Source organism: Lagenorhynchus albirostris, chromosome 2, assembly GCF_949774975.1.
Source record: "Lagenorhynchus albirostris chromosome 2, mLagAlb1.1, whole genome shotgun sequence".
NCBI classification, from domain to species: Eukaryota; Metazoa; Chordata; class Mammalia; order Artiodactyla; family Delphinidae; genus Lagenorhynchus; species Lagenorhynchus albirostris.
Window position 1 is genome coordinate 42940669 of NC_083096.1, and position 288358 is coordinate 43229026.

Genomic DNA, 288358 nt, shown 5'->3' on the forward strand with positions numbered 1-288358 from the left:
TAGGAACTCAATACGTAATCTGTTAAATTAATGATTCAGCCTCTGAATACAGAATCCTTGCCAGTATTTGAAACTCTTTACAGGTAATCAGCATTCCAATCAAGCTGTTAATTCAGAAAGCTTTTCCATCCCTCTTCTAACTTGATAAGTTAATAATGAGTAAAATTTGCTAAGTCAGTAGTGATAAAAATAATAAGAAATACTACTTCGAAAAAAATTAATAAGATTTGGTTTTACTTGCAATGTACAAAAAACTCAAGGCATCTACCTGCCTTGGGGTGAAGTGAGGATTAAGGTTATTAAGGAAAGAAAAACAATATCATTTATTTTATGACTTTCAAAACAGAGTCTTGCAGCAAATAAGTGGCTTTAAAAGCCAGAGGCTGTTGAAAGAAAAAGGATTCTGTAAATGTCTACAGCTCCCATTTAACAGTCCAAAATGCCAAGCCTGGCCAAACTAGATCACAGAATTTTATATATAGGTAATCTGTGATAGACAAAAGATGAAGTAAAAGAAAAATCCATCTAATCTAGCCCTAGAGAAGGGGAAGAAAAATAGAAGATATGGGAGGTAGAAAGTCAGAAATGCACCCTTTTGGTCTGAACCATGGGGCTTGTAGGGGTGTGTGTCGCAGAAGCCTAGGGAACACCCACGGCAGACGTTCTCTGGGCCTGCTCCCCTTCTGTGATAGGAAGATCCTCGTGCACGGAGGTGCTGAGGCAACACGGAGAGGTGGGCTTAGGGCCCAACACAGTTGACAGGACAAATCAGTGTGGTCAGTATGCCTTGGGACTCTGTAGTCTAGATATTTATATAGATTGCAGGGTACAGCCTGGCTTCAGTTTCCCTGAAGCATGGGTTTTGAGGTGAGAGCCGGCGGACCCAGCCTGGGGCCTGGAGACTTGGCCAAGACTCAGAGGGTCTGCAGTGCCAGCCAGCCAGAGCTGAGGTGGGGCTGAATAAGCAGGGAGGGCCTGGGCCCCAACTGACAGAAAGAATAGAGACTCTAGGTGTATTGACCAGAGGAGTCAAGAGTTGATACCAGCAGAATGCTCTGGTAGAGACCAGCCTAATGATACTTCAGGGGATCAACTAATTCACAACAAAGGAGGAGCCTGCCCTCTTCCATGGCCTCCTTCCTCCCCAAACCAAGAGATGAAGTAAACATTTTCCTGTGCCCTAGACACCATCTATGAAAGAAGCAAGGAGAAGATAAGTGTCTGAAGGCCAGAGCAAATATTCCCAAAGGACCAGTAATATCTAGGTGTTCTGTATAAATTATTGGTTCAGATGGACTTTTAAACTGACTTGAACTCAATTCATTCCTCCCTGTCTCCCTCCCTCCCTGTCTTCCTCCCTCCCTTCCTTCCTTTCTTCTTTCCTTCCCTCTTTCCTTCCTTCTTTTTTCTCATGCCATGTAGCGGGTAAGGAATTTGAGGAAGATTAGAGCAGTTTTAGACAAAATTATGAATGTACATTTTCTCTACATAAGTGGCATGTAAGTTGCTTTTGTAACCCATTCTACCATGTTGAATGGAAACTCATTCTTCATTCTGCCTTAGATGTTTACTGAATACAAATTACCTGATCAATCTGAGACTAATAATATTAACACAGAATCTGATTTCTTAAGTTTATCACTTTTGTGTGGATATAAAAATATGAAGGGATAAATTTAGAGAGACATTTAGCTATTTAAGCTAAATATTAAGTTTAAGAATATATGATTGTGCAACTAAAAGGTGATATATTTGTAGATATAAATTTTTTTAATTCTAAATAAGTTTTCTGATTACAGAACACATGAATATTAGGAAAATTTGGATCACACAACTGTATATTAATAGAAATAGATCTAGTACAAAATCGGTAGCATGTTGTATATTCTGATTTACCATCTTTTAAAACATTGATATTATAGTAGCTGATTTGTATATCATGCTATGTACCATGCTCAATTTCTAAGCCCTTTAAGTATTCATTAATCAGATTGAGAACATTTTACCATACCATTAAAATATATTCAAAAACAGTTTTTAATTTGTATGTAATATTTAACAATGCATATATATTATGATTTATTACACCACAGCTCTAATGATGGGCAATAAACTTATTTCTTCTGTTAGAAATAATTATGTTTATACATAAAACTTTGTGTATATCACCCAGTCATTGAAGATGTGGTAACATGTTAACTAGCTTGTATGAGAGTGAAAGTTTACAATTAATGGATTCATCTGTTATCACCTTCAAACAATATGGCCTTTGCATATTCTCAAAATGTTCTGAAGCATCTGCTTTAAGCATCCATTTAAAATGAATGAGATCTGACATACTTTAAATTTTGAAATTAGTTTCAAATGAGTCTCTCGAGTATTTATATAGTTTATTTTTCAAATTAAGTTTCAATGTCCCTTTTAAAAGAAAAAACCTCCAAAGAACAAGTTTTTTAATTGTATTATTGATGTGGGATTTTTGTGATTTGAAAACCATTCATGCAGCTTAAAAAAATTTATGATAGTCTGTCAAATATGCAAATGGTCTGTGGATTAAAAGTTAATGAATTCACTGGCGTTAAATCTTGAGGCCTTCAAAAAAATATTTTAAGAGTTAGTTTGGATAACTGAGTGGATTTAAAAGGGAAGTGGATTTCTTTAAAAATATTCCAAAAGTACTATCTTTCTCTAATAAAAAATCGTTGTCCTTGTAATTAGTTTTAAGTAATTAACTAACAGTGGCTCAGCCTGTTTCTTTGGGGTCATGTTATTTAGGAAATAGTCAAGGGATAGTTGGGATAAAGAAGGATTTATTAGTGTTTGTTTTATTTTTAGAAGAAAATAATCTTAAAGTTATAGAAGCTTTAAGTAAACCCTGATTTTTTTTTTAACATCTTTATTGGAGTATAATTGCTTTACATTGTGTTTTAGAATACGTATAGCTGATTCACTTTGTAAACACTGATTTTAAACTCTAAAAAATTATCTATAAATTATAAGGCAGTTTAAAGTAATTTTACAGTATAATAATAGATGCTAACAATCTTCAGCAGGGTATTATGATTTTAATGGTAACATTCTTCCTTTCTGCGCTAGCCAATACGTGGCTTTCATTAAGTACTACACGGGTCTCTGACAGAGTTAATTGTCTAAGCCTGTTCTAAAGGCTAGAAATTTCTCTCAGGGAATCAAAGCATTATGCCAGAAACCAAAGACACAGATTAAGAGTGTGGACTTTAAAGAGGAGAGATGAGTCCTGTGCAATAAACAAAGATACTCTTATTGCTTTTAAAAGCTACAACCTTTTTTTTTTTAAGTACCACTTCAGATCAGTTTAAACCCTTTGAGTTATAAACAAGACACGTGATCAGCTCATGAGCCAAACTCACTGAATTGTGTGGCTAGTACCTTAGCAATTCTACAACATCTGGTATTTACCTGTAGGTGGAACACAGTGGGAAAATAAATATGGTATCAAGCTTCAAAAAGGCCAACTCTAAGAAGGAAGGGAGGACAAACAGAGTCTACAAGAACCCTAAGCCTGAAATACAAAATAAAATCTTTAAGCCAGTACTCATGATCCTTAGATGTGGGATGGGCGGAAGTTTGATTCAGCACTATTAAGTGATAGCTAGTTGGGTATTTGTGCAAATAAGATCACAGAAAGCTTGTTTAAACCAAAGGCCTATTTTGAAAATCTTTTAGTATTTTTAGGAGTAAATTTTGCTGATCCCAAACTCATTTATGCACTCTTCAAACATTTATTAAAACATCTGCTATATGTTGGGACATGGTCCAAAACTTTGGGATCTAGGAAGTGAAAGATATAGACCCTGATTTCAAAGGAGAATGAACATGCCAGAAAACCAATGAGTGTAATACAGTGAAATAAGAATTATAAAAGGATGAACTTGGTGCTGGAAGGAGTTCAGAGAGGTTCCTCTGAGAGAAGGAAAGAGAGAGAAGGTAGTGCTCAGTCTTGGAAGGAGTTCTGAAGGATGAGTGGAAGTTAGCCAGATGGACTTGGGTCAAGGAGCAAGATCTTGTGCAAAGAGATGGCAGTTGGAGAGCTTGCCCTGTTTGGGGGAACACGGAAGTAAAAGGCTGGGAACTAGACTCATAACATGTGGCAGCAAGATAGAACATGAACCTGAAGAAACATGCAATTGAAGAGCCTCTATATCTTGCCAGTTGCTGGAATTTTATTCTGAAGGCTGTGGGAAGCTGTGGGAAGCCACTGGAAGGTTTTCAGGAGGGTTGGATTCTGACCACAGCAGGGAGAAAAGATTAGAAAGAGATACGGTGGAGGCAAGGGCACCAACTCACAGCCTACAGCAGGGATCCAGGTGCAAAATGATGAGGTAACGGGTCCATCTTGCTTAACCCTTCCCCGTCCATATCTCCACGCATGCTCTCACACTTGAAAGATGCTTTTCCTGACTCTTTAGAGAGTAACTATGCTAATGATAGTAACTTATATCTATTGAGTTCTTACTGTGTGCCAGACAATTCTACACCTTTACAGGTCACAAATGATACAATTCTCAGAACAGCCCTGTGAGGAAAGTACTATCATTATCTCCATTTTACAGAAAAAAAAAAAAAAAAAAAAAGGAACAAGGCAGTCACAAAGCAAATAAGTGACAGGAACTTTTTTCAGAGTCTGTTTTTGCCCAATTTGCTCTCATTACTGTCTTCAATAACATAATTACTTGGTTAATTTCTCTCCTTTGTCCTGATTACTCCCCTCAGTTTTCTTTTGATTTTGTTTTGGCTTAGTGAGCTTTCAGTCACCCACACCCACCAGTGTTTTAGTTTCTGCACCTAGACTCGACCCTGGCAGGACCCTGGGTTGACCCCTCAGCTGGGGTCACCTGCCTCCAGGTAAGACTTGGCTGCATAAACAGTGGGATGGAGAAGAAAGGGTGTAAACTATTCACAAATTAGAATTTGTGGGATTTGTTGATTAAATGTGTTGGGTTAGGAAGAGAACAGGCACAAGGGTGTTATACCATAATTATTGGTTGTCAATACTCAATGTTTACATTATGCAGATTAAAAAGTATCATTCACTGTGACCTATATAGGGAAATGTGACCGTATCTCCTTTCTAGTACTACTTGTCTTTTCTCTGGGATTAATAATTGCCGTATTTTTTAATTTGCTGTTTCCCATGTACCTATCATTATTTTGTTCCTCAAATCTCTGACAGAAGTATAAATCTTTTCTCACTGCATCACCCATGAGGAAATCTCTCAAGTTCATTTTTTACTTGCAGACATCTCTCCAGCCTTGCTTATATCTGCTCCGAATCAGACCATTTGCTCTTTAAGGTTGTCTGATCTCTTGAAGTCCTGGGGCTTCCCTTTACCATCTTCCTATGACTTGCTTTTGCCTCACTTCTATATCCTGTATCACATGTCTTCCAATTTCTTATTCTATTTCTTAGCTTTGTTGGAGCATATTATCCCACAGTTGCTGAGAAAGTTCATGGAAACTGGGCAGAGTTTACATTATGCCCCACATGTTAGTGATAGACATGCATTCTGATGCTGGTCTTCTGTCCTGATTGATTTTAAATGTTTTGAATTTTATGTCAGCACAGGAGGTAAATATTTTGAGAATTTACATGTCTGAAAATAACTGTATTCTATACCACATAGGATTTGGACATCATTTACTTAGAAATTTGAAGTTATTGCTAAATTGTCTTCAAATTCTGGTGTTAATATTCATACATCCAAAATTACTCTAAATCCTGATTTGTAGTAAGTGACCTATTTTCTCTCTTTTGGAGTGTTATGGGTCTTCTTTTTATCTCCATTGCTCTGGCAGTTTCTAGTTTTTTTTCATTTATTGAGCTGTATATACTCTGTGAGGTATTTCAGTTTGATGACTTTTGATCTTCAGTTCTGGAAATTTTTCTTCTATTATTTCCCTGACAATTTTCTCTGTTAAAGTTTTATCTAGTCTCTTTTTCTGGAACTACTATTATTTTAACACTAGAACCCCTGAACTAATCTTCTATCTTATATTTTCTTTTCTCTTTCCTATTCTTTGTGTTCTTTTGTTATACTTTGCAGGGAATATCCTCAAATGTATCTGCTCAAACTTCTGTGCAATTTTTAATTTCTGCTTTCCAAGAGTTGATTTTGATTTTGATTTCCAAGAGTTTCTTTTTGTTCTCTGAATGTTCCTTTTTTATAACCTCCTGTTATTTTGTGGATGCAATCTTACCGTTTTTGATGAATAACTAATTTAATTGAATTTTCACTTAAAAAGATAGGTTTATTTCTTTATTTTATTTTATTGAGGTATAATTGATGAATAAAAATTGTATATATTTAAAAATTGTATATATTTAAAAATTGTATATATTTATATATCATGATTTTATATGTGTATATTGGAAATGATTACCACAATCAAGCTAATTATCACATCTGTTACCTCACCTAGTTACTTCTCTTAGCTCTCAGAATAATACTTACAGTTTCTCTGAAATTTTCTTTTGGTCTCTGGATTATCTCTGTTTGCCTGATATTTTTTTAAATTGTTTTGCCCTTTTTTGTGTTAAAGGATTTCCTCTTATGTTTGATGATCCCTGGTGGTCCATTTGTATTTATGAGAACGATAACAATGTGTGTGTGGTGGGGAGTGCCTGTGGAGTGGTGAGTTTCTGAGTGGGAGCCTTATTTTAGGGATCAGGCAGGCAGTGAGCTACAAACTTTTCTTCTTGGGAGTGTCAATTTCTCCATAGAGGAATTACCTAATTCTTGGCCTGGGGAAGTGACTTAAGCCTGCTGTCACCATTCTGAGAGCTAAGCAAGGGAAAGGAGCATTTCTTCAAACTATCTGAAAAATAGTACTGGCTCTTCTTTAATTTGTTTTGTATTTCCTCCCAATTTGTTGGATTAGTGAGACTTTTCTTCATGAGCAATTAGTAAACATTTGGACCAATCCTATAAACTATGACTGTCACCATATACTTTAAAATTTGTAAGACTCTAAAAATCATCTTTACAGATGGTGAAATTATTTTACTAACTTGCCATAATGACCGAAATTTTTACCATTAAGCTCTGTGTAGAAAACTTCCTTTAGATGCACCTGTGTTGCCTGAAAGAATTACCCATCATCAATTAAAATATCATGTTAGCTAGTCATCTCTTAATCCGGATCCTCTGAAAGAATGGCGTGCAGAACATGTCTCTTTTGATTGGGAAGAGAGTAGAGGAAACATATATAATGGTATACTAGCCTTCATTTCCCTAATGGAGTATCATAACTGAGGGTCCTGGGATGCATTAGGAACCTGGGGGATAGGGTGCCTTGTGGAAATGGAGAAAGAACACAAAGAAACAGAGCCACTGGAAAAATCCTCCCTTCACAATATTTTCAGAGGAAAAGCAAAATTAACAGCTGGTTGGATCTGTAAAAGTAAGAATTTAAATGTAACCAGAGTGGCAGGAGCCCCATAGAATGTATCTAGGGAGGTTTTATGGATAAGTCCCTTTGAGCAGAGTTCTAAAGTAGGAAAAGTAACATGATGTGGGGGTAACATGACTGAGAAAAAAAAATCATTGTTATCTATCTATCTATCATCTATCATCTATCTATCTATCATCTATCTATCTATCATCTTTCTATCATCTATCTATCTATCATCTATCTATCATCTATCTATCATCTATTATCTATCTATCTATCTATCATGTTATTAAGCATTTTTTTTTGCTAATGTAAGTAAGCTGTGTGGATTCACATGTGCTCATGCAAAGAGAATTAGAGAAATGAGATTCTACATGAATCATTCGAGTTAAAATACCACATTTATCTGAAATACCTGAACTACCCTGATAAATAAGACAAAAAGTGTCAAATTTACATTTTTAAAAACTTATGTATTTAATATGGATGGATCCAAACAAAGAAATTAAATAACTGGATTTCACATAGTTCAGAAAATTCAGAAACTACCCAAGTCCTAGACACAGTACGTTTGGCTGCATCACCTTGGTGATGAGGCTGCAGAATCCAATGTCTAGAACAGTGTTTGCTCCCCTGGGTGATTCCAACAGGCTTGGACTTGCTCACTATCTTCTAGGGACCTCACTGCTCAGATACTGAGCTGCTCCATAAACGGATGCAGGTAACTGGGAAAGCCATGGCTTGCTCTAGGTACAACTGGAACTTGGGTCAGGGAAGAAGAACAAAACTACTGCTGAACAGGGAGATCAGCTCGGTGCTTTGTGACCACCTAGAGGGGTGGGATAGGGAGGGTGGGAGGGAGGGAGATGCAAGAGGGAAGAGATATGGGAACATATGTATATGTATAACTGATTCACTTTGTTGTAAAGCAGAAACTAACACACCATTGTAAAGCAATTATACTCCAATAAAGATGTTAAAAAAAAACCCAAAAAACTACTGCTGAGTCTGGTCTTCCAGGAGCTGGAAAACAGAGGCCACTTTTCTTTTCTTAAACATCAAGGCCAAGCTTCATTGGGGGCAGGGTTGTTTAATATTCAGGAGTTCAGACTGAAGTCCATCTCTGGTAATTGTATTACTTATATTTAAATTCCTTTGCAATTTCAAATAGAAAAGTTCTATCTTCCTCTTTCTGCTATTGCTCCTCCCCCCATATACCCTCTTTATTTATTGTGTTTTGTGGGTTGTCAGTATTGTGGTTCAGTGTTTAAATATTAGCTGTGTTTTATCAAACAGATTAGATTATTATTTGATGTGGGGAAACTTTGGAAATGAAAGGTGATAAAGGATTACAAATTTGCAGGTATTGCAATATACCACTTATTTAAAGTTTTAAATTGGGGGATTAGACATTATATTATCAAGGCTTTGCATTCTTACCCCTAGAGATTTATCTAATGCTTTAAGCAAGTATTTTAAAAATTTTGTGTAAACAGAACTTTGAAAATAGAACAGGATTTTTAGAGGTACTCTAATTTGAAGAGGTGCTCAGATAAATCCTCTTACAAAGCCAGGGGCTGCCATCTATTTTATCTGTCTTCAAAGTTTGGATTTTGTACTTGGGTATCTTCAAGTACACATACCTATGAACCAGAAGTTACACAGAAAGTTAGTGTGTCCTTTAAGTTTTTTCCAAAAGACTTTTTATTGGTCCTTAGTCATAGCTAGATTTTTAGGGGAAAAAAAAGAATGAAAAGTGAGAAATGAACTCAAGTATCTAATTCATGAATTGAGATATATTAAATATATTTATAGGAACATTTAGGACCTCAAAACTAAAGTTCTTTCCTTAGCAGTAGTCATCTGGTTATTGACTAGAGGTAAATTATGACTCAATGTTTCAGTTTCATATTAAATGAGAATTAAGTACCCAGGAGCCAAATGATAAAAGGGACTTTGTCTAGAAAATGCTTTTAGGAAATAGTGCATGTAATTAACTAGCAAGTCTCTTCTTCTAAGCCACTGCTTTGTTTTCACGAACTCTATACATCCTTATTTGATGGGAAAATTTGGACAACTTGCATTAGCAACCCATGTCCTGAGTTAATAGCCATGTCTGGCTATTAATAAGTTAAATGTCCTTGAAAGAAAAATTGAGAGGAAAGGAAAGAAAGATATCTCTTCTGAAATTTCAAAAGAGAAATCCCCACCTCCTTTTCTTGCCAGTGCTCTAAACTGGGTATGAATTTGGTGACTGCTGGGCAGTTTTTGGAGTGGATCTTTGCGTCAGTGTGCACAGTTCATGCCTTGCTTATTATTTCTAATCCCTGGCTCTTAACTCAGGATTTTTTGCTTTGATAAAGCAGTCAGTAGAGAGGGCTGGCCAAGGTAGTTGGACAGAGTGAAAAGACATCAAAGAGACTCTTTGCTTCATATTCATAAGACTTTCTTTCATTTTTATAACCTAAGGCAAATATTAGATTTTAAATGATAAAGAATTTTACTCTAAATTTGATCAGGGAAAATGGATAATTTTGAAAAAGCTCTGCATATCTCAACATGGATAAATCTTGTCAATGTAAGTTTTAAATGAAAAAAAAAAGCCAGTTGAAAAGAATTCATTTAATATGATACCAATTATGTAAATTTTAAAATACTTTATATTTTTATGGCTATGTAGGCACATGAGAAGGATACATTTACAGTCACAAGAAGGATGAGCACCAACTCCAGGAAGGCAGTTATTTTAAGGGAAGGACAAAGAAGAAAGGAACGGGGTCGGCTGGGGTGAATTGGGACTGTGGTTGTAATGTTTCTTCAAAAAAGGAGAAAAATATATTGGAAGCACATATGGCAAAATGTTAGTACTTTTAAAATCCAGGTTTATGCTATTTTAGGTTCTCTTAGAATATTTAATACTTAAAAATTTGCAAAATTTTTATAAATAAAATGTCCCTGAGGTTCTGAAATACTTGAGTTCATTTTAACAAACCTTTATTGAGAATCTACTATCTTTTAGGCATTAGGGAGGGTGAAATGAGGATGACTCAGTCCCTACCCTAAGGAACTCACTGGCAAGGGAGAAGGAGAGATGTAATAAATACCCACAATAATTTGTGGTAATCACAATCATGTTATACATAATGGTTTCTAAATGGAATGACTGACTCTGAGATGACTTTACTAGCTGAACGTTGAGAAAATCTAGACCAGGTTAATGACAAAAAAAAAAATCATTACAAATTGAATTTTAAAATAACTTATTTTCCTATTTAATATTTCAAATGGATTGCTAACAAAATATTCTCAAAGAGAGGTCCTCAACTATAACTGGCATATGCTCCCATGTAATTTATTGGGCTGGCCAAAAAGTTCATTCAGGTTTTTCCATAACATCTTATGGAAAACCTGAACAAACTTTTTGGCCAAGCCAATATTTAAATAAATATTTATTATGTACCTTAGCAGATGTTTCCTTTATATTCCCCTCTAGGTCTGTCTTTATGATTCATTTTTTTTCATGGAAATGTTGTTTTCCTAGCTAGATAAATCTCTACAGAGAGGTTTTTGTATTTTTACCACCCAATCCCTAGAGCTTTAAGTATAACCCTATATAAAAAATAACAGTGGTTCAATTTTTATTGAATGCCTACTGTATGTTATAGGAGCATAGTAAAAGAGTACTTACCCTAAACTCAGAATTCAGGGTCAAGGGTAGCAGGAAAGACATGGGGAGTTAAAATCTATATTGCCCCAAATATGTGGATACAGTATATGAAGAATGTAATGCCACATATGAAGATGGTGCAAATGACATCCATCACTTCAGGCAAAGGAAACACTATAGTTAATTACCAAGAAGGTTGGCAAGGCATTTTGGAATCTGAACAGCGCGCTATTGGTTCCCCTTCTTGAGAAAATATTAATGGAAAACAATAAAGTTTTTTTCTACCCAACTTTCATCCAAAGAAAAACTACCACAAAACAGCATTCTACTGTTGGGGTAGATATAAAAACAGGAAAAGAGGAGTTTGTTCTATTCATAGCTGTGCTTGGTGACAGATTTTCATCAAAAATTGTTAAAAATAGAACAGTAAATATTTGACATCTCAATTTTAATTAAAATGAGCGTAACATGATACCAGGGTGAGAAAAATAAGAGCGATCCCTGATAAATTTGCAAAGAGGGAACAGGTACAATATCTGAGTCACAGGATTAAATACACATGACACCTGTTGGCTCAACAGCAAACTCCATTCCCAGGAGCCTTATTGTATTTATATGTTATTTGCATACATTGGTCCCCTTAGCAACCAAACAACTTGGGGTTCCAAAAGTTGTACCTGAACCAAAAACCTGTTTGTGGAAAAGAAGAGTTTTAACTGTGTCCAGAAAACAACATTGATAACAATGAAAGGGAAAAAAAAATCAAGCAAACCTGGAAGCATTTAAAGCAATCATAGTTGCTAAGGAGATAGAAAGTAAAGTCAACACAATTTAAGGGCTAGTTTCAGATAGCAACAGTCCAAAACGTTGGGGCCATAGCCAAAGGGAGATCTGAGTATGTGCATGATAAAGAAAGTGGCAACACCACATCTATAACGATGAGAAGAGACCTTTAAGTCTGTTTCTGGGCTCCCAGTACAGCCTTGTGAACCCACCTACTATTCCCTTCCTAATCCAACTGGATCTCACTTATCCACCTTTGTTGGCCACATCCTGGTACAGACTTCTCTCCCATCAGGTGGAAGGGGAAAGGCTTCCTGCCTGGGAAGAAGCTGCCTGAGTTGCAGAGTTCTCTTCTTTCTAGAACAGAAGTGCTGGAATTTGACTCCATCTTTTGCAGCTGTCTTTTCCTCCCTGAATCCCAATTGCTCACTTGGTTCCTAAGAGCCAGCTTCCAGGTGTTTGCTGGCCAAGCCCCAGAAGATTAATGACCTCTTCCTTTTTGTTTCACTTCTTACCTCAGATCCATCTTCTTTCCCTCTCTCCATGATTTAGTGCTATCACTGGGAATAATACTATTAATAGTGATCATTGTTTACTGAGTTCTTACTCTATTTAGGGCACTTTTCTAAATACTTTTCAAGCATCAACTCTTTTAGGTCTCATTAACAAGTTGAGGATGACTACTTTTCACCCCCATTTCACAGATGAGGAAATAAGGCACGGCTAATAAGTGGCTGGGCCTGGATTTGAAACTAGGCAGCTCACAGTCTTTGCCAGTGACTATGCTGACCTTCATGTGAATCTGTGTGATAATAGAATTATATGGGATAATAAAGGACATGGAAGAAATACAGTGACTTTCAATGTACTGAAAATACCTTCATGTGAATTAAATGTTTTTTGATGATAAATGTCACAGTTATGAAATCCTTCTTTGAAAGCCATAAGAGCTGGTGATTTTGTGTGTGTTGGGATGGTGGTGGTCTTTTATTCATACCGAGCCAAAAAACATTTGCATACCTACTGTGTGTTCTAAGAAAATCAAAAAGAATTCAGATGAGATAGTTGTCTTCAGAGAGCCTTTAGTCTAGTAGAGAAAGCAGGACATAGAGACAAATGTATACACAAGAGTAAGCGGTGCTATGAATTTATATAAGGATCCATGGGCAATTGTGATCAAATTTATCAGAGGTAAAGAACAGGGAAGGTTTCACAGAGGAGAATAGTCAGGGTATATGATCAGACAACTGTCCTGATCAAATTAAATTAATTGTCTAACTATATTTTTTATTTTCTAATATCTAAAGACCCAGATTTCACAGGAACTTGGGACTTCATCATATCTTGTTCTTATTCAAATTATAGTTACAGGGATTATGTAGTAGTGAAGTTTCTATGCTGGTTCCAACTGTTTTCCCAATGGATGCTTTGACAGCTCATAAATATATTTGCATAATTGGCTGTGTTAGTCCTGGTGTGATGTTGACATCTGACTCTCAAGGTTTGAGAAAAGCTTTATAGAGATTGTGACAACCCTGAATTAACATTGTGCCCTAATTTATTACCTAGTTGTGCACATTAATTATCTCATGGAGGGGTTTGTGGTGATGATGGATGAGAAGGTCTGTATTTTGAGTGGCTGCTTAGGAAAGGTCACGGTGCTCTCTGTATTGTCTAGCTTTAAAACATTTCAGATGTGATTTGCAAGCTGAAAGCTGAACCAACGTAAGAACATTCCATGGTAACTAACCTGCATCTGTTGGACTCCACTAGCAAGCTGTTTTAGGGCTAGAGCCAGATCCCCATCTGAAGCATCTAGCCATGTGGCAGAAGTAAACAGGTATTAAGCTGAAACCTGAGAGAAAAGTATAATTAAGGAAATTTCATCAGAAGTGAGTTACACCATCTCAGAGGAGAAGAAACAACAGCGTTCAAGATACATTCTTTCAAAGGAGGGAGATAAACTTGAGAATCCACAGGAAGTGTAAGTTGCTTCATCTTACGTGCAGTACAGTGCAGTAATGCATGTTTGGGCACAGAATTTTGGGTGAGTGGGGGGTTGCTTCTTCTGTAATATAGCATAGTACCTGGAGCTCCAGGAAAGGGGAGCTTATGCAACAGAAGAGAATTCCCATGTGTGATCTAGCAGGGAGGGTAAGTATCAGTGAAACAAGGCAGCAGAGCCAGGACTAGGGTGGGGCTAGTGAGGCCCACCCTGCCAGTGCAGGGTTGGATCCTCTTTATTTAAAATTTTGAACTTTTTGTTCATCATGAAATTTTCACATTGATTTTAAAAACTACTGTATTAAAATATTATTTAGCTGTGTTTTTGATGCCCCTTTAAATTTTGTGCCCCAGGGGAGTGCCTCACTAACCTTACCCTAGTGCCAGCCCCACATGACTACAATTGAAGTGAGGTGTTTCAACACTTACCATAGCCTAGAAAATGGAATCATTGCCTTTCATTGCAGATATGACCTCAGGGCATCTAATGTTACCTGAACCCGGAGGCTGAAATCAGAGAGCTTCAGGACCATGTGCAGCCTACAGATATGTTTTATTTGCCGTTATCACCGTTTATTTTTGAAAATTGATTTAGTGGCCCCCATTTTGAAATTGAAAGGTTTCTTCTAAAACAATTTGGATATCTGACTTCTCTTGGAAAATTGGAAGGTCTAACACACTGGATCTATGTTCTTTCATGGCAATAATCAACTAAAGATGACTAGAATATCTCCTCCAGTTCACTGGTTCACTAGACCCACTTTGTGCATGTATGTTCCTGCCTGATGCTATAGGCATAGCGATTCTGAGCCCTAATTAACTGCAGGGTTCTTTCAATAATACCTCTTACTAATGGGCTTTCATTCATTTAATCAGTATTGATTTTTGTGCCTATTATATGTAAGATATTGCGCTAAGGAATAAGATGACAAGATCCCTTCTCTCTTGGAACTGTTTTAGTCTCATAGGCAATGTTATGGGTTGAATTGTGTCCCCACCAAAAGGTATATTGAAGTCCTAACCCCAGTACCTGAGAATGTGACATTATTGGGAAAAGGGGTCTTTACAGAGGTAGTTAAGTTGAAATGAGGTTATTAGGATGGGCCCTAATCTAGTATGACAGGTGTCCTTTAAAAAAAGGAGAAATTGGGACAGAGAGACAGACACAAACAAGGAAAACAATGTGAAGACATACAAGGAGAAGATGGCCATGGGATTGGTGATGTATACACAAGCTGGGGAATGGCAAGGATCACCGGCAAATACCAGAAGCTAGAAGCAGCAAGGAAGGATTCTCCCCTAGTTCTGTCAGAGGGGGCATGGCCCTGCTGACACCTTGATTTCTGATTTCTAGCCTCAAGAACTGAGATCAAAATTTCTGGTGTTCTTAGCCACCCAAGTGTTTGGAACATTGTCACGGCAGCCCTAGAAAACTAATATAGGCAGTGACTACATAATAATCTGAAGAAGTAGTTTAATAACACTTGTGACCAGGACAATGAGGGGGAGTACAGAGTGCTATGAGAGTGTATATGTTGGGGTGGTGGGCTGATCTTGTTAGGAGGTGATGGAGCATTTTCTGAGGAAGGTATGCTTTAGCTGAGGTCTAGAGAAATATGTTTCTCTATGTATGTATGTTATGTATGTTATCTATATGTATGTTATTTTCTAGTAGTGAGGGAAACAGGCACAGTCTAGGCTAGAAGGACTGGTATGTGTTAAGGCTCTAAGGAAAGAAGGAGTAGGGGATACTCAAGAAACCGGAAATGAGAAGAAAAGCTGGTGAGCTGGGCCCTATATAGTAGTTGTATTGATTTACCAGCTATGTTACTTTGGGGAAGTTACTTTAACTTCTCTGAGGATAATAACCTCATATGGTTGTTATGAGGAGTAAACGAAGTAGTAAATGAAATGGTCTTGAACGAAGGGCTGGTGCAAATGCCTCATTAGATGTTACCTATTGTTATGATTCCTCTTCTTATTGTTACTGTTATTATTCACAGGGCAAGGATTTTTGAGGCCCTGAGAATGCCCTTAGCCTATTAGTCTCTATGGTGAAGGCAGTGGGAAGTTCGTGTATGCTTTTAATCAGGGCTTCAGTTTAACCAGATTTTATTTTAAAAACTTCATCTGGCTGCAGTATGGAGAATGGATCAGAGATCAGTGGAGTTGAGGCCACTGGTGAAGGTCCTGGGGACGGGTGGTGGTGGTGGTAGTGTTCTCGCCTTGATCACTTTGTAGAATTTGGAGAGATCACACAATCATCTTAACAATTTAAAAAATTCTACCAAAAGCTGCTTTCTTCTTTGTTTTAGCGCTTTCTTATAGAACAAGCATGCCTTGGGTGATGGATGTGTTTTTAACCTCAATTCTTCCATAAACTTAGTAGATGGCCTTGAGCGAGGCTTGTATGTGCTCATGTAATCATAGACACAAAAAGGTATGAGAGAAAGTTAGATTCTATACGTAAATGGTGAAATTAAGGTCTTTGGTTATTGAACACATTAACAAATATCTTTAGGAGATTCCAAATCCTCACGTTCTCCATTTGCTTTTTTATTGCCTTTATATCTTGTGACTTAATTTTAGAAGAGAAATTGAATTGACTTGTTCTTCATTGGTGTCAGAATTTGTAGTCTCAGGTGAAGGCAAAATGCTGGATTGGCAAACCTTCACAACAAATACAAGTTTTAAATAAAGTACTGGATGTGCTGAGAATTCAGGAGGTAATGAAAGCCATCAATAAAAATTTTAATTCTAGTTCTCTCTGGATTTTATGCCTGATGTTAATAAAAAGCATCACATTTGATATAATTTGTTTGCCTAATACTGGCAGACTTAAACAATTATCTAATGAATTCATTGTTAGTCTAGATATATATTAGCAAAATGTTCATTTCCTAGTGATAGTTTATGGTACTCAACTTTGAAAGGAGAAAGAAAATCTGGAGTAGAATTTCCTCTTTGTAAACTATGTAAATTCTAATGTTTTCTGAATTTAATCTATTATAACAGAGTACCATTTTATAAGGATTTCTTTACTTTACAACATCCTTAGTCAATCTTATTCCCTGTTGAGCAAAATTATATATGAATATTAGCTTACTTTAATAATTAACACTTAAGTGTACACTGATTAAAGAACTGATGTTTATATGCAAAAGTTGGGTGTTTTGACTTACATAAATTTTTAAAACTGAAAAGAAATCACATGGGACTAAGAATTACCATTATAAAAGAAATTCTTATTTACATGTAAAAATCTTATCTTTCTTCATATTTTTGTGTATGTGTTTACTTTAAAGTAAGCAAATATATAAAGCCATTAAAAAAGACATTGCTGAGTGTTGTATATTTTAGAGTGACTTTAATTTTCACAAAATTAACCTCTTGATTTTGATTGATTTTGCAAAGTTTTATGAAAAAATGACATTTAAAAAAATTTTTCAGGGTGAGGTACTTTAATCTGAAACCTCCTCAATAACTCAATGATGTTTTACAAATGGACATGTACATGGTTTTACTAGTGTCATTCTTTCCTTATTTTAACTCCATGATTGCAAAGATTTGGTGTGTCTTCTTTGCTACTGTATATCCCCAAATGCTAGGAAAACGCCTTTCTGATACACAGAAGGTGCTTAATAGTGAGAGTGAATGGTGATATGTACCAGTGCCTGCTGTGATTGCCAACCACGGTGGCAGAGGGCCTGAGTTGTCATCTAGCCCAATCTCTTACCACTGCAGAAACCACCTCTGTGATTATGAGCTATCAGAGCAGAGTGAACCCAAATTCTGCTTTTCCTCCAGGATTCGTAAAGTCTGCTCCCTGGACTAGTAGCATTAGCATCGCCTGGGAACTTGTTATTCATGCCAGTTCTTAGGCCTCACCCCAGACATAATGCCTCAGAAACTCTGGCACTGGGCTCAACAATCTGTGTCCTGTAAGCACTGCACACAATTCTGATGCACACTCAAGCTTGAGACAGTGCCTGTATGGGCACTTCTAACACCTACCTCTTTGCTTCCTTTGCTATTCTTCTAATGATGTCCAACTTCCCTTCTGATTGACATATTCTAATTTTAGGTTTATGAATACTTCAAAATGAATGCATTTTGGCCTTTGAGGAATTGCCTTCTTAAAGCAACTTGCATAACTCAGGTCTGACTGATACTTTATAAGCTTACTTGGAATTTAACTCTTAGAGGTTGTATTACTATCTATTGCTGCATAGCAAATTACCCCAAAACTTAGCACCCGAAAACAAGAAACATTTTTGGTCTCACAGTTTTTTTTTAATTTTTTTAAATTGAAGTACAGTTGATTTACAATGTTGCATTAGTTCCAGGTATACAGCAAAGTGATTCAGTTATTTTCAGATTCTTTTCTATTACAGGTTATTACAAGATATTGAATACAGTTCCCTGTGCTATGGAGTAGGTCCTTGTTGTTTATCATTTTATATATAGTAGTATGTATCTGTTAATCCCAAACTCCTAATTTATTCCTCCTCACCCTTCCCCTTTGGTAACCATAAATTTGCTTTCTATGTCTGTGAGTCTATTTCTATTATATAAATAAATTCATTTGTATCACTTTTTTTAGATTCCATATATAAGTGATATCGTATGATATTTGTCTTTCTCTGACTTACTTCAGTTAGTATGAAAACCTCTAGATCCATCCATGTTGCTGCAAATGGCGTTATTTCACTCTTTTTTATGGCTGAGTAGTATTCCATTGTGTATATATACACCACATTTTCTCTATCCATTCATCTGTTCATGGACATTTAAGTTGCTTCTCTAGCTTGGCTACTGCAGTGAACACTGGGGTGTATGTAGTTTTTCAAATTAGAGTTTTCATCTTTTCCGGATATATGCCCAGGAATGGTATTGCTGGATCATGTGGTAGCTCTATTTTTAGTCTTTTAAGGACCCTTCATACTGTTCTCCACAGTGGCTGCACCAGTTTATATTCCCGGGAACAGTGCAGGAGGGTTCCCTTTTCTGCACACCCTCTCCAGCATTTATTATTTGTAGACTTTTGATGATGGCCATTCTGACCAGAGTGAGGTGATCCCTCATTGTAGTTTTGATTTGCATTTCTCTAATAATTAACGATGTTGAGCATCTTTTCATGTGTGTGTTGGCCATCTGTATGTCTTCCCTGGAGAAATGTCTATTTAGGTCTTCCACCCATTTTTTGATTGGGTTGTTTGTTTTTTTGATATTGAGTTGTATGAGCTGTCTGTATATTTTGGAAATTAATCCCTTGTTGGTTGCATTGTTTTGCAAATATTTTCTCCCATTCTGCAGGTGGTTTTTTCATTTTGTTTATGGTTTCCTTTGTTATTCAAAAGCTTTTAAGTTTAATTAGGTACCATTTGTTTATTTTTATTTCCATTACTCTAGGAGATGGATCCAAAAAAATACTGCTATGATTTATGTCAGAGAGTGTTCTGCCTATGTTTTCCTCCAGGTGATTTCACAGTTTTTGAGGCTCAAGAATTTGGAAGGAACTGACTTGGGTGGTTTTGGCTCAGGGTCTCTCAGGAGGCCGCACTCAAGCTGTTATCTAGGACTCTAGTGATCTCATGGCTAGAATGGGGAAGGAAACCTCCAAGCTCACTTACATGGCTGTTAGAAGACCTCAGGTGATCCACTTCCAGGTTCACCTGGGCCTCTCCTCAAGGCTGCCTTATGACATGGCAGCTGGCTGCCACCAGAGTGAGAGATGCAAGAGAGAGTGAGAGAGTATGCACAAGAGGGAAGCCTAACCATGGAAGGGACATCCCATTGCTTGCGATGTATTCTGTTCATTAGCAGCTCACATTCAAGGGGGCTGGAGGGTTTCATAACACAGGGCATGAATACCAGGTGGCAGGAGTCATTGGAGGTCAACCTAGAGACCCCATATAGGTAAATCATTTCTCACTTTCTCTAGTTCCTTGCTTTGTAATGTTTTGATTAGGACTTTCTAGTATCAGAAATCTCAAGACAAATTTGGCTTATACAAAAAGAAAATTTGTATGGCTTATGGTGTAGTTTGATACAGGTGATTGATAAAATGTAGTCACAAAGAACTGGTCATTTTGGTTCTATTTGCTCTGTACTGGCTCCATTCTCAGGTAGCTTCTCTTCTCTTATTGTCATAATAGTCTCCAAGACTTTCAGGTTCAAGATCAGTGATGTAGCATGAAAGTCTCTTTCCTCAGAAACCCTGGCATAAGTTCCATTGGCTGAGTGGGTCACAGCCCCGTGCTTGAACCAATTGAAAGGCTGAGGAATCATGACTGTGTTGGCTGAGACCCAGGACACACATGACACCGACAATCAGGGATGAGTCCCACAAGAACCGTAACAGCCATAACGGGGGAAGGTAAGTGTCCCTGGAGGGACCACATCAGGCAGGCACTTCACTGAAGTACTGCCTATGCTGTTGTCTTCTCTAAGTTTACATGAACTAGAACCTCTTGGAAAATGCCCACCCTCTCCCTCAGCATTCACCCCCCCATACCCGGTGGATCACAGAGGCCTGATGGTCTACTGCTGCTACCTCTCATATCCTCTCTTCCACTCCCATACAAGTCACCATGAATCTCTCACCTGGACTAAAGCAACAGCATCTAAACATGCTTTCATTTGTGTTCACCTTCTTTCTGTTCTCCCTGTAGCAACCAGAGTGATTTCTTTTAAATGTCATCTGATGAAGTTAGTGCTCTGCTGAAAATTCATCAAAGTCCCATTAACTAAAATCCAAGGCCTTATGACCTGGTCTCTGCCTGCCTTTCTAGCTTGATCACTGTCTATCACCACTCCTCACTCTCTGAGCTCCCCAAATTCTCCAAGCTTCTTCCTGCCACACGTTCTTCCTTCTCCCGAGGAAGCTCTTTCCTTACATTATGCCTCTTCCTCTCCACCCACGCTCATCTTCAGGGCTCAACTGTAATGTCCCTTCTTTTGACAGGCCTGCCGGACCCTCCGGCATTATATGCTCTTGTAATCTGTACCTTCTACTTATTGCATTGATTAGAATTTTAAGTTTGTTTAGCACCTTCCCTCTCTAGACCATAAGCTTAATGAAGGCAGCAACCTTGCTATATCCACAGAGCTCCTGTTTGGTACTGGGTAGGCACTCAATAGATATTTGACAAAAGTGATTCATTCTTCCTCATCTTAGACCTGTGCAATTGTGTTATCCAGAAGATTAAATAAATGCCAAGATTTATTATAGAGTTGGAATTTGTTGGTGGTCTTGCTAGGCCGGGAGCCCCCTGGTTCGTTGGGTTAGGTCAAGCACAAGAGAGAATGAAATTCTTTTGAGGACCTACAACGTTAAACACATATGTGTTTAATTCTTACAACAATCTGTTGTGGGTTCAGTGTAGTATCCCTGTTTTGCAGATGACGAAACTGATGGTCAGGGAGACAAAGGGACTCCCTCAAACTCAACATTGTTCACAAATGGCAGAGTTAGGATACCCACAGAAGTCACCTTAACTCCAAAATTCTAGGTGTGAATGGAATTATGGAAAAGACAGTGGCATGCTCTTTTTTTGTTTACTTTTTGTTTTAACTAGGAGTAGGCCAAGGTCAAAAAAGAAACTGAACATGAAAGTGAAGTCCTGTAGATTTCTTGCTGCTGGTTGGAGCATAATAGCAACTCTGAAAGCACTGGAAGGAGGGGAGTATAGAATTTGGGGGCGCTAAATCTCTTTATTACATATTTCAGGTTTTCCTGTCCCTTAAAATAAAGTTAATGAGTGTTGAGTAGCCTGGGTCTGGCAGCATGAAAGAAATAGAGTCCATCTGGTTTTTCTATGACAGTTTGGTGGGATTTATATGTATGAGAAATGCAGACATAAAATTAAACAGGATAAACCATCCCATTTCCTTGTTTCTCCAGTTGCAACAATACACAAACTAGTCTATCCCCTTTTTTCCCTCTTACTTGAAACACAGTGAGTAAGTGCAAGGTGGCTCTTAAAGGGGTAGGGGTCTTTAAATTGAGGGGGCTGTGAGCGGCTGCAGTAGAAAGCAGGGCTAGAGTCAGTGTGGGGACTAGTTTCTTGGTTCTTTTGAATAATTTGTGAGGTTGAGGCTAGCTTGTTGGAATGATTCCTGCTAATGCTACAGTTTGGAATTTTGTTTGTTTCTTTTTCAAATCTTATTTTAATGTCCCTGTAAAGTAAATCCGTGGCCCCCTACTCTCAGCCCTCTACATATATGTGTGCCTAATGTGAGAATAATACAAGGGGAACATGGAGGACCACTGCCGCACATGACTTGATAGAGAAAAGGAGGGAAAATGGCAAATCAGCATTTGGGATTGGTGGTGAGTCTTACATCCCATGAGGAAGGGATGCACCACACAGGCATATTTAAACTATGAGTTAATCCCACACTTCAGTAAGTATTAGCCAGTTGGACAGAGGACCAGTGCTTAGCAAGGTGTGGCTAAATTTGCAAAAGACCCAGATGGAACAAAAGAGAATCACCGAGCGAAAGGGGAAAAGTGCAAAAAAAAGAGAATACTCAAAGTGTTTGGGATCATTTTACTCAGAGAACAAAAAGCCTGTGATCGGGTAGAAAATGATTCTGTAAGTGGTGGATTTATCTCATGTCCTATAAATGTAAGATGCCTAGTTCCAAATATCTAGAAGGAGGCCAGATAAATGATGTCTGCCATCTCACTTTCATTCAGATATTTATCAAACATGTATTTAGCGCTAGTCACTGGTTACTGTGGATACTGTGGGGAACAGAAAGACATGGTTTATGCCCTAACTGAGCTTACAGTCTAGTTTAAAGAAGCACAACACAATGTGACAAGTGCAAAAATAGAAGCATAAGTTGTCCTGGGAAGCAAACAGTGAAACACCTGACTAGGAGTTACGAGAAACTTTAACTGCTGGGGGATCTGGAAGGTAATACCTGTGATGGTTAGTTTGATGTGTCAACTTGGCTGGGCTATAGCACCCAATTATCTAATCAGACGCTGACCTAGGTGTTGCTGTGGAGGTATTTTGTAGATGTGGTTAACATCTACAGTCGGACTTTAAGGAAAGATCACCCTTGATGATGTGGGTAGGGCACATATAATCAGTTGAAGGTCTTACGAGCAAACACTGAGGTTTCCCGGAAAAGAAATTCAAGACTGAAGCATTAACTCTTGCCGGATTTTCCAGAACTACCCTGGGGATTTCAGATGGACTCTACAGCCTCCGTGGTTGTGTGAGTCAATTCCTTAAAATAAAATTTATATACACACGAATACATCTTATCTGTTCTGTTTCTCTGGAGAACCCTACTGATGCAGTGTCTTAGTCATGTAAAGTTGGGGAGAGGACTGCGGAAGGTGTGTGAGGGAAGATGACAGTAGCCAGGAGGACCAGGAATGAAAAAGAGAAGCCAGATCAGGAAGCATATTACCTGTGACCCAGAGAGTCTGAAAGGGTTTTAAGTCAGCATTCACATTTGAGAAAGGACATCCGATTATACTATTACTGAGAGCAGAAGTCGAGAAAAACATGTTTCAATTCCAGCAGGAAGGAATTCCTAATAAGGAGGACATTTTTAATAGGAGAAAGAAGGAGACAGCCAGGCTGAACCTATTCTGGAATTTAGAAAGTTATTTGGCATTTCAAATCGTAGATGGCCACAGCCTCGCGAAAGGTTTAAAATGTTCTTTTTACAATCGACAGTCTTTCTGTTCTACCTTACCTCCTTCATGTCTATAGCTTTCGCTACGAAATTCTCCTGGTAAGTGGGGAAATACTCCAGTCTGACCGAGCAGCAGTTCTGGAAGATAAACTCACACAGCGGTAGAGGTGGGAGGGTGGAGGTCAGCAGGGGATTCCGCTGCGAAAGTGGGAAGGAAGAAAAGAGTTTACAAACCAGCTGAAGTTCCACTATATCATGTGTGCGGTGAGAAGACTCGCTCATTACAGCTGCAGCCCGTTCTCTGTGCGCTTTCTCTCCTTCCTCTGCGGGTTCGGTTCCCGCACCGGGGTCGCCAGGAGTTCAGCTGTCCCCACGCGGCCGTCTGCTAGTCTGGGCGGAGTCTGGTACCTGCCAAGCTGGGATCCTGATGCGGAGGTGTGTGGGGAGCGCCGAGTTCAGACTGAGGTCTGAGGTCTCGCACCCCGCTGCTTTACCGACCACATTCGCAACCTCTCTTCCCAGCAAAAGGGGTCTCGCCCTGGGACCGAATGGATTTTTCGTCCGTTCCCTTTGCCTCCCTAAATGTCTTCACCCTGGCTGCCGGTGCTTTCCCCATTCGTGCAACACTCTGCCCGTCAGAGCTAGCTGCCTAGGTCGAGCACCCTTGGAGATGGGGTGGTGGTTGGTGGTGACTTGATAACCCTTATCCAAGCGCAGACTGGAAGAAATCAGCATCCTCATTACCGCCTCCACTGCAAGGGTTTCAGGTGTACGTCTCTGTACAACCCTGGGGCGGGGGGGGGCGGTCGGAGGGAGGGCAGGATGCCCACGTGCTGGGGTCCAGGAACCCGCTCCCCAAAGCTCGGTCCCACGCCCCCGCGACCCGACTTGGAAGGAGATGGGCTGGAGCCAATTGTGCCCGATAAAGTGAGTGAGGATCTAGGGAGGGGGCAGGGTTAGTGGAAGGGGCCGAAAGGAGAGACTGCAGGTGAATCCAATGGCTATGCCCCCAGGTGGGGAGGCGGCTTGAGGGGTAGTTTGGAAGAGGCGAGGGAGACGCAGGCGAGGGTTGGGCTCGCAGGAGGTGCGGCGAGGAGAGCCCAGGCGGTGAGACGGGGTGGGGTGTGGGAGGGGTGCGAAGGGGAGGGAGTTCCGAAAGGAGGGAAAGGAACTAGCGAGGGGCGAGAGGAGCGAGCCTGGAAGGGAGAGCGGCGGGGGGCGGCCGAGCTGCGGGCTGGAGGGCGCCGGGCGCGCGGAGACCGTGCCACCTCCACCCCACCTCCACCCCCGGGGCACGGAGGGCTCTGCCTGGGAGACGCACAAAGACATGCGAAGAGGGGCTGAGCGAGGCTCGCGCACAAAGACGCCGGGGCGCACTGCGGCTCGGGCTGCACCCACCACCCCCGCGCCGCGCAGCGCAGGGGCCCGGCCAGCGCGGAGCCCGGGGCGGAGAGCGCGGCGGCGGCGGCGGCTGCTGGCCGGCGCGGGACCCGGGTGGCCGGCGCTCTCCTGGTGACCCGGGCCCGGCCGCAGGCGCGCGCGGGGGCGGCGGCGCCCCAGCCCAACTTGGCCTCGGCCTCGCCCTCTGCCCGGCCCGCCGGTGTCCCCTCCTTCCCGCGATTCCGTTTCTTCTCACGCTCCCCCCACCCTCCCTCCCGCGTCCAGCCCCGCTCTCCCCACCTTGTAAAACAAAGCCGGGGAAAATGCCTGCCCATGCAGCTCGGAGCGCGCAGCCCGTCTCTGAATAAGAAGTGAGTACAATGGCGTGTTTGTAAAAGCTTCAAGTCCGTCTTTTTCAAAAAAAAAAAAAACCCAAAAAACAAAAACAAAAACAAAAAAACCCCAAAACATTGTGAATGCTGCATGCCTCATGCTTCCCAGCGCCTCGCGGGAGAGACCCGGCCATAGAGCAGGAGAAGGTGAGACCCCCAGGTACCCTCTTCCCCACCTCCCGCCGCGGGCTTTCAGCCCCAACCAGTCCGGGGAGGGCTGCAAAAGCCCCGCCGGCAGCAAGCGGACGTTTTCCACCTTCGTTTCCCGTCCAAGGTGTTGGGTCATAATCTGGGGTTGGAGGCAAATCTATCCCCGGTTCCTCTCCTGGCTGCTTCTCCCCACTCTCCCGCTGGTGCCTGGGGGTTTTGCATCTGCCTTGGGTATGGGTTTGGGACACTTGGGGGAGTTTCCGAAGGAGGAGGAGGGTCAGCTCTTGGGAGTAGCCGACGGGCAGGACGCATGGTGACCCTGGTCACACTTGTTGCCCGTTGCGTGGTGGTATAGGCAGTGGTGCTGAAAAAAGCTCATTTCTCCTGGTATTGAGTCGTCAGTTGTGCCCGGGAGCGAAGAAGACATACCTGGGTGAGGATGGGAGACCAGGATTAAGAGGACTCTGTGAGGTGCTGGGGGCAGAGAAGGGAGGTAGTGATGGTGCCGGGAGAGTGTGTGGAAAGGGTGAATCTTTGATTCCTTGTTCTAAGGAGCTTCTCTTCATGATCATACATCAAACGACGGGGAGATGGAAACCCAGAGGGTACCCCATATTAGACCGAGGGGAAAGGCTGTTGTTTTTTATTTTGGTATTTCACTAGTTTCTGCCCATTCTGTCTGCCAAATACGTATTATATATATTTCTGCTAATTAAAAAATAAGGCAATAGCTTAAAAGAATTAAAATCCATCAGGGAATGTATTAACTTAATAACATACAGCCACAATCTTAAAAAAAAAAAACCTGTCCCCTTTCCCCCAAAGCATGTTATATCAATAATACCTTAGTTTAGCACTGCAGTCTAGGAGTAGGATTTGGGAGCATCAAGGTAAACAGTCTTGGTGTTTTCCAGTTCCGCAGACCAGAAACCAGTGATGTGAAAGATCAGAAATATGAGAGCACAGAGAACGCTTGGAAAGCTTCCTTCAGAGAGATAATATGGAGCTTCTATGTGATTTTCTGTTATTTTTATTCCAAAGATGGCTTAATTTTAGATTATGACCTTTATTTTTCACTGAGACTCACTAAGCAGCTTGCAGGTGGGGTGGAGTGGCTAGACAGCAGATGACAGTGATTTTAGCTGTTATCAACATTTCTGTTAAAATGTTTCAAAAAATTAAAACATTAAACATGTATCCAGTGCTGATTTTGGGTGAAGTTGCCTTTATGAATATCACGTGTGAAAGGCGTCTGCTAGTTTGTGGCTTTATTTGGAGCAGCTGACTGTATCAGGAGGAAAATGTGTACATACTTGTTATAGCAGGTTGAACCATTGGAAATTGCTGAAATGAGCTGTAGGTATGTGGAATCTCCGCTTGCAGACAGGGGTACAGTTAAGTCATCAGAGCTCCGACTTCTCAAAGTCAGAACCATTCAGAGTTTTGCTGATTGAGGAGCCCTCTTATCTGTCATCATTATACAACACTGCTTACTTAGATCTGGTGCTTCACGTAGCTTTGCTTGCAAAGCTTCTTTCTGATGGGCAACAGATGATTTATTTTATGAACTCCAGCTGTGGTAGTCCTACATTTAACTCACAGTGGTAGTCAAGAGGGCAAGGTATGTAGCCCTGTGAAAATCGACACTTCTTATTTTCGAGTAATTTCAGGTTCCTGTAGGGTATTCGGGTGCAATTTCATAGATTATTTCTTATATACTTACTTAAAAGTGTCTTTTAGATTAGGTTATCATTTTATTAAACCTGTATTATATACACTAAAGTAATTTTACTTATATCTCTAACAATTATGTGTGTTAAATTGATTATTATGGTTGAGTTTTTTAAAATCGCCCATCTTTCAGCCATTCTATTACCCCTTTTGGTTCAGTGTTGCCTTTCCAATTCTGTAGTAGATGGCTTATTTTCCCCTTAGCAAGTGGAAGTCTAGTATCTCTTGAATTTTCTAAAGGAAAGCCATTAATGATATTTTTGAACAGCTGAGATGAATAATAAATGGATTTAGCGTCACCTCAGAATATATGGGAATTTGTAAGAGAATACATAAATCCACTCTAATGGAGCAATTAGCTCTGTACAGCGCATGTAGGGTCTGAGGTGTGAGACAATGTTTTTAATTGTTTTTCTTGATAATTTCACTGTTGAAATGGAAGGAACTTGTCATCTAGGCTGCACCTATGATTGTGTGCCAGAATGGGTAGCAATACTTTTGTTTGTTTTAAAGATGTCCAGGATTGAATAACAAAATACAGACAGTGATTAATCATGAGCCCACTTTGGAGGACAGCAACAAGAAATGATTGAGCTACTGAGTGGTTTATTTGCCATCACGTTTTACCAGATAATTACTAACGTTCTACTTCGAGCAACAATGTTTGGATCGCAGATGCACTTATACAATTCCTTTATTATAATGAATTTTTAAATAAAAATAGATAACGTTCTTTACACTGATGGCTTGTGGTATAGAGTGTTAAGTTCTTGAGAACAGGAGTAATCCATTAGCCTTCTTTATGAGCACTCAAATATCTAGCTTAGTACCATCAACTCTTAGGAGTTCTGTAAATGTGTTGACTAGCACGTTGGACAGATATAAATTTTGAAATTAATTAGGAAGCCCTCAGGCATTCTTTTTTTTTTAAAGGTTCTTAGTCCGCTTCCTGTTTTTTTCCTCCCATCGGAAACCCCAATAGCAGCAGAGAGCTAAGACCCAGCCCCTTTTCCTTGAACCCTTATATACTTCTGGTGTAGGCTCTGGAGCTTCCACCAGGAGAGCAAGTTCAGTCCACCTTTGCTGACCCCTGAAAGAAGCCGAGCCATCCCCCTCTAACCTCCTTCAACCTAACCTCCATTCTCTATTGTTGGCAGTGGCGGCCCCTGACTTGCTGGATCCTAAAACTGCCGCTCAGAACTCTAAACCGAGGCTCTCGTTCTCCACGAAACCCACCGTGCTTGCTTCCCGGGTGGAGACTGACACGACCATTAATGTTATGAAATGGAAGACGGTCTCCACGATCTTCCTGGTGGTCGTCCTCTATCTGATCATCGGAGCCACAGTGTTCAAAGCGTTGGAGCAGCCTCACGAGATTTCCCAGAGGACCACCATTGTGATCCAGAAGCAGACGTTCATTTCCCAGCACTCCTGTGTCAATTCGACTGAGCTGGACGAACTCATCCAGGTAACTGGCACCCAGGAGTTGTTATTCCATTTCCTCTGTGGGCAAAGACGAGTAAGAATAAGAGGCGATAACAGTACTAGGCTCTCCTATGTGCCTGTGGGGTCCTCTCCCACTTTTCTCCTTAGTGTAGACCTCTTGGCCACAGTTTCTTTTTCTCTTTATTGCGCTCCCTCCCTCTTTTCTTCTTTCTGCCATCTTTTCTTCTTCTTTATTTCTCCCACTCCCTGCTGCTTCTCTTCCTCTTCTGCTCTTTGTTTCTCTGTTTCTGTCCTGTTGTCACCCTTCTTTCTTTTCCTTTGCCTTGTCTTAGAACTGCCAGTGGACAGTTCTGTTAACACAGGGTTACCTTGCTGGAGGCCCTCAGGGTTAGAGGACCACTGCCGACTGAGAAACTTTGCTGTAGCAAATGAGGGGAAAATATAAGGCGGAAAAGTGCAGTAATCATGGCAATGGCTATTATAAGATAGAAAAGATGAGTTTGTGGTGGATACATCTCATGGCTAACAAGCCATAGCTCACTTCTTTAATCTAGCCAAAGCATAACTCTGATAACTGCCTTTTTTTAGGTGTCTGGGGAGAAGTGATTAATCATTGCTTCTCTAAACCCCAGCTAAAAGCAATTTACTAGTAACACAGAAAAATGGAGTTTTTGAATAAAAACTAATTTAGTTTTAATTTAATAATACTGTTCTCTCTAATAGCAGAACAGTACCCTTATGGACAAACATTAAAAATAAATTTAATCCCAGAATGATTTAAAAATTTCAGTTAGGCTCCTTGGAGATGGCTATATTTTTGTTGTAGATTTCTTTTGTTTAAAACAAATCATTGGTCCAACCAAGAATCTTCGTCAAGAAGAAAGCCCTAGAATTTTCTTTCAAGGAGAGATCTGACTGGTGGAAACATTTTAATTGTACATATATTCATTTTCCTATAGAGCCTATTTTTCTTACCAGATTTATGTCAAATGGGATTGAAAACAATCTGTGAGCCATCAACTGAGCAGTTTCTTCCTCATCTTATGTTTGGTTTTACATCATTTGAGTAAGTTGGAATAGTCGATTGCGGGAAGAAATTATTATCGATTTTTATCCAGTTTCTTGTTCTACGAGCTTTCCTCTTTTATTCCCTCTTGCCATGGATCCCCAAATGCTACCTCTGTCCTCCATAGCCCTCTCTATTTTTAGAATACACACGCAAGTTCTAGTTCAAGTCTTATTGAAAGCTATCAAAGCTGGTATTCTCTGATCCTCATTTAGCTCCTACCACATTCAGACACTTCTGCATCTCACCTATTTGACTTAACTTTTGGAAAGGTTCTTCAGATAATTAGATACTGAATTCCCTACTATTTGTAGGTGATGGTGCCATTTTCAGTACTGACAGTGAACCTGCCAACTAATATCATCAGTCCAGCCACCCCATTGTCTGTTCCTGCATGAGATCACTTCCACTTCACTCTCGCTTTGTGCCCATCATCCTTAGAGGTACTAAAAATCTTTAAAGAATCCCCACTTCCCTTGGGTTTTAGAAGAAGAGCTCTATGTTATTTTGGTGGAGGGAGCATGGAGTCGTGGTAAAAGCCTAACCTGTGGGATTCAATAGGACGTTTTAAATTCCATCTGAGTACTTTCCTAGAGGTGTCATCTTGAACAAGTAATTTTCCTCTCTAAGCTTTAGGTCTAGCTAGAATGAGGGAAGAATACCTACCAAGTAAGGTTGCTGTAAGGAGTAAAGAGATAATCCGTGGAAGGCATTTAGGTGCTCAAGACGTGTTAGGTTTATTTGCTGTTGTTATTTTTCCTTCTCTGCTTATCTCTTAATTGGGTGGAAGCATCTGATTCAGGTAATTGCATACTTACCTTCTCAAGTGAGGTTGTTTGTCTTGGGCAGGAAAAAAATGCTACATTGTTTTTGGAATGAACAAACGGAGCTCAATATATGACCTAATTATTTTTCTTTTTGCTCTACACAGGCAATCCATTTTAGCTTTATTAATATTCATTGCCGATTGAGTATCTTTGCTTCTTAAAAAATCTTAAGGATTTTGGTGCTTATTGGGTGTTTTTAAACACAGAGGTTTGCCTGTTATTTATTGTCATATCACTCACCTTTATAACCCTATGGTTTTAATAAATTATTTTTTTCTCTTTGAACATAATTTCTTCTTGTAAAAGAAATCTTTATAGTGGCATGGCTCCAGGGATCAAAGTCAGTGTCTAAATAGGGAGGAGAGCAAATGAGCCAGGAATCATATATTAGAATTACATTTCATTTGTATAGCTCTCATAAATTTCCAAGTGTTTTTCCCGTGTTTATTTTCCCTTTTAATCCTCCCTTAAAACCTCATGAGCGGGTATATTAGGCAGAAATATCGCAGCATTAAGGATTAGGAGGCTAGGAAACCGAATGATTTACCCCAGATAGTATCTTTAGGATGAGAGTTCAGGTCTTCAGAATCTTGGTCTGGCTTTATTCGTAGGAGTCTCCACTCTTCCAGGGCTTTCAGTGCTGAGGGGAAAACAGTTGGAGAAGTTAGAAGTTCAGCCCTCGTGTTGGTGGAGAAGGAATTCTGGATTCCTTTTGTGAATAGTGGGCAAAGAGGAGGAAGTGGGTAGTCAGGCAGTAAGGCCAACGTCAGGTACAGTTAACCTAATCTGGCCTCCAGTTATTAATTACACCTCTGGGTGGGTGATGGTAACCTCATTCCATGCTGTGGTTGTATCACAGGGTAGCCTAGGCTTGGGGGTAGGGTGGGAGGGGTTGGGGGGGAGATTGGGAAATGGAGCGTTAAGGCACAGGAGAGCAACTTCCTTTTCTGCTATCGAGTCCCATCGTGTGTGTTCCATCTAAGTGCTGTTTGTTTTTTTTAAATATTTATTTGGTTGTACCCATCTTAGTTGCGGCACGCGGGATCTTCGTTGCGGCCTGTGGACTCTTAGTTGCAGCACACGGGATCTAGTTCCCTGACCAGGGATTGAACCCGGGCCCCCTGCTTTGGGAGCATGGAGTCTTAACCACTGGACCTCCAGGGAAGTCCCTAAGTACTGTTTTTGACGAAGACCCTCTAAGGCAAGATTGAGGTGGTGGCAGAGATATCAAGACAAAGAGAACTTTTCTGGGATGAAATATTTTGAAAACTTTGACTTTTCAACTTCCGTTATATTTGTTAGTGTGAGGCCAGTACAGAAAAATATATGGAAACATTTTTAAGTTTCAAGAGTCATGAATACCATTAACAATAGCCAAATTTTAATGAGCGCTTACTATGTGCGAGGCACTGTGTTAACCCTTTCCATGTATTAGCTCCTTTAATTCTCTTAACCCTATGAGGTATGTGCCTTATTATCTATATTTAACTTAGGTGGAAACTGAGTCAGAGGGAGCTAATTTTCCAAGAGCTAATTTTCTAAAAGGTAGAGTGCACTGTTATTCAAAGCTAAATGGATAGACTCCAGAGCTTATGATTTTAGTTCCTATATTTACTGCCTCTAAAAAAATGTAATAAACATTAAAGTTTGCTGTCAAGTTCCCTAATATTCCGTATATTAGAGTGTAATAAATATCAAATTATAGTTCTCTGTACATCGTGATTTACATTATATAACATATCTCTCTCTGCATATATATGGAGAGTATATAACCTGGATTTTAATATTCTTTCTGGACAACACTTCCTGCTTTTATCCTGTTTGAATGTCATAAACCAGTAGAGGCATGGTTATATTAGATATACCTGGTTTTAATCTAGTTATTTCCATGTTTGCTGAGTCAATTCTGAGATTAAAAAACGGGGCAAAAATCTATGATCTATACATTGATAATAAAAACATGGGAGATTTGACTTTTGTTTTATCGTTTGAGCTCTACGCCCCTGTGAGGTAGGTGGGGAAGGTATTCTATCCACTTTTTGGGTGAAGAAACTGACACATTTCACAAGGTCATGTGGTGGCCTCAGGTCTAGATCTTTGGAGTCTTCCAGTTGAGGGGATTATATTCTCTGCACTGTTCCCTCTTCTCAATTTTGTTCTTACTGCTTCATTCAGTGACATTTATTGAGCACTTCCAGTGTGTTGACCTTTGTGCTGGGTATTGAGCCAAGTAAATTGATGGGGGAAAACATGGCTTCTCTTAAGCTACTCTCTCCTTCAGAGTCAATGGAGGAGACCGCTATAAACTTAGTTATAATAGAACTACTTGCAGATTGGAGCTGGGCTACTGAGGAAGAAATTAACCACCCAGTGAGAGTTGGGAAGACACAGAAGAGGAGGTGAAAGGGAAACTGGATTTTAAGTGTGGAATCAGTGCTCTCTGGAGGAAAAATTGGAATCAGTAGATGTTCTAGGCAGAGGGCATGGCGTAACTGAATTGTCTGGGTGTGAGGGGCAGCGGCATGAGCGAGTCTAACAGAGTAGAGCAAGGTCTCTTATTCCACGGGAAGGAGGTGGGCTTTACCCTAGGCCTGTTCCCCTGCAGCTGAAATAGATGCGCCGTTGAGGGCATTGGTTGTATACCAGGGGATACTTGGAGCTACATGCCTTCCTAGAATGCCAATGAACTAGACTTTAAAAAAAAAAAAGAAAAACATTGTTTTATACTAATTCTATAAGCATTCATATATATTTATTGAATTCTTGTTGAATTCCCTGTGCGTTGTCGCAGGCACTGAAATACAGTAGAGGATAAAACACTTGAAAATTCTTGCCCTTGGCGAGCTTGCATTTTACTGGGGGAAGATGGTATGTTAGTGATAAGTCTCAGGAGAGAAATATAAAGTAGTGAAGAGGGGTGGGAAACGTTGGATGGTCTTGGTGGTTAATTTTAGATAACGTCACTGATAAGGTGACTTTTAAATGAAGGGCGTGAGGGAATTAGCCAAGGGGCAGTCTGGGGAATAACACGCAGCAGAGGGCCCAGCATGTCCCAAAGATGAGAGCATTCCTGGCCTGCAGAGGACAGCAAGGATGCTGGGAGGGCGTGGTAGAAGATGATGTCAGGCAGGTAATGTGGGCCAAGTCCTATAGGGCCTTGTAAGTGAGAATCAGGAGTTTGGCTTTTTAGAACAGATGAGTGTTCTATGCTGGCTTATGTTTCACCAGGATCACTCTGGCTGCTGAGTTCAGAATAGACTGCAGGAGGCCGCGGGCAGAAACAGAGGGAGCAGTTATGATGCTGTTGTAATAATCCTGGTGATGGATAAGGGGAGCTTGAAGTAAGGTTGTTGTAGAGAAAGTTGTGAGATATGGTCAGATTCTGGATATATCTTGGAAGGAGAGCCAATGAGACTTACTGACGGACAGGATGGGCAGGACAAAGGTGAGGAGTCAAAGATAACCCCAACATTTTTGTCCTAAGAAACTAAAAGAATACAGTTCCCATTTTTCTGAGATGAGGAGTGCAGGGGGACCTGGATTGGGAGTGATGTCAGGAGCTTAGTTTGGGGCACTAATCGTGTCCATTAGACGGGCTTCGATTATTGAAGAAGATTCGCAGGACCCCACGTAGCAGTGCTTACAGATCTATAGTATAACGTAGGAACATGGTGCAGTACAACAACAGCACCCAAATAAGGATCTGCACCACAGGCAAGGGTCATATCGCCGCATGGGGTCTGGCGGCGCCAGGAGCCAGCTGGACTTGTCCTCCCTCTGTCAGGCCATGCCAGGCCATACTGCTCTCTTGCACCAAGAACCACCAGTGTGTGCACAGAACATTGCGGGCCGGGGAGACCAAAATGGCGTCTTGGCTGGAGTTTCTGATCCCCGCTGGTCACACAGGCGTTTTCTTGCTGTATAACCAGCCTCAGTGGCAGAGCTTTCCAGGAGGCTCTCTGAGACCAGGTGCAAATCATCCATCGCAATGTTATCCGTGAATAACGCTGACAAGCTGGTGCTAACCTCCCTGAAGTCCCTCAGGTCATGGTTATAAAACAGTACTCTTGATCAGAGTGTCTCATGCCTTTACTAAGGGACAGTGTTGTGTGGGTACTTTAGCCCAATGGCTCAGGCCAATTCCAGGCCAGCACAGTCAAGTTAAATTTGAGATGCCTGTGAGGACATCCAAGGGTAGAAGTTGAGTAGGATGCTGGAAATGTGAGTTTGGTCTTTGGGGGAGGGGTCAGGCTAAAGATATACTTTTGTTTTGCTTTTTTTTGAAATTTTAAAAAATTATTTATTTATGGCTGTGTTGTGTCTTCGCTTCTGTGCGAGGGGCTTTCCCTAGTTGTGGCGAGCGGGGGCCACTCTTCATCGCGATGCGCGGTCCTCACTGTCGCAACCTCTGTTGTTGTGGAGCACAGGCTCCAGATGCGCAGGCTCAGTGGTTGTGGCGCACGGGCCCAGTCGCTCTGCGGCATGTGGGATCTTCCCAGACCAGGGCTCGAACCCGTGTCCCCTGCATTGGCAGGCAGACTCCCAACCACTGCGCCACCAGGGAAGCCCAAGATATACTTTTGGAAGTCATCATTATACAGAAAGCATTTAAAGTCAAGACGTTGGATGAAATCACCTGGAGAATGAGTGCAGGTTGAGATGAGCAGAGATTCTAGTATGACCCCAGGAGCACTTCAACATGTAGAGGTTGCTGAGGAACAGATCCAAAGTCTGCGTGAATGACTGATTTACAACCTAAGATGTCAAGGATGTTCCTCTTGTTTTAGCAAGCTGTATCACTCTATGCCCCCAGGCCTCTTAAGGTTTCTTTTTTCTTTGCCTGTAGGAACCCTTTAAAAGAAACATTTAAAAAGTATGTCTCTAGGCATGGGAGCCACTGAAAGTGTTTGAATAGGGGAGCCCAATTATGTTTTGGATTATGGCTCTCTTAATGGCAAATGGGATGGTTTAGCATATGAAAAGCATGCTTAGAACTGATTGTATATGGTGGTGAGTGATACTATCTGATTCTGTATACAATGGTTTGGTGGCTGTTATTCTAGTTTGTACAAGCATCGAGGTATATTAAATATTTGGCTTCACTTTTGGAAAGCGTATGTTCATCTTTGATCATTTTATTTATGGACACAAAATCATGTTGTCCAGAAAGCATCTAAAAGGGCTGTCTTTTCTTATCAGTAATTTTACTTTTCCTGTTCAATATTTTGGATGAATTTAGACTTTAGGAACCCGATTCTAACAAAAAAATTGCCTGAAAAATATTTAAACATCCCATAAAATACTTTACGTCCTTTGGGTTAATCTCTGGAAAAAGCATTTTTAGATGGTGTAATGTGTAAACTTCTAGTAGCTTGGATTATTTTAGCAGATTATCTAGGAATCACTTAAAGGACTGGGCTTCAAGGGTGAGGATTTCTCAAGAGTGCTGTTTTCATAGTCAGAAGAGGGAGTTAGGTATCAAGGGAGATACAGAAGTCTTAAAGAAAACCTTGTCAGTTTCCAGTTTTCCTGGGACTCTCCCACTTGCTACTTTCTTAGTAGGATAACTTATGTTTGCCTCCCATCCCAGCCCCTATTTTCATGCTGTCTTGACTTTCAGAGTGAAAGAATGAAAAGGGAAACACTTTTTCTATGTGTAAGTACATCCAGTAACAATTGAGATAGTTTCATTCACTGTTTTCTAATTATACTTAGATTTTTATTATAAAACATAAAAGTAGTTGTCAGAAAATGATTTTGTCTCCAAAGGATATATGAAACTTAACTAGTTAATATTGGTTAAAAAAAATAGTAAAATGCTATATGAATATTATATATCAATAAAATATCACCCAAACTGATATGATTAAAAAGGAATATTATTTTAAAATAATGGCTAGGACACTATTTGATAGCTGGAATGGTTATTACAGAGTGAGCAAAATTATTCTGCATATACATTGTAATACATTTAAAAATATTTTTTGGCTGACAATTTCTTTGGTCTAAACTTAAAATATGACTTAAATGTAAAGCTCAGTCAGATAGTATTAGAGTGAAGTTTGACTATTCTAGATCTGTCCATAGCAATTATGATGGTGGCTCTAAAATTCTTAGAGTTGTACATTCCATATTTTCATTTTATCATATATTTGAATACCGTTTTGCATGTTAAGGTATATTATTTAATTCACACATCCCCTGACATGTATATATTAATTCACATTTGCAAAGTGAGGAAACTGAGGCACAGACAGATTAGGTGCCTTGCAGTTCAGAAAGAGACAAAATGGTACCTTGATTAGATTCTTCCTTGTGACTCCATCTCCAGGGCCTTTTGCTTAGATACTTACACAGGAATGTGTGTACCACAATGTCTAGTGATAGTAAATACCCAATAAATATTTAGTTCAAGGCTATATCTCTTTAAAAAGTACTTATATGTGTATTCTATTTTGTTTGGTCAGGAAACAGAGAGTTTCTTCTTCATGATCCTCCTTTTGTAGATAAGGGAACTGAGGCACAGAATGTTTAACCCCAGGTCACTCAGCCTTTTTTGGCTTGAGATGCTGAAAGTGGCACAACGAGCATTAGAGTTGCAGAGCTGTCATCCAGGTGACTCTATAGCTCGTTTCCATTGTTTCAAAAGGCCTTTTTAGGAGTGACATTATTTTGTTGTATTTTCTCCCTGGGATCCCCTTTAATCTAACCCCACAAACTAAATCAGATTTCTGACTTGTGCACCTAGGGTACACTTTCTTCATTTTAAGTTGCTGGTGCATCCATGCCGTAGAAGCAAAGATCAGCAGCAGGTCTGTAAATGTGAAGGCAAAATATATACTTGTGGAGAATGAAAGTACAGTTATAAGGCCACAGTGAGCAACTAAAATATTATGCAGAAACGTGTGTGGTTGGGCATTAGTCATGCTGAAGCCTGAGCAGGTGAGGTCAGGGAAGGTGATTTAAAGCTGGAGGATTCTTACCTGAATGGAAGAGGTGGACAGGAGTGGAAAGAGGAAGAGCAGAGGGAAATAGTTATAAGAACACACTAAGTTAACATTGTATCTATAGGATTATAGCACTTTTACTCCTTTCTTGGTTTCTAACATTCACAAAGTATTAATAGTATCTTGTACAAAATCCAGGTGATACCAGAAGGTATCAAGAAGAAAGTAACATCTGAAATCCTTCCCTCCAGAGTTAGCCAAGACCTCTCTTTAGGCATTATACACAAATGGAATAGACTGAAGGGTGTGTGTGTGTGTTGGTGTATACACACACATATGCGTATGTCCCATGTGTGTACAGAATTGTTCACACATGGGATCACAGATGCATGCCATTTTGCCATCTCCATCTTTTGCTCACCATTGTGTAGGGTATGATTCAGGAATATTCCAAGTCTTCATGTTAGCTATTGTCTGAAGGGTTTTGACATAGAGGACCTGACACAGAGTACTAGCACTCCCCACATCCCTTGTGGCGGGGGATTTAGATTCCCTTATGGTCCTTTGGTTGAAAAGGTTCATTCTCTTAATAAGTGATGAATAGAGGAAACCGAAGTATTGACTGAAGAGTTCAAGTATGGAGTATTGAAGAGTATAGAAGAATAGAACCTGTGGCATTGCAAAAGAGGAGAAGTACTCATCTACTTGTAGATCTTGTAGTAGTAGAACTGCTACATCCTGAAATGTTTTCATTTCAGGAAATAAATGATGGTTCCTTTCAGTCGTGCTATTGGGATCCTCCTATTTTGTTATTTATCAAGTATTCACATAGGTTAGGTAATATCCTTTTCAGTAAGGGAATGAGATGATATTTTCTAACTTTTTCAGCTATTTCCCTGCCTTTCATTTTTATGAACATTTGAATATCTTGGCTGAATGAAGAATAGTAGTTCATCTAGCTTAGTATTTCTTACTCTTAACTATCTAAGGAACATATGAAAACAGGGCCTCAGTTCCCTTAAAAAGGACAACTTTACCCAGTGCCTCATGACATTATGAAAAATCTGTCATGGATCTAATATTCATAAGCTTAATTTATCTAAACTGTTTGAATATAGCCACATTTCACCTTGTACCTTCTCTTGAGATAAGCGTCTTACATTCTACTCAATAAAGTTTTTCTTTGCTCTTTTATAAAATTACATCCTTTAAGTTTTAAGCCATTTGCTTAGCGAATTTAGCAAACCAAGTCATGAAATTCCCGTCTACAGAGAGGGACACTGTCTTTTTTATCTTCATCCCTTACCGCATGTAGAATTCATTCTTCCTCACCTCTGTATGCTTTTGTAATCCGTGATATTGTGTGTCTTGGGTCTTTGCCTTTCTGGTAGTCTTGTATTTTCATCTCTTCCTTAGCACTTACAGTGTCTTCTTGATTATTTTACTTATCCTTTTTTGAACTGCTTTCTGCTCAGTTAACATTTTGAGAAGTGTCAATTAGAGCTGTGGGCAGTATTCCAGAAGAGGAGGAATCATAATGTAGCACAAGAGTGGCTTTCTGTTTTAATTCTTTCCTTGTCCTTCCCCCCCCACCCCCGCCCCCCGCCCTGTTTTATTTCTATTACCACTCTGATGATGCCTAGTGTTTTGTATGTTGTTGTTGTTGAATGATGTCCTCAGGCAAAGAATTGCAGTGACTTGAGGCTTCTTCTAGGCTACTGAAAACACTCTTTGAAGAGGGTAGCCTGGGTTATTTTCTCCCAAATCTATTAGTTTTCACTTGACAAAGATGAGCCTCAGTTCTCATTTGTGTGCCTCTTTACCCAGGCATGTGAGATTTTAAAAATTTAACTGAACATCAGGCATTTCACAGATCATGGTAGTATTTCCACACTTTGATATTTCCCTTTTTAGTGTAAAATTAAAACTGCAGAACAGATACTTAGATTTACATTTATCCCTTCAAATATATGTTTATTATACCTACATTTTTTAAACTATTAAAACCTTTTCTTTTAGACCTGTAACCAAACATACCCATTTTTTTTATTTTCCCATTTTTACAAAGAACGTTTTTTCTCAGTCTTTAGTACATACTTTTCTTTTTATGACTGCCTACATTTTGCTAATTAATTTTTCTCTGTGTCCTTACGTACTCCCTTATAATAGCTTTCGGATTGGCGAAGCATACTTTCTCTACGCAGTAGTGCTTTATTTTTACCCTGTGATTAGTTAACTTGCATATGTGTTCAGAAATATTCTTCATGTGCTTTCACTCTGTTTTGCTTTTAGTTTTTCTCAGAAAACTCCAGTTTATTTAGAACTTACTGTTACGTATAAGTGAGAGAGCTCCAATTCGTCTGTAATTAGTCCTCCGTTTATAGTAATGTTAAGTGAAAGTGCCAATATTTGCAGACTGTTAAAAGTATGTATTTTTTCAGGGGTACCTAAGGAATCAAAATTTACCAGGGGCTTATAGAAGTAAAATGCGTTCTCTGGTGATGTAGCATTTAAGGGAGCTTTCAGAAATAAGTAAAGCAATGAATGTGAGTACTGTGGAAAGGGAGAAGAATCTCAGTAGACACTGTTACATGGCCACATGGGTTGCAGTGATGCATATTTCAGGAAAAAGAATCTTTAATTCTTAAATTTTCCATTTTTAGGGTCCCAAAATAGTTTCTTGGCTGCTGTAAAGTCCCTTTTCTACAGTTATTACATCTCTTCTTATTTTGCTAAAGCTCACTTAGAGGAGTATGGGGAGTCATCAGAAACTCGTAATTGCTAAAACAGGACATGTTCCTTTTGGGCAAATGAAAAGTTCTCCTTTCCTATCACTGTTATTCATATACTATAGAGGGTGATTTGAAAACATTTGATTTAAGTGACAGGTACAATAAAATGAACTCCACTCTCCTTGGACGTATGTGTGATCGGCACAAGAGTGAAACTAATGGTACCAGGGAAGCAGATTCTGAGATTTATGGGTGAAGAGACACTGGTTTGTGTCCATTTAGACGTTTTGGTGTTAACCCCGAGAGCAGAGGTACCTCACTTCTCCTCCATATTTGAAGGGGAGTCCTTAGGGAGGTTTTGTGTTAACCCAAGTCACCACCCCATGGGTGTGTTTCCAACAGAGTGATAGTGTGGTCAGGACTCACTAACAGATTTCCAAGTAAGGCAAGCCCAAATGGACTAGAAAGGAGAAACATCCTTATTAGATGGATTTAGGATTCTTATCTTTTATTTTGCAGGGGAAGTAAAGGAAAGGTCTTATTTTCCTTAAAATAGCCACGGAGATGCATACAAATTATGTTCTTTAGTGAGCAGCATATTTTCACATAGCAGCATCTCAGATGATGGGGTCCCAGGTGTTTGTTGAGCAAAGAAGAAGCTAGTGAATATGGCAGAGGTCTTCTTAGCTTTGACTTTAAAGCTCGCTCTAGTGCTTGTGCTTTTTTCTGATAAAGTAGAATTTACAATGTTAATTACCTACCAGTCTGTAAGGAAATTTAAATGTTGCTGGGTGCAGTTTTGAAGTTCCTGTTGCATGAGGGAGGGGTTAGTGAGGGTTTCTTTGAACACCTGTTTTTCTCTTGCTTCTCAGGAGGTAGGCAGGCTGCTGCTGTTTTCCACTTGTCCTAGTCCATGAACAAATCATCAAATGATTTATTCCCAGTTTTTATTAAATAGAATTTTATAAGACAGAATTACATTTTGATAAGTCAAAGTAACTTATCACTCGTACAGGAAAACAAAAATTGATTTGCAGCATAGTTTTGTGAATCTGAACTTTTTTGGGCATTTGGACACACACTGGACATCCTGAGTTCTCTTTCTGCATCCTCACTCAGAAGCATTTTTGCATTCATCTATCACATTCAGGTAGCATATCAGCTATTAGACAGACCTGAGGTCAGACTTATTCATCTAAAGGAAGAGGTAGTTAAAATGCACATTCATTCATTCTGCATGTAATGTTTTTTAAGAGGTGTAGTGTTTTTTTTTTTTTTTTCGGTACGCGGGCCTCTCACTGTTGTGGCCTCTCCCGTTGCGGAGCACAGGCTCCGGACGCGCAGGCTCAGCGGCCATGGCTCACGGGCCCAGCCGCTCCGTGGCGTGTGGGATCTTCCCAGACCGGGGCACAAACTCGTGTCCCCTGCATCGGCAGGCGGACTCTCAACCACTGCGCCACCAGGGAAGCCCAAGAGGTGTAGTTTTAAGCAAGGGGAGTCATCAACATAGAACTATACTGGCAGAGTCCCGCTCTCATGAAGCTTCTATCCTAGTGGGAAGTGACTAAAAAATAAACGAAGAAGTAGCTGAACAAGATAATTTCAGGAAGTACAAATGTTCTGAAGACTAAAGAATGACCCAGTGAGATGGAATGATGGGAGCAGGGCTCCTCTAGAAGGGCTGTGTTTTCTCTGAGCTGGTGACCTTGGGATGAGGTTTGAATGAGGGAGTCAGTCATGTAGAGATCTTGGGAGGAAGCATTTGAGGAGGAGTAGGCAGCAAATGCAAAGGTGGGAGCATTCTTGGTGTGTCCGAGGGCCTATGCAAACACCAGTGTGGTTGGCCCATCATTCATGAGTTGAGGGAAATAGGCCAAAGCCTCATAGGTCTTCATTAGTGGTCTAGGTTTTACATGCAATGGAAATTGACAAATAGAAAGTTTAGAAAGAAACAAACATAATTATATCATAATTGTGCTAGGCAAATAAGGTGGCGACTTAGGGGGATTAGAAAGATTAGTTGGAGAAATTTTAATGAAAGTTGGTTTTGTGAAGAATTTTAAATAAGGGGGGACAAACAGTGTTTGGGCTAGTAGGCTAGGAGCCCCTTAGGAAGACGTGCTCAAGGGCGATGATCCTGGAAATGTGTGTACTTTTGGGGAAGATATAAGGGAGAGGGGAGATGGCTGAGTGTTCTGAAGCTGATACTAGATATTCAACTTAATGTGTCTAAGATTCATTGAAAAGAAGATCGTTTTAATGAGCACAGATAATTGCTAGATGATTTGCATGGGCTCTGTGTGGCACAAGCCCTTTATTTTATTTTTATTTTATCAAAATACATTCTAGTATCCATTTTAGGATACAAGATGTATATTTTTTTTACCTTTAAAAATTATTTTTTATTTAAAATCTTCCACAATAGTGGTATTTCTAGGCATGTTACAGCTTACATGTTACCGTAAATAACTGTGTAATTCGTTTTTCCTTGATAAATAACGATTTCCTTTTTTTTCTCTCTGGTTAACAAGTTCCAAAGCTTCATAGCAGTGTTCATTCCTGGAAGATGTTTTATCAGATAATGACATTTGGCTCTTGATTTGAGCAGGCCTGAAAGATCTATTACATGAGGCTAGTTTTAAATAAGTTGGCTTAATTAAAATTGTAAATAATCTTATTTTATGATAATGATATCATTCCTGAGACATATTTTTCATGGACAGCTATATGGTGCTATTATACAAAAATGATGCAAAACTATTTTTTGATAGGACAAGACTTCCTGCTTTATTCTCTTTAGTCAGTACCTCATAGCCTTATTTCTTGATCCATAGAGAACTTGTGTGTATGTTTGTGTGTTTGTGTCTGTGTTTTATCCTCTGTGATCCTTTCCTTATGCAGGATTAAATTGTTTCAGATAGCCTTCTTGTTAGGGACCTAATGAGATTCCTTTCTTGAGGAAAAGAAAAAAATAAGTTAATCTCATATATAAACTGAACTGGGATATGTGTCTTTGAGTCTCAAAGAAAATGCAAAGAGCAAGCAAAAGTGGTAACTATATTTGAAAGTCAGGGAATTTCTGAAAAGTGTCAGCAAAATTTTATCATAATGTATTTTGTATTAATTGCGTACAACATTTTAAGGAATAAACTAATTGAATTTGGAACTTGGAATCTACAGTGCCTAGTCAAACTCTGTCATTTTAGAGCTCAGAAAATAAACAGTTCAGTAATTTTTCTAAGAGCCTGCTACCAGTTAGTAAAAGAACACTATTGGATCCGTGAGTTCTAGCTCCCTACACTTTATCCCCCACCTCCCAATTTCTCCTTTTTCTTTCTCTTATAAATATAAGCATCTTTACAAGATCAGGGCTGCATTCTAACATTTTTAATTTTGTTGAAATAAGTAGTGCAGATATTTTGTTTTCTGTTCTCCAGAGCTGCAGTCTGTATACAGTCTGTATACCCATATAGATGACTCAATATTTTGCATCTATCCATTGCTTGCTGCCTCTTATGGTGAATGAATGAATGGCTGGCTGGCTGGCTGGCTGGATGAATGAATGAAAAAAAAATCTCAGAATTTTAGGATTAGGGAGAATCCTTCTGAATCTTGAGAAAAATTAAAGTGAGTAGTGTCCTTTTGAAGGTTCTTGCCATCAAAATTGCCAGATAAAGTTATAAATGGATTTTTTAAAGGATTAATCCTTTTAATTAGGGGATGATACATCAAAATGAACTAGGAAGGAGAAGTGAGACAACTTAGAATTAAAAAAAAATTTATCTGGTAAATGAAAGAAAATTCCATGAATGTTTACATGTTAAGTGAATATTTATTGAATACCTATTATGTACCTGGCACTGTATGAGACTATGGTTTCTTTTTCTCTCAAAACTGTACTTTATAATACAGATTATTTTATATCCTAATTGTCTCACTTCACAATATATTATGAATCTATATCTATATCTTTAACTATAGATTTATGAAATCCTTTTTAATGGCTTTATAGTATGCCATTTTATGGATATACCATAGTCTTTTAAGACTATTCTCCTATGCCAGGGACTTAACCTTTTATTATTATTTTTTTATTGCGATAAAAAGTGCATAGCATGAGATCTACTCTGTTACCAAATTCTTAGGTGTTAAGTGCAGTATTGTTAACTGTAAGCACAATGTTGTACAGCAGATCTCTTGAACTTTTGCATCTTGCATGACTGAGGCTCTATATCCACTGAGAAAGCAACTGCACTTCCCTGCACCCACCCAAAGCCTGGTAACCACCATTCTACTTTCTGCTTCTGTTGAGTTTGACCACTTAGATACCACATGTAAATGGAATCATGAAGTATTTGACCTTCTGTGACTAGCTTATTTCACTTACCATTAATGTCCTCAAGGTTCATTCAAGTTGTAGCATGTGACAAGGATGCCTTTTTTTTTAAGGCTGAATAATATTTCATTGTATGCATATACCGCTTTCTTCTCTATCCATTCCTCCATTGATTGACATGTAGATTGTTTTCACCTCTTGACTAATGTGAACAATGCTGCAACTATCATAGAATGTAGATATTTCTTTGAGAATCTGTTTTTGATTCTTTTGGTTAAATATTCAGAGATGGAATAGCTGGATCATAAGCTAGTTCTATCTTTAATTTTTGAGGACCATCCATACTATTTCCTTTAGTGGCTGCACCATTTTACATTCCCACCAAAGTGCCCAAGCGTTCAAATTTCTCCACATCATTGGCAACACTTGTTATGTTCTATTTTTTGTTTTTTTGTTTTGTTTTTATAATGGCCATCCTAATGATGTGAGGTTATATCTCATTGTGGTTTTGATTTGCATTTCCATGATTAGTGATGATGAGCATTATTCATGTACCTGTTGGGCATTTGTATATCATTTTTGAATAAATGTCTACTTAAGTCTTTTGCTCATTTAAAAAATATTAACTTTATTAATTTTTTTTGCTGTTGACTTGCAGGAGTTCCTTATGTATTTTGGATATTAACCCCTCATCAGATATATGGTTTTCCGTTATTTTCTCCCATTCTGTAGGTTGCCTTTTCACTCTGTTGATTGTTTCCTTTGCTGTGAAGAAGATTTTTAGTTTGATGAAGTCCTACTTGTCTATTTTTATTTTGTTGCCAGTGCTTTTGACAACATTTCCAAGATATCATTGCCAAGACCAGGTTTATGAAGTTTGTCTCCTATGTTTTCTTCTAACAGTTTTATAGTTTCAGATCTTATGTTTAAGTCTTTAATCCATTTCAAGTTGATTTTTGTGTATGATGTAAGATGAGGGTTCACTTTCATTCTTTTGCATGTGGATGTCGGTTTTCCACATCATTTGTTGAAGAGACTGTATTTTCCCTGTTTGTGGTCTTGATACTCTTTTTGAAGATCATTTGATCATGTATGCATGGTTTTATTTCTGGGCTCTCTCTTCCATTGTCTATATGTCTGTGTGCCAATACCATACCATTTTGATTAATGTAGCTTTGTAATATGTTTTGAAGTTAGGAAGTGTGAGACCTCCAGCTTTGTTCTTTCTCAAAATTGTTTTGGCTATGCGGGGTCCTTTGTAGTTCCATACGAATTTTTTTTTATTGGAGTATAATTGCTTTACAATGTTGTGTTAGTTTCTGCTGTACAGTGAAGTGAATCAGCTATATGTATATATATGTCCCCTCCGTCTTGAGCCTCCCTCCCACCCCCCATCCCACCCCTGTAGGTAATCACAGAGCACCGAGCTGAGCTCCTTGTGCTATACAGCAGCTTCCCACTAGCTATCTGTTTTACACATGGTAGTGTATATATGTCAAAGCTACTCTCTCACTTTGTCCCACCCTCCCCTTCCCCCACGGTGTCCACAAGTATGTTCTCTATGTCTGTGTCTCTTTTCCTGCCCTGCATATAGATTCATCAGTACCATTTTTCTAGATTCCATATATATGCATTAATATACGATATTTGTTTTTCTGACTTCATTCTGTATGACAGACTCTAGGTTCATCCACATCACTACAAATGACCCAATTTTGTTCCTTTTTATGGCTGAGTAATATTCCATTGTATATATGCACCACATCTTCTTTATCTATTCATCTGTCGATGGACATTTAGGTTGCTTCCATGTCCTGGCTATTGTAAATTGTGCTGCAATGAGCACTGGGGTACATGTATCTTTTTGAATTATGTCTTTCTCAAGGTATATGCCCAGTAGTGGGATTGCTGGGTCATATGGTAGTTCTATTTTTAGTTTTTTAAGGAACCTCCATACTGTTCTCCAAAGTGGCTGTATCAATTTACATTCCCACCAACAGTGCAAGAGAGTTTCCTTTTGTCCACACCTTTCCAGCATTTATTGTTTGTAGATTTTTTGATGATGGCCATTCTGACCAGTGCGAGGTGATACCTCATTGTAGTTTTGATTTGCATTTCTCTAATAATTAGTGATGTTGAGCATCTTTTCATGTGTTTTTGGCCATCTGTATGTCTTCACTGGAGAAATGTCTATTTAGGTCTTCCGCCCATTTTTTGATTGGATTGTTTGTTTTTCTGATATTGAGCTGCATGAGCTGCTTGTATATTTTGGAGATTAATCCTTTGTCAGTTGCTTCGTTTGCAAATATTTTCTCCCATTCTGAGGGTTGTCTTTTTGGCTTATTTATGGGTTCCTTTGCTGTGCAAAAGCTTTTAAGTTTAATTAAGTCCCACTTATCTATTTTTGTTTTTATTTTCATTAGTCACCTTATCTTGGACAAAGGAGGCAAGAATATACACTGGGGAAATGACAGTCTCTTCAATAAGTGATGCTGGGAAAACTGGACAGCTACATGTAAAAGAATGAAATTAGAATACTTCCTAACACCATACACAAAAATAAACTCAAAATGGATTTAAAACCTAAATGTAAGGCCAGACACTGTAAAACTTAGAAGAAAACATAGGCAGAACAGTCTTTGACATAAATCGCAGCAAGATCCTTTTTGATCCACCTCCTAGAGTAATAACATACGAATTTTAGAATTGTTTTTTATTTCTGCAAAGTGTAACATTCAGAGTTCAATAGGGGTTTCATTGACTCAGCAAATCATTTTGGGTAGTATAGACATTTAAATGATATTAAGTCTTCCAATATATGAACACAGGACATGTTTCCATTTATTTCTGTTTTCTTTCATTTCTTTCAGCAAATTTTGTATTTTTCATTATACAAGTCATTCACCTCCTTGGTTAAGTTTATTTCTAAGTATTTATTCATTTTTGATGCTATTATAAATGAGAATGTTTTCTTAATTTTTTTGATTGTTCACTGTTAGTGTAGAAACACAACTGTTTCTTCTGTTGATTTTGTATTCTGCCACTTTGTTGTATTTGTTTATTAGTACTAACAGTTTTTTTGTGTGTGTAATCTTTAGGATTTTCTACATATAACGTCATGTAATCTGGACAGAAATACTTTTACTTCTTTCTTTTCAATTTGGATGCCTTTATTTCTCTTTGTTGCTTAATTGCTTTATTTAGGACTTCCAGTACTATGTTGAATAGAAGTGGTGAGAGTTAGCATCCTTGCCTTGTTCCTGATCTTTGAGGAAAAACTTTTTTTTCATTGTTGAATATGATGCTAGCAGTGGGTTTTTCATATATGGCCTTTATTATGTTGAAGTAATTTCCTTCTGTTTCTAGTTTGCTGAAAACTTTTTGTCATGACAAGGTGTTGAATTTTTTCAAATGGTTTTTCTTTATCTATTGAGATGAATATATGATTTTTATTCCTTTTTCTCTTAATGTTATCATGTTGATTAATTTTTGTTTATTGAATCATCCTTGCCTCCCAGGGATAAATCTCACTTGGTCATGTGTATGATCCATTTAATGTGCTATTAAATTCAGTTTGATAGTATTTTGTTGATGACTTTTGCATCTATATTCATCACAGATATTGGCATATAATTTTCTTTTATTGTAGTATCTTTTTCTGGTTTTGGTATCAGGGTAATGCTGACTCTGTAAAATAAGTTTGGAAATGTCCTTTTCAATTTTTTCGAAGTGGTTGGGAAAGATTGGTGTTAATTCTTCTTTAAATGTTTGGTAGCATTCATCAGTGAATCCTCTGGGCCTGGGCTTGGGAGCTTTTCAATTACTGATTCAATCTCCTTGCTAGTTTAGGTCTGTTTAATTTTCTGTTTTTTTCATGACTCAGTCTTTGCAGATTGTTTCTAGCAATTTATTCATTTCTTCTAGATTATCCAATTTGTTGGGTATAATTGTTTATCATAGTCTCTTATAATCATTTTTGTATCTGTGGCATTGGTTGTAACGTCTCCTCTTTCATTTCTGATTTTATTTATTTGAGGCTTCTTACTTTTTTCTTAGTCAATTAGCTAAAGGTTTGTCAATTTTGTTTATCTTTTCAAAACACCGACTCTTATTTTTGCTGATTTTTTCTGTTTTTCTATTCTCTATTTTGCTTATTTCTGCTCTGATCTTTATTATTTCTGTCCTTCTGCTAATATCGAGCTTTGTTTTTTCTAGTTTCTTGAGGTATAAAGTTAGGTTCTTTATTTGAGAGCTTTCTTTTTTCATAAAGATGTTTACCACTATTGACTTCCCTCTTAGTACTGCTTTTGCTGCATTCCATATGCTTTGTTATGTGTGTGTTCATTTTTATTTGGCTCAAGATATTTTCTGATTTCCCTTTTGATTCTTCCTTGAACCATTCGTTGTTCGGGAGTATGTTGTTTAATTTCCACAATTTGTGAATTTTCTAGTTTTTTTTCTGCTACTGATCTCTAGTTTCATTCCATTTTAGTTGACAAAGATACTTGGTATGATTTCAGCCTTCTTAAATTTTGTTAAAACCTTTTTTGTGACCTAACGTGTGATCTTTCCTGGAGAAGGTTCTGTGGGCACTTGAGAAAAATATGTATTCTGCTGCAATTGAGGGGCATGTCTGTTAGGTTCTTTGGTTTATAGTGTTGTTCATGTCCTCTGTTTCCTTATTGATCTTCTGTCTGGATGCTCAATCAGTTATTGAAAGTGGGGCATTGAATTCTACTACTATAATTGTGGTTGCTGTTTATTTCTCCCTTTAGTTACGTCAATGTTTGTTTCATGTATTTGGATGGATGCTCTGATGTTAGATTCATACATACTTATAACTGTTATATCTAACTGGTGAATTAACCCTTTTATCATTATATAATATCCTTATTTGTCTCTTGTTACAGTTTTTGACTTTAAGTCTATTGTTCTATATAAGTATGGCCACCCCTACTCTCTTTACCATTCACGAGAGAATATTTTTCTATTAATTTTCGGTCTATGTATCACCTTAAATCTAAACTAGTTTCTTGTAGACAGCATATTGTTGAATCTCTTTTTTTAAAAAAAACAATTCAGCCACTCTACATCTTAGGCGAGAACTTACTATTACTGTTTTGTTCATTGCTTTCTGTTTGTCTTGTAGCTTTTTGTCACTCTTTCCTCTTTGCTGTCTTTTTTTTGCTGATTTTTTGTGATGATGTTTTGATTTCTTTCTCTTTTTCTTTTGTATATTTTCTATACATATTTTCTTTGTAGTTTCTATGGGGCTTGTACAAAACATCTTATAGTTATAATAGTCTATTTCACGGTGATAACAACAACCTCAATTATGTACCAATACTCTACTCTTTTACTTCTTCTCACACACACATGCTTTATATATTGATGTCACAAATTACATCTTTTTTATTTTGTGTGCATTAACATTTTTGTGGTTATAGTTATTTTTGTACTCTTGTATTTTAACCTCTATATCAGAATTAAAATAATTATGCACCACCTTCAAATATTCTATATTTGTTTATATATTTACCTTTAAGAATGAAGTTTATACTTCTATGTGCTTTCTTGTTGCTCTCTAACGTCCTTTCATTTCAACGTGAAAGACTCCATTAACATTTCTTGTAAGGCAGCCTGAGTGGTAATGAACTCCATTAATTTTTGTTTAATCTGGCAAAGTCTTTATTTATCTTTCATTTTTGAAGGACAGTTTTACCAGATATAGTGTACCTGGGTGGCATTTTTTCTTTTAGCACTTTGAATATATTTTTCTGCCCTGCAGGTTTTCTGCTGAGAAATCAACTAGTCTTATGTGTGGTCCCTTGTATGTGATAAGTTACTTTTCTCTTGCTGCTTTCAAAATTCTCCCTTTGTCTTTGACTTTTGACAATTGGATTATATGCCTCTGGATGGGGACTTCTTTGGATTCACCCTGTTGAGAATCTTTTGGGCTTTCTTGAATCTGTATGTTTATTGTCTTCCCCAGAATTGGGATGTTTTTGGCCATTATTTATTCAAATAAGCTCTCTGCCTCTTTCTTTCTTCTACTTCTGGGTCTTTGGATGTATACTGGTCTGCTTGATGGTGGTCCCTAAATCCCTTAGGCTCTCTTTACTCTTTTTTTTTTTTGCCACATTGCACAGCTTGGAGGATCTTAGTTCCCTGACCAGGCTCCAGCAGTGAAAGCACCCAGTAGTAACTACTGGGCCACCAGAGAATGCCCTCTCTTTACTCTTTTTCATTCTTTTTCTTTTTGTTCTTCTGCCTGGATAATTTCAAATCTCTTGTCTTTCTATTCCCTGATTCTTTTTTTCTGCTTGATTGGGTCTGGTGTTGAATGCTTCTAGAGAATTTTCCATTCATTTATTGTATTCTTCAGCTCCAAAATTTCTGTTTGGTTCTTTTTTATACTTCCTTTTTGTGCACATTCTCATTTTGTTTATGCATTGTTTTCCTTAGCTCACGGATCATCTTTATGATAGTTATTTAGTATTCCTTGAGGTAATTCATATACCTTTGTTTCTTTAGTGTTCGTTTCTGGGGATTTATGTTGTTCCGTTGATTGAGCCATGCTTCCCTGTTTCTTTGTGTGTGGTGTTATTTTGTGTTGTGATCTACACATTTGGAAAAACAGCCACCTCTCTCATTCTTTACAGACTGATTATGTACAGGAAAAGACTTTCACCAGTCTGCCCAGCATGAGATTTGATGGGCCTTCAAACCTTTTCTGTGGTTACATACTCTCTGGACTTATGCATATAAATTTCCAATTAGATGGATTTGTCTGTTTGTAATCTCTTGCTACCTCTGGAATCTAGTACTGCAGGTTTTCTAGAGCTATTGCAAGCCTTCCAGGTCTCTTTTATTCTCAGTGGTCCTAATGTTTCTAGAATATGCTGCATCCCATCAGTGCTTTGAGTTGGATGAGATAGAAACCAGTCCTTTGAGTAGCCAGTCCCCAAAAGCTGGAGTGTCAGACACATGCTCCACTCTTTTCTGTTCCCTGAGGGAGACAGCGTTAAGCTGTAATAGACTCTGTCACCTGTATCATGCATCCTTTGAGGCAGAAGCAAGCTGCAAGCTGCCCAGCTCACTTTGGTTCTCAGTGTCCTCCAGGCAGCTAGAGTGTACGGAGTCCTGTAAGTGCTCTAAGATAGGCAAGACAGAAATCTGTCCCTTGGGTGGTACCCCAAAATCCAGAACATTAGATGCATGTTCCAGTTTCTTTCCTCTCTAAGCAGAAGCCAGAGGCTGGGTTTTCTTCCAGTTGCACCACACTGAACTGGCGAGTGCCATGAATTTTTCTACGAGCTTTGATGTGGTTGGTTTCATGCTCATTTGAGGTTTAGGAGCCTCTTAACTGATTTCTGGATTTCTCACTAAGGGAACTAGTCTGTGCATTGTTGAATTGGTACCTCTTTCTGGGGGAGGGGGAGAGGGTCTTGAGATTTCTATTTCACCATCTTGCTGATGTCACCCCACTTGAAGCCATGGACTTTAAAGCCATGAACAACTCAAGTAAGATTTTTATAATTATAGCAGCAATAAATAAGTAAACCAATAAACATATAAGGTAATTACAAATGAAAAACCACAATTTTAAGTGTTTTGAAAAAATAGAGAGTCACTGCCTGGGCTAATTAAATTGGCAGATCGGGGAACTCAGATATTTTAGCATGGATCAGGAAGGTAATAAATAGCTGTACATAGACATGTGAATAACTGGAGGAAGGCATTCCAGGTAGAGAGGAGAGCAAAAGCAAAGGCCCAGAGGTAGGCACATTCTTGGCGGAGAGGCCATCTGGTTACAGGGGATGAATGAAGGGGAAATTTATATTTAAAAAGGTTAGAGGAGTAACAGGGGTTCAGATCGTATAGGGCCTTGTAAATTGGTGTTTGGGATCTTAGATTTTACTCAGAGTGAGTTGCAGGACCATGAAAGGACTTGGAGCAGAGCAGGGACATGATCTAACTTGTAACTTAAAGGGATCACTGCGGTTGCCCTGTGAGGAGGAGAATGTAGGTGGATGAAGTTGAGAATCCACTGCAAGAGCCCGGTAGGGAGACAGTGGTGGCCTGGGTGAGGACAGAAGCAGTGAATGTGATGAGATGTGGTCAAATTGGGATCTTTTGAGGGTAAAGCTAACAGAATTTGATGTGAGTTGTGAGAGAAAGAAGTCTAGAATGATTCATAGGTTTGGGGCCTGAGGGAACTAGAAAAATAAAGTTGCCAACTATTGAGATGGGAAGAACTCATGTGGAACAGTTTCAGGAAGGAGCTTAGGAGTTCAATTTGGCATATGATTGGTTTGAACTGCCTTTCAGACCTCCAAGCAGGGAACAGTCCAGGATGAAGAATACCTTTGGGAGTTATCAGCATATTGACAATATTTAAAGCCTTGAGTTTAAATAAAATCACCTAAGAGTGTGGATGGATAGAGAACAGAACCATGGGCTCAAAGGTGAGGGGGATGAGACAGCAGTCAGGGAGATTGGAGGAAAGCTAGAGTGTCGTGTTCTGTGAGCTAAGACATGTTGCCAGTGGGGAGAGATTAGCTGTGTCAAATGCTACTGCAAAGTTTTACTCTCTTTACCATGACCTGTAATGTGCAATTAGTACTCTAGTCAGTCAGCTCATGTTAGTGATTTTATACGTACTTAGAAATCAGTAAGCACAGCATATGCCACAAATAATTCTTGAACGGTTAGCATTATTCTAGACATATAGGCCATATGTGACACAAAGAGATAAGACAAGGCCTGATGATCATTTGGGATACATTATATACATGTGGACAAAATAAACAAGACGTTCACCCAGCTTCAAACTTAAGAATGGACTATTTTTTTAAAAAATTCATTTATAAATATATTTACTACTTGGAACTTTCAAAGTGTTATCACATAGAAATAATATTATAAATAATAACTATGTCTAAAGCTAGGCAACCAAAAATGTAATACAGCTAAACAGTAACACCAAGACCTGTGACTGATTTTCCAGGTTATTTTATTATTGTTTTTACTTACTTTGAACTAGTGATCCATTTAGATTCTCTATGCCTCAGCTTTTGTGGAAGATAAATTATATGTATCTGATTCCTGTCAAATGATACCATTACTGATAGTGGTCACAGGGTTATTTTTGTGAGATGGTGAAGCACCTCAGGTCTTAAACTGCTAGTTCCCAATAGTTACTTAAGGAGAGGCAGCTGTCTAGAGGACATACAGTCGATGCACAGCAGGTGATTAAAAATGAAAAAGTGAGTGAGGCTCAGGTGTATTCAGTCATCTCTTGATGCCAGCACTCTTGCCCCTCCCATGCCCCCTCTGGATCCTCAAGAGACTCTGTGTTGCTTTACTGTGACTTTTCATTCCTCTCTCTCTCTGCCCAGTTTAAACATAGCCCATCCTGCTCATTCTACCAGCATAAACACATTCTTGATTTGAGGAAGTTTGGGGGCAGGAGAAGTGAAGATCACTAAGGATGGTTAGCCCATCTTCGTACCTTTCCAGGCATTAGACCCATCCTCCAGCAAAGACTGCCCTGCTAATGGCATCTTCACATTTTCGGCCTCTGAGCAGAGGAGATTCTCTAGTCTTGTGCTTATCATGTAGATTTTGGGGACATCTTTCATTTCACAGGTTGCTGTGCTCTGAAATGCTCTTGGGATTGGTATCTTTGTGTGAATGAAGATGAACAATGCTGCATATGTGAATGACGAATGTAGAAAACATGAGGAAAGATGCCAGGCTCGTTTTCAGTGCTGAAGTGTGGTGTGACACTCTTAAGTCAGGCTGAGAGGTGCCCAAGGGAAGGATTTAATTGCATTTTTGTGCAGTAGCTACTGGACAGGTGTCAAAGGGTAGCTCAGTCATTCCAGTTGGCTTGAAAAAGTATAAGAAATTCTATCAGGTTCCTATTTTTCAACAAAATGGATTTCAACCAGTTCAGATTTGCTGTAACTAGTAAGTATATGGGTGTGTAATTGAGAAAGATGGGGGAAACTTGGAGTTTTAAAAGCTAAGAAGCTAAGACAGGATGAGTACGAATCACTGCATTTTGGAAAGTTATTCATATATTGTTTTTTCTGTCTTGATTCTGTGACCTTAAGAGCCAAGAAATATAAACATATTAAGCAGTTTTGCATGACTTCCTTTTCTCTGCATAATGTTGGCAAGTCATTAGTAAATTTACTCTGCAGTGTATTAAGAAATTTTACCTGGATCCCCAAAGCACAAACATTTCTTGTAGGTTTATTAATGGCAATGAGTCAATTCAGCTGCAGTGAGAAATACTGAAACAGAGGAATTGTTTATCAGAATGTTATTGGAATGTTTTAGTATTGTGATATTTTGCCTTTTATTGGTGACTAATTTGGGGTGTGGGAAGTTTGGTTTACCTTCAATACAAGTGGGGTTAACCGCTTACTTTGTTGGTTGTGAGTGTGTATACAGACCGTAAGATTTTCAATCCTTGTCATGATCTTTTACTATATATTCAGGAAAGGCAGGAAAAAATATTCACTTGTTTTCAAAACCTCTAATAAAAACGAGATTGCCTTTCTGTGGAAACCTGAATAGTTTCCCTAACTATTTCCCCTATGATTAATTTTATATTGGTATAAAGCATATTTTTGTTCAAACTGATATCTGTTATGGAAGTATACACTTAAGTGTATTGAAAATCAAATGAGTAGAAACCAGTGACATTCTATTGAAAAGGCCAACAGAATCTCCAAATTTGGGAATTCTATGGATGCATGAAATTGACACTGTAAAAATCCCTTTGTTCTATTTTGGGCTATTTTGTTTTCTCATCAGTTTAGAACTTTAGGCCTTAAAACCAGAGCATGAATAAATGTTGGTTAGTGTGGTGTGCCTGGGCAAACTGGTGTAAAAATATTGCCTAGTGCTATGTCTCCTTGATCTCACTTTTCCACCTACTCAAATCCTATTTTAAGGATAACTTCTTTCAAAAGAACTTCCTAGACAGAGTGACTATAACTGGCTAAGTTCCTATCTTATTCTTCCAGAGCTGTCTCTTTGTTATCTAAACAGCCTTGATCTTTTTTCTCTTCTACTTGGCCTTTTGTTTCTTTCTGACTTCTTGTTCTATCTCCTTCTCTCTCCAAAGTTTCCTTTACCTTTATTAACCTCTCCCTACCCCCAACTTATGCTGAGATGAGGTGGATGGATAGAAATGAACATTCTGATAGAATATTAATACACAGTGTAATAATATGGAACTTAGGAAAATTCATGGAAAATAGCACAGCTGTGGGAATGCAGGTTTCAGTCTGCTTGCTTTACATGGATCTTTTTTGGCTCCTGAGTTGCAAGGACTCAGTGGTCTTGACCATGTTTTATCCTTTCTACAGCGCAGTGTCGTTTCTACAGGCCTCAAAAAATAACAGAATTTCACTGTTTCCAGTTTGATCCTTGTCTGATGTATAAATCATCTCTATAATCACCTTGCAAATGGTCACTTGATCTTGGATTCTGTTATACAAATTCATTTAATGATAGAAGAGCGGTATGTAAACTATTTTACATGTAGCTACTCAGCAAGATATTGATGACTTCAAAATGCCTTAGAACAGGGCTTCCCTGGTGGCGCAGTGGTTGAGAGTCCGCCTGCCGATGCAGGGGACACGGGTTCGTGCCCCGGTGCGGGAAGATCCCACATGCTGCAGAGCGGCTGGGCCCGTGAGCCGTGGCCGCTGAGCCTGCGCATCCGGAGCCTGTGCTCCGCAACGGGAGAGGCCACAACAGTGAGAGGCCTGCGTACCGCAAAAAAAAAAAAAAAAAAAAAAGCCTTAAAACATGCTTATGTTAGATGAAAATAGTTGAAAGCACATTTATTATGATAACTATTAAAACCAAAAATTGAATATATGCATGTTGTAAAAACTGTTTTAGGAACTGCAAGTGATTTTTTTTAATTCTTATTTTTCCAAATGTTTTATATATATATATATATATATATATATATATATATATATATATATTACTGTATGATTAATAAAAGCTTCCAGAGTGGATAAAACAGGGAAGGTGACCCTCATACCCTGTGGTGTGTCTCTTGCTTCTGGCCCTAGTGATAACATCCACCTTCAGCTCTCTGTTGGTTCCGACTTTGGATTTTAAGCTTTTGTTTCTACTAATAGGAAATAAATTTACACTTTCAAAAGAGCAAGAAAAAAGCTGTACACTTCATTAGTCTGTATAAAAATAGCTTTGACATGCCATGGCATTATCCCTAAATAGAAGGGAAGTCTTGGGAAGGTAAGCGAGATGTTTACTTTTAGAGGTGCTTTCTAAAATCTGGTATGTGGAAACTGCTTCCTGTAGGTAATACTATCCTTTCTAAGCTATAAGAATTAAGCTTTTTGTGTTTTTTACAAAAAGGATTCTTCTTTGTAAGAAGTTTCTAATTAATGTGTGGTTAAACTTAGGTCATGCATTATTTGGAAACACACTCTAAGGACTTTGAAAGCCTATTTTAGAAGATAGGAAATGTGTTTTGACTCAAATTGTTTCCAGCAAAGACAAAACATTAAAAATGTACTGCATATTACCTTTCGGACTTAAAAGATATACTCTGGGGAAACCTTGAAAACTTCCTTCTTTACCAGACTCTAAATATAGAATAATGTAATCACCTGTGTTCTGTATAAAATATGCAAATGTACTGCTCCATCACTTTTCTACACATGAAATCAGAAATATATCTTTTTTTTGGGGGGCCTCTCACTGTTGTGGCCTCTCCCGTTGCGGAGCACAGGCTCCAGACGCGCAGGCTCAGCGGCCATGGCTCACAGGCCTAGCCGCTCCGCGGCATGCGAGATCTTCCCGGACCAGGGCACGAACCCGTGTTCCCTGCATCGGCAGGTGGACTCTCAAACATTGTGCCACCAGGGAAGCCCAGAAATACATATTTTAAAAAGGAAAAGATTATTGATGTTAGATTTAGAAATATGACCTTTGTCAATACTTATTACAGTTCATTTAATTGTGGAATAAAATTTGGGGATTTATTTTTCTATTTTGGATTTATGTAGCTGCCTCTAATTTTCCTAGACAAAAAAAAAAACAAAAAAAAAAACAAAAAAAAATGCCATCTCTGTATAACTATAGAATTTCTGAAAAACTAAGTTCATTTATCAAACAGGAGGCTAGAATGTATGAAATATCGGATATCAAATGATGAATACACAAATTTACTTCTACCAAGTGTAATCATCTTAAATAGTAGATAATAGCCCTTGATTTCTGAGATACGTGCAAATGTTGGACATAACTTGAATTTCCAATAAGGATGCAGTGGTTAGTCCATGTTTTCTCACAAAAGCAATCTCAACCATACAGGGTTTTACTTAAACTAACACATATATGTCCTTCACTGTAAGCAAGACAATAGTAGATTAATTTGCGATAAACAGTTTCTGGCTTATGGGCATTAACTTTATTTTTTTTATTTTTTTATTTTTTTGCGGTACGTGGGCCTCTCACCGCTGTGGCCCCTCCCGCCGCGGAGCACAGGCTCTGGACGCGCAGGCTCAGCGGCCATGGCTCACGGGCCCAGCCGCTCCGCAGCACGTGGGATCCTCCCGGACTGGGGCACGAACCGGCGTCCCCTGCATCGGCAGGCGGACCCTCAACCACTGCGCCACCAGGGAAGCCCCCATTAACTTTATTTTTTAAATTTTATTATACTTTTTAACATCTTTTTTGGAGTATAATCTCTTTACAGTGTTGTGTTAGTTTCTGCTGTATAACAAAGTAAATCAACTATATGTATACATATATCCCCATATCCCCTCCCTCTTGCGTCTCCCTCCCACCCTCCCTATCCCACCCCTCTAGGTGGTCACGAAGCACAGAGCTGATCTCCCTCTGCTATGTGGCTGCTTCCCACTAGCTATCTATTTTACATTTGGTAGTGCATATATGTCCATGCCACTCTCTCACTTTGTCCCAGCTTACTCTTGCCCCTCCCTGTGTCCTCAAGTCCATTCGTTACATCTGCATCTTTACTCCTCTCTTGCCCCTAGGTTCTTCAGAACTGTTGTTTTATTTTTTTTTTGGATTCTATATACACGTGTTAGCATACAGCATTTGTTTTTCTCTTTCTGACTTACTTCACTCTGTATGACAGACTCTACGTCCATCCACCTCACTACAAATAACTCAATTTCATTTTTTTTTAAGGCTGAGTAATATTCCATTGTATATATGTGCCACAGCGTCTTTATCCATTCATCTGTTGATGGACACTTAGGTTGCTTCCATGTCCTGGCTATTGTAAATAGAGGTGCAAGAACATTGTGGTACATGACTCTTTTTGAATTATCGTTTTCTCAGGGTATATGCCCAGTAGTGGGATTGCTGTTAGTTCTATTTTTAGTCTTTTAAGGAACCTCCATACTGTTCTCCATAGTGGCTGTATCAATTTACATTCCCACCAACAGTGCAAGAGGGTTCCCTTTTCTCCACACTCTCTCCAGCATTTGTTGTTTGTAGATTTTTTGATGATGGCCATTCTGACCAGTGTGAGGCGATATCTCATTGCAGTTTTGATTTGCATTTCTCTAATGATTAGTGATGTTGAGCGTCCTTTCATGTGTTTGTTGGCAATCTGTATATCTTCTTTGGAGAAATGTCTGTTTAGGTCTTCTGCCCATTTGTGGATTGGGTTTTTTCTTTTTCCTTTGCGGTATGTGGGCCTCTCACTGTTGTGGCCTCTCCCGCTGCAGAGTACAGGCTCCGGACGCGCAGGCCCAGCGGCCATGGCTACGAGCCCAGCTGCTCTGCGGCATGCAGGATCCTCCTGGACCAGGGCACGAACCCGTGTTCCCCGCATCGGCAGGCAGAATCCCAATCACTGCGCCACCAGGAAAGCCTCGGTTGTTTGGTTTTTTTTGATATTGAGCTGCATGAGCTGCTTGTAAATTTTGGAGATTAATCCCTTGTCAGTTGCTTCATTCGCAAATATTTTCTCCCATTCTGAGGGTTGTCTTTTTGTCTTGCTTATGGTTTCCTTTGCTGTGCAAAAGCTTTTAAGTTTCATTAGGTCCCATTTGTTTATTTTTGTTTTTATTTCCTTTTCTCTAGGGGGTGGGTCAAAAATGATCTTGCTGTGATTTTTCTATTTTTATTTTTATTTTTATTTTTTTTTGCGGTACACGGGCCTCTCACTGTTTTGGCCTCTCCCGTTGTGGAGCACAGGCTCCGGACACGCAGGCTCAGCAGCCATGGCTCACGGGCCCAGCCGCTCCGCAGCACGTGGAATCCTCCAGGACGGGGGCACGAACCCATGTCCCCTGCATCGGCACGTGGACTCTCAACCACTGCGCCACCAGGGAAGCCCCTTGCTGTGATTTATGTCATAGAGTGCTCTGCCTATGTTTTCCTCTAAGAGTTTTATAGTGCCTGGCCTTACATTTAGGTCTTTAATCCATTTTGAGTTTATTTTTGTGTGTGGTGTTAGGGAGTGTTCTAATTTCATTCTTTTACATGAAGCTGTCCAGTTTTCCCAGCACCACTTATTGAAGAGGCTGCCTTTCTCCATTGTATATTCTTGCCTCCTTTATCAAAGATGAGGTGACCATACGTGTGTGGCTTTATCTTTGGGCTTTCTATCCATTGGTCTATATTTCTGTTTTTGTGCCAGTACCATACTGTTTTGATTTCTGTAGCTTTGTAGTATAGTCTGAAGTCAGGGAGCTGGAGGAATAGGAAGTCTAATTCCTCCAGCTCCATTTTTCTTTCTCAAGATTGCTTTGGTATTCAGGGTCTTTTGTGTTTGCATAGAAGTTGTGAAAATTTTTGCTCTAGTTTTGTGAAAAATGCTGTTGGTAGTTTGATAGGGATTGCACTGAATCTGTAGATTGCTTTGGGTAGTATAGTCATTTTCACAATGTTGATTCTTCCAATCCAAGAACATGGTATATCTCTCCATCTGTTTGTATCATCTTTAATTTCTTTCATCAGTGTCTTATAGTTTTCTGCATACAAGTCTTTTGTCTCCTTATGTAGGTTTAAGCCTAGGTATTTTACTCTTTTTTGTTGCAATGGTAAATGGGAGTGTTTCCTTAATTTCTCTTTCAGATTTTTCATCATTAGTGTATAGGAATGCAGGAGATTTCTGTGCATTAATTTTGTTCCCTGCTACTTTACCAACTTCATTGATTAGCTCAAATAGTTTTCTGGTAGCATCTTTAGGATTCTCCTTGTACAGTATCATGTCATCTGCAAACAGTGACAGCTTTACTTCTTCTTTTCCAATTTGTGTTCCTTTTATTTCTTTTTCTTCTCTGATTGCTGTGCCTAAAACTTCCAAAACTTTGTTGAATAATAGTGATGAGAGTGGACAGTCTTGTCTTCTTCCTGATCTTAGAGGAAATGGTTTCAGTTTTTCACCATTGAGAACGATGTTGGCTGTGGGTTTGTCATATATGGCCTTTATTATGTTGAGGTAAGTTTCCTCTATGCCTGCTTTCTGGAGGGTTTTTATCATAAATGGGTGTTGAATTTTGTCAAAAGCTTTTTCTGCATCTATTAAGATGATCATATGATGTTTATCCTTCAATTTGTTAATATGGTGTATCACATTGATTGATTTGCATATATTGAAGAATCCTTGCATTCCTGGGATAAACCCCACTTGATCATGGTGTATGATCCTTTTAATATGCTTTTGGATTCTGTTTGCTAGTATTTTGTTGAGGATTTTTGCATCTATATTCATCAGTGATACTGGCCTGAAGTTTTCTTTCCTTGTGACATCTTTGTCTGGTTTTTGTATCAGGGTGATGGTGGCCTTGTAGAATGAGTTTGGGAGTGTTCCTCTCTCTGCTGTATTTTGAAAGAGTTTGAGAAGGATAGGTGTTAGCTCTTCTCTAAATGTTCGATAGAATTCACCTGTGAAACCATCTCGTCCTGGGCTTTTGTTTGTTGAAAGATTTTTGATCACAGTCTCAATTTCAGTGCTTGTGATTGGTCTGTTTATATTTTCTATTTCTTCCTGGCTCAGTCTCAGAAGGTTGTGCTTTTCTAAGAATTTGTCCATTTCTTCCAGGTTGTCCATTTTATTGGCATATAGTTGCTTGTAGTAATCTCTCATGAGCGTTTGTATTTCTGCAGTGTCAGTTGTTACTTCTCCTTTTTCATTTCTCATTCTGTTGATTTGAGTCTTCTTTTTTTTCTTGGTGAGTCTGGCTGATGGTCTATCAATTTTGTTTTTCTTCTCATAGAACCAGCTTTTAGCATTATTGATCTTTGCTATCATTTCCTTCCTTTCTTTTTCATTTATTTCTGATCTTATCTTTATGATTTCTTCTGCTAACTTTGGGGTTTTTTGGTTCTTCTGTGTCTAATTGCTTGAGATGTAAATTTCGGTTGTTTATTTGCAATGTTTCTTGTTTCTTGAGGTATGATTGTATTGCTCTAAACTTCCCTCTTAGAACTGCTTTTCCTGCATCCCATAGGTTTTGGGGCATCGTGTTTTCACTGTCATTTGTTTCTAGGTATTTTTTGATTTCCTCTTTGATTTCTTCAGTGATCTCTTGGTTATGTAGTAGTGTATTGTTTAGCCTCCATGTGTTTGTATTTTTTACAGTTTTTTTCCTGTAACTGATATCTAGTCTCATAGCATTGTAGTCAGAAAAGATACTTGGTATAATTTCAGTTTTCTTAAATATACCGAGGCTTGTTTTGTGGCCTAGTGTGTGAACCCTCCTGTGGAATGTTCATGTGCACTTGAAAAGAATGTGTGGCTACACAGCTCAGGAGAAAATGGAGAAAAAGAAAGAAAGAAAAATAAATATATAAAATAAAATTAGGTAAATAGTTATTTAAATATTAAAAAAATCATTTAAATAAAAAAATGTAAAAGTAATTAAAAAAACAGAAGAGAGCAACTAAACCAATAAGCAAATACAGCAATGATAAGAAGCGCTAAAAGCCTGGTGGCACAGTGGTTGAGAGTCTGCCTGCCAGTGCTGGGGACATGGGTTGGTGCCCTGGTCTGGGAGGATCCCACATGCTGCGGAGCGGCTGGGCCCGTGAGCCATGGCCGCTGGTCCTGTGCTTCGCAACGGGAGAGGCCACAACAGTGAGAGGCCCGCGTACCACAAAAACAAACAAACAAAAACGAAACAAAACAAAAGAAACTATACTAAGATTAATATAAAAATCGAAAGTAGTCAGTCACATACAGCAAATCCCAAGTCTACAGTTGCTCCCAAAGTCCACCGCAGCAATTTTGGCATGACTCGTTGTCTATTCAGGTATTCCACAGGTGCAGGGAACATCAAGGTGATTGTGGAGATTTAATCCACTGCTCCTGAGGCTGCAAAGAGAAATTTCCCTTTGTCTTCTTTGTTTGTACATCTCCTGGGGCTCAGCTTTGGATTTGGCCCTGCCTCTGCATGTAGATCGCCCTCTGGCATCTGTTCTTCGCCCAGAAAGGAGGGGGTTTAAGGCGCAGCTTATTAGGGGACTCTGGCTCACTCAGGTTGGGGGAAGGGAGGGGTACGGAATGCAGGGTGAGCCTGCGGCCACAGAGGCCAGCGTGACGTTGCAACAACCTGAGGTCTGCCATGTGTTTTCCCGGGGAAGTTGTCCCTGGATCACGGGACCTGGCAGGGGTGGGCTGCACAGGCTCCCGGGAGGGGAGGTGTGAATAGTGACCTGTGCTCGCACACAGGCTTCTTGGTGGCGGCAGCAGCGGCCTTAGCGTCTCATGCCCGTCTCTGGTGTCTGCGCTGATAGCTGCGGCTCGCGCCTGTCTCTGGAGCTCATTTAGGCGGTGCTCTGAATCCCCACTCTTCACGCACCCCAAAACAATGGTCTCTTGCCTCTTAGGCATGTCCAGACTTTTTCCTGAACTCCCTCCCGGCTAGCTGTGGCACACTAGCCCCCTTCAGGCTGTGTTCACCCAGCCAACCCCAGTCTTCTCTCTGGGCTCTGATCTCCAAAGCCTGAGCCTCACCTCCCAGCCCCCAGCTGGTGAGCAGACAGGCCTCTCAGGCTGGTGAATGCTGGTTGGCACCGATCCTCTCTGTGGGAATCTCTCTGCTTTGCCCTCTGCACCCCTGTTGTTGCGCTCTCCTCCGTGGCTCTGAAGTTTCCCCCCGCCACCGCCCGTCTCCGCCAGTGAAGGGGCTTCCTAGCGTGGGGAAACTTTTCCTCCTTCACAGCTCCCTCCCAGAGGTGCAGGTCCCATCCCTATTATTATTTTTATTTTTTTTGTTTTGCGGTACGCGGGCCTCTCACTGTTGTGGCCTCTCCCGTTGCGGAGCACAGGCTCCGGACGTGCAGTCTCAGCGGCCATGGCTCATGGGCCTAGCCGCTCCGCGGCATGTGGGATCCTCCCGGACCGGGGCACGAACCCGTGTCCCCTGCATCGGCAGGCGGACTCTCAACCACTGCGCCACCAGGGAAGCCCCCATCCCTATTCTTTTGTCCCTGTTTTTTCTTTTGCCCTACCAAGGTACGTGGGGAGTTTCTTGCCTTTTGGGAGGTCTGAGGTCTTCTGCCAGCGTTCAGTAGGTGTTCTGTAGGAGTTGTTCCCCATGCAGATGTATTTTTGATGTATTTGTTGGAGGAGATTGATCTCCACGCCTTACTCCTCTGCCATCTTGAAGGTCCTCCTCGTAGTAACTTTAATTCTGCAGTAATAAGTGTTACACTCAGTGAAAGTTAGCATGTTTTTACAGTGTTAATGAAAACATGAATACCATTCTCTTGTATGCTACTATGGAATTGCTATTTTATAGGCCAAAAAGTGCTGGGATATTGGCTGTTTTACATGGTTTAACCAGTATTATCATCAGCTGAGAGCTGCTACTGGAATATTTTTGTGGGGTGTTATGGTTTTTAGGAAGTTGTTTGCTTCCTCGTTAGATTGTCAACAGTCCCAGTTGATACTCTGAGGGAAATATTTGACAGAAATATTATCTCATGCAAGGAAGCCTGTGGCACTGCTTTAATCTCCAGAATACCAAGAAAGGACACAAATGTGAAGACGATGGTTTTGGTTTCTGGGGACTTTTTCTCAGTGGTACAAAGGATGTTATGGGCCGCCTTTGTATGTAAGTGTGCAATGAGGCCCTATAATGCTACTTCTTGGCTGAACTTAATTTAATATGTATAATGGCCCGAGAAGCAGCCCCAGTGATTAGGACTACAATATGCCACTGACATTAGAAGAGAAGCTTCTTATGCAAAAGGTGTCTATAAATAACATTTAAGACAAATATGTTTGGCTAATAAAGATTTTCTGAAAAGCACCTAGGAAATGGATAAACAAATGTGACGACTCATTGATTCAAATATGCCGATCGAGGTTGCCTAGGATCTCCCAGTGCTGTATTTGAATTCTGAGCCTGTAAGAGTGAGGGCCATCTTGAAATACTCTCTGGTTTTATTAGCAGCGCTTTTCTGAGCAGTTCACATCATCTGGCATTAAGTAATCATGATGTTGCTGCATAGCCAGAAGGTTAAGGCAAAGATGCGTAAGGATCCTGCAGCCTTTAGTAACGGTCCTCAAACATTGCTGCATATTATTGATGGTTAATGATGATTTTTTGTGGTGTAACAATAAATAGCAATGATACCTACATAACATCTTCCCCCAAAGTCATTTGCCAATAAGAGCATCATTATTTTGCTTTCCTTATTATGCATTCTTCAAGTCAAGATAGTCTTGTTTATATGGTTGAAATGGTCAGATGCAGTGTTGTGAATGTGTGATTTGACTTCTTTCCTAAAGGCTAGCCTCCACTCAGGATGAAATTAGTTCTTCCACAAGGAAATAGTGACCAAAAAAGATACAAAATTGTGTCTTACAGAAATTTGGCAAGAGAATACTTGTTCCCCTTTGAGGAACTGTATAATTATACAGATATCAGTATAATTATAATTGGATTTAGCTACTATATCAAGTTATTTGAAATAAGGTCCTTTTTCAGAGGAGAAGAAATGAGATCAGTCTTAAATATCCAGTTAAAAGAAGTTGTCATTGAACCAGTTACACATACATCTTTGATGTAGCCCAGTTACATGCCAGTGCCTTGTACCTGCAGTTTAGAATTCTTATATCACTTAAAATTTTTGAATTATTAATGTGACCCTACTTTTAGGATTATAGGTATGATAGCATATTTTAATGAAATCTTGGTTATGATGTTAACGAGGAGGAATTCATGGAAGGCATTCAGAACAGTCTGTATTGTTCTGGTGAACATGAACATCTGAGCATCTGAGCAAAGGGAAAAAAAATGTGAAATCAGAGCTTGTATTTTAAGATCCACAATATAACCTACACTGAAAATAATATATTCTTCAGGCCTAACCCCGGGGTTACTTACTTGATAATATCTTTTCCTTCAATGAAAAAATAGCTAGTCAAGTACTTTATAACACATGCTAAAGTTGTTCCTAGGCATTGGACACACAGGAACATTTTCATGATTGTCATTGATTGCCTTGAGTTCCAAGGGTATACTAGTCTCTCACAATTACAAATAAGCGTGTCTTATTGTTGTTCGGTGTTAAAGCTCGATATAGTTCCAAAACACCAGAAGACATTGAGACAGAAACTTCTTACAATTCAAGAATACACAACTTCACATTAGAACTCAGTGAACTTTGATTCTAAAGGCATCATTGTCATGAAAACCCAAGATTTTTTATAATTACTTTTATGAGTAATTTATCCTTTATCCTCTCTAGGACTATAAGCCTCTCAGAGCTCTATTTCTTAAGTTTAAGCTCCTATTCTTGACTAGAATCATGTGTGCAATTGCCTTTCCTTAATGCACATTCTATGATTGTCAATTAACTGAAAAGCAAAAATTGAGTGTGAATCCAATCAAGGGTATTTTGTACTATTTCTATTGTATGTTAAATTTGGAAGTCCTCCCTTAATCAGTACTTCGGGATTAAATGCCTAGGATCCCGCATTCTCTTTACCCTAACCTAAAAAATTCAACTTATTCATAAATTGTGAACATGACTTGAGTGTCCACAAAAGTTACAGTTAGTGGAAAAGTGAATTTTTATTACAGATGAAGTGATTGTTACTTTAATCACATAATATGGCACATACAGAAACAGTTCTCATGAAGACATTTTTTAAGTGCTCTGATGGCCTGAATTGACGTTGAAATTGTAGGGACTCTTAGATCTGTCAGTGCACTTGTCAAGGGCATCCAGTTTCCTGTGGATGTTGACCAGGGGACCTCGTACAAAAATATAAAATAGGGCTTCCCTGGTGATGCAGTGGTTAAGAATCCGCTTGCCAGCGCATGGGACACAGGTTCGAGCCCTGGTCTGGGAAGATCCCACATGCCGCGGAGCAACTAAGCCCGTGTGCCACAACTACTGAGCCTGTGCTCTAGAGCCCGTGAGCCACAACTACTGAGCCCACGTGTCTCAGCTACTGAAGCCTGTGTGCCTAGAGCCCGTGCTCCACAATAAGAGAAGCCACTGCAATGAGAAGCCCGCGCACCACAATAAAGAGTAGCCCCCGCTCTCCACAACTAGAGAAAAACCTGCACACAGCAACAAAGACCCAACACAGCCAAATAAATAAATAGATAGATAGATAGATAGATAAATAATCCTCTTTAAAAATATAAATTTACAAGAATCTTCCAGAGAAAGGACCTCACGGTAGACTCATTCTCATAGTGATTTGACATTTTCCTGGTTCCATCTCAAGCCTCTGTTGCAATAATCACAGCTCTGTGATAACTGTTTACAACCCACACATTGCCAGACATTACTGTCTCTAAGTCTACATTTGCTTCTTTCGGGTTTAAATAATTTGTGGAACTTATCCAAATGTCTGGATAATGCTGAACCTCATCACTGACAAGCAAAAGGATAGGCTAAAATGATGATGCTAGCTATGGAGGCTATTAGGTCAATTGTTGGAGGAATTAGCTTGCTTCTACTAAATAAAATAATTTTACTTAATTGGGTGGACTCTAAAGACATGCCTTATCTTTTCTCATCTATACCACCCATGTTTTCACTTCTCTGTTGTTTTCCCATTGTCTAGCACCATAAAAAATTGATAAATATTTTTTTGAATAAATGAATGTGTTGAAGAAATGTCTATAAAATATAAAAATATACTTTTTAATTAAAGTACAGTTGACATACAGTATTATGTTATTTTCAGGTATACAATATAGTGATTCAACATTTAAATACATGACAGAATAATCATCATGATAAACCTAGTAACCTTCTGTACCATACAAAATTATTACAGTGTTATTGACTATATTCCTTTTGCCATGTATCACATTCCTGTGACTTATTTATTTGATGAGGAAGTTTGTACTCTTAATCTCCTTTATTTATTTCACCCAGCTGCCTGCCCTTTCCCCTCTGACAACCACTAGTTTGTTCTCTGTATCTATGAGTTTATGTTTTGCTTTGTTTGTTTTGTTTTTTAGACTTCATATATAAGTGAAATCATATGGTTTTTGTCTTTTTCTGTCCGACGTATTTCACTTAACATAATACCCTTTAGGTCCATTCATGTTACAAATGGCAAGATTTCATCCTTTTTGATGGCTGAGCAATATTCCATTATATATGTATCCATCTATTGGTGGATCCTTAGGTTGCTTCCATGTCTTGGCTATTGTAAATAATGTAGCACTGAACATAGGGGTGCATATCTTTTGAATTAATGTTTTTCATGTTATTTGGATAAATAACAAGAAGGGGAGTTGCTGGATTGTATGGTAGTTCTGTTTTTAATTTTTTGAGGACTCGCCATACTGTTTTCCAGATTGGTTGCAGAAGCATATATTAGAATCTGTTTTCTTTTAAGCCTGGCATTTAAGAGATTTATAAAATTCTAAAACAATGCCTCTCTTCTCACTAAATCTTTGCCTTGGAAAACATAATTATTTTTCATAAAAGTATGTTAACTTATTTTACCATATAATGGGCTTATTGTAATTTTTACATGAATTAATCAAAACATTTTGAAAGTTAGAAATGCAACAATATAAATATCAATAGTTATAACTCATATTCCAATGCTCCTTGATGTCTACAATAATTTTTGAGACCGTAAAGTGGTTCTGAGATAAAAAAAATTTGAAAGTTGCTGGCTCAAAAAATGGGCAATATATACTTGTGTATACAACAGCAATAACCAGTTATAATATAAAATGGAAAAAAAGTAAAATATCTAAAAATAACCTTACAGTCCTATGTGGAGTATAACAAAAAATGGTCTATTTCAGAATATGAAAGGAGACTCAGTAAATGGAGATTCACACCATGTTCTTCGATGGGAAGTTTCACTATTATAATAGTGCTCATTTTTCTTAATTAATTTATAGATTTCACATATATCCAAACAACAGAAATATATTAAACCTGTGAAAATGAAAACTTCTATAAAATTTAACTACATGATTCCTAAGTTTATGCAAGAATAATAGGTTAGTAACTGCAAAAAAACATTTTTCAAAGATGGATAATCAGGGAGACCTGCCTTATCTGATATTATATTTACAGTAGAGAGTCAGATAATCAGTTATCTCAAAACCAGCTTCATTGTGTGTTGTGCATATATGTGTATATATGCGTATTCGTGTGCATTTAATATATGATAAAGGAAACATTAGTGTTCAACTTCACTCACTAAAGGATACGTAAATGTAAACAATTCTTATCAGTTCAGTAAAGATAAGACATTAATATCAGAGGTAGTAGTATTGCTAAGCATTTGTAAATTGCTGGAGGGCAACTATAAACTGTAACAACCTTCTTGGATAGCTACTTGCTACTATACATCAAGTGCTTTAAGATATTCATAATCTTCAATGTGGCAAATCTATTTCTAGCAATCTCTCCCACAAAAATATTCAGAAATGAAAAAATATTTATATGCAAATGTGTTCATAGCAGCACTTATTATAACAAGACAAATTTTAGAACAGCATTTATGTCTACCTATTGGGCAATGATTAAATAAATATGGTAATGACAAGGAAAACCGCATATAGAATAAGATTAAATAAAAATAGAGAATACATTTCATATAGTTCATAAATCCAGTTATGTAAAATGTGTAGCAGAATGCCAGGAGTAGATACCTTAATATATTAACAGTGGTTGTCTCTGAATTCTGGAATGATGAAAAATTTTTATTATCCTCTTTGTGCCTTGCTGTATTTTCCTAAGTTTTTAAAATAATGAATATATATCATTGTTAAAGTAAATAAAAACATTACAATTCAATTAACTATTGAAGTTGCAATTTGTAGTTTAAGACGAGTCAGACAACAGATTTTATATTGCATTTCAGCTCCGGATTACCTGTTCTTTTATATCTGACAGTAACTTCAGATAGTTACTGTCCTTAACTTACATGTCATTTACATGTCATTAACTTCAGATAGTGCCTTCATTTTCACAGTGTAGTTTTTGTCCATTTGCTAATAAACTATATAACTTTAAACAAGTCACTTTACCTTTCTTGGTCTTTCATTTCCTTGCCTGTCAAATGAAGGTCCTTCCAATTTTAAAATCTGGAAATTAAGTGATAAAGATTTAAAAACTGTATTTCCAACAGAAATGTCTTTTGCCACCATCGATATGTCTCTCTTTTACTACACAATTTCTCCTAACTTATTCTCTCCTATGTTTGTGTTTCTGGAGCTCCCTCTTCCCTCCCTAACATCTGATGATTGAGAAGGGATTATAATCTCATCTTGCTGTCTGTCTCCCAGTACTACTCAAGGCAGCATCCAGATTCTAGTGTTCCTATATGAATATTGTTGACTGTCATCTACAGGTCATTGATGATACTCATTGTCATAGAATTTTGAAAACTCTGTAGAGATTCTAAGAATCTCGATATAAATGAACCGACTCAAGCTTGATGATGAAGTGCTGTTGTCTGTTCCTTGTCATTTTAGCCTGTTTTGTTGGACCTTACTGATATTATACTGTCTACTGCTGTACACAACCCAGGCTTGGATACCTATGCTTACCATTCAAAATGACTAGCACTTTGGAAATACTCGTTTTTCTGATGAAGCTATTATATAGTATTTAAATTGTAGTTTGCAATCTGATATTTTAACTCTGTGGTGCTTACTAAAAAGTATTGCTATATTTAGTGGTTAATTCAAATAAGTTGCTAAATATGGTACTGGATGATGATATGAATGCATATCATAACACAATATGATAAGCTTTGTGCAGATTCATTCATTCGATATCAAATATAGTTTTCTTATAATTTAATGTATTGAATTCTTTAGTGTAAAGTTTTAACCTCTATTGTATACTTTAAATGGAAAAGCAAACCTCAGAATTGATGCTCTTTGTCTAATTGGTCGTCTGGGGTGGAGTATATACTGTTTGATGCCTCCATGTGATTCATGTGTACTGATAAATTTCTTTTTAAACTTGCAGCAAATAGTGGCAGCAATAAATGCAGGGATTATACCTTTAGGAAACACCTCCAATCAAATCAGTCACTGGGATTTGGGAAGTTCCTTCTTCTTTGCTGGCACTGTTATTACAACCATAGGTAGGAGACAACTTATTTTGTTTTTTAATTTTGGTACAGCTTGTGAGCTAAAATTCACTTGTTTGAATTTTTTTTTTACAGTTGGTCAAAATGGTCTACTTAAGGTAGAAAACTAGATTTCAGTAAATTGATTTTGAAAAGAGAGTTTAAAGGTTTGAACAAAGGAATGATGGAAATGAGTTATTGTTTCAGAATACTGAGTTGTTTAAAATCCATATGAAACTCGAGAGCAGTTCATTTGAGTCATTTGACTAAAGGATAAGAACATGAGGAAATAGCTTGAAATGGTGATTTTTTGGGGGGGACAAGTAGTTTAAAATTTTCCTGCATCTTTGATTCTTTAGTACAGAAAGAAACGATTTGAGTACAATTTTGACATTCTTTTCATGAAGTTCTTATTTGATATCACGTTCTTCAACTTGTAAAATTTAACTCTACATTTGAACAGATTGTTCCTATTCTTATATACTTGTCTATTATGATTATTTCAGGCCTTTTTCATGTATTATGTTTTTCTAATAACACAAATGTATAAAAAATTAACACTGAAATACTAAGATTACAAAAAAATGAAAGTTTAAGCCCTTGACCTTTTATCTTTTAATCATGTTGTATGTCATACTGCTAAAAAGGGTCACAGTGGAACATGGTCTCTTTTTTTGGGATTGACTGTGCATCCACTCAGCACCCACTAGGCAGCAGAATGGGTACAAGTAGATGACTTCTCTTCTGTTAGTTAGTCCTTCAGTGCCCAAGAAATATCCAGAGGATATAAATGCAGACCCCATAGTGAAAGCCATGCTTGCCATGCCGTGAGGATTGGGAGGAATTACAGCTGCTTGTTTCATGGAAGGAGGTGGGTTTAAAGCATAATTTTCAATAAAGAGAAGGAAATTGACTCATCACAATTATGAACAAAATATGTGTGCAAAGGGAATTCTCCCCTTCCACACGTGCTTGTGATGAGATTTCCTCTCATGGGCTTGACCTCTGATTTGGGTGTGTGAATTACGATTCTAAAAGTCTTAATTTTATTCTTCGATGTCATTGATAGATTATGAAGTGTATACAGTTTTCAAATGAGTACCTTATATCAAAGTCCTAAATAAGTGAACATGGACAATTTATGGATGAACTCTTGCTTAGAATTTTCCTTTGAGAGGAATTTGTAGTGTCCTGTTATTATGTGAATCCACTGTAATGCCTCTTTGTGCTGGAACACTTGCCAGTGAAATAAATACCTTAGCATGTTGATTTTTGCCTTTGTTAAGAAGTCAAAGAGCTGTGTTTACTCTTACATCTCCATCAGCTAGGTCAAAAGTTGCGTGGCTGCGAAAATCTGGAAGAATGGCAACCTTGATATTTAACCATAATAACAGGTTAACTTTGGAGCTTAGACATCTTGGCCATTTCTACTATGGAAATAACTGTTTATTGTGTAAACTTCTTAGAGTCTGGAGGGAAAAAAAAGCTCACAGACTGAGTGAGAATGGTTTGTTTCTGCCCAATGAAAACTCAAATGTCCACGTTATAACTCATCATGACCACCACTAAATTATTCTCCAAGAGACTTAGTCATTATACAGACTTAGTGTTGCATCCTATGTTTATAAACAGTCTCATTTTTGAATCCCAAATTCAGTAAGTTTTGCAGACATATACTTCAACACATGAAAAAAATAAACCGTTATTACCAGCCTTACTCCAAATTATAGCCATTAAGCACAGTAGCTGATTATTTAGGTTGTTTAGGTAGCAGCCTGACAGCCCAAATCTCTTACTGTTCTATCTCAGTCTTCGGTGGATTAAGTCATTCTAGGTCACCGACATTTACTCCATGGTCTTCTACTTCTAGGTCAAGGCCATCTCCTCGGACCTTGGACTAGATTATGGTCTAGGGCAAGGTACAAATTTTGGCCTCTTTCCTAAGTCTCCATTTGACAGATATCCAAGTCATTATTTAATAAAATTCAAAGTGTAATTATTAATATTGCTAATGATAATAATTGTATGATCTTTGAAGTGGTTTATAGAAATCATAGAAATTGTAACCTCTAGCACTAAGCTACACTGTATTAGTTGTTTAAAAAATAGAACTTGAGACAGTCTGGGAGAAAAAGTTGCAGTTGCTCTTGTAGGGTGCCTGATACAGGCAGGGCTTCATGGAGCTGCATTGGCTGAACTGTCCCAGATTTTTCTACTCAGTGTTAACAATTTGTCTAAGAAGCCAAAGTGACCCTTATTATTCATTAGAAATATGCCCAAGAGAAGTTCAGTTGTATAAAATAGAATATTAAAATTTAAGAACTAATTTTAGAGAATCTCTTCATATATCTACACACTGTTTTCAAAATCACACCCTTCCAAGCCCTTCACAAATTCCATTTCACAGTTGCACAGACTAACATCCATTCCTGACTATTCTTTTTCTCTTATTCCTTGCTTCCAGTTCATCAGGGAGTCCTGTTGGCTCTGCCTTTAAAGTAGATCTATAATTTAGCTACTGCTCACCATTCAAACTGCCACCATTTTGGTCCAAGCCAGCATCATCTCAGTGCCAGCATCCATGTAGAAAGAAACCTTCTGCTCAGAAATATTCTCTGGATTCCAGCTCATTCAGAGCAAACACCCTACCCCACTGCTTATCGCACCTAATAAGATGCAAGTTCTGGGATTTTTATGTGTTTGAGTCTTTTCTGTATCCCCAGTGCCTGACACATAGTGGGTGCTTAATAATTATTTTTGGAATTAAAAACAAATGGGGATTCTAAATGATATGAACTGTACCTCGTTGGAAATTACATAACACTAAATTGATAACATTACACTAAATTCTTAGCTCTTGAAACAGGCTTCATTACTAACTTTTTTGTTTGTTCATTTACTTATTCAAAAAATAATACAACATGATCAGTCTGCTACTCTAAAGATAAAAGATAAATTACTTGAGCCTGGGTGGCACACAGACCCGTCAGGGAGGCCCGTGGGCAGATAGTCATTTACAATATAGTATGCCAGGTCCTATGGCTTAAGAGCATTCAGTGGGAATGTATAGGAGTGACATTGTACATAGATACTGGGGTAGGTGGGTGGGTAAAAAAGGAGCAGGGAATACTTCCCTTTCCTTGATAAATGTCCTATTTGAGATTGGAAAAAGAATTAGGAATTTCCCAGATGAATAAAGGTAGAATGGGAACATTCCAGGCATCAGGAGTTCATGTGGGAAAGATTAGGGGTAAGAGAGAATATGGTCTGTTTAGGAATTACAGGTCATCTAAAATTGTTGTTTGTAGTTGAAGGGATTCATCTTTAGAACCATGTAAATCATTAAGTCAACGTAGTAGCTCCTGTTGGATCTATGCTACTTTTGCCACTGCTGGGAGAAGAAAAGGAAATAAGAACACAGTCCTTGTTTGCAATCGGATTTGGGAGATAAAACTTACAATTAGGAAATAATGGAATAATAACAAAAATAGGTCTTGTATAATCAAATATTACATGGAACAATGGTTTCAGTGCTATAAGAATTGAGAAAAAGGAAAGAACATGTGGGCTGGAATGGGGAGGAAAAGCTTAATTAGAGAAGTTGGATTTGAACTGTGCTTTGAAGAAAATGTTTTGGTTTAGATTGATGGAGGGGGAAAAGCCTCCCAGTCTGTGAGATAGCTAAGCTAAAACACCAAGGGAGAATGAGCCTGACTTATTTCAAGGATAGAAAAGTAAGTATTTGAGTAGACCAGAGGAATTGTTTAGAGGAGTAATGGGAAATATTATTGACTGATTCACATGGGAAGAATACAGTTGAATATAATTTGGTTTTTGAGAATTTTGGACCTGCTGTACTAAGAACATGGATTTTTTTGGAAAGCGAAGTGACAGGTTAAAAGTGACATTAGAAGATGCATCTGTCAGGAAGAGGATACGTGGAGACTGACAGTGAGGGAACAGTTAGGAGACCATTTCTGTGATCCACAGAAGGGGAGTGAGAGTACTGACTGGGAGGATGGGAGTTGATGTTGAAAGATGAGGTTAGGACAAAAGGTTGAAATAATTAGATGCGGGAATCAACAGGCCTTGGTGACTAATACAACAAAGAGAGAGGCATCTAAATGTTGACTATTGAAATGAAATGAATATCTAGGCAGCAGGCTGGTAGTTCATAAGCAGTCCTAGTTGATCCTGTGAAGAAAAAGGAGTTTAAAAAAATGGCCAAGATGTTATACATGGTGTTATATTAGGAAGCTTCATTTTAGTCATTTTCCCACCTCAATTTTTATTTGTTGGTTTATTCTTTAATTCAGACAGACTAGAAAGACAAGGTGGACAGGCTCCCTCCGGAGCTCACATTGGGGTTGAGGAGACCCAACAATCAGTCAGTGCACTTAAAAACAAGACCATTATCAATGGCAGTAAATGTTCTACAAGAAGTTCATGTACGTGGTCAAGAGTAAGTAGTGGAGCCAGAGCAGGGAGTGGCAGGTGCTCTAAAGCAGACTGATTCAAGAGCTCTCAGAGCAGGTGACAGTTAAGCGGAAGCCTAAAGGATGGAAAGAAATCAGCCAGGGAAGGAGGAGTGCACAGCTGAGTTCAGGCAGAGGGCACAGCATGGCAAAGAAGAAGCGAGGTTAGCAAGATGAACAGGGGCCAGCGGATGTAGGACTTGGTAGGTCATGACAATATCCTCAATTCAGTGAGAAGCCACTGAAAGATTTAAGCAGAAGGGAGTCCTGATGTGACTCAGGCTGCTGTTCAGAGGGCAACACGGAAAGCAGGAAGGCGAATGAGAAGGTTATTTTATTACTCCATATGGGAGAAGATGTTGACTTGAACTACGGAGGTGGCCGTGAGGAGAATGAAAAGTGGACGGATCTAAATGATCTTAAAAAGAGGGTTTATGGATGGAGATACACTTATCTCTGAGAATGGGGCTGTGGGTGGGGGCAGGGTTAGTGTTTTAAATTTTATTTTAAAGCTAATAAGAAATCACTTAAACTCTAGGAAAGGCAGTTGGCAAAAATGATGTAATGGAAAAGTGTATTCTATTTTGAGGTCAATTTAAAGATTAGAAGAAGATGTAAGGTGATTTTATTCCCTGAAGGCATTAAAATATAATAAAGTTTTCCCCAGTGGAAAGTAAATCGGAATGCCAGGGACCGGATTTGCCCAAGCTTATCACTGAATCATCCTGATCTCTGAGTGTCAGAATGCAAATAACAAGACACCACTGTGGTCTACAGCAACTTTAAGATCCCAGAGCATCATGTTAGGTCTTATGGAAAACATTTCCTTGGAGTAACATTTCTCGTATTTACAAAGCACTCTTGTTTTCCACTCCTTGAGTTATAGAGATTGGATTCAGGTATATAGTTTCTATGTTTAGTTTTTCTGTATTTTGAATCAGCCACTGGGACTTTCAGTTTCCTTTTACCTAGATTGAATTATTGAATTGCTGAAGCTGTTATGACAATGGTCACAGATTTTCTGCCAACTCTTATTTTACCTGTTTAGCATAATGCTTAATTATGCATTAGAAAACGGGGGAAAAATTAAAGAAAGATTAGAAAAAAACAGGGAAAAAAGTTAAAGTTTTAACAAACAGTTCCAGATAAAAAGAAGAGGTCAATTTTGGAAATGCCAAGACTCTATTGAAAACTGTAAAGCCTATGCATATCTTTAGCAGAGAGTCTAGGACCTTTCTGTTGGTAAAAAAGCTATAACTTAAAAGGTGAGGGAAGAGGTGTAAGATCTTTTTTGTTCAATTTTGTAATCTCGTGAAACCACTGTCTGAACTCGGAAATGAACAGACTTGAAGCAGTGGTGTAGAATTTGACAGTCAGCATTTTCCCAGGGGATGATGTCATTGCAGTGTTGGGTGTTGGGTGCTATCATATTAATTTGGTAGACTCGTAATTCTATGGCATTTCACTGGTCTCTTGGCTGTTCTCTGAGAACTGCATATTGGATTTTGGAAACATTGAGCTTCCTTCAGGCAGCTTAAAAGGCAGGTAATCTTGCAAGGTGACTTCCAGCTCTGACTCCACAATCTCATTGCATTTTTCTTTATGCCGGTTTGTTAAAGTAGATAATTCTTTTTCCAAAATCTGTACTTCTGGTGTTGTGCAGCTGAAATACAGAAGTTGAAATTAAGAAATTGTTTTGGGTCTTTGATGCTCTGTTTCTCTTCCCATCCACTAAAATTAATGAAAATAAAACCTATCTCAGGATATTAACATCAATTCCTACCATTCAGAAGAACCTTCACATAGGTTTATTTTCTAAGTTAAAATGCATTTATTCTTCAGAGAAAATGCCTTCTGAACGGTAGTTAAGATTGCAGAGTGCAAAATTATATTTGATAGGCAGTAAAGCAGAATTATTGCATAATAATTATAGTATTATAGACTCCAAATCTTTTCTCATTACGTATGTATGTTAATCAGCACAAAGAGGTTTAATTCAGAGCACCTAGTACTCAGAATCCTGTGCTAGTTGGAAAGGGATTTAGGAGCATTAAGGATGTAATCTTCCCAGGAGTGAGGCAGTGTTTTTATTATTATTATTATTATTTGGTAGTAGAACGCAGAGCAAGAAAGTATAGATATTAAAAAAACCAGAAGTGCCGGTAAGAGGAGGGCTGGCTATGGTATCTGCAATAGTAGTCATCCACGTGTTGGGTGTGTTCAAGGCAGGAACTGCTTGTATTCTGTAACAAAATATACTTTTATATATTTTTGCCTACTTCTGAAAAGTTTGCGATAACATATTTTTAATCTTCGGGAAATCAGTCACTGTCAAATGATGTGATCATGAAATTACCCCAAAATTGGAAGCAAAGAATTGTCATGAAGTTCATGCCCTGAATAAATACAGAATCTATTTTTAATCTTGTCATTTCCCCCTTCCCAACCACTATATGAAATGCAGCACGTTTGTCATAGATGATAGATTTTATAGAGCATCTGATTGACCACTAGATATGCAAATATTGCTCAGAATGTGATTAAAACTAGGTGAGATGATTATCAGAAAAATATTTTTGTAATTGTCTCAAGTATTGCATTTGATAGGGAAGAAACGTAATAACATTTGTCTGGGCCTGTCTACTTTAAGCTAGTAATTATGCTACATATTTGTTTTCTTCCCAATCCTTTAAAAAAAAAAATCTAGACTTGTGCAATCTTACTCTTGGAAAATTGGCATTGTTATTTACGTGGTACTGTAAAAATAACATGGTATTTACAAAAGTAGTACCTGTGCCAAATTAGGTCCATCTGTAAGTATTGTGGTTTGTATGCACATAAGGTACGATGCACATAATGACTAATTCTAAACACAAAGGAATTCCACGCAGCCATCTCTTGGTTCTAAAGTACCACTGGGGAAAATATTGATATTATGAACTTTTGAAAGTCACAGGTCATCAAAAAATGCATGTTAATTACTAATCTTAAACTTCTTCCCCTTCTAACTTTACTTTTAAAGCAAAAACAGTAAACATGGGCCAATTTGGTTGATGGGTTGTACCTCTCCTCTTTAAGCTTAAGTTTCCCTTACTGGAGATGCTAACAAAGAGCGAAATTTCCAAAGGCAGCAGCAAGAGAAGGAAAAAGAAAGAAAGGGTATGGAATAAATCATAATCAGCCTAAGTAGCTCCTGTTTAAAGAGTGCAGGTTTTAATAAGTAATTTCAGTGGTACCTGTAGATAACTTAATGAAAACTCTGTTTTTTGTTCTTTGTTTTTTTGAATAAGAATTAGGTGATTTAATATATAACAAATGAGACTTCACCTAAAACATAGAAAAATGAAGGATCATTCAGTTAATGATATTGAGGTAACTAGTTCCCAATATGGAAAAGATCACTTAGAACCATGCCTTATACATCAACATAAATTACAGTTGAGTTCAAGAGTTAAGTTTTTCAAAAATCACTCCTTGGGAAAGTTAGAATAATTTGATTACTTAATATAGATAGAGATGAGTTATGATAAGCTATGCTAAAAACCAACAGAAAAAAAAATCACAGAAGAAAATATGTATTTGACCAGGTACAAAAATTGAATCCTCTGTACGCTTCCTGACACACATACACATGCAGTCACCAAGCTGAAACATCAAAATAGACAAAGCAATTTGTACTATGAAACAAGATTAATATACATCACATATAATTCTAAATAGACTTATAAAAATATCAAATCGTCATAGACAGTTAAAGGACAGATTAGAAATTGGAGGTTATTTAAACTATATGTTGCCTTAAAAATCTAAGATATATATATATATATATAAAAATAATTCTACAAAATTTATGAATCTAAAATCTGTATGGGGCTTCCCTGGTGGCGCAGTGGTTGAGAGTCCGCCTGCCGATGCAGGGGACACGGGTTCGTGCCCCGGTCCGGGAAGATCCCACGTGCTGCGGAGCGGCCGGGCCCGTGAGCCATGGCCACTGAGCCTGCGCGTCTGGAGACTGTGCTCTGCAATGGGAGGGGCCACAACAGTGAGAGGCCCGCGTACCGCAAAAAAAAAAAAAAAGCTGTATGATGCCAAATACTTGTGAGAATATTATGAGAAGGGCACTTTCCTATATTGCTGGTGGCATCGTAAATTGATATAACCTTTTTTTGGAAAGCAATTTGGCAATGTGTTTCAAGAGTCATAAAAATGTTCATACCCTTTAACCTAGTAATTCTCCTTCTGGGAATCTATCCTAAGGAAATAATCCAAAATATTAAAAAATGCCATATACTTGACAATGTTTATCCCAGTGTAATGTATACTATATAAAAATGGAAACCACTCAAACTGTCCCACATAAAGGCTATGCTTTAGTAAATTATGGTCCATTCACTCAATGGAATGTACATGAATATAAAATAGTGAGTATTATAACTCATTTGTACTAACAATTCCTTCTCATGGTAAATCCTTTTCTGAGAGATCAGCTCATGTCCTACTTACTTAATAAAACTAACAAAGATGTCATGCATCATCTTTTTAACTGTTGGGAAACTCTGTTTTAATATCATTTGATGCATAAAAAAATAGATGTAGACATGACCTCCTAATAAATATTATACTGCAAGTTAATAAAGTGCTGTACATATTCATGCAGACACTTAACCTAGTTGTACTTACGTAGTACAGCTTAGAATGAAAATATTGCTCCCTGTTTTTTTCAAAGGAGTGAGTCAGTAGAAGGAACATCAGATTTCATTTCATAAAATTTAAGTTTAGGTTTCTGCCTTTGCCACTGGCTAGGGTTATATTCTTGAGCAAATCACAGTTCTTCTGTTATCCTTAATTTTCTTATTTGTCACATGGGGCTAGTGTTTCTCACAATCAGAACTGTTGTGAAGATTAAATAAAGTTATGTATGTAAAAAGAGCTTGTACACTGAATCACAGCATACTAATTTAAAGTAAGCTAATTTTGTTACTAAAGTAATTTTTATTAAAATTTATACTACACTTATTTCTATTACTAATGTTAACAAAGAAAGAAAATACATTCTTTCCTAAAGCTTTAATCCACACATTTTAATTCTTATAATATATATAATGTTGCCTTCATATAATTAAGGTTTGCTCAAACCAGTTATTCTCACAAATGCTAAGTGTTAGATTTGACTAGTTTCTTAATCTAGTTAATTTGTTTTGACCTAATGAAACGAGTTGATTTTAATGATACCTAGATAATCCCAAATGTGATCGTCAGAATAATATATAATGAAACAGGTGTTACTCTTAGTTGAGTAGAATAAAAATTAATATTTTTATAAATTTTTTTCTATATGATTTTTTTAAAAATCTATGCCTCTATATTAGGATCTGCTAAGTTCTTTTCTGTAGTAAATGATCCTCACATCTTGGTGACTTTACAAAATAAAAAGTTTATTTCCTGATCACATTGTACGACCTGTGTGGGTCAACAGGAGGGCCCTGCCCATTGTTCTTGCTCATAAGAAGGAGACCATGGGAGGGCTTCCCTGGTGGCGCAGTGGTTGAGAGTCCATCTGCCAATGCAGGGGACGCGGGTTTGTGCCCTGGTCCGGGAAGATCCCACATGCCGCGGAGCGGCTGGGCCCGTGAGCCATGGCCACTGAGCCTGTGCGTGTGGAGCCTGTGCTCTGCAACAGGAGAGGCCACAACAGTGAGAGGCCCGTGTAACAAAAAAAAAAAAAGAAAAAAAGGAGACCATGGGAAATTGAACACTGGCTAATCATGCTTCATATACGTGCACACATTGTTTTTACTCACGTGACGTTGGTCAGACCAACTTCAAGAGTGTAGGTGGGGAGATGCTATCCTACCTTGTGCTCAGAAGAACCAAGATATTTTGTGACACCTCTAATAACTTCCATAAACAAATATACTAATTAGATACCTCCTTGAATGTTATTTGATATACAAAGTAATTAAACATTACAATAAAATAAGTAACATTATAATAAAATATAATATTTTGTGGAATATATATATCTCTTAGATATTTAAGGCAACATAATTTATATTTTAAGGCAACATAGAATATAAATTAAACATTAAAATAAAGTAAAATAGTTTATATTTTAATTTGCTTTCTCAAACTATGTCTCCTTAACTCCATCACTGCAATAGGATTTTCATTTTTCACATCTAATATTGTGCTAGTGAAGGAGACTGTGTTCCAAAATTATCTCTCTACAGTGTTTTCATCAGTGAAACTATCTCAAAATGAAAATAAAAATCAATATATAAAATTCTAATTTTAGCTTCTTGGCAGAGATTTTGCTGTCACTGGTGATATTATACAGGGATTCCATTAGCATTTAGAGTACAGTCACCCCTTGGTATCCAAGGGCGAATTGATTCCAGAACCCTCACAGGTATCCAAATCCATGGATGCTCAAGTCATATAAAATGGCATAGTGGGACGGAGACGCAAGAGGGAAGAGATATGGGGATATATGTATATGTATAGCTGATTCACTTTGTTATACAGCAGAAACTAACACACCATTGTAAAGCAATTATACTCCAATAAAGATGTTAAAAAAAATAAAATGGCATAGTGATTGTATATAACCTACGAATATCCTCCCATTTACTTTAAATCATCTCTAGATTAATTACAATACCTAAAGCAATGTAAATGCTATGTAAATAATTGTAAATACAACGTAAATGGTACGGAAATAGTTGCCAGCATGCGGCAAATTCAAATTTTGCTTTTTGGAAGTTTCTGGAATTTTTCTTTTGTGTATTTTTGATCCATGGTTGGTTGACTCTACTGATATGGAACCCAAGGATATGGAGGGCCAACTGCATTTTTGTAGTGATCACTTATCACGATGATACAAAAACAGTAAAACCATTTAGGAAAGTAAGTTAAACGACTGAGTTTACTTTTGATGTAGAAGCAAAATAATGCAGGGGTCAGCAAACTATGACCCTGTGGGCAAAATCCCACCTTCTTTCTGTTGTATAATTATTAGAACACAGCTACGTCCATTTACTTTAGTATCGTCTTTGGCTACCTTCACGCTATAATGGCAGAGCTGAATAGTACAACAGAGGCTATATGGCATGCAAAGCTGAAATTTTTACTATCTGGCCCTTTATAGGAGAAGTTTGCTGACCACTGGACTAAAGAAAAGAGTGTAAAACAAGGAAAAAAATACAATTTGTAAATAGAAGACCTGGATTTGTCTTGATTCTAACATTATTCACTGTGTGATTTTGACCAGATCATTGAACTTCTCTGAATTATTTCCTCATGTGAATAGTCCAAATGACTTCCTAGTAGGTGAATAATAATAGCTGTGCTTGCCATCTCCCAGGATTTTATGAAAACTCAAAGGATAATATATTTCATAATGCTTAATTAGCTACTGTGCAGTTAAAATTGATCATTTTAAAAGAATATTCTGTATTTCTCCATTTTTCCTCATTGTCCAGTAAAGACTGAAGTGAGCTTTGTGATTCAATTTCTGTGAACCTCTGGAAGGGTAACCCTCAAGGGCTTATAATCTTCTTTTCTGGAGAGAGGGCCCAAAATGTATATCGGATTCTCAAAATGGTCTGTCATTCTCAAAAGGGTTTAAAGCCATTGGCTTGAATAATTTCTGTTTTAATTTTCAGACTGATAGTAACATTTTGTAGCACTTCAAAAATTAAGAAAAAATACCATATTAGAAACATCATAGCAATATGCTCATGTAGATGCTGGCCAACTAAATAACTGCTTAGAGAACTGAGTATAGTGCTCAGAAAGCAACCATGTGAAAATACATTTCTAAAAATAAGAAAATCTTATGTTTCTGCTGAGCTCTGAGTGATATTATAGTGTCAAATATTTTCAGTTCTTCCAAACTCCTGCAGATTCTGAATTATTTTCTGTAAACATGATAAGAAATGTTATGTTTTAGAAAACTAGAGTATTACCATCCCCATTCCTGACATTCTGGGTTTTAAAAACTCATCCTTCCTCCTATTATATAATTATTAGAATATAGCTACATCAGTTTGTTTTAGTATTGTCTTTGGCTACCTTCACACTATAATGTCAGAGTTGAATAGTACAACAGATGCTATATGGCCTACAAAGCCAGAATCTGGAAAAGACTACACACACACACACACACACACACACACACACACACACACGTGTATAACTGAGTCACTCTGCTGTATACCTGAAACTAACACAGCATTGTAAATCAACTATATTTCAATAAAAATTAAACAACGAAAACAAGAAAAGCATGCAAATATAAGAATTTAAAAAGTGGTACTGGATAAAGGAAAAAAAAACTAGACCAGGAAAATAGGCTGGGAATGGGAAGGCACAATTTTAAAGGAGTTTAAAAGATGATATTTCTTTTCCAGTTTTTTATATTACTTGTTTTCACTTTGGATTTGTGTTTCTAAACTGTGAACACAGAGTGTGAATGGGGGCCTCAGAAGTTCTTTCCACTTAATTCAATGTGGGCAAGCTTAGCAGCAGGATAACATAAGTATAGATAGCTACCAGTTAGTACATTTCAGTACACTTCCTTCTACTGAGTGGAAAATCCTTCCATATTCTCTATCTATAGGCTCTGGATTGTTTTGGAAACAAGGAAACAGTATTTTTATAGCTGTTGTCCTGAGCTATCTTTAGGAGTGTCTTGTTGATTTCTTACTTGCATTCCAGGATGTTTTCTAATAGACTGAAATTAGGGTAAAGGACTTAATCTGAAATAGTCTTCATAGCTGTGAAGAGATTACAGAAAAGAGAAAAATGTATTAAGGGTTCACATTTAGGGCACAATCAGGCCTTCTCGTAATTATCTTTTTTTTTTTTTTTTTTTTTTTGCGGTACGCGGGCCTCTCACTGTTGTGGCCTCTCCTGTTGCGGAGCACAGGCTCCGGATGCGCAGGCTCAGCGGCCATGGCCCACGGGCCCAGCCGCTCCGCGGCACGCGGGATCCTCCCAGATTGGGGCACGAACCCGTGTCCCTTGCATCGGCAGGCGGACTCTCAACCACTGTGCCACCAGGGAAGCCCTTGTAATTATCTGTTTTTGTGTTCGTGTTTCACTTCAGGCTCAAATGAGACTGTGTAAGAAATTAAGTAAGGATACAAGGTAGTGTGGAACAGTGATGTTCGTACTCCTTCCCTGTCCCCCACCCCTGGAATCCTTCATTTAAATTAAACCTTATGAATGCCAAATATATAAAACAGAAAATGGAACTATTTGTGCGTGTATGTGTCTGTCCATGGTGGGGCAGGGGTAGTGGGATGTATCCAAGAGCAGGCAGCCTGTTTCCGTAGTAGGACAAGGCTTGGAGGTAAGATAGGTGTGCATTTAAACTCTGACTGTGTCACTTTCAATGCTCACGTGTGTTTTACTTAACATTTCTGAGCCTTAGTATAAATAAGTTTTGCGACATCTTTTCCAGAATTTTACTTTGGGAATTAATTGAGGAAAATATACCTAAAGTGCCTAGGATACCACAGTCCCGCCCTTACAGTAGATTCTCAGTCAGTGTTAATTTCCTTTTATACATCTTTCCAGTTCAAATGTTCCCAGAGTTTGGGGGATGGGCTTTTCCCCACCATCTTCTCCTAGTCCCGAGGCTTAGAGCACATATTCTACTATCTGTGGGAAATTGTGGAAAATAAATTCTAGAGAGCAAAGGAAATTACCCACATAAAGCAGAGATTTCCATTAGGTAGGACAGAACCAATAAAAATTAATAGCACATGATCAGTGAGTCACCAACTATTATGAGGTGGATTCTTTGAGCTTCTGATGGTTCTTTCCTTGACAGAAATATATAAGAGGTGTAGATTGGTAAGACCTATAAAACCCAAGAGACATTGAGAAGTCAGGAAAATTGTGGCATCGGACTGAAAGGTTTGTCTTTTGTATGGTCCCTTGTGTAATAATATAATAATAGCAATATAGCAAAAAATAATAATAATAATAGCAAAAAAAAATAACATTCAGTATGTACCAGGTACTCTTTTCAGTACTTTATGTACGTATTCAAACATTGTCATCCTTGCCACGACCCTATAAGGGAGTTGCTGTCATTCTTCCCATCTTGGGATAAGCAAAGGGAGGCATTGAGATAAATAACATGCCTGAGTCATGCAGTGAGTACGTGGCATTAGTGGGGTTTTAAACCCACAGAGCTTGGCTGCAGGGTCAGCATTCATACCCTTTGACCTGTATTGTGTCATATGTTGAGAAAAGCAAGGTATATGTGTTTTACCCTAAATTTTTTGTGTACTGATGGTATTTGTTCATCTCTCCCTCCTAATGGTTAAGGACTTAGTTTCAAGACTCTACCTTTCTAGGTGAAAGGATGATGCCATTGTTACCTTTGGGAAATGTACAAGTAATTTGCAGAAAATCAGCTTGAAAAGCACTGGGCTCTGATGGATCCTCCAACACTTTTTACTTGTAAATATTGAATTGAGCAAGGTATATCTACCTTTACTATGTGTGAGAAAACCTTGTATGATACTTAGACTGAATGGCCTTACTGTCTTGATGTTGAGCATATGAAGCTTTTAAACATGAAAATGTACCTCCTTAATTTTCTTTTTTAGTGTTTTTTTTTAAAATAAGATACACAAATAAATTAGTTTGAAGATATTTAATTTGTCAAACTCAAAGAACGCATGGAAATCTAATCTCATATCTGAGATGAATCTTAAAAGATGTTGGATGTTAAATTTAAATTGAGTTTAACCAATGTCCCTTAATGGTTTGGGTGATGTATTCTTTCATCTAAATGACCTAGCTTCAGCTGTCGTCACTTAAGTTCAGTATCTGGATAATTATACATCTTTCAGGTAGGTTGGCTGTCACATTCTCTCTCTTTTCCTTTCTGACACTGACAGTAGTTGATGAGTTTTGAATTACTGCCCCAAGGTAATAGCCAAGACAAGCATAGTTCCTTACACCATAATTTCATGTTAAATTGTATTAAATATGGACATTCAACATTTGAAAACTTTGCATTTTGTCTCTTCAACCTCCGCTACCTAATTACTACCAATACTTCAATTTTCTTAGTCTCAGCTTTCCATATTTGTGTAATGATGGGGTTAGAATTCCATTGGCCATTTCAATTCTTACATTTTATGATTTTGTTTAAAAACTTCAGGTGCCTTTTCCCTCTCAATTTGTGGTTCTTTATATTGTGAATATAGAAAAATACTAGGCCATCTCAGACAAGATATTTTCCATCAGTCCCGTGGGAGATGTTGAAGTAGTTCCTCCAAAATAACAGGCTTTGCCATGATCCAATTATTATGTTTACCACTTGCTAATGAAGGATGAAATACCCGATAGCTGCCAATGCCTGCTTGGCTGTGACAGTAAACGGTGAATTGCGGTAACATAGAGCGCTTCGTCTATTATTTGATTGGTATCAAATAGCTGTTTTTGTTCCATGGCATAATCTGTGCAATGAAAAGCATGAAAAAGAATATTGGCTCAACTCCTCCTTACTCTAAGCGTGTTTCAGTGGGAAAAGTAGTGTCAGCGTGAGCATCACCATTTTTACCACCATTGTTTGCATTCAACAGTGGACATTTCTTCAGAGCACCACTGGTAGTACCTGAGCCATGCTTTATGGTCGGAAAAGTAACATTAGCCGGCTGATACTCATTGACGGCTTGCCATGTGCCAAGCACCATACCATGTCCTTTATGTGTAGTATATCACATAATCCTCATTACTCTTTACAAATGGGGAAACTGAGGCACAGGGTTTTTTGTTTGGTTTTAGTAGTTTTCTCACTGACAGAGTGGAAAAGCTAGAATTCAATCCCAGATATTTGGGCTCTAGAGCCTACAGTTTTAGTCACTATGCTATACCACCCTCAGTATCCTTGAAGGTAGATTTAAGTGAGTTTGCAATTGAGGAAAATTATTGCATATCAAAGATAGTGTAGCTTTCTTGGCAATTCAGATTATGAATGTCCTCCAAGATCCAACTTTCTAAAATGAAAAAAGAAAAAAAAATTGCATTTATTATGTCTAATATATTCCTCTTAGAGGAATTGTATAATTTTATCATTTGACTGTTTACAGTGTTAAAAAAATTAATGACACTCATTAAATAAATAGTAAGGCAGACTTTATTCAGGGCCACTGTGATAGGTGTAGGAACCACTGCAACAGAGTTTTGTAGTGGGGGAGAGAGATTGGACGTAACTCTGAATACAACAAGGCAAAGTAGGGATTTATAGCCAAGGAGCAGGGTGGGGAATCAGTGGATAGAAAATTACTAAAAGGAAACACAGGGAGTAAGGGGTGATTTTAGCCAAACCGACCTAACAGGGTTCTTGCTAAAGGCCTATCAGAGGTAATCAGATATCACCTGGCAACGATGATGGGAGGATAAGGAAACTGATCAGATATCGAGGGTGATCAAATACTGAAGATGGGGGATTCTGGCTAAACTGACTCAACAGGATTCTTACTAGAACTGGACTTTAAAAAAAGGACACGGGAACCCAAGGCTCAGTCACAGCAAGAGCTCAGAAGAGCCAGACCAAAGTTTGATCAAAGACAGAATGTTTTCCAGTAGGTAGTATGGTTTTCTTTATTGCTTTTCTTTATTGCTATTTTATTGTTTGATGTCATGTATGATCAGGAAGATAAGATCAAATTATATTGAAGTTCTTATAGGAAGATTCTTTTAACAATAACATTTAAGGTGTGATTTCCAGAAAATGCATTATCACAATTCAGATCCCTGATTATAATCTCTCTCTATATGTGGGAAAATGTAAGTTATCCAGATTTCTTGCTAAGAAATAGTTCCCCACTTCCTGATGCTGTTGGATCATTTTTCTCCCCTCTTGGGATAAGAGGAGAACCAGATAATAAGAGGCAGTTAAATGGCACATGAATTTCCTACCATTTATAGAAATATCATTTCATTACACCTTGAACAGATCTCTGTTTATTGGCTTGAGCTTCAGATGAAATAGTTGGCCAACATTTAGTGGTCATGTTTTATTAAAATGCACACTTAGAATCCAGTCCAGAACGGTGAGATGCTCTCACTGTGAGAGGCATGTGGGGACTGAGAAGGACTTTGAAGTGAGCTGTTTTACCTTGTCCTGTGCACTCTAGGATGTTCTCACCAGGGGGATGGTGGGTGAAGCTCTAGTGCTACTTAAATGTGCTCTCTTACTCCTGCTTCCCTCACTGGATCTCTCTCCTTCCTCCCACATGTTTTCATAGCTGAAAAGAGGATAGGACGCAGTTCCAATGTATTAAATAAAAAGCTGGAAACAATATGCAGGTAAATTATTATGGTTGTTCTTTGGCACAATTCTTTTGTGAGAGAATTTTCCTTCAACATTTAGCTTCAGTTGTAGATTTTATAACTATCTTGTGAACAAAAAAAATCAAAAAGCAACTTAAGAAATATGTAACTTCCTGTAGATTTGCCATTATTCAACGGTGATGTAGGATTTTATGATGTAAGTTGCAGCTAAAAATAGCAAGGGAGCCATCTTGTGAAATACTGTTTGAACTGCAGGCCAGTGGCTTCTGGGCCAAGAGGAAGGCAGAATGATGTTCATGGTGAAACAAAAGGTCAGAACAACCCTTTGATTTAATTCCTTTAACTGACATATTTGTTTTGATGCACCTATACATTCTTTCCCAGCCTGACTAGGTACAACAGCAAGTACCTGCAGAATAGTACGTCCAGTGTATAGTTCATACTCAGGTTATTCAACAACTGAGCCCATAAGTTTGAGGAACGGTATTTGTAGCCTTGATCCCAAGTACGTGCTCTAAGTGACTGAGCTAATAGTTTAAATCTCAGCCTTAATGTTTAGTAAGTGTTTAACCTTGAACACATTGCTTCAATAAACAGTTTCGACATTCAGAGTGAAGATAATTAGTTGTACTTCATCTCATAGGATTGTGAAAGTTGAATTAAGTGTACATATGAAGGGACTGGCATTGTATCTGTCATGCAGTAAGAGAGAGAGAGAGAGAGAGAGAGAGAATGTTCAATAAATAATAGTGTTGGCCATTATTTTTATTGGTAATGACAATTATCTTTATTTTTGGTAATGAAAATATAGTAATAAAGTAATACCATAGCTGGGATAAAAGAGGAACTCTAATCAAGGTCACCCTCTATACCGTTTGCTTCCTAATTTTGTATCCTTTTCTCCTGAAGAGACTCTGCCCCCATATTGTATAGCTTTAGATCCATAAAACCCTGCCTCTGTCATAGGGTGTAAATCAGAATCACTTCTGTAGATATTTTAAAATACATATGCACATTCCCCTCCTCTCCCAGTGAAAGACAATAATTTTGGTGTTCTGGGGTGGATTTTTAAAATTTCCTATGTGATTCTGATGTGTACCCTTGGTTTAAAACCAATGATCTAGAAGAACAATGCACTACTTTGTGAAAGTTCTGAAATGGTTGCATCTTTTTATCAAGACATTGTTTAGTTGTTTCTTAATTAGAATCATACTTTTCTGGAACTATATTTCTTCTTCAGTGTTCGATTAGCTTCTTTGCTTATATGGCAGAGATGCGGGTTTGACTAGCTTTTTAAAAAAGACCAGGTGTGATTATCATTTCACTATGTTTTCTGAACAGCTGCCTCTTTTTCTTAGGTTGCTAACGGAGTGCACTCTGAACTTATGTTGTTCTCCTCACCCCACCTCCAACATTTTATTCTTATGCCCTACATTTTTTTTTTCTTTTGCGGTACACGGGCCTCTCACTGTTGTGGCCTCTCCCGTTGCGGAGCACAGGCTCCGGACGCGCAGGCTCAGTGGCCATGGCTCACGGGCCCAGCCGCTCCATGGCATGTGGGATCTTCCCGGACTGGGGCACGAACCCGTGTCCCCTACATCAGCAGGCGGACTCTCAACCACTGTGCCCCCAGGGAAGCCCTGCCCTACAATATTAATGTTTTTCTGCATCTAAAGTAATTTAAATTGTTTTATATTAAAATAATATTTTGATTGTTACTTTTAGGGTTTTTTTTAAAAATAAAATTTGCACAAATCAATAACTTTCTTTTTTCTTGTCCTGAATAAAATTAAAAGGAGTAAAAAAATTAGTATAGCAGAACCATTTAGAACTGAGCATGTCTATTAAATAAAATATAGGATATTAATAAAATCCATAGGCATTTCTTTTTAATTCAACTTATTTTCTTGAACATCTGCTATGAGCAAAGCACCACACACTGTATGTAGAGGAAAGAAAAATGATTAAAACAGTGTCTTTGCTCCCAAGAAATTTGTCATCCAGAAGAGAGAAAAAAGCATGTAACCAAATGGTAAGAATTCATGTTAGGGTCATATATAATCCCTCCAAAGGAAATAGAAAGTACTATATGTGTTGAAAGAAGGCAAGATCACAGCTGGTTGAAAGGGAAAGGAATGACTGTGTGTTGAAAGTGGTGTATGGGGTGGGGTGGGGGCAGAAAGGACAGAAACGATTGCAAATAACAATTGAAGGGCCACATTTGTACAAGTTAGAAGGAGCAAACAATAAAAAAATGTAAGGAATCAGAAGAGTCTAGCTTATTTTTTTCAGTGAATAATGATGACTCTGGTGTTACCAGAAGGTATTGATAGAACAATTGCATAACAGGGAGTTTGGGGGAAATAGGAATGGTGGTTTGCAAGTAGAGGCCTTGGAACACCTACGGGTTTTACAAACTATGGAGTATAAAGACTGAAACAGTGCTTTAGGGAGAATGGACTGTGCTGAGATGGATTTGGGTGAGAAAAGACCACAGTCAGTCTATTTTGATGCCCTGAAGTAGTGGCATTGTAACCACTGAGAAGCAGGGAAGGAGAATGGAAGGGTTGTGATGGAGAGGGGATCTGCTTCATTGCCTACAGAGCCATACGGCTTTGGGATGTGAGCTTGAGGAAGACTTGAGGACTCTGGCCCTTTGGTGACTGATTTGAATCTAACAAGATGGTAGTGGTGAGGCCATACGTGTTGGGTCAGGGTATTGTCCCCATGACACAGAGTTCAGGAACCTCCTCAGCACACCTGATATGGGGATGTCAGGGCTGGGGAAGGGGCAGGCTTCTATGAAAAAATGCTCCTTAAAGCAAGTCTTTATCAGACAATCCATAAGTTACTCAAGAAAAAGGTCACTAAAAAAGAGTGGCAAGACAAAGTGAATTAACATGATAGTTATCTGCTAGTCATCCACGAAGAACAAAATCCTGAATTACTGGATGGAGGGAGATGAAATATGCTAATCTGATTATTTCAAAAGGAAAAGTACTATTCAGAAGTCAACACAATAAAGAGAAATCTCAAATCACAACCTGTGCGCAGAAGAGATTTTTAAGGATAACAAGAGAGTTAGTAGAGGGATACCTTTATGAGCATCTTTCCATAACCCCACGGTTTCACGAGAGCCACAACGAACCAGCTGTTTGAAAACATTTTAGGTCCAAGCTCTAAAAGCGAATCAGGTACTCTTGAAATCCTCAACACTTGAAAAATGAGAAACTGCCTCAGTAGAATGGAGAGAGGGCTGCAGTGAGGGGCAGAGAGTAGAAAGGGAGTTTCAGGAAGAATATATTTATTTAGATGTCCAATGGAAATGCACTAGGGCTACAGTGAGAACTAAAACGTGGTCCCTCACAGAACTTCTAATTGCAGAACTGATGATTACAATCTAGTGAGGTAAGTCTTAGGTTAAAGGAAATGTGTACACAGGAGGGGGACCAAGCCCAGTCTTGGGGGTATGTAGTGAGGGCTCAAGGAAGGCTTGTTGGAGAAATTAATTTCTAACCTAAGTAATGATGGAATTTTAGGGATCAGCCAGGTGAAGAGTGGTGGGAGGGGGAGGGTGTGCATTTGAGGTAAAGGACGAAACATAATCAGAGGGGATCAATACAGAAGTAGTTTAGTTAATTTATTTGTATCTTTCATTTACATGGTACTTATCACAGAGTGAATTTTTTTCTTCAAAATAGTAACCAATTTGCTCAGCATTATTAACTGCATAATTATAAAATTTCCAACTTATTCATGATGCTTTAAAAAAAAAAGAATGTGCTGTTTCTGACCTTATTCTAGTCTTTTCTGTTCTTTTATGTTTTGTTACATTCCATTCTACACTAGCCCAAGCTGTTCTCTAAAGCTCTTCCATATGTCTTGATAAGATTACTTTTAGGTATTTCATATTTCCCTAAACATTGAAAATAAGGTATTTTTCCATCTCATTTAGCACATCTGAGATTGTGTTAAAATAGAATAATGCTGTTGGTTTCTGCATATTTATCATGCATTCAGCAATTTTGCTGAGCTTTACTCTGTTCGACAATTTTCAATATTCTCCTGTATTTACTAGAAATTTAATTCCATCCACAACGAATATTTGTCTTCTTTATAATAATTATTCCTTTTATATGTTCACTGCCATTAAACCTGCTAGAACTTTCAGAATAATAAATAATAGTTGTAAAGTAGATATCTTTTTCCCCCTGATTTTAAGGGAATTCCTCTTGTTGACCTTTAATACTAAGTATGATATTAAATGTTTTGAGATAGATATTCTTTGTCTTGATAAGACAGTAATTTTCTGTTCCTAGCTTTTAAGAACTATAATAAATGGTACAGATGGTTAATCAGATTGCTTTCTAATAGCTCTAGTAAGTCTTGATATCATGTAGAACAAATCTTCCCACCTCACTTTTTCCCCAAATATTCTTAGCTATTGGTCCTTTACTTTCTTTTATTACTTTTATAAAATTCCATCAACTTGCACTGAAAATCCTTCAAAATATTTATTGCAGTTGCATTATACTTAACATACATTTGGTAAAACTGATATCTGTAGCTCTCTTCATTTCTTCAGGCCTTTTATGTCATTTATTTTGTAACTTTTTTGGTAATTTTATCTAGAAAATACTTACATATTAATTATTATATTTGTTCTTAGATATATTTATTAATACTGTTATAGAGATCTTTTGATTTTGTATTGCATTTGATGGTTGGTTTTTCTGGGGGTATAGGAATGTTGTGTTGTGGATGATAAATGGCCAGACACTGGACCTAAAATACCTGGGTTTAAATCCCAGCTCCTCCACTTTATTAGCTGTGTAATCTTGGGAAAATTATTTAACATCTCTGTGCTTCAGTTTCTCCATTTGAAAAATGAGAATAGGAGTACATATGTTGTTTGGTTATTGTGAGAAGTAAACAAATCAATATGTTTAATTGTAAGAGTGCCTGGCACATAAAAAGCACATATGAGTATTTATTATTATTGGGTTGTTGTTTTCTTGACTTTGAATCCAGTATACCTGTTTTTGGCTGTATTACATAGACAAGCATGTTGTACAAAAAATAGTAATAGCTTCAACTTGTACTTTCTCATTTTATACCTTTTTTCCCTAATTCTATAGCATTGACTCACAGTATAGTGGAGGAAGTCATAATGATGAGGTATTTTTCATGTTCCTGATCTTAAAGCCAATGCCTGGAAGTTTCACCTTAAGTATATGTTGGCTATTAGTTTTTTGATTAAAAACCAGGTTAAGGGCTAGGCCCGTGAGCCATGGCCACTGAGCCTGCGCGTCTGGAGCCTGTGCTCCACAACGGGAGAGGCCACAACAGTGAGAGGCCCACGTACTGCAAAAAAAACCCAAAACAAACAAAAACAAACAAACAAAAAAACTACGGCACAGTGATGCCACAGAATATTAAAAACCACGTTAAGGACTTCTCTGGCGGCCCCGTGGTTAAGACTTCATGCTTCCACTACAGGGGGCGCAGGTTTGATCCCTGGTCGGGGAACTAAGATCCCGTATGCTGCGTGGTGTGGCCAAAAAATAAATGAGTTTAAAAACAAAAACCAGGTTAATAAATTTCCTTCTGTTTCTAGTTCTGTTTTAGAGCGATCAATTTTATCAAATGCTCTTCTGCATCCTTATACCTATGAGGCCTTCGAGGTTACACTAGACCCCTATAATCAGGCCCTGGCAGGTCCTGCCACTGTCCCCTGTCATTCAAGCCTCACTGGCCTCCTCAGTCACCCTCACATGTGCCAGGCTCACTTCTGCCTCAGGTCCTTTGCACCAGCTCATTCCTCTCTTCCCCTAGATATTTCCATGGCCCTCTGCCTTCACCTCTTTCAAATCTTTCCTCAACTGTCACCTTCTCCGTGGAGCCCACTCTGACCACACCATTTAAAATTACAATCCTACATGCCATATTCCTAATAACTCCCATTCTTTTCTATTTGTTACACCATGTAATGATTTCTAACAATTACAATTTATTCTGTTTATTTTCTTTACTGTCCAAAACTAGAGTAGCTCCATTTGAACAAAGAAGACTTTCTTCTTTTGTTCACTTATTGTATTTATAATGATTAACACATTGCAGTCAATAAATGTTACTTGAATAAGTTGAATGAGTGAATCTGTTGAGATAGTCATATTGTTTTCCCTTTCAATCTGCAAATGAGGTATATTGCTTTAGCTGCTTTTCTGATGTTGAATGAATGTAGATTTGTCACTTTCTTATAATTTTGTCAGCTTTTGCTTTAATAGTTTACAAAGTTATGGTGTTTGGCACATACAGAATCATGATTACTATAACATCTCTACTATTAGAGTACATAGTCACTCTCATTATTACTAGAAATATGTGTAGCCTTTAAATCTATTTGATCGATATTAATATTGCTATGCTGATTTTCTTTGGATAAGAATTTGCTAACAAGTCTTTTTCTATCCCTTTGTTTTTATCTGAACTGTGATATTTTTATATACTCTAATAATCCCTGTCTTTGCCTTTAGTCTATTTACATAAATTGTGATTGTTGATATATTTGGGTTTTCTTCTATTCGTGTTATTTTATGTCATCCTCTTTCTTTGTTTCTTCTTTCCCTATTTTTCTACCCTTTTGTTGGATCAATAGTGGTTGCTATTCTTCTTTAACACATTTTTAGCTAATACTTTTAATTCTATATGTTAGCCAAACAACACTTAACTTACTTATTAAACCTCTATTTTCCCATCCATTGTGTTTACTGTTGTCCATTGTTTACTTTCAGTGTTTGCATGTGTGTGTTTCTGTGTGTGCATATGTTTTGCAGTTAGTAGTTGATTAAATTCTTGACTTTTTTTCCCATTTCTCTGCCCACTTTTGTTTCTCCTATGCTATGTTTTCCTACTAGGCTCCTTTCTTTTTTCTGAAGTATATAATTTCTCAAGCACACCTAGATAGTTATTTTAGTAGGAGCTCCCTGGATGGTAAGGTTTCTTGGATATTGTATGTCTGAAAATTGCTAAAATAGGTCCCTCATTATTTTTTGATAGTTTAGCTAAATATAAATTTTCAGGATGATGGTTATGTTTTATCAGCACTTTGAAGATGTTACTCCATTATTTTACGATGACTATTATTGCTCATGTATTGTTCCTTTTTAAGTAATCTTTTCCCTCCTTCTAGCTGATAGCTTTTTGGATTTTATCTTGATTCCAATATTCTTTGGTTTCTCTATTACGTGTCTAGGTGTGGATTTTACATTTATTTACCATATTTAATACTGAGTGCACTTTCAATATGGATCCACAGATCTTCAATTCTTGAAAATTCTCAGTTTAAATACTGTTTCTGTTTTAGTCATTCCATTTTCTTCTTCTGGACTTACATGATTGTAATTCTCATGTCTCTGTCTCTAAAGGCCTCCTTCATGTTTTTAATTTTCTGTCTCTAAAGGCCTCCTTCATGTTTTTAATTTTAAGTCCCCTTTCCTTTCTGAGTTGGGTTCTTCATGAATTATTCAACATCACCTTCAAATTCATTAATTCTTTCTTCACCTCTATCAGTCTATTTCATCTATTTTATTTCTTTAAAAATTAGTATGTTTCATTTCCAAGATTTCTTACACATCCCCTTTCTTATCTGTCTATTCATATCTTTATACCTTTTTATCGCATAATTTCACTAAAAATTTTGTTTTATCTCTGGATATTCTAATATACCTCTTTCAAAATTTAAGTTCAGACTGTTCCATGAAATTATTCTCATTTAGATAAATTCCTGCTTTAGTGGTTGTGTTTTTGTTTCTTAGCATTTGCATTATTCATAGACTTTTGTTTAGAGGCTTATGTTGAGTGGTTTATATTCTACTCTTTTTCACTCTCCTTTTACTTCTCACTGTTTATCTACGGGTCCTTGCAGAATTTCCTGACACATGACATTAACATTTTATGTCTCAGTATAGACTATTTCGAGGCTTTTCTTGGGTCTGTCCTACTACCAGTGCTTAAATGCTGCATATTGAGAGTACCTGAGTAGATTTAGTATTTGAATAGACCTAGCTTAGCCACTTCCTAGCTGGCCTCTTATATTACAGAGATCCAAGTAAAATATGGGACCAAACTTATGCTAACCCAGCTTTTTAAGTGCAGTGTTGTTTTTTGGGGTATTTTTGCGGTATGCGGGCCTCTCACTGTTGTGGCCTCTCCCATTGCGGAGCACAGGCTCTGGACGCGCAGGCCCAGCGGCCATAGCTCACGGGCCCAGCCGCTCTGCGGCATGTGGGATCTTCCCGGACCGGGGCACGAACCCGTGTCTCCTGCATCGGCAGGCGGACTCCCAACCACTGCGCCACCAGGGAAGCCCAAGTGCAGTGTTTTAATGGGAGTATTCCTCACACACACATTGCTATTTTTGGTTTTCAGTGTAGCAAATCTTTGTCTATTTGTGTACCTTCATTAATGTTTAAAGAAGAGCTGGTAGATATCGTATTTAGTTGATTTTATTAATAACTTGGAATTTTTTGAAGCAGTGCTTTCTTCATCTTTGTGTCTACAGTATCTTGGCACAGTGTTTGGCATGTAATATTTATTGAATACTTTTTCATCAAACAGAATTAAATCATACTTATTGCTGTGGTGATATTTGATTTCTTTTCTGTGTAGAGCTTGCTACCTTATGATATAAAATTGATCAAACGTAAAATAATAGTAATGCATTTTTTCTTATCTAAATTTCTTCTCCGTGAGATTGGGGTAATAGAACCTACTTCCTAAATTTTTGGTCAGAATTACTTAGATGTGTATTTTAAGCTGGGTTTAACTTTAGAATGAACTATATGAATGCAATTTCAATTTATTGTTGCTTTTATCCTTGCTGTTGTCAATAAATGTAATCATAAACTACTGTTTCTACATTGGAAGCTGGCTAAGAGATTAAAGATCTGCATGAACTGCCTATTAGTCAAATAGGGCTCTTAAATCTAGAGTATGTATGCTGCAGCCAACAAGTCTAAACAGTTTAACTGTGGTACTTAATTTCAGGCAGTCTGAGGCAGAGGGTAGAAAAGCTGCTATTATCCAAGTGTTGCTTATTACAAGTTTAGTCTGATGTTTTTCAATAGAAGTGAACTTGTTTGTGAAAGTTGGCCACTTGACAGTCTTTCAGTAAATATTCCAAGTACTCATAACCAATAATGTATTTGGGGTTTATCAATGTATCGTTATGGATATTTGATATTTCCCAGGAACAGGTATATTTGTAAGTAACAACCCAAGGTCTACATATTAAGGCTGGAGACGAAAGGCAGAAGTCTAAATTTGAACATTTCAGATCACAAATGCAGACATGTTAGGTTCAGGACAACTTCAGCCTTGAAAGTGAAGTGAAAGTTTGCCTGTTTGGTCAAGAAGAGCCCTGGTAGGACCAGTAGCAGAGGCGATTGGGTCTTTTCTGCACTGCCTCTCGGTAAAAACACTTTGCCTCTACATAGAATTTGTGTTCTTCTTTTGACATACAGCATCGTTATATTGTTGTGCAGTTGTATTTATCCTTCATTTCTTTATGGTTCTGCCCTAGGAGTTATATTTAGAGAATCATTCTCCTGTCCTTTCATGTATATTTTATGGTCACATTTTCTTTATATTTGATTATTTAATCTATCTGGTAATATTTAGTGTATACCATGAGGCAAGGACATAATTTATTTCTAAGTGGCTTACTATTTACCCCATCATTGTTTGCTTAATAATCAATTCTAATTGATTCTCTAACTCTACATTGATATGAAATGTCATATTTAGCAAACAGTACATTCAGTTATATGCTGGGTCTTTCCTATGCTTTCTGTTGTTTTCATTCATTAATTTTCCACATAGTTTTAATTATTAAAACTATAGATAACGTAGTTTTAATTTGGAAGTAAATTTTGCCTCATAGTCATGCTTTTAAATATTTATTGACTTATTGTTAATTTTATCCCAGATGAATTTTAGGATCATTTCATTAGGTTGTAAAAATTTTAAAAACTATGGAATTTTGATTGCAAAGATAGTAAATTTAGTAACTAGTGGGAGAGAAATTTAGTTCTTTTATGAGTTCTCATACAGAAACATTGCATTTCTCTGTATGCTTTTATTTTTCTCTACCCTCTTTCTAAAGTTTTGTAATTTTTTTAGGTTTATATGTCAGTCAACCAGTCAAGAAATATTTATTGATTGTCAATTAATGCACTAGTTAATAAGCCAGTAAGGTTTTGGAATTATAGTCTTAACAGCATACAAGTAAACAATAAATCAGTCTCTTCACTCATGGGACTCATAGTCAAGTGAGGAATAAGGTATTAAATCAATTGTTGCAAATAATTAAATAATTGCAAGTGTGCACAGTGTTTGAAGGGTATTATTTATTTGTAGTATTAATAAGTTCTGCCAGAAAAGTGACCTGTCCACTTGGGGCTGTTCAGATGGGGTGACATATATGGGCCTCCTGCTAGGTAATCCACTTACAGTGGACCTGCAATAGCTTTCCGCGGAAAGCCCTTCCCTTAAAGTGATGTGAAGACGAGATGATAGCTATTCTGGTGCTGTATTTATATAAATGTCAGGGGTTAGCCTACAGGCTTCCATCCAGATGTCTAGCACAGACTATGTACCGTCTCTCAGATTTGACTCTGTCTTATTCTGTAGTGTATTGGTCAATATTAGGTAGCTGGGGGTAGGGGGGGAGCCCTAAACTGTAGCGCTTGCCAATTTCTGAGGTGTAAGTATTCCTACTACAGTTGATTTCATACTATCAATGTGAAGTCAGCTGACTTGCAGAATTCCTGAGAATGTAACCACTGATCTCTTCAAGACAGCTTCAGGGTATCTTTGAAACGCCCTCCTCCTCCCAGGTCCTATCCTCTGGTTTCTGCCTCACCCCGCCTCCTCCAAGGTCAGGCCCCATCAATCTTCAGTCTTGTCTGTTCCCTTAAGCTCTTGGGAAGCTGGATTGCCTGCCGCTCTTATAACTTTCTTGCCAAGCATATGTGATGCTATAACTTGACAGCTGCTCTCCTCAGGCAAAGCATTTTGAGCGTGAACACCTTAATTTAGGAGTTAAAAGAAAACAAAATTTAATATGGTTTCTTTTCCATTTTCTTCTTGCCAAGACAGTCTGTTTCACCCTGAGGAAAGGAAGGTGCTGCTGACTAACCACGGGAAAGGGTCAGGAAGTCCAGACAACCACTAAGATTAATAGTTTAAAAGCTTGGCATACTGTATCGCTTAGAGTCAATGGATACTTTTTGTAAGTCCATTAATAATATCAAGTCATTTAACCAGGGTCTGTTCTTGGGTTAGACCCTGTGGTGTATCCACGGAGAGACCACTCTTATTTTATGCAGGGAAGAGGAGAAAACGTGAGAAACATCCCCTGAACAACCACGTGATCCTGTCACCTGGGCAGATGTTTAGGGTGTCGTTGGCATGCCCTTTATGTCAGAAAATGGCTAGGTGACTTTGTGTGTGTGCACTGGGTGACTGTGTGAGGGCAGCCACCTCTGAGGCACAGATTCAGCTGGAGAGCTCAGCGTAACGGGGTTGAGAGAAACACTTGGAAGGTGAAGCAGGAAGAGACTCAGAGAAGAATCATATCAGGATCCTTCAACCCTACTCCCTTCATTCTCCCTTCTGCTAACTTTGGAGATGATAAAGAGGAAGTACAGAGATGCCACAAGGAACTGGTTTCTGTTTTTTGATCAATGAAAGGTGATTGGCTTTCCTTACATCTAGAATTCTTTGGATTTGGGGCCATTTCATTTGTGATATAAATAGACTTTCTGAGGAAGTCCTCTGTTCCCTTTTCTGAAGATGTTCCAGTGGCTTCTGGGCCGAATCTGAGTCAGTGATGGATGAAAAGTTGGAGCTCTTTTTTCCTATGCCCTTTTAACTTGTGTGGGGCAGATCAAATTGAGCCCTCTGATACTTAGGCTTTTATTTTTTAAACAAACTGCAGAGCCTATTTATAGCAATGCCACAGTCAGTATTAAAGAAAACGTTGTATCTTTTCTTTTTGATCCTTGACCCTTTCTGGAGGTAGGTTACTTCTTATGGATATAACTTTGAAGACATTCGTCCTCTTATGCAAGAAGAGAAAATGGGATGGTATGGGATAACTCAGATGCCTGTCCTACTTAAGGTCACATGGTTATTCATCTGGAGAGGCAATAAAATAGTGTTGGATCTTAGCAGGACTCTCTGTAATAATCAGAGAACCCAGGTCAAACCAGTCCACACTGCTGATTTAGCAAGGCTCTCTTGTTATTGGTATTCTGCTTATTGATGCTAGAATAGAGGACAGGGTAGAACTTGTTGAGTTCCATCTTGGATAGTGTACAGAAATGGTGCACCGTCCCAAATAGTCCAGTTTAAGCATTCTGTCTAACCCTTGTGATGGGCTTTTTCTTCTTCAAGTTACCTTGATCCAAGACTTCTCGGCCTTTTTCACACTTGCCCTGGATGGACCTTTGTACATATTGCCCTGATGTTCAGCATTCCAAGGCATTAGTAGATAAGAGCAGATGGAAGGTAAATGAGTTAAATGTGTAGACAGCTTACATCATGTTCCCCAAGCAGTCAGCAGGTCTGAGAAGCAGAAAGGTAGCTGTGAACTGGAGGCTGCCATGAGGAATTAGGAAACCTTGCTCTCAAGTTCTGTGAGGTACACATCTATGTGAAGGGCCAGTCAGATGCCAGCCCCCTTCTTTCCGGCCAACACTACTTGAACCACACTCCTTTGAAGAGAATCTTACACGCCCCACCAGATCAACCACGATTCTCACTGAGGCTGGGAAATAGATTTCAGCCACAAAAACTAACCAAACTACTATTATACTGTGCTTACAAGTATGAAAATATGACCGGGAATTCTCAGACACTTGAAGAAAGTCACCTAAATGAAGGAAGTGTAGGATTTCTCTCAGGGAATAGAGTTAATTTATGGTACAACATTGTTAAAACAAAGAAATGAATGTAATTGTTACTTTCATGGCATAAGAACCGACTAATGAAAACAGGCAAAGTTCTTGAAAATTAAATACATTTGAAAAAACCCACAACCCTCAATAGATGAATTGACTAGCAATGAATACCAAATTGACTGAATAGGAAGAAGAGAAAGATGGAAATATTATGGGGAGGAAAATGTATGCGCTAAAATGACCAAATATTAGCCCATCCTCTCCTCCCCCAGGGCAAGTTTTGTGAGGGAGCCACATTAGGACTGGATTTGGGGGGATGATACGAATCCCTTTGATAATATATACCCTTTTTGTTTCCAACAAATAGAACATCCAGATTATTTTCAAAAAACAATGAAACAAATTTAAAAAATTGGCCATTATAAAGCCACAAAGAAAATCTCAGTAAATTCCCAAAAGTAAAAATCATACAGGCCATACTCTTTGATAGTTATAGTCGTAAAACTAGAAAGTAGCAACAAAATGCCAATCTTAAAATCCCGATCCACATTCTTGAGGAAAAGAGGAAATTAAAACTAAAATTCCAGATTAATTTAATGTGAAAGACAATGAGAGGATTACATATCAAATAAAATACTCTATGTACTTCTAGAAAACATGCATTCTTTACCTCAAACATGTTTGTAGACATTGCTTTTGTTCTTAAAAAGGGGGGGAATAAAGTTGAGCTGATTTAATCATAACAAGTAGAGCCATCCTTGCACAAAATTGAAAAGCCTTCAGAATCCTCAGAACTTTAACAAGGTTTCGTAATTTTAAGTTTTTATTTATTGCTTTTTTGTAGGTACTTGAATGGAAACAAAATTTAAAAGTTGTTATTAAACTTTAAATAATTTAAGCATATTTGAATACTCTTAAATGAAGGCAACACACTCTTAGTAAATGGCAATGAAAACTTTGTAGTCAACAGGATTAGCAGTATAGAGAGGTGGAAGTAAATTTAATGAAAACATTGACTTTATTACATGTGTTATTCCCTCAGTTTTCATCATCTAGTTTAATTGGAACACTAGCTATATTTTGTAGATTGTTAAAATATTTGTTTATAAGAGGATTTTGCATTAAAAGCTTATGTGGTATAAAGCAATTCTTAATTAGTTGAAATCTAGGATTGATATCTTATAATATTTGGGAATTTCTGAATCAATCTTGAGGTCATATGTTTTAAACTATTACTCATTTATAAACAGCTGAATTCTTCTTCTTCTTTGTGTTTTTTAGGATTTGGAAACATCTCACCACGCACAGAAGGGGGAAAAATATTCTGTATCATCTATGCCTTACTGGGAATTCCCCTCTTTGGTTTTCTGTTGGCTGGAGTTGGAGATCAACTAGGAACCATATTTGGAAAAGGAATTGCAAAAGTGGAAGATACATTTATTGTGAGTACAACAGCCTTTTAACTACATATGTTAATCATCTAAATTTTAAAAATATTGTAACTTTTCTCTTCACCTCAGATACAGTTAGACGTTCAGTTACTGGGTTTTCTGTAACAATTTATATGTACCTCTATTTGTAAGTAACTCACTGTATAGTTATTTTTATACTTCTTCAAATGAATACATTAATGAATGAGAAAAAGCAAAATATAGGAAAAGAAGTAGAAATCTGACAGCCCTGGGTTCAAATTTCAGATGTATTGTCTCCTAGCTATATTCACTTAACCTAGTTATTTTACCCTTAAATCTCCATTTTGCCATTTATATAATGTGAATAATGATACTGATGATGAGGCATTACTCTGAGAGTTAGAGATATTATAAGTGAAAGCCTAACATAGCTAGTAAACTTCAAATAGCCCTTTTGTGAAGGATCAAATAATACATAGCAAACACGATAAAGGGGATCATATAACTTAAGTTAGCAATGTTATTGATAGAGATTTAACTAAGGGATGTAATTTAGTAGAACCAAAAGTAATACACATGAAGATGTTCATGGGTATATATTCAATAGAAAAAATAAAATAAAATGAAAATGCTCTAATTAGATCTTAAGTGAAAAATATCATGAAGACAAGCTTCTAGTCTTGAAAAAAAATTATGAATAAAGAAAATAATTGTGTTAGAGAGTGAGATTATAAATGATTTGTTAGTACTGTCACTACTATTACAATACATTTTATTTATTATTCAATAATTTATCTTTTCATAAAAAATTCAACAAAGTATTTAACTCTATTGATGAAATAAGACCACTGAGTATTAGTTTTTCAATTTAAATTATAATTCCAGTTTTAGCATTAGATATGTTTCATATTAAGTTCAAAGTTCATTCTCAAATATTTTTACGTTAGAGTAAAGAAGGCATGGTTCTTCCCAACTAGTTGTTTTATCCTTTTTTGGTGTTATACTTTTCTTATATTGATATTAAAAGTATCTTGTATTACATTAACTTAGAGGGAAGGTTAGTGGCATGAACTTGATAATGCTGAATTGTTTTTCATTCATTCATTCAACAGATGTTTGAGTGACGACAGGATGCTGGAGAATGTTTTTCATGCTGTATCCACATCAGTGCATAAAATAAATCCCATGCTCTGGTAGTGAATACATCCCAGTAGTCAAGATTCAACATTTAGTACTCTGTTCTGAGAACTTTACAAACATGAATTCACTTAACTCTCATGTATATGATAAGGGTGATAGACTAGAGAAACTTTTATTTCCACTTTCCATTCGATGGTTTTATAGATCTTTATCTCTAGAAAATGTTCAAGCTCTAAAATTCAGTGATTTTTACACGGTGGGGATGTGACGTATAATTGTCATGGTAGATAAGACAGATCCAGGGAGATGAAAATATATAGTGATAATGAGAAAAAGAGATATGGAGATAAATGGCTATATGTACATACTTCACTTACTATGTTATGCTGTAGAGATTTCTGAGAAGGGAAAGAGTGAAAAAATATGGGTCCTCTGAGGGCAGCTGTAGCTTAGGGCTGTTGAAGACTTATCCTTGCCTACATGTCATGTCTGGTATATTTAGTTGTACAGCTTAAGGCCATAGAACAGAGAGGTAGTTCATCTGGTTCACATGGGAGTCAACTTTAAGTCTGTTAGTATTTCACTTTAACCAATTGAAGAATGATAGGAAAATGTGGTAGGAGTGAGAGGGAAAAGTCTTCATGAAATTAATAATTTTATCAATTATCAACAGTAGATATTTAATTCATGGTTCAGTTTTCTCCATTTCATATATTTCTAGATTATCTTTGGCAAGCAATGAGTTGTATGCCTATAGAATAGAAGTATTTCAAAAGTAGTTCAGGTAAACAAAGAACAATGTAAGTCTGAAATTTTATTCTCGGAGCAAATGTAATTTACTTTAGAAAGTAATTTACCTGTTGTAAAGCTAGGTAAGGGTAAAGCAGCATCATTATTAGCATTGGTTGTTTTCAGTTATTCATGTTATACCCAATATTTGTAAGTAAGTACAATTAAAATTAATTATAAGAGGGAATAAAATACCATTCTCATTTACTAATTTGCTGATAACAGTGTATTGATATATAGGTCAACTTCACAGGTACATTGATAGTCTATCTCAATCGATTTCTCCATCTCTCTCTCTCATCCTTAGAAGTGGAATGTTAGTCAAACCAAGATTCGAATCATCTCAACAATCATATTTATACTGTTTGGCTGTGTACTCTTCGTTGCTCTGCCTGCAATCATATTCAAGCACATAGAAGGCTGGAGTGCCCTGGACGCCATTTATTTTGTGGTTATCACTTTAACAACCATTGGCTTTGGCGACTACGTTGCAGGTAAGTTTTTGCTGGTACTGACACTGCTCTCCTAACCCTTGTCCTTTAGTTAGACTTTTCTCTTGGGTTTGCAGGACAACACAGTGACTGTCTTTGTTTCCCAGGGCTGTCATAACAAAGTACCACAAACTGGGTGGCTTTAAACAAAAGGAAGTCATTCTCTCATAGAAGTTCAAAATCAAGATGCCAGCAGGGGCAGGATCCTTCTGAGACTGGTAGAATCCTTCATTGCTTCTTCCCAGCTTCTGGAGGAAGAGACCATCAGTCCTTGCTGGTCCTTGGCGTGCAGCTGCGTCATTCCCATCTCTGCTTCTGTCATCACATGGCATTCTCCCTGTGTTCCTGTCGCTGTGCCCAAATTTCCCTCTTCTTATAAAGACACCAGTCATATTGAATTAAAAGCCCACTCTACTCCAGTATGAATTCATCTTAACTAATTACATTTGCAAGGGCCTCATTTCCAAATAAGGTCATGTTCCAAGGTACCAGGGACTTCGACCCATATTTTTGGAAGACACAATTTCATCCATAACAGTGACAGAGCCAAAAAAAAAAAAAAAAGGTGGGGGGGAGTCATTCCGTGACAGTGAAGGTAAGCAAAAAAGTACAGTTGAATATTTATTTTTCATTCTATGAAAGAAATTTAAATTGCTGGTTGTTCAGAATTTATAGTCCCACCCTAATTTCAGAAACCATTTATCTGCATCTTATTTATTTTTTAGTGGTACAAGAATTCAAGTTTAAACCATCATTGCTCTTTTTACTAGGGCTTTTCATGTCTTAGGGCTTTTTCCCCGTTTTATTGAGAAATAATTGACATACATCACCGCATAGGTTTAAGGTGTACAGCAGGATGGTTTGATCATGAAATGAAATGATTACCATAATAGGTTCAGGTAACGTCCATTCTTCTAATGCAGTCTGCCTTGATCTCTGGGGTGCCGAGGGTGCTTCAACCTCACTTCCGTGTCCTAGGCTTCTCTCAGTGGTGTCTTGTCCTCGAATAGTTGTTAGTTGTTCTTCTCATGATGGGGAGCAAAGTCAGGAACAAGCTATGTCACCATCTTGGTGACATCACTCTCTTATGCTTTGGTTTTAGAAACACGTGCAAACTTTAGAAGATGTTCTTAGCTACTTAAAACCTTCTTCTCTAAGATATTTCTCTCCTTTAATTTTCAATTCTAATGTCAGTGTTCTGACCTTTTTAATATTTTGTCCACATTTTTAAATAGATGGTTTTTAAAAACTTTTTCCTTCTCTATATATGTTATTTCAGTTGCTGTTTGCTTTATTGTTGTATCTCTTAGGTCTTATCCTGTCATTTCACCTCTCTCTTTTCTGGTTATGTTATCCAATTATTATTACTGTTCTAACTCCAATTTTAAACAAATTGTGGTAATAGTGGTAAAAGTGATATAATAATGCTCTAACATGAATCAGTTTGACCAGCTCCTGAAAATCTAAACCATTCTTTTTTTAAAAAAAAAAAAAAATCAGTTTGAAGTGTTAGAAAAACATGCTAATAAACATTATAGTAGAAATGTGCTATTAAACTTCCCAGAATAAACTCACTAGGCTAATTCAGTTTTGAGGGTTTAATACTTTCTGGTTGTTTACTGTTCTTTCTTGACTCAAACTTCTTACTTAAATATTATCAGAAAAGAAAATATGTTGTATAGTTTTATAAAAATCTCAGAGAAGGCATCTGTTTTTATTATTTGTTAATTACAGTTTAGCCTGGCAAAGCCCTTCTTTCTGGGGAATGTATAATACCCTTGAAGATGGGGTATTTTTACAAGCAAAGCTTTGCTTTGGGTCAAAAACACTACGTACACATCTCTGTGCTGGATGGAGGCCCTGAGAAAGGAGGGTACATCATGCTGATGGAGATTTTTTAGTTTTCTAATTAGCAAAATGCAGAGAGAAGAATCTCAGAGATTTGCAGCTCCATGTAGGACGATGAGCTTCTGTCCTAAAATACCCATTTTTCTACCTTTCATTGACGACATAGATATAATTCGCATAAGTAGAAGTTGAAAGTGCTTTAATGTAGCAGAAAGTGAGACACAGTGATGATAACAAAATTTATACTGTGGCATGTTAATCTTAGGCTGTTGTATCGCTTTATAAATATAATTAACAAGGTCTTATAATTACTGTGGAATATATAGGTATTAGGTGACGACTCTTCCATTTTCAGGCCAACAGCCTTGTATTACACATGTTATTGTATTCAATTTAATTTTTAATGTTTTATGGTAATGCGTAGGTATGTTTATTAATGTATTTATTTTTCAGCTTTATTGAGGTACAGTTGACAAACAAAATTGTAAGATATTTAAAATGCACACTCTGGTGTTTTCATATACATATACATTGTGAAAGGATCCAGTTAATTAATACATCCCTTACCTCACTTTATTCATTTATTTGTTTGTTTAGTGAGAACATTTAAGTTCTTTTATCTTAGCAAGTTTCAATGATATAATACAGTGCATGTTATTTTAAATATGTGTCAGTCTAGTGTGTGACCCTCATAATCGGAGACTCTCTACAAAAACAAAAATTATAAATTAAAAAAAAGTGGATGGAATCTTAAAAAAGTGTTTATTTTTGACCACAGTATAAACTGGCTTAGAAAAAAACGAACAAATAGTTTTACCTACGGTTTTGTAGAAGAAGAAAAAAAATTTCTTTTTTAATTTCCTTTAGGAGATCCACACTCTGACACTGGTTAGATTATGTGAGTTTATTAGTAGCCACTCTCAGCTGCCTGAGCAGTTAAGTTCAATGAAAACATCTTGTATATCAGTAGGCACCCTGAATACAGAGTCATGGTCACAGTACTGTAGGGGAACAGGGAAACAAAATATTTGCATGGCATTAAGTGTAGTCTAATAAACATCTTTATTATTACTAGGAATTTATTTTTATTATACCCCTCTTTAAACCCATTATTTTAATTGCATTTGTGGTTTACAGAGGAATAATGAAAAATGGTAGAAATATACTTTGCTAATAACTTGCAAAGGAATTTGATGTGTTCAAAGCGACAAATGCTGAGAAAATTAGAGAAGTAGATGGATACCACTTTTGTTGACTCATCTTTCACCTTAATTTATGCATTTTGTAGCTGTTTGGTCTTTGTGAAACTGTAGAACCCTATTCCTAGTACGATAGTCTTTACATGCTAGATCTTTGTGGCCAGGGAGCATTTCTGGAATGAAAATGTGGACAAGGGGGCAGATGTGGCAAAGGCTGGCTAGGAAATGCATGCCCTTTGCAAGAGTCTTTGGAAAAACAAAAATTATGAGGTTTTTTTTTTTAAGGATCTTAGAAAATAACTGCCTCTTATAGTTAAGTAGAGTACATAAAAATAGTCTTTCCCTCTGGGTACCTTGTGACAATAAAGTAAAAATTAGCCACTAAGTTAAGATGACTGCCCTATCTGGGAAATATCAGTTGTTTATTTTTTAGAACTTTCTCTCTTGTTATTAGATGTCCTGACAGATAATATTCTCACTTAATTTTGATATTTTTGCCAGGAAAAAGCAAGAGGCACTGCTCTAGCTTGAACTTTCTCATCTTTCTATTAGGCTATAAATCTCCAAAGAAAAGAGAGATGTACTTCCCATAATAGACACTCATTGTCTGATGCCATTCTCAAGCCTGCAAACCCTACTCTGAATGGGATTAGAGTTCAGTTACACTGCTGAACTTCTTTGAAGACAAATTAAAAAACATATTCTTCCAACTGTGGTGTTATTAAAGGAAAAGGAGTAAATTTTGGAAAGTGATATATAAATGTTTAGGACACAGGTTGTAACCTTGGTGTAATTATTAGGAGCATCTCAAAAGCAGCAAGTGAGGATGTGGTAGTTTAGACCGGAACTCTGAAGCAGTGTGCTCATCCCCAGGGGATGGGCAAGACAATCCATGCAGGTAGACCTTCTGCCATAGGAAGAAAACAGGACAACCCTTGTTGCTTTGTATTTTTTAAACCTCATTTCTTACTTTTTATATGTCATAATGTTCATGATATAATATATTAGAGCATAACAGATTTCTAACTCATAAATAACTATAAATTTACATTTGCATGAGCAAATCCTTTTCACTGTTGGCAATATTGGATCAAAAGCATTTAGAGACAAATTTGTAAAGACAAATAGGTACAAGGGTTCAGGTTTCTCTGTGTATGTGACTGAACATAAGAATTCAACATTTAGTAGTTTTTTGGCAGGAAGAGCTCTCCCAGCAAATTTTAATTTTATATTTATATGTATGCAAAGGATATGTTTTACTGGCTGGTTGGTTACCTTAGTAATTCTTATGTACTCCTTCCTGATGGCCCTTTTTGTTCTTTTACCAGTGCTCAGGGTTCTAGAGCTAAAAAAGGCCTAGGAGCCACAGGTCCACTGGAGCACTTTTATTTTACATATGAATAAAAAGACCCCCCTATTGCTAACTGTGGTTCACAAAGAGGTGAGAAGAGAAAGTAAACTATTTAGCAAAGTTCACTTACTTGATTTTAGCAATGCCTATAATAATTTATAGTCAAATTTGTAGAGGTAAGTTAAAGATAATGGTAAAAGTTATATTTGACAATTTACTGCTGGCTTCCTATGTTTTGTTTCTTAACTTTTGTCATTTTTTTTTAATTTGATGAGAAGTCTGACTTGATAAATTGTTAAATCATGCTTGTTATTATAGGCTGAGAGCTAGATGAGCCCTTCTTCATTAAAATCTAAGAAGCTATATTAATTATATGGAAGTGTGTGAAAGATTGAGTTCTACTTATTTAGGCTTGCTTTTAAAACTAGTCTTCTAAATCCCTGCTTTAAAAAAATTACTAGGGGGGCTTCCCTGGTGGTGCAGTGGTTGAGAGTCTGCCTGCCGATGCAGGGGACACGGGTTAATGCCCAGGTCCGGGAAGATCCCACATGCCGCGGAGCGGCTGGGCCCGTGAGCCATGGCCACTGAGCCTGCACGTCCAGAGCCTGTGCTCCGCAATGGGGAGGCCACAACAGTGAGAGGCCCACGTACCGCAAAAAAAAAAAAAATTACTAGGGCTTGGGGGGATGGGCAAAATAGGCGAAGGGAATTGAGGCACAAACCTCCAGTTATAAAATAAATAAGTCTTGGAGATATAATGTACAGAATAGGGAATATAGTCATTAATATTTTATAACTTTAAACAGTGACAGATGGTAACTAGACTTACTGTGGTGATCATCTCGTAATATATATAAATGTCAAATCACTATATTATACACCTGAAACTAATGTTACATGTGTCAGTTATATGTCAATAAAAAGAATTAGTTGATGATTCTTCAGAAGTGAAGTCAAATAATTACCTAACTTAACACAATTTAACATTATTTATCAAAGTTAGTGTCCTCTTTAATATATACTGTTAGGAGAGGGCAGACAGACATCAGAAGCAAGAAGAACTACAATACTGCAGCCTGTGGAACAAGAACCACATTCACAGAAAGATAGACAAGATGAAAAGGCAGAGGGCTATGTACCAGATGAAGGAACAAGATAAAACCCCAGAAAAACAACCAAATGAAGTGGAGATAGGCAGACTTCCAGAAAAAGAATTCAGAATAATGATAGTGAAGATGATCCAGGACCTTGGAAAAAGAATGGAGGCAAAGATCGAGAAGATGCAAGAAATGTTTAACAAAGACCTAGAAGAATTAAAGAACAAACAGACAGAGATGAACAATACAATAACTGAAATGAAAAATACACTAGAAGGAATCAATAGCAGAATAACTGAGGCAGAAGAACAGATAAGTGACCTGGAAGACAGAATGGTGGAAGTCACTGCTTTGGAACAGAATAAAGAAAAAAGAATGAAAATAAATGAAGACAGCCTAAGAGACCTCTGGGACAACATTAAACGCAACAACATTTGCATTATAGGGGTCCCAGGAGGAGAAGAGATACGGAAAGGACCCAAGAAAGTATTTGAAGAGATTGTAGTTGAAAACTTCCCTAACATGGGAAAGGAAATAGCCACCCAAGTCCAGGAAGCACAGAGAGTCCCATACAGGATAAATCCAAGGAGACACACGACAAGACACATAGTAAGCAAACTGGCAAAAATTAAAGACAAAGAAAAATTATTGAAAGCAGTAAGGGAAAAACAACAAATAACATACAAGGGAACTCCCATAAGGTTAACATTAACAGATGATTTCTCAGCAGAAACTCTACAAGCCAGAAGGGAGTGGCATGATATACTTAAAGTGATGAAAGGGAAGAACCTACAACCAAGATTACTCTACCCAGCAAGGATCTCATTCAGATTCGATGGAGAAATCAAAAGCTTTACAGACAAGCAAAACCTGAGAGAATTCAGCACCACCAAACCAGCTCTACAACAAATGCTGAAGGAACTTCTCCAAGTGGGAAACACAAGAGAAGAAAAGGGCCTACAAAAACAAACCCAAAACAGTTAAGAAAATGGTCATAAGAACATACATATCGATAATTACCTTAAACGTGAATGGATTAAATGTTGCAACCAAAAGACATAGGCTTGCTGAATGGATACAAAAACAAGACCCATATATATGCTGCCTAGAAGAGACCCACTTCAGACCTAGGGACATATACAGACTGGAAGTGAGGGGATGGAAAAAGATATTCCATGCAAATGGAAATCAAAAGAAAGCTGGAGGGGCTTTCCTGGTGGCGCAGGCTTTCCTGGTTGAGGGTCCACCTGCCAATGTGGGGGACACAGGTTCGTGCCCTGGTCCAGGAGGGTCCCGTGTGCTGCAGGGCGGCTGGGCCCGTGAGCTGTGGCCGCTGGGCCTGCGCGTCTGGAGCCTGTGCTCTGCGATGGCAGAGGCCACAGCAGTGAGAGGCCCGTGTACCGCAAAAAAAAAAGAAAGCTGGAGTATCAATACTCATATCAGATAAAATAGACTTTAAAATAAAGAATGTTACAAGAGACAAGGAAGGACACTACATAATGATCAAGGGATCAATCCAAGAAGAAGATATAACAATTATATATGCACCCAACATAGGAGCACCTCAATACATAAGGCAACTGCTAACAGCTATAAAAGAGGAAATTGACAGTAACACAATAATTAAGAGGGGGACTTTAACACCTCACTTACACCAATGGACAGATCATCCAAACAGAAAATTAATAAGGATACAGAAGCTTTAAATGACACAATAGACCAGGTAGATTTAATTGATATTTATAGGACATTCCATCCAAAAACAGCAGATTACACTTTCTTCTCAAGTGCTCATGGAACATTCTCCAGGATAGATCACATCGTGGGTCACAAATCAAGCCTCAGTAAATTTAAGAAAATTGAAATCATATCAAGAATCTTTTTTGACCACAATGCTATGAGATTAGAAATGAATTACAGGGAGAAAAACATAAAAAAACAAACGGAGACTAAACAATACATTATTAACTAACCAAGAGATCACTGAAGAAATCAAAGAGGAAATCAAAAAATACCTAGAGACAAATGACAATGAAAACACGACGATCCAAAACCTATGCGATGCAGCAAAATCAGTTCTAAGAGGGAAGTTTATAGCAATACAAGCCTACCTCAAGAAACAACAAACATCTCAAATAAACAATCTAACATTACACCTGAAGGAACTAAAGAAAGAAGAACAAACAAAACCCAAAGTTAGTAGAAGGAAAGAAATCATAAAGCTCAGAGCAGAAATAAATGAAATAGAAACAAAGAAAGCAATAGCAAAGATCAATAAAACTAAAAGCTGTTTCTTTGAGAAGATAAACAAAGATAAACCATTAGCCAGACTCAGCAAGAAAAAGAGAGGACTCAAATCAATAAAATTAGAAATGAAAAAGGAAAATTTACAACAGACACCGCAGAAATACAAAGCATGCTAAGAGACTACTACAAGAAACTCTGTGCCAATAAAATGGACAACCTGGAAAAAATGGACAAATTCTTAGAAAGGTATAACCTTCCAAGACTGAACCAGGAAGAAATAGAAAATATGAACAGACCAATTACAAGTAATGAAATTGAAACTGTGATAAAAATCTTCCAACAAACAAAAGTCCAGGACCAGATGGCTTCACAGGTGAATTCTATAAAACATTTAGAGAAGAGCTACCACCCATCCTTCTCAAACTCTTCCAAAAAATTGCAGAGGAAGGAACACTCCCAAACTCCTTCTATGAGGCCACCATCACCCTGATACCAAAACCAGAAAAAGATACTACCAAAGAAGAAAATTACAGACCAATATCACTGATGAATATAGATGCAAAAATCCTCAACAAAATACTAGCAAACAGAATCCAACAACACATTAAAAGGATAAATATATATACACACACACACACACACACACATATATATATACTGTTAGGATTACAGTGAGTCATTGTTTAGAAGCTGCCCAAAGAAGTCTTTAGAAACACTCCTTTTTGTAAACCAGGTTAGTGCGTAAGAGATAACATGATTGAGTGAAAGCCAGATACAAATATATAGTTTCACAAAGCAGTGTTCTCACATTACCTACTTTTTTAATAAAAACCAAAAATGTTAGCCAAAAGTTTGGAGGTATTCTAAGAAACCCTTATGATTGATATTATGAAAACACATTTTCCTTCTGAGCATAAATTTACTTTGCCATCCAAATATATCTTCTTGGAATTTCAATCAGTGAAATTTAGTATATTTAGTTCAGTAATGAAATTTTCTTCATCTCACGTGTAATTTTGAACACCTACTGGGTTAGTCAGGCTTTATGCTTAATGCCTTATGCTCCTCTATATAGAAAATATAATTTGGGACTTTGAACAGGTAAAATTCCCCTTCTGGTATGTTTACTAAACTTTTACGGTTTTCACAGTTATAGAATCATTTGTCTTCACATTTTTTGACTTTAGAAAAAACATTTTTGTATATCTCATATTAAGAATTAAGTTTTCGGGTTTACCTGGTGGTGCAGTGGTTAAGAATCCGCCTGCCAGTGCAGGGGACATGGGTTCGAGCCTTGGTCTGGGAAGATCCCACATGCCGTGGAGCAACTAAGCCCGTGCGCCACAACTACTGAGCCTGTGCTCTAGAGCCCGCGAGCCACAACTACTGAAGCCGGCACACCTAGAGCCCATGCTCTGCAACAAGAGAAGCCACCTCAATAAGAAGCCCGTGCACCGCAACGAAGAGTAGCCCCCGCTTGCCGCAACTAGAGGAAGCCCGCACGCAGCTACAAAGACCCAACTCAGCCAAAAATTAATTAATTAATTAATTTTTAAAAAGAAATTAAGTTTTCTTGGAGTTATGTTTTCATAGTCATTAGTGGAAATGCAGTTTTTAGTAACCAAACTATTGCTTTCTCTTATAACCAAAGCCATGACTCATTTAGTCATGGAGTGCTCAGAGCTTGCTTAATAGAAGATTTTATCATGAAAACATATAAATCTCCATTGAAATACCATGGTAAGTTTTTTTTGTTCAAAACAATTTGTCCTTATAGAGCACCTGGAGAAAACAGTTCCTGATGGGGCCTAAATTTTGCAACTATATCAAAGGCCAGGTATTAAAATTGCTATTATTGAGCGGATCACTGTGCAAAAATTTGCCAGGAATTTAACAAATAACAAGGAAACTACCTGATGAGAAAGAAGTGAGGTCAACTGAAGAACAGTCAGTACCACCACCACCACAATGGCTCAGAAAAATTGCTTTGATTGAAAAGAGAGGGTTTATGTGACTGTTAGGGAGATGTCTTATATTCATCATTCATATGTTCATTCATTCTGTTGTTTAGTGAGCACATATTTTATAATACATACTGTGCTTAGCACTTGGCGATAATGATTGCTCTAGTTCCTGTTCCTATGGGACAGAATGTTTGAAATCCAAGAGTAACAATTAAATAAGAAATTGTCTTCTCTTCTTGGTGGTTCTGTGTTAATATGGGAAAATTCTGCAAGGCATCTGGTCACCCCCTGATTCAGCTGGTGACTCTCAGAGAACTCATCAGAGAACTGAGAGTTATCTGTGTAATTAATTAAATTGGATTTGACCCAAACTGTTCAGAAGTCCTAAGGACTTTGGGAAACCCAAGAAGTTATTCAACTTCTAGGATTCAGAATGGATATATAGAAGAATTGTAGAAGCACGTGGAGGAAAAAAATGACAAGGAAAACATTTAGTGATTGACAGTTAAGTCAGTGAGACAGGCAGTAAATTGTACTAAGTTTAATGAAAAAGACTCTGAATTACTCTATATTGAGACTTAAAGATAATTTCTAAGGGTAACAATAATGTACATCCTATATCCTGTAGATTTCCATCCTTGTAAAGGATGAGCAAAACAATGTGTTGATCTTTCTTTCTTTATGATCATTGAGACTGCCATCATCATTCTTCTAATTAGGGCAGTTTTCCTAATCTTAGGAAAAGATTTTTTCCTAAGATTTTACCTAATCTTTCCTAATCTTCCTAGCAGGAAGTGGACAACTATTCTTTTTTTTTAAAAAAACATCTTTATTGGAGTATAATTGCTTTACAGTGTTGTGTTAGTTTCTGCAGCACTATTTACAGTAGCCAGGACATGGAAGCAACCTAAGTGTCCATCGACAGATGAATGGGTAAAGAAGATGTGGCACATATATACAATGGACTGTTACTCGGCCATAAAAAGAAATGAAATTGAGTTATTTATAGTGAGGTGGATGGACCTATAGTCTGTCATACAGAGTGAAGTAAGTCAGAAAGAGAAAAACAAATACCGTATGCTAACACATATATATGGAATCTAAAAAAAAAAAAAGTTCTGAAGAACCTAGGGGCAGGACAGGAATAAAGACGCAGACCTACTGGAGAATGGACTTGAGGACCCGGGGAGGGGGAAGGGTAAGCTGGGACAAAGTGAGATAGTGGCATGTACATATATACACTACCAAACATAAAATAGATAGCCAGTGGGAAGCAGCCGCGTAGCACAGGGAGATCAGCTCAGTGCTTTGTGACCACCTTGAGGGGTGGGATAGGGAGGGTGGGAGGGAGGGAGATGCAAGAGGGAAGAGATATGGGGGTATGTGTATATGTATAGCTGATTCACGTTGTTATAAAGCAGAAACTAACACACCATTGTAAAGCAATTATACTCCAATGAAGATGTTAAAAAAAAACACACTTCACTCAGTTAAATTGCTTTACTATAAAAAAAGAAAAATATACTAAAGCAAAATATGTTTTTCCCCATCACATTAAGACAGAATAGCTTTCATTAATAAAAAGAAAGTCAAACAAACCAAAAAAAATTGAAATCCATATTTGATATCTAAACTAAAATACTTACAGACCCATGTAAAGAAATGACCTTTATTTTCTTTAGAACAAAGTTGTATGTGTATACACATTTGTGTATATGTCTATTCTATAATACACATTTTAGAAAACCAGAAGAGGGGCATGGAGTTGGTAAGTTTAGTCCTAAATGCCTAGATGATTCTTTAAATCCAGGTTATATCTTTTATTTCTTTATAAATATTCTATGGTTCAGCAGCATCAAGAGAAAGAAAATTAAATTTAAGGAGGAGAGGGCATTGTATATTCAAGTTCTATAGAGCAGAATAGGGCCAACTTCTGGAAACTGTTGGAATAAGGACATAAGCAAGGTAAGGAGGCTCCTGGTAAAACAATGCTGACCTTCAGACCCACCTGATTTCTAGGTAGGAACCTTGAGGGGAAGAGGAACACTTTGTTTGACTTACTGTTTCCAGCCCTAGCTAAGTGCCTACCATACAGTATGGACCAAAAATGGATAGTGGATAAATGATGGGACGGACATCAGCAGAGATCATCGGTGACACAGACAGCCTGGTTCAATGAAAAGAGCCTGTGATCTGAATGAAGCTAGGCAGGCCTGGCTTTGAATTCTAGCTCTGATGCCCTCTTTCCTGTGTAACCTGACAACTGTTATTTTACCTACTGAGAGTATGGTTTCTCTGTTGTAAAATGGGGTTATTTACTACTGGGATTTCAGGGAGCCAATACCAGTCTTTCACCCATGAGTTCTGAACGGGCTGTAAGAATGATGGCAATTGAAATGTCAGCTTAAAAGGCATCTGATAAAGGCAGCTGGAAATATGGTTTAACTCTGTGACCAAATGGTCTTGCTAATAGTCTTGTCCTAAATCAATGGAAATATGAGGAGTAAGAATACAACTCCCCTCAACACCTACCCCCTCAGGGCTTTAGGATGGCATGATTTCATTTAGGTAGGCCATCAGTAAGTCTTAGCTTTCACTCTTCTCTGTCCATCAGAGTTTGAATATTTTGTAAATCAGTTGCAATGAGTATAAAGCCTGGTATGGGGTTAGGGGGCACATAGGGAGGGAATCCAGGACAGAGAAATTGCCCTAGGTTTTTAACAAGTAAGAGACCCATGCACAGGTTTCTTGAATGTGCTAGACTAAGAGTAATGTTTATAATAACCAATACATATAAAAAATATTTCCTAATTTAAAAGTAAAACTAATAACTTTTTAGTAAGTTATCTTAACATTACAGATATTTTGATTTGGTTAAGACTCTTGAATCAAATGAATAATGTGAAAATTCATTCATAAATCTTAGATATCAGAAAGTGAAAAGAATTTGTGAGTTGTTGGATAACACTTCTATTTATATACATGAGCTTTTCCTGGATCACTTGACTGCCAGTATTTCATCTTAAGAGTGGCAATTAAGAATGGGAAAACATCCCCCATCCCACCCGTCCCCAGGTTTAGAATCCACTAAAACTTGTGGGATGAACATTTTACCCAAATATAGACCTTTTTGTGATTAAGTTAATTTACTCTTTTCAAACTGTGACATCCTGTTTATAAGAAAGAAGACTTATAAAAAGTCATCTTAAGCATGAACTAACTTCTAAAATCAACATTTTGGTGAACTTATGTGTTAAGTGAGTCACAACTATTTGGATGAGGATCTTCTGGTTTTGAAAGAGAAAGTACTTGGGAAAAAATGTCATTCTGGTTTCATTGAAATGGAAACATTTTAAAAATGGAATTTGCTAGTGAGCCTATCATATAACAAATTTCCACACACATTTCTTAAGTCACTTTGTGAATTTGTAGAGCTGCATCCCCCATGGGCCAAGTCTTAACCATCACAGTATGCATTTAGCCTTTGTAATCCTCCCCAGAAATTACATTTTAATAAATGCTGCACAAGGTAAAAATTTTTACAATATTTTGAGGGTAATGTTATTGACTTTATAAACTGAATCTTGAAAATTATTCTTTGTCCCAAAAGAAAGCTGAACTTGTATCTGTTCATATTATTTGCCTGATAAAAAAAGGTTCTCTTTTTACTCTGACCCTTTAGTAATTTGAAAATGTCATTGTGGGCAACTCACAGTCTAATTTTATAATTAGAGAGTAATGTTACATTCAAAATTTTATATTTGATTTTTAATGTGTATTTGCTGTTATTAGCTGTTTTTCTGAAGGTACAGGTTAAATTTTGTGAATTGAGTATGTCCATCACCCCTGTTTAAGCAGCCCTCGTCTCTGTGCTGTTGATCCTAAAATCTTTATCTCCTGCTCTGCCCTATTAAGTGTTAGATTAGTATTTAAGGATCCTGCTGGCTATCTTGCCTGTTGGTACCTCAAGCACTTCAAATTTATTATGTCCCAGTTTGAATGACTTTTCCTTTTATTGTCACTGTTCCTTCCCCTGTGTTTCCTGTTCAGTTGCTGGTACCATCTCCCAGTGAGGGTTTGTGGTCTCTGGTCATCCTATACCCCTTCCTTTCACTTATCACACCAACTATCTAGTTGTCAGTCCCTGACAATTCTGCCTCAAAAGTCTCTTCTTTCCATCCCAGTCTAACTCAGGCACAATCATTGCTTAGCTAGTTCAGAACAAAGTTTCTCATGGGGCTTCTCTGTCAATCCTCCTCTCTCGGCCACCAGATCTTTCTGTGCATATCGTCAAACACGAATCTGCCTATAAACTTTTACCTACTCCCCATTACTTTAGGAGCAAGTCTTTACAACCTGCTACAACTTATTTTTTCTAGATTCCCCTCTTCTACCTGTCTGCTCCCTTGACCCCCTTCCAAATGTAGCTTTAGTCAATACTAACAGTCCTTTGAATATATCACATATTTTCACACTGAACTTTTCTGTTTTGATCCTCATTATTTAAGATTCACCTTCTGTCTTCTCATTTTCACCCTTCCAGAAGTAAAAATCGTTTCTTCTGTGTCCTCTCATAGTACTTTTTATTCACTTTCCCTATCACTTTCCCTCTCACTTTTCCCTATACCCCATTGTGGTTAATTGTCTATGTGAGGCTTTCTCAGGCTAAATTATGAATTTCTCAAGAGAGGGACATGCTTTCTTCTATTGTGAAAAAAACTCACAACTGTTTCAGTGTTTGAAACTTAATTTAAGTGCCCTATTAATATGTGCTAAAGTTGGGATGTATTGAAATGTATTCAGATTCTCATAGGTGCAGTTACTATACCACATGAATGGAGAAGTAACATAGATTAAAGCAAAAGAACTCCTTTGCCAATTTTTTCTTGAGAGCTAGGGATTTAAATTTGTGACAAACATGGGAATTCCTCTGAAAAGTCAGCGAATAATGAATGGCAGTATCACCTGCAAGTTACTGTTTATTCAAAGTAGACCCACCAAGGCATTGTCTCTGGCATTTGTTATCAATCCATTGTATTGATATTTTAAAATAAGAACTACTTTCTGTCTGAGTTGACTTCGAATTGATTGGTTTGCATGTATTGATTGGTTAGCATGAATTGATAGGCAATAGGATAAAGATACAAAGTTAAATGCATACCAAGAAAAGTGTCATCTCTGTTTCCCATTTGTTGCAATAGAGGTGGAAAGAGAAACTAATACGCATGGAATAATTAAGTGCTACACTAGTTGAGATCAATTATAATAAACAAAAAAGAAACACGGGACAAGGAAAAATTGTTACTATCTGGAGAAGTAATGAAAGGTCTTATTAAGAACTTCCTAATACCTGAAACTAATAAAATATTGTAAATCAACTGTACTTCAATTTAAAAAATTGAAAAATAGATAAGGATTAATTGAGTGAAAACAAGGAATTCCATATGAACAAAATAACATGGATCAACTGACAAGACGATTTCTGTGTTTAGAAAGCCAAAATTTAGTTGATAATTTTAGCAGGAATCTATATTATTTACTTTTATGAATATGAAGTTATTTTGTCCTACTTTGTTTTTCTCTCACAGGTGGATCAGATATTGAATATCTAGACTTCTATAAGCCTGTCGTATGGTTTTGGATCCTTGTAGGGCTTGCTTACTTTGCTGCTGTCCTGAGCATGATTGGAGACTGGCTCCGAGTGATATCAAAAAAGACAAAAGAAGAGGTAAGAAACAAGAAGTGTGCATAAACAATGTTATTTAGCTAATTCAGTAAGGTTATTTTTAAACTTTTTTTTAACATTTATTTTTTTAAATATTTAAACATTACTTAAAAATTTTAATGTTTATGTTTGGTGTAAATTTGCTGTATGAGGCTATCAGTCACATGAGGTATAATTTATTGATTTAACCAAAGCTTACTAAGTATCTCTACATGCCAGATGATATCTTGGTGCTGAGGGTAATTTGTAATGAAAAAAGATGCAATTAAAAACATTTTCTTTATTTTTTTTTTCTTTTATTTCTTTATTTCCTCAAGAACACAGAGTAAATTTTATTCCATAAAGAGACAATAGGAAATATTTGTGTCAAGATACCAGTAGCATGAAAAAGTGAATGTATTATATAATATTGAATTTTTATCGTATTCACTTATTTCCCTTTTTCTTAGGGAAAAAGTGTGTGCAAGTGCACAAGTATACACACGCATGTATTCCCCAAAGCTAGTTTGCATTATGACCAATTTCCTTGTGTACTGACTTCGGCTGTTCAAAAAGATATCTTGTTATCTATTTTGTGCAACTGTATGTACAGAAATGACCATTAGAATTTTGACTCATGAAATTTTGGAAAGTTTGAAATTTAAATCTTGATTTTGAAATTTTTTATAGTTTAGAAATTAACTTTTGATTTTATATTGAAAGGTCCAGAAGTACTTTTAGTTTGAGTGTGACAAAGTAGTGTTTTATTATGATTTCTGTGTTTCTTGCTTCTGGGTCTTAGCCAACTTTACTAATTTTTTTCAGAGCACAGCAAATCTGTAAGACCTGCAACTATAGTACCCACTGTCTTCCTTTAATTATCCCTCCATTTCATTATCTGGCATTCATACACCAAGAGACATCAGTGTCAAAATCTTTGATTGATACAACAAGCATGATTCTTTAAACATACACCCAAAAGAAATAGAATAAGATAGGAAATGATAAAATTAATTTCTCTCTACAGACAAATATTTTCTTTGAAACACATCAAGCCATATAATTTCTTATTAATACCCAAGATGCCTATGGTAATTAGGAGTGTAAGTTATCCAACATTTCTCTTCATGAATACCCTATTTCTCAACACTAATTCGTATATTCAGTTTGTGTATATCAATCTATATCTTAGTTATGCCATAAAACCAAAAACATTATTATAAACAAATCAACAAAACAATATGCTTGACATTCTAGTTTAAATCATGTGAAGAGTGCTGCTTTGAACAGGACTTCAACTGATTTGCCCCAGTCTTAGTTATGCTCGTGTGTGTGTGTGTGTGTGAGTGAGAGAGAGAGACAGAGACAGAGACAGAGACAGGGAGAGAATGAGGTAGGGAGGGAGAGAATTATGGTTATTTTAACTTCAGTGTACTTTTAAGGGTCTTGAGATGCTAAGGGGAACAAAGGAAATTGTAACTAGGAAATATTCTGGATAACATAGCTAAAAAGGGAACTTCTCAAACTTCCAGCCGTAAACTGGCATTGAAATGCATTTTAAAAACACACACAGACCATTTTTTTTTAAGTAAAATAGAACTGAACAGAGCACATCACTGTTAGATAGTTTAAAGAGTGTCGTTTTGTGGAAATATACGTATATTTCCACCCACATATATACAATAAATATATATTATATACATATGTGCATATATATATATACTAATATTATTATGGATCACAGTCCAAAAGTTGGAAAGTGACCAAGGCATATATAGAACTGGGGGAAATTTTATCTCTATGCCATTGATATATTTGATTAAAGTTTAAAAACTTGTATTGTTAAAAACCAGTGCTTTTTTGATAGGATTAGCTCGTACAAAGCACTAGCACATTTTTTCCAGAGTAGTGAGATAATATCTGTCTGCTTGGACTGCCATAACAAAATACCACACACTGGGTGACTTAAACAACAGGAATTTATTTTCTCACAATTCAGGAAGCTGGAAGTACCAGATTAAGGCGCTGGTTTCTGATGAGGTCTCTCTCTTTGGCTTGTAGGTGGTGCCTTCTTGCTGTGTCTTCACAGGGCCTTGTATCTGCACATATGCCTGGAGAGGGGGGCTGCTCTAGGCCCTTCCTCTTACAGGGACACCAGTCCTGTTGGATTAGGGCTTGACCCTTATGACCTCATTTAACCTTAATTATCTCCTTAAAGGCTCTATCTCCAAATAACGTCATAATGGGGATTAGGGCCTCAACATATGACTTGTTGGAGGAACCAATTCAGGCTATAAAAGAATCCTTTCAAAAATTTAAATTTCTACATTAACTGGTTTATTTAATATGAAAAACAAGTTTGTTTGCCTAGTTATGAGTGATCTTCCTGATTCTTAGCCAAATATGAGATGTATCATTGTGTTTTCAACACTGAAAACTAGAAAGCTATTCTTTTCCTAACATAAGTCTTTCGGCTTCTCCCTAGCCGTTTTTTTTTTTAACATCTTTATCGGACTATAATTGCTTTAAAAAGGTGTGTTAGTTTCTGCTGTATAACAAAGTGAATCAGCTACATGTATACATATATCCCCATATACCCTTCCTCTTCCATCTCACTCCCACCCTCCCTATCCCACCCCTCTAGGTGGTCACGAAGCACAGAGCTGATCTCCCTCTGCTATGTGGCTGCTTCCCACTAGCTATCTATTTTATATTTGGTCGTGTATATAAGTCCATGCCACTCTCTCACTTCTTCCTAGCTTACCCTTCCCCCTCCCCGTGTCCTCAGGTCCATTCTCTATGTCTGCATCTTTATTCCTGTCCTGCCCCTAGGTTCTACAGAACCATTTTTTTTTATACATTCCATATGTACGTGTTAGAATATGGCATTTATTTTTCTCTTTCTGACTTAACTTCACTCTGTATGACAGACTCTAGGTCCATTCACCTCATTACAAATAGCTCAATTTCATTTCTTTTATGGCTGAGTAATATTCCGTTGTATATACGTGCCACATTTTCTTTATCCATTCATCTGTCGATGGACACTTAGGTTGCTTCCATGTCCTGGCTATTGTAAATAGAGCTGCAATAAACATTGTGATGCATGGCTCTTTTTGAATTATGGTTTTCTCAGGGTATATGCACAGTAGTGGGATTGCTGGGTCATATGGTATTTCTATTTTTAGTTCTTTAAGGAAACTCCATACTGTTCTCCATAGTGGCTGTAGCAGTTTCCATTCGCACCAACAGTGCACGAGGGTTCCCTTTTCTCCACACCCTCTCCAGCATTTATTGTTTGTAGATTTTTTGATGATGGCCATTCTGACCGGTGTGAGATGATATCTCATTGTAGTTTTGATTTGCATTTCTCTAATGATTAGTGATGTTGAGCATCCTTTCATGTGTTTGTTAGCAATCTGTATATCTTCTTTGGAGAAATGGCTATTTAGGTCTTCTGCCCATTTTTGGATTGGGTTGTTTGTTTTTTTGATATTAAGCTGCATGAGCTGCTTATGAATTTTGGAGATTAATCCCTTGTCAGTTGCTTCATTTGCAAATATTTTCTCCCATTCTGAGGGTTGTCTTTTCGTCTTGCTTATGGTTTCCTTTCCTTTGCAAAAGCTTTGAAGTTTCATTAGGTCCCATTTGTTTATTTTTGTTTTTATTTCCATTTCTGTAGGAGGTGGGTCAAAAAGGATCTTGCTATGATTTATGTCATGGAGTGTTCTGCCTATGTTTTCCTCTAAGAGTTTTATAGTGTATGGCCTTACATTTAGGTCTTTAATCCATTTTGAGTTTATTTTTGTGTATGGCGTTAGGGAGTGTTCTAATTGCATTCTTTTACATGTAGCTGTCTACTTTTCCCAGCTCCACTTATTGAAGCGGTGGTCTTTTCTCCACTGTATATTCTTGCCTCCTTTGTCAAAGATAAGGTGACCATATGTGCAAGGGTTTATCTCTGGGCTTTCTATCCTGTTCCATTGATCTATATTTCTGTTTTTGTGCCAGTACCATACTGTCCTGATTACTGTAGCTTTGTCGTAGAGTCTGAAATCAGGGAGCCTGATTCCTCCAGCTCCATTTTTTTTCTCGAGATTGCTTTGGTCATTCGGGGACTTTTGCGTTTCCATACAAACTGAAATATTTTGTTCTAGTTCTGTGAAAAATGCCATTGGTAGTTTGATAGGGATTGCACTGAATCTGTAGATTGCTTTGGGTGGTACAGTCATTTTCACAATGTCGATTTTTCCAATCCTAGAACATGGTATATCTCTCCATCTGTTTGTATCATCTTTAATTTATTTCATCAGTGTCTTATACTTTTCTGCATACAGGTCTTCTGTCTCCTTAGGTGGGTTTATTCCTAGGTATTTTATTCTTTTAGTTGCAATGGTAAATGGGAGTGTTTCCTTATTTTCTCTTTCCGATTTTTCATCATTAGTGCTAGGAATGCAAGAGATTTCTGTGCATTAATTTTGTATCCTGCTACTTTACCAAATTCATTGATTAGCTCTAGTAGTTTTCTGGTAGCATCTTTAGGATTCTCCCTATATAGAATCATGTTATCTGCAAACAGTGACAGTTTTACTTCTTCTTTTCCAATTTGTATTGCTTTTATTTTTTTTTCTTCTCTGATTGCTGTTGCTAAAACTTCCAAAACTATGTTGAATAATAGTGGTGAGAGTGGACACCCTTGTCTTGTTCCTGATCCTAGAGGAAGTGGTTTCAGTTTTTCACCATTGAGAACAATGTTGGCTGTGGGTTTGTCATATATGACCTTTATTATGTTGAGGTAAGTTCCCTCTTTGCCTACTTTCTGGAGGGTTTTTATCATAAATCGGTGTTGAATTTTGTCAAAAGCTTTTTCTGCATCTATTGAGATGATCATAAGGTTTTTCTCCTTCATTTGTTACTATTATCACATTGTTTGATTTGCATATATTTATGAATCGTTGCATTCCTGGAATAAACCACAGTTGATCATGATGTATGATCCTTTTACTGTGCTGTTGGATTCTGTTTGCTAGTATTTTGTTGAGGATTTTTGCATCTATGTTCATCAGTGATATTGGCCTGTTTTTTTCTTTCTTTGTGACATCTTTGTCTGGTTTTGGTGTCAGGGTGATGGTGGCCTCATAGAATGAATTTGGGAGTGTTCCTCCCTCTGCTGTATTTTGCAAGAGTTTGAGAAGGACAGGTGTTAGGTCTTCTCTAAATGTTTGATAGAATTCGCCTGTGAAACCATCTGGTCCTGGGCTTCTGTTTGTTGGAAGATTTTTAATCACAGTCTCAATTTCAGTGGTTGTGATTGGTCAATTTATATTTTCTATTTCTTCCTGGTTCAGTCTTGGAAGGTTGTGCTTTTCTAAAAATTTGTCCATTTCTTCCAGGTTGTCCATTTTATTGGCATATAGTTGCTTGTAGTAATCTCTCATGATCCTTTGTATTTCTGCAGTGTCAGTTGTTACTTCTTTTTCATTTCTAATTCTATTGATTTGAGTCGTCTCCCTTTTTTCTTAATGAGTCTGGCTAATGGTTTATCAATTTTGTTAATCTTCTCAAAAAACCAGCTTTTAGTTTTATTAACCTTTGCTATTGTTTCCTGGATTTCTTTTTCATTTATTTCTGATCTGATCTTTATGATTTCTTACCTTCTGCTAACTTTGCAGGTTTTTTATTCTTCTTTCTCTAATTGCTTTAGGTATATGGTTAGGTGGTTTTTTTGAGTTGTTTCTTGAGGTAGGATTGTATTGCTGTAGACTTCCCTCTTAGAACTGCTTTTGTTGCATCCCATAGGTTTTGGGTTGTCGTGTTTTTATTGTCATTTGTTTCTAGGTATTTTTTGATTTCCTCTTTGATTTCTTCAGTGGTCTCTTGTTTATTAAGTAGTATATTGTTTAGCCTCCATGTGTTTGTATTTTTTACAGATTTTTCCTGTAATTGATATCTAGTCTCATAGCGTTGTGGTCGGAAAAGATACTTGATATGATTTAAATTTCCTTTAATTTACCAGGGCTTGATTTGTGACCCAAGATATGATCTATCCTAGAGAATTTTCCCTGAGCACTTGAGAAGAAAGTGTATTCTTTTGTTTTTGGATGGAATGCCCTATAAATATCAATTAAGTCCATCTTGTTTAATGTATCATGTAAAGCTTGTGTTTCCTATTTATTTTCATTTTGGATGAACTGTCCATTGGTGAAAGTGGGGTGTTAAAATCCCCTACTATGATTGTGTTACTGTTGATTTCCACTTTTAGGGCTGTTAGCATTTGCCTTATGTATTGAGGTGCCCCTATGTTGTGTGCATAAATATTTACAATTGTTATATCTTCTTGGATTGATACCTTGATCATTATGTAGTGTCCTTCTTTGTCTCTTGTAACAGTCTTTGTTTTAAAGTCTATTTTGTCTCGTATGAGAATTGCTACTCCAGACTTCTTTTGATTTCCATTTGCATGGAATATCTTTTTCCATCCCCTCACTTCCAGTCTGTATGTGTCCCTAGGTCTGAATTGGGTCTCTTGTAGACAGCATATATGCGTGTCTTGTTTTCGTATCCATTCATCCGGTCTTTGTCTTTTGGCTGGAGCGTTTAATCCATTTCCTTTTAAGGTAATTATCGATATGTATGTTCCTATTACCATTTTCTTAATTGTTTTGAGTTTGTTCTTGTAGGTGTTTTCCTTCTCTTGTGTTTCCTGCCTAGAGAGGTTCCTTTAGCATTTGTTGTAAAGCTTGTTTGGTGGTGCTGAATTCTCTTAGCTTTTGCTTGTCTGATAGGTTTTAATCTCTTCGTTGAATCTGAATGAGATCCTTGCTGGGTAGAGTAATCTTGGTTGTAGGTTTTTCCCTTTCATCACTTTAAATATATCTTGCCACTCCCTTTTGGCTTGCAGAGTTTCTGCTGAAAGATCATCTGTTAACCTTGTGGGGATTCCCTTGTATGTTATTTGTTGTTTTTCCCTTGCCTCTTTTAATATTTTTTCTTTGTATTTAATTTTTGATAGCTTGATTAATATGTGTCTTGGCATGTTTCTCCTTGGATTTATCCTGTATGGGTCTCTCTGTGCTTCCTGGACTTGACTGACCTTTTCCTTTCCCATATTAGAGAAGTTTTCAACTATAATCCCTTCAAGTACTTTCTCAGTCCCTTTCTTTTTCTCTTCTTCTTCTGGGACCCCGTATAATTCGAATGTTGGTGCCTTTAATGTTGTCCAAGAGGTCTCTAAGGCTGTCCTCAATTCTTTTCATATTTTTCTTTATTCTGCTCTGCCATAGTTATTTCCACTATTTTATCTTCCAGGTCACTTATCTGTTCTTCTTCCTCAGTTATTCTGCTATTGATTCCTTCGAGAGAATTCTAAATTTCATTGATTGTGTTGTTCATCATTGTTTGTTTGCTCTTTAGTTATTCTAGGTCCTTGTTAAATGTGTCTTGTATTTTTTCCATTCTATTTCCAAGATTTTGGATCATCTTTACTCTCATTACTCTGAATTCTTTTTCAGGTAGACTGCCTATTTCCTCTTCATTTGTTTGATCTGATGGGTTTTTACCTTGCTTCTTCATCTGCTGTGTGTTTCTCTATCTTCTCATTTTGCGTAACTTACTGTGTTTGGGGTCTCCTTTTTGCAGGATGCAGGTTTGTAGTTCCCATTGTTTTTGCTTTCTGCTCCCAGTTGGTTTAGTGGGTTGTGTAGGCTTCCTGGTGGAGGGGACTAGTGCCTGTGTTCTGGTGGATGAGGCTGGATCTTGTCTTTCTGGTGGGCAGGACTGCATCCAGTGGTGTGTGTTGGCATGTCTGTGACCTTACTATGATTTTAGGCAGCCTCTCTGCTAATGGATGGGTTGTGTTCCTGTCTTGCTAGTTGTTTGGCATAGGGTGTCCAGCACTGTGGCTTGCTGGTCGTTGAGTGGAGCTGGGTCTTAGCGTTGAGATGGAGATGTCTGGGAGAATTTTTGCCATTTGATATTACTCGGAGCTGGGAGGTCTGTGGTGGACCAGTGTCCTGAACTCGGCTCTCCCACCTCCAACGCATAGGCCTCATACCCAGCTGGAACACCAAGACCCTGTCAGCCACATGGCTTTCTCTTGTGTGTCGTAGTCCAGAGGAAGATGCTGTGACAGTAGATGTCATTATGGTGTTCCAGTTCCTCTCTGCTGAGTCAAGGGCAGTGAGAAGGAGGAAAATCCATAGCATCCATGGTGTCGCTGGCAAAGCCCCCAGGGTCCCCGGGAAAAATACGATGGAATCTAGGTGATAAGGTCTACCTTTTGTGCTTAGTCTAGTTTCACTTGTCTGTAGAAGCCACGTGCAGAAGTCTTGCACCTAACTTGTTGGATTAGCGTTCCCAGCATAGAAACGCCAGGCTGGACACTTCGGCGGCTGTGTCCTCCCTAGCCTTTTGTGTGACATGTACTTTCTGGTGACTGCATCTGGGGAAAACTCATGTGAGTAAAGGCCCTGAGCAGGTTTATGGGAACCCTCTGGAGCTGCAGCTGCTCCGGACAGTTGAGCCAGTTACAATGGAACTGTCACTTTGAGCAGATGTGTATTTTCTAATTTATAATGCAGTTTAGGGAAATGACAAAATTGGGTCACAAATTCAACAGAGAACGTGAAGAAAGAAAGGGAAAGACAATTTATAATTTATCTATAGATTAATAGGGCCAAAATTTTTATAAATGAAATTCTACTAACATTTTTACAGCAGTGGGGAAAAAATTTATTCGATAATTTTAGTCTAGAAATAATTTACTAAAGGACATAATTAAATAAAAACCAACTAAATACATTCTAGTTGTCATCTTTACACACATGAACCATGGTGGGTGACTGTTCACAATATATTCCTTACCTTTTGTACCTAAACCATTCCAGATATTCCAACTTTTAAAAACTACCTGAATGTTCAGAAGCAACAAGAATATTTCTAGTTCTCAATTCCATAAAAATGCTAAACTTTTTTTATAACTTGAAATTCTCACTATTAAAAGTGTAACTAGTACAAAATATAAAAAATACGAAATAATATATAGTAGCAAATTTCCAAGTGATGATACAAAAACACAAGATTTCCCCCAATGAAAAGATCGTGGCTAATAGTAAGTTCCAGTCTGACATTAGTTTTTCAAAAACTAATCTTCTTAAATGATATTGGTTAAGTGTAAACATAGAGCTCTAGTCATATGTGGCCCTATTTCTGTTTTTCATGTTAAAGTCTATTCTGTTTCCAATGAAGACTAATGTCAATGAAAATATTATGTTTTGGAGTAAGAAGAATAGTTTTTGATGAACATGCTGAAATAAAACATGTTGGTATAGCTAATCTATCTGAAATATTTGAAAGGAAAGGGTTAGTTGGAGCAACACTGCATAGTTTCAGAAGTGTCACATATAATTAGAGTTGATCTGCATCCCTCAAGGAAAAGAATAATGACCTCAATAATTTTTCCATGGAGACATATGAGCTTCTGTAAAAGCATTTATTTGTTTCATTATTTTTTAAGCTCTAATGGAGAATAACACATGTTTAATATTAAGAATTGATATGACTAATTATCTTTTTCTATGAAGTCATGTACCCTCTTCTGAGGAAATGATGTTTCCATTTAGAAAATAAATATTATTTATGTATTCTAAATAATACAATAATACTGATATCTGAGGCAGGTAGAATAAAAATAAGCTGTGACCACAGCATTCAGAAAGTAAATTCCTAAGCAAGCAGGGAGTAGTACATCCTTATTATGTATAGACATAGTTCGTTTTGCTATTGTTGACATTCCTTGAGTTTGAAAGACCTGTGATTTCTATATAGTTCTTGTATCAGTGTACATGTACCACAGTGTTTGGGATGTTCCTGTCCATATGTGAGACAAATACTACCTCAGCCCCTACATCAACGTCCCAGTGTTCTCAGGCCTTGTGGCACTACAGCTGACCACAATGAGTGGATAGCCAAGCATCACTTCTTTACCAATATAATTTCTTTAGCCTCTGAAGGTATTCATGCAAATGGAGATGCTCACTTTAGTAAGTTGGCCTTACATCATATTAAGAAAACTCCCTTTGATTGGGAAGCTCTAGTGCCTAGAAACCTTGAAAGATTGTCCCTAGAACTTGTATTTGACCCCAGCATTGTGCAGGGACCTGAGAATACGGGGATACATAGTTTTCTCCTGCTGATGACCTGGCGAGAGCAGTTGTTCTTCTCTGAACTTAATTCAGGGTGGTAATGCCTCCCTTTAATGAAAAGAGCTGGGACTTAATGGCTCTTTATCTTGTCTGGAGATGGGGCATTAAAGAGCAGTTGCAGCCTGAGCCCTGGAAAGGTTACAGTAGATACATTATCATTATTTCTTAAGGGAGAAGTACTTTTAATATGAAAGGCTTTATATGCCCTTTGAAACAGTTTAGCCTTTATTCTGAAAACCTCAGGGAGCCATAGAAGAGTTTTAAAGAAGTGGAATGAAATATCTTGTCAACAGTGAGGAAGATGAATTAGAAACCAAGCCTGATGCTGGGAAATCAGTTGGGAGAGATTATTGCAGGAATCCAGGTAATACAGAATGAAGTCTATGGTGGCAGTGGGCTAGAGATGAAAGTACGGATTTCAAAATGATTTGGGGCATAGAAGAGATAGGCAACCCTTTGGCCATGGTTAATAAAGAGAAAGAGAGGATGACATTCATGATTCTAGCTTTGGATGGGATTACAAAACACAGGAGAATGAGAGATTCTGAGTTGAGAGGAGGAATGAGAATGTCATTTTGGACATATTGTGATTGAGGGCTGTGTTGGATATCCAGGTGGCTAATTCAAGTGTAGATAATTGGATATGCAAGCCTGGAATGTAGGAAGGATGGGAGCTGGAGAGAGAGTGGCGGGGTGGGGGGGTGCTCATCACAACATACATGACAATGGAAGTTGTGAGTATAGATGAATTCACCTAGTGAAGATTTGTAAAGTAAGCCAACAATAAAGCTAACAATGGAACCCGGAGTAACACATTTAAGGGGGTGGACATAGAGACTGTAAAGGACTGGAAAGCAAATAATGTAGTCAAAGAAACTGATTCATGGAAGGGCAAAGACGCTGAGGTTTTGAAGAGAGGATGGTCCAAATTATGGATAAACAAGATGAAAAGACAACCCTCAGAGTAGGAGAAAATATTTGCAAATGAAGCAACTGACATAGGATTAATCTCCATAACATACAAACAGCTCATGCAGCTCAATATCAAAAAAACAGACAACCCAATCAAAAGATGGGCAGAAGACCTAAATAGACATTTCTCCAAAGAAGACATACAGATAACCAACAAACACGTGAAAAGATGCTCAACATCGCTTATTATTAGATAAATGCAAATCAAAACTACAATGAGGTATTACCTCACACTGGTCAAAATGGCCATCATCAAAAAATCTACAAATAATAAATGCTGGAGAGGGTGTGGAGAAAAGGGAACTCTCATGCACTGTTGGTAGGAATGTAAACTGATACAGCCACTATGGAGAACAGTACTGAGGTTCCTTAAAAACTAAAAATAGAACTACCATAGGACTCAGCAATCCCACTACTGGGCATATACCCTGAGAAAACCATAATCCAAAAAGACACATGCACCCCAATGTTCATTGCAGCACTATTTACAATAGCCAAGACATGGAAGCGACCTAAATGTCCATCAGCAGAGGAATGGATAAAGAATATGTGGTACCTATATACAATGTAATATTACTCAGCCATAAAAAGGATCAAAATTGGGTCATTTGTAGAGACGTGGGTGGACCTAAGACAGTGTCATATAGAGTGAAGTCAGAAAGAGAAAAACAAATATCGTATATTAATGCATATATGTGGAATCTAGAAAAATGGTACAGATGATCTTATTTGCAAAGCAGAAATAGAGACACAGACGTAGAGAACAAATATATGGATACCAAGGGGGAAGGGATGGGTGGGAGGAATTGGGAGATAGGGATTGATATATATACACTATTGATACTGTGTATAAAATAGATAACTAATGAGAACATGCTGTATAGCACAGGGAACTCTACCTAATGCACTGTGGTGACGTAAATGGGAAGGAAATCCAAAAAAGAGGGGATATATGTATATGTATAGTTGATGCATTTTTCTGTACAGTAGAAACTAATGTAACATCGTAAAGCAACTATACTCCAATAAAAATTAATTTTAAAAACTCAGATGAAAATAATAAATTCAATAATAAATAAAATTTTCTATGGCTATTCAATAGAACCTATAAAGAAATAAATATATTTTTTTAAAAGGTAAAAAACAAAAAACCAAATGATGGATCAGACTGGCTAAAGACAACGGGGAAGAAAAGGAATCCAAGGAAAGATTGACACATTAACATAAAATAGATAAATAAATTAACTAGAATTCTCTATAAGGTTGTGCTCCAAGGGTGCCACTCCTGTAGCAAAAAATGTAAATATTGCCCCCTGGAATTGTGCAATTCACTGGGTATATCCTAAGATAGTTCTTTGGGCACATCAAGCACAATTCCAAAGGGTAATAGTCACAGAATATTTTATGAAAATGGGACCCTTGGAGCACAAGTAATAAAAAAAAAAAAAAACCCAAAAAACCTGTATGAATAGTGTCCCTGGAGATTGAGCAGTGTGCAGCCCTGATCCTGGGTACTGCTAGGCATGCATACATGGTAAATACGGACAGTGGTGGCGTGGGAGGTGAGCTGTGGAATGACAGTGTCAGATGGCAGGAAAAGGAAAGCTGATCTCACGGAGGCCATTTAGGAGGCTGTTTACTGTCTAATTTACTCCTAAATCATTCATTTATTCATTCATGAAAAAAAAGATTTACTAAGTACTATCTGATGAGCACTATATTAGGTTCTGGGAGTAACTTTCCATCTGTGGGAGTTTGAGGCTGATCTCTTAGGAAGATTCCATAGGTGGTGCATTTCCTTATTGATCTTTATAATGTTTGCTTTTACTTTGCTTCTTCTAGAGATGGAAAAAGGAATTTTGAAAAAGGAGGCACTTAGTCTTTGATTAATTCTCAAAATAGCCTACTTTTACTTTTTTTCTTTTCTCTATCTCCTTCCCTTCTTCTCTCCTTTCCTTCCTTTAATCCTCAGACAGCCCATCAGACTTTGTAGTTGTTGCTTTGATTTCTAACATATTTGGGGGAAGGGTGGTATATTTTTGTTTTCCTCCGTTGAGATACTAAAGTAGTTATGAATGACTGAAGTTGGACTATGGGCACAATATACAATGATCATAAGACTTCTCAGGTTTATTTTTTAATGCATATAACCCTTCTTTGATTAAAGGGTAGGAATAGAATAAAATAGAAGCAGTATCACATTGTGTTGTTAAAATAAGGCATATTTAAAGGGCCCTTGTTTTCTGTCCCATGGGGAAGGTGGTGTCCCTCGCTATTGCTTTGGGGAAAAGATCAGAGCAGACTTCGAGCTTTGTCTGCTAGTTTATATTTCACTTTGCCTAGTAGTGCCAAGGAGTAAGGAAGTTCCTTCTCTTTTTTAGTCCCACCCTCAGCTCAGCAAATTATTACCTATTTAGTAAATAGGCAATTGGAAAGGAGAAGAAGAATGAATAACAATATGACTTAAATTATGCTTTGAGACAGTAGTAACTCTCACACAATGGGGTATGTCTAGTTTCTAAATCAATTTTATGGACAGTCATTTCTGTAGAACCCAGACCCCAAACTGTGTCTCTGTATCATCTCAGTATTGTGTTGCATACCGTGAACCTTTGTGAGTCTTAATGTTAGGAAGTTCTTAGAAGGCAAAATATATGTTAAAACCAAAACAGGGTTTGAGAGTGGTGAAAATGGAAATACTTTGCTTCTAGAATATGCTTTATTTCTTTTTTAAATCTTAAATGAGATAAAGTGTTCAGCTGTCAAATAAGAATTGCTAATAAGGAAACTGAAACACAGGGAGGTAAGGTGACTTACTTAAGGTTATACAGCTAGTGCGTGATAGAATCAGTAGTCAACCCAGATGGCCTGACTGCATGGCCCAGCCTTTTTGTTAAACTAACTTTTTTTCCTATGCTGCCTCCCAAGTGCTCAAGAGTTGGTTATGTATTTTTGTTACTTTTCTTTTTTCCTTATTATTTTATATGTAGGTAATAGCGACACATTAGAAATAAGTACCCAAATCTGATGCTTCTGTTACTACAAAGAACAGATACCCATCTGTAGCTACAAAGAAGAGCTTTGGGAATTTAGTTTGGTCACTGGTTGTGTTATGGTATAGATCAATGAAATCTTGAAATCTAAAGTTCTGACATTCTTTTAAATGAGTGGAAATGATTTGTATCATTTCTAAAACGTTCATGGGCTTTGGAACCCTTAAAACTGAGATTTAATTCTATCTTAACTATTTACTAGCTCTGTAGACTTTGCCAAAATACCTCATCTCTGAGTCTCCATTTTCTTATAAAGTGAGATTTAACCTCCTTTATGAGGTTGCTGTAAAGATTCAGTGGGTAGTGTGGAATGTGGCTAAATGCTTACTGAATGCTTGTTCTTTTCCTCATGGGTTTTCGGAAGGAATTAGTATCAAAGTATTTCCCAAATCAAATGACCCGTAAAGTTCTAAGACTATCATCTATATGTCATCATATATCGTTCTATATAGAATATAAAATGCTGTGTGTGCTTATATGTCTAAACGTCTTATCTGGTTGAAATGATAAATAAACACAAAAGAAAAGATAAGCAAGAAAACATTATGTACATTGCTAGAATTTGATCATAAACCCAGGGTCCAAAATAGCCTAGGAAAAAAAGTGGGTTCAAGAATTTCAAGTATGTTGGATGTTCTATGGATTTGAAAACTAGTTTTTGCATTAAATGTTCCTTTAATATACCTAGATCACTGTTATCTTAATTCCTCTCTTGATTGAGAGCCACAGATTTTCTGGTGTCCTGATGTGTGGACTGAGGTAGAATCCACCTTTATTTTTCCTTTTATTAAACTGAGAGTGAGAGCTCAACTGTTACATTAAAGAATAAAAACATGAAGGAATATTCCTCTTTTTCTGTTTTAGATTGAACCCTCACTATTTCTGTAACTTCTTTTTGCTTCAGGTATTTCACAGAATGTCATCTGGTAATGGAAATTCAGAGTACTTTTTTCTATTCATTTGTACACAATAGGAAAATAACTTAAGATAACAGTTTTTGCCTCAAAGCACTTTATAAGTAATTTAGTTTTCTTTAGCTAGAGAGCACATTATGGGGATTTAATGCATCAAGATATAATATTGTCTGTCTCTTTTGACTGTTTTGATAATGTCATCTGTTCTGAGAATTTGTGTTAGGAAAAGTGACCGCATGAACTTGGCTTTCAAAATTGTTTTCGGACTTTCTTCATCAAACCAAAGTATTGTGCTCGCCTGTATTCAGGGCTAAAATCAATCACATTTTACAAAAAATCAAACCTGTGTTTTCTGAAAACACAAGCAAGTGTGTTCTCAAAGATGGATCGACACAATTTTAAAAATTTCCTCTGTAGATGGCTTTCTGAAAGAATATTAGTTTGTGGTCAGTCAGAGTTGAGAGTAGGTAGAACACTTTGAAGTTTAATCAGGGATTATTTAATCATCTTTAGCAACAAAATATGGTGAATTGTTCAGTGTTTAGTGGATGGCACCCTAATTTTAGTAAGGGAATTTCATCTTCCTGCCTCAATCTTGATTTGAACCAAAAGAATGGTTTCCGATTAATGATATGTGTGCGTATGTGCGTACACAGATACACAAAATCTCCTGTTTCTGAACAAGGAAGAACCCCTGTTTTTCCTCCAGTAAAAGGGTTAGTCATCAGTGCTATTCATTTATTACACAAATATTATACATTATTTATTATACAAATATTTTCATTTGTCTCTCCATCCAGACATATGGTAGGATTGCACTTTCTCTTTCCCTTGTGGGTGGCAAGCCATAGGAATAGTTCTGGCCAACAGTTGTGTGCAGAATGGGAAGAAGGTTTAATTGCACCTGTGAACCCCTCAAGTGCTTACTTGCCTCTGGCTCAGTGACCATAAAGATCACGGTGCTGTGTCAGCCTGGGTCCCTGAGTAACCGCAATGAGCAGACCCTGCTGCTGACGTGTCACGGGCATCAGCACGAGTGAGGCATTAAGCTCTGTTGCTTTAAGCCACTGATATTAAGGAGCTGTTTGTTCTAGGTTATAACCTCCTCTGTCCTGACTAATCCAGTAAAATACACTTGCTCTAACTTGAGGAAAGAGTGAAAGTAACAATAATAATTTAGAAGATTTAAATGTTACGTGCCATACTCGTATTTGGTGAGTTTTGTATTAGTTTCCAAATCTCGGATAGGATTAGATTTATTATCTGCATTTATATTATTTAACATATATTATCTGTATTTATCTTATTTAAGACTTGCTAATGGTTTTATTAAAATACAAGCATCAAGGTAAGAGTTGAAGTAAAATAGAGCAACCTGCTTTTTAAAGAAAGTATAGATGGGCTTTAAATTGGCCAGAGACCAAATATTCCTGTTCCTATAAAAAAGCAGTCTCTCTGCTCATTTGGGATTATATACCCATTCAAAATTGGGTTCAATGATACTAAATCTGTTGTATATGTAAACTTTCTGAAATAAAGAAATTTGAACTGATGTTAAGTTTCATAAAACCAATGCATAATACCAGAGTAATCACGGATATAATATAAAAGAGCAGAGTCTCCTCATATTATTTTTGCAATTTATTAGGTTGAACTGTATGAAATTGTTGACATTCAACTAGTTTTGACCTTAAGAATTACAATTTCATATGGTTGAACCTAATATTCAACTATATTTACACACCAGTTTCTACAAATAATATAATTTTCATATTATAATCTATCATTAGATTATGACCTGTGCATTATGCAAAATCATATATGGTTAGACATTTCTGGTATACTTTCTTTATTCAGTACTTAGCTAAAAGTTTTCCAAATTCTGTTTTATTATGTATAGACTATAGACTGATTATCTCATCTCAACTCAAAGACAGACTAATTTGTTGTACTTGCATGTTTCACAAATCTATCCCTGTCACTTGTCACTTGTCACTCCAAACTGTAGCTCTGGATTTCCCTCTTTTCTCACCTGGCCGTGTCATAACTGCGGAAGCTCTCACTGGGGCTACTTAACTGCATTCATAGTTATAGACTCCTCAATTTATTTCCTGTAAGGCAGCTAATATGAGGCTGAAACAATTTATAAAACTTTGAGGACATCTGGAGGATAACTTAAGGGAATTACAGAGCAGAAAAGGGAAGAATTATGCTTGGGCAATGAGACAATATCGCTCATAGAATTCATTGGTCGTCTTCTCAAAGGGTCCCCACTTGGTGATCTTACTCCTCAACGCCTGGCTCTGTAGCGTGTGGCTGGGGTCTGCTTATCACTCTAGACCCGTTCATTCTATTGGGTGTTCCTTATCCTGAGTGCAGGGACCAAACTAGCAAAAGATAGGTTGACACAATAATAATACAATATGTGCTATACACATATAGATGTATAGATATATAGGTATATAGACATATACACGCACACACACAGTATATGCAAATATACTCTCCCACAAATGGAGAGGGCTGTTTAGATTCTTAAACGTGATACTGGATATCTCAGTCTAAAGCAACTCCATTTGGATTGCCTCTTCAGGTAAGGTTGTTCTTAGTAACTGTGGATATGTACTTGCCTTACATTTCTGTGACTGAACAAACAAAACAAACAAACAGACGTGGTCACCAAAATAGTCACGTTTATAATGAAGGGGGTCCCACTACAAGGATAAACTCTAGCTCTAGAATATCAGGCTGCACATGATCTCTGAAATGTCTGTTTTTTCACCTTTAGAATTAAAACAAAACAAAAAAAAAGCTTCTCACATCTTATAGCTGTTTATCACTACTATACCTAGTTGTTCATAACCACTCTGGTTTTACTGTTTCATAATCTCTCCGTATCGGCAAGCACTTAGTTTTCTTTCTAGGTAGAAAATCAATCGTGTTGGGAAATCTTACTATACAAAGCAATTTATTTCCAAAATTGGAAGCTATGTGTATAAATATGATGACTTTTTCATGGTCTTCCTCATAATTGCCACGACTTGGAATATGCTGATGGCCCCTTCGGTTTCCTGGTGCCTATTTGTGAGAAGCTAAAACATTTCTATTAGTGAGTGTATTTTTATGTTACCCAGTGCTTTATATATACACGTCTATATTCATCTTTATACAAAAATATATGGATACTATATTATATATTCATCTTTACTCCAATTTGTGCCATTTCTACCATGCTTTCAGAGCCTGCTGGACAGATTTTGCCTAAATATAAGTTCATTTAAGGACTACTGTTTTGCGTTCCATACGCATTTCCAAAGGAGCAGTAAAGTCTGTGAGGACTTATATAAGCAGGGCAGGATAAAAATTACTTTCCTATTTTGAAGCCACATGGACAGCAACATGCAAACTTTGTCATAAAGGTGAAGTGATCAAAAGGCAGTAGAGTCTGAGTAGAGGAGAAATAAGGATTTCACTGAGTAGTGCTTCTAATATGCAAGTTGGGGACTGTTATGCCACCCCACAAAAGATGCGTAGCACAAGTGGCTTCGTTCCACAAGGACTCATTGACTGGTTTGTTCATCAAATACGCTTTGATTGTCCATGGTGTGGGTATTGGGAATAGAGGCATAAAAAAGAGATAGCATTTGCCCTCAAGGAGAAATTTCCAGGTACTTGGGGGTACATAATTACTAATAATTACTCCAGGGTAGGAACTATGATAGATATATTAAAAAGATGCTTTGTGTTCAATGGTGTACAGAAATAGAATTACTAAATCTAGTTGGGTGAATTGCAGAAAATTACATAGAGAAGGTGATATCCTTGACCTCTCTTTCTTTCCCATTTTACATTCAGTCCTATGGGATTGATCTGAAAACATATCCAGACTCAAACCACTTCTCACTTTCTCATCATCCTTTCCTGGGCCATCATTAGCTCACATCTGGATTATTCCAGAAGCCTCCTAACCAGTCTCCCTGCTTCCACCTTTGCTCTCTGTAAAGTTTATACTCAACCAAGATGCCAGAGTAATCCTTTGAAACAAGTCATATCGTAATTTCTCTGCTTAGAAGTTTCCCAGTGTCTCCCCATTGTCCTCAGAGTAAAAATTAGAGTCTGTAAAATGGCAGAAAAGGTTCTATATGGTCTAGTCCCCGTTATCCTGATGTCTTCTTTTACTATTCCTCCCCACACTAGGCACACCCGTTCCAGTGCCTTTGCACTGGTCGTTCCCTGCATCAGGAATACTCTTTTGCAGGGTATCTATCTGCCTGAATCACTTCCTAATATCGTCTAGTCTTTTTAAAAAAAACAATTTTAATTTTTAATAATGAAAATGATTTGCCATTTCAGAAACAACTTTAGGGAAGAAAACTCTTCTCTATAAAAACAAACTCATCAAAATTATAAATAGTATAAGTTTTTACTTCTTCAGTTTAAAATGCTCCCCTGCAGTTCTACCCCTCCATTCAACATCTTTCCTGTACCATCACATATTGATGAGAAACAGTATTACAGCAGAGCTTGACAGTTTAATTTAACCATAAGAATTTGTACGATGATTTTTAAAAAACCTTTGGCCTTAGTGGCTTTCCTTCTTTTACATTAAAAGTGCTGCTGCAGTAACCCGTGTGGAAGAGAACATCCTCATCACCTGCCATTTTGTCAATGAGGCCACATCTGACCATCCTATTTAAAGCTGAAACCCCTCTCCCCCCAGCTGTCTTGATTCTCCTTGCCCGGCTCTAGTTTTTCATCATATCTGCCAACTTCTAACATTCTGTGGGGTTTATTCATTGATCGTTTCATTGTTTATTGCCTATTTCTCTTTCCAGAAGGTATTGTTCATAAGGAATGGATTTTTGCTATTTTACTCTATCGAAATGAAGTAAAACAGCCCTTGACATATAATAGACACTCAATAAATGCTTGCTGAGCTGAATAAATGAAAAAGTGTAGAGATAAAATGATTCAGAATTCAGAGGAAGGGGTATGATTTGGAATTTGGAAAAATTTGGAGAGGTCCAAAATAACATAGGGAGTTACTTTTTCATGCTTATTTTCAATTTTAGCATATCTTGTACTTCTTCAGTGATAAAAGAGGAAAGAAAGGGCTAGTTTTCCTCTCTGTCAAATCAGAGAGATGATTTTAGTTTTGTTCATTTTTTTAATGTTTTCAGTAGAACTCAAGGGTACTTACTTTGGTGGCTTTTATTCATTCTATTATTGCTTACAGAAACAAAATAAATTAATATTTAAGAGATGACTAATTTCATAATGAAATAGCTTGACATTTAAGCTGGTTAGAATTTTCCATAGGCTAAAACAATTTATGTTTCAATTAAAAGAACTTGAGTCATTACTGTAGTACGAAATTTGATACCATCAAGCTAGAAGCAAATTCGAAAGTTAGTCTCTCGCTGCAACCAAATGTCAGGAAAATTTCATTTTTATTTCTGATGTGCTGATTTCTTGACAATTTTAATATTTTTGTTGTTTGTTTTATTTTAAAAATAATTTGTTCTTCTTATTCCTTGCTGCTATGTTAAAGAGTATCCCCCCACACCCCATGTGAAATATTGTTTGTGGCAGCTGACATTATTTTAAGCATTAAGAACATTTTTCAGAAGGTTTTAATGCTTTTAAACTTTCTAGGCTCTGTAAAATTGCACATTTTCTAATTTGAAGGGCATTTATTTGATTTGAAAAGTAGAATGTTTGCATGAGAAAAGAAAAGTGCAGGCAGGAAGGGTGACTTGTATATAACTGACCTGTTTCTAAAGAATAGTACACATAATAATAGTATTGGATAAAGTAAAGAAGGGGGTTTAGAGAAGTTGTTTTCTTAATGTGAAATTAAATCAGTATGAAATTCCAAATGAAGAGTCAGTATTTTTCCAAGATCTCCAATTAGAATATATAGTTACCTCCAACACAGAATGCTGAATAATCGGCTGCTTGTTTTTTTAATTAGAGATCTTTTGCTCAGAAATGATGATTTCACAATAGTTGTTAATTTCAAATACTACAGGTTTCCTTCTCCCTCTGGCGCTTAGCAGGAGTGTCCTTTATTGGGAATGGTGTGTCTGAGATTCAGTTAGATCTCCTTGCGAATTCTGAATGAGCAGTTTAGGGAAAGTAGTTGTGCTATCTCCCCTCCCCTTGACCAATTTACACTCTAAAGATCCTCGGGACATTTAGCACTTAAATGCTAAATCAGATAATCTGTATTTGTGCTACATTAATGACTATATATAAAATAAAGTCTCAGTGCTTTTCATAATTTGAGGGGGAAACATATGGGGATGCTTATGCTTGGCTGGAAGAAAAGTATTCCTGGCTTGAGATGTCATGTAGTTTAAAGCCTATCAAAAGTGAAAATATTTTATATAGTCTTATATCCAAGATAGACAAAAGTTTTGTTTTCCTACATTTGACCAATGGGAAAGCTCACATGCTTCATGGAGTTTTTTTTTTTTTTTTTTTTTGATGTGGACCATTTTTAAAGTCTTTATTGAATTTGTGACAATATTGCTTCTGTTTTGGTTTTTTGGCTGCGAGGTATGTGGGATCTTAGCTCCCCGACCAGTGATTGAACCCGCACCCCCGTATTGGAAGGCGAAGTCTTAACCACTGGACTGCCAGGGAAGTCCCCGTTCATGGAGTTCTGTTCATGTAGTGGAGGGAGATGCCATCATCCATGTTTTACTGAAGGAGGCTTAAGGAAATGAAATATGAACAAGTTAGAGCACTCTTCTTATTTTATTTATTTTATTTTAAAATTTTATTTATTTATTTATTTGCGGTACGCGGGCCTCTCCCTGCTGTGGCCTCTCCCGTTGTGGAGCACAGGCTCCGGACGCACACGCTCAGCGGCCATGGCTCACGGGCCTAGCCCGTCCGCGGCATGTGGGATCTTCCCGGACCGGGGCACGAACCCGCGTCCCCTGAATCAGCAGGCGGACTCTCAACCACTGCGCCACCAGGGAAGCCCCCTCTTCTTATTTTAAATAAGCAGATTCAAGCTTATAAAAAAGTTCTCCCCAATTTTACAATCAAGGTTTAGAATTATTAGAAATGATGGCTATTGTTAAATAGTAATACACTAAAGCTGGATCTCATAAAGCAGTACTTCCTTAAAATAAACAGAAGAAGTGTTAGGAATATAAATGTGAAATTGCCTCTAGAACCTCTACCTGCCAAATAATCCCTAGGTTCTAATGAAAAGTGTAAGTTCTATAGTTGAAAGCATAAAACTCAAAAGTGTTATTTCAGAAGTTCTTGGAAAATGTCAAAGTTCTAGAATTTAGTATTTGATAAATATTCTGTATTCCACCCATCTCTCCTGTTGTCTGTGGGGGTCTTTGCATGCATCCCTAATTTGACACTACCAGCTGAGCCAGAACAACTTTAAATGTATATGTCTATATTATCACCTCTTTGAACCTGTTTATTATTACAGATGTGCTGTACTTGTCCACATTTGGCATCCACGAATAGCAGGACATTCTTGTATTTAAAAGCTCTCAGATAGCTGGGTGTTTTCTCTCACAAAGCAATCATATGTGTGGCTTGTCCCTGTTGGACAGTCTGACAATTTGAAGAGATTTTTTTAACTAGAGGAAAATGAAATGGTTATTTCCCTCCTCTCTTCTCTTTCCCTGGAAGTTTCCACCTGCCATTATGCAAAATGCATAAGCAACCAACTTTTACATCTGAACGAAAAGAAGATAGGGAGGCTAGTGAGAGGGGAACTTGGGAATAGTTAAAGCTTTTGAGGGCTTTGTCATGAGCCCAGAACATGTTAAATAAAATCAGACCCAGGCAAAAGTTGCATCTCACTCCACCCTCTCTAACTATTGGTTTAATGTGAAAGATAATGAATCTGGGTTTATTTAGTCAGTATCAAATCAAAAACAATAGGTAACTCTGGCATGATACCTGGAGAGACATTTGGATTTGTCCTTGCTTCTTCCTGCCTTTTCTCACATTCCTGAATATTCCTTGCCCCTTTAGGACTTGATGTAATACAAGCTTCATAAAATAGCCAGACCAAAGTATAATAGAGACCCACTATAACACAGCTCTCTGTTAAATGGATACAAGCAAAAATAGGTCAAATTGTGTTCTCAAAAGCATGAAGTGATATCATACGTGCTATGCAGGAAAGTCAGCCTGGAGGAGGTTAGCGGCGAAAGTGAAGAGGTTCCATTTCATTCTCTCTCAGTAGAATTCTTTACTATTTGTGTGGTATGAGTAGATGCTTTGGACACTGACTGCCACAGACAAGGAGCGTGCGTGTCCATTGTGCTGCCTTTCCAGATACTATTTAGAAGCATCTATTGAAGGGAGATTGATACATAGCTTGTTGGTTTTTCTTTCACAACAGAGGCTTCCTATGTTTTATCCTTACGTTCAGTAGCATTGTTTTCTCCTAAATTCTAAATCCATAAGCCATCAGTAGACACAGATGGGGACATAGGTTCATGGCATTTCTGATATATATACATCACCCAGGGAAATCCCCTGTACTCTTCTGGGGCAGAAAACTAGCTGTGTCTTGCTGTCCCATCTTCAGTATTTCCATTGCCCCGTCTTTAATTTTCTGTATTTCCTTCCTGTTTCTTAGGCAGCCTCATCATAGTTTGGCCAACTTAATCAGAATACAGTGGTAAGCTTGTAAGACAGGGCCTGTCCCACACAGTGAGCAGCCTTTCCGTAGGATGATTCTTGGCAGCGCTACAGTCGGTTTAGGAAAAGCAGCTATGAACACTGGTTTCGTGTAGTGAACACTGCATTATTAGACCTTCTCTGCTACTTTTACTTGTTGTAAAAGAGTGGGGGGACATTTCTGATTTCGTATTATTTTCTAAAAGTACATGACCAATTTTACTTTTTTTCTGAAAGTTTTTTTATACATTCATAAAAGAATAAAAGCATGATTTTTTGAGTCTAGTTTAAAGATGGCAGTGGAAGGGCATTCTGTGGACCAGTGCTGTCATATAGAAATATAATGCAAAGCACAAATGCAAGCCACATATGTAACTTTAAATTTTCTCATAACCTCTTTTAAAAAGTAAAAAGAAACAGATGAAATTAATTTTAATAATACATTTTAGTTAACCTGATATATTCAACTACTGTCATTTTGATATGTAAGTGTTGAAAACAGAAAACTTAAAAGTGAGATACTTTATAGTCTTTGTAATAAAATTTCATTATCCGGCATGTATTTTATACTTACAGTGCATCTCAAATCAGACTGACCATGTTTAAAGTGTCCAATAGCCAGAATGACAGTTGCCACTGAAGTGGACAGCACAGCTATAGAGTAAGATGAGAATATAGACTGTAGCCTATATTATAAAATATAGACTAAGAATCTCTGTCAATAACCTGTTTTAAAACAGAGCTGCTTCTTCTGTGCTAATGATATAGATTGTATTTTTCCTTCTAGAAATTTTATTGTCCTTAATTGATATCATTTCAAGGAGTTAGAAAGGAGAAGGGTAAAAGGCAATTTGCAAAGGCAGTGACATAAACGTGTCAATTCACCTTACTTACTCTTGTCCCTATTTGAAGCAGTTCTTGGAGAATATCTTTAGCTTAGTATTAGGATTACTGTTGCCGCCTCTGCATTTCATCTAATGGGTCAAGGTGAACAGCTATAGGTGGGTCACCAGTTATTTCAAAGGATTGCTGTAAACGTCGACCACCCACACCCATGCAGTTGTACATGGGAGAGTTTACTTTTTTGTAAGAGCGATTTTCTGGAAGCAATTTCCCCTTTGAAAATGAAGTTGGAAATATGATTTTCCTGGATCTATCTGCTTAGACCATATTGTCTATTGTCTTCACATTCCTTTATGAAACGTTTAAATATGACAAAGCTATTTTTAAACTGATAGAGCATGTATTCAGAGATAAATGCATTAACCTCTGAAAAGAGCAACAGACAACAACAAAATGAAGACTTGTTCTTCTCTCACTTCTTTATTACTCACTTCTCATCTTCTTTTTCACATCCTGAAACCCTCAGCTGCTCATCTATAACTTGCACTGACACTGATTCTGGAAATGCACCTGATCAGACACTGGTTTATCCCTGGAAGCCTAAGAAACTTTTTTTTTAACTTTCATAGAAAAAAATAGAATACATAGCTGGCACTGCTTGGAATAGAATTTCCAGTATGCTTAAATTTCATGAATACAAACTGGATTTAATGGCTTTAAAATTTAAAACAATCACCTTTAGTTTATCGACTGAACTGGATTTTTGAGCATTGATAGGTGTGATTTAACTATTTTGATAAGATTTAAGGTAAATGGTTGAAAGAAAAAGCAGTTAATTTTATCTGCACAGTTCAGTCTTTTTAAAGCTCTATGGGGCAGCCTCTGTGTTTCAGGCAATGAGGTTGATGCTGGAGATAAAAAGATGACGCAGTTAGACACAGTCTCAGGCCTCAGTGACGAGTGTCCAATAGGAAACGTAATAGAAGTAAACCAGTAGCCAAGATACAATATATGACTATCAAAGTATGTACACAAATAGTATTTGAGGGAATTTATGGGGTGCTGCGAGAGCATAGAGGTGATGCTTCATGGGGAGTAGCTAGAATAGTGAAGGAAGGAGTCAAGAGGGACCAGTGGACTAAGACACTAAGGGACCAAGTGCCTACGAGCTCAGTGCAGTCACAGTATAGGATATTGGTGGTAAGAGTAAAAGAGCTAGAGAGGATGGACTTACGGTCAGAGATTAAGACCGGGATTGGGACATGCGAGTGGGTGCTGACCTACAGCAAAGGTTAAAGTTCCAGAGATGCTAGAGGTAGAGGCTGGTGGGGCTCTTGTGCTCAGTGGAAGTGGAAATTCCCTCAAGATGATGGCAGGAGCCGTTGTGCAGGGGATACTTTATAATCAACCACTTATTTATCGTCTCTAACTTAACAGGACCCGCGTGGGATGGTGATAGCCCCACCCCCAAATTTTCTCCTCCTCTCAGGTTCCAGTCCTCAGTAAATGCCACTTAACATGTATTCATTTGCTCATGGCAAAATCTTAGCAGTCATTCTTGATACTTTCTTTTCCTCACTTCCATGGTTCATACGTCACACGTTTCAATGATAATGTCACAAAAGCACTTTTTTTTTTTTTTTTTTTTTTGCGGTGCGCGGGCCTCTCACTGTTGTGGCCTCTCCTGTTGCGGAGCACAGGCTCCGGACGCGCAGGCTCAGCGGCCATGGCTCACGGGCCCAGACGCTCCGCGGCATGTGGGATCTTCCCGGACCGGGGCACGAACCCGCGTCCCCTGCATCGGCAGGCGGACTCTCAACCACTGCGCCACCAGGGAAGCCCACAAAAGCACTTTTAAACGCTATCCTGTACACTCTGTCTCCATACCCCAAAACTACTGTATTAGTCTGCCTGATCCATCACAATTAGCATCCTAACTAGATGTCTTCCTTCCCTCCTCACCTCCCACCAATTCCTTTCCTTTCTTTAGTGGTCTCCAAAATTTTTACTGTGAATCATTATTAGTAAAAACATTTTGAGCATGTGCCTCTACAGTATGCATATTTAGTTATAAATTACATACACGCACTACTGTGTTCCTGTACCAATACACTAGATATATATTTAAAACGTATGCAAAGGGAGAAATGTTGAAAAGATGAAAATGAAGTCGTTTTAAATGTTTTAATTGTGCCTGCTGATAATACAAAACCTTTTTGCTGTCACTAAAAGTTATTAATAATGAGAACAGTACGATTTGTATGTCCCATTACTTTTCCAGATCTGGATGTAACACTCCATATTATGGTAATTCCCAGTTCTACTTCATAGTGCAGTTGATTTTGATTCTTCATTTGATGGCTGTCATGTCAGAAAAACCTAACTCATGTAGACACAAATGAAAGAAGTACATGTTTAAATTTTGCCTTTTAAACATCGTACTCATCTTTACATACTATTCACTAGTTGTGAAAATTATTTTCTTCAGTTAGGAAGTATCCATCTTCTCTAATGCCAAGCCATTGTTTTTAAGGTTAGCCCATGTTCAATACCCACTGAAACCCTTTGTTTGGGAGACTTTTCTACAGTTGGTAAAATCCTTCTTCCAAGTTTGCTAAGTATTAAGACATGTGATTTGATAAGCGGCACCCCATTTGGGGGAACATATATAACAGTGACAATATCTGCAAACACCCATTTACAGTTTTTCTTCCATTGTACACATTAAAAAACTTCTTTTGAACAGCAGTTGCCATCTTATATACCTTATATCCTTTAAAGGGGTAGAGACTAAATGAGTTTGTTTCAAAATACCTGCCAAGTAGCATCCTGCAGAAAACCTTTCTCATCAAGAAGCAGGCCATCAAACTTTAAAAAAGAAAAATGCATAGATGACCTTTAAGTATTACACCATGCAGCATGTGCCACCAGTATGTTGGTGCCTAAGACTTCCATGGCCACGCCCCATCTTATTACTTGTACAAAAACTACGATTTAAAGATCTTGGTTTTATAAAAGTAATCACATTGCTGATATCCAATAGCCCCATAAATTCGAATGCACCAGAATATGCTGACAGCAATGGAACGAGGGAGCCCCTGTCCTCCTGCCCATCGTGGAGATCGTGTTCTTCCCTCAGCATTCCTCTAGAGACAGAGGGACCAAGTGAAGGCACTAGGGTCATTCCATACAGTAAATGTTCGTAGCAGTTTGATAAAAATAAATGAAACGAGAATTGTGTTTCTTTTCTCTGCGTTCCCAGGAGTTTTTTGGTCAACACATGTAGTGCATGCACAGAAATTAAAACCCAAATCTGCTGCCCATTCTTCATTTGCCTCCCGTTGCTCTGAGAATAAAGTTTAAGATCTTTTAGTTACCATGATTTCTGTATTCATGCATAATTTGGACCCTGCCTACCTCTCAAACTCATCTCGTGGATTCACTAGAATCATGCTACATGGGCCTTCTTTCAGTTCCCTGATTGCACCAAGCTCTTTTTCACACCGGTCTCTTCCCTTCCCATGCTCTATGCCCTGGCCTTGAATGTTCTTCTCCATACCCATCACCTTGCTGACCACAGAGATCCTTTGGATCTCACATCACATCTCTCATCAAATGTGATGGGATGTCACATCTCTCCAGACATCCCATCTGACCCCTTCAATCTAAATTGTTCCTCCTCCTTATATGCGCTCATCGCATATCTTACTTTGGCTTAACTGCACTTAATCATGATTTGTAATTATGTGTTTATTCATGAAGTTATTTGTCTGTCTCACTCAGGAAGCACCAAGGGTGCAGTAGCTTTTCTCCCAGCCCATTCCAATGGGCCTTTATATCATAACACTCCTTGTTTGAAATTTATGGCATTCTCCATAATACTCTTCACCATCCTCTTCTCTGTTTTCTACCCACCTCCTTGTGACACCCGAAAATTCATTTGGCTTCTGGGACGTTTATTCAACAAAGATTTATAAGTGTCAACAATGTGCCTGTACTGTGCTAGGCAGTTGAGATAAAACAGTACACACCATGAAACTTAGAAATATATTGCTTTGAATGGTCTTCCACTTTTAAAAAGGAAGACTCCACTTATAAACATCAGTGTTGCATTCACTTAATATAGCAGGAGTTCATAACCTTTACTGGGTTTCATCCTCTGAGTTTGTTAAGAGCTCTGATCCCCTTTCACAGTGAAAAATGCACAAATCCTAACAGTGTATATACAGTTTTAAGAGGTTCATGTAGCCCCTGAAGCTCACAGTTGGGTGACACTTCTTAAATCAATCATCTTGGGAACCGAAATATTTACATTCTCTTCTTAAAACCCTGGGATAGAGAAAGACAAAAAGGTGAAATGGAGAATAAAGAAGTGTGCCACAACTTCTGTCTCTGGAGGAAGGGAAGGGAGTGGATTATAGGAGAAAACCTTTTCTCGTTGCTGCCTGATACCATAGTTACAAAACACTGGTCCAGAACAGCAGTCTCCACAATTGTGTGTGTGAATCCCTGAAAGTATTTTGAAAAGTGAGGTCTGTCCATGCATATTTTTAAGTTAAAATCTAAAATATTTCATTTTAGGTTAAATAATCGCAAAGGATATAATTATCAGTGAACAGAAACACACTTAACTACGACTATTATATATCTTTTTAAATGTGCCAGTGAAATATGAATGTCACAGTGATTGATACCCACCATAAATCTAAATAACACATGAAGAACTTCTTCTCATTGCAGCCTCTTAGATGGTACACAATTACATAAAATAGTGGTTGCCAGGCTTCTCCACTATAAAGTTACTCTTTTCAATACGTAATTAATATATATATTGCAGGGAGGTATTTTGAGAGTTTATGATTGTCTCTTTCATCATCAAACTCTCATTTATTTATTTATTATCAGTACAGTTTCATGGATTTCTGCTCTAATCAGTGAGTTAACAGTCCATTACAAATATCATTTATTTTTATCATCAAGTTGTCCCAGTCTTGGGACAAACTGTCTTCTGTGTCTTTTGGCATATCCCCATGAATCTTTGAGAAATCTTTACTTATGGCACAGTAAGATGCTGCAGGATCAATGTATAATTGGTATTTTTTGCACAGCTATCCCAACATCACCCCCCCATCATAGAGGCTCCACATTGTACTGACAAATATCTAGTTACTATAACTCAGTCATATAGAAATGTGGAGAATTTTATTTTATTAAAAAGTATATAAATTATTTTGCTTCATGAATTTTAATACCCCCATCCTTACAACACAGTAAAATGTTGTGTAAGTTGGATAAGCTCCATAATATGGATTGTTAAAGTGACCCCAGACCAGGGGGGAGAATTTCAAAGGTGTTCAGTGACACAAAGCCAATATGTCACTACAATGACAAAAATTAAGAAGCTGAGTTGACTCCACTAGTGAATATCTGATTTTGCAGCCCCACCTCATTATTACTGCAGTTAATATTATATATTATCCTTTTGTAATTTTAGATGAAAGATATTTAAAATCATGGTATTGATATTATCTTTCTTGACATTGTTTTTATTGACACTATCATACTTAATCTTTACACAGTTATGTTAAAATATGTGGTATTAAGAAGTGAAGAAACTGCTAACTAAAAAAAGTAGTTTAGATTAAGGAGACCTTATGAATATTACATATACTTTCCTGAAAATCAGAGAAAAACATCATGTACTGTTCTGTCAAGATAATGTGACACTTTGTAATCCTTTTAGTTTTTTTTCTTTAACCTGGTCTGTAAAGAGAATAATTGGAATTGTTCTTTTAATAGTACAGTTCAACAATACAACGAAATGGCAATACTTCAGAAAATGAGCTAATGATAATTGTCAGGAATTATAGTCTAGGCAACCTCTGAAATTGGAATGCAAAGTAGGCTTCAAATTATTTTCACAGATTTAACCAGAGGGATGATTTCAACTCAGCTACCTGCTTTTTTTTTTTTTTTTAGCTACCTGCTTTTAATATTTAACTTTCCTCAAGTCATTAAGGTAGATAAGCATCTGAGTACTGAGAAGAGTAAATTAAAATCCCACTGTCAGAAGGGACAGGAAAAAGCAGTGGTCAAAGACAAGAACCTCAGTAGTCCTATGCCTGGTGAAGAAAGTTACTTAATGGCCATTAAATCCTAAATGTTCAGCTTTGCTTTAGATCCTTGGGGAAATGTTCTCTATCCATGTTACTCTGCCCACACTGGAAACAATGATTAGATCAGCACATAAATAGAATATTTACTTTAAAGAAAAGTTGAGGCTCTTCTAAGTATTATCCAATACTTGAGTTGGCTGTTGGTAATTGTGAAAACCTTACAGAAACCTTACAGCGTTTCAGGTAAAAATTCCTCATCCAGTTATGACTCCATGAAAGGGACTGGCTTACCTGTAACAAGTGATTATTATCTATAGTTAATTGAGTGAACAAGAGAAGAAAAAATAAAACCTATTAGAATAGAAAATATGGGTAAGGCAGGGTAAGATCTGTAGGGAAAAATCACTAGAAAAGACTGTAGCTCTGCAAAAAAAAGGCCTTGTACATGAAGTAAGAATGGGAAGGGAGTGATTCAAGGAAAATGATTGGTGGGAGGGGCTTTGAGAGAAAGAAAATCCAAATTGTTATCTTACCATGGAGGACCAGCAGAGTTGCTGTTGCCAGATTTCCAAATTACACCACAGATTTCCACTCTGAAGTAGCTTCCTGCAAATAACTGCTGAGATATTCATCTTTGGAAATGGACAATTAAGATATTAGCAAATTCTGATTATTATTTATCTATTAATGATCAAAACCCCAAACTCTATAAACAGTATTGTAGAATTTCAAAGCTAATAAGTAGTTAGAGAAAGTGGGGTAGTCATGATCTTGGGGGGAAAGCTGAAGCAGAAAATACAGAGTTTTCCGATTTAATGGAAATGTACAGAGGGCTAAAGACTTGTTCAAGAGGACAAACTTTTGGGTGGTTCTGAAGGTCATAGTGAACTAGAGAGTTAATGTAAATGAACAAATAATTTGGGTTAGAATTGTTCTAAATTTGAGGAACTTCACAGGCTCATCTAGATAAATGAAGCAACAGATCTAAAATGAAATAATGTTCAGCCTCTTGGTGATTGTTGAATTTTATAGAAAACAGGACTCATGGGATAGCATGGCTTAAAATTGTAGAGCCTTTTTTACATTAGCTAATATTCGTCTCAGCTGGTGGGGAGACGGTGACTTTTGCCATGTGGAGAGAACGATTTTAGATGACAGGCATCTGGATTCTGTTCTCTTATCAAGAGTCAGAGGAGGATTAAGACTTCCTGTCACAGAAGCATGGCTCAGAAACAGATCAGAGGGGAAAAAAGTATAAGGAAGTACTGCTCCTCACAAATCAGCTTTACTCTCTTGGAAAAACATGTCGCTGACATTTTGTAGAGTTGTTTGGAGGAAAATAATCTTAGAAACGCAGTTGATAAAGACCAAGCATTTAAAAGACCTGCAATTTAAAATATTCTTTTCAAACTGAGAACGCTGAAAATTCTCTTAAGTTCATGTTGTATTGGGTTGGCCAAAAAATTCATTCGGGTTTTCCCTGGACCATGAAAACCCGAACGAACTTTTTGGCCAACCCAATACTTTCCGTCACTAAGAATGACTACTCCAATGAAGACTGACCAAGCATAAAGACAAGGATACTTTCAGAAGTGGAATCATTAACAAATATGAAAAACAGGGCAGAGAATTATCCTTCATCACACCGCAGTGTATAGTAAGGTATAAAAAATCATACTTTAGTAAACAGAGTTACGGTTCAGAAATATTGACTCAAACATTCTCAATCATTTTTTATTTTCTTTATAACATTAAAAATTAGAGTCCTTCAAGATATTTTTTACTTTGATATTTAGATAATATTTACAAAGATTCCCAGTGGCAATTGCTGTCCAATTTTGACATGTGCGTTTATCAAATAAATAGCATTCCTGAGAGATCTCTGCCCTCACAAAGTTTATTCAGGGCTGGTATGCTATATGCTGAATCTATGCAGGCAATGTTATAACATCAGTAAGGGGGGAGTTAAGAGGAAAAAAACTACTCAAAATTTCTGCACCTCCAGAAAGTTAGCCCTAAGCTCAAGGTCTGCTACATGGTAGATATTCACTAGGTGATTGTTGAAATCCACAGTTTCCATACTTTTACCTTTAATATCCTTGCCTATATATATTCATTATTTTATATAGTTGTAATCAGAATAAAGACAACTTTGTTTTCTCTTTCACTTTACGTAACACAATCACAATAGTAGAGTTGACTGACTTCACATAAACACTGACTTCTTAAATGACATTTATCTCAATATTGTGCTATTCAAAACATAGTTCAGAAAATATTTTCTTTCATACTCACTTTTTCCTTTGCTAGAAATTCTTGCCCAGGTTAAATTTCTTTTTTAAATTTTTTTAACATCTTTATTAGCGTATAATTGCTTTACAATGGTGTGTCAGTTTCTGCTCTACAACAAAGCGAATCAGCCATATATACACACACGTCCCCATATCTCCTCCCTCCTGCATCTCCCTCCCTCCCACCCTCCCCATCCCATCCCTCCAGGCGGTCACAAAGCACCGAGCTGATCTCTCTGTGCTATGTGGCTGCTTCCAACTAGCTATCTGTTTTACGTTTGGCAGTGTATATATGTCCATGGTATTCTCTCACATTGTCCCAGCTTACCCTTCCCCCTCCCCGTGTCCTCAAGTCCATTCTCTAGTAGGTCTGCATCTTTATTCCCATCTTGCCCCTAGGATCTTCTGACCATTTTTTTAAAATTTTAGATTTCATATATATGTGTTAGCATATGGTATTTGTTTTTCGCTTTCTGACTTACTTCACTCTGTATGACAGTCTCTAGGTCCATCCACCTCACTACAAATAACTAAGTTTCATTCCTTTTTTATGGCTGAGTAATATTCCATTGTATGTATGTGCCACATCTTCTTTATCAATTCATCTGTTGATGAACACTTAGGTTGCTTCCATGTCCTGGCTATTGTGAATAGAGCTGCAATGAACATTTTGGTACATGACTCTTTTTGAGTTATGGTTTTCTCAGGGTATATGCCCAGTAGTGGGGTTGCTGGGTCATATGGTAGTTCTATTTTTAGTTTTTAAAGGAACCTCCATACTGTTCTCCATAGTGGCTGTATCAATTTACATTCCCACCAACAGTGCAAGAGGGTTCCCTTTTCTCCAGACCCTCACCAGCATTTATTGTTTGTAGATTTTTTGATGATGGCCATTCTGACTGATGTGAGATGATATCTCATTGTAGTTAAGATTTGCATTTCTCTAATGTTTAATGATGTTGAGCGTTCTTTCATGTGTTTGTTGGCAATCTGTGTATCTACTTTGGAGAAATGTCTATTTAGGTCTTCTGCCCATTTTTGGATTGGGTTGTTTGTTTTTTTGGTATTGAGCTGCATGAGTTGCTTGTATGTTTTGGAGATTAATCCTTTGTCAGTTGCTTCATTTGCAAATATTTTCTCCCGTTCTGAGGGTTGTCTTTTCATCTTGTTTATGGTTTCCTTTGCTGTGCAAAAGCTTTGCAGTTTCATTAGGTCCCATTTGTTTATTTTTGGTTTTATTTCCATTTCTCTAGGAGATGGGTCAAAAAGGATCTTGCTGTGATTTATGTCATACAGTGTTCTGCCTATGTTTTCCTCTAAGAGTTTGATGGTGTCTGGCCTTACATGTAGGTCTTTAATCCATTTTGAGCTTATTTTTGTGTGTGGTGTTAGGGAGTGTTCTAATTTCATTCTTTTACATGTAGCTGTCCAGTTTTCCCAGCACCACTTATTGAAGAGGCAGTCTATCCTCCACTGTATACTCTTGCCTCCTTTATCAAAGGTAAGGTGACCATATGTGCGTGGGTTTATCTCTGAGCTTTCTATCCTGTTCCATTGATCTATCTTTCTGTTTTTGTGCCAGTACCATACTGTCTTGATTACTGTAGCTTTGTATTATAGTCTGAAATCAGGGAGCCTGATTCCTCCAGCTCCATTTTTCTTTCTCAAGATTGCCATGGCTATTCGGGGTCTTTTATGTTTCCATACAAATTGTGAATTTTTTTGTTCTACTTCTGTGAAAAATGCCAGTGGTAGTTTGATAGGGATTGCACTGAATCTGTAGATTGCTTTGGGTAGTAGAGTCATTTTCACAATGTTGATTCTTCCAATCCAAGAACGTGGTATATCTCTCCATCTATTTCTATCATCTTTAATTTCTGTCATCAGTGTCTTATAATTTTCTGGATACAGGTCTTTTGTCTCCTTAGGTAGGTTTATTCCTAGATATTTTATTCTTTCTGTTGCAATGGTATTCTTTCTGTGGGTGGGAAGTAAGGGTGAGCTTGATAAGAAATAGGGCTGTGATCCTTAGCCGTAAGGAATCTGCCATGTAGTTGGTTAAGTGGATCAATGGAGTGATAAATACTTATGGTTTCAAGTGAGCTTCCTGTAAACTTCCTACATTGGAAGTTTCCAAGACAGTGAACTTTCATCTTTCTTAGGCCATCCTATTGATCTTATCTGATTAAGGAAAATTGCCTTAAATTTGGGTTTGGAATCACTATTGGGGAGGAAAATACTGGGCCTCTGTAACCATGAGATTTTGCTACCTTGAAAAGCTATCAGATGTTAATAAGTGTTCCTAGTTGGTGATGAAGATGTTAGTGATTCTTCTAAAGTGAAAGGGTTAAACCTTCTTTAAGTTTTAAAAGGTTACATCCAGTAAGGATGGGGAAGCCCAGGTTCTGGGATAGCCTATTCAGGTATTGTCATGCAGAGTTGTAAGAACAATAGCAAAGGTTAGGGAGCTGGTAAGGAGAAGGGAAAGAAAAGGAAGTTGATTTAAGGGGTCTATACAAGAGGCATGATGTTCTTCACCGTGAGATGAGGCATTAGTAGCATCACAGGCTTCTTAGAATGCTGAGGAGGCTCTGCAAAGACTAAAAACCTTGAGGAAACATACTTTAAACCTTTACTATAAATAGGCCTGGCCAAGTCTCCCTCCAGAGAGAAACAAGATTATCCCAGCAGAGTCAACTAAGAAGCAGACTCTTTTTACTGGAGTATGTAACCAAAACATGATTGATTTGCCTGCCATTCATTCATTCATTTGTCTAACAAATGCTTATTGAATTCCCACATGTACACTCTTCTAGGTTCTGAGAATACCGAATGGGACATGGCAGACAAACCCTTTCTATTACCATGAAGACATTTAAACTAATCATTGTAATAAGTTTGTGATGAGAGTAATGCTAGGGAAGTCCAGGATGATGTAGCTACAAATATCAAGTGATCCTGATGTTGTCGAGGGGATCAGGAAATGGCTCCATAAGGATGTCTAATTTAGGATGAGTAAAAAGTATCCCAGAGAAGGACAGGCAATCAGTATTCTGGGCAGAGCAAATAACTAATGAATGAAAGAAGGAAAAGAAAAAGTGGTGTATTTGAGGAAATTAAAGAAATGTTCAGGATGGGCCCCAAGGGTAGACTTTGAGAGGGTTGGGGGTTAGAAATGAAGCTGAAACAGTAGGTAAGCCCTAGAACATATGAGCCACTTTAAAGAGTTTGGACTAAGTGAAATGGGAATCAATTGAATAGTTTTATGCAGTGGAAAATACTTGACTGATTTATGTTTATTAAGGGGCACTCTGGCTGCTGTGTGAATGCATTTAAGGGAGATGGACTTAAGTCAGAAAGACTGGTTAGAAAGCTGCTGAAATAATATAGATGAGACAAAATGGTGGACTGGTCTATAGTTTTAGCAATGGGAATGGAGAGAAGTGAAAGGAATTGAGAGAAAAAAGGTAAATCAGCAAGACTTAGGATTGATTTGATAAGACTGGGTGAGAGGAAGAATAAAGGATTATAGTGAAGTTCCACTTGGGAAACTTAGTGGTTAATGGTGTTATTCACTGTGATAAAAAATTAAGGATAGGTTTAAGAAGTTAAAGGATTTCATTTGGAGAAGTGCTGAGTTTGAGATGGCCAGGAGTCATCTTAAGTGAAGATGTTTCATAAGCAGTCAGTTGTATAGATACTGAATTCAGTAGGGAGACTTGACCTAGAAATATGTATTTGAGAGTCATCAGCAAATAGACAGTAACAGAAATAATTGAAGGGATATGGTTATCCAGGGAACATGATAAGAATAGAAGCCTGAGGGACAAAGGTAGTTAAGAGGAGGATGAAAGAAAATGATCCCATGAGGATGATGGAAAAGAATTAACTTGAATGGTTAAAAAAAAAGCCACCATAAAAATGTACTGATTTGGAAATTAAAAGCAAAGACTGATTGGGAGTCATCATCAATGCCATTTGCAGCTGTAAAGATCAGGCAAAAGAAGGACAGAGAATGGTGCACTGAATTTAGTGACAAGGATGAGATCATTTCCAGTAGCGTTTGGAAGGCAAGCAACTGTAGCACTCCATTTTCTTCCTTTTCTTGTAAATCAGATCCCTGGGCTGTGAGAATTATGTGAAAGTTAAGAATACATGGAATACAGAGGAAGACCTCTTCTTTGAGTCAAGTGCATACCTATCACCATCACATTCATGGTGATCCTTTAGGAGCTATTTCTGCTCACTTTGGAGTCCTCAGCTTTGTTATTGCTAAGTGGTGTCGATTTGCTTAGTTTTAGGGAGATAACATACTATTTGAATAAACTGTTGAAAGATTTTTTTTAATCCAACAAAACAAACATGTTTTAATGCATAAGGATTCATTTTAATTATCCACAAGCATTAATGTTTCAATCGAGAAAAATATTTACTTGTATAAATTTGATGTTTTCTGGACCTTATTTTTTAATGTCTTAGAAAACAAAAGAGCACCTTCAGAGTTTGAATGTACAGTTTTGTCACCATTCAAAGATACGAGTCTCTACTTTAGGACACTATGTGCTATTTGATGAATAATGACTACATTGGTATAGGCAATTCTGTAAGGTCATGAATTTTTTAAAGAAATGGGAATAAATAATAATTCTTTACTTTGATGGCCTTGGTTTAGTTTTTGAGGGACTCTTCTTTATTTTTCTTTTTTCTTTTTTTTTCAAGCTTTGAGTTTGAGTGGCTATGTTCCTGAAGTCTTGTATCTTGAAGAATAGTAGAAAAATAAGGCACAATAGAGAGGGAATAGATAGCATTATTGATTTAGATAAGTAGTCCTAGTGCATATTTTTATGAGTAAATTTTCATTCTTTCCAGTATCTTTAGGAAATTATGGCAGTGGATCCTCACCCTAATATAACCTGCTATAGGGTGGATTTCCACATAATGTGAATTTGCCTTGCACTCCTCCTAAAGGTATTTAGTCTTTAGAATTAATAAGATTTTACTGGTGAGGAAAGATAATATGTCGTAGTTAAACCTCCAAGTTTGAATCCTGGCTCCTGGCTCTATCACATATGCATTGTGTGTCTTAAGTTTTATAACCTCTCTAGTCTCAGTTTCTTCTGTGAAAAATAGAATCTTCCCCAGAGAGTTGTAAAGATTAAATAAGTTAATATTTTTAAAAGAGCAATGCCTACCACATAGTAGGCACTATCTATGCATAAAAGATTTTACTCAGTCTCATTATGTAGACCTGTATTAATAATGAGAATCCTTTTTATTATGAGTTATATATGTTTATTGAGTGGTACAATGAATTCATTATTACATTTTACAGTATTATTCCAGTTGTAATACTGAGTAAACATAAACACTGTCTTGCATTGACCTTCATTTGACTGATGAAATACATCATTCAATGTATCTGGCTAGGATGATTGTTCACCTGTATTTTTTTTCCCTTGCTTAAAAGGCTTTTAATATAAAGCAGATAATTTTTTGCAACATTTCCCAAACTTTTCATTATCCAATTGGCTGAGGCTTCTCAATGATTATCATTTCACAACAATATCTCCATTTTCACCTTCTTTAAATGAATTGGCCTAATAGATGTGCCATTAAAACAGAGCTTCACTCTCAACATATTTTTAATTTTGTATTCAAACAGTATGAAGGATTCAGCCATAACAGTGAGTGGATTTCTGATACATGCTACATGATGGATGCAAGTGAAAGAAGTCAGGCACGAAAGGCTACATATTGTATGGCTCCATTTATATGAAATGTCCAGCAGTGGCAAATCCATACACACAGAAAATATTATACATTAGTGGTTGCCAGGGGTTTGGAAGAGAGGGAAATAGGGAATGACTCCTTAAAATGGATGTAGGTTTCCTCTTGGGGTGATGAAAATGTTTTGCAGCTCGGCAGTGGTGATAGTTGCACAACATGGTGACAGTAGTACATTCCACTGAATGGTACAGTGAATTGTAAAATGATCAAAATGGTGAATTTTGTGTTACGTTCATTTTACTACAATAAAAAGGAGAAAGGATTAGGGAAAGACTTAGAGTTTGGGAAACTAAGGTGAACCGGTCCAGAAAAAGACAGCTCTACTGTTCAGTGTTCTCTCAGCTCTCCCAGTGCATTAATCCTCAGCAAAAAGTAGCCTGAACTTGTAGATGATAGTCATTCAACACAGTCCAGGGAAAAGTAAATAAAATAAAATCCAACTCTTCTTTTTTTTTTTTTAGAGGGATATTGTTTTACTACTAATTACCAGCATTTAGTAATGATAAGCCAAACATTAAGCCTTTAGGAAATTTGTGAACTCCTTCATTTCTTACAATAACTCTGTCAGATTGGTACCAGTATTTATCACCATTGATGAAGAAACTCAGTTTCAGAGGAAGACACTGAGGCACAGAGAGGTTGAATGTAACTTGTCCATAATTGCCCTAGCTGCTATGCTAGTCTGCTTCATCAACCACTATCACCACTATCACATTTCTTTTTTTTTTTACATCTTTATTGGAGTATAATTGCTTTACAATGGTGTGTTAGTTTCTGCTTTATAACAAAGTGAATCAGTTATACATATACATATGTTCCCATATCTCTTCCCTCTTGCGTCTCCCTCCCTCCCTATCCCACCCCTCCAGGCGGTCACAAAGCACTGAGCTGATCTCCCTGTGCTATGCGGCTGCTTCCCACTAGCTATCTACCTTACGTTTGGTAGTGTATATATGTCCATGCTTCTCTCTCTCGCTTTGTAACAGCTTACCCTTCCCCCTCCCCATATCCTCAAGTCCGTTCTCTAGTAGGTCTGTGTCTTTATTCCTGTCTTACCCCTAGGTTCTTCATGACATTTCTTTTTCTTAAATTCCATATATATGTGTTAGCATACGATATTTGTCTTTCTCTTTCTGACTTACTTCACTCTGTATGACAGACTCTAGGTCTATCCACCTCATTACAAATAGCTCAACTTCGTTTCTTTCTATGGCTGAGTAATATTCCATTGCATATATGTGCCCCATCTTCTTTATACATCTATCCGATGATGGACACTTAGGTTGTTTCCATCTCCGGGCTATTGTAAAAACAGCTGCAATGAACATTTTGGTACATGACTCTTTATGAATTATGGTTTTCTCAGGGTATATGCCCAGTAGTGGGATTGCTGGGTGATATGGTAGTTCTATTTGTAGTTTTTTAAGGAACCTCCATGCTGTTCTCCATAGTGGCTATACCAATTCACATTCCCAGCAGCAGTGCAAGAGTGTTCCCTTTTCTCCTCACCCTCTCCAGCATTTATTGTTTGTAGATTTTTTGATGATGGCCATTCTGACTGGTGTGAGATGATATCTCATTGTAGTTTTGATTTGCATTTCTCTAATGATTAATGATGTTGAGCACTCTTTCATGTGTTTGTTGGCAGTCTATATATCTTCTTTGCAGAAATGTCTATTTAGGTCTTCTGCCCATTTTTGGATTGGGTTGTTTGTTTTTTTGTTATTGAGCGGCATGAGCTGCTTGTAAATTTTGAAGATTAATCCTTTGTCAGATGCTTCATTTGCAAATATTTTCTTCCCTTCTGAGGGTTGTCTTTTGGTCGTGTTTATGGTTTCCTTTGCTGTGCAAAAGTTTTGAAGTTTCATTAGGCCCCATTTGTTTATTTGTGTTTTTATTTCCATTTCTCTAGGAGGTGGGTCAAAAAGGATCTTGCTGTGATTTATGTCATAGAGTGTTCTGCCTATGTTTTCCTCTAAGAGTTTGATAGTTTCTGGCCTTACATTTATGTCTTTAATCCATATTGAGCTTATTTTTGTGTATGGTGTTAGGGAGTGATCTAATCTCATACTTTTACATGTACATGTCCAGTTTTCCCAGCACCACTTATTGAAGACGCTGTCCTTTCTCCACTGTACATTCCTGCCTCCTTTATCAAAGGTAAGGTGACAATATGTGTGTGAGTTTATCTCTGGGCTTTCTATCCTGTTCCACTGATCTATCTTTCTGTTTTTGTGCCAGTACCATACTGTCTTGATTACTGTAGCTTTGTAGTATAGTCTGAAGTCAGGGAGCCTGATTCCTCCAGCTCCGTTTTTCATTCTCAAGATTATTTTGGCTATTCGGGGTCTTTTGTGTTTCCATACGAAATGTGAAATTTTTTGTTCTAGTTCTGTGAAAAACGCCAGTGGTAGTTTGATAGGGATTGCACTGAATCTGTAGATTGCTTTGGGTAGTATGGTCATTTTCACAATGTTGATTCTTCCAATCCGAGAACACGGTATATCTCTCCATCTATTTCTATCATCTTTAATTTCTGTCATCAGTGTCTTACAATTTTCTGCATACAGGTCTTTTGTCTCCTTAGGTAGGTTTACTCCTAGATATTTTACTCTTTTTGTTGCAATGGTAAATGGGAGTGTTTCCTTGATTTCACTTTCAGATTTTTCATTAGTGTATAGGAATGCCAGGAGATTTCTGTGCATTAATTTTGTATCCTGCTACTTTACCAAATTCATTGATTAGCTCTAGTAGTTTTCTGGTAGCATCTTTAGGATTCTCTATGTATAGTATCATGTCATCTGCAAACAGTGACAGCTTTACTTCTTCTTTTCCGATTTGGATTCCTTTTATTTCCTTTTCTTCTCTGATTGCTGTGGCTAAAACTTCCAAAACTATGTTGAATAAGAGAGATGAGACTGGGCAACCTTGTCTTGTTCCTTATCTTAGTGGAAATGGTTTCAGTTTTTCACCACTGAGGACGATGTTGGCTGTGGGTTTGTCATATATGGCCTTTATTATGTTGAGGAAATTTCCCTCTATGCCTGCTTTCTGCAGGGTTTTATAAATGGGTGTTGAATTTTGTAAAAAGCTTTCTCTGCATCTATTGAGATGATCATATGGTTTTTCTCCTTCAATTTGTTAATATGGTTTATCGCATTGATTGATTTGCGTATATTGAAGAATCCTTGCATTCCTGGAATAAACCGCACTTGATCATGATGTATGATCCTTTTAATGTGCTGTTGGATTCTCTTTGCTAGTATTTTGTTGAGGATTTTTGCATCTGTGTTCATCAGTGATATTGGCCTGTAGTTTTCTTTCTTTGTGACATCCTTGTCTGGTTTTGGTATCAAGGTGATAGTGGCCTCGTAGAATGACTTTGGGAGTGTTCCTCCCTCTGCTATATTTTGGAAGAGTTTGAGAAGGATAGGTGTTAAATCTTCTCTAAATGTTTGATAGAATTCGCCTGTGAAGCCATCTGGTCCTGGGCTTTTGTTTGTTGGAAGATTTTTAATCATAGTTTCAATTTCAGTGCTTGTGATTGGTCTGTTCATATTTTCTATTTTTTCCTGATTCAGTCTTGGCAGGTTGTTCATTTCTAAGAATTTGTCCATTTCTTCCAGGTTGTCCATTTTATTGGCATAGAGTTGCTTGTAGTAATCTCTCATGATCCTTTGTATTTCTGCAGTGTCAGTTGTTACTTCTCCTTTTTCATTTCTAATTCTATTGATTTGAGTCTTCTCCCTTTGTTTCTCTATGAGTCTGGCTAATGGTTTATCTATTTTGCTTATCTTGTTAAAGAACCAGCTTTTAGTTTTTTTGATCTTTGCTATCGTTTCCTTCATTTCTTTTTCATTTATTTCAGCTCTGATTTTTATGATTTCTTTCCTTCTGCTAACTTTGGGGTTTTTTTGTTCTTCTTTCTCTAATTCCTTTGATGCAAGGTTACGTTGTTTCTTCGAGATGTTTCGTGTTTCTGAAGGTGGGCTTGTATTGCTATAAACTTCCCTCTTAAAACTGCTTTTGCTGCATCCCATAGGGTTTGGATTGTCATGTTTCCACTGTCATTTGTTTCTAGGTATTTTTTTGATTTCCTCTTTGATTTCTTCAGTGGTCTCTTGTTTATTAAGTAGTATATTGTTTAGCCTCCATGTGTTTGTATTTTTTACAGATTTTTCCTGTAATTGATATCTAGTCTCATGGCGTTGTGGTCAGAAAAGATACTTGAAACAATTTCAGTTTTCTTAAATTTACCAAGACTTGATTTGTGACCCAAGATATGATCCATCCTGGAGAATGTTCCATGAGCACTTGAGAAACATGTGTATTCTGTTGTTTCTGGATGGAATATCCTATAAATATCAATTAAGTCCATCTTGTTTAATGTATCATTTAAAGCTTGTGTTTCCTTATTTATTTTCATTTTGGATGATCTGTCCATTGGTGAAAGTGGGGTGTTAAAGTCCCCTACTATGATTGTGTTACTGTCGATTTCCCCTTTTATGGCTGTTAGTATTTGCCTTCTGTATTGAGGTGATCCTATGTTGGGTGCACAAATATTTACAATTGTTATATCTTCATCTTGGATCTATCCCTTGATCATTATGTAGTGTCCTTCTTTGTCTCTTCTAATAGTCTTTATTTTAAAGTCTATTTTGTCTGATATAAGAATTGCTACTCCAGCTTTCTTTTGGTTTCCATTTGCATGAAATATCTTTTTCCATCCCGTTACTTTCGGTCTGTATGTGTCTCTAGGTCTGAAGTGGGTCTCTTGTAGACCACAAATATATGCGTCTTCTTTCTGTATCCATTCAGCCAATCTGTGTCTTTTGGTGGGAGCATTTAGTCCATTTACATTTAAGGTAATTATGGATATGTATGTTCCTATTCCCATTTTCTTAATTGTATGGGTTCGTTATTGTAGGTCTTTTCCTTCTCTTGTGTTTCTTGCCTAGAGAAGTTCCTTTAGCAGTTGTTGTAAAGCTGGTTTGGTGGTGCTGAACTCTCTCAGCTTTTGCTTGTCTGTAAAGGTTTTAATTTCTCCATCAAATCTGAATGAGATCCTTGCTGGGTAGAGTAATCTTGGTTGCACAGTTTTCTCCTTCATCACTTTAAATATGTCCTGCCAGTCCCTTCTGGCTTGCAGAGTTTCTGCTGAAAGATCAGCTGTTAATCTTATGGGGATTCCCTTGTGTTATTTGTTGTTTTTCCCTTGCTGCTTTTAATATGTTTTCTTTGTATTTAATTTTTGACAGTTTGATTAATATGTGTCTTGGCGTATTTCTCCTTGGATTTATCCTGTATGGGACTCTCTGTGCTTTCTGGACTTGGTTAACTATTTCCTTTCCCATATTGGGGAAGTTTTCAACTATAATCTCTTCAAATATTTTCTCAGTACGTTTCTTTTTCTCTTCTTCTTCTGGAACCCCTATAATTCGAATGTTGGTGCGTTTAATGTTGTCCCAGAGGTCTCTGAGACTGTGTTCAGTTATTTTCATTCTTTTTTCTTTATTCTGCTCTGCAGTAGTTATTTCCATTATTTTATCTTCCAGGTCACTTATCCGTTCTTCTGCCTCAGTTATTCTGCTATTGATCCCATCTAGAGTATTTTTAATTTCATTTATTGTGTTGTTCATCATTCTTTGTTTCATCTTTAGTTCTTCTAGGTCCTTGTTAAATGTTTCTTGCATTTTGTCTATTCTATTTCCAAGATTCTGGATCATCTTTACTATTATTATTCTGAATTCTTTTTCAGGTAGACTGCCTATTTCCTCTTCATTTGTTAGGTCTGGTGGGTTTTTATCTTGCTCCTTCATCTGCGGTGTGTTTTTTCTGTCTTCTCATTTTGCTTATCTTACTGTGTTTGGGGTCTCCTTTTTGCAGCCTGCATGTTCGTAATTCCCGTTGTTTTTGGTGTCTGTCTCCAGTGGCTAAAGTTGGTTCAGTGGGTTGTGTAGGCTTCCTGGTGGAGGGTAATAGTGCCTGTGTTCTGGTGGATGAGGCTGGATCTTGTCTTTCTGGTGGGCAGGTCCACGTCTGGTGGTGAGTTTTGGCGTGTCTGTGGCCTTATTATGATTTTAGGCAGCCTCTCTGTTAATTAGTGGGGTTGTGTTCCTGTTTTGCTAGTTGTTTGGCATAGGGTGTCCAGCACTGTAGTTTGCTGGTCGTTGAGTGAAGCTGGGTGCTGGCGTTGAGATGCAGATCTCTGGGAGATTTTCACCGTTTGATATTATGTGGAGCTGAGAGGTCTCTTGTTGACCAGTGTCCTGAAGTTGGCTCCTCCTCCTCAGAGGCACAGCACTGACTCCTGGCTGCAGCACCAAGAGCCTTTCATCCACAGGGCTCAGAATAAAAGGGAGAAAAAGTAGAAAGAAAGAATTACTAGAAGTAGGGAAGGAAGGGGGGGGGAGGGAGGGGGGAGAGAGAGAGAGAGAAAGAAAGAAAAGAGGGAGGGAGGAGGGAAGGAAGGAAGGAAGGAGGGAAGGAAGGAAAAAAGAAAGGAAGAAGATAAAGTAAAATAAAATAAAGTAAAATATAATAAAGTTATGAAAATAAATAATTATTAAGAAAAGAATTTTTTTAAAAAACGGACGGATAGAACCCTAGGACAAATGGTGGAAGCAAAGCGATACAGACAAAATCTCATACAGCAGCATACACATACACACTCACAAAAAGAGGAAAAGGGGAAAAAATCATAAATCTTGCCCTCAAAGTCCACCTCCTCAATTTGGGATGATTCGTTGTGTATTCATGTATTCCACAGATGCAGGGTACATCAAGTTGATTGTGGAGCTTTAATCCGCTGCTTCTGAGGCTGCTGGGAGAGATTTCCCTTTCTCTTCTTTGTTCTCACAGCTCCCAGGGTTCAGCTTTGGATTTGACACCGCCTCTGCGTGTAGGTCGCTGGAGGGCGTCTGTTTTTCGCTTAGACAGGACGGGGTTAAAGGAGCCGCTGATTCGGGGGCTCTCGCTCACTCAGGCCGGGGGAGGGAGGGTTACGGAGTGCGGGGCGAGCCTGCGGTGGCAGAGGCCGGCGTGACGTTGCACCAGCCTGAGGCACGCCGTGCGTTCTCCCAGGGAAGTTGTCCCTGGATCCCGGGACCCTGGCAGTGGGCCACAGGCTGCAAAGCCTCCCCGGAAGGGGGTGTGGATAGTGACCTGTGTTCGCACACAGGCTTCTTGGTGGCGGCAGCAGCAGCCTTAGCGTCTCCTGCCCATCTCTGGGGTCCACGCTTTTAGCCACGGCTCATGCCCGTCTCTGGAGCTCTTTTAAGCAGCGCTCTTAATCCCCTCTCCTCGTGCACCAGGAAACAAAGAAGAAAAAGTCTCTTGCCTCTTCGGCAGCTCCAGACTTTTCCCCAGACTCCCTCCCGGCTAGCCGTGGTGCACTAACCCCTTCAGGCTGTGTTCATGCAGCCGACCCCAGTCCTCTCCCTGCGATCCGACCGAAGCCGGAGCCTCAGCTCGCAGCCCCGCCCGCCCCGGCAAGTGAGCAGACAAGTCTCTCGGGCTGGTGAGTGCCGGTCGGCACCGACCCCTGTTGCTGCGCTCTCCTCCGCGGCCCCGAAGCTCCCCCCACTCCACCACCCGCAGTCTCCGCCCGCGAAGGGGCTTCCTAGTGTGTGGAAACCTTTCCTCCTTCACAGCTCCCTCCCACTGGTGCAGGTCCCGTCCCTATTCTTTTGTCTCTGTTTATTCTTTTTTCTTTTGCCCTACCCAGGTACGTGGTAGGTGTCTTGCCTTCTGGGAGGTCTGAGGTCTTCTGCCAGCGTTCAGTAGGTGTTCTGTAGGAGTTGTTCCATGTGTAGATGTATTTCTGGTGTACCTGTGGGGAGGAAGGTGATCTCCGCGTCTTACTCTTCCGCCATCTTCCCCTCGTCCCTCCAGCTGTATTTTTAATGTATGTCTTCAGCATTCTCAAAACACCTCATGCTTTAAAGATCTCCAGAACTCTGAGTTTAGGCAATCTGTAGCACTTCTGGTGAGAATTTCAGAGACCTCAGGCCATGGTGCCACTTGGTGCCTAGAACCTGTGAGTTGTATTCTAGGGAGGAGTGTCCCATTTTTTCAATTTTATATCACTTATTCTGTATCTGGTATTCTCCTATAAGCTCTTTAAGTACCTTTGGCAAGCCATATCATCATCACCAGCCTCATCATCATAATTACTAATTGTGTAGTCCTTTATATTTTAAGAACACAGACCCCCACACATGTACACACACATGCACACACACAATACTTGTTTCTCCTGTGAAATAGATTATTATGACCTTATTTTATAGATAAGGAATCTGAAACTCAAAAAAGGTTACATTGCTTGCCTGTAGGCACACAGGTAAGTGACAGAGCTGGAACTGGAGGCTTCTTCCCACCTCCTGCTAAACCCTCTTCCCTCTGTTTTCTGACATTTTCAGCTGCAGCCCTATGACCTCTTGAGATTGTCTTTCCACCCTTGGAAACTCCAGAGAAATTAGAAAAAAAAAAAGTCCCCCAAAGTGGTATTCTACCAGCCTCTGCCAGAGATTTAGTGCAATTAAAGATAAGAAAGTAAAGAGTTATGGATTAAGACAAGTCTGAGCTTTCCTTGCATTTAGCCTTTTCCTAATTTGCAGGAATCACTAATTTGTGGAAACACCTGGCTCTACAGAATGCTGTGTGTGTGTCATTAGTGCAACCTGAGAGATCATGGTGACTTTGTGAAACCTGTGTCTGGAGAAAAATCAGATCAAGTCTAAGGAAGGTTTTCATTCTTCCTTCAATTTATCATGACCAGTGAAATTTCAAATCGCAACAGAGAGATGATTAAAATTTCTAAAGAATTTTCTGTGCAGGTGCCATGATCTAGTGAAAGACAGAGGTTACCTAAGTGTGCAGAAAGAGGAAACAGAGGGGTGACTGGGAACCCAGAGTCTGAAAACAGTAGGGATTAGATGGAAATTTCACAGTGTCCTCAAAATCTGAAAATATACATGTCTTTTGACCCGGTGTTTCCACTTCTAGTAATACTTGAACACATCAGCAAAGGTATGGTTATAAGAATGTTCACTGAAGTATTATTTTCCATAGCGAAAACAAACAAAAACCAAATCCATATGCATCAAGAGGGGCATGCCACACCCATCATCCTGTGCAGTGCTAGGCAGCTGGTAGAAACTGTGAAGTAGTATAATGAGTACTAAATGGGAAAAATGACTAAGATTGGTTAAGTGGGGAAAAAAGCCATTTGCAAAACAACGTCATTAATATAAGACCACTTTTGCAAAAATATTAATGATCATCAAAATGGAAGAGGAATAAAGTAAGGTTAGCACAGAGAAGAAAAACAAGTGGCAGTATGTGTGCTACACTGTGTCTCATTGTTATCATTGAGATGTGAGATTACAGAGAACTTGAATTTGGGGGGGATATATTCATTCATTTCACAGGTATTTCTTAGAAGTCAGCTACATACCAGGTACTGTCTAGGTGCTGAGGATATTCATAGAACTTATATCCTAATTGGAGGAGATAGAAAATTAGCAAATAAATGTATTAACATTTGAATTTTGGGTAAGCAAAGTCTATTATTATTAACAATAAGAAGATTTTATTATTGAAGTATAGTTGATTTACAATGTTGTGTTAGTTTCAGGTGTACAGCAAAGTGATCCAGTTGTACATACATATATATATTCTTTTTCAGATTCTTTTCTTTTATAGATTATTACAAAATATTGAGTATAATTCCCTGTGCTATATAATAAGTCCTCGTTGGTTATCTATTTCATATATAGTAGTGTGTATCTGTTAATCTCAAACTCCTAATTTATCCTTCCTACCTTCTTGTTTTCTATGTCTGTGGGTCTATTTCTGTTTTGTAAATAAGTTCATTTGTATCATTTTTTAAGATTTCACTTAAGCGATATCATATGATATTTGTCTTCGGCTTACTTAGCATGATAACCTCTAGGTCCATTCATATTGCTGAAAATAGCATTATTTAGTTCATTTTTATGGCTGAGTAATATTCCATTGTATATATGTGTGTATATCTGTACATATACATGTACACATATGTGTGTATATATGTATATGTGTGTGTGTGTGTGTATATATATATATATATATACACACACACACACACCACATCTAATAAGAAAATATTTTTAAGATAGAAATATGAGAAGACCATTACCAAAGAAAAAGAGAGGCAGATCCTATGAAGGTCAGTGGCCTTACTGGAGGTAAAAGTTTGGTAACCAAAACAAAGCTAATGGAAGCAACTCAACAAGTGGTTGATCTCCAAAATATACAAACAGCTCATGTGCTCAATATCAAAAAAGCAAACAACACAATCAAAAATGGGCAGAAGAGCTAAAGAAACATTTCTCCAAAGAAGATATACAGATAGCTAAAAAGGACATGAAAAGAGGCTCAACTTCACTAATTATTAGAGAAAGGCAAATCAAAACTACAATGAGGTATCACGTCACACCAGTAAGAATAGCCATCATCAAAAAATCTACAAACAATAAATGCTGGAGAGGGTGTGGAGAAAAGGGAACTCTCTTGCACTGTTGGTGGGAATGTAAATTGGTGCATCCACTATGGAGAACAGTATGGAGGTTCCTTGAAAAACTAAAAATAGAGCTACCATATGATCCAGCAATCCCACTCCTGGGCATATATCTGGAGAAAACCATAATTTGAAAAAATACATGACCTCAGTGTTCATTGCAGCACTATTTACAATAGCCAAGACATGGAAGCAACCTAAATGTCCATCAACAGAGGAATGGATAAAGAAGATGTAGTACATATATTCAATGGAATATTACTCAGCCATAAAAAAGAATGAAATAATGCCATTTGCAGAAATATGGATGGACCTAGAGATTGTCATACTGAATGAAGTAAGTCAACAACAGAGAAAGACAAATATCATATGATTTCGCTTATATGTGGAATCTTAAAGAAATGGTACAAATGAACTTATTTACAAAACACAAATAGAGTCACAGATGTAGAAAACAAACTTATGCTTACCAAGGGGGAGGGGGGGAGGGATAAACTGGGAGTTTGGGATTGACATATACACACTATGATATATAAAACAGATAACTAATAAGAACCTACTGTGTAGCACAGGGAACTCTACTCAATACTTTGTAATGACCTATATGGGAAAAGAATCTAAAAAAGAGTGGATATATGTATATGTATAACTGATTCACTTTGCTGTACAGCAGAAACTAACACAACATTGTAAATCAACTATACCAACTAAAAATCAATTTAAAAAAATAATAGACCTAATTTTAGGTCCATAAGTTCAGACAGTGCCTCCAGACTTAGGGCATGATTGAGCGGCTTGCTCAGATTGATGTCCTTTAAGTAAGTGATTATTTCTCATTACACACTTGTATGTGGGAGGAAATTGAATATAGTTGTTGATTGTTACACTTTTCAAAGACATTTATTTAAACAAAAATGTAGATTCTTAGCTGTTCCCTTTATAATATTAACCTTACTACTAAGATAAGCTCATCATAGAAAACAGTATATTAGTATTTGTTCTTTTTACACTTAGAAAATTATGAATTCTCAAATGTAACAGATTAATTCCTCTTTAATAAGATCACTAGTAAGGTGGGAATAAAAGAAATGTTTAGTTTTCATCAATAATTACTGTTTTATTTCATTTTTTAACATCTTTATTGGAGTATAATTGCTTTACAATGGTGTGTTAGTTTCTGCTTTATAACAAAGTGAATCAGCTATACATATACATATATCCCCATATCTCCTCCCTCTTGCGTCTCCCTCCCACCCTCCCTATCCCACCCCTTTAGGTGGTCACAAAGTAACGAGCTGATCTCCCTGTGCTATGCGGCTGCTTCCCACTGGCTATCTATTTTACATTTGGTAGTGTAAATATGTCCATGCCACTCCCTCACTTCATCCCAGCTTACCCTTCCCACTCCCCGTGTCCTAAAGTCCATTCTCTACGTCTGCGTCTATATTCCGGTCCTGCCCCTAGGTTCTTCTGAACCTTTTTTTTTTTTTAGATTCCATATATGTAGGTTGATCCATCTCACTACACATAATTGAATTTCATTTCTTATTATGGCTGAGTAATATTCCATTGTATATACGTGCCACATCTCCTTTATCCATTCATCTGTCGATGGACACTTAGGTTGCTTACATGTCTTGGCTATTGTAAATAGAGCTGCAATGAACATTATGGTAACATGACTCTTTATGAATTATAGTTTTCTCAGGCTTTATGCCCAGTAGTGGGATTGCTGGGTCATATGGTAGTTCTATTTTTAGTTTTTAAAGGAACCTCCATACTGTTCTCCATAGTGGCTGTATCAATTTACATTCCCAACAACAGTGCAAGAGGGTTCCCTTTTCTCCACAGCCTCTCCAGCATTTTTTGTTTGTAGATTTTTTGGTGCTGGCCATTATGACTGGTGTGAGGTGATACCTCATTAGAGTTTTGATTTGCATTTCTCTAATGATTAGGGATGTTGAGCATCCTTTAATGTGTTTGTTGGCAATCTGTATATCTACTTTGGAGAAATGTCTATTTAGGTCTTCTGCCCATTTTTGGATTGGGTTATTTGTTTTTTTGATATTGACCTGCACTAACTGCTTGTAAATTTTGGAGATTAATCCTTTGTCACTTGCGTCGTTTGCAAATATTTTCTCCCGTTCTGAGGGTTGTCTTTTGGTCTTGTTTATCGTTTCCTTTGCTGTGCAAAAGCTTTGAAGTTTCATTAGGTCCCATTTGTTTATTTTTGTTTTTATTTCCATTTTTCTAGGAGGTGAGTCAAAAAGATCTTCCTGTGATTTATGTCATAGAGTATTCTGCCTGTGTTTTCCTCTAAGAGTTTTATACTGTCTGGCCTTAAATTCAGGTCTTTAATCCATTTTGAGTTTATTTTTCTGTATGGTGTTAGGGAGTGTTCTAATTTCATTCTTTTACATGTAGCTGTCCAGTGGCACTTATTGAAGAAGCTGTCTTTTCTCCATTGTATATTCTTGCCTCCTTTATCAAAAATAAGGTGACCATATGTGTGTGGGTATATCTCTGGGCTTTCTATCCTGTTCCATTGATCTATAGTTCTGTTTTTGTGCCAGTACCATACTATCTTGATTACTGTAGCTTTGTAGTAGAGTCTGAAATCAGGGAGCCTGATTCCTCCAGCTCCATTTTTCTTTCTCAAGATTGCTACGGCTATTCAGGGTCTTTTGTGTTTCCATACAAACTGTGAAATATTTTTTCTAGTTCTGTGAAAAATGCCAGTGGTAGTTGATAGGGATTGCATTGAATCTGTAGATAGCTTTGGGTAGTACAGTCATTTTCACAATGTTGATTCTTCCAATCCGAGAACATGGTATATTTCTCCATCTATTTGTATCATCTTTAATTTCTTTCAGCAGTGTCTTATAGTTTTCTGCATACAAGTCTTTTGTCTCCTTAGGTAGGTTTATTCGTAGATATTTTTTTCTTTCTGTTGCAGTGGTAAATGGGAGTGTTTCCTTAATTTCTCTTTCAGATTTTTCATCATTAGTGTATAGGAATGTGAGAGATTTCTGTGCATTAATTGTGTACCCTGCTACTTTACCAAATTCATTGATTAGCTCTAGTAGTTTTCTGGTAGCATCTTTAGGATTCTCTATGTATAGTATCATGTTATCTGCAAACAGTGACAGCTTTACTACTTCTTTTCTGATTTGTATTCCTTTTATTTCTTTTTCTTCTCTGATTGCTATGGCTAAAACTTCCAAAACTGTGTTAAATATTAGTGATGAGAGTGGACAACCTTGTCTTGTTCCTGATCTGAGAGGAAATGGTTTCAGTTTTTCACCATTGAGAATGAAGTTGGCTGTGGGTTTGTCATATATGGCCTTTATTATGTTGAGGTAAGTTCCCTCTACGCATACTTTCTGGAGGGTTTTATCATAAATGGGTGTTGAATTTTGTCGAAAGCTTTTTCTCCATCTATTGAGATGATCATATGGTTTTTCTCCTGCATTTGTTGATTGATTGATTTATGTATATTGATTGATTTGCGTATATTGAAGAATCCTTGCACTTCTGGGATAAACCCCACTTGATCATGGTGTATGATCCTTTTAATGTGCTGTTGGATTCTGTTTGCTAGTATTTTGTTGAGGATTTTTGCATCTGTGTTCATCAGTGATATTGGCCTGTAGTTTTCTTTCTTTGTGACATATTGGCTGGTTTTGGTATCAGGGTGATGGTGGCCTCGTAGAATGAGTTTGGGAGTGATCCTCCCTCTGCTATATTTTGCAAGACTTTGAGAAGGATAGGTATTAGCTGTTCTCTAAATGTTTGATAGAATTCACCTGTGAAGCCATCTGGTCATGGGCTTTTGTTTGTTGGAAGATTTTTAATCACAGTCTCAATTTCAGTGCTTGTGATTGGTCTGTTTATATTTTCTGTTTCTTCCTGGTTCAGTCTTGGAAGGTTGTGCTTTTCTAAGAATTTGTCCATTTCTTCCAGGTTGTCCATTTTATTGGCATAGAGTTGCTTGTAGTAATCTCTCATGATCCTTTGTATTTCTGCAGTGTCTGTGGTTACTGCTCCTTTTTCATTTCTAATTCTATTGATTTGAGTCTTCTCCCCTTTTTTCTTGATGAGTCCGGCTAATGGTTTTTCAATTTTGTTTATTTTCTCAGAGAACCAGCTTTTAGTTTTATTGACCTTTGCTGTTGTTTCTTTCATTTGTTTTCCATTTATTTCTGATCTCATCTTTATGATTTCTTTCCTTCTGCTAACTTTGGGGTTTTTTTGTTCTTCTTTCTCTTTGCTTTAGATGTAAGGTTAGGTTGTTTGAGATGTTTCTTCTGTCTTGAGGTAGGATTGTTTTGCTATAAACTTCCCTTTTAGAACTGCTTTTGCTGTGTCCCATAGATTTTGGGTCGTCCTGTTTTGTCATTTGTTTCTAGGTTTTTTTTATTTCCTCTCGGATATCTTCAGTGACCTCTTGGCTGTGTAGTAGTTTGTTGTTTAGCCTCCATGTGTTTGTATTTTTTACAGATTTTTTCCTGTAATTGATATCTAGTCTCATAGCATTGTGGTTGGTAAAGATACTTGATACGATTTAAATTTTCTTAAATTTACCAAAGCTTCATTTGTTACCCAAGATATGATCTATCCTGGAGAATGTTCCATGAGCAATTGAGAAAAATGTGTGTTCTGTTGTTTTTGGATGGAATGTCCTATAAATATCAATTAAGTCCATTTTGTTTAATGTATCATTTAAAGCTTGTGTTTCCTTATTTATCTTCATTTTGGATGATCTGTCTGTTGGTGAAAGTGGGGTGTTTAAGTCCCGTACTATGATTGTGTTACGGTCGATTTCCCCTTTTATTGCTGTTAGTATTTGCCTTATGTATTGAGGTGTTCCTATGTTGGGTGCATAAATATCCACAATTGTTATATCTTCTTCTTGGATCGATCCCTTGATCATTATGTAGTGTCCTTTGTCTCTTGTAATATTCTTTGTTTTAAAGTCTATTTTGTCTGATATGAGAATTGCTACTCCCATTTTCTTCTGATTTCCATTTGCATGGAATATCTTTTTCCATCCCCTCACTTTCAGTCTGTATGTGTCTCTAGGTATGAAGTGGGTCTCTTGTAGACAGTACATATATGGGTCTTGTTTTTGTATCCATTCAGCAGTCTATTGTCTTTTGGTGGGAGCATTTAATCCATTTATATTTAAGGTAATTATCGATATGTATGTTCTTATTATCATTTTCTTAATTGTTTGGGGTTTGTTATTGTAGGTCTTTTCCTTCTCTTGTGTTTCATGCCTAGAGAAGTTCCTTTGGCATTTGCTGTAAAGCTTGTTTGGTGGTGCTGAATTCTCTTAGCTTTTGCTTTTCTGTAAATGTTTTAACTTCTCTGTTGAATCCAAATGAGATCCTTGCTGTGTTATCTTGGTTGTAGGTTTTTCCCTTTCATCACATTAAATATGTCCTGCCACTCTCTTCTGGCTTGCAGTGTTTCTGCTGAAGGATCAGCTGTTAACCTTATGGGGGTTCCCTTGTATGTTATTATTTTCTTTTCCCTTGCTGATTTTAATATTTTTTCTTTATATTTAATTTTTGATAGTTTGATTAATATTTGTCTTGGCGATTTCTCCTTGCATTTATCCTGTATGGGACTCTCTGTGCTTCCTGGAGTTGATTATCTCCTTTCCCATATTATGGAATTTTTCAACTATAATCTCTTCTCAGTCCCTTTCTTTTTGTCTTCTTCTTCTGGGACCCCTATAATTTGAATGTTTGTGCATTTAATGTTGTCCCAGAAGTCTCTGTGCTGTTCTGACTTCTTTTCATTCTTTTTTCTTTATTCTGCTCTGCCGTAGTTATTTCCACTATTTTTTTAAAATTAATTAATTAATTTTTGGCTGTGTTGGGTCTTCGTTTCTGTGCAAGGGCTTTCTCTAGTTGTGGTAAGCAGGTGCGGGCCTCTCAGTATCATGGCCTCTCTTGTTGCAGAGCACAAGCTCCAAATGCACAGGCTTAGTAGTTGTGGCTCACGGGCCCAGGTGCTCCGCGGTATGAGGGATCTTCCCAGACCAGGGCTCGAACCCGTGTCCCCTGCATTGGCAGGCAGATTCTCAACCACTGCACCACCAGGGAAGCCCTATTTCCACTATTTTATCTTCCAGGTCACTTATTCGTTCTTCTGCCTCAGTTATTCTGCTATTGATTCCTTCTAGAGAATTTTAAATTTCATTTATTGTGTTATTCATCATTGTTTGCTCTTTAGTTCTTCTAGGTCCTTGTTAAATGTTTCTTGTATTTTCTCCATTCTATTTCCAAGATTTTGGATCATCTTTACTATCATTGTTCTGAATTTTCAGGTGGACTGCCTATTTCCTCTGCATTTGTTTGGTCTGATGGGTTTTTATCTTGCTCCTTCATCTGCTGTGTTTTTCTCTGTCTTCTCATTTTGGTTAACTTACTGTGTTCGGGGTCTCCTTTTGCAGGCTGCTGGTTCATAGTTCCTGTTGTTTATGGTGTCTGCCCTCAGTGCCTAAGGTTGGTTTTGTCGGTTGTGTAGGCTTCCTGGTGGAGGGGACTGGTGCCTGTGTTGTGGTGGATGAGGCTGGATCTTGTCTTTCTGGTGGGCAGGACTGCGTCCAGTGGTGTGTTTTGGGGTGCCTGTGACCTTATTTCGATTTTAGACAGCTTCTCTGCTAATGGGTGGTTTTGTGTTCCTGTCTTGCTTGTTGTTTGGCATAGGGTGTCCAGCACTGTAGCTTGCTGGTTGTTGAGTGGAGCTGGGTCTTAGCGTTGAGATGGAAATCTGTGGGAGAGCTTTCGCCGTCTGATATTATGTGGAGCTGGGATATCTCTGGTGGACCAATGTCCTGAGCTTGGCTCTCCCACCTCAGTGGCACAGGCCTGACACCTGGCTGGAGCACCAAGACCCTGTCAGCCACATGGCTCAGAAGTACAGTGCTCCCAAAGTCCACCGTCTCAGTTTTGGGATAATTTGTTGTCTATTCAGGTATTCCAGTGATGCAGGGAACATCAATTTGATTGTGCAGTTGTTGGTTTTTTTTTTGCGGTACGTGGGCCTCTCACTATTGTGGCCTCTCCCGTTGCGGAGCACAGGCTCCAGATGCGCAGGCTCAGCGGCCATGGCTCACGGGCCCAGCCGCTCCACGGCATGTGGAATCTTCCCAGACCTGGGCACGAACCGGTGTCCCTTGCATCGGCAGGCGGACTCTCAACCACTGTGCCACCAGGGAAGCCCTGATTGTGCAGATTTAATTTGCTGCTCCTGAGGCTGCTGGGAGAAATTTCCCTTTCTCTTCTTTGTTCTCACAGCTCCTGGGTTTCAGCTTTGGATTGGCCCCGCCTCTGCATGTAGGTCACGTGAGGGCATCTGTTCTTCACTCAGACAGGACGGGGTTAAAGCAGCAGCTGATTAGGGGGCTCTGGTTCACTCAGGCTAGGGGCGAGGGAGGGGTACGTAATGTGGGGTGAGCCTGCAGCGGCCGAGGCCGGTGTGACATTGCAACAGCCTGAGGCGCGCTGTGTGTTCTTCCAGGGAAGTTGTCTCTCGATCAGGGGACCCTGGCAGTGGCGGGCTGCACAGGCTCCCAGGAGGGGAGGTGTGGATAGTGACCTGTGCTCGCACACAGGCTTCTTGGTGGCGGCAGCAGCAGCCGTAGTGTCCCATGCCCGTCTCTGGGGTCTGCACGGATAGCTGCGGCTCGTGTCCATCTCTGGAGCTCGTTTAGGCGGTGCTCTGAATCCCATCTCCTCGTGCACCTCGAAACAATGGTCTCTTGCCTCTTAGGCATGTCCAGACTTTTTCCCGGACTCCCTCCCGGCTAGCTGTGGCGCATTAGCCCCCTTCAGGCTGTGTTCACGCAGCCAGCCCCAGTCCTCTCCCTGCGCTCTGACCTCCGAAGCCTGAGCCTCAGCTCCCAGCCCCGCCCGCCCCGGTGGGTGAGCAGACAAGCCTCTCGGGCTGGTGAGTGCTGGTCGGCACCAATCTTCTGTGCGGGAATCTCTCTGCTTTGCCCTCTGCACCCCTGTTGCTGAACTCTCCTCTGTGGTTCCGAAGCTCCCCCTCCGCCCCCCGTCTCCACCAGTGAAGGAGCTTCCTAGTGTGTGGAAACTTTCCCTCCTTCACAGCTCCCTCCCAGAGGTGTAGGTCCCATCCCTATCCTTTTTTCTCTGTTTTTTCATTTTTCTTTTGCCCTACCAAGGTATGCGGGGAGTTTCTTACCTTTTGGGAAGTCTGAGGTCTTCTGCCAGCGTTCAGTCAGTGTTCTGTAGGAGTTGTTCCACGTGTAGATGTGTTTCTGATGTATTGTGGGGAGGAAGATCATCTCTACATCTTACTCCTCTGCAGTCTTGAAGATCTCCTACTGTTTTATTTTAAATAGCAAATTTCAGGGCTTCCCTGGTGGCGCAGTGGTTGAGAGTCCGCCTGCCGATGCAGGGGACATGGGTTCGTGCCCCAGTCCGGGAAGATCCCACATGCTGCGGAGCGGCTGGGCCCACGAGCCATGGCCGCTGAGCCTGTGCATCCGGAGCCTGTGCTCTGCAACGGGAGAGGCCACAACAGTGAGAGGCCTGCGTACCACAAAAAAAATAAATAAATAAAATAGCAAATTTCACACTGCTCAGGATTATCTGTACTGTAAACTAGAAGAATTTAATAACATGTTGGACAATGATTAACTGTATTGTTCAAGACCATATTAATCAGGTTTTCTCTTTGTGTTTCTGCACCATCTTTAAGCAGGCTGCAATTTTCCGTCTTTAAAATTAAATTGAAACTGGTAGAGAAACAACTGAATCTCTTAACTGTTTATGTTAAAATATTATTTTGAAACTTTCTTGATAGTATTTACTTATTAATTCAATGCAATTCATCAAGTTTCTACTCAGTGCCTTCTCTATTCCAGACACTAGATGTTTTATATACACCAATGAATGTAGTATAGGCTCCGAACTCAAGAATGCTTAGTCTAATCAAAAAGACAGCTAGGTATATAGAAAAAGAATATCAACAGTTGGAGGGTTTATTTATAAGTGCATTTGGAATGATTCAGCATTTTTTATAAGTGCATTTGGAGTGATTCAGCATTTTTTTACCACTGACTGATACTGCCTATACTTTTCTAACCAGAGAGTCCCCCCAAAGCAGAATTAAACATTCAATAATTGCTTTTAGAGCTAAGTACAGTCATACACGGTCCCTTATGGGAACAGTAAGAATCTTCAGGCTGAATCACTATAAATTTAGCACTTCTTTCCCTGCAAGTTCCCTTTAAGTTGCCTCAGTGATTAAGGAATGCTTGATCTTGCCAGTTATGCATGCCACAAAGTTCTCATTTTTCCAGTTCGCTTTTTTCAGAACCAGACCCAGAAAACAAGCAATTATTTCTTGCTAGGTCAATACAAGTGGGAAATAAAAGACCTTTATAAAATAAAGGTAGATCATCAAATGTGTACATGTATGTGATTATGGATGGATGAGGAAGAGTTGGTCTGCCATGTGCCACCTTCTAAGGATATTTGAACAGTTTTCGTACACACACATACACACAAACATATCTATGACCATCCGAGTGCACGTATACATCATGTTGAAGTAGACGTACATACATCTGCTCTCTTATAAATCAGATTTTCAGTATAAATATTTAGAACCCAACTTTGTCCGATCAAGCTGCTATAACAAAATACCACACACTGGGGATCTTATAAACAGCATTGATTTCTCACAGTTCTAGAGATTCAAGATCACAGTGCCAACATGACAGAGTCAGGACTCTTCCTGGCTTGTAGACAGAGCCTTCTTACTGTGTCCTCACATGGTGGAAGGGGTGAGGGATCTCTCTGGAACCTCTTTTGTAAGAGTGCTGATCTCATTCATGAAGGCTTCACTGCATGACTTAAGCACCTCCCTAAGGCCCCACCTCCTAATATAATCACCTTTGCAGTTAGTAGTTCAACATATGAATTTTCAGGAGACACCAACGTTCAGACTGTAGCAGAAACCATCAGTTTCTGATCACATCCAAATTTTAAACAAAAAGCGACAGAGGTAAAATAAGACAAAACAAAGCAGTAGTTATTTGCTTGCCAGGTAAAAAGGAGCCCATTTCACTTAAAAATTGAGTTCTGTGGAGCTCCCTAATCCAAGAGCAGAAGTGCTAGCAATAGGGAATGGGGGAGTTGTTCCACGTTAGGAGATTATTCTAAGAGATATCCTAGATTATTAAATTCTAGTTGGTTAAGAAAAAGATTATAAAGTTTCCCATGGGATGGGTCATTATTCTGTTTCAGGTCACTAAAGTGCAGATATAATTTTAAAGAGGTCAAAGAAAACATTATGCATATGCTTAGCACTTGGCAATGTCTTTTTCTTCAACCTCAAACAAAGGCCACAATGATAACTATACAGTGATAGGCTCTTGCAGTTGAAGTGTATTACCCAGCCATCCTGCTAGGTGTGTGCTGTGAAGATGCCTGTTCCACAGCTGAGAAAATGGCAGCTCAGACAGGTTAACTTCACTAATTCCACAAACATTCATTGAGAAACTATTCCTTGGACTTAATCATTCTCCAATGGGCCTCAAAATGAACTTGCCAGGCCTTGTTTATTTGCTTTCCCTAGAATCAGAAACAAACAAAGTATTTTATTGCTTATTTAGTAAATAGAGGATTCCTAAATGACCAGTGTGGGGTTGGAGTCAAAGTTCTTGCACACACCATTTCTGCTCTCTAAAATCTCTGTTTATATCCTGAGCAAACAGCATCACTGCTATGAGAACCAACCAAGTCACCTGGGTTCACACTCCAGGCTCTTTTACTCTGTCTTGCTGCTTCTCCTATGTCTTATTGCCTTCTCTACATTCAAATACTTCTTTAAATTACAGATTAAAAAAGAAACAGAGCTTTAAAAAGTTAGAGATTGCCTTTTGATCAGAAGTTTCGATGACAGGATTTGTTTCCCAAAACAAGGGCATCTAGTACCTCTAATATAATTTGGTTAATAGAGTTTAAGCTCACAGATTCATTTTTAGAGTCATATCTATATAAAATGGAAGCTTCTTCCTCACAACTTGCCTAAGTACCTCAATTGTCAGACCTCTCATATTACAAAAGTCTACAATGTTCTTTTCAAAACCCCCAAATACAGTGATCAGAAGGTAAAGCACACAAAACATTGACTGTCCTGTTGGTGTCTCTGTCATTTCTCCGCGTGCATGTTCCAGGTGGGAGAGTTCAGAGCCCATGCTGCTGAGTGGACAGCCAACGTCACGGCCGAATTCAAGGAAACCAGGAGGCGGCTGAGTGTGGAGATTTACGACAAGTTCCAGCGTGCCACCTCCATAAAGCGGAAGCTCTCCGCAGAACTGGCTGGAAACCACAACCAGGAGCTGACTCCCTGTAGGAGGACCCTGTCAGTGAACCACCTCGCCAGCGAGAGGGATGTCTTGCCTCCCTTACTGAAAACTGAAAGTATCTATTTGAACGGATTGACGCCACACTGTGCAGGCGAGGAAATTGCTGTTATTGAGAACATTAAGTAGCCCTCTCTTTGAAGAGCCCTAGGCATAGCCATAGGTGAGGACTTCTATATGCTCTTTTTGACTGTTGTCGGTAGCGTTTTTTAAATTGTGCATGAGCTCCAAAAAGGGAAAAAAAAAATAGATACACCTATCATGGTCATCTACTATCAAGAGAATTTGAATTCTGAGCCAGCACTATCTTTTTGATGATTCTTGTTGAATGGTCCACTTTCTTTGACCAGTGGAATAAAACAAGCAATGTCTGATGCCTTTTTGTGCCCAGACTGTTTTCCTCTCTCTTTTCCAAATGTGCCAAAAGGCCTCAGAATGAATTATAATTGTTTCTGGTAATAATGTAGCTTTGAGGGATCAGTCCTTAACTTTTCAGGGTCTACCTAACTGAGCCTAGATTATGGACCATTTATGGATGACAACATTTCTTTTTGTAAATGGCAAGAAATTCTTATGCAGCCTTTTACCTAAGAAATTTTCTGTCAGTGCCTTATCTTACGAAGAAACAGAACCTCTCTAGCTAATGTGTGGTTTCTCCTTCCCCGCCCCACCCCTAGGCTCAACTCCGCAGTCCTTTACCCCACAACTCCTGTTTGAATACCATACCTTGCTGGAAACAGCGTGTAAAATGACCGGAGTGATGATGCCCGAAGAAGGACTAGATGCCAAATTAGATGGACATTGAAGCAACACTCAGAAACCCTAGCGTTAAAGGCACTGCAGAGAAATGAGGTGCAAAGACGGCCCCTCTGAGTATTTATTTGACTCAGGTACCAATGGTACATATATACAGTGTAATTATTACCAGGCCAGTAAAACTGACTGCTCTCAATCAGTCCCTTTTTTCCTGGCAGTATTTAAAATTTATCATTTTTGACTAACTATATATACATCTTTTAACAGTGGAAGAAGGAAAGCCATATATATATATATCCATATATATACATAAATGATCTGACAAAACTATGAAAATGGGTATTCTTGAAGGCGAATTTAGACAGTTGGTGTGAATTGCCATTTGGATGAAAAGAAGACAGTAAAACGATGTGTTACAAGCATTTGCTAATAAACATTGTACTGCCAGCATCTATTTGCTTTTTGATGTATGAAAAGCTCATATCATTTTCTTTCCTTGGGTAACTTCTGCCAGATGAGGGGAGGGAATGTAGGAGGCAGAGCTGGGCACAGTCCTGACCTTCTGTGGGTGTACCTCTGGAGTTGTGGCTGAGTGTGAGAGCAGAGTTGAAACTGGGATCACTGTGATTTTGCACATGGAAAAATGCAGATTGCAGGCATAATTCATCTCTGACATTAGAGAAAAAGCTGTTATAGCACAATTTAAATCTTGAGAGTTTTTTTTTTTTAAAGATAGAAAAGGCTGTTAATCCTCTTTAGTTTAATTTTATATCTTGCAACTCTTTGGATGTTTTCAAGATTCAGAAGAAATTCAGTAAAGGCACCTAGTAGATTGCTACTCTTTCTTTTATTTTCATACACAGATCTGCTGTACATTGTAAATATAATTTGTAAAATGCAGAAAGAAAATGATTTCCCTAAATATAATTGCAAAACATTACTTTTATTCTTGGGGGTCAGGGGGTGTATCTGAATAAGTGGCATTCAGATTAGGGTCTTAAAAAATAAACCCAGGATCTTAAAAAAAAAAAACTTAATAGATGCTTATTTTCCAAAGTTTAAATTTAAGCTAGAAATGTAAATATTCAGTTAACTTGTTGAAGGTACTTTTATAAACTTAAAAAATTCTAACCAAAATTTTAGAAAGTCAGGCTCTTTTAGAAGGAAAGCTACACCCACTTCCTCAATAACTGTTCTGAAAGTTCATATGGTGGAATGCACCATGTATAAACTGTGAATTGTATTGACAAATAAAGTTTGTAATTAAAGTCGGCATTTTCTGAGTCTCCTGCTTGCTGCTGAGGATTTAGATCTGATTCTGGCTGTGCAGAACTCCAGAACTCCACTTATGCTGAGTTTTTGTGGCTCCTTTGTTCACAGTATTCAAGAAATATTTTTGATGCAGTATTACTACCCTTGTTAAATACATGCAGATGTTCTTCTTGGTGGCTGTTAATCAAAAGTAAAACCCTGATATTTCACTTTTAAAATATGATATTTTAAAGAGCATATAAATTCAAGATGGTTTCTATTAAATTATATTATATCAATATCTTAAATCATTGTTAGGCCTTGTCTTGACACTGAAGTAATTGGAATGCCGAACATGGGCACCTGAATGTTTTTTGTAGGAAAAGTCAAACATCCTGGCAGTGTTGAAGCCTAAAGAAGGTAGTTGCCAACTAATCTTCTAAACCTCATACCCCCAATATTTGGACTACATACCTTGTCAGTATCTTACATAAATTTATTTATTCGTTCCCAGGCACCTTGATACTCAGTAAATATCCTAAAACTGATCCCCAGCATTATCCTTAAGATAGATTGGGGAAAATCTAAGGAAACGTGTGTGTATTATATCAATTTTATTTTTTCAAGTTTCATTCTGTTTACTTCTTGTGGAGAGAATATTGACAAAGGTTTTGACATAGTTTATGAGTTTATTTTTTCAATGGACCAGTTTAAGAATGAGTAGTTTTGCCCTGAAGGATATTTGGGAAAATAAAAAGTACCAAACCCAGCAAGGATCAGGAACCTGTCTGATCTGGAATCTTAGACATGGGTTCTAGACAAGGCTTTCTATCCACCTTACAACTAGTAAATTTAAAATGACTGTTTTGGAGTTCTATTAATTTATTACATAAATCTATGTACTTTGCTGCCATAGTTCATGTGACACTGCCTTTTTTTTCAATAATATTTCACTCTTGCAATACAGGAAAAAGTGAAACTTCTAAAGCCAAGAAGGAATTGAATAATTTGTCTTGGCCGTCAAAAAAAATGAGAGAAGGGTGTAAGGCTTGGTCTTTTTCTCAAATTCTAAGGAACATGACATAAAAGGAGGACTAAATCCCACCTCACTTTGTATAAAACAATCTGTAGAATTCATTGATTCTGAACGCCAAAAGTTCAGACTAAGAGAAATTTTACATTGAACACCAGAAAAAAATATTTAGACATTCTGAAGACTTGAGATAGCTATTTATGCCTAGGACTATTTTTGTTTTCCTTTAAAGAAAAATGTTTGCTGTTCTAGTAAAATCATAACTTATTTGTGGTTTGCATTCCTTATCAAAGTGTGAGTATAAATTTGCTTTTGTGTAAAGTAAAAGCTGTCTCTATTTGAATACTCGTAACTGCATTAAAATTAATATATGATTTTTGCTTCAGCATGACTTTACTTAAATGTTCTTTTCCAGAGAAACTTACTGGTCTTGCGCATGCTCATCTGTTGGTTCTGAGATGGTATGGAGTAACCTGGTTACTTTTGGTAGAAACTTTTGGCAGTAACTTACTGTGGCTATCTTAATAAGGGGGAATCTTCATAACTCCACGGGCCTCCTTCATCCCACCCCACCTCAAAGGATTATACAGCTTTTGTTTCACACATGGTACTTCCCCTCCCAGATCTCAGCTACCCCTTCCTAAAAGGCAGGGATTCGTTCCCATAACCAGGACTTCTGACTCTGCTCTTTTGTTTGACTCAACACCATTTGTTCACTAAGCCCCAGATTTTACTATTTCTAATATTCATAAAAACATTTGTTATTTTCCTAGGATTAGCATTATAAAATATGTTCACTGTGTTATGCTCGTCTCAGTTTACAGCTATGTTGTTTTCTTTTTACCTGTCATTCTTTTCCAAAGTACTTCTGTACATTCACCAAAGACTCGCTGCCTGGTCTTTATTCTTTTTCTTTTGCCCTCTCAGATTGGATTTCTCTCTGAGCTCCATCTTCATCTAGCTAACTCCAGTTGGATATCTCCATTTCTCAAAGGCACCTCAGCATAACTAAGACTCTCATTATCTTTCCCCAGACCTGGGCCTCCTTAGGTGTCACCTATTTCAGCAAATGGCATCACCGTCCATTTGGTTGGGCAAGTCATCTTTGATGTCATCGTCTCTCCTTCCCCCATACCCACCTATCACCAAGACATATTGACTTGCACCCTGAATGTGTCTTGAGTTTATACAAAGTCATAACCTTTATCCAAGCCACCGCCATAGCTCCCCCTTCTATTAACTGCTTTTGTTTTATTCTCTGCTCCAGATGAAAGAGTGGTCTTTTTCATATGCAAATCTGATTGTGTTACTGTCCAGTTCAAATCCACTAATTGTCCTTCATTTCTTTAGGAATAAGACCAGAATCCTTCAAATGGGCCTTCTTTTAGCCTCCCTTATACCATCCTCTCTGAGCTCATATTGTATCACTCTCTACCTCTCTGTATCCCAGCCCCAGTGGATTTGTCTTTTTCCATGAAGTTATGCCTGGAATGCTTGCTCTCTTTTTCCTCCTCAACTTTTTTTCACCTAACAAAATCCTCCTCATTCTTCATAACTCAGCTTAAGTATCACTTTCTCTGATAAGCTTTCCCTGACTCCAATTCAGGTAACTTTATAATACACTCTATAAAACCCTGTTTATTTCCCTGTTTATGATTAGATTCATCACTATTCCTCTTGATTATCTTTCCCACTAGAATCTAACTCATTTGTTTTCACTCACTAAAGTACTTTTATTTCCAAATACTAGCAAAGTACATAGAGTAGGTGCTCAAAAAATACATGATGAATAACTGAATGGAGATAAAAACAGGGACTTAACTATTGTAACCATCTGAAGTATAAATATCCCACATTTTCTCAGCTCTGCAAACATTTATCTGTCCTCTTCTACTGGCTTAGTAGTAAATGGGATACAAATATTTCTCTTATTAACTGACAGGCTGGTACTAGTTACTCATTGTATATAAAAAAATCAAAACCAATTCTTCAACTAAGGAGACTTGCAGTTTGTCATTATACACTCTTATTTGTTCTAAACAAGGGTTTCATTATTTTCACTTTCAAATTTTGGCTTCCAATAGATACTATCAAAGCTTTTCAATTATAATTTAATCCTGAAAATTTGTTTAGAAATTAAGTGTAAATCATATTTGCTAATACTAGGAAATGGGTGCCTTTTATTAGTAGAAAGCTAAATGCACATTATCCTTGCCAAATAAAATTCAGCTTTTTCATGCTTAAATTTATAAGCAGTCTGGGAAGAAATCCATTATTGGGTACATCTTGAACTGTATCCAACTGAGAGTATTAGTCACTTACATGGTATAATTTTGAAATCAACTCATAGAGTAAACATTAGTTTTTATCCCATTGCTGCCTGACTTTCGTAGATGGTGTCTCTTTCTACACTATACAATTAAGAAAGAGTAGTGTGTAGACAATTTTTATCATACTACCTATTTTGTTTAAAAAACATTTTAGACTTTAAATGTCATTGATATTAGACTATGTTTTCGGAGTTTTATTAAAAGTTCTAAATGAGCATTAGTAAGTGGTAATATCTGGTGCAGATTCAAATTTTACCATTACCCAAGTATTCTAGAGATGGAAAGATAGCATCAGATACTATTAGGATACCTATCTAACCCATTTTGTTTCTCAGGTGCAACAATTAAGAGTTTATGCATGCATTGAGAAAGTTTAATATTGCCAAGGTCTAGATATATGCAAACCGATTAGCCAAATGTATGAATCTCTTCAGTGATTACCTTGTATGCGCAAAGAAAATATTACTCTGTTCATGGTTTACCAAGTCAGCATTTTTCAAGAGCTTTTAATGTGCCAATCACTAGAAATACTAAGCCAATTAAATGTCTGCTTTCTAGGAGATGGCAGGACATGGACATGCAGCACAGATGGAGGGAATGTCTCGGTGCAGAGGAGCCCTGGACAAAAAGGCTCTTGCCTGTTCATGGTCCTGGAAGGCTGAGGCAGAAGGGAAGGGAGAAGGGCTAGCAGTGGAGAGTTACTGAGTCAGAGTAGAGAAAAGTACCTCAGTTGAGGCCCCAATAAGGAGGGCTCTGAATAAGAGGTGCCTGAATCTGAGTGACTACAACTCTCTGCAGAAGATGACAGTGCTCTGGCTATGGGAAGGGCAGCTTCCACGACAACTGCCAGACAAAACCATGAAATCGCCTATGCTGGGGGCTGAAAGATCACACATAGCATTTTGGCCTGGAGCCAGACTCCTCAGAAAGAACTGTGATCCCTTTAGGAGTATTTTGCATTTGGCAGTAGGAAAGTCATTTCAAACCTTAAAATAGGGAGCGTTGTGAATAGATGTGTACTTCTAGAACAATCACTCTGGCAAAAGTGTGGAATAGATGCTGAGGGGAATGAGATGAGAAGTATGGCAGGAAGTCCCTGAGAGAGAGATTTGGGTCTGAACCACAGGAGGGCACTGGGTAGATGTGGGCTAGGAGGAAGGGGGAGAAGGTTTTGAATTGAAGGCACCTGCTGGGTCACCGAAATGAAAACCCTCCATGGGCACTTAGAATACTCAAATGAGTTCAGGTCAGGGACCCTGGGAAGAGAAATGAATGTGGGAATCACTGACGTTAGAAGTCTGCACGTTGAAAATGAGAAGTTGATGTCACCAGTCAATATTGATAAATAAAATTCCCCTTCTAAATATTAACCTGGTTTTAAATGTTACATAGATTAGGTGTATTTCGATGCAAGTCAGAACAATCCTCTCATATGAGTTAAATAAGATCTGAGAACATTTTCAACCTAAATGTTAATCAAGCATTACTTGTGGGCTGGTATTCTAGTAATTACTGTGTACGTTTTCTTTGTGGTAAACAATTTTTATCAGCAAAGCGCATATATATTTATTTATTTATTTATTTATTTATATAAATATATTTTAGCCTCCATTTATTTTAGCCCTGCTTACACTACTTAATTTGGTTCTGTTAATTTTAACGTATGTTCCCGGGACATCTTCTCTTCTTGGAAAGGAGAAGTATAACTAAGTTGTCCATTAAAATAGAAAAACAGAAACGAAAACATACATGACAACTCTAGTGGACACCGTTGCTATTAGGGGCCAGTGGCCCCATCCCCAGCTGCTCTGAGTTTTGGACGATCCAGTTCACAGCCACCTGCTTCTCTAGAAAGCAACCCTATGCAGATTAGAAGACACCTCAACCTTTTGCAGCTCCAGCCCTTCCCCAATATGGGTGACCCACAGCCAGTAATTGACATGGGGATAACAAAACACAGACATCTTAGCCCTAGGTGGCACTTAACTCTGTGCTGCAACTTACACTCCAGAGCTCTCTGTGGAGCCAAGCTGAGGCCAGATTCCAGCTGAGACCACATCCTTGCTTAGCACCTTCCTCCATTCTCTCCCATTTTCCTCACTCCCTTTCTCCTGAGCGCAAGTCTCCAAATATCACGTGCACCCAAGTCCTTGCCTCAGGTTCTTTTTTGAAGACAACTATAGAAGTTACGTATTGGAGTAGAAGGTAAGGGCAGGATGGGGAGAAATAATATTTTTAATACAGAGATGATAACTCTGAGCACTTATTCCACTTCTATTTTCTAGGCAGCCACATTGAAAAGTGAAACATTTATCAGTAAACCAATGACTTGTTTCCCATTGTCCATGATAAGCAAGTGTATCCACAGCTCATGAAAACAAAGTCTTTCCAGCACTGAGTTCTAAAAATAGACATTTTATATGGGCCTTCATATAGGTAACACAGAGAGATGCAAGAGAAACAGAACACAATATTCAAACCAAAAAAGTTGTAGTGGTTTCTACGACTGTTTTCATATTGATTCTAGATATAAGATAATGGAATATCACCAATTTTAGTTTAGTGAAAGCATTTCTTCTGCATGAGTCAAAATTTATGATTCAAGTGCACATCTTTCTGATACCTGTCTTGGTAATATTTTGAATTTCCACAGCAGTGTTTTACAAATTTCAGTGTCTCTAAGAATAACCAGAAAGTTGGATTAAAGGGCAATTTTCTGAGTCCCATCACTAGGGAAGCTTGTAAAGTAGGTCTAAAGTGAAGCCCAGAAAATTGCACTTTCATACGTATGCTCATTGTTCAGAATTCACACTTTGAGAAACTAATGTAGAAGACTGTAGAAATGGTTTCCCAAATTTTTATTTCAGCACAGTTTTTAATAAGCATTGGATAGCAGAAACTTCATGGTGTTATTCTCTGATAATTTGACCAAAATACTGGCATGTGTCATTGTAAATTGAGTATGGATTGATAAACTTTATAGATTGAATATGCAGATGAAGGTACAGAATTTCATTGAGAACAATGAAGTCAGCCAAGTTTGACATAGCCCACATGGAGGCTGGCCATAAGATAATCCTCTGTGGAGGTGTGCTCAGGAAAAAGCAATGAATATATTTACAATTCATGTAGGAATTTTTAAAATCTTCCTTATTAATAGTTTATAATTAATAGTGAACTTTTCCCTAGAGCCAGTTTCAGCTTCATGTTTTATCACTTTTCTGCATCCCATTTGGAACATTTTTTTAGGATTCTGAAAAGGACAGTTATAAAATAGCAACATAAGACACACAGGGAGACTCAGAGAAGATGGCGGAAGAGTAAGATGCGGAGATCACCTTCCTACCACAGATAAATCAGAAATACATCTACACGTGAAACAACTCCTACAGAACACCTACTGAACACTGGCAGAAGACCTCAGACCTCCCAAAAGGCAAGAAACTCCCCACGTACCTGGGTAGGGCAAAAGAAAAAAGAATAAACAGAGACAAAAGAATAGGGACGGGACCTGCACCAGTGGGAGGGAGCCATGAAGGAGGAAAGGTTTCCACACACTAGGAAGCCCCTTCGCGGTCAGAGACTGCGGGTGGCGGAGGGGGGAAGCTTCGGTGCCGCGGAGCAAAGCGCAGCAACAGGGTTGCAGAGGGCAAAGCGGACAGATTCCCGCACAGAGGATCGGTGCCGACCAGCACTCACCAGCCGGAGAGGCTTGTCTGCTCACCCGCAGGGGTGGGCGGGGTTGGGAGCTGAGGCTCAGGCTTCGGAGGTCAGAGCGCAGGGAGAGGACTGGGGTTGGCTGCGTGAACACACCCTAAAGGGGGCTAGTGTGCCACGGCTAACCGGGAGGGAGTCCGGGAAAAAGTCTGGAGCTGCCGAAGAGACAAGAGACTTTTTCTTCCCTCTGTTTCCCGGTGCGCGAGGAGAGGGGATTCACGCCGCTTAAAGGAGCTTCAGAGACGGGCACGAGCCACGGCTATCAGCGCGGGCCCCAGAGACAGGCATGAGACACTAAGGCTGCTGCTGCCCTCACCAAGAAGCCTGTGAGCGAGCACAGGTCACACTCCACACCTCCCCTCCCGGGAGCCTGTGCAGCCCGCCACTGCCAGGGTCCTGTGATCCAGGGACAGCTTCCCCGGGAGAATGCACGGCGCGCCTCAGGCTGCTGCAACGTCCCGCCAGCCTCTGCCGCCGCAGGCTCGCCCCACATCCGTACCCCTCCCTCCCCCGGCCTGAGTGAGCCAGAGCCCCCGAATCAGCTGCTCCTTTAACCGCGTCCTGTCTGAGTGAAGAACAGATGCCCTCAATCGACCTACACCCTCAATTGACCTACACGCAGAGGCGGGGCCAGATCCAAAGCTGAACCCCGGGAGCTGGGCGAATAAAGAAGAGAAAGGGAAATCTCTCACAGCAGCCTCAGAAGCAGCAGATTAAAGCTCCACAATCAACTTGATGTACCCTGCATCTGTGGAATACCTGAATAGACAACGAGTCATCCCAAATTGAGGAGGTGGACTTTGAGAGCAAGATACATTACTTTTTCCTCTTTTCCTCTTTTTGTGAGTATGTGTATGCTTCTGTGTGAGATTTTGTCTGTACAGCTTTGCTTTCGCCATTTGTCCTAGGGTTCTGTCTGTCCTTTTTTTTTTTTTACTTAAAATTTTTTTTTCTTAATAATTTTTATTTTAATAACTTTATTTTTTCTTACTTTATTTTATCCTATTTCTTTCTTTCTTTCTTTCTTCTTCTCCCTTTTATTCTGAGCCGTGTGGATGAAAGGCTCTTGATGCTCCAGCCAGGGGTCAGGGCTGTGCATCTGAGGTGGGAGAGCCAAGTTCAGGACACTGGTGCACAAGAGACCTCCCAGCTCCACGTAATATCAAACGGCGAAAATCTCCCAGATATCTCCATCTCAACACCAAGACACAGCTTCACTCAATGACCAGCAAGCTACAGTGCTGGACAACCTATGCCAAAAAACTAGCAAGACAGGAACACAGCCCCATCCATTAGCAGAGAGGCTGCCTAAAATCATAATAAGGCCACAGACACGCCAAAACACACCACCAGACGTGGACCTGCCCACCAGAAAGACAAGATCCAGCCTCATCCACCAGAATACAGGCACTACTACCCTCCACCAGGAAGCCTACACAACCCACAAAACCAACCTTAGCCACTGCGGACACACACCAAAAACAATGGGAAATACGAACCTGTAGCCTGCGAAAAGGAGACCCCAAACACAGTAAGATAAGCAAAATGAGAAAACAGAAAAACACACAGCAGATGGAGCGAAGTAAAAAGCCACCAAACCTAACAAATGAAGAGGAAATAGGCAGTCTACCTGAAAAATTATTCAGAATACTGATAGTAAAGATGATCAGAAATCTTGGAAAGAGAAAAGAGAAAATGCAAGAAACATTTAACAAGGACCTAGAAGAACTAAACAGGAAACAAGCAATGATGAACAACACAATAAATGAAATTAAAAATACTCTAGAAGGGATCAATAGCAGAATAACTGAGGCAGAAGAACAGATAAGTGACCTGGAAGATAAAATAGTGGAAATAACTACTGCAGAGCAGAATAAAGAAAAAAGAATGAAAAGAACTGAGGACAGTCTCAGAGACCTCTGGGACAACATTAAACGCAGCAACATTTGAATTATAGGGCTTCCAGAAGAAGAAGAGAAAAAGAAACGGACTGAGAAAATATTTGAAGAGATTATAGTTGAAAACTTCCCTAATATGGGAAATAGTTAATCAAGTCCAGGAAGCACAGAGAGTCCCATACAGGATAAATCCAAGGAGAAACATGCCAAGACACATATTAATCAAACTATCAAAAATTAAGTACAAAGAAAACATATTAAAAGCATCAAGGGAAAAACAACAAATAACACAAGGGAATCCCCATAAGGTTAACAGCTGATCTTTCAGCAGAAACTCTGCAAGCCAGAAGGGACTGGCAGGACATATTTAAAGTGATGAAGGAGAAGAACCTACAACCAAGATTACTCTACCCAGCAAGGATCTCATTCGGATTTGATGGAGAAATTAAAACCTTTACAGACAAGCAAAAGCTGAGAGAGTTCAGCACCACCAAACCAGCTTTACAACAACTGCTAAAGGAACTTCTCTAGGCAAGAAACACAAGAGAAGGAAAAGACCTACAGTAACAAACCTAAAACAATTAAGAAAATGGGAATAGGAACATACATATCGATAATTACCTTAAATGTAAATGGATTAAATGCTCCCACCAAAAGACACAGACTGGTTGAATGGATACAAAAACAAAACCCGTATGTATGCTGTCTACAAGAGACCCACTTCAGACCTAGAGACACATACAGACTGAAAGTGAGGGGATGGAAAAAGATATTCCATGAAAATGGAAATCAAAACAAAGCTGGAGTAGCAATTCTCATATAAGACAAAATAGACTTTAAAATAAAGAATATTACAAGAAACAAAGAAGGACACTACATACGATCAAGGCATTAATCCAAGAAGAAGATACAACAATTGTAAATATTTGTGCACCCAACATAGGAGCACCTCAATACATAAGGCAAATACTAACAGCCATAAAAGGGGAAATTGACAGTAACACATTCATAGTAGGGGACTTTAACACCCAACTTTCACCAATGGACAGATCATCCAAAATGAAAATAAATAAGGAAACACAAGCTTTAAATGATACATTAAACAAGATGGACTTAAATGATATTTATAGGACATTCCATTCAAAAACAACAGAATACACATTTTTCTCAAGTGCTCATGGAACATTCTCCAGGATAGATCATATCTTGGGTCACAAATCAAGACTTCGTAAATTTAAGAAAATTGAAATCGTATCAAGTATCTCTTCCGACCACAATGCTATGAGACTAGATATCAATTACAGGAAAAAAATCTGTAAAAAATACAAACACATGGAGGCTAAACAATACACTACTTAATAACCAAGTGATCACTGAAGAAATCAAAGAGGAACTCAAAAAATACCTAGAAACAAATGACAATGGAGACACAACAACCCAAAACCTATGGGATACAGCAAAAGCAGTTGTAAGAGGAAAGTTTATAGCAGTACAATCCTACCTTAAGAAACAGGAAACATCTGAAATAAACCTAACCTTGGACCTAAAGCAATTAGAGAAAGAAGAACAAAAACCCCTAAAAGTTAGCAGAAGGAAAGAAATCATAAAGATCAGATCAGCAATATTGAAAAAGAAATGAAGGAAATGATAGCAAAGATCAATAAAACTAAAAGCTGGTTCTTTGGGAAGGTAAACAAAATTGACAAACCATTAGCCAGACTCATCAAGAAAAAAAAGGGAGAAGACTCAAATCAATAGAATTAGAAATGAAAAAGAAGAAGTAACAACAGACACTGCAGAAAATACAAAGGATCCTGAGAGATTACTACAGGCAACACTATGACAATAAATTGGACAACCTGGAAGAAATGGACAAATTTGTAGAAATGCACAACCTGCCAAGACTGAACCAGGAAGAAATAGAAAATATGAACAGTCCAATCACAAGCACTGAAATTGAAACTGTGATTAAAAATCTTTCAACAAAGAAAAGCCCAGGACCAGATGGCTTTACAGGCAAATTCTATTAAACATTTAGAGAAGACCTAACACCTATCCTTCTCAAACTCTCCCAAAATATAGCAGAGGGTGGAACACTCCCAAACTCATTCTACGAGGCCACCATCACCTTGATACCAAAACCAGACAAATATGTAACAAAGAAAGAAAACTACAGGCCAATATCACTGATGAACATAGATGCAAAAATCCTCAACAAAATACTAGCAAACACAATCCAACCGCACATTAAAAGGATCATACCCCATGATCAAGTGGGGTTTATTCCAGGAATGAAAGGATTCTTCAATATACGCAAATCAATCAACGTGATACACCATATTAACAAACTGAAGGAGAAAAACCATATGATCATCTCAATAGATGCAGAGAAAGCTTTCTACAAAATTCAACACCCATTTATGATAAAAACCCTGCAAAAAGTAGGCATAGAGGGAACTTTCCTCAACATAATAAAGGCCATATATGACAAACCCACAGCCAACATAGTCCTCAATGGTGAAAAACTGAAACCATTTCCACTAAGATCAGGAACAAGACAAGGTTGCCTACTGTCTTCACTATTATTCAACATAGGTTTGGAAGTTTTAGCCCCAGCAATCAGAGAAGAAAAAGAAATAAAAGGAATCCAAATCAGGAAAGAAGACGTAAAGCTGTCACTGTTTGCAGATGACATGATAGTATACATAGAGAATCCTAAAGATGCTACCAGAAAACTACTAGAGCTAATCAATGAATTTGGTAAAGTAGCAGGATACAAAATTAATGCACAGAAATCTCTTGCATTCCTATACACTAATGATGAAAAATCTGAAAGTGAAATTAAGAAAACACTCCCATTTACCATTGCAACAAAAAGAATAAAATATCTAGGAATAAACCTACCTAAGGAGACAAAAGACCTGTATGCAGAAAATTGTAAGACACTGATGACAGAAATTAAAGATGATAGAAATAGATGGAGAGATATACCGTGTTCCCGGATTGGAAGAATCAACATTGTGAAAATGACTCTACTACCCAAAGCAATCTACAGATTCAATGCAATCCCTATCAAACTACCACTGGCATTTTTCACAGAACTAGAACAAAAAATTTCACATTTTGCATGGAAACACAAAAGACCCCGAATAGCCAAAGCAATCTTGAGAACGAAAAATGGAGCTGGAGGATTCAAGGCTCCCTGGCTTCAGACTATACTACAAAGCTACAGTAATCAAGACAGTATGGTACTGGCACAAAAAAAGAAAGATCAATGGAACAGGATAGAAAGCCCAGAGATAAACCCACACACATATGGTCACCTTATCTTTGATAAAGGAGGCAAGAATATACAGTGGAGAAAAGACAGCCTCTTCAATAAGTGGTGCTGGCAAAACTGGAGAGGTACATATAAAAGAATGAAATTAGAACACTCCCTAACACCATACACAAAACTAAACTCAAAATGGATTAAAGGCCTAAATATAAGGCCAGACACTATCAAACTCTTAGAGGAAAACACAGGCAGAACGCTCTATGACATAAATCACAGCAAGATCCTTTTTGACCCACCTCCTAGAGAAATGGAAATAAAAACAAAAATAAACAAATGGGACCTAATGAAACTTAAATGCTTTTGCACAGCAAAGGAAACCATAAACAAGACCAAATGACAACCCTCAGAATGGGAGAAAATATTTGCAAATGAAGCAACTGACAAAGGATTAATCTCCAAAATTTACAAGCAGCTCATGCAGCTCAATACCAAAAAAACAAACAACCCAATCCAAAAATGGGCAGAAGACCTAAATTTCTCCAAAGTAGATATACAGATTGCCAACAAACACATGATAGAATGCTCAACAGCACTAATCATTAGAGAAATGCAAATCAAAACTACAATGAGATATCATCTCACACCAGTCAGAATGGCTATCATCAAAAAATCTAGAAACAATAAATGCTGGAGAGGGTGTGGAGAAAAGGGAACCTTCTTGCACTATTGGTGGGAATGTAAATTGATACAGCCACTATGGAGAACAGTATGGAGGTTCCTTAAAAAACTACAAATAGAACTACCATACGACCCAGCAATCCCACTACTGGGCATATACCCTGAGAAAACCATAATTCATAAAGAGTCATGTACCAAAATGTTCATTGCAGCTCTATTTACAATAGCCAGGACATGGACGCAACCTAAGTGTCCATCAACAGATGAAGGGATAAAGAAGATGTGGCACATATATACAATGGAATATTAGTCATAAAATGAAACGAAATTGAGTTGTTTGAATTGAGGTGGATGGACCTAGAGTCTGTCATACAGAGTGAAGTAAGTCAGAAAGAGAAAAACAAATACCGTATGCTAACACACGTATACGGAATCTAAGAAGAAAAAAAAAAAGGTCATGAAGAACCTGGGGTAAGATGGGAATAAATATTATAGACCTACCAGAGAATGGACTTGAGGATATGGGGAGGGGGAAGGGTAAGCTGTGACAAAGTGAGAGTGTGGCATGGACATATATACACTACCAAACGTAAAATAGATATCTAGTGGGAAGCTGCCGCATAGCACAGGGAGATCAGCTCAGTGGTTTGTGACCACCTAGCGGGGTTTGATAGGGAGGGTGGGAGGAAGGGAGACGCAAGAGGGAAGAGATATGGGAACATATGTATATGTATAACTGATTCACTTTTTTATAAAGCAGAAACTAACCCACCATTGTAAAGCAATTATACTCCAATAAAGATGTTAAAAATAAATAAATAAAAATGGGAAAAAGAAAAGACAGAATTATCAGATGTGTTGAAGTGATATAGCTGTGGTATAGGCTGGAGAGATTTAAAGTTTTTCTCTTAGCGTCAACAGAGTTTGAAAAGTGAAGCAAGCTTGGTAAGCCAGTCATAAAATAGCTAAATTAGTGAAGTTCAACCACGTATTAACTGTGATTGAGGGAGAGAGATTAACAACTAAATACAACAAGTTAGAAAAATAAAACAATATGGCGTCTAATTGATCAGAGTTTCTCAACTTCTCTGCTCTTGATATTTTAGACTGAATGCTTCTTTGTTGTGGGAGCTATTCTGTACATTGTAGGATGTTTGGCAGCATCAGTGGCCTCTGCCCATGAGATACCAGTAGTATCCCCAAAATTTTGACAACCAAAAATGTCCTTGAACATTGCCATATTGTTACCAAACCAAACTTGGGTCCACTCTCTCGGTTGTAGTGAAGGAAAGTGCAGCCTTTATTACAAGGCCAAGTAAGGAGTACGGTGGGGCACATGCTCAGAAGACCTGAACTCTCCAATGGCTTTCAGGGAAGGGTTTTTAAAGACAGGGTGAGGTAGAGGGTTACAGGTACATGATCAGCTAGTGGACATTCTTCTGATTGGTTAGTGGTGAGGTGATTGGAGTCAACATTATCAACCTTCTGGTTCCAACCATTCTGGGGTCTACTTGCTTGTGGTCAGCATGCAGTTAACTTCTTCCACCTGCTGGGTATTTCAGTATCTGCAAAATAGCTCAAGGATATGGCTGAGAATATTATCTATAGCCCCTGGGAAGGAACTAAAAGTCCTTGACTTTGTTTAATGGCTAAACTATTATTATTTTGTCTTGCTTGACTGTTTTCCTACATTTTCTCATTTGTCTCATTAAAATTGTTCTTTGGAACTCAGGGAAGGCCTAGGAGGCTAAAGTTTTTCCACAAACAAGAGGCAGGTGGAAGACTTGCGGGGGGGGGGGGTCTGTCCTGGAAAGGTTCCATAGGTTCCTACCCAGTTACAGGGTGTCCCCTTGGGGCAAAATTACTCCTAATTGAGAATCACTGAACTACACAGTTGTATATATTATAGTAAGGAGTTTAGTAACATCAACCAAGAGGAAAAGAAATACTCTAGCAAGAGAAATAGGTGCCAGCTAATTAAATATATGCAGTTGAGAGATACAAACTAAGGAAAACTGGTTCAGACTGAAAATTTGTTCAAGCCAAAGGAGTGAAACCAATGAATGAAGGGAGCTAGCCAAGTTGCCTGTAATTCCTTCTGAGTCTACTTGACTCAAGTGCTAGACAGAGAGTTCCCTTGTTAGGTTTAGATTAAGCGGAATTAAAACCATTTTGACATTGTGGTCTGAAATTCTCACATTGCCCATCCATGGGCAGCCATTATAACCAAGGGAAGTGGTCAGATAAGTGGTAAGCAGTTCCATCTGCTGTGCTTGCCAAAGCCTGCATAAGCTAGGTCTGCATTTTGGAGGTTAGTAGCCTGGGAATAAGCCTTTCTCAAAACGCTTTTCCCCCAAGAATCATGTAAATCCTCTTTGAACATTTCCTCCACATGTTGTCTAAGGAAGTCCACTGCAGTGGTGTAGACTCCCTTGTAAAGGTCTTACTCTCATCTGAATCCCAGTAGCAATTTCCTTCAGCAAAACAAGGATCTTTGAGTTTCAGTGTAGGAATTAAAAAATGCATTTCCTACTCATGTGTGAATGCTCTCCCCATGGCAGAGCTGAATTTTAAAGGTTTAACATTTGCAGTTTGCTAATTTCTTATGATCAGCTATGGAACATGACCAACGTTACAACAAGGGACTCTAATTTTTGTGAATTATTTTGGCAATGGCTCTTAGCAGAAAGATATCTATTTAATCAGATCCTGATAAACTTCTGCCAATTAAGTGTTGCAATGCCCTCTGCACAGGAAATGCACCAAAGAACAGAGATTTGGAATGCTTTGACTTCTGTGCTCTACTTAGCCAAGTGCATCTGGGCTTTTCCAAATTTCTCTCCATTGACTGCTCTGAAAATGTTACCTAATTAGGTGGATCTGATCTCTTGTTAATGTGACTGTGAAGAATCAGGCTCTATGTCAACCTTCCCCAAAATATTTAGCGAAACACTACCCTTCAGGATTTTCAGGGAAAAAAAGAATATTTTGTGGTCAAAAAGTTGGGGATACACTGTATAGTATATCCTGTTCCTTACAGATCCACAAATAACATCAGCAAGCTGAAGGCTTTGGGAAATCCTGTAGTAACAAATCAGTATTAATTACCTCCAAATGTAGCTACTTAAAACAGATGTTTATTATCTCACAAAGTTTTAAAAGATCAGGAGTCCTGGAATGACTTAGCTGGGTGGTCTGGCTCAGGGTCTTTTGTGAGGTTGAAGTCAAGCTGTTGGCCAGGGCTGCAGTCATATGAAGGCTTGACTGGGGCAGGGAGATCTATGTCAAAGATGACTCACTCACATGGCTGTTGGCAGAAGGTCTCAGGACTTTACCATGTATACCTCTCCACACCACTTCTGAGTGTCCTCCTGACATGGCAGCTTTTCCCACAGAATGAAAAAGAGAGAGCAAGCAGGAAGCTACAGTACTTTTTATGAGCTGGTTTTTGAAATCATACATGGTCACTTCCATTTTTATTCTATAGGTTAGAAGTGAATCACTAAGTCAAGCTAACATGCTAAGAAAAGGGAATTAGGGAGCACTTTGAAGGGAGCATCAAAGAATTCTTTGGTTATTAGAGATATAGGTTAGACTGGTTCTCCATACGTGAAGTACATTCCATCTTGATGCACAATTAAGTATGCCTTTATTACATTACATAAATATGCCTTTATTACATGCCTATATATATGTGGTATATAATATGTCTATATGGTATATGGTAATGTATACAAATACTTTATTAGGAGAAAATATTTTTCATATGAACAATATTTCTAACAAGAAATGGGTATCAATTGCCCTGTGAGAGTTGGACGACATTAGTACGCGTCTTAAGTGAAAACCCTGACAAATCTATTGTAGATCCAAATAGTAGTATATGTTACAGGTGAATATGTGACAATGGCTTTTGAGAGAAAAAAATCAAGAATGATTAGCCTAATTTTTGTCTGGGTGAATTTGCTCACTTGCAGAGCATACTAATGATGACAATGCAAATGTCCCTAATTGCCAAAGAGTTGTCCTCTATTCTATGGGCACAGTCCAGTGTTCCTCACCAGTCATTTTAAAGATGTTTGCTTGAAATAATTAACAAATGACGTGAGAGAATGTAGATAGCTCAATAAAAAACCACAAGTTGTAACTGGACTGGATAAGAGAGAAACATTAGTTTTATGTATTCCTTATGCTTTATTTTAAAGAATCTATAAATTTATCACCCCATATCCTAATGTATCTAATGCACTACATCATACCACAAATTAAAACAGATTGTTCCAAGATCTCACAACTCATCATGCCAGAATCTCAGAACCCCATATTAATGCCATTCTCATTTATTTGAAAACAGATAAAACTCGCTTTTGCTGGATGTCACACATTAAGTTCTAAAGCAAATATTTTAAAGAATCAGATCTACTGATTCACATAAGTACATAATATCACTTTTGAAATAATACTTACAAGTTTTGAATTGGAATTTCATTAAGATATGTACAAAAAAATTCAAGATATAAAATGGTGTATGCCTCCAGAGTTATAAAGACACTGGCTAGATTTGGTGGAGGTAAGATCTCATTCATCTCAAGGTTCACAGAAGACCTCATGGAAGAACAAGTTTTGACATTAAGAATAAGTGAAAATCTTTGGAGTCTTTTCACTTCTCCCCCTTACCTCTCCCCCCACTTCCATAGGTCATCATGTCAGATTGTTTCTATCCCCTAACAATATATGTGTCACAGTTAGGGAACCCCAGGAATCAGATATAGCCCCCAAATAGGGCTAGATATGCAAGACATTTATTTGGGGGGAAATACTTGTGTTAGTTTCCTAGGACTCCCATAATGAAGTATCACAAACTGGGTGGCTTAAAACAACATATTCATTGTCTCACAGTTCTGAAGGCTAGAAGTCTGAAATTAAGGCATTGGTAAGGCCATGCTTCCTCCAAGGCCTTCAGGGGAGAACCCTTCCTCATCTCTTCCTGCTTTGGGTAGCCCCAGTGTTTCCTTAGCTTGTGGTATCATAACTCCAATCCCTGCTTCTGTCTTTATGTGACTTTCTTCCCTCTTTGTCTTCCAAATTTCCCTCTTCTTATAAGGACAGCAGTCTTATTGGATTAAGGACCCACCCTAATGACCTCATCCTAACTTGATTATATCTTCAAAGACCCAATTTCAAAATAAGATCATATTTACAGGTACCAGGGGTTAGAACTCCAACATATCTTTTGAGGGGACACAATTCAACCTATAACAACACTTAGGAAATATAAATGGAGAGGGAGCAGGAGTGTTCAAAGAGTGTCTTCTGATTTTAATGTGAGTCTGATACCTATGAAAGGAGGGAGGAAGGACAAATTGGGTAGGAAGAACCTCAAATCACAATACAGTTTTTAAAAAGTTCTGGCCACACTGATGGGGAATTCCCAAAGTTTGCTATTAAAAAATCCCACCTCAGGCAGAAATGACCTTGTTCTAGTAACCCCACTATATACAGATATTGGCTGGGAATATTTGTAGGAGTAGGAAACCCTGGACCATTGCTACCATTGGAGGAATCCACTTCAGGCAGGAATGGTCTGGTCCTAATATCCCTATTGTCTTCAGCTCCTGGCTGGGAGCAGCCCTACAAAAGCAAAGCCTTGAGTGAACTAGGTGGTAGATCCAAAAATGTGTAAACTAGAAGCTGCCAATCAGCTATACACTGTGCAGCAGGTTTTCTTGAAGTGAGATCCGAATGGGGCACCTCCATGACAGACACAGGTAGTTTACAAACCCTGCGGGGAACTGGGAGAGTGGGAAAGTGGGCAAGAGGACAAGCACCAGTAAAGATATCAAATGGTTCCTTGTTCCTTGGTTTTGTCCAGATCTTCACTGACTTATTGAATTGAATGTAGTTAATATGGTGACAAGAATTTGTGTTCTCATTCTTAGAAAATCCAGACTCTCCCACTTTTATTTTGACCTGGCCTTAGTCCTGATCCCATATAGACTCTTGTCTTGACATCTATGACCCAAAATGTATTTGTGACAAAGGTAATAATTTGATATGAAGGAAAAAAGTGAGTGAGAAAGTTTTAAAGATAACTGTGGCTAGATCATGGATACCTTAAGACTGTGGTTCTTGGACTTTCATTCTGTTTACAAATTGTTATGGAATATTTATTACAGTTTCAGTGAAAAGGAGTCCTTTCACTACAGGCAAGAAATCATAACTGCTCCTCACTGTGGAAGTAAAAGTAAAAATGATGTCTACTCTTTTTTAAAAGAATACTAAATATGAAAGAAAATATAAATATTTTCATTACCTACTGTTTTTTAAAGTGCATCTGGGTGAAAATCTCTGTGTGTTATTTGTAGAGTTTTGCTTCTGGTGCCAAAAATCATTTCTCCAGGTAAACATATTCTATTCGATCTCATTGCCCAGTTGCAAGAAAGGAATTGTTTACCTTTCAGATCTTAAGGGAGTAGATTATTAGATAAGGAAAAAAAAAAAACAACTATACAAGTCAGGACTGACCCAGAGGCAGGAAAGTTTCTGGAATATCCCAGGGATGATGCTGGCCATAAGCCAAATATACCAGGAAACCTTCCTTTACCTTTTAAACAAATCTGTATGTCTAATGACTCTGAAACTAGATTAGGTGTAATCATGTCAAATGGGTTGGTATAATTACAGCATATCCAATTACATCTATTCGGAAGCAGTATTTCTTTCTTTGATCAATTAAAGTTACTAAGGGGAGACTTTAATTAGTGCCAGCCCTCTGAGAATGAAGACTATGAAGATTAATATAGCCTGGAGTATTAGGGATTTCAGAAGTCTCATTTGCAGAGACTCATTTGCAAGAAGTCTCAAATGTAATTTCAAAAGAGATATAAATATTACCCAGTATTTAAAAATCCTTCTCACTTCTGGGATATTGTCCTGAGGAAGTAAGTTTAGGCAGGAAAAAAATCTATAAATTCGAAGGTGTTTTAGAAGTGTTGATTATACAACTAGATCCCCCAGTTATATCATTAGATCACAAGAACTGATGGGGTCACACTGTTAGTAAGAACTTGAAGTTCTTGGGTCTTTTTCTCACCTTCTGGCAAATGCTCTTCCCCCAGGTATTCCTAGGCGTCCCCAGAAGTGTCTCCCATATGCCCACAAGCAAGTCTCCTGGTGAGCATCATTCTTGCTTTGTGTCTCCCCCCAGGCACTGCCTCTCCCATCAGCTGTTGCCTCTACTGCTCTTATGAAACACTCCACCTGAGAAATCTGTGACTCTTCCATTGCTTAAGCTCGGCCACTGATGGTGGCAAAATGAAGAGTATCCCAAAGCAATTTTGCTTCATGACCTCAATTCAATACTGAGAAATTGAATTTTTAAAAAATTATGTTAGTTTCTACTTACAGCCCTTTACCTCCCATATATAGAAATGAGTCCATGTGGCTGAACTGCGTTAGGATTTTGAGTGGCAGCTGCCATGCTGAACTGAAAATCAGTATTCCTTTCTGATCCTGGTGTATTGTTGTTATGCTAAAATCATCACGCTGTCCCTCTTTTCCAGGTTCCCATCCAGACAGGCTTCTATTGGGCATGGGATATCAGTTAGCAAGACATGACTAGATCTATCTGAATTTCAATTGAGGCTCAAATTTAAATCTTTGCTACATTTCCATTATCAAAAAACTAGAAACAAAGTGAATTCTCAGTAGATTATAAAATGAAAAATTCAGTCAAATGTGAATATTATAAATGCTAAATATTAAAGCATTGCAAATATATGGGGAGATATGGAAATGTATAGACTCTAATGTTAGGTATAAAAAATTACTTAGCAATCCCATTTTATATACCCAAAGATTATAGTAATAAGCATATGTGAAAAAACAAGCCATACAAAAGCATATATAGTGCATTGTACATATGTATTATATATATTGTACATATATATTATATTATACTATATTATACTATACTATATATATAAGAAAAATTATGCACTTCTCAAAATTATTGTGTGGAGCAGAGAGAAACGTACAGTAACCCACCGACACTTGAACAGTTCACTAAATTTCAGTAAGCTCCCAAGAGAAAGGGAGGGCAGAAAGAAATGGTCTCAGAGCCTGGAAAGTAATTCCGGTCCAGAGAATGGGGGGCGCAGTGGCCAAGGTGGGAGACCACACTGGGGTATGACCCTGGGGCAGCTGAAATCTTGACTCATGGAAGGAGGGTGCCAGGGGTACATTAGTTCCCTTTTGCTTTTGCTTTGGGTTGACTCGAGCTTCAATATTTGTTTCTTCCTAGAGTGTCATTATGAAGTGTCCAGGGGCTTTATTCAGCAGCTAAAGCAAACTTATAAAACTACATTGATTTTTGTGCTTGCTCTGAACTCATTTAAACTCTCAGAGCTTCTCAATTCTTTAACTCTTCTCCCTGAAAACACCTGTATGCTCATATGCTCAGCTGTACAGCATATGGCAATTATGCAATTATATTTAATAAACAACATTAGAGTAAACCACAAAGGTATGACTTAAGTCACAATCTCCAGTGAATGTTCAGATAGGAAAAGTAAGAGAAAAATCCCTAAGCGTACTTCTGATTAACTGCACAACTTATCTTCGTTCATGGATTTTCAGGGTTACAAGACTTCCTAAAATCTTTTCGAAAATCTAGGGAGAAACCTAAAGCTGGTCCAAGGCTGTGAAACGGAAAAGTTGGTAAGCTAAAAATAAGTATAGCAATTACATGTTAGTGACCCCATCTTCAAGTGAAAGAGATGTGCTTATCAGAATGCCCTGGAGTCAGCCTTAAGATCTGAGTATACTTAGCAGTGACTCCTCAAACCCTGTCTAAGAACAGAGTCAAAAGACTGCTTGCATTTCCTGTGTGTAAGCCATTGATTGCTGGGCATAAGAGATATTTCTATTCGAGGTATACAAAGAGGAAAGGAAAAAAAGATCTTAGACAACAGTGGTCTACTGATATATATCCTGTGATGGCCTGAGATAGGAATATCTTCTAATCTTCTCATAGAAAACATATTTTTCTCTACTTGGGAGTTCATGTATCATTTTTATAATACATATTTTCTTAGGGTGTGGAATTATTGTACCTTGAAGACGGGTACTTTTTTGTTTTGTTTTACTCTGTTCATCTACAGTGCACAGTGGCTTAAGCTTTTACATGTGGAAAGTACGTTTGTGGGGGGCAGGGAAGAGAGGGAGGCAGGCAGGTGGAGGAAGTACAGGAGGGAGGGAGGAGCAGACTTTTGAAAAATAATGCAGCAGGAGAAGGTTGTGACGCAAGTTTGTAATTTTGTTATACTTAAGAGGCTTTGGAAGGGGTCTGCACCATGTTGTCCTCAAGTGCCTGCCAGGTTTAGTATTTTCTCAGAAACTCCAGTTTACAAATGAGCATCAGATTCTACAGGTCAGGTTCCTTGGTAAGCCATACCTGGGTGAAGGCTATCTTGCCTCTCTTCACCCAGGACTACATTCTATCATTAGAATAGCTACCATCATATTCATAACAGCTATTTAATGCTTAAAATATATCAGGAGAACCACATACCAAAGTCAGATCTGTCAGACTCCACAGCAGCTGGTTTTCCCACTATGTAAGCTATATCCTAGGAAGCCCTATTGCCTAGAGTCACGGGGCTGCCGTGGTAAGTTACAGTCTCAATGGGTGCCAGCAATACTTTTCTTACGAAAATGCCTCAGAGGAACTACCCTGGGGAAACACCCAGCTCCTTTCTGAGCCAAGATTCCTTCTATGTTAGCATACTGTGTACTACCTGACATTGGAGGGTAGCTCTGGCTTTTCCAGATATGTAAGGACCACTCAACACAGACCATGTGGCTTTACTGCCACTTTCTAATCCTGCCCTAGGTCAAGGAAGAAGCCCAATTTTCAAGTCAGCCTTGAACTCTAAGATCATCTTTTCTTTTAATCCCAGATCCATCTCATCACCTATCATCAGCTGGGGTACCAGACATAGTAGTAACCAGGATGTGTATCTGGGGAGCAGCAAAGTGTGATCTTCCTCCTGCAAACTCATCATCACCCACAACCCAGCTTCCAACTCACCCCCCAAACAGAAATACACTCTGGCAAATATATTGGAGGCCAGAATAGGTAGACCCTTGAATTTCTGTAAAAAAAAAAAAAAAAAAAGACTGAGCTTTCTCCTCAAATTAAAAGGTGGTTGAAGTAATATCTAAATTATATAGCAGTTTCTTCTTTGCTCTATTTTTGTCCAAACTCTTTATTTTGTGCAGGTACAAGGCATATCTGTGGTGGCTCGGCAAGCTGACACCTATACAGCTTTTGACTGATGATTGTTTCTGAACAGTAAAGAGCTGGGAGAGGCTTCTGACCTAGGAAGTATTTTGACTGCTTGAAGGAGTCAAATATAATAGCAGGTCATCACAATTTTAAGACCCAGAATGGAGGCTAGCACATGTTCTGGCCCTTTGCACACATAAACCAACCCCCAGGCCTTTTAACTGGCCAAAGATAATCTGTTATCTTCTTATGTGGATCTAGTCAAAGATAATTAAGGTAATCATTTCTGAACCAGACTCTGTATGTTATGCTTGACATCTTGGTCTTTAAACGATGTTTATTAAATTGAATTGAATTAAGGGCCCTTTAGAAAGTTACTATTTCTTTTAATCTAGGAAATCTGTCTAGTGATAGTCTTTGCTGAAATTTGTCACATGGGATATTGGCACAGAAAAATGGGTACTTAAGTTAAACTTAAGAAGAATGATTCATGGTGGAATGGAAAGTGTCCCAGTCTTGGTTCTAGTCTTAATCCTGCCACTGCCTATGTGACGACAAGCAAGGTGAGCTTCAGTTTCCCCATCCTGCAAATACAGGGCTGTGATTGACTAATCCCTTTAAGATTAAAATGTCTGATATTATAATGCCTTCGAGGTCAAGGTGCCTTCTTTTGTAAACTCCTGAGTCATTAAGATCTACCTTTCATGATGAGAATTAGAAATGCAAATGGAAAAGAACCAAAGGCAGACCAATTCAGCCATTCAGAGATGAAAAGTAGCATGGACTCCTATCACCCATGGAAGGAATGAGTGCTTAGTTCATCCTGACATCAGAGAACTCAGTTATTTTCATTTCCAACCTTATTTCAGGCCAGCAAGATCCTTCCATTCAAGGCTGTGAGAGAAAAATCCAGGGCACTCTGATCATTAATATTTGGGACAAAAGGTGTCATGACTTTTGTTCTATTTTGAGTGGCATTCCATTCAGTAGAAATTGTAAACATGTTTGACATGTCTTAGTTGTCACTTTCCTATAGAGGAGCTTTAGAAAGCATGCTGGCATGCTGCCAAGTGGGACATTTGTTCCTCTGATTTCCCATACAGTAGCTATTTATCTGTCTCCAAGGCAATTCTAACCATAGTGTCTCAGAAGCAGATTAGAAGTTTAGAGTCAAGAAAGACCACAGGCCCTACTGGACCCAAGTAATCAAATGGTTGTCAGAGAATAAATATGAGTGAAAACCAAACAGATGGAAGATTTTAACAACTACTGAATAGAGGTGAAGTGACTAGTTACCTCTTAATTATTAAAATATATTTTTTCAAGAGTATACATACTAAGCTACACGTTGTTTAACCTCGATAGTAAGGCATTTGCTTTTCTTACAGTAATTATTACATGAAAGTTGCTTGGATTTTGAAACCTTGCATTTCCAGCAGATACCGGTCTCAGCAATTACACTAAGGAGGGATAACAATTTTGTAGAAAATGCATTTTGATTGTCATTTTCCCCATGTTTTAATTTATACTCAAATTTAAATTATGTTCCAAAAATATTGAGGAAGCTCACATGTAACAGAAGAATTAGATTATAGCCAAAACTCAAATTTACACAGTTTTCACAGTGAGTTGGCAGACATATACAATCTTACTCCTTTGACCAATTGCAAAAATTTGTGAATAGGCTGCCGGGAAAGATTGGGACATGTTAGATTTATTTGTTTCCCTCTGTACCCAGAGAGAGGCAGTAAATTTTATTGGGCACTTACGTATTAGGCACTATCAGAGGCTTTATGAATATTGACATTTAAGCATCCCGAGAATTCAAGAAGGTGGATTTTATTTTTCTCCTTTTGCATATAAAGAAACTATGTCTCTTAGTCACCCTAATTAATTTACTTAAGGTAATATACATAATAAATGAAAGAACTGAGATTCTATCCCAGTGCCCTTGGACTGTAAGATGTGTGCTCCTTTCACTACCCGCTGTGTTTCAAACAAAATATAGTTTGAGCATTGGTTGAGATAAGAATCAACTTTATGCCCACTAACTACCCATAGGCTAATAAGAATTGTATTTCACTAAGGAGGTTGAGGAAGAAAAAAGCCATGGTATTCAGTAAGTAGAACATCCTTGTGGAGGCTTAGGAATGATAGCTGCTGGGAATTGAGCCAGAGAAGGAGCAGAAAGAACACGTTTCTTTGGGGATCCATGGAGAGTGAACAAATATAAGGAGATAATGAAAATGAAGACGGTTGGTGCAGCCAGAAGAGCTGAGACTCATTATTTGTACATTTTTAAGTGGTACATTTTAAAGGTGTAAAATCTGTACCTTTGAGAGGTTAATCTGGCTCCATGAGCTCACACTGCTTATCTACATTGCATTAGCTTCTTGTGACTTCTCGGTTAATGGCTTTCCCCCATTTATCTACTGGAGTTTTAGTGTTTCTACTTACTGTATAAGTAATCTCTATGTTAGAATCGTTCAACTTTTCTCTGCTAAAAAGAAAAGAATTGTATTTCTCCATTTTTATTCCGTATTAATTTTGTGTATGCATATATATTATATATTTATCTGAAAATTAGACTTTTTAAATATCACAATCTGGAAGAAGAAATGTAGAGTGAAGCATTAATGAGATGCTTTTTTTTTTAAGGTCTGGTCCTTCCCTGGTTCTATTATGATGTCAATTTTCCAGTTTTCTGTAACTGATCCTATCATAGGTTGTCCTCAATTCCTCCTTATTACACTGATATATGTGACTTCAAACTCAGCCTTCCGATCGCCTTGGAGCCAATCTATTTTTGCATATCCAAGTACTCTGACTCACCCAGAAGCTAAGCGTATTTTGTGAACCAAGCTAAATGTGACTTTTTGGGAGCTAGAATTGCAGATACCTCCAAGTGGTCCATGTCTAGGATTGCTATGTGCCACCATTGGCAACTGCATGGGATTCTTTGGAGGAAAGCACATCGGTAGGGGAATGTATGCAGAAGACAGGAGCTCCCTTTCTCATGACTCATTTTTAGCATTTTTTTCTCTTTTTTAAAATTTTTATTTTACTGAAGTCCAGTTGATTTACAATGTTGTGTTAGTTTCTGGTGTACAGCAAAGTGATTCAGTTATACATATACATAATAGTTTGCATCTGCTAATCCCAAACTCCCGATCCATCCCTCCCGCTCTCCCCCTCCTCCCTGGCAACCATAAGTCTGTTGTCTATGCTCATGACTCATTTTTCTTTTTACAAATAAGGCCTTCAGTTAAGGAAGAATGTACTGCAAACTCTGATTAGAGAAAGACTTAAGAATAAATAGCCATCCTGGAGTTCCTCCAAAGGAGGGTAGTTTCTGAAGAACAGAGAGACTTTGTTAATGAGGTTCTTGCCATGGGGTGGACCCCAGTTTGGGCTCAGTAGACAATGTTTGATATTTAATGGTATTTTGGCCATCGTTGTTTTCTTAATATAGCACTTCAAGGAGAAAGGAAATCAATTTTACACACATGACCTGTCTGAATGTATGATTATAACTTAATTAAAGACCATTCAGTTACACATTCATTAGAGACTCAAAATGAACTATTAAACTCTGATACCAGTATTACATTCTTCTCTCACCTTAATGTATTTACAAATAATCGTTTATTTCCTGCATCTTGGAGCACCTCAGAAGTCTTATGGTTAGCATGTGTGCAGACATCCAGATTTCCAGACAAATTCTCTTTCCAACTTATGTTTAGCTTGAGGTCTGCGTCTGGAAAGTGAGCAGGCTACTACTGGCACCTTGTTTCCTCTTTAATTTGTTTTACAGTTACTCTCTCCAAAGGTGTCTGGATACTTAAGGGTTATCACTAGTGGATATTTTCTGCCCTGCCGGGTGTCCTGCAGTCGGGTTAGAGTGCCTCCTCACAGAAACTGCCTGATGTTAGGGAAGCTTTAACCACTCTGTTTACAAGTTTAATCTTAAAAGGTCTCAAGGAGTGTGAATTTTTAAAAACTATTGCTGTAAGTCAATGTATAAACAAAATTCTAGTAATTAGATTTCTTCTTGTTTATTCCAAAGGTTATACCTGAAAACTCTGAATTACTAGTTACAGTTAACTCTAGGCTAGGTTCTGTTGGGCCTAAGAGGGTTACTTTGGTAATACACTATTTATTCAGAAAATGTCAGAACAATTAAGAATACAGTAAAACAAGTATATTTTTAAATATACAGCACTGAGTTAAGAAATATTCCGGAAATTACTCTTCTCTAATGACTTATTAAACAAATAAATAAAAAAGCTTACAAACCTATAATATATGACTTTTCTTTGTTGCTTGTATGAAAAAGTCAGCTGCAAGGCAACTGGGAATATCTTATAATTGCTTTAATGCAATTTTGTGGGAGCTATCCATTATTTTGTCTGTTCTGCAACTTTCCCACCCTTCCTCTCATGACAGCACCCCAACTTTCTTTGGAGAAATATTCCTCCCCCATTCCAAGTGATTGTGTTTGTGCCTCCAATCAGAATATTCCATTGATGTGGCCATGTTACACAATGCTGGCCATCATGACTGGCTTCCTGTTACATGTGCCTCTCCAAAATTCCTTTATGCTGGAAGAAATTTGTAGACCATGTCTGTCTTTTTCAACGTGTAATTATGAACTCTCTACTCAGCGCTAGGCTCTTCCAAAGACAGTCATACCAGCCACCACAGACATAGAGATTTTTATGGCTTTGAAGGCTCAGATAATTCCTAATGCTGGACACTGACACACTCCATTGAAGTGCTGTGGTAATAGAACCTCACGGTTCTTGTACCATTATGTAACTTTTCAATCTTCTGCTTACATCTCATGTTGTATCCCTCCCACATTTGCCAGGTTTTGGTAACCGGTATCCTCTACCAGTGAATCCGAAGTTGGATCCACAGCATGCTCTAAACTAGCTGTACAAATCAAGGGGATACATTTTCACTTGGTAGAAAAAGGAAAAAATAATCTCAAAATTACTTAATTGAAACATGTTTGCCACAAACCTTCTCTTCCCCTCCAGAGAGGACTGATTTCTTAACGAATTGATAAATCTGTTGAAACTGGGTGAAAAAACTAACCACAAAATTGATATCAGACTTTTGAAAGTTGATTAATTTCCTGAACTCACACATAACACGAAACAAGTCAAATTCTCTGTACACCCTTACCGGGTCATGTAACCGCTGACTTGCAATAATTCAGCCTTTACAACGTGCCTCTAGCATTTAGAGGACCATCCCATTTTATGCCGAGTCAATTCTTGATTCCGTACACCAAAAGGCAAGGAGCCAGAGAGTCATAGTGAAAGTTAAAGTTCACTCTTGGCTCAGTTCTGGAGTCATTGTTGTGCCTGGGATGCTACAGACACTAGACTTGGGGTCCAACTTCCACGTAGTAGCTCCAAAAAATAACCAGTATAGAGCTGTGCCTTCTGTTCAGTCTCAGCTAAGTGTTGCATTCAGAGGAAGTATACATCCAAATGTCCAAACTGAATGTAAAGCAATTTAAATCTTACGTGACAGGGAAAGGAGAGGAATTTCATGTCATGCCATTCAGCAAAACCACATAAATTCACCCACTTCCTCAAAGGTCTTTTTATCACAGTATGACATCCACCATGCCTACAATTCTTTCTCTCTTCCAACTATCCTAATTTCTCCCAATACATTTCTTCCTCTCTCTCTGCTTCTCCTACCTTATTTTCTTTTTCTTTTTTTTTCTTCCAATGGTTCCCTGCCCTTCCTAATAAAATACACTGCAGACTTTTTAAGGTTTTGTATTAGCAGAGGTCCACTCAAGAGAAAAAAACAAGAACAAAAAGAATTTAAATTGTTAACTAGGAAAAAATGAAAGGGTAAAAAGAGAACTTTAGGATATTGTAGAGATAGCAACCACAAAAATTTACTCTTCCTCCAGCACTGACACAGAAAAGGGATCATGGTGGAATTATTAACATTTCGAAACCCAGGGAAGGAGCTCCATGCAGTTGAAACTCTGACCTCTGAGGAGGAAGTGCTGGTTGGCAGGTGCTAGAGTTTAATGACCAGTTCTGCAGGCCTCAAGAAAACTGAAAACTGCCTTCAGCTACTGCTCTAGGAAGGAACTCCCTCTTTGAAATAAGGAATTTTGCTGCAGTGACTCTCACAGAAATGGCAAGCAGAGAAACAGCCCACAGGAAGCAGATGGGAAGGAGCAAGTCTCTTCCATCTTGTTATCCAATTGTATAATCTACCTCTGGCGCCCTCTATTGGAGAGAGCTTAGCAGAGAGCCATCTGGCAAAGCCAAAATGGAGTTCACAGAAGCCCATGCCCAGCATCACAAAACAGATTACACAAGTGTGTATTTGAAGTTGGGAGCAGTAATGTAATAACTGGAAGAGTCTGCCCCTTTGGCTACTTAACATCCACGCAGGGTCTCCTACATATATTTCTGCTTTCGTACAACAAAATATGCTGTTTCCACCTAAGATGATGCAACTATCCTCACAAATGAAGACATTATCACCCTCTCTCCAAAAAGGAGGAGTTACAAAGTCTAATAACCAGTGTATACATCTTGGGGCTATATATATTACTCCTTAAATTCAGTCACAATCATGTCCAAATATTCTGTTACTTAAAGACTAAATAGTAAAGCTAACCTCCAACAAGACTTGTATAAATTAATGATGAAGGAGGAGAAAACAATCTGTACAAACACATAAACACAGAAAGATATATATATATATATATATATATATATATATATAAAATACACACACACAGTAAAGCAAAGAAGAAAATATGCATGTTGGCTACTATTTTTAATTTTGTAACTGGTCAAAAGCCACAGAAGATATATATGTAACTTTCTTCTTGCAATACCCATTCCATATTTTTTTGTTTGTTTTGGCTTATTTGGTCAAGGTTATTTACCTGGTTAGGGCTCTCAAATTCATTCCTGAAGGATCTGAATCCTTAGTGAGTTTGTCTTTTGTTGTTGTTGCAGTAATTTTCCATTAACTTTTAATTCTGTAGAAATGCTGTATGAAATATGATGACAGATGAAAAAAATAAAAACCCTTTTGCAAGTCCGTGAAATGTGGTTCGGGGAAAAACATGATGTGCAGCAAAGAAAATCAATGTTCAGAATATGCATCTGTTCCAGTAAGGACAAATCTGTAGCCATGTAGGAAGAAGTAAAATGTCATGAGTCTGTTATCAGGTAGCTAGATAGTCCTTCTGGTCTCTTCTTTGGGCAGGTTAGGCATCTAGCCTTGGTGAGGAGAAGTCCGTGTTGTTGAGGCCATGCACTGTCTCCATCCCTATCACCATCGCCATAATTGGCTAATTGGCTGCTGTGTGCATCCATGGTCATCCTTGGGATAGAGGCTGAATGACATCCATAGAATGTATCATTTTGTTCACCTTTGTTATAGATGTTCTTTGGTGAGTAGTCACACGTAACATGAATATTTTTATACTCTGTGCCCATTCTGAGAAGTTCATCTACAGACCTCTTTCCCAGACTTGTCATTCATATTCCAATTTTATGGGGTTTTTTCCCTCAATGCTGTGACCATACAACTCAACCATTAGCAACTGTCCATGAATCAGTGTAGATCCATCCTTCTGATTATCTCTAAGTCCAGAGAAAGTGGACAACCAAATATACCACTCAGTGTTTGACCACTGCGTGGTTTATGCTTTGTCAGCTCTTCAGGGCTCCTCTTGAATGATGCTATAATGCTGCATCTGTCCACTTTCAGTGGCGTCTGCATATTGTGTAGAACTATCTGTAGACTAGGACTAAGTGTTTTTTTCTTTCCTCACTCACCTGTTGTAAAATTATGGGACCTTAAATGAGAAGACAATGCAGCAGAAGTCAGTGTCAAAGAAGCATGAAGCACCTGCTCATGCAACTTGCTTGTCTTTTGAACCCGCTCAAGAACAATCTCATATATGCCATTACCAACTGATTGCTTCACTTATATCTTAGTGAGTCAAGTAGCACCTCATTATAATGGAGATCTCAGGTTGCATGGCCACTCAGAGTCCCATGGTTCCATGTTCAGTCTCTACCCCTGGTTCAGTAGTAAGTCAGAAGCTGTTTCTCAAAAGAAAAATAGTTATCAGCAAAAGAGGATATCGATTTTCTACAAAATCGTTAAGGTGAACACTGCAATTATCCTATTGGTGTTTATCAGAGGCTCTATACAGCATCCCTATTTGCCCTGACTCTTCAAGTATCATTGGATCTGCTGGGTCATGAGGTAAAAGTGGAAGAGCTGGTTTGCACTGTACAGCGCCAAGGCTTCTCTAAACTCTGGTCCCTTCTCCAAAAAAGGCACCCTTTTAAGCTTCAAACTAACATACTCAAATTTGATATATGTTGCTTCAAAAACAAAACAAACAAACAAGGTCATCAAGCATTGTGCCTTTTAATTTTTACTGGTAGGTGTACAAAGAGCAGCAACTTGATTTTCACGGTCGAGAGCTAACTTGATAGTCTCCAGACCACTTCACTTGAGGTGGCATATACCTGATTTCACTTCGTTTATCTGCCACTCTCATGTTCACATATGAGTAAGCATCTCAAATTCTTGTTACTTATGCAAATTAGATCCAATCAGCAAAATGCCATCAGTGGCAATAAATCAGGAATTCCATCTCAAAAATGGTATTTCCTATTTTCATAGCTGGTTTACAGAAGAGAGTCATCACAGAGCTTTACGAAGTTACAGGTACTTTACACATGCATGTGTTTCTCAATAGCTTAGTGAAGGGATTGTCTTCTGAGCCCTGTTGCGAGATGTTGTTAAAGTACTGATGTACAGTTTGCATATGATATAATTTCTCCGACATTCATATCTCCTTAAGCCTTTGAATTCCTTCCACTACATCTTTGTAGTGGAAGCCTTTGAATTCCTTCCACTACATATTGCCATGAAAGTTTTGCCAATTCCACCTAATTATATATGGCACTGCTAAGTTCAAATTCAGTCAACAAACCAAAAAAACTGCTAGAATCAGTTCTAGCTTTATGGCTTAACACACTAAATCCAGAATCTGTTAAAACTGTACCCATATCAAGCCCAGAAATAAACCCATGCCCTTATGGTCAATTAATCTACAACAAAGGAAGCAAGAATACACAATGGAGAAAAGACAGTCTCTTCAATAAGTGGCGCTGGGAAAACTGGACAGCTACACGTAAAAGAATGAAATTAGAACATTCTCTAACACCATATACAAAATAAACTCAAAATGGATTAGAGACGTAAATGTAAGACCATATGCTATAAAACTCCTAGAGAAAACATAGGCAGAACACTGTCATAAATCACAGCAATATTTTTTTGGGTTCATCTCCTAAAGTAAAGGAAATAAAGGCGAAAATAAACGAACGGGACCTAACTAAACTTAAAAGCTTTTGCACATCAAAGGAAACCATCAAGAAAATGAAAAGACAACCTACTAAATGGGAGAAAATATGATATGACTGATAAATGATATGACCGATAAGGAATTAATATTCAACATATATAAACAGCTCATACAACTCAACATCAAAAAAATAAACAACCCAATTTAAAAATGGGCAGAAGAACTGAACAGACATTTTTTTCCAAAGAGGAAATGAAGATGGCCAACAGGCACATGAAAAGATGCTCAACATCACTAATCATCAGGGAAATGCAAATCAAAACTATAATACAATGAGATATCACCTCACACCTGTCAGAATGACTATCATCAAAAAGAACACAAATAACAAATGCTGGGGAGCATGTGGAGAAAAGGGAACCGTTGTACACTGTTGGTGGGAATGTAAATTGGTGCAGCCACTGTGGAAAACTGTATGGAGTTTTATAAAAAACTAAAAATAGAACTACCATATGACCCAGCAATTCCACTCCTAGGTATATATCCAAAAAACCCCAAAAATACTCCCAATGTTCACAGCAGCATTATTTACAACTGCCAAGATATGGAAGCAACCTAAGTGTCCATCAACAGATGAATGAATAAAGAAGCTGTGGTGGGGCTTCCCTGGTGGCGCAGTGGTTGAGAGTCTGCCTGCCGATGCAGGGGACACGGGTTCGTGCCCCGGTCTGGGAAGATCACACATGCCGCGGAGCGGCTGGGCCCGTGAGCCATGGCCACTGAGCCTGCACGTCCAGAGCCTGTGCTCCGCAACAGGAGACGCCACAACAGTGAGAGGCCCATGTACCGCAAAAAAAAGAAAAAAGAAAAAGAAAGAAGCTGTGGTATATATATAATAGAATACTACTCAGTCATAAAAAAAGAATGAAATTTTCCCGTTTGCAACAACATGGATGGACTTGGAGGGCATTATGCTAAGTGAAATTAGTCACACAAAGAAAGACGAATACTGTATGATATCACTTATATGTGGAATCTAAAAGTGTCAAGAAACTAGTGAATATAACAAAAAAGAAGCAGACTCAGAGATATAGAGAACAAACTAGTGGTTACCAGTGTGGGGGTAATAGAGGGGTGGTGGAGTGGGAGGTACAAACTACTGGGTGTAAGATAAGCTACAGGGATGTATTGTACAACACGGGGAATAGAGCCAATATTTTATAATAACTGTAAATGGAGTGTAACCTTTAAAAATCATATTAACAATTTTAAAAACCTAAATGTAGGATTGTGCTCATGTCAGGAAGTTAGGTCTGATATTGTTTTATATCCCATTTTCCTTACTCTAGCTCCCCCTTAGAACTGACTTCCACACATATTGCCTAGGTTTCTATCAATAGATTTTTGGCAAAATCTTACAATTATTTTGGTGTATAAACTACTTCCCTCTGGGTCAGATTTTGTACTTGACCTATGGAGCGTACTGAGATCTGACCCTAGCTTAAGTCTAGTGGCAACAAGAGACGGTGGAGATTAATCGTGAGCAAAGAGAACTCCACTTGCAAAGCAACTGCCCCTGGCTAGATGTCTGCAAGGTTTTCAAGCAAAGGAAGGCTTATCTTTTCAGACACAGACAGGCAATCAGCTCCTACTGACAAGGGATACTCAGAGTGACTTGGGTCTAAGATTCTCAGCTTCATCTGCCTCTAACTTGGTGTGTCCATTTCAAATATCTGAGCCCTTCTTCTTCCTGAAGGCCCCAACTTTCTTGTGAGACACTTGGTGAGGCTGTGAATTCAACACATATTGTAATTCTGCAACACACAATATTTTGAGTTTAGCTTTTTGAAATACTGGTGCTGTGCCTACAAAAAAAAAAAAACAGAGAGAGAGAGAGACTCATTTAGGGTAGGCATGGAAGCTTCATGGTCCTCTAAATGAGACCATGACTTGAACTGGAAATTTAAAGATGTGTATTTGTCATTTCCATTCTATAAGCATTCCAATGCACTCATGAAAACCCAACCCATACCACAGTCTTTATAGGCATCCTTATTCCCACAACAGTCAAGTGCAGTAGCCACTTGAGTCCCTGAGACCCTTGATTCAGTAAATACTTCATAACGGTTGATTGTAAGTAGTAACTTGATTAATTGTAATGAGACTACTTGCCATGGGTTATTAGAATCTCATTTCCCATTGGCAAGGAGCTCAAGAACATGACCAAACTAATCCCAAAATAACTTTGAGGATCTGTGTCATAAAATGACCCCTGGAACTAGTAATTTCTGTGTAAGTAAGTAAGGGCTCAGTCTCAAAATGGACATGACACTACCTATTTGAACAAAAATTTTAATATAAATAATGATTAACTAGTTATAAAGTTCTTAAATAGATAAAGAAAAGCATAGCAATATAATGCTAAGATATCTAAGACACCAGCTGCAGAAAGTAGCTGCCACCCTTAGGGCTGAGGTGGCAGTGAGAAGAGGCTGGAATTATTAAAATTTAAAACTTAGATAGGGGCTCTGTGGAGCTGAAATGCAGACATTTGAGGAGGAGATGTTGTTCAGCTAAAGCTGGTGTATCTGAGCTCAGAGACAGGGACATGTGGGCTTGGGACCCAGGTCTCTGGAGGGGAGGTGCGTCAGACAGTTCTTGCTGGTGTTTCTGGATGGAGGACATGATGAAGCTGCTTCTGCAAGTGGAAGAAAAACTACGAATTGGTTTCAGTTGCTGCCACGGGAAAGAAAGAAACTTGCTACAGGCTGAAAGAACAAGTCTGAAGTGATGTTCATAGCTACTGCCCTCAGGAGCAATAAAGAGTGTTGCTTGTTCCTCCTGCAGCCTTGCAGTCTCCCTTTAGCACCGCTTCTTGGCAGGGTTTAGTAGGGAGCAGCTGGCAAAGCCAGCGTGGTTTGCGGGGTTCGGCCCTGGCAATCACAAAGCAGAGTAGAGAAGGGTGAGTCTGGAGCTGAGGACAATGACTTAATTGACACAGGATTCTCCTAGTTCTGCTCTTATGTCCATTGGCTTTATGAATCCAAAGCAGGGATCTGTTTAGAAGGTAGATAAATCACGTGGCTCCCGATTCCAGAGGCATTTGGTACTACTGACAACCTGCTCCTCTTCTCCTGACTCTTGTGGTATGAATGTCCCCTGGCTCTTCTCAGGCTTCTCTGACTTCTATCAAATCTCACTCACAGCCTTTTGGCTTCACCGTATCTTTCCCAAACCTGCCCTTCCCCCTGTATTTGCCTTGATAAACGGCATTAACTTCTATATGGTCACCTAAGCTAGAAACTGAAGTCATTCCCCATCTTTTCCACCCTGAGCATCCAGAAGGATAACAAGATCTGTGTATTCTACTTCCTCCCTAATCATTCTCTCTCACGTATCTTCCCTCACTTCCTTTCGTTTTGCCCCTAACACTATTTAGACCATCATCATTACTCAATACCCCCTCCTAACTCACTTCCCCGCCTCTACCCTAATCCATCTACCCCACTTCCCTGCGTAAAGTCCCTCAGTGTTTCCTTCAGCTTGGTGGTTTTCACCCGAAACTGTGCCAGGATCACCAGAGGAACTTTTAAAACTACAGATGCCTGACCCCCCCTCTAAAGGCTTCATTTAAACTGGTCTGGACAGGTGTCCAGGCTTTGATATGTTTCAAACATTCCCCAGTTGATTCTAATGTTCAGCCAAGGGGAGCTACTGCCCAAGTATCCAGTGCTTCTTATAAACTGTCTCGGTTCTATTTCTCTAACCACATGTTCAACACCTTTCTCATAATACGCCACCTGCCCTAGTCTTAATAAGCACTTGCTTTCTTGCCTCTAATGTTCTCCCCACCACTTCTCTTCCTTACAAATCCAAAATCATTTTCTAAGACTCAACATAGACACCGATTTGGGAAGTGACTATAGTTGACCCTGGAACAACGTGGGTTTGAACTGTGCGGGTCCACTTATATGCGGATATTTTCCAATCGCAAATACTACTGTACTACACAATCCGTACTTGGTTAAATCCATAGATGTGGAGGAGTCCCAGTTACTGAGGTTGACTCTAAATTATAGGGGAATTAATCCCCACATTGTTCAAGGGTCAACTGTACTGCCAACCCCTGAAGTTCTGTAATAAACAGATAACAGCACAGGTTTTGGAGTCTGAACATCTTAATCTCAGCTCTAACACTTACAACAACTATGTAGCCTCGGGCAAGTTACTTATCCTATCTAAGCTTTAAATCCTCATCTGTAAAATGGAGATAATATCTGCCCAAGAGGGTGGGTACACCAAATAAATAATATATTAGCCCTCACTGCCCATCATAGTGCCTGGAATTGATATTATCTAAAAGTCACCAGCAGCATATGCCTTGTATTTGCTATCTTTCTCCCCCATCAATTGTAAGCACAGCATTGGCAGGGATCATATCTTTCATTTTTGTACCACAATACTTAATACAGCGGCTGACACATTGTAGGTATCAAATAAAATACCTATTAAATGAATAAAGATATGGTTCTCATTCTAGATGTCTCCAGAGTCTATTAGGAGATAGTCAGAAAACTAACTTTACTCTGAATTTTTGTTCATTCTTTTACCTCTCCTGAAGTTATATAATGTGTGGTTCATAGAGACACTCATAAATTTTTAAAACTGACTTCCATGTGATAAGTGATATAGCACAAAATTGTTTCCTTAATCTGCAAATTAGAATTGTTCGCCTATCTGAGCTCCCATTTGTACACAATATACCCAATTTTTTTCAATAATATTTATCAAGTATCACATGCATCAGGCATTGCCCCTCATACTGGGGGAAGATTTGTGAACCTCTACTCTGGACTATTACCTATTTAGTGGTGGATAGCTGTTGGAAGGAAGAAAGGAAGGGAGGAAGGAAGGGAGGAAGGGAGGAAGGGAGGGAGGGAGGGAGGGAGGGAGAAAAGAAGGAAGAAAGACTACTGAGCTGGCTGCTTTCTCCCCACACCATCCTCTGCCATCTCCACCTTTACAAATTTCTTCCTTACTCTTCATGGTGTTTTTAAAGAAATTCTACAATCTCTCAAGACCTATTTCAAATACCACCCTTCCACAAGGCTCTAAGGATCCTCCAGCTGGAATTAATCATATGCCAGTAAATGTGTGATCACTGTATTTTGTGTCTATTTCACACTGCCTTCATCCCCTGCTGGAGACATTTGGTCTACCTCTGACACTTCTAACAGACTGTATTCTTTGAGGCAGGTTTGAGGCCATATATCGTCGTACCCCTCATGATATGTAGCATAGCTCAATACACATAGTGGTTATCCAACAACTATTTTTTGGCTGCAATTTTATATATTATCCAGGGTTTTTTTTTTCTTCACCCTCTTCATACCCTCACTTACTGGAATATTTGTACCACAGTCAGCAGGACTTTCATCACTATCATCACTATTGTCACATAAGCATAAATGCTATTATGATTAGAGAAATTATAAAAAATAGTTGAAACGTAGTGAGTTTCTTTCTTTAAACTTAATGCGAAAAAACACAACCACAAAATCACTTATCTTTGAAACTTCTGCAGTGAAGGTAGAGAAATGCCATAAAAAACACAACATATTTCTGAAACCTCAATTTCCTGTGAGTCATCCTTAGGGAAATACAATATGAAAAGAATCAGCAGAGATTCCAGATGGGAAGGTTCCTTGAAATACCTTCAGAATTGCATGAAGATGTTCTCTGAATTGTTTGTGATTTATTAATCTGTACTGGGTCTGGACAAGAAATGTGTGATCCAGTCTGGTCCTTCTCTCTCTCGAAGTTCTCTTATCTCAACGGTTTGCTGTAAATTTGCCTAAGTAAGAAGGATTTTTTTTTTGAGTTTACAGAATTTAATACCAATTACTGAGAACCTTCTTAGAGCCCCTTCTTTTAAGTCACTTGCTTTAAGGGCAGTAAATGTTCAGCCCTATTTTTTTATTCCATGAATCAATTATACACTCTAAAAAAAAGCAATACATCATGGAGATTAAGAGCATAGAATCTGGACTTAAATTTCCTGGGTTTGAAGCCTAACTCCACTATTACGAGCTTTGTGGCCATGAACGAGTTATTTAACCTCTTTGTCCCAGTTTCCCAATCTTACCTACCTCTTAATATGTATTTGCACCAGTAGATTAATTAACACATATCAATTTCTTAGAACAGGACATAGAGTAAGCACTCAATAAGTCTTAGATATTATTATCAAAAGTATTAAAATTTTTATCTTTCCAACCTTACCCCAAGTATGCTTCTTCCTCCCTTCCTTTCCTCCTTCCTTCCTCCCTCCCTTATTCCCTTCCTTCTTTCCTTGTCCTCCTTCTTTCCTTTTTTGCTTTCTTATTAACAAATATTATTGAGGAACTATTGTGTGCCAAGCACTCTTCTATGTGCTAGAGAAAAAGACATGAACAACATAGTCAACCTTCCTTGCATGAAGATGAGGCTTTGTTCATGAGGAGTAACCTGACAGCAAGCAAACAGATCTACAGCATAATACCAGAGACAAGATAAAGTGAATATGTGACTGTTGCAAGTACAAAGGGGGCAATGATACATAGAAATCTGAACTGAACTTAAGTGGATAATAGTTTCAGATTTCATGGTATATGACATCTGCTTGCTGTCAAACTCACAACAAGAAGTGTTCATCTAAATTTCAGTACTTTGCTTTGTCAATTTGTATTTGTTCCTGGGGTATTTGGAAGCCCAGATTGTCATAAAATAGAGCTGACCAGGAAGAAAGGGGACCTGGAGCCTCGACACATACTTCAGGGTCTGTAGGGAATCCACAAAGCCGGAAAAGCAATGATGGAGGGCAGTTCAATTTCTGGTCAGTATTAGAGAAGCCCTGGTTAAGTAATAATAGTAATGGTCACATTTTATGAATTTTGAAGCCGAGACTTCAGGAGGTTAAGTGACTTGCCTTTGTTTTATAATTTATAAAATGGGAATTGAAAAACGACTTCATGGAGTAGTTGCAGAGATTAAAGTTAATGGCTAAAAGTGAAGAATGAGTGATTCAGACCCACCATGGTCAGACTTCAAAATCCATGGCATCTCCACCAGGCAGCCCTCCTGATCCCAGAATACTAACGTCAGTATTGAGAAAGTGTTGCTACAAGAGTGAAAGTTCTTGGGCATGGGGTGATGAGTGCTGTTGGAAGAAACAAGACCTATCAGGACAGGAAAAATCCTTCAAACCGAAGGAACCAAAGTGCCTGGCATTGAATTAAGACAGAAACTGAGGCAAGAGGGAAGAGATTTGGAACATGGGTTAGGAATGGAATTTATTAAGAAGCCCAGTTATCAGAAATGAGTGGCAGGTTGATATGAGATTAACAGCAAATTTTGCCTCCTGATTCACCATAAAATCTATAGGCTATTATATTTCCTATTTGGGGATGGAGCCAGCCCCTGTGCTTAAAGTATAGTGAAGACACGTAGAGGTCAAAAAACAGTTACGATGATGTTGAAAAAATATGTATATCACAGATGCACCATTACTGTTGATTTTAAATTAATATGCATAATCCCTAATACTTCAGATTCCTGATCCTTAGTCTTTAAATAGCAGTAGATACCATGTGTTAATATACCTGAATGTTTCTATTAGGTGCCAAGGTTCAGAGGTAGACACTGTAGTGTAGAAAGCACATGGGGCTTGAAATTGAAGTCTGAATTTTGATTTTAATTCCCAATCCATGCGACCTTATACTTATTTAATTTCTCTCAGGTTCTGCAACTACAAAATTGACACCATTCTTGTTCTATATTGTTTATAAAATTGTTATTAAGATAATATGAATCAATACATGGAGTGTATGAAATACTGACACAAAAATGATATTTTTATGTTCCTGTGCAGTTGCAGGTAAAACAAGTTCTATATACTAGTACATTTAATACTGGGAACTGTCATTATCTAGGGTAACTGTGATAATCCTTTGGCCAAATTTTCCTCATAAAAACGAATAGTTTCTCAAATGCATCTATTTATAATTTTGAATTTTGTATGTTGGCTTTTCTTAAATTTAAAAAGCCAACATCTTAAGCCCAGGTTATTAAAACATTTTAGCCTGGTCACATGCAAGTGGAAGGCCACTTCTGTCAGAATGGTGATGAAAGCTCCTAAGACAGGTGTTCACGGGTGACACCTGATAGTTGAGTGTTGAATGCTCCTCAGACGCTTCCTCTAGTGGTAATCTGAACTGAGTAGACTTCAGAGGTGGTCCTAACCGCAGATGGAAACTATCAAGAGGCCATTGTGACAACAGAACAGAAGGCAGCTGTATGATGCAGCTGACCATGTCCTACTCAGGGGAGAAGCAGAAAAGATTGAGAGCATGGTAAAAAGAATCTGACTTTTGTATGGGTTCACTTATGCAACATCATGAAAGTTACTCACTCTTCCTTACCCGTGCTTACAGAGATTCTCCAATGAGTCCTGTCATTACAAATATGCTTATTTTAAAAAAAGATTGGGATGAAAAGAGATACTTGGTTCTCTTATATTACTGCCGAGAAACACTGGATTTATATGGACCTCAATAATATTGGAAATAAGAGAAGGATTGGGTAGACAACTCCAAATGCTCTGAGTAAGTAAAGGTATAAGAGGACCTTGACCATTTTGATGATGATTGGTGCCCCTTTCTAATGGTGGGAAACTCACCACAGTCCTGTGAGACACGAGAAACTGTTTAGTGGTTTTCACTATTCACTATTTAGTGCTATTTTGATAGTATGAATCTTGAAATTCCAAGCCTATAATATGATAATGAATGCCCAGGTTGCTGGTCCATGAGACAAAGCCTTCAGACACTCCCTGACTTCACTCAAAGTGCTAGTTTTATTGACCAGAATCTTCTCTGTTTGGCAGCTCATAGCATAGAAACATCAGAAATGCCCATGATAGGATTCTTTCCCTCATCAAAATTCCATCCAAATTAAAACCAGGGGCACAGTTTTCTTCCAACCAAAATTAACCTTGCAACTGTGTTGTCCAGATGTACAATGTCCTTGACAGTTTGTTTATGGATCGTATATACGTACTGCTTTGGAAAACAGAGAAGCTGTTGTTTTGGCAGTTGACTGTCAATGAACTTGAGGTAGTTGTTTGTGGGACCTTTACTGGAAATCTGAACATCTGACTGACTCAGAGGATGGCTTTGTTTGGTTCTCTACCAATCAGTATCCTCCTCAGCCCTCAGAATCTCTTATACAACTTAGCCTGCTATCATGTTCTATTAAGATACAGTTGTAGTTCAAGAGGGTGCATGTGGCATTTCAAATTATATACCCCAAGAATGGCATGTTCAAGTAAATTAGTTATGATTCTGGGCATTGTTCTGAATGTCAATGATTTTCTTGCAAAAGGAAGGAGAAAGGCATATTTTTCCACTGTTTTTTTCATAGCTGATGAGTTTGTACACTGCATCAAAAGTCATTTAAGAGTCATCTTGTTATTTTCTAACAGGTTATATCTTCAATGATATACAATGAAAATTAACAATCAGGTCATGTCTTCGTAATGTTCGAAGTTCCAGTACAATTAGTCTTTAAAAACTCCAACTAAGTCTGTTTCATTTGCAGACTAATTCTGAGTGTTATTAGTGGAGAGGGTTTAATTCATTTAGAAGTTTCATTTAAAACACTGTGTGTCTTAGTCAACTTGGGCTGCCATAACAAAATATCACAGACTGGGTGGCTTAAACAACAGAAGTTTGAATTCTCACAGTCCTGGAGGCTAGAAGCCTATGATCGAGGTGCCAGCATGGTCAGGTTTTAGTGAGAGTTCCCTTTCTGGCTTGTAGACAGCCATCTTCTCGCGGTGTCCTCACTTGATGGGGAGAGGGAAAGGGCAAACTCTTTGGTGTCTCCATTTATAAAAGGATTAATCTCATCATGAGGGTCACCCCCCTACTACCTCATGAACTTCTCTAAACCTAATTATCTTCCAAAGGCCCCATCTCCAAATACCACCATATTGGGGATAGGACTTCAACATATGAATTTAGAAGGCACATAATTCAGTCCATAGCAGCCTGCTTTGTCACTGTGCATATAAACCATTACTTTCCCCTCTGAATGTATTGAACCATCCAGACACTTTAAATTGTCTCAGTTAGTGGTGTAAAATTCTCAACATAAAATCGATTGCAGTTCACTTTAATTTAAATCATTTAAATATGAAGCCTCCATCTTTGTGGAAATTAATGACTAACATGGTAGGTAAATACCTATAAAATAATAGAGTAGGAGCTATTAGTGGACTCAAAATAGGCAAAGACTAAAACAAACACAAACATGATATTTCCACCTCAAAAAGTTTGGAGTCATTGACACAATGAAAGCTAAACCATTTGGGTGTTTGTGAGCTGAACTGTCCATCTGATGAGCTTTTAAATGCTAAAAATGTTGATAGTGTGTAGGCACATTTTAGTTCAGTAGTAAGCATGATTCATACATTATTAGGTTTATTCCCAGAACAGCACAAGGGATGGCTCAAACAAACCACTGTAGTGGGTCTATGGTGTCGTTATCACTTTGGAATCAGGGTACCTGGTTACAGGCTATAGGAAGAGCCCTGTATTACAACCTTTAAAAGCCACGATCTAATCTCTTCAATGCCCTATTCCAGCTGGGCGTTCGGCACACATTTCAACTGGGGCAAATAGGCCCCAAGAGGCTTCATATTTTATATTATTTAAATGAAAGTGAACTGCAATCGATTTTATGTTGAGTATTTTACACCACTGAGACAAGTTAAAGTGTCTGGATGGTTCAATACATTCAGAGGGGAAATACATTCAATAGGCAAATAGGTCCCAGCCCTTGAATTTTCCTTAAAGTCAGTCTGCCAGATCACAGCTGTTAACAGTATAGTTTGTACAATTCTTTGGCTTTATTCCAAGAAATAGTTAAGGATCTGTGATTAGGGGAGATTCCCAAGAGATTCAGACAAATCATTGTCCGCATCTCACAAGATACCTAAGCATAATCACACATGAAAATAAGTGCTCAAACTTTAGGCAACTCATATATTTATCTGGGATTGACATTGACTTAGAAATAAGTTTTTACTGCTCTAAATATACTGTTGACTGTGTTCCCCTTTGGAGAGCTGAGTTCAAGTCCAGATTCTGCCACTTATTTATGGATCACTTACCTGAAAAATCTCTTAACATTCTTATTATCATTTATTCATTCATTGTTATATTAATAGGACGTTAGAAATTTACTAGTTTCTGAACAAAATGCCTGGGAGAATATTATTTAATATAATGTAACTATTTTAAAAATGGACTCTGAGTATGATATTAAATATTTTATTTCAAATGAATTAACTGAGTAATCTATAAAAGAGCAGCTTGATTTTCTATTAGTATGCTCTTTACTCATCCCCCAAATATTGGAAAATCTCTTTTACCATAATTAATTGTCAACCTATTGTTTTGTTATATTTACAAGCAACATATAAAATAAAATAAATCTTGGAGTATTCTATAGGCAAGGATCTAGCCTCAGTCCTGTGAACTCATATTTGCATAATATGAAGTCCTTAGCATTTAAATGCGTGTCTCTCCTTAGAAGAGTGATTCTCAAAGTGTGGGCCCTGGACAGCAGCATCAGCAGCATCTAGGAACTTGTTAGAAATGCAAAATCTCTCCCCTGCCACACATACACCAGACCTATTAAGTCAGAAACTTTGGGGTTGGTGACCATTAAAATAATCTGTATTTTAAGAAGCCCTTCCGGTTATTCTGATGTATGCTAAATTTGGAAAATCACTGCCCTAGAATATAAGCTTCATCTCCAGCACCTTGAATAAGTGCTTGCATTTATTAGATGCTCAATTAATAGTCATTGAATAAATGAATGAATAAATTGATACTTTTATCAATACATGGAAGAAAGAACTATGAAGACATTATCATAATTAACAAAGAAAAAGTAGGAGGGATAACAAAAATAATGGATGATAGTATCAGAATTCCAGATGATCTCAAAGCACAGTTTGATAGGTTCAGCAAGAATAAATTATGTTTATTGGATAAACACTATTCTTATATTTAGATAAGGAAAAGAAATGTACTGCACCAATACTTGCTAGAAGATATGATTTGGATGTAATATGTAAAAAATTTTGAGTTTAATTTAAAATGCACTTGATATGAGTTAATAGTGTATATAGTTGAGGCGGAAAAAAGATGCTAATGTAATCTCAAGCTGCATTATAGGAAGTATGATATTCTATTTGAACAAGTATGGCTTTAATCCTCTCTATATTAATCAGACCTCGTTTGAACTATTGAGTCTGTTTCTGAGAGGGAGAGGCACACTTGAAGCATTAAAGGGGAATAAGTGAATCCATCTATCTGTTTGTTTAAAAATGAAAGTGGTAATAACTGGGCAAGGCGCTGGGAATACAGGATGAATATGACACAGCCACTGATTCTAGGGAGCTCACCTATGACAGAAAAGTCAGTCATCTAAGACAGTAGCACAGGTGCCTGCCAAAAATGAGTTCTCTTAAGGTAGTGAGTGCCACAAGGAAGACTTAGTCAACAGGCTCTGTGGATCTTAAAAACATGTTCTCTCATGCACAGTTTTTAAAATTGGAAATTTCCAGCTTAGGGAAGAGTACACAAAGTGATAGCTATCATAAAATAGTTGAAGTGCTATCATGGATGGACACTGGGTGTTTATCTTTAAAGGTTAATTGTAGTAGATAGGGTCAATGGATGTTAACTCTGAGGAGATAGAAAGTTTGTTATAAGAAAGAACTTTCTAAAAGTGAAAGCTTTCAAAGGCTGGAAAGAATTTCTTGGAAAAGAGGGAACATAAGCTAGGGACTACTCTATAGAATACTTTGGCTTTGGAAGGGGGTTGGAGTATATAAATTTTATGATCTCTTTTTACTCTGAGATTCTATATAATTTACTATGATTCTGATTAAGATGGAGAGAAAATAATTTTGTTTGGGATATTTTTCCCACTTTATCTTAAAGAAAAAATTCTTTTAAACTCCTTTAGGTTTTATTCAACCCATAAATCCCTTAATAGTACTCCCTATTGACCAAGCCTAACAGTTAGAGGACAAGGAATTATGTAAGGTAGTCTTTGAGGACAGAGTGGAGGCAGCTGAAGAATGGAGCTGGATACAGAGCAAAACCTCATGGTGGGAAGGAAGGAATAGCTATAGATTATGTGGGGACAAAGGAGAATGCAGACTGTTAGGCAAAGAAATAAAGGTTGACATCAAACAATAAGGGACGATTGGAGGTTCTTTAGTATAGGATGATGTGACAAAACTAGCAGTTTAGGAGGTAGTATGTCAGTAGTATAAAAATTCAGCTATTAAGCAGGACTCAGATGTGAGGTTTGGAAATTAAAGTTGGGAGAAGGCAATACATGACACATTGACAAACAAGATTCATCAAGACTTGTTAACTGACTGCAACTGCAATGAAAGAAAGGATGAAAAATTACAGCACAATTTGAAGTGTGTGGGACTAAGAGACTGATGGTGTCATTGATAGAACAGGAGCATTAGAAACAAACTTTAAGGAGCAATGATTCTCACTCCAGTTCTGATCAGGGGTGTTCCCCACACCACCGAGATTTCTCTGGCAGCACCTGGGAGACCTACAATTCAACTCCATCCTGACACTATCTACCTGGAGGTTCTGCCAGGTTAAGGGCTCAGTCCCACAAGCCTGCCCTCTACTTCAGATGCCACTTGAAAGCCCAGGCTGTCACCTATGCTTCTGGTCCACCAGCTATAAACCAAAGGTTCCCACAGCCCCTCCTTGGGTTCACTTAATTTGCTACAGTGGTTTACAGGACTCAAGAAACCAATTGACTCACTAGACTACTGGTTTATTATAAAAGGGTATAACTTGGGAACAGCCAGATGGACGTGATGCATAGGGCAAAGTATTGCGAAAGGACCCAGAGCTTCCAGGCTCTCTCTGCGTGCACCACTCTTTCCAAATCTCCACATGTTCAGCAACCCAGAAGCTCTCTGAACCCCTCCCTTTTGGATTTTTGTAGAGGCTTCATTACACAGACAAAATTGATTAGACCATCATCCATTTGTAATTGAACTTGATCTTCACCCCTTCTCCTCTCCCCAGAGATCAGGATGTGGGACTGAAAGTTCCAACCCTCTAATCACAAGGCTTTTCCTCCTGGCAACTGGCACCCATCCTGAGGTGCTTCGCAGAAATCACCTCATTAACATAACACACCTTGATTGCTCTCATCCCTTGCAAATTCCAAAGGTTTTAGGAGTTCTGTGCCAAAAATGGGAAAAGACTACATACGTATTCTGTATTATATATCACAATGTCACAAAGAGTCTAGATGGAAACATCCTGGAGACATTTAAAAAGTTTTCAGATCATTTCCTCAGCTCATGATTTCCTCATATCAGGAGAGAGCCTTACCTGACAAGAATGATTCAGTTATATACAGAGTTATAGCCTTAGTGAGCAAAAAGTTTTTCTCCCATTTAAGATTTATTGTTTGAATAGAAGATAATTAAATTACTATTGGTCCATGTCACTTTACTTTTTGTTAAGTTTCTATTAATTTTTTTACATCAATAACAACAAAACAATTTTTTTTTTTACATTTTTAGTATTTGTCATTATTTCAATGTAAAATGGATTGCAGCAGTGCCCATTGCTGCTGGGACAGCTGCAGTTGGTTATCTAACTTACAAAAGATTTTATGTTAAATATCATCACAGCAAATCTATGGTAAACCTTCACATCCAGAAAGACAACCCCAAGATAATACATGCTTTTGACATGGAGGATTTGGGAGATAAAGCTTTGTACTAACATTGCTGGAGGTCCAAAGTTCTCATTCTGTGATGGATTTCATGCAAAATACAATGAAAAGACTGAAGACAACACGGAACCTAAGTGAGAGAGTGGCATGGACATATATACACTACCAAATGTAAAACCGATAGCTAGTGGGACGCAGCCACATAGCACATGGAGATCAGCTCAGTGCTTTGTGACCACACAGAGGGGTGGGATAGGGAGTGTGGGAGGGAGGGAGACACAGGAGGGAAGGGATATGGGGATATATGTATATGTATAGCTGATTCACTTTGTTATAAAGCAGAAACTAACACACCATTGTAAAGCAATTATACTCCAATAAAGATGTTAAAAAAATTTAAAAAGAAAAAAGAAACTTAAATGGACAGTTTTGTTGCTGCAAACCAACTTGTCAGGATTGTGTAATTGAATGACTACCACTTTTGTCTAATTCATCTTCCCTGGGTTCTAGATGTGACATATTGCAAACTGCAGCTTTCATATTCATGGCATTTGCCTTACTTGTTGAACCACTGTGGTGCACATAGAAGGCAAGTCATGTACTGGTTTTCTGAGGAAGGGAGCAAATTCTCTTCCTACAAGGTCATTAAAATTACAATGTAATACTGTTTTGATAGAATACAATTTAACTGTATATTAAATTATTACTTTATTAAAAATATACTCTATGTTGAAGAGCATATGGTATAACAGTATTTCTCTTATATGACTAATCATTTCTTTTTTATAAAACATTTTATTATAGAGAATGTCCTCCATATATAAAAGTAGAGAGAATAGTATCAACTTATGGCCAATCTTCTTTTATCTCTTCCCCACCACAAATTAAAGAAAATTTTAGACACCATATTATTTTATCTCTAAATACTTCAGTATGCATCTCTAAAAAATATGGACTTTTAAAAAATATATAATCACAATGCTATTACTGCATCTAACAAAACTAATTAATCCTTATTATCCTTATATACCCAATTATCTTATAATTTTATTATAGTTTCCTTTTTGCTTTGTTCACCTATAACAAATAGACTGCCAGTTATTTCTCCAGCAAGAAAGGGTTTATTCAGAATGAACAAAGAATTGCAATTTGGGGTCTGCAGCCATGAAGAGTCATGTGCCATTCCCTCTGCAGATAGGAGTGGAGAAATCTTTTAAAGAGGGGAAAAGAAAATAGGAAGGGGTATTTCTCCAGCTGATTAAGACGGAGGATTGGGAAGAGCCTCTGTAGTTGAGAATTGGGAGGACGATGGAAAGGCTGGTTAGAGCACTGGAGGCACCTGAAGCACTTAAATTTGTAATGACCTCTTTTCCAATGTCCTGGATCTCTGCAATAACAGCAGAAAATAGGAGGGTTTTGGTTTCATTTAGGGGCCTTCATTTGGTAGAGGTGAAGATTAAAAATTTTAGCGGTCTTCCTTTTAGGTGGCTCATCTAGAGTATGAGAGAGCTGGTTTACTAGATTAACCAAACCTGGAGTGGACATAGTTTCCCATTCCATTTTGGTCCTTTTTACTAGAAAAGAAAGATCTCAGATTAGCCCATTAATAAACAGAGTTAAAAGCTACCTGGGTGAAATTAATATCCAAAGAAGACCAGAATTTTCTTTTAAAATGATCTGAAGTTGATTGTAATAGTCATGAACAGGTTCATCAGATTTTTGTGTGCAAGGCTAAATTTTGTTCCAATCAACAGGCTGTGGAAAAGCCCTAGGAATTGCCTGATGAAGTCACCTAGTGATACCCGGATCCTGATCATATAATATGTCAGGCTGGCCAGTTGTAATCCTAGAAAACTTGTCAGGTTTTTCCAAATTAGTGATTTCCATCCAGTGTTGGGCCTGGTCTTCACCAATAAGCATGTGAATTAGCTGATGTAAGTCAGGGAAACCAAGGTGATAAATCTGAATGACTACATTCAATTCCTCAGAAAATCTGTGAGGATCTTCAGTTCATTTGGGAAAATCTTTGACTGTGGCTCACAGTTCAGTCCAGGGAATATAAGAAATTAAGAGTTTAGCCTCTAGATCCTCAGAAGGCTTAATTTTAAAGGACAAGGTTCTGATAGAAGAAAAGGAGGTGGGGAGAGTTTCAGGCAAAAAGGGAAGTTTGGTGAGAGAATTAGTATGGGGGAACTGAGGGTACAAAGAAGGTGTAGGTGGCATCTAAGGAAACAATGAAGATGGCACCAGAGGCAGAGCCTGAGACAAAGAAGACAGGCAAGAGGAGCGTGAGGTTTCAGAAGCCATTTTATCTTTCTTTAATCATTTGTTTGCCTCAGTTAATCTTAAAATCTTATTTTGCAGAGAGGTCATTTTAAGCTCCTGACAACATCTGGAAACCTCAAAATACCAACTGAAATAGGTGCTTCATTCAGTTTGGGAAATTTTAAAGCTACGATTTTTCAATTCAGTTTTTTTTTTGAATTTTATTTTTTTATACAGCAGGTTCTTATTAGTTATCTATTTTATACATATTAGTGTACATATTTCAATCCCAATCTCCCAATTCATCACACTACCACCACCCCTGCCACTTTCCCCCCTTGGTGTCCATACGTTTGCTCTCTACATCTGTGTCTCAGTTTCTGCCCTGCAAACCGGTTCATCTATACCATTTTTCTAGGTTCCACATACATGCATTAATATACGATATTTGTTTTTCTCTTTCTGACTTACTTCACTCTGTATGACAGTCTCTAGATCCATCCACGTCTCTACAAATGACCCAATTTTGTTCCTTTTTATGGCTGAGTAATATTCCATTGTATATATGTACCACATCTTCTTTATCCATTCATCTGTCGATGGGCATTTAGGTTGCTTCCATTACCTGGCCATTGTAAACAGTGCTGCAATGAACATTGGGGTGCATGTGTCTTTTTGAATTATGGTTTTCTCTGGGTATATGCCCAGTAGTGGGGTTGCTGGGTCATATGGTAGTTCTATTTTTAGTTTTTTAAGGAACCTCCATACTGTTCTCCACTGTGGCTGTATCAATTTACATTCTCACCAACAGTGCAAAAGGGTTCCCTTTTCTCCACCCCCTCTCCAGTATTTGTTGTTTGTAGGTTTTCTGATGATGCCCATTCTAACTGATGTGAGGTAATACCTCATTGCAGTTTTTATTTGCCTTTCTCTAATAATTAGTGATGTTGAGCAGCTTTTCATGTGTTTGTTGGTTATCTGTATGTCTTCTTTGGAGAAATGTCTATTTAGGTCTTCTGCCAATTCAGTTTTAAGAAAAGTAAAATTGGGGGGATTTCAAAAGTTCCCCATAATGGCCACTGATGTTCTAAATTGCCTGTGGTGAGGTTGGTCCATTTAGTTAGAAATGCTCAAGAAGGACTGTCATTCTTACACAATAAAATCTGCTAGGGTCCCTGTGGGAAGGGGGGTTATGGGGGGAGTCACTCTCAAAATATTTAGGTAAGTGGGATCCCATTTCTTAGAGATTTTTCTCTAGAGTAAAAGAAAAAATTTTAAACAGCTCAAACAGCTTAAACAGCCTACAAGTCTAACACCAGTCAGTTCTAAGAAATGGTTTTGTCCAAGTTATATATATATTCTTTTTCAAGTTATACATTCTTTTACATTATAGGTTATTATAAAATATTGAATATAGTTTCCTGTGCTATACAGTAGGACCTTTTTCTTTATCTATTTTACATATAGTAGTTTGTATCTGCTAATCCCAAACTCCTAATTTATCCCTCCCCATCCCTTTCCGCTTTGGTAACCATAAGTTTGTTTTCTATGTCTGTAAGTCTGTTTCTGTTTTGTAAATAAGCTCATTTGTATCACAGTTTAGATTCCACATATAAATGATATCATACGTTATTTGTCTTTGCCTGACTTACTTCACTTGGTATGATAATTTCTAGGTCCATCCATGTTGCTGCAAATGGCATTATTTCATTCTTTTTTATGACTGAGTAGTATTCCATTATATATATATACCACATCTTCTTTATCCATTCATCTTTTGACGGACATTTAGGTTGCTTCCATGTCTTGGCTATTTGAAATAGTGCTGCAATGAACACTGGGGTGAATGTATCTTTTCAAATTAGAGTTTTCTCCAGATATATGCCCAGGAGTGGGATTGCAGGATCATATGGTAACTCTATTTTTAGTTTTTTAAGGAACCTCTGTACTGTTTTCCACAGTGGCTGCACCAATTTACATTCCCACCAACAGCGTAGGATGGTTTCCTTTTCTCCACACTCTCTTCAGTATTTATTATTTGTAGAATTTTTGGGCATCTTTCCATGTGTCTATTGGCCATCTGTATGTCTTCTTTGGAGAAATGTCTATTTAAGTCTTCTGCCCATTTTTTGATTGGGTTGTTTGCTTTTTTGATATTGAGCTGTATGGGCTGTTTATTTTGGAAATTAAGCCCTGGTTGGTCGCATCACTTACAAATATTTTCTCCCAGTCTGCTGGTTGTCTTTTTCTTTTGTTTATGGTTGCCTTTGTTGTGCAAAACCATATACATTTGATTAGGTCCCATTTGTTTATTTTTGCTTTTATTTCTATTGCCTTGGGAGACTGACCTAAGAAAACATTACTGTGATTTATGTCAGAGAATGATTTGCCTATAGAGAATAAATGTTCTTATTTACATTTTTTTTTTTTTTTTTTTACAATATCAAGCTATCCTGCTGCATTTTCTAGGTCATTAATAGACTCAGTCCTTACTTTGGAAATTACAAATTCTTATTCCATATTCAATATTTTTCTTTCCAATATAGTTTTGCCTAAAATTTATACATGAATTTAATATCAAAGTTTAATAATTTATATATTTATAATAAGGTAATTATAAAAATGTGACTTACATTTTTTGACTACCAATATACTCATTACATATTTGGCTCACATAATGCAAAGGGCCACTTCCTTATACCTTTCTGAATTTTTAAAATTTACATCTTATACCTGAATAAGAAAAGGGTACATATTTTTAGGTTCCTATGCTGCTCATGGATGGATGTATTTTAAAGCAAACACATTTATTCTCCTCTTTTTTTTTTTTCCCATGATTACATTGTTCTGACTAAAAATGCTGGTAAGAAAAGCATGGGCTAGCATGATAAGCCCTGGAAAAATAAAGCTGTTGTTTCTTAATCATTTGTGAAGTGGCCAAAGTTTCTAAAATTAAAGAAACAATAAATCAAACAAATAAATCCCAGAAAATATTTATATTTGGAAGCAACTTATTTTTAAAATATTAATGTAGCATTATTGTTTTTAAATTGATCTTTCTTTCTAATCAGACTACATTTTATAGTAAAAAGAGAAAAGAAAATAACTAGGCCAAGCCATGACCTTTAGAAAGATCTATTCACTCCCTATAAGCTTTTTCATTTGTTAGTTTACTTCTTTTTTTTTTTAATTTTTGGTTTTTCTTTGCGGGGTGGGGGGGTGTTGGTTCATGAGGTGTGAGAGAAGGAAAAGCTCTCTGAAGAAATCAAGCAGATTAAAGATAATAAATTATTATGTCAGAAACAGAGCCCAAATAAGAAACACCATCAGTAAAATGGCCAGATGGTCTGGATAACAACACTGTATATACCCAAAGAAAACCACAGCTGTTTATAAATGCATCTGTTGACAAATGTTCATTTTGAATGGAAACCTACTCCAATGAACCGATGAGACTATTTAACTGAAGTTTAATATGAAAGCAGAAGAAATTTAATAATAGAACAGAACTTTAAAGAACTATCAGCCTTCTGCTCAGCACGCACCCTAGTTTTTTTGAATGTATTTTTATTGTATACTAGCTGGGGCTAATCATAACCAAATGTTGGAGTGTGCATTCCATATCCTTGGTCTCAACATCATATTTTCATCCCATGTGGTGAAAAGTTTTCCACTCAAAACCTTAATTACTCCTATGCATGTGCATGAGTGGACAGGATGTATATAGCTATGGAAATTAACAGGGCTCTGAGTTACATCCTGATTCTCAAGGAATAACTTATACCCACAGGAAGTCATCAACTTTTGCCTTCCCTCTAAAATAATAAAATACCCTCATCGGCCTCTAAGAAGCAGAGCCACATATTGTTTCTTAGAATTTACAAAATTCTTCAAGACCGTCAAGGCTGTCATGATTTAAAAACCAAGGATTCTGTTCCCATGAAGCCTAGCTCTTTCCTGTATATTGACTAGACACACCTGACAATTCTCCATCATATTATGCAATTGTAAAGCTGAAGGAATATCTAAAGGTCCTTTGTTATTAGCCAGGTGAATGCCAAAAGATAGATGACTAATGTTGCTACAAATTCAATTGGTGCAATGAATACACAAGATATTTTTGCTCAACCAATTTTCCTATGAGAGAAATAAATATTAATTTCATCTAAACAACACAATAATGTGACTTCCTACACAACCTAACAAGATAAAGCATTTATACAGTAGAAAAAATATAATGAGTTACCACTTTTCTGCTTAGATTATATTCTACTTTGAGATGAGGTTTTTTTTGGTTGCTGTTATCACTGCTGTTCAACTATAATATAGGTTCTTCTGGTCATGTTTGCTGATCTTCAACACTATGTGCATCACTAACCTCCTACCTTGAAAATTTTCCCATCAATTTGCTGCTTGACAAAAATAACCTCTCCATGAACTTCAACCAACTGGTGATAAATTTTGCAATGTAAATTTTTCATATTTAAACATTGAGTAATTGCACACACATTGCCTGGAGAGCATGCATCTATGACAGTAGCCATTTTTAAACCAAGGGTTCTCCAGGTCACAAATGGTTACAACTGATTCCCTTATGAGTGTGTATTTGCCTAGATAAAATTAAATCACTAACAAATATCTATAGTATGTCCAACAGACTTTGTAAACTTAAATTTTAAATGAACTTTATTTTTAATAGGTTGAGACACAAATTCTAAACTGTCTTCATTGGTTTTCCTTGGGGTTGTTCACATTTAACTTCTCAGTGTTTTCTGGGCTAGATAAATTCACTTGATACAATTTTTAAGCCTCTTCCCTACAATACTCAGAGTAATGGAAGCACATTCTCTTGCTTTGCTATTAATTTGATAGGTAAATTAAATCATTGCTTATTTTTCTTCCTAAATTGACTGAAAAACCTGTATAATTAAGTATGCCATTAGATTAGTTTTTCTTCAGTTCTTCAGGTTGTGTTGGCTCTGAGGTACACCTTCAGAAATGTTAGCTTCAGTCACAAAAACCCTTAATATAATGCTAATTCTTTCAGGTAACTAAATTGGCTTGTACACAAAAGGCACTCAAGTCATTTTAGAGTAATATATGTGGACTCATGCCTAATGCACATCAGAGTACCAGTGGAAGTTCTTGATATGGAAGCAAGCCATTGCCACAGTTAAAGTTGGAAGCATCAGGTCATAACAAGGTAGATTATTGTTAACAACAATTTGCAACAATTCAAACGATTTTATTGTCCTTAGAGTCTTACAAGTGCAATAACCGTGGTCCTTACTCCTCCTTTGTCTTTTGGTGTTTTTAATTCCACCTGGAACTCATTTTCTCAGGAAAGTCACTTGAGCATGTTTGCCCCTTTGATAACTACTGGAGACCAAAACATACTTTAAGTGGAAGAGTGAAAATTTCTTTTTGAATCATCTGACTATTTTGTCTACATGATGCCAAACATCTGGATATTTGGGATGCCTCCAGATGATTGACTGAATTTTTCATTTTCAACCAACATGGTTTCTGGCATCATGGAAAAAAAGCATCAGGCTTTGTTTACACAGTGGCCTCAAGCCAATTGCTATAAAGTAAACTGGTGTCTACCCACATGAGCTGCCCTGTCTGATAAGAGGAAAATCTGCTATTAATTACTTCTTTGTTTTGTATCCTAAGAGGGGTAGAGGGGTGGAGGGGTGGAGCGGCTGGCAACTGATAGCAAGAGGTGAGATCAGAGATAAAAATAGGGGCTAGATCTTGAAAGGCCTTCAAAACAATTTTAAAGGAATAGTGAAGTGCTATAAGCAGGGAACTAATGAGTTCACACTTGATTTTAGAAACAATCACTCTGGCAACATATTACCAACTTGATTAGAGGCAGGGTAACTGGAATGGTAAATAGTCTATCAAAAGTCTATTGCAGTAATCTAGGTGAGAAATTGATGATGGCCTGGACTACAGTATTGGCAGTGGTGATGGGGAAACAGTGAAGGTTTCTGAACAGTAGTGGAAATGAACAGAAATATACTTTAGGAAATTTAATATCATAGTACTGTATAGGACAGAATGGAAAGGAAAGCAAATGGAAGCTGGAATAGTAGACTACATGAGAAGTAAGGGCCAGAATAAGGGTAATGGCCATGGGAATGGAGGAGAAAATGGATGTGGAAAATGTTAGAATGTCTAGAATTTAGCAGGATCTCGTGAAGAGTAAGGATAAAGGTATATTCCAAAACTAGTGAGGTTTTGAGACACAGTGTCTGAGATGGCAATACCCACAAAAGAAAAGGGAAATCAGCAAGTTTAGCTCTGACAAAGAAGAGGGGTTCACCTTGAGATGCTTGCTGGTGACATCTAGATACAGTTCAGTGGAGATATTTGACAAGTGGTTTAGGAGCTTAGGTGTGAGGGTGGGACCAGAGATGTAGATCTGAAATCAGAAAAGTGAATGAAACTGCCAAGGAGAGAAGATGGGAAAAGACCTACTGTTATGTCATACAAGACAGAAGGTGAGACAAATCAAGGTATAGAAAATGAATAATCCTCAAGAAAGGTAAGAAGAGTAAAACAGGAGAGGCCAGTACCCCATGACCCCTGTGGCACAACTCCTGTGCCTGTTCCCCTCCACCAGTTATGCTTCCCAGGAAGAGGACTCTTCAGATCTTTCCTATTCACCTGAGCTATCAATTTTATAAACAGAAAGGACACTCTTGGACTGTGATGGAAGATTTTCTTTCTTTCAAACACCAGACTGGTTCTGGCTCTTGAAAATTAATTATTATGATGATTAAATGGACTCTGACCATAATTCCCCAATGTCTCTTTCTAGCTGTGTTGCATGGGGAGAGCTCTCTGTTTTTACTGATTACCCTCTAGTTCCCCTGGTTCATCTACTTTCCTCATCCTTCTTGTGTCTTCACATATGGCTGTTAGCATAACTTGTGCCATCTTGGGTCCTAACAGTTTCTCCTGTCCTTTCACTGACCCTACCCAGGACTATACTGGACAATGAATTGCTTCTCTGTCATCAGGGGCTTTGTAGTTAATAGATATTGCTTAATAATCAGTAGGACCAGGTAGCTTATATGCCCTGTTAGTCACCAATGATGAAAATCTTCCCTGATGTATTCCTGGCACTCACTAGACTAGTTACCCATTTGTACATCTTGACTTAGGAATGCACATCCTGTTTCCAAGCACCTACCCCCCCATACACTAGGGTAACTATAAAATTGTCCCAGTGGCCCCTCAGAAGTGTGGAGTGCAGCTGCAAATGATTCTGGATCATTGTCTGCCCAATACCCATCCCACCCTGTAAGTTACCCTATAATAAACTGATCCATTGATTATGTGGAGCTGCCTGCCTTGTTTTTCGGTCTCAAGATGCCTTCTCAGTTTGGCGGACACTGTTCATTCCCTCCGTCCTCCAACCCTTCACTCTGGTGACTTGATGCATACATTGATCCATTTGTTTCTCTCTGGATTGAGCCCAACAAAATTCCAGACCACCTGCCTAGACCTCTGAGCTAAGAGAGTCTGTCTCTTAGGACCATGGACACAATGACTGACTCACATTATTTATGCTCATATGTAAATTAACAATTACCCCTTATTTCTGCCCCTCTACTGGCTTCTGGTGGCCACTGGCTCCAGCTCTTCATTTAGAATGCAGAGTTGACATTTTTAGTTTGAATATATTTAGTCTGGATCCCAAGAGGGGAGAATAGTTAACAAATGGAATGAGTAAGTCAAATACCACAGAGAGGTTGAGAAAGATAATAGGGAAAAGATTAATACATTTGGTAATGAATAATGGATGATTAGAGACACTGGAGTGTTGATAGCAGAAGAAAAGTTACAGTAGATAAGGAAGAATGAGTTTCTCCTTCTACAGAATTTAAGTCCATGTAAGCAAGTATTAAGTATCAATACCCATTACTCAATACTTCAGTATTAAGTATTCAAACTCACTTATTTGAGGTGGGTTTTCTTCAGCATCTTCGTTAACACCTTTTGTAAAAGATTTTTTAATGGAAATTTCAACTAGAGGTTCTCTTTCACTTGCTAAATCTGTCCTTGTGGCCAGTGCATGGTCAGTGCTGATGGTACAGTTTGTACTTTCAGTAAGAAGAGTTCCCTGCTGTTTAATTTTTAACTTTTTCATTACTCCTACATTCAACTACTCTTTTAGAAAGTGATTCCTGTTGGTATCAAATCCTCGCCAGCTGGTCCTGCCAGACATTTATTTGAGGCATCAACACAGATGAAAATAAAACACACCTATGAGGCAAATAAAGTTTATGGCAGGCTGTATTCAATAAACAAGGAGAAAAGCTAGCATTTTCCTGCCCTCTTAAAGCAGTAACAGTATTACTACAAACACAAAAAAAACAAGCTTCAGAACAAATTCTCCCTTCTACATTGGCCATCCCACATTCCACTGGCATCCTGGAATATGGAAACTTGGTTTGAGGGCAAAATTCAACTCAACTGGCAATAAGAAAGTCTCTGACCCAGAACTCTTGAAATGTTCATGGGAGATTTTTTGCAACTTCTGGTTGTCTTTGAGTATGTAAAAAGACAAGGTTGTTTTGAAAATATCCAAGGCTTGGAAACCATCTCTTATGTAATAGTCTGGGGTGAGAAACATGAGTGTAGCTACTGCCCGAGCAGTCAGTCAGTCCTTAGAACTCATAAAAACAGACGATCTAAGCATGAGTGCATTTTAGAGGATAGTACAAGTAGTTTTACATGGTTTGCTGGTCATTTATAGCAGACACTGTTGTCAACCCTGCATCCTATTCTCCTTTCTTCTTTGTGGGCAGAGTCCTGGTTTTGTTCTGGGGTTCACAACTTCCCCACAGAACTCAGTGGAGAATAACCCTACCCTTACCTCAGAGGTAAATCCTGGTTGGTATAAACCAGTCAAGGTGGGCCCTTTCCTTTTGCTCGTGTTGAGTTTATAAGAGGGCATGTGACCTGGTTCCAGCCAATGAGATGTAAAGGAAAGTCTGTTGGGGACTTCTGAGATATATTTCCCAGCTCTGTTTTTTGCCTCTGGACATTGCCTGGCCTAGATATGACACTTCTTCTAACCATGAGGATAACTGACCTGAGGGCAAATCTGGCAAAAACTCAAGTGGAGCAGAGAAGGACCCTGAATCTCTGATAATTTCCTTAGCTAGAGAATACAGTAATGCTGAACCCCACCTCCCCTGTGGATGGCCAATTCGGGGAGGGTAATAGCTTTTTTACTGAAACAGATATTTTAAAATTGCAAACAAATGCTTTGGGGGTCACCATGTCAACATATATTTTACTAAAAGGGGACAATGGACCATGGTGAGGGTTGTAGAATCTAGTATTTAATCATATTCAAAAGCAGAAATCATAAGTCAGAAGAACTTTACTGTTGTATATGGAGCCACAAGAACCATGTCCTGAATATCAGTCTCTAAAAAAGCACCTCAAATAATAACAATTTCAGTATTACCATTACCATGATGTGTCAGGTACTATGCTAGGTATTTTACACATTTCTTTTGTTTCTCTTATGACTACTGTAATGTAGGTATCAACAATTCCTTATTTTCAGATGAGGGTCATAGACACAGTAATTTCTATATGTACACAGTGAGTATAATAAGAGTAATAACTAATATTTATTTTGTGCTTACTGTATTTCAGGCATTTCCTAAGCACTTTATATATATATAGCATTAGCTCATTAATCATTACATTAAGTCTGTGAAGAAAATACTTTTATTTTCCATGTTTTGCCAGTAGGGAAGCTAGAGCACAGAGCATGTAAGCAGTGCTCCCAAAGTCACATAAAGCAAGCAGCAGTGTGTAACTGCAGATCCTGCACACTTACTGCCTCCCCACACACCAGGGCCATGATTCAGAACTACAGCCTATGTCTGTCTAAATTCTAAGCCTACGTTTTTCCCTCTAGGTTGGGTAGGGATGTCAAAATATGTTTTGGCTACCTGCTCTGTTTCAGAGACCCAGAATGAAATTAAAACTCAAAAACCAACTTTGATTCCATGAAGGAAACAGGCAAACACTCTGGTTTAGGCAAGGGGACAGCTTGCTCTCTCTTTGACCCCAGAGAGCTTTTGCTGTGTCCTAGAGAACAACAAGGAATAATGGGCTCAAACAACAAGACAGTGTCAAGCACATATACGTGGAAATAGAGTCCAAGCTCTTCCACAGCAAATCAGTCAGAGGGGTACAGATGAAATCTGTGTCCTTCTGCTGTAGCTGATGGAATAAGTAATGTGACTATTCAGACAAGGAAAATTACTAGAAATATAAAAGGAGCAAAAACATATTCAAAATAAAATAGCTAGTGGGAAGCAGCCGCATAGCACAGGGAGATCAGCTCGGTGCTTTGTGACCACCTAGAGGGGTGGGATAGGGAGGGTGGGAGGGAGAAGCAAGAGGGAGGGGATATGGGAATATATGTATATGTATAGCTGATTCACTTTGTTATAAAGCAGAAACTAACACACCGTTGTAAAGCAATTATACTCCAATAAAGATGTTAAAAAAAAATAGATGCAGAGGATTTAGGGTAATGAATGAGATATTATAATCGTATTCATTTTGTTTTGCTAAAGTCTTTGTTGATGGTTGAATTGAATACAGTGTGTAATTAAGTTTTTCATCTTTTTTTCATTCAACAAACATTTACCATGAGGCTGACTCTGCTGGGCTCTGCCAGGCTCTAGGGGTGGAGCCCCCAATATCTTCCCATCACACTTAGGAACAATCCAAGTCCTTACTTTGATCTAAAAGAATCTCACCACTGTTGCCTCTTTCATTACCACCTTTACCCCTGTTCACTCTGCTGCAACCTTACTGCTCTCCTGGCCTCTGGTGGAACAGGTTGGACAAGCTTCTGCTTTAGGGCATTTGTTCTGCACTCTCTCCCCTTCTCCATCCAGATCACACTTCTCCCAGATATTTGTATGACTGGCTCACTCCCTCACTTGATTCAGAGGTGTACTCAGAAGTCACCCTACCTGTCACTATCCTCTCACTCTAATTTGATTCACATTACTTCTTTATTATATATTTATCTGTTCATGTATTTTTTATCATCTCTACCCACTCCTGTTCATTTTTTATAAGGGCTTTCTTCTATTCATGGCTATATTCTTAGCACTTGCTACAGTGACTGACATATAGTTAGTCCTCGATAAATATTTGTGAAAAAAGAGAAGATGACACTAATGAATACGGCAGGACTCTAGAATATGACAGAAGCTCTCCTCCAGAGACTCAAGTTCAGTGCCATAATATAGTATAATCCAAAGGTTTAATAATGTTAGGGTTTGTGTGAACAATTGTCTATTATAGCATAAACCCCAAATGTTGCCTATTCCATGTTTACCTCTGAACACAAATCAACAATAAAAACTTTGAAACTTAGCTGTTGCTGGGCTTCCCTAGTGGCGCAGTGGTTGAGAGTCCACCTGACGATGCAGGGGACACGGGTTCGTGCCCCGGTCCGGGAAGATCCCACATGCCGCGGAGCGTCTGGGCCCGTGAGCCATGGCCGCTGAGCCTGCGCGTCCGGAGCCTGTGCTCCGCAACGGGAGAGGCCACAACAGTGAGAGGCCCGCGTACTGCAAAAAAACAAACAAAACAAACAAACAAACAAACTTAGCTGCTGCTGCAATTTTTTAAATCTGTAGGTATTCTCTTGATTGTTGATGTGGAAATTACTGGTTAGCTCCTATGTGATATTGGTGGTAAACTAGGTCTTCCCCTTAACACGGAAACTTGTAACACAATGATTTATATGGGATAGTAGCACTAGCAAAAATCTAGAGCAAGTAAGGAGTGTTGTTCTTGATTCCATGTCATACCTAAAATCAACTTAAATGAATTTTGCAATAGCTTTGGCATTTGGAAATGTGGGTTGCGTGAGCACCTTCTACCCAAGCAAATCCAGTACATTCCGTTTTTGTGCTGAGCATGGGGCTGGCTTGAAAACTGGTGCCAAAACCAGATGTTTGACTCTGGAAAAAGGGCATTCCACACATGCATCAAGAACACTTCTTGGCAAATCCAAGCCAATGGTATAGGACACATATGTGTCTCCATGATGGATAGCGCAGAAACCACATTGGTTATTTACAGGAAGCATTGTAAAAATTGGATGTATTTATAGAAATGCCTATGAAACACGCAGTTATTTTTAACAAGAAAGAGTTGAAGTTGTTTAGCGCAGATGCATAAATAGCCTTACAAATGAAATGACTGATTGTAACACAACCCACACTTTCAGATATTATCTGATAGCTTCACCGTCAACTGCTTATTGTATGTGGCAAAGGAGTAGGAATTGCACAAAAAGATCTTTTACACTTGGTTTCTGAAAAAGTACATGCTCTCAAAGAAAAATGAGAGACTCATGCTTGTGGAGAAATCAAATGTGTTTGAGAAATTGGCTACACCCTTTTATGCCCATCAGCACGCAGCATAGATCCTACTAGAGTAAGTATTTGCTCTTGTTTTTGGTCTTTTTGTGTTGTAGTGATGGATGTGACTGAATTCTTCAGTAGTACTCCATCGTGTCCTCTGTACTAATGAAAGCTGTCAACTGATACATGAACAAGGAACAAGACAACCAGGTTCTTGCATCCTAATTGGTTACAAATTATGTGAAAACTGAAATATAGGTGATGTTAAAAATGGTAACTTCCAATTCAAGGTATTATGTTATTAAGCCCTCAACAAACATCCCTCTATCTTGCCCCCACTGATGTGCTTAAAATAAACACAAAGTGGTAAGTATTCAATGGGGGAAAATGTCACTACAGGCATACTTTAGAGATACTGAGGATTTGGTTCCAGACCCCTGCCATAAAGCAAATATCACAATAAATTTTTTGGTTTTCCAGTGCACATAGAAGTTATATTTCCATGATACTGTAGTCTACTAAGTGTGCAATAGCATTATGTTGAAAAAAAAAAACAAGATACATTCCTTAACTAAAAAAATGCTTTATTGCTAAAAATGCTAACCATCATCTGACAACACAGGGCTGCCACAAACTTTCAATTTATAAAACACATTATACCTGCAAAGTGCAATAAAACAGGCATGCCTGTATAAATAGAAAAATTCTGTTTTCTTGGAGAATGTAGGTTCTGAATTGCGTACCAAGGGCTATGTGGAATGTAAAGATTATAGGAAAGGAACTTCTGTGGTGGACGGAGATTATAGGAACAAGTGATATATTTTTTGTGACAGTGTGGCAAGATCTTAACCTAAAGGAGCTGGTAGAGAGCAGGGCTATGTAAGAATTCTAACCGAAAGGAAAAATAGATGATCTCACCAGTCTGTTCACACTGTATCTCCATAACCTAGTACAGTGCCTGGAATGCAGTAGACGTTCAGTAAATACTTACTGAGGGGAAAAAAAAAAAGCAAACCTGGGTTGGACTGACTATGGTATTATTATTGAAGAGGGATCACAAAAGACTGAAACACTAAACTGAGAACAAGGGGAGGGAGCGAGCCCTCCAAGCTCTATTGACATGGCATTCTCATTTACCAAGTTCTGACACATCAATATCTTGGAAGTTGTCACTCCTGTCCTTACAACTAGTAAAAAATTAACAGGCCAAAAACCAATGTCTTTTCTTGGACCTACTAGAGAACAGAGATCACAGGACAAACTGCCATCCTGAAATCTGGGGAGACAGAATAGAAAGGATCACAGCTGAGATCTGTATACTTGGAGCAAAATCTACAGGAGGTATAAACTGGTAGAAATACCTTAATGGTAATTTTACTGAACTGTTAGAGGCTGAGAATGAGAAGCTGGTGTGAGAATGAGAAACTCCTGGGGGCCACAGTTGTAGGGGCCTTGCATATTTTCATGGGTTTTACATACAGGAATCCCATTAGGAGCTCATGATGAAGATCCAAGAAAAATTCTCTTGTGTTTCTGGCAAGGGGAGGGGAAAATCCATCCCATATTTGAAATATACCCATAGCATTTGCCATAATCAAGGCCTACCATACAGGGGAAAAGATGTTATGAGAGTCTTATCCCACCTGGGGGAAGGGTAGTTACCCAACTCCAGCTCCCTGTGGTCTTCATGTTTCTTCTAAGGAAGAGGGGGAGATTAAAAAAAAAAAAAAAAAGGCTTCTGGAGGTCACAGCCCAGGGACACAGGCCCACTGAAAGACTGAGGTTGAACTCCTGAGGTTGAATTACAAGATTATTGACCAGAACACTTCCCCTTTCCCACACCTTATACCACATCAATAAGGCTCTACTATAATAACAGTGGATTACAGCTAAAAGAGCATCAAGACATTACCTAAGGAGGAGTTTTTAGAGAAACTCATAAACAACAGGGGAAATAAAACACAAGAACACCAGAACAATTTGAAGTCTCAGACATCTACAGCTGCAACAAAAATTAAACAGTCCAATTCCTGGCCAGATTATCATAAAACTTCACATTAAAGGACTGTTTACCTCAGTTACCATATTACCTGATCAATCATGTCCAGCTTTCAGTAAAAAATTACAAAGCATACTAAAAGGCAAGTAAAAATACAGTATGAAGAGACAAAGAAAGCATCAGATCCAGATGTAGATATGACAAAAATTTGGAATTACTGGACAGGAAATGTAAGGTAACTATAATTAACATGTCAAGGGCTCTAATGGAAAAAGTAGACAACATGCAAGATCAGATAGGTAATGGAAGCAGAGAAATGGAAACTCTAAGAAAGAATAAAAAGAAATGCTGGAATTTAAAAACATTATAACTGAAATGAAGAATGCTTTTAATGGGCTCATCTTTACGCTAGCCATGGCCAAAGAAAGAATTAGCTAGTTTAAAGATATGTTAGTAGAAACTTCTTAAACTGAAATGCAAAGGGAAAAAAGAATGAAAAAAACCCCAATAACCAAGACGAGAGGGCTAAATAAGACAGGGATAGATGGATAGATACATGATAGACAGATACACACATATGCACATCTATGTATATATACATAGGTGTGTGTATGCATATATTATTTTTTATAATTTTTACATGTAGTTAATATTTATATAGCACTCTATAGCAAGCAATTTTCTAAGAATTTTACATATATTGACACATTTAATCCTCAAAACAATTTTATGAGATAGATGGTATTATTGTCCCCATTTTACTGATGAATCTACAGAGACTGCAGTGGCTTTCCCAAGATACATAGCTAGTAACTGGTAGCCTAAGAAGTGCCAAGATAAAGAAAGTAGATGGAAGAGGAGTAACATATTACAGATCCAAATCTGAGAGAAGTCAAGAAATGACCAGAGAATTCAATGAACACATTTTAAATTCAAATCAAGTGGGTAATAATAGCTGTAGCAGGTTATATAGGTCAGGACTGTGAACTTCCTCCACTGTGGCCCATTTAATGAGTTAGAGAGTTTATAATGGAAAGTAGAAGATCAAACTGAAAATGCTAAGTGGGTGAGAAAGTAGGAAGGCATGACTAACAGGATGAGCAACAGGCAGTAGGAACTACAGGGGTATATGAATTAAATAAGTTCTGATAGAAAGGGAGTAGATGGGATAGAGGGATGGGCGAGCATTATTAGGCTTTCACTGGACTAGAGACATAATTGTGAGCTAATTTGTGCTAAGGACTTAAAGGTGTCTGAAATTCCTTTGCCGGGTGGAGATGAACGATCCTCACAAAAACCTGAACACCAGGAGGGGAAAGCACATAATAGAGAAAACATGAGGAGTCAGCACAGTCACTTGAACTATCTAGGAGTTCTCAAGTGCAAGTCCAAGAACTATCTCTCTACTCAGCCTGCCATCCTTATCAACTCTGTCTTTATTTATTAAAAACCCATTATATTCCTGGTGAAATTCTAGGCATCTTGAGAATTCTCCTAGCCAAAGAAGATGGCCTAATCTTTGCCTTCAGTGAGAACACACATTAATGAAAACATTTCCTTTTGATTTGGAGCCAGTTACTAAAGTTGTATGTTTGAACACATGGATGTCTTCTTTTTACAAGCAAAGCACAAAACCAGAGGCTGAGCAACACTTTCGTAACCACAAAATCTGTGATCTTTATCTAGCTTTCCAGAAACATCTGGGATTTGAGTTTCTGTTTTCATTACTCTGGAAAGCAATGCTTCCTCCTGACATTCATCTCCAGTTGCCCTTATTGTAACAATGCTTAAAAGGAGCCCCAGATTTGTCTGTGGAAGTAACATTTAAGACATTGCCTGAATCATCTCATGATCCATGTTGTCCAGAATCATTTTTTCTTGGGAGTGAGATGGGAAAGACTGTTAAGTATAACTATGTTTTACTTACTAAATGTTTTGTTTCACTCACCTTCTGTGCTCCTTTTTAACTTATTTTTATAAGACCAAGCTGTTTAAAATTTCAGATAGTTTATAACTGTTTACTTTAAAATTATTTGATCCCACTGCTGCTATTAAATAGTTCCGGGTAAATAAATAAAAATATCTTATAATTAGATTAAATTTTCACCTTTTCGTTTTTGATTAAATTTAAGAATAGCACTAAGTTTAGCAATTTAGCCCCTCTATATTTGTGAAAATCCCATTGATCAGGTGGACACCTCAGAAAGTAGCTGGATTAAACAATTATTATAGTAACTTACCCAAGAGCCTCGACTGCCACATCAGCTTCCCAATTACTCAAAGTGTTACTGCTGTAACATGAGATGAAATGCAAATAGAGAGAAGAGTGCAAGAAGAACTAATGACTGCGGCATGTATGTACCTTCTATGGCAACGGATTGTGGAGTAACCTATCTTCCACTCAAGGCCCTAATGGTTGTGCATAGGGGAAAGAAAGAGAAATTAAAAACTGTGAACATGCAATTAAAAATAAAGATAAAAGAATACACAAATACTACTAAAGAAAATCATCAAATCACAAGGGAAGAGAAGAAGAAAGGAACAGAGAAGAAGTACAAAAACAACCATAAAACAATTAACAAAGTCACAAGAAGGGTATATCTGTCAATAATCTCTTTAAATGTAAATGGACTAAATATTCCAATCAAAGACATACTATAACTAAATGGATTTAAAAAAAAGACTCATTATATTCTGCCTACAAGAGACTCATTTCAGATCTAAAGACACACAGACTGAGAGTACATATTTCATGAAAATGGAAATGAAAAGAAAGCTGGGGAAGTGATACTTATACCAGACAAAATAGACTTTAAAATAAAGTCTATAAAAAAGACAAAGAAGGTCATTATAGAATGATAAAGGGATCAATCCAATAAATATCTATGCACCCAACATAGTAGAACCTAAACACATAAAGGAAATACTAACAAACATAAAGGAAGAATTGACATTGACAGTAATACAATAATAGTAGGGGACTTTAACACCCTACTTACATCAATGGTTAAGAAAATTAATGTTTTTTTTAAAAGAAAATCAATAAGAAAACATTGGCCTTAAACAACACATTAGACCAGATACATTTAATAGATTATTACAGAACATTCCATCCAAAAGCAGCAGAATACACATTCATTTCAAATGCACATGGAATATTCTCCAGAATAGATCACAAGTTAGGACACAATATATTAGGACACAAAACAAGTCTCAATAAATTTAAGATGATTTAAGTGATATCAAGCATCTTTTTCAACTTCAATGGTATGAAAGCTAAAAATCAATTACAAGATGAAAACTGAAAACACCCACAAATACATGGAGGCTAAATAAAATCTAGTGAACAATTAATGGATAATTGAAGAAATCTAAGAGGAAAATTTAAAAAATACCTCGAGACAAATGAAAATGAAAACACAACGTCCAGAATCTATAGGTTGCAGCAAGAGCACTTCTAAGGGGGAATTTAGTAGCAATACAGGCCTACCTCAAAAAACAAGAAAAATCTTAAATAAACAATCTAAGGTTACATCTAAAGAAACCAGAAAAAGAGGAACAAACTAAGCCCAAATTTAGTAGAAGTAAGGAAATAACAAAAATCAGAGTGGAAATAAATAAAATAGACTTTTTTAAAATAGAAAAGATCAATAAAACTAGAGCTCATTCTTTGAAAAGATAAAACAAAATCTATAAATTTTTAGCCAGACTCATTAAGAAAAAAAGAGTGGGCCCAAATAAATAAAATCAAAAATGAAAAAAGGAGAAGTTAAACTTCCACCGCAGAAATAACAAAGGATCATAAGCAATTAATATGAAGAATTATATGCCAACAAATTGGACAACCAAGAAAAAATGGATAAATTCCTAGAAACATACAATCATCCAAGACTGAATTATGAAGAAATAGAAAATCAGAACAGGCCTATCACTAGTAATGAACTTGAATCAGTAATCAAAAAGTGTCCAACAAACAAAAGTTCAGGGCCAGATACAGTCACAGGAAAATTCTACCAAACATTTAAGAAGAGCTAATACCTATCCTTCTCAAACTCCAAAAAATTTAAGAGGAAGGAACACTTTTAAACTCATTCTATGAGGACAGCAGTACTCTGATAGGAAAACCAGATCAACACGACAAAAAAAAGAAGAGCGAGAAAGAGAGAGAGAAAATTACAGACCAATATCTTTGATGAATATATACAAAAATCCTCAGCAAAATATTAGCAAACAGAATTCAACAATACATTAAAAAGTCTGTGTACTATAATCAAATGATATTTATTCCAGTGATGCAAGGATGGTTCAATATTGTTAATCCTTCAACACGATCACCACATGAACAAAACGAAGGCTAAAAATATATGATCATCTTAATAGATACACAAAAAAAATTTGACAAAATTCAACATCTATTTATGATAAAAACTGTCCACAGAGTGGGTATGGAGAGAACATACCTCAACATAATAAAGGTCATATATGACAAGCCTACAGCTAACATCATATTCAATGGAGAAAATCTGGAAGCATTTCCTCTAAGATCAGAAAAAAGACAAGGATGCCCACTCTTACCACTTCTATTTAACACTATTTGGAATTTCTAGCCACAGCAATCAGAGAAGAAAAAAAAAAGCATCCAAATTGGAAGGGAAGAAGTAAAACTGTCACTATTTGCAGATAACATGATATTATATATAGAAAACCCTAAAGACTTCATCAAAAAACTATTAGAACTAATAAATGAATTCAGTAATGTTTCAGAATACAAAGTCAACACACAGAAATATGTAGTGTTTCTATACACTAATAATGAACTATCAGAAAGAGAAATTAAGAAAACAATCTCATTTATAATTGCATTAAAAAGAATAAAATAGCTATGAATAAATTTAACCAAGGAGTTGAAAGATTTGTACTCTGAAAACTATAAGACATTGATGAAAGAAATTGAAAATGACACAAATAAATGGAAAGATATACCATATACCATGCTCATGGACTGAACAAATTAATATTGTTAAAATGTCCATTCTACACAAAGAAATCTACAGATTTAATGTAATCCCTATCAAAATACCAATGGCATTTTTCACAGAACTGTAACATAACTCTAAAATTTGTATGGAACCACAAAGACCCTGACTAGCTAAAGCAATCTTAAAAGAGAACTAAACTGGAGGTATCATGTTCCCTGATTTCAAAGTATACTACAAAACTAAAGTGATCAAAACTGTATTATACTGGCACAAAAACAGGCACATAGATCAATAGAAAAAAAATAGAGAGCTCTAAAATAAACTCACATAAAATAAACTCATACTTATATACAATAAAGGGGCTAAAAATATGCAGTAGGGAAAAAGCCTCTTCAATAAATGGTGTTGGCAGAACCGGACGCAGCTACATTCAAAAGAATGAAACTGGACCACTTTCGGCACCATATACAAAAATAAATCAAAATGGATTGAAGACTTAAATGTAAAACCTGAAATTATAAAACTCCTAGAAGAAAATACAGGCAGTAATGTTCTTTGGCATTACTCTTAGCAATACTCTTTGCACATAGTTCTCCTCAGGAAAGGGCAGCAAAAGCAAAAAATAAACAAATGGTGCTACATCAAACTAAAAGGCTTTTGCACAGTGAAGGAAATCATCAGCAAAATAAAGAGGCAACTTACTGAATGGGAGAAGACATTTACAAATGATATATCTGATAAAGGTTTAATATTCAAAATATAAAGAACTCAATTTGATATCAAAAAATTTTAAAAACCCAAATTAAAAACATGGGTAGAGGATTTGAATAGACATCTTTTCCAAGGAAGATATATGGATGGCCAACAGACACATGAAAAGATGTTCAGCATCACTAATCAGTAGGGAAATGAAATTCAGAAACCAAATGACATGTCACCTCACACCTGTCAGAATGGCTATTCTCAAAAAGACAACAAATAACAAGTGTTGGCAAGTATGTGGTGAAAAAGGAACCCTTATGCACTGTTGGTGGAAATGTAAACTGGTGCAACCACTATGAAAAACAGTGTGGAGCTTCCTCAAAAAATTAAATTAGAACTACCATATGACCCAGCAATTCCACATCTGGGTATTTATCTGAAGAAAATGAAAACATGCATTTTGAAAGATACAAGCACACCAATGTTTACAGCAGCATTACTAACAATAGCCAAGATACAGAAACAACCTAGGTATCCATCAAAATGAAGGGATAAAGATGTGGTGTGTATCTATATATCTACATATATATAATGAACTATTAGTCAGCCATAAAAAAATAAAATTCTGCCATTTCCAACAATGTAGATGGACCTAGAGGATATTATCCTTAGAGAAATAAATCAGCCAGAGAAAGGTAAATACTCTGTTACCACTTATATGTGGAATCTAAAAAATAAAACAAATGTATACAAAAAAACAGACTCACAGATATAGAGAGCAATCTAGTGGTTACCAGTAGAGAGAGGGAAAGGGTGAGAGGCACACAGGGGTATGGGATTAAGATATACAAAATACTATGTATAAAATCAATAAGCAACAAGGATATATTGTACAGCACAGGGAAATATAGCCATTACGTTGCAATAACTTTAAAATGAGTATAGTCTATAAAAAAATTGAATCACTATGTTGTTCACCTGAAATAAATATACTATTGTAAATCAACTATATTTCAATTTTAAAAAATTTTAATAACTCACTGGAACATGAAAAAAAATTTTTTAAGCAGCCAGCGAAGAGACAGATCATGTGCAGAGGAACAATGATAAGGATGACAGCAGACTTTTCATTAGAAACAAAGCAAACTCGAAGAAGACACAAGAAAAAAAACTGTCAATCTAGAATTCCTTACCCAGCAAAAATGTCTTTCAAAAACAAAGGTGAAATAAATACTGTGAGACAAACAAAAGCTGAAAGAATTTACTATCAGCATGTATTCCTTAGCCTTGGGTAGTGTCCTTATCCGCATATGTTGATCCCTATTAAACTGATTTTAGTTTAATTCAAGGAGGCCTTTGTAGACTTCCAGAGTTATTTCTCTATGTAGCTCTCTCCTCTCTGGTACTCTGCTCTTGTGTACTCTGGCTGACTTGTTCTTCTGTGCTCCTAGCTCCTCTTCTAATCTCTGAGAGGCCACTAGGCTCTTCCTGGGGTCTTTTCCCACACATCTGGGCTGGAAACATTCTCTAGGCAATACACTGGGCAATCATAGGACTCACTTTATTTGTTTCTCATCTCAACAATCCCAGTTGCTTTCTGATGTACAATATCTTGAAAACCATGGTTTCATAATTTTGTCCAGTTTTTAGCTGGTGGATAAATACAATCACTGTTACCCCATCATGACCAGAAGTTGAGACTGAGAAATTTGAACTTCAAAATTTCTCTTAGTATCCTTTGCCAGTAAAGAAATTCTCTCCCAACTGTCCTCCTCTGAAAAAAATAATATCTGAATGGTTGACTCTCAAGTTGATGCCTGTTCTCGTCTGGGCACACCTTTCATTGCCTCTAATCTATAAGACATAGCCCAGACTGAGTGATAGGCCTATTTTAGAAGGAAACAATCTTTACATCAATATGACTACAAGACATTACCAATCTATGTCAGCAAGTACCTGATGAGCATGTGTGAAAGTGGATTCCAGTTTCAATGGGGTTAAGCCAGTGGAGACAGAACATAAGACTTGACTGGGGTAAATTCACTGTCATATATTCCTTCTTATCTGAGATTAGGAATTAATTTGTTTTGTGCTCCAGGGAGTATGTTAATACTTTACTGGGTTAAATAATCAAATTATAAACTCAATCAGGGCCTACAGTTATTGAGAGAGAGAGAGAGAGAGAGAGAGGGCTTTAGATCTAATCCAGTAAGCAAACAAGGATAAGCACTACTGTTTTCTATCCTCTTTTTGTCCATTCTCTCTATTCTGCATTATTAAAACAAAACAAAACAAAAGACAGCAAAAGTAAACAACAACAACTGAGAAATTGTTTGGAAAAATAAAACTCACCTAAGGAAAAAGGAATACTAAAAATGAAATGCTCAGTGGTTAACAGTGTGGATGGCATCGCTCTTTAAAGTGTATTATTCGCTTCACACATGAGGCTTAAAACAACAGCTAAACAAATGGTATGAACGCAATGAATCCTAGCGATTTTTTATGCCCTGAAAGAAGGATAGACATGATTTGCATCATTATGGTATCTCTGAAACTGAAGCTTTTCAACATAAAAGTCTGGATTTGAAGAATCATTCCACAGAAAGGTTGACTATAAGATAGTTGCACCATTTCCTGTATCATATTACTCACCATCTAGACAGTTGCCAGATAGAATAATTACTGAATTTCCTAACACATTTTTCTTTTACCCAGTCAGTGTATGCAGATGTGGATGAAAAGGCTCATGGGCTCACATACGTTTAGTTCTGTGTTTTGTACAGCAGATGCTATTGCAGTGCCTTCTGCTATTTTGATCTTCTCTTAGGCTCTGTTTTGGGGTTAATGGATACTAACCATTAGTCCCTTCCGGATTACCTTCTATGCACTGTGTAAAGTGTATGCTGTATAGCGTCTTATGTCTCCAACATCTCTCTTGGGTGTGATGCCATTAAATGAATTTTACAACTCTTTTAAAACTTTTTATTATATTTTATTCCACTGGAAAACAAAATTACTGTGGCTCGCCCAAAGTGCTTCCTCAGGAATATTACTTCCTTTTTGTGGGATTCCTTTTTATTGGGTGCCAGGCTGATCTGTCAGCCCATTTTCTCCCAGCAGTCCTTACTCTGCTGTGTTGTTAGAAGGCATGCTTCAAGGTACTTGCAACTTCAAAAAGGCAATAAAATTTTCTTTCTAGGCTCCAGGTATCTTCATAACCTCATACCTGGCTTCTTGAACTTAAAAAAATGTGATGGGGCTTCCCTGGTAGCTCAGTGGTTGAGAGTCCGCCTGCCGATGCAGGGGACACGGGTTCGTGCCCTGGTCCGGGAGCCGTGGAGCAGCTGGGCCCATGAGCCATGGCCGCTGAGCCTGCGCGTCCGGAGCCTGTGCTCCGCAATGGGAGAGGCCACAACAGTGAGAGGCCCGCGTACCACACACACACACACACACACACACACACACACACACACACACACACACACACACACACACACACACACACAAAGTGATGGCCCTGGGTAAATACTGCAGCAAATTCTAAGCTATAATTCAACAATTCCTCTTCTCAGTAGAAGCTATCTTTGCAATCTGTAGTGGGTGTCCTAGGGAGTCTTTCTAATACTGTTATGGAAAATAGGCCACACAAGAATTACACCACAATGGAAAGAGCCTGGTGGTAAATAGCCTTCCACTAAACTTCAAAAGAACAAAGACACTTTAATTAAAACAGCCTTGAAATTATCCTGCTCCTTTGCATCAGGCACAGTCAATAACAGGTGTTTAGTGAGCACTCCTGCAGAAGGAAGTACAATAATACCTAAGCACTGAAATGTTCTTAAAGACAAATCTGGTTCCCAATTCACAGGATGGCTACTAATCTGACGGTTTGCAATATTAGATGAAACATTCTATGGATCTTGGTTTCTTTTCCTCTCCTTAGAATGAATCTGTTATCTTTATCTTAGTGTAATAGCTAGTTTTTGCTACATAAAAAAACACCCCAGATTAAATAGAAACAGCTAAACCATCTATTTATCATCATGCACAGTTCCACAGATCAACAATTTGGGATGGGGTCAGCTCTGCAATTTTGCCGATCTAAGTCACTCATGTGTTTGCAGTCAGCTGTTAGTTTCTGGTTAGGCTGGAGGCTGGCTAATTGTTGGCTAGGGCACTTGGAATCTCCTTCACAAGATCTCTTGATCTCCAGAAAGCTAACCTGGGCATGCTCATATAGTGGCAGGATTTAAGAACGGCAAGGCTGTGTTTTTTCAAGTCTTTTTTTGTGTCATATTTCCTACTGTCCCATTGGTCAAAACAAGTCACGTAAGTCATTATAGGAGGGTGCTGCCGAAGGGCAAGGGGAGTTAAAAAACTGGAGCCTTTATTGCAATCAGTTCACCACACTTAGTTTTTTTCCCCTTCAATCTCCTATAACAGCATCTCCTGGATAATGAACTGCCCCTAAATGACACTTTTCTTAAGTCACAACACAAAAAGTGAATAATTCGACCAAACTGTCTTCTGCTTTATGACATATTGACCTATCACTCTTGAACTTGTAAAGAAGTAAATCACAGCTAAAAGCTCTCACAAAATTCCAGAGATCTGAGCGAATCTAATGGAGCCACTACAAATACTAAGAACACCAAAAATAAAACATTTAGTCTAATAAATATTCTGACAGCTATATTTGCCAGAAAACCAAAAACACACAAGTTGATGGTACCTCTACCTTCCCTTTTCTCTTTCCTGCTCAGCTAACCTTATCACTCAACTGAAGTTACTTGCCCTTTTGATCGAATCAAACCCAGAGGAATTTGGCGCCAAGTGAAAACGGGAAATCAACCGCCACCTACACTCTCTAACTTGGGCTTTCAATGGTAGTAATACAACCCCCACCCCCACCACCCTGTCCTGTCCAAAATCCCAAAAGAGACAGCAGAAAAAGCTATTCTACTGGTTACCTCACATAACCCCAAACTGCTATTCATACATATAAAAATGGCTATTTTAGAATATTACTTCAAAGTCTTGAGTTCAATCTAATGTATAATTTTACTTTGTTTCATCTTCTGAGAGCTAGTTAGTACCTTCCTACACTCAAAATGAATTACTTCTCCATAGGAAATGTTCACTAAATAAGACAGGATCATATGCCTGAAAGAGAGAATATCTGATTAATGTTGTTAAAGGGCCTCTCTGGCTGCTGTGTTGAGAATTGTAGGATACAAGAGTGGAAACTGGAAGACTAGTGAGAAGACTAAGAGTCAAGTCAAGAGATGGTGGCTTAAAACAGGTCATGGCAGTGGAGATGGATGAATGTGGATGCATTTTGCAGATAGATTCAAATCACTTATGGTTGAATTAATGTAGCGGTGGTGGTGAAATGAAGAGGTGAATCAAGGAGGACACTTACATTTTGGGCTCCAAAACTTGTAAGTGGTGGTGACATGCTAAGATAGGGAAGGGCAAGAATGGTGGGGGTAATGGTGGTAGGAGGACTCAAGTGTTTAGGCTTGAACATAGCAAGTTTGAAACATCTCTAAGATATCCACATGTACTTCACAGGTCAGCAGTCAGATATAATGTCTGGTGCTCAGAGGAAAAGCCAGATATAAATATGGGAATTTACTTATATATAAACATATATATATATATAAATTTATGTATATGTACATCCTCATTATGCAGATGGTAATAAAGATATATTAATAGAGAACATACCTTATAGATGGATATTAGATACAGAAAATTACTCAATTCTGAGTCCAGGAAAACATGAATATCTGGCCAGTCTTTTCTTTCTTAACAAATTCTCTCTTTAGTTTATTTTTAACTCATTAGTACTTTCATTTCCTCCATAATTTTGGAGGGTCATTTCTTCCTCTTCTTTAAGGGATCCAATTCATTACCATCCCTATACCTAGGGGTAGTCTTGTGTACTTTCATTCTGTACCTTTAAAAATTATAGTTATTTTGGAAATCCCCTCCACATTTGTAGCTGTCCTATAAGTGGGTCTTGTAGTCTGCTTGGGACACTGATCCAAACCAGACATGTTCTGGGTACCCATGCTTACAGTGCTAGCTCCTTGCTGGTGATGCAATTCTGGGTCCTACACCTGCACCTGCAGCACAGCCCCAAGTCCCACTTAGGCAGAGGTGATACCGCTCCTGCTCCCTGCAGTACAATGGAGCCTTATATCTTGCTGGAGCCTTATATCTTGCTGCAAACTTGAGTAGCTGGGTGTGGTTGTTCCCAGGTAACTACTGCTGGCTCCTTTTCACGTGCTGTTACAAATTCACACTTCAACTGATTCTCAGCCTAGGAAGAGTGACTGCTGATGTTACATGACTGGCATTCATCAAGTATAGGTTCCTGCTGGCTTTGAACCACTGTCCTTGTCGGTTGATTACCATTATGGGTTCCAGCTGTTTCTGTCCTGGTTTTATTTGTCTGTTGTTTAGATTTCTCCATTTCTAAGAAAAGAAGACTCTCTTTTCTTGTTTTTGAACTTCACTTTTTTTAACCATGAATGAGGTTTCAGTATGTGTGAAGCCACCTATTTTATCACTTTAAATTCAATTTTATTGGGGTATAATTTCCATACAATAAACTGAATCCATTTACATTGTACAATCAGATAAGTTTTGAAAGATGTATGCACCCATGAAAACACGGACAGTCAAAATATATATCCAGCAGATTGGTTCAAGATGGCGGAGTTGAAGGACATGCTCTCACTCCCTCCTGCAGGAACACTGGAATCACAACTAACTACTGAACAATCATTGACAGGAAGACACTGGAACTCACCAAAACAGATATCCCACATCCAAAGACAAAGGAGAAGCCACAATGAGAAGGTAGGAGGGGCACAATCACAATAAAATCAAATCCCATAACTGCTGGGTGGGTGACACAAACTGGAGAACACTTATGTCACAGAAGTCCACCCACTGGAGTGAAGGTTCTGAGCCCCACGTCAGGCTTCCCAACCTGGAGGTCCGGCAACGGGAGGAGGAATTCCTAGAGAATCAGACTTTGAAGGCTAGAGGGATTTGATTGCAGGATTTCGACAGGACTGGGGAAAACAGAGACTCCACTCTTAGAGAGCACTCACAAAGTAGTGTGCATATTGGGACCCAGAGGAAGGAGAAGTGACCCCATAGAGGACTGAACCAGACCTAACTGCTAGTGTTGGAGGGTCTCCTGCAGAGGTGGGGGGTGGCTGTGTCTCACCGTGAGGACAAGGACACTGGCAGCAGAAGTTCTGGGAAGTACTCCTTGGTGTGAGCCCTCCCAGAGTCTGCCATTAGCCCCACCAAACAGGCCGGGTAGGCTCCAGTGTTGGGTCACTTTAGGCCAAACAACCAACAGGGAGGGAACCCAGCCCCACCTATCAGCAGAGAAGTGGATTAAAGTTTTACTGAGCTCTGCCCACCACAGCAACAGCCACCTCTTCCCACCACCAGTCCCTCCCATCAGAAAACTTGCACAAGCCTCTTAGATAGCCTCATCCACCAGAGGGCAGATAGCAGAAGGAAGAAGAACTACATCCCTGCAGGCTGTGGAACAACAACCACATTCACAGAAAGATAGACAAGAGGAAAAGGCAGAGGGCTATGTACCAGATAAAAGAACAAGAAAAAATCCCAGTAAAACAACTAAATGTAGATAGGCAACCTTCCAGAAAAAGAATTCAGAATAATGATAGTGAAGATGATCCAGGACCTCAGAAAAAGAATGGAGGCAAAGATCGAGAAGATACAAGAAATGTTTAACAAAGACCTAGAAGAATTAAAGGACAAACAAACAGAGATGAACAATACAATAACTGAAATGAAAAAAATACACTAGAAGGAATCAATAGCAGCATAACTGAGGCAGAAGAACAGATAAGTGACCTGGAAGACAGAATGATGGAAGTCACTGCTTTGGAACAGAATAAAGAAAAAAGAATGAAAAGAAATGAAGACAGCCTAAGAGACTTGTGGGACAACATTAAATGCAACAACATTAGCATTATAGGGGTACCAGAAGGAGAAGAGAGAGAGAAAGGACCCAAGGAAATATATGAAGTGATTCTAATTGAAAACTTCCCTAACATGGGAAAGGAAATAGCCACCCAAGTCCAGTAAGCGCAGAGAGTCCCATACAGGATAAACCCAAGGAGAAACACACCAAGACACGTAGTAATCAAATTGGCAAAAACTAAAGACAAAAGTTATTGAAAGCAGCAAGGGAAAAATGACAAATAACATACAAGGGAACTTCCATAAGGTTAACAGCTGGTATCTCAGCAGAAACTCTACAAGCCAGAAGGGAGTGGCATGATATACTTAAAGTGATGAAAGGGAAGAACCTACAACCAAGATTACTTTACCCAGCAAGGATCTCATTCAGATTCCATGGAGAAATTAAAACCTTTACAAAGAAGAAAAGCTAAGAGAATTCAGCACCACCAAACCAGCTCTACAACAAATGCTAAAGGAACTTCTCTAAGTGGGAAACACAAGAGAAGAAAAGGACCTACAAAAATCAATCCAAAACAATTAAGAAAATGGTAATAGGAACATACATATTGATAACTACCTTAAACATGAATGGATTAAATGCTCCAAACACAAGACATAGGCTCGCTGAATGGATACAAAAACAAGACCCATATATATGTTGTCTACAAGAGACCCACTTCAGACCTAGGGACACATACAGACTGAAAGTGAAGGGATGGTAAAAGATATTCCATGCAAATGGAAATCAAAAGAAAGCTGGAGTAGCAATACTCATATCAGGTAAAATAGACTTTAAAATGAATGTTACAAGAGACAAGGAAGGACACTACATAATGATCCAGGGATCAATCCAAGAAGAAGATATAACAATTATAAATATATATGCACCCAACATAGGAGCACCTCAATATATAAGGCAACTGCTAACAGCTATAAGAGGAAATTGACAGTAACACAGTAAGAGTCGGGGATTTTAACACCTCACTTACACCAATGGAAAGATCATCCAAACAGAAAATTAGTAAGGAAACACAAGCTTTAAATGTCATAATAGACCAGATACATTAATTGATATTTATAGGACATTCTATCCAGAAACAGATTACACTTTCTTCTCAAATGAGCATGGAATATTCTCCAGGATACGTCGCATCTTGGGTCACAAATCAAGCCTCAGTAAATTTAAGAAAATTGGAATCATACCAAGCATCTTTTCTGACCACAATGCTAAGAGATTAGAAATCAATTACAGGGAAAAAAAATAAGTAAAAAACACAAACACATGGAGGCTAAACAATACGCTACTAAATAACCAAGAGATCACTAAGAAATCAAAGATCAAAAAATACCTAGGGACAAGTGCCAATGAAAACATGATGATCCAAAATATATGCGATGCAGCAAAAGCAGTTCTAAGAGGGAAGTTTATAGCTATACAAGCCTACTTCAAGAAACAAGAAAAATCTCAAATAAACAATCTAACCTTACACCTAAAGGAACTAGAGAAAGAACAAACAAAATCCAAAGTTAGCAGAAGGAAAGAAATCATAAAGCTCAGAGCAGAAATAAATGACATAGAAACAAAGAGAACAACAGCAAAGATCAATAAAACTAAAATCTGGTTCTTTGAGAAGATAAACAAAGTTGATAAACCATTAGCCAGACTCATCAAGAGGGAGAGGCCCAAAATCAATAAAATTAGAAATGAAAAAGGAGAAGTTCCAACATACACCACAGAAATGCAAAGCATCCTAAGACACTACTACAAGCAACTCTAGGCCAATAAATGGACAACCTGGAAGAAATGGACAAATTCTTAGAAAGGTATAACCTTCCAAGACTGAACCAGAAAGAAATAGAAAATATGAACAGACCAATCACAAGTAATGAAATTGAAACTGGGATTAAAAATCTTCCAACAAACAAAAGTCCAGGACTAGATGGTTTCACAGGTGAATTCTATCAAACATTTAGAGAAGAGCTAATGCCCATCCTTCTCAAAGTCTTCCAAAAATTGCAGAGGAAGGAACACTCCCAAACTCATGAGGCCACCATCACCCTGATACCAAAACAAAACAAAGATACTCCAAAAAAAGAAAATTACAGACAAATATCACTGATGAATATAGATGCAAAAATCCTCAGCAAAATACTAGCAAACAGAATCCAACAACATATTAAAAGATCATACACCATGATCAAGTGGGCTTTATCCCAAGGATGCAAGGATTCCTCAATATATGCCAATCAATCAATGTGATACACCATATTAACAAATTGAAGAATAAAAACCATATGATCATCTCAATAGATGCAGAAAAAGCTTTTGACAAAATTCAAAACCCATTCATGATAAAAATTCTCCAGAAACTGGGCATAGAGGGAACATACCTCAGTAATAAAGGCCATATATGACAAACCTACAGCAAACATCATTATCAATGGTGAAAAACTGGAAGCATTTCCTCTACGATCAGGAACAAGACAAGGATGTCCACTCTCACCACTATTATTCAACACAGTTTTGGAAGTCCTGGTCAAGGCAACCAGAGAAGAAAAAGAAATAAAAGTAATACAATTTGGAAAAGAAAAAATAAAACTCTCACTGTTTGCAGATGACATTCTACTATACATAGAGAATCCTAAAGATGCCACCAGAAAACTACTAGAGGTAATCAGTGAATTTGGTAAAGTTGCAGGATACAAAATTAATGCACAGAAATCTCTTGCATTCTTATATACTAATGACAAAACTCTGAAAGAGAAATTAAGGAAACACTCCCATTTACCATTGCAACAAAAAGAATAAAATACCTAGGAATAAACCTACCTAGGGAGACAAAAGACCTGTATGCAGAAAACTATAAGACACTCATGAAAGAAATTAAAGATGATAACAACAGATGGAGAGATATACCACGTTCTTCGATTGGAAGACTCAACATTGTGAAAATGACTCTACTACCCAAAGCAATCTACAGATTCAGTGCAATCCCTATCAAATTACCAATGGCATTTTGTACAGAACTAGGACAAAAAATCTTAAAATTTGTATGGAGACCCAAAAGACCCCAAACAGCCAAAGCAGTCTTGAGGGAAAAAAGTGGAGCTGGAGGAATCAGACTCCCTGACTTCAGACTATACTACAAAGCTACAGTAATCAAGACAATACGGTACTGGCACAAAAACAGACATATAGATCAATGGAACAAGATAGAAAGCCCAGAGATAAACCCACGCACCTATGGTCAACTAATCTATGACAAAGGAGGCAAGGATATACAATGGAGAAAAGACAGCCTCTTCAATAAGTGGTGCTGGGAAAACTGGACAGCTACATGTAAAAGAATGAAATTAGAACACTCCCTAACACCATACACAAAAAAAACCTCAAAATGGATTAGAGACCTAAATGTAAGACTGGACACTATAAAACTCTTAGAGGATAACATAGGAAGAACACTCTATGACATAAATCACAGCAAGATCTTTCTTGATCCACCTCCTAGAGAAATGGAAATAAAAACAAAAACAAACAAATGGGACCTAATGAAACTTAAATGCTTTGCACAGCAAAGGAAACCATAAACAAGATGAAAAGACAATCCTCAGAATGGTAGAAAATATTTGCAAATGAATCAACGGACAAAGGATTAATCTCCAAAATATATAAACAGCTCATGCAGCTCAATATTAAAAAACAAACAACCCAATCCAAAAATGGTCAGAAGACCTAAATAGACATTTCTCCAAAGAAGACATACAGATGGCCAAGAAGCACATGAAAAGCTGCTCAACATCATTAATTATTAGAGAAATGCAAATTAAAATTACAATGAGGTATCACCTCACACCAGTTAGAATGGGCATCATCAGAAAATCTACAAACAACAAATGCTGGAGAGGGTGTGAACAGGGAACCCTCTTGCACTGTTGGTGGGAATGTAAATTGATACAGCCATGGTGGAGAACAGTATGGAGGTTCCTTAAAAAACTAAAAATAGAATTACCATATGACCCAGCAATCCCACTACTGGGCATATACCCAGAGAAAACCATAATTCAAAAAGACACATGCACCCCAACGTTCATTGCAGCACTATTTACAATAGCCAGGTCATGGAAGCAACCTAAATGCCCATCGACAGACGAATGGATAAAGAAGATGTGGTACATATATACAATGGAATATTACTCAGCCATACAAAGAAACTAAATTGGGTCATTTTTAGAGACATGGATGGAACTGGAGACTGTCATACAGAGTGAAGTTAAGTCAGAAAGAGAAAAACAAATATTGTATATTAACGCATATATGTGGAACCTGGAAAAATGGCACAGATGAACCAATTTGCAGGGCAGAAATTGAGACACAGATGTAGAGAACAAACGTATGGACACCAAGGGGGGGAAGCAGCAGGGAGGTGGGGCTGGTGGTGTGATTAATTGGGACATTGGGATTGACATGTATACACTGAGGTTTATAAAATGGATGACTAATAAGAACCTGCTGTATAAAAAAATAAATAAAATAAAATTCAAAACAAATAAATAAATAAAATAAACAAACCCCCCCCCCAAATATATATCCATCACACATACGAGATTCCTCATGGCCCTCTGTAGCCATCCCTTCCTGTTTTATCTCCTTCCCAGGCAATCACTGACCTGCTTTTTGTTACTATTAATTAGTTTGAATTCTCTAGAATTTTGTATAAACAGAATCATGCACTATGTGCTCTTTTGTGCCGTATTACTTTCACTTCTTTTCCTCTTCACTGCTGAGTAGTGTTTGCATTTTTTTAATTCATTCAGCCATTGATGGACATTTAAGTCATTTCCATTTGGGGACTATTATGAATAAAACTGTTAGGAACAATCATGTGCAAGTCTTTATGTGAACATCCATTGTTTTTCCTCTTGAGTAAACACTGAGGAGTGGAACGCCTGTTTTCCATGGTAGGTTTATGTTTAATTCTTATGTACATTTAATGCCAAACGATTTTCTAAAGTTCTTATACCATTTTACATTGCCACCAGCAGTGTATGAAAGTTCCAACTGCTCAACATCCTCACCTTGGTATTGTCTTTTTAATTTTATCTCTTCTAATGGGTGTGTAAGTACTATCTCATGGTTCTAATTTTCATTTTTATGACTAATGAGGTTGAGGAACTTTGCTCTTTTTTTCTAATTGACTTATCTAATCTAGAGCTTTTGTGTTTCCAAGTAAATTTAAGTAATTACTTATCAATTTCTTTAAAACAAAAACAAAAAAACCTGCTGGGGTTTTGCTTTGGATTTTCCTGAATCAGCAGATAAATCTGAGGAAAACTGTCACGTTAATATTAAGCCCATAAATATGATGTATCTCTTTAATTATGTGGGTTTCCTATGGTTTATCCCAGGACTATTCTATAATTTTTAGTGTATATGTCTACCAAGTTTTTGTTAATTTATTTCAAGATATTTTCGGAGTTTGTTTGGCATTGTTTTAACTTGAATTATTTTAAAATTTTTATTTTCTAATTGTTTTCTGCTACTATATAAAGTACAATTGAGTTTTGTATTAGTTTTGAATCTTATGACTTTGCTAAGTTTGCCTATTACTTTAAGTAGTTTTATAAGTTATAACAAGCATTTTCTTGTAAATGGAATGATCATGATATACATGATCATAATCACTTTATCTACCAAGAAAGACAGTTTTACTTCTTCCTTTCAAATCTCGATGCATTTGATTTTTCTTAACCTATTGTAAAGATGTCAGTTTCTAGTGTATTGTTGAGTAGAACTGGAGAAAGTGATAATCCTTGCCTTGTTCTCTATCTAGAGAGGAAAACGTTCAATATTTTATCATTAAGATTATAGCTATAGATTTTTTTTTGTAAACACTCATCATCCAATTGTGAAAATTCTTCTTTAGTCATTAGTTGCTGAGTTTTTATCACTGATGGGTTTGTGTCAAAGTTTGTCTTGTGTTGTTTTGGTATCTATTGAAATGATCATATGGTCTTTCCACTTTATTCTGTTAAATGGTGAGTTAAGTCTGTTGATTTTTAAATATCAAGTTAAATTTGCCTCCAGAGATAAACTCTGTTGATTATGGTAATTTACCCTTTTTATATAGATTTTATTAGTAGTATTCTTAAGCATTTTTGTTTACATTAACAGAAATATTGCTCTTTTTTTATGTATAAAATGTGATGCTCAGGTTTGTGTACTAAGGTTTTGCTGGCCTTATGAAATTAGTTGGGAAGGTCCTTCTTCCTATATTTTCTGAAAAGGTTTGGATAAAATTGTTACTTTTTTTTGAATGCTTAATAGAAGTTACCAATAAAATCATTCAGCCTGGAATTTCCTTGATTGAAATTTTTTTAACAGGTACACTGCCTTTGATAGATTTAGAGAAATACAGATTTTCTGTTTTGTATTGTGTCAACTTTGGTATATTATATTTTTCAAGAAATCTCACCATTTAATCTAAGTTGTTAAATTTGGTGGCATAAATTTTATTGCTTTATTCTTTTAATATGCATTCAATGTCTACAAGATTTATAATAATAATCCCCTTCCCACTTATGATTATGATGATTTTGTTGTCCATATTTTTTCATCATTGGTCTCTAGGGGTTTAGAAATTTGTTGATATTTTCAGAGAATGAGTTTTCACTATTTGTGTATTTTATATTTGATTGATTTCTGTTATTATTTCTTCTTCATTTTGTGTATAATTTTACCTTTTTATCCTATCATTTTGAGGTTGAAATTTAGGTCACTAATTTGAGACCTTTATTTTTTTTTTCTAATAAGCATTTAATGATATAAATTTCCTCTAAACACTGCTTTATCCGTTTATACAAAATTGGTTATATTGTATTTTTATTATCATTCTGTATGTAATATTTGGTGATATATGTATATATTTGGTGACATATATCTATATCTATATATTTTTTTACATTAATCTGTTTTGGAGAGAGAATTTACCCTGTTTGATCTGAATCCCAGCATATAGTCTATCTTAGTAAATCTGTCACATATACTTGAAAAAACTCTGTATTCTATTGTTATAGAGCTATATAAATATCAGTTAGATCAAAGTGGTTAACACTAATGTAAAAATCATCTATGCCTTTACAAATTTTTGTCTAGCTGTCTCATTCATTTCTGGCCAATGACATTAAACTCCAATACTATAATTGTAGAGTTGCCTACTTGTCCATTTAATTTTGTCAATTTTTGCTTCATGTATTTTGAAGTTATCTTATTTGGTGCATACACGTTTATGACTTTTATGTCTTTTTGATGAATTGACATTTTTATCATTCTGTAATGTCCCTATTTATCTCTAGTAATGATTTTTGTCTTAAAACCAATTTTTAAAAATATTAACATAGCCACTCAAGCCTTCTTATGCTTAATATTTGTATAGCGTATTGTTTTTCTAATCATTTACTTGCAATCTGTGGGGGTTTTCAGTTTTAACTAATCTGATTATATCTGCCTTTGAGTATTTAGTATATTAATATTTATTGTAATACATTGAAAAGTTTGGAATTATGTCCACCATTTTACTATTTGTTTTGTGTTTGTCCCTCTGTTTTTTCTTTCTCTGTTCCCCATTTCCTTCCTTGTTCTGGTATATTTGAATATATTATTTTATTTTAAATTTATTCATTGGCTTTTTGTAGCTTTTTTTTATTGTAGTTGCTTTACAATATTGTGTTAGTTTATACTGTACAGCAAAGTGAATCAGCTATACATATACATATATCCCCCATTTTTTGGATTTCCTTCTCATTTAGGTCACCACAGAGCACTGAGTAGAGTTCCCTGTGCATAGGATCTCATTAGTTATCTATTTTATACATAGTATCAATAAGTGTATATATGTCAACCCCAATCTCCCAATGCATCCCACCCCCCCTTCCCTCTTGGTATCCATACGTTTGTTCTCTATGTCTGTGTCTCTATTTCTGCTTTGTAAATAAGATCGTCTATACCAATTTTTGCAGATTCCACATATATGTGTTAATATATGATATTTGTTTTTCTCTTTCTGACTTACTTCACTCTATATGACAGTCTCTAGCATATATTTTTTTTAATGAGAAGAACTAGGTTTTATATATTTGGAAACAAAATTAATTTAGTGCCAGAAAACAAATATGTCTATGCTGGAGGAGTAATAGAAGTTAAGATGAATTTGCTTAGGCCCAATTAATTTTCTGGTTATTTCCTTGACATACCAATGAGCTCATTTATCTGTCAATGATTTAGTTGCAAGTAGAACTTATGAGTTAACACTTTTGGACTCCTATTTATTGTCATCAGAAAGAATGATGTTTTTACATTTTCCTATAGTCCTATTTTTCACATTTTCATATAATGAAAGGAGTAAACTACTGACATACACCATAGCATGAATGACTATCAAAATCATGGTGCTCAGTGAAAGAATCCAATGATAAATACCCCATACCATATGATTCCATTTATATAAAATTCTAGAAAAGGCAAAACTATAATGATAGAAAGTAAATTAGTGGTTACAGGGAGGTGGAGGGGCTGGAGAAGATTGACTGAAAAGGGCAATGAGGAAAGTTTTTGAGATGATAGATGTGTTTTGTATAATAAATGTGGTAGTAGTTACACAACTGTATACATTTGTTAAAAATCATCAATTTGTACGCTCACATTGGTAAATTTTACTGTATGTAAATAAAAATTTTCAAGACACTGACAAAAATGTTAAAAACAAACAAAAAAAATTCAACTTCAAATTATTTCTAAAACAAATATTCTATAAAGCTAGCAATAAAATTCCCATTACAATAAACGTTTGGACTGTCAAAGTCCAAGCCGAATGTACTGTATACTCTGTATATTTATTTCATTGCTGTACTACGAGAATCTAAAAAATATGCTAAGCATTTTATTTACCGTATAAAAAAATAACAACCCTGACCCTTGAGAAACTAAGATTATGTGTATATGTTAAACTGGCCTCTTTCAACATTTGACTTAATTGCTAATTACATTTTGCACACATATTAATCAATTAATCATATTTTGCATAGATTTCAAGTGATTTATAAGCTATTTAATTGTAGCTCCTTAGTCTTCAAACAAATGTAAACAGAAGGCTCAATTCACCTTTATTCTCATTATTTGTAAAGGGTTAATTGTTCTTAAGAGTTGTCTTTGTGTCAGACTCTAGAGAGACTCATGACTTTTTTAAGCTTTCCAAGATGATTCTAACATTCATAGATTTTTTTTCCCGTTTTTAATTTTTTTAATATCTACAGCAAATGTGACATTTTATTACATGTGGTAGTATCTGATTACATAATGTCTTCAAATTGACAATAATTAGAAAAATAAGGCAATGGAATATGGAAATGTAAAAAGGAGGTAACATTTATAAAAGAGAAATATTAGATATTTTTGCAGTAAAGACTTAGAAAAGAGAAAATGAGGCAAAGTATTCCAGTCGAAGATTTTGGAACTGTATTCCTTCATGTCAGAGAGGCTCCAGAGGAGAAGTGGGGCAGAGCTGATAAATCCAGACCAGAGTGCTTGCTGGGGTACAGAGTCATTACCAGGGTTAATGACTCTGACCACTGGGAAAATATAGACATGGATATCTCTCACTTATTTCTGGTCAATTTTGTAGTTTAATAAAAATAATTGAAAAGCTAACCAGAACTTTTCCTACATCAAACATACAAGCACCTCTGTATCTTCAGAGTTGCAAAACTGAGAATGCTGAGTGAACATTGCACTTTCTTAATTTTTTCTGTGTACTATTATCTCATAATTCAAAACTTTTCAGAATCAAATTTCCTCTTGGTCTGTATGCATTACCACATCACCTTGACTATGTTCAATACCTAACAACTCTCAATGATTGATTTTGTATTAATATAGCCTTCACAGTGCATGGATTCCTGGTCCCTGCATGTGAGTTTCATTGGTGATAAACACAGATGCTGCCAACCAAACTAGTAAAAATCAATTGCTAGAAATTTCAAAAAGTTGACCTTTTTTTGGCCCAGTAATTTCACTCCTAGAAATATATCCTAAATACAGGAAAGAGTAGACAAAAATATTTAGCTATATAGAAGAGGAAGGAGGAAGAGGAGATGAAAAAAGTGGGAAGAAAGAAATATGGGAAAAGGAGGAAGAAGGAGAGGGTAAGTTAAGGGTATCAAGGCAGAGAGATTTAGTTTCACGATGCCTTTGGTTTTTTTTCCATTTCCATATGCTACTACCATATTTTGTTTCAACTAACTTACTCAATATATGGAATTCTATGTTCCTTCTCTCTCACAGTTCTCATTTCATGAAGAATATTTTTATCATTAAATAAATGACATAGGAAATAAATGTTTCTTTTCAGATTGAAGTACTTTAAAACTCACCATGCTAGCTGATGTAGAATATGCCTTTTGGAAATAACTAGGTCTCTACACAACTATGTCCTTCATTCCTAATTACCATGTTAAAGAGGTATATACAAATATTTGGTTGCTGAGAAAAACTCAAAATATTATGTCTGAGTTAACGTCTCACATAGAAAAGTCTTGGCTACCTGACTTGGCCACCCCTGCATTTTGGCTAATGTCCATCTGACCACTGTTCATCAAATAGAAATTGAGCGAATAGTTTAGTGCAAGTCACACTGTTTATATGTAACTTTCATATGTATATGCTCTTCTAACAGGTATTTGAAGCAATATATTTATAACTTGTTATTGTTGAGATAAAAAATTCAATATGTTATGCAGAGAAAAACTTTCCAAATTCATACATCTTAGAGGTAGCCAAGAGGGTAGCGGCAGCTCTGGATATAGAATGTATTTGGATTTAGGATCCGCTATTATGTGTTTGGGGCTCTATGTTATCTCTTCTCAGAGGCTGCAACAAAATTAGTTCTTTTAGTCAAACAATGAGCACAGTGGCAGACAGTGAAATAGCCATTGAAAGCTGATACTCTTCTGTCTTTGGAGTAGTATCATTACTAAAGTTTTGTTACAGGAGAAGATTAACTTAGAGCAGAAAATATCTTCTTTTTCTATTCTTCTCCAGAAAGCATATTCAGAATCTCTACTTAGGCAGACTTCGTTGTATAGAATTGTCAAGAAAAGCAAGCAAACAAAAATTCTAGAGCGTATGTTTAGAAAATAAGCTCTTTTATTAAACCTGAATTGCTGTAAAAGTAAATAAATTAGGAATATAATGCAAATGTATCTTCTTTTGAACTCATGAAGAGTGTTAGTAATATTGTCATCACCATATACCCATTAGAAATTTTCTCTCTTGCAGAGTGTGGTTGTGCAAATCAATACCCCACTTTCAATGGAGTCTCTGACGCAGGTTATTAAATGAGACCAAAACTATATGAGTATTGACTCTGACTCAGGTTATTAAATGAGACCAATGGAGTCTCTGACTCAGGTTATTAAATGAGACCAAAACTATATGAAATATTCTCAGAAACCAATTAACAAAGTAGAAAATAGAGTTGATGACCATCTTCAGAAAGAACCAAATTTTAAGGAAAAAAAGACTGTTTTCCCAAAATTGTATTGAAACTTAGAACTTTCCAATTAATTCACTAATTTAGCCATAGTACAAGGCTTTATTCAAGAGTATAATGGATGTTTCTATTTACAAATTTTGTCTCTTTGACAAAAACGTGGTCTAGAACCTACTAGAAGCTGAAGTAAAGAGTCTTCTAGACAGAAAAATTACTCAGCAATCAACCCCCTCACTGATAAATGGAGAAACATAAACTGAGAGGTTAGTTGTGGCACCCAAGGTCACATAGCTAGTTAGTGGCAAAGGACTAGGATCTAAGTCAACTAACCCCCAATTCATACTCTTTCTCCTACTTGGTCACTCATTCCTTCAACAAATATTTATTGAATGTTACTAAGGTCCTATTAACGAGATACGTACAGGAGATACAATAGTTAAAGACATGGTTATAGTTTGTGTTCTCATGGATTTTATATTCTATTGGAATGGAATGGTGTAAGAATAAAAACAATCAAGTAAAACAATACAAAAAAAGATAATTTCAGAAAGTCAAAATTTTAACAAAGCAAATAAAACAGGGTGATGGAATAACAAGTGACTTGTGAGGAGTTATTACTAACTTGTGGCTATTATTTAAATAGTTAAGGGCAAGGGGTGATATTTAAGCTGAATAATAAGGTGCTAGTCATGCAAAATTCAGGGAGGAGAAAGATGCTCCAGGAGGAGGAAAGGGGAAATACAGAAGCCCTAGGGAATGACTGAGGTGGGTAGGTCAAGGTGGCTAGAATGTAATGACTGAAAGGGAGCATGCCACAAGACTGTAGTGTATTGAATAGTCCCTCCCCACCAAATTCAGGTCTACCTGTAGTCTCAGAATGTGCAGATATAATTAAAGATTGAAAAGAGACCATACTGAATTAGAATGGTCCCTAAATCCATGAGAGTGAACTTATAAGAGACAGAAAAGGACACACACACATCACACACACAGAAAAAGGCCACATGAAGATGGAGGTAGGCAAAGACTGGAGTTATGTTGCCACAAGCCAAGAAATGGGTAGGGTCACAAGATGGTGAAAGATGCAAGAAAGGACTCTTCCTAGAGCCTTCAGATGGAGTGTGGCCTTGCTGATATCTTGATTTGGACATGTAGCCTTCAGAATTGTAAGAGAATATATTTCTGTTGTTTTCAACCACGAAGTTTGTGGTCATTTGTTTTGGCAGCCCCAGAAAATGAATAAAGATGAAGACAGAGAATGAAAGAGAAGGCAGATCATGTAAGGCTCTGTTACTGCCATGGCAAAAAGTTGGAATTTATTCTAAGTACAGTGAAAATTCTGTGTCGGATAACTGATTTATGGCTTGCAAACAGCATTGTGGATATTGTGTTGAAGAACAGATTTCAAAGTAGGCAAGAGTGGAAGAAAGGAAACCAGGTAGGATGCTACAATTAGGATGTTCCAAGTGAGAGACTATGCTTATTTGGTCTAGTGCTCTATTAGAGAGTACAGAGGAAAGTGGAGAGATCTGGAATAGATTTTGTGGGTAGAATATACAGAACATGCTGATAGATTGAATGTGAGACTCATCATTGTTATAAAATATTTGCTGTCAAGTTTGAAAATAACAACTGTTTTACATTTTGCCATAAGTACAGCAAACGCCCCATTCCCCCACAGTTATTGGTTTTTTCATTCAGTAAATCATGACTTCATTATTATGATGAATTATTTATTGTCAAGATTGCCATTGATGAGAAAAAGTGGAAATGACTAACTCTAAGTGTATTTGATATGACAGGAAACACATATAAGTAACTCAACTAATTACTGCAGCCTTGAATAGCAGATATTCTTATTTACAGATGAAAAAAACTGCAATTCAGATAGTGTGAATAACATGACCAAAGACGCACAGCTAGCAGTTAGAAACAAGACATTGAAGTCAGGTGCATCTGACCCTGAAAATCTGTGTGCTTACTTATAAGTCTGACTATCTCTCAAAAGGCTGACCCTCAAAACACATAATTTGATTTGCTCACCTAGCTGCCCAAATGACAAAATACAATGCACAAGCTGAGGGACAAGATTTACGATCCAAATATTTGCTCTGTATTAGAAATCAGGAGATCTTGGGCATGATATTTACCATTTTTAACACTGTTATCTCTGATAAGGGCATTTGTATGGACTTGGCCAGAGCTTCTATTATTTGGTAGGTATTGGTGGTTCCTTTTTGTACCTTTATCGCCACAATTGTGTCCTCTGAGTAAATATGAAAAACTCAATAGAAAGTTTTGATAACTGGTTCATCTGGCATACAAATGGACCTTTCTTGAAATGTGCAGGAGAAAATACTGGACTGGAAAGCTGTTTTTGAAGTTTTTATGAAGCAAAAAAGAGTGAAAAGGCACTGGGTACCTATCTAATTATCTGACAACTACTTTTTCATTTTTTTCCAACCGTATTGATTGAGCACCTATTCTGTGCCAGATGCTGTCTATTTAGGGAAAAGTTTTTTAATCTCCTGACTCTCCACTCAGATGATTTCATGATTAAGCCTTGAAGTTTGGGGTTTTATTTGTCCAGTTTTTGTGTGTGTGTGTTGTATATACACACACACACACACTGAATTCACAGGACAGTGTTTTGATTCTTTGCTTTGATAAGAATGGCACACAGAGGAGAAAGGAATTAGGAAAACAACTCTGGTATTACTCTTGGAAACACTGTATCTTCTAAGGTCTTTGAAGCCTGGATCTTTCACTCTAAAATAGGCCCCCTTAGAGAAAACAGTATAGACAAAGAATTAAAAAAAAAACAGATTCAGTCACTCCCATATCAAGCCAGGGGTCTGTTCTTTAAACATTTTGGTGATTTCCTCATACAGGGATTACATTGACATGACTGGAGTACTATGTTCCAATTACCAAAATGACTATAATGCTTCCAAATGACTGTTAATGATACAGGATAAAGGTTAACAGCTCACCAATATAAGATTTCCAGTTGAAAAGACAGAATTTTCCAAAGAAAATGATTAATTATTTTTCATTTGCTTAGTCCTAAGAGGCAAAAATCTTTTGCAAACAAATTAAATTTATAATTAGCAGTGCCAGCTAAGATTGTTATTCTTTCAGTAAGCTCTAGTGTTAACTTCGATTTAAAATAAAGTAAAATTAAATTAAATTTTAGTTAAAAAATTTAAGGGAAATCCTAAATGGGCCTGCTCTATAAGCAATGGTGGGAAAAATAAAGTCATCTGACATTTCACATTTCAAAACACAATATTTCACAAACACTGGTGTTGGAATAATTTGAATTACTGTTCCTTAAGCTAGTCACCAAATACGGACATTATTTTCCAAATGAGTGGTTTCAAATTTTTCCAGACTTTCAAACTTTACAGACAACTATAACTTTTTTCCCCAAAGGGAGCACCAATAAAATACTTCCAGATTTTTAATTTGTTAACTGAGAGCATTTTTTAAAACCTTATTACTTTCTAGCACTGCCTTTTTATAAAGGAAATTATATTTGAACCCTCCAAAGTAGGAAGTACATAATTACAGAAAAATGGAATAAACCTTCTGAAGAACTTTGAAAAATACTCATAAGTTAAAAACTCTGCCATGGGCTACTAGAAGAATCCCATGTCTAGAAATTATGAATAACTTACTCAAGATCTACTTAAATAACTTACCCAAGCTAGTTAATACAGGTTAGAGACTGGCAAAGGTAGGCACTCATTAGGTGTTAGTTCCTGAATAGAACCCAAGACTCTGGCTTCTAACCCAGTGCCTAATGGCTTTACGTATTATGCAGAGATATTCAGAGTGTGGTTTGTTTTTGGTTTTTTGTTGTTTTGTTTTGTTTTACTTTTTTCTTCTAGTTCAGCCTGCAAACCTGGAGTTTCTACAGCCATTTGCTGCAACGTACCCCTTCCTCCCCATACTCCAGGAAAGGAACTCCTGCAAGGGCAGGAGACCTTCCAGTGCTGGAGTTTTCCAGAAATTTTTGTAAGGACACATGGGGTAGCAGGGTGCTTCAGTACATGCTTTATGCCAGTGGGATATTTTCCCTGACTGCATTTCATAATCACCTGGGAAGGAATCTTTCAATAATACAAAAGCCTGGTTCCTATTCCAGAGATTCTGACATAATAGCTAGGGGAGGAGGAGACTAGGTATGAATATTTGTTAGACTCTCTAGAATATTCTAAGACATTACCAGGTTTGAGATGCACTGCTTTAAGTAGTTGTTGCAACTTCCGTGCTTGTTTCTCTTAGTTTCTCATTTTCCTGCTTAGAAGCTGCTAAAGTTACAATGGCAAAACATGTACAGTCATCTTTGATACAGTTCTTTTTGTTTGAAGGATTTAAAAAAAATTTTTACACAGAGTGGCCTCTTTAAAGATTCATTTTTTAATGTGGAGAGATTATTTGAAAATGGGTTTGAGCAAGTGATTTAGGGGCTCTATTATGAAGCCAGTGTTCTATGTGGTAGAGAGAGAGCAACAGAAACTCTGCTTGATGCTCTGGCTACTGGGTCAGGGGTAATCTCAGCAGAAAGTAAAAGCAGCTGGATCTTACACAGTAACTGAGACATGTTAGGGAAAAAATTAACACCTTCCATCTTCATGGCTTCGGGCCAGAAATCAGCTGAAGATCTCCAGGCAACACTAGAGTTAAAAGAAAGTTATTAATCTCTTTTCTAGGTACGGAGAAAACTTAATACTTAAATTGGTAGTTCACAGTTGGTGAACTATGCCAACTGTGCTTAGAAGGCAGACTGATATTCAGCTGTAAAATACTGCATGGCCAAACAAATGTTAAAATATTTTGTTTAAATAAACTTTTGGGGGTAATATCACCAGGATTAGTAAAGAGTTCAAAAATTTTCTACTCCATAAAAAAAAAAAATTCTACTCCATAAAAGGATGCTGACGCATGAGATCACTGGCCAACATTATCAGAATCAACATATTCAGAATTCTGGAAATTAATCAAAGTCTTGATGGAACCTGAGAATATTTATTTTAAAAATAAAACCTAGATATTGGTCATTTTAATTTCCCTTTTACTATCTTGCCCTCCACAACTCAGAGGTATCTTTGAAAACCAAAACCTTGAAATCACAATAAAAATCAGTAGCCTGGCAGCCACTGGATGGAGAAACATGGAGTCTGAGCTCTTTGAAAGCCTTATTTCCAGAGAACAGTTATTATTTGACCTATCGGATCATTCCCTGGGAAAACCCTCTTTCAAAGGTTGTCTTTATCGGGTTGGACTTGGAACTTTCCTAATGCAGCAGCCCTGGGGCATCTGTTGAAAATAATCGGTGAAAATTATTTAACATTGCTACTGTCTAGGGTGGTAGATAACAGTTGGGGAAATTTTTAAAAGGCGAACCAAAAAGGAGAAGTACAATGAGCTGTCCATATGGGCCTTTAAAAAAACTCTGACATGTTCTGGGGAAACTAGAAGACTTAACTCTCACTTCTAGCTGAACTTGAGGCTCTGAAAAAGCAGGATGTGAAGGCTATGGCAGAGTTTTCGACTGCCTGCCTGACTGTTGACGGCATGCTCCAACACGTACACAGAGACCCTCGACAACGCCTGCAAGACTTATTGATTCCAGGTATTTCAGGATCCATGTCAAATCATTAGCTGACTAGTAATTTAATATTTTAACACTGACTCCTTGGATAAATGGCTGATTTTAGGACTGGAGCACATAAGATAATGCCTGGAGCATCTTGTACTGCCAGAGAGTCAGAAGTGTTAAAATATTAAATACTCAGATATTCACTGGGAAATAGCTGCTACTCTGCGTCCCCCAGATGCTCCCCTCCTTTCCTTTCACACCTGCCCCCTTCAATGACCTAATAGCTAAAAGGTGAATGCCCTTCACAGTAGAAGGCCCTAGCACCCAGAATCCTGCCCCAGTACAAGAGGTTGCATCCAGCATCTGTTCCAATTGGGCCATGCGAGTGCCAGACAAACTGCTGAATACTTTGACTCTCATTCTTGCTTTGAAGCCAGTGATTATTTTGATATTTGCCTTTTTAACTTATTCTATTAGAAAAAGAAAACAGATGTTGAAGTTACTATGTGCTATTTTCTTCCTTTAAAAAATTGCCTTTTTTGTAGTCAAGACATAGAGAGTAGACAGTTACTTGACAGTGCTCAAGCAACAGAGAGTAGATTGTTTTTTTAAAGTTTTTTGATGTAGACCATTTTTTAAAAGTTTTTATTGAATTTGTTACAATATTGCTTCTGTTTTATGTTTTGGTTTTTTGCCCATGAGGTATGTGGGATCTTAGCTCCCCGACCAGGGACTGAACCTGCACCCCCTTCATTGGAAGGCAAAGTCTTAACTACTGGACTGCCAGGGAAGTCCCACAGAGAGTAGATTTTGTTATAGGGTTGCTTCTTTTGGATGGTCCTATGTAAGGAAAGTTGACCTAAGTTCCACTAAGAAGAAAAAGCCATCTTGTTACAGACATCCCTTAAGAAGACATAACTTGAGAGGACTTATTTCACTTAGATCTTTTGCCCCAATTATATCACACTGTTGAACAGACCACAGGTACATTTATCCATTCTTCAGCTATGCACATTACAGCATTCTGTGCTGTCATTTAATTGCTTTCACTGATTTAAATTTTGTCATGATGTTGTCAGCTTATCCAGCATGGAGTTAGTCCTGGGCTGCAGGAAGCCATTTTGCTATTATACGGAATGTTTAAGGATGCTGTCACTGAGGACGCTGACTACTATGTCATACAGGCGCTTTCTAATGATAAGGTAATTTGTTCTTGTGCTACTGTCATAAATACTTATGCTTCTTCTGAATAACTGGGCACTTGGAATGGTATAATGAATTCCATTTCTCTTTTTTCCTAGGCTTCTAGGAGTCTGTGAGTCTAATTTGTGGTTCTGTTGTAGCCAGTGCATGGAGTTTTATAGGATTAAATACTAGTTTGACCTTGTCTTCCTAGCATTATTTTCTGTTTTATTATATATATATATTATATATTATATTATGGTATATATAATATATATATTATGTGTATGAAATATATATTATATATATATCCACATCTCAAATAAGAGAGAGTATGCTAATTAACGTTTTGGCTAAAGTGTACCCTAATCATCAGTCACATAAATATTAGTTAAGTGGTTATTACTTTTATTAGATAAGCGAATTGAATCTTACATAATTGTCTTTCATGCATTCCTTTCTCTAATTTTGTATCCATTCTTGCACCATTTCTTTCTCATATTTAGCCCTCTGTATGCTATATGTCAAACTGCTTTGCCAGTGAATCAAGAGGGAAGCCTGATATCAGGTGATTTATATATTTAAAATTTATTCTTTTTTCTTTGTTTACATTCAGTAGAGCTCTGCAAGATGCAAACTGCATTATTTCAAGGAGTGAAATATTTGTCTTGTTATCACTGACCTGATGATGCTTCAATTTTTTCTCCCTCAGTTTCACTTCAAGCCACTTGAAATCTATCTTATATATCAATGGACGTGAATGACTTGAAAACTTAGAATCATAAAATCAGCCCACTTGAATTTTACCTCTAACTTTTGGCCAACTATCACAGTACATAGCAAATATGTGCTATTTTTGCCCATCCATTAACCCCTCTCCTTCCTCAGCTAATAGTAACCATATTTCCTCTGGGGGACACATTCCACATGGTCTGGTTAGAGCAGTTCCTGATCTCTAGGTCTAGAAAATCTGCTATGTCCTGACTCTGTTCACAATAATTTGTTGAAGGATGGGCAAATGACCCAAGCTGGACCTATCTGAGTCTTCCCTAGAGCATGCATGTCAAAGTGATTAAATAAAAAATGTTTTTCTTTCCACTGAGAAAGAAAGCTGGCATGAGTAAGTCTTTTAAGTCTTGGCTACAAGCAGCTATTTTGCATTCACATGGAGACAGCTTGTTCTATGGGTAGAAAGAGATTTGGTATCTTGATGACATTGTCTTGAGTCCTTGCTTTTAGCCATACCTGGAATTGGCACCATCCATCGACTTTTTGGTTCTGTATGGCCAACAGAATACCGTTTTTGTTTAAGTCAGACTGAACAGAGTCTCTGTCTTCTGCAAATGAAAGAGTCCTGACTAATCACATTATATTTTATTAGGTGATAATAAAGGTATAAACCAAGTGTCACTGGAATACAAAGGAAGGTGTAATTGAGCTTGAAGGGGCCAAGGAAGGCTGATCAGAGGATGTAGCAGATGAACTCAGTCTTAAACTGAGTTTTCAAAAGAGAAGGAGGGGCTTCCCTGGTGGCGCAGTGGTTGAGAGTCCGCCGGCGACGCAGGGGACACGGGTTCATGCCTCAGTCCGGGAAGATCCCACATGCCGTGGAGCGGCTGGGCCCGTGAGCCATGGCCGCTGAGCCTGCGCGTCCAGAGCCTGTGCTCCGCAACGGGAGAGGCCACCGCAGTAAGAGGCCCGCGTACCGCAAAAAAAAAAAAAAAAAAAAAAAAAAAAGAGAAGGAGATAGGTTGAGCAGATCAAGCAGATAAAACAATGTGCTTAAAAACACAGGAGTATGAAAGAACACAGCATGCCAGATTCTGGAATCCAGAATGTATTATAGTTAGGTGTAGATGGAATTATTGTGGGAAACAGAGGCTGAGATGAAGTTTGGCATACAGGGTATTTGTTAGGCATCAATACCTATAGATGAGAGAAGAAAGAATGAGGATTGGGTAGAAAAGTTGAACCTCAAAGTTTTGACCAGACCCACGGGAAGCTTTGGCTGAAAAGCCTAGGCTTTTATACTCCCACTGCAATTATTCATTGGATAAGGGCCACTGTGGGAAGGCTATATCCTTGGGCAAGAGTATTTTCTGCAGCTGAGGTAAATCCTGAAGGATCTGACAGCATCCCTAGCCACGTCGTCAACAAACTCTTCCTTGAATGGGGATCTGGGTAATACACATTTGTGTCTTTCAAAGGAACAAGGAGATGACAATAAAGAGAAAATAAAGAGAGAACATTTCTCTTCATAAGGTACCTCATATATTATGCTATGGATCTTGGCCTTTATTCTGTATGTATTAGAAATCCATTGAAAGAGTTCAGCTGGGAAGTACAAAGATTATATATATATACATTTTTTACAGAAGTACTTTTTGTAACTATGAAAGGAGAGAATCTGAAGTGGGAAGACCATTAGGAAACTCACGACAATCCAGGAAGGAAAGAATGTGAATGTGAACTAATAGAATAGCAAAGAAAATGAGTGGGAAAGAATTATTTCAGGGATAGGGGCAAAATCCACAGGTCTTACAATCTATGCCTTTAGTATATGGCATATGCATCCAAGTAAAATGCATGGACTTGGTGAAATAAGTAGATTTGAAGAAATGGAAGGGGCCAAGGACGCATGAAGAGAAAATCATATTGTTAACTGAGAAAAGAAACAGAGAAAAAGATATGATGGTTAATTTCATGTGTCAAGTAGACTAAGCCACAGTAGTCAGATTTTGATCAAATATGTCTGGATGTTGCTGTGAAGGTATTTTTAGATGGAATTAACATTGAAATATTTGAGTAAAGCAAATTACATTCCATAATGTGTTTGGGCCTCATCCAATCATCCAATCAGTTAAAGGTCCGGGAAAAGGGAATTATTCTAGACAGTGGCCTTCAGACTCGAATTGCAATGTATACTCTTCTCTGGGTCTTCAGTCAGCCTACCTACCCTGCAGATTTTGGAGTTGCCAGCCTCCACAACTGGGTAAGCCAATTCCTCAAAATAAATATCTTTATCTTTCTATCTACATCCCTATATACACACACATTCTATTGGCTCTGTTTCTCTGGAGAACCCTGGATTAGATACAGGAATAGATACAGATTTGGGTAGAAAATCATTTATTCAGTCACTGAGAATCTCCTATGCCAGGCACTATTCTAGGTATTTGAGATAAATCACTGAAAACAAACAAACAAAAATTCTCTTTCTCCTGAAGTTTATATTTTAGAAAAAGATGAATAAATAATCATGACACATCAGCAAATTATAGACTATATTAGAGTGATCAGGGCTATGGAAAAAAATAGAGCAAAGCAAGAAGGATGAAAAGTGCTGAGGAAAAAGTTACAGATTGCCGTTTTAAATAGGATGATTTAAACAGGAGTGAGCCACGTGGATATCTGGGGGCAAGCACGCCAGGTAGGAAAGAATAGCCAGTGAAAGAGCCCTAAGGCAAGTGCTTATTTGGAAGAATGGGGAGAGAGGTCAGAAGTACCTCCAGAAAAATGTCAAAGTGAATGGACAAGAGCAGTGTTTCTTAAATCTTTTCCTTCATTTTCATACTCCTCCCCTCGCAGAATCAAATTTTGTTGCCTGGGGGCTTCCCTGGTGGCGCAGTGGTTGAGAGTCCGCCTGCCGTTGCAGGGGACACGGGTTCGTGCCCCGGTCCGGGAAGATCCCACATGCCGCGGAGCCGCTGGGCCCGTGAGCCATGGCCGTTGAGCCTGCGCTCCGCAACAAGGCATGTTTTTTTCCACTCACATTCAGCTGTGTGGAGCAAGGCATAAGTAGGCAGAGAGTTCTTTTTAACCCATGTTGTTGTTTTACCAAACAAGCAAAACGAAGTTGAGAGGAACAAAAGAATTAAAGTTATAGGCAAAGAAGGGATTATAATGATTGGCCATGAAATACAAGCTGGATGAGCAAGAAGAAAGAATGTCAAGGGGATGAAAGTGTTTGAATCAATAAATTGAAGGCACTGGTAGGGCAAAGGATATCTGGGGTTTTCCTTCTAGAAGGGTTGAGAGGAGTGGTCTACTCTATTCTCTGGTGGTCTGAGAATAAAATATATGAAAATTGAATGTAAGGACAGGTTACAGAATTGACAACATCAAGCTTTGGGATATGACCAGAGTGCTAAGAAACAGAGGCAAGGACAGGGACAGGTCAATCCTCATCACTGGGCCCCCTCTGACATCAACCCAGGGAAGGGAGGGAGAGGAGACACTGTTACTTGGGGGTGAAGGTGGATGTCCAGGCTCCCCAAGTGGTCTCCACTGACACCCTGGGGTTGAGACTTGTTAGCGCTCTGTGAGGATTAGAGTCTTGCTCCCCACTCAGCCTTTAATGACACCACCCCAGGGGCAGGGAAAGTGTGGTTTGGAGTCTTTTTACAGCCTGGTGAGTGTGGAAGTCTAGGTTCCCCACTTGGCTTTTACTGATCCGGGTAGGGATAAGACCACAGTTTTTTTCTGATATGTAGGCTGGAGTACAGTGGTTATTTTCTAAAAGCTCTAACTTGGCTAAGCTGCCCATTTTCTATTCCTTCTATTCCTTTCTATTCTAGGTTAGTGCTAGAAGGCTTTGTTGGGATGATTTTTTTGGAGGGGTGGGTGGTTGTACCCACTGGCATTTTCTGATTGCTATCTTCTACACTACCCATTCTGGGATACATGAGTCAAAAAGAAAATCTAGGGAACTAACTCAACACTGTGTCGTTCCTTGGGTCCCAAATTTCCTCAACTGTCTGCCTTTTCTCCATCTGTGTTTGTTTTATATATAATGTCCAGGGGCTATAGTTGTACTTAGTGGGAGGAATAAGATAAAGTATTTTTATTTCATTTTCCCAGAATTAGATGTCTACTAGATTTTTTAAAACATAGAATCCGTTACAAAATAGAGAAAACACAAAGAAAAGAAAAAAATGCATATAAGAAATATCATCACATGTAATGATAGCTTGTCATGACTATTTAAACTTTTTATTATGGAAAATTTCAAACACATGTAAAAGTAGACAAAGTAGTTGAGTGAACAACTGTGTATGCCTCAACCAGCTACAACAATCAACTCATGCTTCCAGTTTATCCCCCTCCCTTTCCCCCTTGGTAACCATAAATTTGTTTTCTATGTCTGTGACTCTATTTCTGTTTTGTAAATAAGTTCATTTGTATCATTTTTTTAGATTCCACATATAAGTGATACCATATGATACCTGGGATTGACATATACATACTATATATAAAATAGGTAACTAATAAGGATCTACTGTATAGTACAGGGAACTCTACTTAATACTCTGTTAATGAACTATATGGGAAAAGAATCTAAAAAAGAGTGGATATATCTGTATGTATAACTGATTCACTTTGCTGTACAGTAGAAACTAACACAATATTGTAAATCAACTGTACTCCAATAAAAATTAATTTAAAAAAATCATCAACTCATGTACAATCTTATTTCATCTATACTGCCACTCCATCTCCCCACACCAAACTATTTTGATGAAAATCTCAGACATCTTATCATTTTCATAAGATTTTAGTAATAACATTAAGCTAATTATTTTAATAAAGTCATAACCAGATAATGAAATCCTTAATATAATGCTTCATTTATTTATTACCTAATAAGATTAGAACAACATTTTCTATCAGTGTATTTTTCAGAAATGCCTGCAACACAGTCTCCCAACTTACATGCTCTTATGATTCTATAACTTTGACACTCCTCCTATGGAGAAGTAGGCTTTGTATTCTCTCCATTTATACCTGAGTGACACAGAAGTCTAACTGTGAAACTTCCAAGGATAAATGATACAAAGCAATACAGCTTAAGGCTGGTTCTCTTGGGGTGATTTCTCATGGAATTTAGTTGCCATGCTTTGAGAATCCCAGGCTTTTTGAGGAAAGGTTACATGTAGGTGTTCCTGTTAACAGCCCCAGCTAAGATCCCAGCTGACAGCATCAACTGTCAGATGTGTGAATGGCTGAGCCTTCAGATGATTCTACCCCCCAGCCATTCAGTCACACCCAGCTTTTGCATTTTCCCAACTGAGGTCCCAAATATTGTGGAGCAGAGACAAGCTATCCTCACTGAGCTCTGCCCAAATTGCAGTTTCACATGCTAAATAATTGATTGTTGTTTTAACTTTTTGGATGGTTTGTTAAACAGCAATAGATAACTGCTACACTGCTCTTAGAACATCTATTTTAGAGGTTATCTTCTATTTCTTCGCTTCAGATAATCCCAGAATATCCTTTTGTTTGGTCAGTTAGATACATTTTTATTTCCTCATTTATTACTAAAACAAAACTTCTAAGTTTAGTAGATAACATAGTTAGCTGGGTAGAAGAGAATTGCTGGGAGAGATAATGGCAACAAAGCTGTATATGGGTGACCATTTGAGCAGACACCTGTGGTTCAGAACTAAAGTGAATAATAGAATCAGAAGGGAGAGCTTATCTGTCAGCAAAGTCTAGAAATTAAAGTACAATGGTTGAGGGACTTCCCTGGTGGTCCAGTGGTTAAGAATCTGCCTTCCAATGCAATGGACGCAGGTTCAAATCCTGGTCAGGGAACTAAGATCCCACATGCCACACGGCAACTAAGCCTGCACTCTACAACTAGAGAGAAGCTTGCGCACCACAACGAAGAGCCCGCATGCCGCAACTAAGACCTGACGCAGCCAAAAATAATAAACATTTTTTTAAGTACAATGGTTGAATATAAGTCATAAATCTGTCATATAGACTAACGATCTAGTTACATTAAGTACAATGGTTGAATATAAGTCATAAATCTGTCATATAGACTAACGATCTAGTTACATTAAAGTATTCATGGTACAACAGTAATTGTTTTTATTCTGAGGAAGAAATAATGTGGAATTAACTACATGGTAATCATTTAACTGCAACAAACAACTTCCCTCAAAATAGACACGACTCAAATTAAGACAATTGATTTCTCCCAGGTCTACACCACCACCACCACCTGTCCTGCCTAACACACACCACTGTCTATTAACTGGTTGAGACTTTCTACCCCACCACAATCTATCATTGGATGTGGGCTGCTACAGGGAGGATGAGAATCTGGTCATGTGACTCTCAGGTGAGAGATAAACTCCATGAGTTGGGGTGAGATAAACCCCATGAGTTTACAGCTGGGCCAATAAGTCCTTTCTTGAACGGGACTGGGGCAGTGAATCTATCTCTATGTTCACCAAAACAGGATATTTAATAAAGACTGGTAGAATGAATGAAACTAGTAAAATATCAAATAACTCCGTGACAATTCAAGCAAAATATTTGGCTTTGTTTCAGTGTTTGTTAATTTTTCAGGAAACATTACCAAATATTTGTAAAATACCCATTTTCCTCAGTTCAATTATTTTATCTTTCCATAGACAACTAACATTGCTTATTAATCATTTTGTTCATAAGTTTAAGAACTATGGGAAATATTGAATACAAAGAGAAATAGAGAATGTGGTCTTACCATTCAAGCATGTTAAAGTCTTATTTATTTGCCAGACTATATCCAGACTGCATATACATATCACAGAATGTTAGAACCTTATGGTCTAAAAATATTAGAACAGAGACATCACTAACTTGGATTAGGACACTTTTATCTTACTACTAAGGGAATAGAGTATCCAGATATACAACTAAAACACCAAGGTTAATAGTCATGTTGGTTCAAAATTATATCTGAATTGATTCATAGCTCTTTATGAGTTGAGTATCAAAGGAGAAATCTATGATTTACAATTTCATAAGGTATAGCAACTCAGGAAACATGGCTACCTAAACATAAAGTGACATGCTAATATTAAATGTTAAACTGATTTTAGGTGGTAAAACTGAAATTAGAATTCAATTCTCTTTATTTTCCATTGTTATATATTTTTACTTTTTTCTATTCCCTACCATTATATAGCAACTTTGAGCTATTTATGTTGATTCTTTATGTTCACTTTCTTCTGTGACTTTAGTCAATATATACTACTACACAAAAATCTTCAGTTAATATGACTTATGAGAACAGGATAACACCTCACTTATCCAGGACTTCTTGGTAATAGAATAAAAAGAGCATCAGGAAAACTATATGCTTGCTCCCAGATCTTTCAGGAAATGGGTTACCCTGAACAAGACCCACCATTTTTTCAATTTTTTTCACC

The 288358-nt window shown here is 37.7% G+C and overlaps 1 protein-coding gene across 5 annotated transcripts; it reads left to right on the forward strand.

Annotated features, from left to right (window-relative positions):
* Nucleotides 1–25187: 25187 nt before the first annotated feature.
* KCNK2 (potassium two pore domain channel subfamily K member 2) lies at nt 25188–190598 on the forward strand. Of its 5 annotated transcripts, none has more exons than XR_009539185.1 (9): nt 25352–25467; nt 28359–28669; nt 71028–71145; nt 103175–103335; nt 105542–105728; nt 121020–121159; nt 181772–182123; nt 182638–182812; nt 190580–190598. XR_009539185.1 is itself a non-coding variant. In XM_060142139.1 (8 exons), coding segments are annotated over exons 1-7 (1236 nt in total). In that variant the 5' UTR covers nt 25188–25298; the 3' UTR covers nt 182090–182123; nt 182638–183883. The 5 variants fall into 5 exon arrangements, 2 of the variants coding, with proteins under 2 accessions (XP_059998122.1, XP_059998121.1); XR_009539184.1 differs by lacking the exon at nt 190580–190598 and adding an exon at nt 182984–183883 and having other exon boundaries at nt 182638–182850; XR_009539183.1 differs by lacking the exon at nt 190580–190598 and adding an exon at nt 182984–183883.
* Nucleotides 190599–288358: the final 97760 nt, after the last annotated feature.

Coding starts and splice junctions, on each gene's coding strand:
- KCNK2 (XM_060142138.1), top strand. CDS start 25,419: ATGCTTCCCAGCGCCTCGCGGGAGAGACCCGGCCATAGAGCAGGAGAA. Junction 28,670..71,027: donor AGCTGGACGAACTCATCCAG/GTAACTGGCACC, acceptor TTAAACTTGCAG/CAAATAGTGGCAGCAATAAA. Junction 103,336..105,541: donor AAGTGGAAGATACATTTATT/GTGAGTACAACA, acceptor TCTCATCCTTAG/AAGTGGAATGTTAGTCAAAC.